Source organism: Rhinoderma darwinii, chromosome 3 (assembly GCF_050947455.1).
Source record: "Rhinoderma darwinii isolate aRhiDar2 chromosome 3, aRhiDar2.hap1, whole genome shotgun sequence".
Taxonomy (NCBI): Eukaryota; Metazoa; Chordata; class Amphibia; order Anura; family Rhinodermatidae; genus Rhinoderma; species Rhinoderma darwinii.
Window position 1 is genome coordinate 38,896,992 of NC_134689.1, and position 288,358 is coordinate 39,185,349.

The window sequence follows — 288,358 nt, forward strand, 5'->3', positions numbered from 1 at the left end:
ACAACTGATCAGCTGGGGTGCCGACAGTCAGACCCCCACTGATCTAAAATTGATGGCCTATTCTAAGGAGACACCATCAATTTTAATAACTGACAACTCTTTTAATATTACTATTTAATATAAAACAAATGAGAAAACACACTTATGTTTAAATTGAAAGAATTGCTCACAAGTCATACTTCGTGGACGCGCAATCGCCGCAGCTCTGGTTAGCTACATAATTTCTCCCTATGCAGACCACAGGTTAATCCTATGCCCTCATCCAACCTGTCTAGCACCCCATGTGGTGTACTTTATCTTCTTTAAAGGTGGCAAACAACTTTCCTATAAGGGCCACCCTCTGCCTCCTAATCTCATCAGCCTGGTGGCACAGCGCATCAATGTCACCATGCTCTACCTCCTCTAAGTACCCAACTCTTCCTCCGCACCTCTCCCTGTCACAGTCTCCCAGAAACCTCTCCATTCTTTCATATCATGACACCACCATGCAAGCAGTGCTGAAGGGCATCGCAGGCTGCCCCCTCCTCCTGGACCTGCAAGATAAAAGTAATGTACATACAACGAAACACTTCATTCCATCATATTAAGTGTCTGAACAGTGTCTAAGCAGCTTTGCAGTACTTCTTAACCCCTTAAGGACATGGCCAATATTCGTTTTGTGATTTTCGGTTTTCCTTTCCTGCCTTCCAAAAACCATAACTTTTTCATTTTTTGTCGAAATAGCCGTATGAGGGCTTGTTTTTTATTTTTGCGGCACAAGTTGTAGTTTCTCATGGCACCATTTATTGTACTGCATAATGTACTGGCAAACTGAAAAAATAATTTTTTGGGGGTGAAATGAGCAAAAGACACACGTAGAGTGCTGGGCCTGTTACATCATATAGAACGGTCACATACCCCTTCTGTTATGTTAACTCTGGATGCGGAAAAAGTGTTCAACCATATTCTTTAGGCTTATTCTTTCTCCACTCTTGAAAAAATGGGTTTTCAGGGGGTGATACTTATGGCTATTAAGGCTTTATATTCACATCCTTCTGCTAAGGTTTGCACTAATGGTGTGTTATCAGATAGCTTTCAAATAACTAATGGTACCAGGCAGGGATGCCCACTATCCCCATTGGTATTTATCCTATCTATAGAACCACTTGCACAACTTTTAAGAACACACCCTAATATACAGGGGATACAAATAGGACAGAGTACATACCGTGTCTCTATATGCGGACGACATTATACTCTCGTTATCATCACCAGCAGATTCCTTGAAATCTGCTCTGGAATGTATTCAAATATACGGACGGATTTCTTCATACAAACTCAATAGTCGAAAGTCCGAGATATTACCGCTGAACCTCCCTCCACTGACATCTCACCTGCTTAAGAATAAATACCTCTTTGACTGGCAGGAAAGAGGTATTCAATACCTGGTTATCACATTGACACTATTACATAAATCTTTATACCGTGCTAACTATGAACCCCTCTTAACAATAATTCAACTAGAGACCACCAGACTACATAAAATGGAAGTATCATGGGTAGGTAGAGTTGCTACTTTTAAAATGATGTTACTGCCAAAACATATACATATACATATATATATATATATATATATATATAGAACAGTCCCAATTGGCATTCCAAAGTCTTTCTTTTACCGCCTTCAAAAGATCCTTATGGGATATATATGGTCCTACCATAAACCCAGAGTGGCCTCTTACATCCTGACCAAAGACAAAAGTTTGGGAGGACTAGGAATACCTAAAGTATACGGATATTATGTTGCCACCTTGGTGGCACTTTTTAGCTCGGGCTGGCAGGATAATCTCCTCAAACACTGGGTTCAAATTGAATCCATGTATATCTTCCCTTCTAGTATGAAAGCACTTTTTTTTCTAGAATTTTAGAACGTCCCAATCCCTAGCCAAATCTCCCCATTTACAACAGCCGCTCTAGCCTGCTGGTCTTACTTGCAACAGGAATCAATAGACAAACTTCTTCTCAAATCATACCTTCCTATTGATATACTAGAATTGGCTATCTCTGACCTACACTTAAGAAACTGGAAGACCAGAGGTATAACCACCCTCTCTCACATATATAATCAAGACCGACTTAATTCTTTTGAATATCTTACATCTAATTATTCATTACCAAACAGTGACTTCTATAAATATCTGCAAATCAGACACTTCGCTAGAGACCGGGACAAATTACACCCTGTATGTAAATTTAAAGTTATTTAGACTGCTTGATAAACCCACAAAAAATCTTGGAGGTATTTACAATATTTTAAAAACTAATGCTGAATTCAGCAAAACTCATATTAGGACCTGGGAAAAAAATTTAGGCATGACCTTCGAGAAAGATCAATGGCTAACAGCCTTTAAACTTATCCACTCGACTTTACATTATACAGGGTGGGCCATTTATATGGATACACCTAAATAAAATGGGAATGGTTGGTGATATTAACTTCCTGTTTGTGGCACATTAGTATATGGGAGGGGGGAAACTTTTCAAGCTGGGTGTTGACCATGGTGGCCATTTTGAAGTCGGCCATTTTGTATCCAACTTTAGTTTTTTCAATGGGAAGAGGGTCATGTGACATCAAACTTATCGAGAATTTCACAAGAAAAACAATGGTGTGCTTGGTTTTAACGTTACTTTATTCTTTCATAAGTTATTTACAAGTTTCTGACCACTTATAAAATGTGCAGCAACCGAAACTACTGATACTGGAAGCCTGTGCTAGCATTTCTTCTGCGGTGTTGCTATCAGTGTGTGAAGAGTGGGAGAAGAGGGTTGCATTGACAATCCAACACAATGGGCAACACTTTGAACACATTTTATAAGTGGTCAGAAACTTGTAAATAACTCATGAAAGAATAAAGTAACGTTAAAACCAAGCACACCATTGTTTTTCTTGTGAAATTCTCGATAAGTTTGATGTGTCACATGACCCTCTTCCCATTGAAAAAACTAAAGTTGGATACAAAATGGCCGACTTCAAAATGGCCGCCATGGTCAACACCCAGCTTGAAAAGTTTCCCCCCTCCCATATACTAATGTGCCACAAACAGGAAGTTAATATCACCAACCATTCCCATTATTTAGGTGTATCCATATAAATGGCCCACCCTGTAGTTCACACGTAGAAGCAACAATCAAAACCAATTTACACTGGTATTACACCCCAGATAAACTACATCAGATGTATCCTAATTCCTCAGCAGATTGTTGGAGAGGCTGTGCATACAAGGGTACTTTGTTACATACACTGTGGGACTGTCCTGCTATAAATGCATATTGGAAACACGTGTTTAACTTGTTAGTATCTTTATTTCATCTTAAGATTCCCATTTCTCCTTATTTAGCATTGCTCTTCTTACACATGGAGGTCGTTCCTTCCAGATTCAGACCATTGACATGTAAAATCTTGGCTATGGCCAAATAAGGGTATGTTCACACGAGGGTGTCCGTAACGGCTGAAATTACGGGGATGTTTCAGCCTGAAAACATCCCCGTAATTTCAGCCGTAACGACATGTGCAGGCGCTTGAATGCCGCATCCATTACGGACGTAATTGGCGCTGCTATTCATTGGAGTCAATGAATAACGGCTCCAATTACGGCCAAAGAAGTGACAGGTCACTTCTTTGACGCGAGCGTCTATTTACGCGCCGTCATTTGACAGCGGCGCGTAAATTACGCCTCGTGTGAACAGACAAACGTCTGCCCATTGCTTTCAATGGGCAGATGTTTGTCAGCGCTATTGAGGCGCTATTTTCGGACGTAATTCGGGGCAAAAACGCCCGAATTACGTCCGTAATTAGTGCGTGTGAACATACCCTTAGTCTTGACCAGACATTGGAAACGTACCTGTGCCCCTACATTTCAGGAACTGCTTTCATCAATCAACACTTCTTATGCGTACGAAAAAAATAATAGCATATGGCAACTTTTCCTCTTTTACATTCACTAATATTTGGAGTAATTGGATTCTTAGCCCTTTTTCTCAACCAAGTTTAGTGAACTAGTTGAAATAATGTGAACCGAAACTCAATGCTGGCTTTATGGTTATGATTTGATGATTTCATGATTGTTTATGGTTTTATGATTATCGATTTTCTTCTTCCTCTTCCTCTTTTTCTCCTCTCTCTCTCTTTTTAAAGCTTACATTGGAACGACATATGTGTAATTGTAATTATATGAAAATTAATAAAAAAATGATTGTTCAAAAAAAAAAAAAAAAAAATACAAATTAGATTCATAGTATAAATATACTGCATATTCACTATATCATCTAACTCAAGAATGCAAGGAGGTTACTGCGAAAATGAGTGTCAAACCGAGATATATTTATTGGAGCTATAGAGTCAAAAGTTAGGAACCACCCCAATATCTGAAAGATTTGACATCACTCGTCATTACCATAATCTATTAGACTAACGGGAATACTTATGATGTAGGATTACCCACCCCCCACTTTATTTAAAGTTTATAACTACAATATGAATGAAGTTGAATAGGTTTTAATAAGTATTATTATAAGTATTCATAATTAAGAAGGATAAATGGATTTCTACACACAGATAATTCCATGAATAACTTACATTTAATTGTTTTGACACATCTAATTAACATGGCAGAATAATCAATTGTCAGAAAACCCATTAAAGCCATGGTTTACTATAGAATCCTTGAAGGTTGAAGCACTAGTATAAAAGATTTTATGATTCTCATGCATACAGAGGAGGGTTGACCTGGTGTAAACCCAGATTTACGTACAATTAGTAATAACAGCAATTTCCATATTAGTCTTTTAGTAAGAAACATGAAAAAGTTCTAAACAAATAATGGTACAACCAACTTTATCAAAAAGGTTAGAAAAAATGGTTCATTTCAAGTAAAGTTGTTTCTTAGGGGAGAAAGGCTTTCGCTAAATAAGTGACTTTTGCTAACACGATCAAGTTACGGAGATCAGATGCTCTTTCAAGAAATTTAAGATAATATATAAAACAGCCATCAAATGAACATGAAAAATGTGAAGATCCTTAATCCATATGGCAACACTACCTGTTTTCTTCAACCTGGTCATAGTTACATTTTATGGAACGTTCAAATGAATTTCAGTACGTCCATAGTGATTACAGTGCCCCCTATGACAGAATTAATAAAACTTCTTGATTACCCTTATGACAAGGCTAAACAAGAACCGAGCACAGACAGGAAGAAGTGGTAAATGCCCAGAAGGTCAGCCACTAATAATATAGAAACATAGTAAGCTATTACGTAACTAGTTTTCAGATATTTCATGTACACTAATGGGTCTTTTATGTAACTCTTCTGGTAGTTTGTCTTAAAGTGTAGCTAAACGTTTGAAAAACTTCTGACATGTCATAGTGACATGTCAGAAGTTTGGATTGGTGGGGTCCAAGCACTCAGACCCCCACCAATCGCTAAAACGAAGCAGCTGAAGCGCTTGTGTGAAGGCTCAGCCGCTTAGTGTCTGTTTGTCTTTTTCCGGAAATTAATGTATCGGTGTAAGGACTCAATAGAAAGTCTATGAGCCCGTACTCCGATACATCGGCTTTCCGTAAAAAACCAAACAGACATGAAGCGGCTGAGCGGCTGAGCGGCTAATAGCTCAGACTTTTACGAACACAGCAATACCAATTTTGTTTCCTTTATTCTTTACATTACTTTAGAGAAAAAAAAATGGGAAAAGGTTTTTTTTTAACTTTAAATTTATTTTTTTCACTACTAAAAACTCTATTTCACTTTTTTTTTTACACATCCGATTACAAACTAGCGATTGTAAGATCGCTGGTAAAATACACTGAAATACTGATGTATTGCAGTGTATAGTAATTTTTACAGGCTTCTGTTAAGCCCTGCCACAGGCCCGACTTAACAGAGGCAGAGTGAAGGCAGTCCTGAAGACTTTCATTAGGCCTCCGGGCTGCCATGACAACCATCGGCACCCCTGAGCGCGTTGCGGGGACGACAATGAACTGTCGGAGGGGGCCGTCCCTCTCTTTTCAACGCCTCAGATGCTGCGGTCACGATTGACCACAGCATTTGAGGGGTTAAACAGCCAGATACAGCGCGATCGCTGTTCCTGGCCGTTAGTTCCGGGTGTCAGCTGTGATGTCAGCTGTATGGATTTGGTGTCCCTTTAAAGATTAGTTTGCCTACAAAAGTTCTCTATTAGGGTATGTGCACACGATAGCAGGCATTTACGTGTGAAAATACAGACTGTTTTCAGGAGAAAACAGCTGCCTCGTTTCAGCCGTAAAAGCTCCTCCTCGTATTATGCGAGGCATCTGTGACGCTCGTAAATTTTGAGCTGTGCTTCATTGAGTTCAATGAAGAACGGCTCAAATTAGGTTGCAAAGAAGTGCATAAATGAAGACGCGTAAATGACAGGTCCTCTGCACAGTACGTTGGCAAACCCATTCAAATGAATGGGCAGATGTTTGCCGACGTATTGTAGCCCTATTTTCAGACGTAAAACGAGGCATAATACGCCTCGTTTACGCCTCAAAATAGGTTGTGTGAACCCAACCTGACAAAACCAACAGAACCCACAAGTCTAAGCACTACCACCATTTTTTCGACTTTTCTAAATTTCATCCCCTAGTTTAAGCATGTATCCACTCAACTTAGCCGTAGAGGGGGAGCCATCTTCCAAAACCGCTTCCGGCCTCTTGGAGCCTCCCTGTCTTCTTATTTTAAAGGCCCTTTTATGGGGACACAGGCCCATTGTTAGGTACACAGAAGTATCTAAAAAAGGAGTATGTGAAATATCACATTAGCCACAAATTTCTGCCCCACTTTCTCCAAAACTTGCCACCATTCCACCATAGTCTATAATTAAGCGGCAAAAACAAGCAATGAATTGCAGACAATTTTGCTATAGGGTTTGCGCTAATAGAGATCGTACAAATAGGGGACTTCGTAGCTTTGGCTTCAGGATCAAAAACATTAAATTCTGAACTTTAAATTTGCTCTCTTGAGCAGTTTTGTACAGTTCAAGATTAATCCCGGTCTCTCAAGGAATTGGATGCAAAAAATGTTTTGCTCGTATGCAAACGCTCTAATGAGAACTTCATGTCTGTCTTATATCTTTACCCATACAAACGCATCAATAACTTCTCCTCTGTACACCAATATTACCATATTTTCCTTACTTAATGCATTTAAACCATTAAACTTGAAACTCTGTCTCGAAATTTAAATTCTGGATTTGGGAATACACAGAAAAAATAAAATGTTAATATGTAGAAATATATCATATGCAGAAAGTCTTAGCCCGTCCGGATTTAAAAGCAATTACTGCTCATTTTTAATGGTGGTCCAGAGATTAGTGATTATCATAATATGGAAATGTTTTTCTTCTTCTTTGATGTATTATGTGCTGCTTTATTCTTAGGATATAGTTTTCTAATGATAAAGTACCAAATCTGAACAGCAGGTGGCAGTATAACTCCTTGGAAAAACTCCCGTCTATTAACCTGAATTTACATTTGTCCTATCCAAGCAAATTCAGAAATATTAAACAGAGATGGGGGGGGGGGGGCATATCCATTACCAGGGTAGTCAAGGGCTCAGTGACAGGAAATAACAATGACGAAAGTAAATTAGAAGGTGCAAACATTAAATAGGTGTACTTCGTTAGGACGACGCTACAGAACTATGGGTGATGTTTGGTTGCCTGAACAACATTTTTGTTGCGTATACAGTCGTCGTACAACAGTAACAGCAATTTATCGTGAATGTATAAGTGACGGCAGTTGTAGAAAAGTTTACAGTTTGCATACAACTACTTTGTCCGAAGAACATATTTAACAGGACAAAAGAGTTTGCTAAATACATATTGGGTGGACTATATAATATAGCACAGGTAAAAAGTCTTTGCCCCCTATTATCACATAATTGTCACACTGAATGGCTTCTCAAAGTGTAATATTAGACAACGTTTACCTGTGCAAAAAATAGTAAGTTTTTTTAAATTATCGCTGCATTTATGTAAAGGGAACCTGTCATGTTGAACATGATGTCCTATATACAGGCAGCAGGTTATGGAGCAGGAGGAGCTGAGCAGATCGATATATAGTTTTGCGCCCAAAAATTCAGGATAATGTGTATTTTATTTATGTAAATCACTGCTCACTGTGGGCTTAAGAGTCCAGTGGGCGGTGCTACATAGAGATTAGCAGCCGCTTATGTATGCACACACATACAGGGAAGACTGTGAATCAATGGTTGAGCCCGACCACTGGACTCTTAAGGCCATAGGGAGAAGCTTTTAAACCAATAAATTACAGGTAATTCTGAATCTTTTCCCACAAAAGTATTTATCAATCTTCTCAGCGCCTCCTCCTCTAAACCAGGTTGCCCACATTTCGGAAAGTATGTTCAACATAGCATGTGCCCCTTAAAGATTTAAGATTAGCCTATCTCTGTTCCCTATGTTGCCCAAGACAGCCCATTGTGAACCATAAAAAAGTGCTTCTATTCCTCTGGGTGATGTATGCAAATGAGCACTGAAGAGTCCTGCAATCCAGGAAGTGTCCTGCATTCTGCGCAGAAGCCATGTAGAATGCAGGACACTTTGTGGATTGCAGGACTCTTCAGTGCTCATTTGCATATAATGCTCGGAGTAATAAAAGTACCTTTTTTTGGCTCACGATGAGCTGACTTGGGCACCAAAGATATGTGTGAAAATCTATCATCCTTCCCTATCGGTGGAGTTCACATGGAGCAGATACACTACGTAAAGTTACACTGTGTATCCACCCCGGTGGCCGCAGGGAATTCCAGGCGAAAAAAACCATACCAAACTGTGGTGCAGTTTTTCGCCTGGAATATTCAGCTGTGGAAAACTGCAACATTTAGTTGAACCTTTGCTGATGCCAAAGGTGTATACATTGTCAGCTCAAGATAAATCTTTACAACAAATGTAACATCCATATTTTATCTATAGTGCCATAAGACTGACCTTGGTATTGGGAGTCCAAATAATATCCTCTGGTGGGTCCAAGGAACCCTAATCCAACACTGGCAACTTTCATTGTACACATTGTACATATAAAAAATGTCTAATAGGTTATTCTTAAATGTAGCCATAAGAAATAGACCACAGTGGCAAGTAATTGGCTCCAATGCGAGCTCCAAATGGGGTTCTCTTCTGTTTAACTTTTGGGGCCCATTATTATTTCCGCGCCCGCCGGAGGAAGATAGAAAAAAACAAAAAAAAACTTTTTCCCCCAAACAACGCCACTCATGTTCATAGGCATTGTCTGTAATTGCAACTTTGTTCTATTTAAGTTAATGAGGCTCAGCTGCAGTACCAGACACAGCCCATAGACAAGAGTAGCGCTGTTTGAGGGGAAAAATTATTTTTTTTTCTAATCTCATACAATTCCTTTAAACCACACAGGCCGCCACAGAATCAGCAAAGAAAAGGTGGTGTCACTCTCTTCTCTCCTGTATAGGATGGGTGATGAAGAGCAAGTTCTGAGCCAGGTGGTGGGGAAGGGGAGGGGGACGGGGGTTTACATGGTGTCTCATTCTGAATTTGACTATGCCTGTCTGGATTATGTAATCTATAAAACCATGACACTTAAAACAAAATCTTTAATGTTGTTTTATGTTAAATAAACATTTCACATTTTATAAACAGTGATCACATGTAATGTGGGATTGGTGTCTCCATTAAAAAAGCACCAAAATATTTTCTTTTTACATGTGTTAAATAAAAATACTAATAAATACATACATGAGTACAATAAACAATGCATTTCCCTGAGTTTTCCCACATTGATTGAGAAAAAAAATTTATGCTAAAACTAGATGACGAAGTTGCTATATTGGAGTATGAGCCCCTGATGATGTCATTGTCAGAAAGTGGTTAAATGGAGTGTAGCTACACAAAATATAGCAATATATCTGAAAACCGGAGTAGAGGAAACAGAGGTGTTACTGGCAACCAAAGAGAGGATTTAGAAAATATTTCTTACAGGGATTACAAAAAATCAAATATACAAATCTGCTGCACAACATATTCATTGAAACAATAAGTATAAACAATTGTCATAAGAAAGGATTGTGAAATGTATATTGCGGGTCCACTGCCCGTCAACCAGTGACTCCCAAAATAATTTTCTGTGGTTGGCCTGCAGATCCATCAGCAGAATACGAGCTGTTTTACTGCAGCCTGCCCCCTGCTGAGGAGGTTTGTAGGGCAATAGAAGGAAATATGACGTTCCCAGCAGCCAACCAGCAAATCAGGTTAGGAGTAAGCAGATTGGATGAATCTCACATTGTTTCAAAACGACACTTTTCTTAATTAGAATATTGTAAATTTTTTATAATTTTTTCAAGTGAATACAATTTGTCATGAGAAATGTTTTGATGGGTGTTACATAGCACGTACATAAAGACAGTGATTAAGGTGACTGGACTGTGAGTAATATTATGAGACAGATGCTGAGATGTCGGGCAAAAGGTAAACAGATTTGCAGATCCGCTTTTACAGCATTTAACCTGTCCTGGAACGTTACTCACCGGCTTCAGTGAATGATGCTGGACTTACTCCCCAGCACAAGCCGCTCTGAAAAATAATCTTTTACTTCCTGTAAGTCTTTCAGGACAGTGACTAATAGTGATCTGCGGATCAGAGCTCTTTCACTTTACATAATATGGCGTCTCACTGCGACATGATACATGGAGTATATACATCATTATACACCGTAAATATCATATATGCCACACTGGATACATACACCATTATACATACCATAGGCTGAAACCATACATCACATACATAATACACCGCATACATACACCTCTCTACACATAATATACTGCATACATACACCTCTCTACACATAATACCCTGCATCCATCACCTCTACACATAATACACTGCATACATACGCATAATACACTGCATACATACACATAATACACTGCATCCATACACCTCTACACATAATACACCGCATACATACACCGCTCTACACATAATACACTGCATCCATACACCTCTCTACACATAATACACTGCATACATACGCATAATACACTGCATACATACACATAATACACTGCATCCATACACCTCTACACATAATACACCGCATACATACACCGCTCTACACATAATACACTGCATCCATACACCTCTCTACACATAATACACTGCATACATACGCATAATACACTGCATACATACACATAATACACTGCATCCATACACCTCTACACATAATACACCGCATACATACACCGCTCTACACATAATACACTGCATCCATACACCTCTCTACACATAATACACTGCATACATACGCATAATACACTGCATACATACACATAATACACTGCATCCATACACCTCTACACATAATACACCGCATACATACACTGCTCCACACATAATACACTGCATACATACACCGCTCCACACATAATACACTGCATACATATACCTCTACACATAATACACTGCATCCATACACCTCTACACATAATACACCGCATACATACACCGCTCTACACATAATACACATAATACACATAATACACCGCATACATACACCGCTCTACACATAATACACTGCATACATACACCGCTCCACACATAATACACTGCATCCATACACCTCTACACATAATACACCGCATACATACACCGCTCTACACATAATACACTGCATACATACACCGCTCCACACATAATACACTGCATACATACACCTCTCTATACATAATACACGGCATACATACACCTCTACACATAATACAATGTATATATACACACCTCTCTACACATACTACACTTCATACATACACTTCTACACAATACTTCATACATACACCTATATACATACACCTCTACACATAATACACTGTGTACATACACCTCTACACATAATACACTGCGTACATACACCTATATACACATAATACACTGTGTACATACACCTCTCCACACAATACACTGCATACATACAACTCTCTACGCTTAATATCCTGCATCCATACACCTCTAATCACATAATACACTGTGTGCATGTATCATCACTCTCAAAAAATCCAACAGGTCCGCTTTAAAATCAGAATATATTTTTAGCTCTGCACAAAACTTTCAGTCCAGCGCAAAACCTGAGCAGAACCAAAAGTGTCCTTGCACAGCTGAGTCATATAGGACAGACTGGCTGCTAGGTATATGCTGCCTAACAGGTATGTCCACAGTAACCAGTCTGTGTTTCAGGTTACTCAGACATTGCTTTTCTCTATTGCCATATTAATCAGATTTTTCTAAATTTAGTAAATTAATTGCTATTTTGAAAAGGTGAGAAAAATAATTGATGCAGATGGTTATATATTATTTATTTTTTCTAAGCCAACGGCTTTAACTGTATTTTTATAGGATCATGGATGCCAGTGGAGCCTTGAAAATATACAGCCAGCAATTGTTTTTTTTTACCTGATTTTCAATGGCTAAGGCACTGTTCACACATCCATTAGGGCTTCCATTTTAACTGAGCCATGACGGGTATGACTGATCCATTCTCAATGAATCCCAACGAATCCTGATGAATACCATTGACTTACAATGTGGTCTGCCAGGTTTTTGACAGGAGGAATAGCAGCACTGACTATAATATTCTTGCCATCAAAGACACCATAACCCAGAGGCAATAGAAAAAATGCCATGTAAACAGAACTTAAATCAAAAGTAATACATATACTGTAGTTATTGAGCAATATTATTCATATTTTAATAGCACCAAAAAAGTGCAATACGTACAGTGAGTGAGGATGGAAATCGAATATGTAAGGATTAGCAAAAACATGGCTGCTATCTTCCTGAAACTGAGCCGTACCAATCCATGGGTTGTGCCTGGTATTGCAGTACAGCTCCATTGAAGTGGGTATGGCTGAGCTGCAATACCACACACAACCTGTGGACAGGTGTGGCAGTGTTTTTGAAAGACAGCAGCCATGTTTTTTTTAATTCTTTACAAGCCCTTTAATTAGAAAAAAAAACCCTCTATAAATTAAAAATAAGCATACACAGTCTGTTCTGCAAAATCCTCCATTTATATGACTGATATGGAGACGCAAAGTGCAACTGCAATAAAAATTGTTTCTCATTCATTATTCGAAGTACCTGGGAAAGGACGCAAACCACACACCATTAAAAGCTCAGCCTTCCATACATAAAGCATTACCCGGCTCATACAAGACTGTTTTTCATTACAAGTGGAGATCAATTTTTGAAAACTAAAAAAAATACATTTCACTAATTGTATTTTTTCTTTAAGTGTATTAAATGTGGGATTTCAACTATTGATTTTTATTATGCCACAAAAGCAAAACTAAAAATAAATAAATTAAACAAAGAACTAGATAAATGTCTAATTTTATAAAATGCCATATATTTTACACATGGATTTAGATATTGTGTTCTTGGTTCATGGCAGCTCAAATCAAGAAAATGTCTTAAAATTTCTTTAAAATGTAAATTGGCATTTGTGGCTTGCAGTGAAAGCAACATATTCACTTGGCACAAACATTTGGCATAAAAGTCTAACGTCCAGGATTGTGCATTTTGGACAATCAAACAAAACAAAGCCTGGCTAATGTAAAGGGATTTTTTTTGCCAGGACAGATTCTCTTTATATCAGGGCATCTGTAGGATGTCAAAACTATGGGGTGCAAATGCATCCAATAAATAAATAGTCCTAAAGCGTCAGGAAGGGAGAGTGCCATCACTTACTCTGGGCACATGATTGGCCATTAAAGGAGCCATGATATTTTAATAGGACACGATACACATGGCTGACATAATGTAAAGGGAACATGTCCTGGTGACTTGTTGTTTTATTTCAATAGAAATTGTAGATTCTGGAATTTGACAAATTGTTAAAATAAGTAAAACAAATTAAATCAAGACTCACACATGACTAAGGAAACATGATTCAAGTCAATGGATTTTTCACAATTACTTTGCACAGACTACTAATCCCCGTGTTCATCCACAGCAATCCACTGGCTATGAATGATGGGTCGAGTGGCTCATTGTCAACTGCAGTCTAATCGTAATGCAAAATGACTAATAGGTCATTGGTAGAAAACAATTGTAAACTTGTGATACAGATAGTCGTCCATGTAGAGACAAGGCTCTACATTGTATAGAATGAACAGAAATTTGGTCCGGAAACCGTGTGGTTATAATGTTGTCTGCCAGCAGCTCGACAAGTTGGGGACCAGTATATATCTGTACAGTACGTGCACAGAGGTTCATAGATCTCTATAGTTAATATTCCTTCACGTAAAAAAGTCTGTATTTCACCAGTCACTTAAATGTATACAATTGGTTTCCAGTGTGTAAAACAACTTCACAGTTGAGGACATGGTGGCAATGTTGACCTCTTTTTTTTTCCCAATATGGGTTACGCAGCAGTTGACCAATATGTACTTATACATTGGGAGACAACTTGCAACCTCCCAATAACATCTGTCTCTAAACAGTGACCGTACTAATAGACCTTCGGTGGTTAGTTCTGCTGAAGTCTTCTGAGTTCTCCCTTAAGAGATCTGCAACCCCTTTAGATGGCGCTGTAGGTCTTGGATAATCCATATCCCTGGGAGAATTGTAATTGCTGTCCCCTTGGCTAGGTGTGCACACATTGTGAAGCACTCTCTCTGGAGTTGCAGGTAAACCATTTGTGCAATTAACGCTTGAGTTGCAAAGGTTGGAAGCCATTTCATTCTTGTGCTTGTCCCTCCATTCCTGTATTTTGAACTCCCTTTCTTCTTTACTCAGTTTATCTAGTTTGTGAGCCTCCGTGGTAGGGGCTACGCCACATGTCCCTCTTAGGGCTTTGATAAAATACCTGTTAAGATACAAAAATGTATGATCAGCATATAACTCTTTGACATGAGATTATCCCTCTAAAGCATTAAGTCCCCAATCCCAGAACCTAAAATAAAATATTTTATTTTCAAGTTTAAAAGGATTTTCAGTGAATTTACATTGATGGCCAACCCCGAAACCCACTTGATCATCTGAATGAAGGTGCATCGGCCGTGACTGGAGTCCCTCCACCCTTTACTGCAGTCCCCGACACAGCAACATCCATATGTTGTGTGGCTGTATCTGGTACTGCAGCTCATTCCATTCAAGAGAGACCATTTTTAGTCCTCCAGAGCTGGAGCTGCACTTTGCAGTTGCTCTCCACTCTGGCTAATAGAGGGGGTCACAGCTTGAAATTCGGTGCCTTTACCTCTTCCTACCGCTTTCCTAATATTGTTCTAGTAAGATTTGTTACACATCTCGCATAATCTTCACATACTAGGCAATCACTGGTAACTTTACCACATACAAATAAAGATATAAGGAAATATGCTTACCTTGGCAGTAGGGCCAGAACAGGTGTAAAAATGCAGACCAAATAAAAGGCAGGGTCTGACATTTGCTGTTCCATTATCCAGTATGGGGTTGGCACTTCACAAGAAACACATATGGCACTGTATGCCAATGAAACAACAAAATAGGCAACAACGCTTCCTATCATTGTGATCCAATGTACGATTGTCTGTAATTAAAAACATCAAATGAGGGTTTGTATTCATTAAAACTATATGTGATTAATAATATTAGAGGACAACATTCTTAATCTATTTTTCCAATATTTACCAAAGCAAGATCTATGGTTTCCCTTATATGTAAGCAGTGTTATTTAAAGGGGTTCTCCCACCAGTAAATATCATATTCAGCGTATAGATCATAAAAAGAACACAAGAAATGTGTGCCATTTACATGCTGTTAAAAAATGATCCAGTGTAGTTATGACATTAATTAGCATAGCACAGCGCCACCAGGTGCTCAAAGTGTTCAACAATGTGCACATCCACCTAATGAGCTTAGTGCTGGTGGACACTCATGCTCAGCGAGAGCCAGATCTCTACATAGTGATCCTATGTTCACTGCAGAGCAGCCAGTAGAAATAACTTTTTGTCCTGCTTGTCAGGGAAGGAGCAAAGCCTCTTCAGTAGCATGGCACTATAGCTGAGGAGACAACTGCTTTTTAGCATGTTGGGACTGTAAAGCTCTGCATCCTGACATGCTCACCCAGTCTCTATGGTTTTATTTTATTATATTTTCATTGGTTTCTATGGGAGTGCATACTATGGATGTCACACAGTATATACCTTCACTAATTTGGATTCCATGTTACCTATCTGCAGGGAAAGTAAGAAGGAAATATAATGTCAGTCTTTCTTGTATGTTTTAGCCTGGTATTATAGGTTCACTTTAATTAATAAACTGTGTTAAGAGCCTAAGAAGATGGCACATGGCACAGGGATTCTTTTTTTAGTGCTCTTTGAATCCCTGAGTCATGCAATGCCTCACCCAGGCAAAACACAGTGTATGAGTTTTATCCAAAGTGTTCCATTAACTGTATATTGCTGAGTAAGAAGACTAACTTTGCTAAACACATCATTATTAGATAAGGGTTATGATTCAGATATAGGCCTCATTCATACCACGCGTATGGCTGTACATCTGCATACATTTACCAAAAAAAACAAAAAACGTATGCAGATGACAATGATTTGATATCTTTGGCCCATAAAACCCTATGGGTATGACACGTTTGGATACATTTTTCCTATACTATTTCTATCCTTTTCTAACATAGCCAACAAAAATGTTGTGTAAAAGGGCCTTATTTATTGCACCAGATTCATGTATAGCAATTCAGAGCCTACTGTTTAAAAGAGCATAGTGTGCCATTAAGAAATCTCTACATGGTACTGAAAGATTATTGTATATTATCAGCAGAGCAGTAGGAATCAATGTTGGCATTGATTGAATTAGACTGATCCGGAGCTCGGTGTTTACTTTACCAGTCTGTCTATTATTTCTCAACAAAAATCTTTAAACATGAGACGAACAAGCTACTACTAATTATATATTACACCAAACAGAAATAAAAAAACACTTCCACTGCAAAATTTACCCAATTTTTAATCTCAATGGCGAGATGGAGTACTATAGTAAGAAGGGCGGAAGTGTTCATAGGAGTGCCAAATGAATAAAGATCAATCCCAGATTTATAGTACGTCTAGAAAAGAATAAAAAGAGCAAACATTATCACTGGTTCTTTAAGAAACGTTACCAACAGTTTAGTGTAGGTTTAATTATTAAGGAACAAAAAATCAATGCATGCTTGTACATTAGAGAATTCCTGTAATTTCTAAATACCCTATTACCACATCTGTCTGTCTATCTAGCTACATTATCTATCTATCTATCTATCTATCTATCTATCTATCTATCTATCTATCTATCTATCTATCTATCTATCTATCTATCTAACATAGTCATTGTCCTACTTTTTACTTTTTAATCAGGACCATAGTGCCAGATAGTCTAGCCTCATGCAAAAGTGGCCTCCTATCACCCCCCCCCCCCATGTGTTCTCCTGCCATGCACGTTGCCCTTATTGCAATAAGTACTAAAGGATAAATCAATCAGTGGAATATTTTCCTTAAATTAAACCACAACACTAAAATATCCTAATATTTCTTACTGATTTATGTAGAGTAAAAAGCCAACCACATACCAGTAATATCCACGCATAACTAATATAATTGGAAACACATGAGTATACCTCCAAGGAACACTCATACATAACCATAGCTCTAGGAACATCCATGCATTGCTATACCTCCTTGAGTGTGGGTGTTCCAGGAACCCACATGTAGCTATACCTTCAGGAACACCCACGCCTAGCTATCCCTCCGGGAACACCCTCGCCTAGCTATACCTCAGGGAACACTCTTGCCTAGCTATACCTCCGGGAACACCCACACCTAGCTATACCTTCAGAAACACCCACACCTTGTTATCCCTCTGGGAACACCCACGTCCAGCTATCCCTCCAGGAACACCCTCGCCTAGCTATCCCACCAGGAACACCCTCGCCTAGCTATCCCACCGGGAACACCCACGCCTAGCTATCCCTCCAGGAACACCCATGCCTAGCTATACCTCCAGGAACACCCACGCCTAGCTATACCTCCAGGAACACCCACGCCTAGCTATACCTCCAGGAACACCCACGCCTAGCTATACCTCCAGGAACACCCACGCCTAGCTATACCTCTGGGAACATCCATGTATACAGTAGTTATACCTCCTAAAAACAGCTCTGGGAAAACCCATTCCGGTCAAAACTATAGCTCCTGGAAAAACTATGTATAGCTTAATTTTTGACCACCTGTTTTAAAGATTTTCCACGTATTAACAATTTCCTTTTTATATCCTTCTACTGAGAGCTCATTACTTTTTACTCATTACATTTTTTGTGTTTGCTGTATGTTACAAACAGAGAACATCCTCAATTTTCAGTCATTGATTTGCTTCATTCAATGTTTCAGTCATCTGCAGACATTGACCATGCCATGGACAAAACATTTATTAAATATACCATGATAACCCACATTCAATATATTTAGACAAAATAAAGTACTCACAAGATAAGGAACAAAGAAGAAGACAAGACTTTGATAAAAGGCATCCAGTATGGCTATCCAAAAGGTAGACAACCTGTATGACTAGAATGAGAAACATACGGTCAACATTGCCAAGAAACCTCCACTTCGAGCATGGAGACTAAACAAACCACTTGTACAGTATAATTTTAATATAGAAGTAGTAGGATGATTATATTTACTCTTTTTTGGAATCCACTGAATATAATTTTAAAAAAATTCCCCAAGTCACTCAAGGTCTATATGTTGCTATTTTAGAACTCAGAGGAAAGTATATCATTTATTCAATTAAATATTAACATGGTTGTTCAAATAGAGAACAAAAGCAATTTGGCTCGCTGTGTAAAATTAATATGCTTCTTCATGGATACAATTTGCCTAGAGTAATCAGAGTCAAAGAAAAATATCATCATTTTGACAGCTTTGGATGTGAAATAAAACAAGGCTTATTTGAAGTTGACATAGTATACCTCAGACTGCTGTCCACTTTTGTAAAGCTCCGGCAAACGCATAAGTATTTCTGCTGATACATCCTTATCCATTACTCCAAAAACAAGTGGAGGCACAGAAGTGAAGAAGAGATTGAAGAAGATCATCTGCCAATAGTCAATCATTGTGGTACCTGAGAAGCCACAGAAGAACTGGAACCAGAACAGGAGGTTGACATATGCCTGGCCAGAACAAAAGAACAACATATGAACAATGTTATTCAATAGCCAGAATTGAAGAAATGGGATAAACAATTGTTAGGAGAAAACATGGTCAATGTGAGTAATAACTAATGTCCATGTGAAGCTGAACATCATGGAGGACAAATATTCTTGATACAACACCTGGTATACTAGCAACTATACCTAAGGTATGATCAAGAGATTAAGAAATTGAAAAGACCATGAGCACTGACAGGAATGGGAAAGAATTGGGAAACTTTTTTGATCGCTTTCTCAAACAGAAAATGATATAAGGGACTTATAAGGGAAAAGTCATGTAAAGTGGATTGAAATGTTACTTCTTAGCTGAAGGCTTGTAGGACTGTAGTTATGTGATAGTAAAGGCATGGGGCAGATTGAGATGGTTGAAAGATAATACATTTCATTTGATCTATGTATAGTTTAACATAAGTCTGTCAATTGAAGAGGTTACTGCTTGCCTCAGTGTAAAAAATAAGTTTATTTCTGGCATGTGAGTGTCCGCCATCTATAGCTCCAACCACTCCCCTCCACCATGCAGTTGATTGACGGCTATGCTGGTCTTCATAGTCATACAAGCAGAGCAGTCAATCAACTGTAAAGGGGAGGGGTCGGAGCCCTAGATGATGGATACTTACTGGTTCTACAGTTTTTGGCAGACGGCAGATGTAAGCAGTAACATCTTCAACACGAGTATATTCCCCGATAGCTACCTAGCAGTGTCAGCCATTTGGTAGAGTAATACCTCCTGACAGAATCCCATTAAGATATGTGTAAACAGAAAACAGTCTGCCTGCCCCAAATCCAAATCTCCGGGAATTAGGAAAAACCTAATTTTGAGCATCATAGTAAGTTAAAAAATTTCTGGTGGTCTGTTATTTGATATACATTTGAAGGACGCCTAAAACAGGGTTGACATAGGTGACAAAAAAAATGGTTTCTGATGGCTTTTTTTCTCTAGAATCCACATCGTCAGGTCATTATAGTCCATGGCTGACCACATGGCCTACTGAGAAGGCGGAGCTGACAAGAAATGTAATTTGTTCTTGTGATTGTGGGGGATCACATCAGTTGGACCCCTGCCAATCAGACATTGATAGCATTTCCTCATGTTATGCCATCATTACTGAAACAACCTGAGAACAACTTCTTCTCTGAATGAGGACCTGCTGGCGATCAACTGATCACCATGGGTCTGGCAGCGGAAATCCACAATAATCATCTGTTATAATGAGGGAGGGGTGAGCTGCTGCAGGAGAGGACGGGCTTCTGAATAAATGTTTTAACAACAAACTAAGAAGAATTGATCTCAATTCTGCGGATCCATTATCCCAGTGGAAGAATCACATTCATTTATAAACATGATTAGAGTATTCATAAGTTAATGGGTAAGATACTGGAGCTTTTATATTGGTGGCAAGCGGTTTAAGATTAATGAGTTTGTCTTCTATTGAACAGTAATAATACCGGAAGAAGGAAACTGTTTAAAGATTTTTCTTGGCTTTAAGTCTTTATCCCTCATTAAATATGAAACAAAGAAAGTACGTCTTTATTTTCAGTTGCAGTTCTTTTTTTGTTCTTCTTTTCACTTTGAATGTAAAGATGTAGGAATTCTATCTGTGCACGATTAATTTATTCAAATTAGGTTCATTTTCAGTAATCACATCATTTGCATTATTAAACTTTAAAAAATAAATAAAAAAAGTGCTCAATATGAACTGCGGCAGGAAAAAAAAAATACAGGAATTTGAAAAAAATAATGGTTGCCAGGACAACTAAAAGCGAATATAATTTCATGTTACATCTTCACACATTTTCTTACATTAGCATTGTCTGAAACTGTAACCATCATAAATAATGTGTTGTGTATGCAAATTATTAGCACTCATTTAATTTGATGGATGCCACAATCAATTACTGACAATACATAGATTACTCAGAAACCAACTCTCAAGAAAAACTCGAGACAGCTGCACATCATTGGAGAGGGTTTCATACAGGTGTCTCCCGTACCTGATCCTGGACTATAACATTATATTGATGTCAAAACACAGGTGGAGATTTGTTTCCATGCTAAGCAGACAAAACAAAAGCATTCTTCATTTCTATTGTATGAAAAAATTAAAAAAAAGGAAGGAGTGTTGTCCATAGCAATGAATGTTCCTGCTGTGGAAACAGAGCAGAGGGCCCCTGTGTAAGAATTTGCAAGTATATGGGCCCCTTGGCTTCAATTAGTTTATTATAGATCACTCCTCTTAGGTCTCTAACAATCCACCGGTAGGCCATCAGCATGCAATCCTACAACAGGAATCTGCCGCCCCTTATCTACTTGGCCCCTATGCAGCTTCACAGGTTGCATACATGGTATGTATACCCCTTATCCAGCTGTCCTTTACATGCTCAGGTAAAGCTGGGCTTCATTTTATATACAGAATTATTATTCATGCACTTTCCGGTTTCAGTCATTGTAGTTAGGACATCTACATCATATAAGAAAACATACCACGTTTTTATAGAAGAAGTAGATGACCATTTTTGCCAGTCGAGTGTAGCACCAATGACCGTGGACGAGCAATAGTTTCTTTAAATGCTTGAAGCGAGATATGGCAAAATCACTGGACATTACAGCCTGGAACGAAAATACATATTACTAATCTATGGAGGGAGGATGTCTTCTAAGGAAAAAATAACGAGAAATGTGGACGGAAAGGTTTCCCAGAATTGGAGATATTTAATGATAAGGGTCGCAGGATTAAACACAGGATTTATAGGTTTCACTTAGTTTTATTAAGTTTGGCAAACAAGGTCAATGAGGTATAACAATAAAACATATACATTACAAGCATTGTTGAAGTGTCATTTCAACTCACAAATATGTAATATATGGAATCCAAGCATAACTGAACATTGTCTAAAGGACGCAACATCGTAAATATAGCAAAGCAGAGAAAAAAAATACATAAAATACAGTGTCTCCTTCTTGAAGCAGAATGATATAAACACATGACTTTCAAAGAAGTTTGTGTTGTATGTGTTGTAGGCACGATGGAAAAATGCCCATCTCCCTTTATACTGAATGTCCGAAAGTATACAGACAATTGGTAATATTCCTAATATTCCTGGTGGGGGCGGGGGGGGGGGTTACTAGAGAATATTTAGGGCAGGAAAATGTAATTCTGTGTATTTAAATTAGGTCCACAATTCTTTATAAAGTACAGAACTGTTTTTTTTTTTTATACAAATCCAAATTCCCAGCTCCTGTTTAAAAACATAGAATTAAATGATAAAATTCTGCCTACCTGAACCTGCCACTAGAGGGAGCTCATTGCATACCGATTTATACAGCTCCCATTGAACTCTTTAATAAACTCATATGCAATTAGCTCCCCCTAGAGGCAACAGAAAGAATTGTATAAATTAAATCAGCTTCTCATGAATGGTTCAGAAAAAGTTTTCCATGTACTAAGAAACCTCAAACTTTTTCTTAACTACCTGTCACTAATTATATTGATGATCAATACGGTCATATATGGACAGTTATTACTGGTGCTTCCCAGCGCAGCACGCTACCCTTTAGTGACGGAGCTTCCCTGGGCTGAAATTGCCGTCAGCGACTCCGGCTACTCGGAGGGTGCAATAAAGCCGCTGTGGAGGTAGAGGCTTTTTGGTGTGGATCTTAAAGGATCCCACAGAGTTGACATTGCCCGACAGGGAGGTCAGAGTTGGAGGGCAGGGCGGCCTCTGCTGCATCGGTAAGCTCCAGACTAACTGTCCATCTAAATAAAGTTATGTCACTTCCCAACGTATGCGTTAAACGGAGGCCAGGGACGAACGCCATACATCACCCATAGTCTATGCATTAAGGGGATATAATTATACGGCATGAACAGGGTCAAGAGAGTTTGTGACGTATCCATTAAATAGATATCATTATAGCTTACAGGTAACGGATGCCACTGATAAACTTGGGCTGTGATGAACGCCTAACGTATACGTTTGGCGCTTTTTTGTGACATATACGTTAAACGTAGGCAATTAATGTGCACAGGGCCTTACTTTTAGGCTCAACAGTATGTAATTATCAACTTCTTAATATCTTTATAGGTCTGTTTTTTTACAAAATTCTCTACATAGTAATAAAGTTCAATGAAAAAAATGTGCCTTCCTGCAGGCACCACTAGGGGGGGCTTATGAGCTTGCTGAATACTGTTTATAGATTGAACTCAATAATAAAACAGTGCAGTAAGCTCCCCCCAGTGGTGGCTGCAGGCAGTCAAAAATATATTCTTCATGTCTATGCAAATAATCTGAATCTCTATCATTAAAACAAAGCAGGACGGCTATAAAAATAAATTATTACATTAATCAGCACAGAATTGGGAACCTATTTAGAGTACGAAAGCATACTGAAGTTCAAGGGTCAACATTTTTTTTTAAGTTTCACATTAAGTTTTTAAACAGCAAAAGGGGAGCAGTTCTTCTAACTAACAAGAGTATAAAACAAGCAGAGAATATTTTTTTTGTCCCATTGCATAGTACCATGGTTCTGAATTTAAGGAGGTATGCCTTTGAGGTAACCCTTTAGGAGGGTGAAGGGATAAGGGGCTCTTGAATGTTGGTAATATTATTCTCTGTGGATAAATAAACACAGGCCCAATTTAGCTTGTGATCAAATCACCACGAGGCTGTATATTCTTCTACGATATGTATAAGGTGCATTGTTCCCTTACTTGCTCCCATTAATTACCAGGCAATTAAAGGGCAGAAAGGAACACAGAAGTGGACCAATGGTGTCTAAATAACACGATTCGCATCACCCATGAAATGGATGCAAAATGACATGGGGGAGGGGGAATTTATCGCTATAATCTAGGGGCAATTTTGTGAATTATCATCTTGGAATGTACCTGCATGCCTTCTTGGCCAGAAATCCCAATCCCGATGTCTGCGCACTGAATCATACTGACGTCATTAGCACCGTCACCTAAGAAACATTATGAAAAGTTGCCACGTTAAAAGGTCTCAATATTATATATTTCATATCGTGACATATTGTAGCTATACGATACACAGTGACTGATTACTGTGATAAAAACATATAAAAATACGCATAAACATTAACCTTTTTGATTCTCCACTATACAGGGATTTACCAATATTTTTTGTCTTTAGATAAGAACCATGGTGACAAGCAGAATTAGCATATTTATACGTGAGAACTATTATGAAATTAAATAATGCTATGGCTATCTTTACAGTTAGTGCAGAGTAGAAACTAAATTCTGCTGCTAGCTGAAAACAGCCAGCAAGCAGGCTACATGTTCCGTATTGTCCTTATTAAAATTAGCTGCACAAGCATAGTCACTCTCTTTTAAAGTCAAAGAAAGATATGGAAACAACCAATATGGATGATAAGGATGATCCAGTGAGTAACCTACTTGTTGACAGTTTCCAGGTAGCAACAGGAGGGTTTTTGCTGCTGAAAGTGACATGGACTCCATGTGTTTGGATGTACTGCAGTTATCACATAAATAAAATAAGAACATTGGAGTGTATTTTGTGTGAATAGATGTCAGGAAGTTCTTGCTGTAGGTGATTTCTTACCTATTATGAATACTTATAAATATTTGCAGTTCTTCCTAGAGTTTACATAATAGTTACCTATGGAAAGCGTCATCACGTTTAGCTTGTCGCGCACCAGTTTGACCACCATACTCTTCTGCAGAGGCGTAGCACGACAGCACAAGACAGAACGACAATACTTGGTCAATTCCAAAAATTTGTCCTCCAAGCCCCCTTGAAAGATAATTGTTAAAGTCCTCCCATCAATCACCAGTCCGACCTCAGGGCGAGCCATCGTCGTCTCACAATCTTCTGTCTTTTGCTTTTTAAAGAAACATCTCTTCTTTTTCTCAGGGAAAAACTTTTTGACCTCTTCAAGAGTGCAGTCCAAGATCGACTCACAGGTTTCCTATGACACCAATACATACAATATTAGAAGTTTCATCATAGCTAGAGACACACACGACTCTATAGACTACATTAGAAACTATTTTGTCTGAAGCAACTAGAATTGACCAAGATTTGCAAAAATTACTTTTTTTTGCCTCACAGTGAAAAGTCGGCTGTGGGATGTTACAGCATGGCAATGCCCTTTACTAAGTACAGATGTAGTAGTGCTGAGATTCCTATGCAGTAAATATGAGTTTGTGGTTTTCCCTCTGTTACCCTAGATCAGTGACAAAAGTAAAAGTTCAATGACATTAGCACTGCTACATCCGTACTTGCATTTCCTTAAACAATTGGTCTAAAAAAGCAAGTCTTTAAATATTATTACATCTAAAAAGGTGAGGCACGCCTGAGGCACGCCCGAGTTTGTCAAGCACTTTGTGCGTCTCTTAGTTATCAATTTTATTTAAGCTCTTGGGCGCAATCCCGCCATGTCACCCAGCTGTTTGTAAAAGACACTTTACAAACAGATTTGCGTGCGTCACATATGTGTTTAACAATGTGTAATCTGTTGAGGTTTGGACTGTGTTCCGTCGGGTATTGTACAAGGAAGAGGAAGAATATATATTTTTTTTCTTTAGTCGCCTCAGAGTAACATAACGATTTCTATCTTAAAGGGGTTCTTCACTTTGATCAAGTACATCTGTTAGAGAATTACACTGGTATGGGGTCTAGGAGTTAGAAACCCCCACTAATGCCAAGGTTGGCATCAACAACTAGGGCCCACTGGGTTTGGGGGGCCAATGGTGACCTGAGTAAACATGCTTTATGCTTGTGATGGTAGACAGTAGACCCATTGTTGCTCTGTCGCCCAAGATGCCTTGAGTCGGCCATGTATGATACCCTAAATAAACAGCACCCATCAGAAAATGAGAGATTTGATCACTTTAGTCCTGATCAAACACATTTCCAAAGCTCTGAAAGGCCATGGATAGAATCCTATTGATTTCAATTGTGAGATGTCCATGCATAAATTGAAAGCTATGGCAATACTCTAGCGGCAGGCAGTACTGGTAGTTCCAACCCCCATGCCTCCACCAATGTAATTTTCTGATATGCTAGAAATAATAAAACTGAAAAAAATTTAATTGCTCAGATATTTGTCACGAACAAGAGTATATATCAATGCAAATTCTCAATATAATAAAATGATATTCATTTAGGCCACAGACCGTCAACTGTTGGCTGAATGATTGTTTGGCCCAGAACTATCCCACAATAAACTGTATTCATGTTTGACTAAATGCTGTCTAAATATAGGGGGTATAAGTGGCTTCCGGACCCCTCTGTTACTACTGATCTCTGGGAAAACAATATGATCAAATAGGTAAAAATGTCTTTCTATGGCAGATTCTGGAGCACGGTTGTTACTCTTCCTAGGAAAATGACGGCCTGTTAAGATCACTCCAAGAGCACAACAAGCAATCCTGAAAAAGGTGAGAAAAAAACCCAAGGGTAATGGCAAAACACCTACTGAAGACTGCAAAAATCTCTGTTGCTGTGTCCACTATTTGAAAAAGACGGAACAAAAACTGTATTCATGGAAGGATACCACGAAAGAAGCCGCTATTATCCAAAAAACAACAACATTGCGACCGGTCTTTAGTTTGGGTGTACCACAATGCTTCTGGGGAAATGTTCTCTGGCCGGATGAGACAAAATTGGAACTTTTTAGCATAAATGCGCAAGGCTATGTTTGGAGGAAAAAGGACAGCACACACCAACATCAAATCATCATCCTAACTGGGAAGCATGGTGGTGGGAGCATCATAGTTAGGGGGCTGCTTTGCTTCCTCAGGGTCTAAACGCCTTGCGATCATTGAGGGAACAATTAATTCAAAGATTTATCCAAATATTTTACAGGACAATGTAAGGGCAGCAGTCCTTTACCTCAAGCTGAAAAGACATTTGGTGATACAACAAGACAATGTCCCAAAGCACACGAGTAAATTAACTAGTCAGAGTCCACACCTTAACCCTAGCGAGATGCTGTGGCTTGATCTGAAGAGGACTGTGCACGCAAGGCAGCCCCGAAATATTGATAAACTGAAACACATTTGAGTCCAACATTCCTCCCCATCCTTGTGCAAATCTTATTTGCAGCTACAGGAAACGTTTGGTGGAGGTGATTGCTGCTAAAGGGGGATCTATAGGCTATTAAATAACGTTACGTTTTTTCTCCCTGCACTGTGGACGTTTACTCAATGTGGTAAATAAAAGACAGTACAAATGTTTGTGTTATTAGTTTAGTGAGATTGTGTGTGTCTATAATTGTGACTTTACTAATTAAATGTGTTTTGATTTGTTATCAATCAATGCAGAAATTCAAGTAAATTCAAAGGGTTCACTTATTTTTTCTAGCAATTATATAAAACACATTTATAAGAGCTTTTAATCAATACTTTAAAAATAGGGTCTACAAAAGCTGGGACGATGTCAAAAAATAAGACACGCTCCAGGCCGGATCAAGATTGATGCTGGGCAAAACATGTATGTGGCTATTTCACATTTTTAGGGAGAATTAAAATGATGAGTTGTACAGGTTTAATACTTCCCAAATAATTGTGCCTTCTGCTGCCTTATTAAGCCCCCATTAAGTGCCCAAAAAAATACAATGCCCACATAATATGGCCATATAATGCCTACATAATCGTGCCATACTGTACTCAAATACTAGTGCCTAACTAAAGGGGGTTTTACACTGGACGATTATCGGGAGGACAAGCCTTCATAGAACGCTTGTTGCTGATAATTGCCCTGTGTAAACAGGGCAGCGATCAGCAGATGAACGAAAAAACGCTCGATAATCTGGGGACAAGCGGTCGTTACTCAGATTGCTCGTCCCCATCCATAGCTCCTTGTGACAGGAGCAAGCGAGCAACGATCAACGATGTCTTGTTGATCGGCGCTCGCTGCACCTGCCAAAATAGGCCGGTGTAATAGGGCCTTAACACTATGACTGTCACCTTGGTATCCATGTAAGATGACCTGCCAGGGAGGATGTTTAGAGTACAATGCATAAGGTTGTTATGGACTGGTAGAGACCCCTAAATGGTTGACGTCCTAAGGCATTTGCCCCCTTTTTCACATGCTATAATCCAGCCCTGAATACAATTGTCACCCATGTAACCACAATCCCACACACCTTACTCTCAGTATTGATTGTAAAAACCATGTCACTCTGATCCAGAAGTTGGCAAGAGTAAGCAATATTAATGGCAGTTTCTTGTTTGTCACCAGTCAGCACCCAGATGTTGATACCAGCTTCTCTCAAAGCAGCAATGGTGTCTGGAACGCCCTCCTGAAGACGGTCTTCGATACCTGTTGCACCTTAGTAATGGTCATAAAAAAACTACTTAAATATATATACATACACACACATATACATATATTAATTCATACTCATTTATATACTAAATATTAAATACTAATTTTTTTATAATATTTTATTTGAAATGTCTTGAGAAAATATTGGTATAAGCCAGGCATGGAGTCAGACACACGAATGGCACCAAAGATCAAACACTAAGTGACCACAAAAGAAAAACAAACAATCCTGTAAAGAAGATCATCAAAAGGTGTAACACAATGGCTTCATAGAGTAACTTTGGAAAGGACACAAATAGGTTTCGCTCCAAAATACCCTATTAAGTCATTCCTTCTTCTAGACCATTTACTAATATATATATATATATATATATATATATATATAAAGCTGGAGAGGCATGCCATATATCTAACGTAGATGTCTGTTCCTTACTATACAAGTAGGAGGCATCATGTTTTAAGTCATATCTTAAGTATCTAATTTCAGTGGAGTAGTTTGAAGGTCCCGGATTTATGGGCAAAACCTTTTTCTAGGCCTCCCACCTATAGTTAACACTGAGGTCACTTGACATGTATACAAGCTCTTTGCTCCTTATGGCAACATCATTGTCAGTGTACCAGGATATTAATCTTGCAGTACCTCCATGTTCTAGCTCTATCTGTAAGGACTAGTTTACATAGGGCTGAGGACCAGAGGCTGATATTCAGTAAATGGATTAGTTGATTCAGCCTCGTAGCTGCTAACAGCAGACATGCCTCTGCAGGGAGAGGAACAGTCAACGGGAAATCTAGAAGACCAGATATCTATAGATAGATAAATGTCCCCCAACCAGTTTCCTAATTCCTGTAAATAGCTCCTGGTGATTTATATTAATACTCAGAAAGCGCTTTTACAGTAAAGACTAAAATAAATGTCAGGTATGACTAAGGTTGTTCTTGAATCATATCTCCCACAATGATGAACCATACCATTCCAGAACAAGGTGCACCCATGCTAAAAGCAGCTTTAGATTAAAATGTTTGTCTCTAGGCAAGGTCTTACGCAGAATATTCATAATTACGGTGACTGCTGTTTTGTTTGAGGCATATACAGGAAAAGAAGAAGTAATATGTTGTGTCAGGAGGGTGCTATGCCAGTAATTTTGTATTCTCTGGTACGGGTCTATGGGGTCTTTTCACAAATCTTGGACAAGATATGAAAGTCCCTTTTCTTAGAATCATTTGATATTTGGATGGTCACCTCCAAACTTCCATCCTGAATAGAATTCCATTGTTCTTCACTGTTTGGTGGGAAAGGGAATGGGCAACCATTGTGAGCAGAACTTGTCACTCCTAGTCAATAGCTTGGTAGGACATACAAAGAACCAGCTAAGAAACTGCAGGAATGGTGACCATTAACCTGCATACCTTGTAATGCAGATGTGCGGAATCCAAAAAACACATTGGTTCTTACAGTAAAGTGTGTGTGTGACTTACCAATCAGAGTCAGATTCGTTTCCAGATGTTGAGCAGTTTCCATAAGCAATTCCTCTCGGTTATCAATTGCTGCTTCAGCTTCTTCACGAAAATTTGACCAACGTTCAAAATCTTCTTCACTCAAAACCTAAGACCAGACATAAATTGAAAAAAAGATACATTCACAAAGACCGTTTTAATAACATACCCTACATATTTTAAGCATAAGTAACACATACGAATGTAGCCATCTTTATCTTGATTCTGATATCTTGCTGCAGTGTGATATCACACAACAAAAGGCATTGAAAAGTCATTGAGAAAGTCAAGAAAAAGGATCTTGCAACTGTGTATTTAATGCATTAAAAGTCAAGATAAAGATGACTACATCTGTATACACTACCTAATCTATAGAGGACAATTTTATTATAAATCAGCAAACCAGCCAGATTGCATTTGTAGAAAAGCACAGAACACCCTAAAAAGTTTTACACCCAATAACCTGGTCCTCTAAAAAAAAACATCTTAATCAGGCCATAGACATTAGTGAACAGTCCACTAGTTCGACAGATGACATTGTTCTCCCCAAGAACTTCATTGGTTATTGTAGCTGGTGTAGGACACCCTTCATGAACCAGCTCTCCCCATTTTCAATAATGGTGGTTCATCATTGACCTGCACGCCCAAACACACCAATAAACATAATTGGAATCTAACGTAGCCACTCTTTTTGTTACATGGAAAACTCCGCTCAACCAGTGATCTGTATATATATCCATAGACAATATATCTAGTCTATTGTAAGGAAAGCTGCTGTAACCTTTTTTCCTACTAAATGTAATCTTGTTTAAACATAAACTACCCGAAATACCTTTAATGCCATGTGTCCTTGAACTGCAAACATGGAATGTATTTTTATATCTTGGCTTTACGGCATAGAGGATTTTATTGCTGCCTAAGACGTCAAACAGGGTTATAATAATATTAACAGGTAGGATTTTCCTAAACTCAAAGTTTATTCCAAAGTATTTCCTGGTACTAAATCCTATTGTGTGATAGAAGTCACTAGAACGCAGAATTACAAGTAAAAAAAAACAAGGCCACAATTTACAGGTGAAGCTGAAGATGACAGGCATTTCGTACCTTTTTAGCTATGCACAGGGTTCTCAGACCATCTCTTGCATACCAATCCAGGTGCCTCTGAGTTCTTGAATGGATCTTCCGTAAATTCTTTCCCTCACTTATATTAGCTATAAAAGAATACAACTAAATTTTAGTTCTATTTATGCTTATTAAAGGGATGGTCTGCTTTTAACAATCTCTTTTTGTCCCCTGACGATAAGCTGATCACAGGATGTCATTACTGCAATCAGCTGTAATGGGGAAACCCATCAGCAAGTGTTCAGTTTTGCTGTAGTGCCACCACAGGAGAAATGGAGTATTACACAGTACCTATTAACATCAATGGACATGACAGGTCCTCCAGAGAGTGAGTGTGTGTGAGAGTGCGACACACACTTTGTAGCTGCTATCTAATATGGCTGATAAAGATACTGAACAGGGGACCACCCATCTAATTCAGTAATAGAATATTTGAAAATGTATTTTCTAAACCAGTCAACTTTACTGGAAAAACTATCCTGTACTTAAGTAAAAAAAATCCCTAGATTATAAAAAAAAAAATCAAAAAACATTTGGTAATGTTGAATAAACTCCAGAACAACCTTCTCTATGGAACTACAATACTGTAATCTGACTTTAAGGCTACATTAGTTTCTCAGATATTATTGCTCTTGTACAGATTCTTAAACAGTAATACATGCAGGAGTTTTTAGGGATTTTTTTTCTATGGGAGTCCTAGAGATTTTTATTTTTTGGAATAAAATTGTTTCATGGCTTCAGAGTAAATTAAGTCACTTAGTTAACGGAGACCTGTAACCTCTCCTGACATGTCTATATATAGTATAAAGAACAGTAAAGCAATACTTTTTGGGCGCTTACCTTTGGCTGGGTCATCTAATAAATCCATGATCACAGAATCGGCTCCTTTGGTGTACACAATTATCTCTCTTGTTATTGGGTGACGGACCACCACAGACATTCTTTTTCTGACAGAGTCAAATCCCAAGGTATAGAGAAGATCAAAGGTGAGAAGGGTTCCCTGTGGAAGCCGGATGGTTACCTGGTCGGGGGTGCGGGACATTAGGGTGAAGCTATACGCTCTTGCAGCATGCACAAGTGCAGCTTCATCAGGGCTCTCTGCCTCATATAAGAATTCATCTTCTATATGAAATGTACCAACAGTGGCAAACATTTCATCAATACAGTTGTCTGTGCTGTTCTTGCTTGCTGAAGAATCCTCCCTCCCATTGCTTTGATTTTCTGCTTCACCTGAACTAGAATGCGTAGTGCTATCTGGACTAACTTTGTTTTTCTTTGAACTGGATGGAGTTGCAGGGTGAGAGCTAGGTGGAGTAGAAGTGGTTGACTGGCTGAGCCGCAACATTTTTAGCCTCTGGAACAAATGTTGAAATTTCTCCAAAGATGACGCCGATGGTTTCAGCAATGGAGCCATGGTGACCTTAAAAAAAACGACAAAGAGAAGCAAATTACTAAAATGCAAATAGAAATGTAAGCAATAAGACAAATATGAATGCCGATGTGCAAATGTTTTTGTATTGGTAGCTTCGTTTTTTGGTATATTGGATATTAAAATTGACATGCCCTTAGGTTAAGGTACGCTATTATAGAATGTTGTGGCATCTGCTATATTAAAAACAAATTGAGTACAGTAACATATTTATGTATTGCCTCTGTGTATAAATAAATGGAAATAAAGTGTTAAAAATATATAAATATGAATTATTTTGGCTAATTTTATTTTAAATTCTTTGACTAATTTAAAGGGTAACTCAACGTTCAACAAACTTCTGGCATGTCATAGTGATATCTCAGAAGTTTTGATTGCTGGAAGTCTGAGAACTGAGACTCCAACCGATCGCTAATACGAAGCGGCAGAAGCGCTTGTGTGAGCGCTGAGCCGCTTCGTTTCTGTTCGGCTTTTCTTGGGAAAGCCGATGTAGCGGTGTACGGGCTCATAGACTTTCTATTGAGTCCGCACATTAACTGCTCGGCTTTCCGAGAAAAGCAGAACAGAAAGCAAGCGGCTCAGCGCTCTCCCGAGCACTTCGTTTTAGCAATCGGTGAGGGTGTCCGTGCTCAGAACCCCAGCGATCAAAACTTCTGACGTGTCACTATGACATGTCAGAAGTTTGTTGAACATTTAATTACCCATTAAATGTGGTTTTCAAACATAGTTATATGTATTTTCAGGTGTAGTGATCACCTGTTTTACAGCTTTTTTTTTAACTTAGTAAGCACAATTATTACTTTTTACACAGGCTATGGATATAAACTGATGAGTACTGCATGAATAGAGGATGACGTGCCATCATCTAATTGTCCACAGGGCCTACCCTTTGCCTTGGCTCAGTTGCTGTGGAGACCACTACTGTATTGCAGAAGGCCAAAGCCAGGAAGAAATCAATGTATGGAGAACTTGAAGGCCTAGCGCTGCTTTGTGGCTTAAATGCAGACAGAGTTTCAATTTGGACTGATGCTTCCCTGACCTTCTTTAACAGCATTTGATCTGGCGTTACATCTTTTTCCTGAAATAAAAAAAGAGAACTCTAATTAGTCTTGTATTTTTCACCAAACAGCATTCATGCTTCTGTAAATTCAAACACAAATAAACAGAGAGACCTATTATTTCCCAAAGGCGCTGACAAGATGTCTCAACGTAGAGATAATTTAGCTGCTCAAAACCCAGTGTGTTACAATTAAGTACTGTACGGAAACACACAACACAAACATGCTACCAGAAAATGTGTATTTAGACCTTACAATTCTAAGTGTGCAGCTTCCCTTTATTTTGTTCATTTTTCTCTTCTTGACTATATCCCAATTAGTAGCATTGGTCTTGTAGCTGGCATCTGGCTAGAGTAGATTTCATTATTTGTTCTCTGGAACTTGTCCAGCGTTCCCAGTTTTAGAACAGATGTTATTTTTATATATTTGATAATTAACGGAATGACATGATCTCATCTACTAGTGCAGAATCAAAATTGGGCGCATTAGCCCAAATAAGACCAGTTTACATCATGTAAAGATGTGGGCTTTTGTTTTGATGTGCAGTTTTCCTATTTTTTTTTACATAATATAATAAAATACAGTATAATACAGTGTATATATATATATATATATATATAATTTTTGGACAACAAGACCCATGTTTCATCTCCTCTTAGATAAACTATATATATTACTTGAGAAAATCAGTAATGCAAGTCAATTTCTTGTCTTCAGTTATCTGTTAAAAATTATTCTTGATATGGGCCTCAGGGTACACTATTAAAATTATTCATGTCTTGCCATATTTTACAGGCTGCACCTTCCATTGAACTGAATGGAAGGAGCTGGCATGCCTAAATCCTGTGGAATGCAGGTTGGAGTTCCAGCCATAGTGTAGGCAGGGGCATACATATAGGCAATCCTTAAGGCCCTTTTACACCGGCCAAGACATCGTTGATCGGCGCTCGATTGTCCTGTTACACGGAGCTATGGATGGGGACGAGCAGTCGTTACTCAGATCGCTCGTCCCCATACATTATTATCATGTCAGCAGACAACAATAATCTTTTACTTTTTTTAAAACAATAGGACCAGCAGATCGAGCGTTTGCTCGTTCATCTGATGATCGCTGCCCTTTTTACACAGGGCAATTATCGGCAACAAGCGTTATATGAACTCTCGTCTTCACAAAACCCCCTTTAGTTTACCCTCCTTCTCCGATCCCATGGGGGGAGGGAGAGTGACTTTCACAGCATGCCATACAGGTCCCAAGAAAGAATTACTTTACTGCTATTCTCTCATGCAAATTAATAAAAGAAACATGCTAAGGAAGCACTCTCTCAGGATCTAGGTAACGCGCTGGTGAGAACTATGTTAAACAAGTCTGAAGGTGGCTTATTTCATTATGGGTTGAAATTCACATCACATAATGGATAAGTTTTCTCCAAGGTCCCAAAAATTAAACATTAAGTGGCACCAGAGATACAAATGTTGTTAGTAAAAAGGAAAACTAAACATTGTAAAGCATTGAAGCCTCAAGAATAATCTCTGAGCTGTATTAAAGTGATTTGCATTCAGCAGATGGGAAATGCAGTTACTCAGAACTAATCATAATTTAAAAAACATTTCATCCCCTCGTTCGGTGCTCAAATTTATAAGCTCCCAAGTTGAGTACGTTGAATACTTTCTACCTAAAAACAGATATGCGATAGAGCTATGTGATAGAGATAGATAAATAGACAGAATACGAGACCGATATGAGATGGAAACACAGATATGAGATAGAAAGAAAGTGATGGATAGAAAGATGGATAGAAAGAAAGATGGATAGAAAGAAAGAAAGAGAAAGATGGATAGAAAGAGAAATATGGATAGAAAGAGAAATATGGATAGAAAGAGAAAGATGGATAGATAGAAAGAAAGAGATGGATAGAAATATGGATAGAAAGATGGATAAAAAGAAAGAAAGATAAAAAGAAAGAAAGATGGATAGAAAGAAAGAAAGAAAGATGGATAAAAAGAAAGAAAGATGGATAGAAAGAAAGATGGATAGAAAGAAAGATGGATAGAAAGAAAGATGGATAAAAAGAAAGATGGATAGAAAGATGGATAGAAAGAAAGATGGATAGAAAGAAAGATGGATAAAAAGAAAGAAAGATGGATAAAAAGAAAGAAAGATGGATAAAAAGAAAGAAAGATGGATAAAAAGAAAGAAAGATGGATAAAAAGAAAGAAAGATGGATAAAAAGAAAGAAAGATGGATAGAAAGAAAGAAAGATGGATAGAAAGAAAGAAAGATGGATAGAAAGAAAGATGGATAAAAAGAAAGAAAGATGGATAGAAAGATGGATAGAAAGATGGATAGAAAGATGGATAGAAAGATGGATAGAAAGATGGATAGAAAGATGGATAGAAAGATGGATAGAAAGATGGATAGAAAGATGGATAGAAAGATGGATAGAAAGATGGATAGAAAGATGGATAGAAAGATGGATAGAAAGATGGATAGAAAGATGGATAGAAAGATGGATAGATGGATAGAAAGAAAGATGGATAAAAAGAAAGAAAGCTGGATAAAAAGAAAGCTGGATAAAAAGAAAGGAAGCTGGATAGAAAGAAAGAAAGATGGATAGAAAGAAAGAAAGATGGATAGAAAGATGGATAGAAAGATGGATAGAAAGATGGATAGAAAGATGGATAGAAAGATGGATAGAAAGATGGATAGAAAGATGGATAGAAAGATGGATAGAAAGATGGATAGAAAGATGGATAGATAGAAAGAAAGAAAGATGGATAGAAAAAAAGATGGAAAGAAAGAAAGATGGAAAGAAAGATAAAAGACAGATAGATAAAAAGAAAGATCAATAGAGATAGATAGATAGATCGATAGGAGTGATGTTAAGGTTTCATTTTTTTCACAGCAGCAGCATTCCATTTCGGAGATGCTTGATTTGACATATTTTTCTGTCTTCACTTCCAATTAGAGGTAGTTCCAAGCAGAATCATTATTCATGAAGTTCTCACGCATCACATAAGGCGATTTTTATCATTGCCACATAATATACGCTCAGATGGAAGAACACTTTGCTTAGTAATAATATATATTTAAAAAAAAATAAATAGTAAGCTTGCTTTTTAAGGTTGGATCTATAAACATTAGACTTGACTTAAAATGATTTCTGCATAACACATGAACAATAAGCTGGACTGGCATTAAAGAGCATTTCAGGTCTTTTTTACCTAGTTTAATTCTATTCAGTCATTTCTTATTTATCTGTTTCTGAGAAAGTTGGGTGACCACTAATAAGGCAAAACAGCATTGTTGTGTATTGATAAGGAAGGGACGAGGTATTCAAGAGTGGAACTAGACTTCACGGGGGCCACAGCAGGAGGAGAACTCCTTTTATTTAAAACCCCCTCGTCACCTCTCCTGACATGTCTCTAAGTAAATAATTCTATTTCTCATGAAATAACAATTCTGGAACAACTTTTCCTAGAATTTTACGTTGTGCCGTTTCTCCTAGAAAGGTATGAATAAATTGACAACTGGCTAGGGACACACTCTGACAAGGGGATTGCGAACACCCAGTTGTCAACTTATATATAACATTTCTAGGAGGAACGGCACAACGTATAATTCTAGGAAAAGATGCTCCAGAATTGTTATTTCATGGAGAATACAATTATTTACTAAAATAGACACGTCAGGAGAGGTGACAGGTCCTCTTTAGGAAACTACCAAAGGATGGATAGTGTCAGATCAGATCCTGTGCACAAAGTAGGACCCAAATAAAAGGGCTAGATCGGGGTGAAGATGCCATATGTGCATCCTATCCAGCGTCACGTAGGGGCCTATTACTACATTAGTAGGAAAACACTATAATACTGACTAATAGATTGCACATAAGGGACTGCTCTAATGATTCCCATCTAAGGCTCACAATCACGGGTGGTCTATGCCTAGCATACCACTCCCATCAAATTAATAGTTGTAAAGCAGGGGGCTCATAAATGGGCTAGATAGTAGAAAGCCACCACTTTGCTTTTCCCCACAAAAAGAAAAACATTGCTGCATTGAGAAGGCCACTTCAGCCATTGTGTCCCATAACATCTACGCTATAGTTACAACCATGGATCTATCACAGTATGAAGAGGTACATTGTCATTTAGGAGTCTGGCATAGCAGGGATCTATCCTTTATGGGAGCCCCAATGGCGGCCATATTGGTTGTCACCCAGTTTTCCCACAGATCTTAAAAAGCGAAATACAATTTTAGAACTGGACAACTCAAATATTTATATTTACTGGAGATATATATATTTTTTTTAAACCAAATTTGAATCTGCTTAAATGGACAGGAATTTCTCGGATACCTGTAATGTACAGTATTGTGATCATAGATATAAGTCTTTGATGGCTCCACTGTAATTATTAGTTAAAAGATATTTCATATTTTTAATAATGGAGCTTCATGCAAGATTTTTTTTTAAAATGGAAAATTAGGATTTCCCTAGTGCTTCCATTACATAATCAATGAATCTCGTCCAAAAGCCAGCGGAGATCCATAAAATAACTAACTAACTAGAGCATTTGATCAAAGTGATTTATAAATAGGATCATACCACACTGAGGGTACTCACCACTCATCAAGCTAAAATACTGCAGTCCATCGTATACCACTTAAACACAGCACGATTGACTATGCAACTGTCGGACTCCGGCTTGTTGACTTCAAAATACTTCATTTAGCAACGCATTGTTCAGTCATAGAATGCCTTTTAATTACATATTGCGAGATAAAAGTGATCGTGTGAAGGCAGTCGTGTGCTTATAAACTATACACTCAGACTGTGCCCAGGAAAACGGAGCTTGTATTAATTAAAAAGTGTCATTACTGCATCCATCTCTCATTTTATGAAGTCTTGGCAGAAGTCCTCTGTAGGTAATTACAAACGTAACGAGGACTAAACTGGAGAATGCTTGAGAAGACTGCAAGGTCTCCGATACCATGAGTTCCTTGCAAATTGCTACATAAGACAAGACTGTTCTTTCTAAAAACTTTTCTGTTCTGCTTTAGGCTGGATTCACACATGGGGGGGGGGGATCTCGGGGGATAGTTTTGTGGCTGCGAACTTCACAACTAATGCACAATAAAATGCACTATGGGTTTATGGTACAATTTTGGACAGCTTTTAATTTAAAGAAATAGTTTATTAAAATAATGAATTGATTTGAGGTGTAAAGCTGTCCCATACACATTAGAACAAAGTCAGCCAGTTTTGCAACGTTTTTCAAAGGTCTAATGTGTATGGGAGAATGATATGTTCATGCTCGGTTCCTTCACATAAACTTGAATGTTCCCCCATAAACATGAACTCTTAGACAATCCGAGCTTGCATGTTTATGGTGGAGCCTTGATGTCGTCTATACTGCTGAGATTTGCTTCAGAAAGGGGGCACTGTACTGGTTCTACTTGCGTTACCCACCTTCGGGTTCTTTAAAAAAAAAAAATCTCAAACTTCTGTTGTAAAATAACATATCATATGACTACCATATTGGCTAAACCAGTCTCTGAAGACAGAATTGCTTGCTTGATAGCCTGGTCAGCACTTCCAAGAGCAAGATGGGGAGATCCTTAGTTATGATAAGCACTGTCATAGGATTTAGTAGGGTGATGGCATGTATGAGCATCACCAAGGTGCCCCATCTGTACTCCTGAACAATTTGTGTTGGTGAAAAATAGAATTGGATTCTCACCATGGAACCCAATCATCATCATATCAATCCTATGTATGGCTAGCTTTTGTATTATTTTAGCTGAAGCAGTAACAATATAAATGTTTAGTTATTTAAGCAACGCTGTGCATTAAAATGTTATTAGGGTAGACAAGTTAACATTCACTTACATTAAAATAATCTGAATAGAACATTAATCTATAGACAAGTTCTGGGTCATCTATGTAAGGCAAAATATAAATGTGGCTAGCCATATATTAGTAATTTCAGATAGCAGTTTTCTAAAAGGTTTTCGTTCTGGACAATGATGCCATAAGTTATAAGGTCCAATCAAAAAATGATCTGCCTTGATCTGTGGCCTGGTCTGAGCTTCTAGTAATGGAATGGAATGATTTGTTGTTTGGCATGAACAACTTTCCAGGAATGGCACGCCACAACAACCGAAGAAATTCAACATGGTAGATCGGCTTTTGCAAAAATATAATGATTGTTTGTGTCACAAAAAAAACACACAGTAAGTCAACAGAAAATGGTCTAAATCCTTTTTGGCCGTCCAAAACTTCTAAAATATATTCAAATTATAAAAGACTTACAATAGGACTGCTAAAAGCCACTTGGGAAATGTCAAAACGTCCTTCAGATTTTTTTCTAAAGTGCCCTTGGATATTTGGTCGAGCACTTTGGCACCTCCTCAGAGCCCGGGTGCCTTTATGCCTCACGGTGGAATGGTTTTCCTCAGCTCTGCTATGTCTTGGAAAGTGTCTGAGTTTTGTCAAATCTTCATCATCAGAATCTTCTTCATTGTAAGTTTCCAGACGTTTTGCTGTAAATAAAAAAATTAACATTAATTTCTTAATGAATCCTATGGCAGTAAATGTAAACTTGTCCTATCTGTATGGCTGGGACGTGTAACAAAAAAACCAGAATGAAAACAAAAAAATGAGTTAGAGCCATTATAAAAAAAACACTTAAAACATCTGTTACACTATTTAGATTTTGCATACTTATGTACCAGCGGAAAACGATAACCAAAACAATATGCCTGATGCAAAATCCACTAGATCACTAACGAATGGACAAGATGAACACCGTAGACAATGATACAGTATAAAAATAATGCAACAAAAGAAAAAAAAAAAAGTATTACATATGAAATTGCATTAAAAAACCAAACATTTTCCACTTATCACTCAGTAAAAAAACACACCAAGCCGAAAATCTACAGTAGCCACCTTAATCAGTCAGTTTTAGATCAAAGAAAGAAAAGGTATGATGGACAGATAATGGTGTAAAGTAATTTACAGCTAAGGGTCCTTTAACACCGGTAAACGAGTGCCAATGACGATATATCGCACGTCAATCTGCGCTTGTTTAGCTCCATTTACTTCATCGGGATGTAGGACATCGTTCATCCCCATACAGTTTGCATCATTTCGGCAGCACATTCACTGTTTGCATGGGGAGATGTGCTGCTGACAACAATGGTTTTTACTGCCCCATAAAAGATGCAATCAGACAACAAATTAGCATTTACACCTTTTGTCAACTGATCGCTGGGGCCATTTACAGGGGCTGATAATCTGGAAGGAGTGTTTAGTTCCCCCAATCATCGGCCCATGTAAAAGGGGCTTAAAGAGGCTCTGTCACCAGATTTTGCAGCCCCTATCTGCTATTGCAGCAGATAGGCGCTGCAATGTAGATTACAGTAACGTTTTTATTTTTAAAAAACGAGCATTTTTGGCCAAGTTATGACCATTTTCGTATTTATGCAAATGAGGCTTGCAAAAGTACAACTGGGCGTGTTGAAAAGTAAAAGTCCAACTGGGCGTGTATTATGTGCGTACATCGGGGCGTGTTTACTACTTTTACTAGCTGGGCTTTCTGATGAGAAGTATCATCCACTTCTCTTCAGAACGCCCAGCTTCTGGCAGTGCAGATCTGTGACGTCACTCACAGGTCCTGCATCGTGTCGGCACCAGAGGCTACAGTTGATTCTGCAGCAGCATCAGCATTTGCAGGTAAGTAGCAACATCGACTTACCTGCAAACGCCGATGCTGCTGCAGAATCATCTGTAGCCTCTGGTGTCGATGTGTCCTCGCTCGTCTGACACGATGCAGGACCTGTGAGTGACGACACAGCGTGATCTCTGGAGAACACGGCTGTGTCTGCACTGCCAGAAGCTGGGCGTTGTGAAGAGAAGTGGATGATACTTCTCGTCAGAACGCCCAGCTAGTAAAAGTATTAAAAACGCCCCGATGTACGCACATAATATACGCCCAGTTGTACTTTTACTTTTCAACACGCCCAGTTGTACTTTTGCAAGCCTCATTTGCATAAATACGAAAATGGTCATAACTTGGCCAAAAATGCTCGTTTTTTAAAAATAAAAACGTTACTGTAATCTACATTGCAGCGCCGATCTGCAGCAATAGCAGATAGGGGTTGCAAAATCTGGTGACAGAGCCTCTTTAAATATCCCTATATGTCCTGTATAATCAGTGTAGTAGATTTATAACGGCCAGAAACTTGGTGAATATTTTCTCTCCCCATGCTTGCGGAGTTGATGTTGATAGACTCATCCTCTGTTTCCTTGTTCCTCTCATGTCATGCAGTCTCACAGACACAGAAGAGGGGAGGAGGTACATGCACCTGCAGTTTCTTTATTTATTACATAACTCTAAATGTATTTTTTGAGTGTTTCTGAAGGAGCAGGTTTGGAGACATTCACAGAGAGTCTACAGGAAGGGAAATTGGAACTACAGGCTGCTGGAAAAATATGCTACTTTCCTCGAATAAGATATGTAACAAATTGTCATGTATTCACATAAAAAAATACAATAAACATACTTTAATATTGCAAAAGGAAGGTAAAAAGGGTCTTTTGTTACTTTTCGGTTTAACCTGGCTGGCTATACGAAGTTAGGTGCTGCTGCTATACTACTCTATTATATTAGTAGCAACATGCAGTAGTAATCACCCATATCACTCCTCTCCAATACCACAAGTGAAGAGACACTGGCTCTCTAAGTTCCAGAAGCCCATGTTTTGCCTTGAAGCTACTAGCTTAGCCTTTCTAAATTATGAAAATGCTGACGTCAGACTTAATGAGAGCCAAAGGGCTCCTGCCATATATTGAGTGTTTATTTAGGCCATCAGTATGGGCTCTAGTTCCCAGACTCCTAAAGATGTACTCTTCTGACATGAAACTGAACTGGAGAACCGCTCACGATACCGGTGACCTAACCAAATGCCAGCCTGGAAACATGTACTGTTGGTCTGTTTAGCACGTGGGTGGGGGGGGGGGGATACCTGTGGTCCCTAACCCAGTGGGCGTCCCATGTTTACAACTGCAGAGGCGAATCCGTCAGAGTCAGCCTTACGTAAACAGTGTAGTTTTCTGTGCTACTCGGTTACTGTAAACTTCAACAGAAGTGAATGGGTGTTACGGAAACGGCGTAGCATAGCGAGCTACGTGGTTTACGTAACTTCCATTCACAGTGTAGTGCCTCCCCACACAGTATAATGCCCCTATAATGCCTTCTCACGCAGTATAATAACCCTATAGTGCCTCCACACACACAGTATAATGCACCATATTGCCCCCAACCAGTATAATGCCCCTATAGTGGCCCCCACAATATAATGCCCCCCAGCCAGTATAATGCCCGCATAGCTGCCCCCCACAGCCAGTATAATTCCCCCACAACCAGTATAATGACCCCACACCTGCCCCCATACAATATAATTCACGCATAGCTGCTCCCATGCAATATGATGCCCCCATAGTGACTCTTAAAAAAAAAATATTTACCTAACCCTGTTCCCTCGACGAGTGGAGGAGATCCCTCTGCTCCTCTGGTCTGTGCAGTGTGTGGCTCAGCACAGACAGCCGCGATGATGTCACTGCATCGCATCTGTCTGCACTGAGCCATTTATGGCCAGCGTTACACAGTGAATGCTGAAGCAGGGAGCGGAAGGCTCTATGCTCCAGCATTGGATTCAACTATATCTGCATCCTGAAGACGCAGATACGGTTGAAACCGGAACATGCCACCACTGGGGAGCCGGCCCTGGGCCCCACTACCCCCCTGCTAGCTATAGGTTTATTTTGCATAATAGATATAACTTACCATTTTCCTGATGGGAGAATTCATTCCCTACAATTGTGCATCTGCGGAAGACCATTTTATTTTCTGTCAAAGTACCAGTTTTGTCTGAGAAGATATACTGGATTTGCCCGAGATCCTCAGTAATGTTTAATGCTCGACACTGCATGGATAAGTCAATTTCTTCATCATATAGGTCAATGTCATTATGTATGAAGTAGATTTGGCCGAGTTTCACTAGTTCAATTGATACATATAGAGAAATTGGAATTAAGATCTGCAAGAAAAGATGGTTTATATAGGTTACCTTCAATAAAATGCAACATATTGTGTATGAGAATCGAAAAGAGTGACCAATAAAGGGGTTTAATCCCTTTAAAGTTTACCCTCAAAAAGCAGGTGGGTCATGAAAGAAATAAGCATAGCCTAAAAAGAGCTCAACTGCTTTAGATGTTAAACAAATCTACCTACCTGTAGCAGGATAATCATAGTAAGGAACATATAAAAGCCAGCAAGTGCCGGCACAGTATAACTTCCGTCAGGATTTGGAACATCAAATAAAGGATGTATTTCAAACTTGCTATACCAAAGGCCATGGCCTGAAAAAAACAAACAATCATATATAAGCAAGTTTCCACAAACAGCGTTATGATGATGCATTGTTATGTGGGCTGGGGATAAAATAAATATGTTAAAGGAATGTAATAAAATAGAAAATAGAATTGTTTTTCTTTTTAAGTAGAAGCGCAACTTTTGCTTTTGGGCTGTGTTAGTTATTGCAGCTCATCCCCATATACAGCAAGTAAGTGTATGACATTCAATACCAGACAAATCTATGGACAAGAGTAGCACTGTTTATAGGAAAAAGACCAGACTCTATTTTTTTATTTAAACTTTAAACCTCATACAGGTAGACCTCAGTAGAGTCTCTTTAACTCATACATCAAAGACTTGTAAGATACTTCTCGATTAAAAATCTAATCTAATAGACTGAGTTTAACGTGAAGCTAAATCTTTACAGCCAATTTAATAATCATCTCAGTAGTTGAATAAGTAATCGCATTATTAAAAAATCACTTATTTTACAAGGGTGAGTGATCTTATACAAACTCTGAAGGGCTAGGATGATGGATTTCAAATTTGAAGCCAGTCCTCTGCCGTGTCAGCAGAATATAGACATCTATTATAGCATGCCTAAGGACCCTTGCACACGATAATCCGCAATTATGCACCCATTCACTTCTATTGTCCATGGACACCTTCCCATTTATTTACGGGAAAGTGTACAGGCCGTAGAAGTGTGCCGCAAAAGTTAGGACATGTCCTATCTCTTGGGTTTTACGGGCCGTGCTCCCATAATTTGTATGGGAGCACGGGCCGAGAATGCGGGCGGTTGTCCACAGCCGTTGGCAGCCGGTCGTGCCCGCAATTGCGGCCCGTGATTACGGGCACGGTCATGAGCATGGGGCCTAAGACTTGCCATTATGACATTCCACAAACCAATTGTACTGTACAGCAATTACAACACATGACTGACAGTAGGTGTCCGGGTGAAAATAAGGGAAATATGAAGAAGACTTAACCTAGAGAGATCAGAAATGTTTTCTTTAACTTTATAAATCTCAAAAACCTCAATATTTCTAGACGCAGTTGAGGCGCTAAAAAAATATAATGTAATTGTATCATGGGTGTACAAGTGGATGAGAAGAACATTGTTTGAGAAGAATATCTACATGTTGTACTTCCTACAATTTCTAACTATTAAAGAAGAATGGCTGAGGTATCCAATACTGTAAGTGGAATTCATATGGTGCCCAAAACCAACTTTTTATATATATTCTGCCTGCAAGGAAACCTTCTAACTGAATACTTTTAGACAGCCACACATATTAAATAATTGTTGGCAAAAGTTGCAGTTTTTCAAAAATTATCTAACCAGCGGTCCCATCCCTCTTGCAAACCAAGGTCAGTCAGATTGGATTTTGACCCATCAGATCCTATTTTTTTCCCCGGGAGTCAGATAGCCCCAGAGGTCACTGGATACTATCTCACTCTCCCTTATTGAAACAATATACGCGGTGGATGAAGCTGAATGGGTATGTTTATTGGGAACATAGCTGTCTGATGAACGAACATTTGGCCAGCAGCAATATATATCTAGAAACTTTAGTAGAAACTGGTGACTGGAACATGCCCCTTTACGTTACATAAGTGCCACCCAAAGTTCCATCTGGGGCTAGAAGATAATTCTCCATACACGATCCTGCCCTCTTCAGCAGAGCCAAGAGCCATCACATTGGACACACGGCGACCGGTTTGTAAGGAAGCTTATTTTATCTTTCCCGGAGACTGGAATTTGAAGGTGTATAGCAGTGCGATTTTATTTAATAGTTCCTCTTTGTTAAGACCTTGTACGGACGCCATAATCAGCCCAAGGGTTGATTTCTTTTTTTTAAATCAAGGAATTTCTAAAGAATCCTTCAAAAATAATTAGAAGGTGAATAGGTAATCTCAAATACAGCGTAAATATAAATCAAAATAAAAATATTAACCTATAGCTCCAATGAGGCACATGACGACGAGGATGCCAACACAGAAGAACACATTTATATTCATTCGTCTTTCCAGTTTGCTGCGCTTGTATCGTGGACCACTATTGTTCAGCATTGCCTTGGTTTCATGCCCTTGGGGGGGAAAAGATACATAAATAAATATCTTTATATATGAATGCATTTTACACAGCTGTCTCAGCATGAAGCCGCCTGCTGTTTCTTAGCAATCAAGACAAATCAAGTGTTTTAATTAACCATTTTGACCCAATAGAGCAACTTTTATGGCAAAATTTGCATGTCATCCTGAAAGCCCAGTTTTTTTATATTGAAGAAAGATACTTTTCTTTTTTTCAAGTGACTACAATCTAGATTACAGACCTAATTATAACATAACCGTCATGGACATAAGACTGATGAAAATTATGTTTTAACTGATTGTACATTCAATTCATATTTCAGAATTAAAAAAAATATATGTTCTATAAGAATCATCTGAAAAACATCTCTCTGCGGTTTACTTAATCTGAACAAAAATAGCCAATCTGTGCTATAAGGGTGGATGCACATATTCCATTATAAAGCAGTTTTTGATGCAGTTTTTTTTTAAGCAGGAAGCCAGAAGTGGATACAAAGTAAAAGAAAATTATAATTTTTTTCCTTATACTTATCTTTTTGTATCCACTCGTGACTGCATCTAAAAACTGCACCAAAACAGCATGTGTGAATCTAGCCTAAATATCTAGACTGTGGAAAAGTTTGATAGCAAATCCTTTATTGCATACTATGGGTACTGCTAGTCGCCTATTATTTTTTGCAAATACAGGCAAAAACTGTCACAGAAATGGTTGTAGAGGCTCCTAGTGATTAAAGAAGTTGTATAAGTTTGGAAAACAATGATCTGTTTGTTTGTTTTTTAAATAGCAGATAACCCACTTGCACATGGGTTGTGTTTGGTATTGCAGCTCACCTGCAGTTCAGCCCCATTCAACGGAATGAAACTCAACTGCATTAGCAGTCACAGCCCATGGACAATAGTGGTGCTGTTTCTCAAAAAAGGCAGGTCAAATTTGATGTTGAGTAGATACAGTTAAAACCTTAAAAAAAAAAAAACTATTAACCCCTTAACGGCCGCCGTATAGCCTTTTTACGGCAGGCATTTGGGGTAGTTCTTCTGAAGCGCCACCTTTTCCCGCATCAAGGTGTCAATGGTTTCTATGGCATCCGGGGCCTAACAAAGCCCCCCAGGTTTGCCTCTAGTGATTGCATGTTAAGCCATGCCAGAGGCATGGCCTAACAGATGCCTGTCAGTTTTGCACTGACAGGCAATAATACAATGCAATACAGGAGTATTGCAGTGTATTATAAAAGCAATCAAAAGATCGCACAGTAAAGTAAAGTCCCCTAGTAGGATTAAACAAAAAAAAACAAAAAAGTTAAAAAGGTTTAATAAAGTTTTAAATAAATAAATGAAAAGTCCCAAATAAAAAAAATAAAATTAAAAACCCACTTTTTTCCAATTACAAAATACTTCATTATGGAAAAATTACACATATTTGTTATCACTGTGTCCATAACGACCCCAACTATAAAACACTTACATTATTTAACCTGCAAGTTGAACGCCGTAAAAAAATTAAAACAAAAAACAATGCCAGAATTGCTATTTTATGTTCATCCCGCCTTCGAAAAGATTTGATAAAAAGCAATCAAAAAGCCGCATGTACTCCAAAATGGTACCAATAAAAACAACAAGTCGTCAGGCAAAAAAAACAGCCCTCATACAGCTGCATCGGCAGAAAAATAAGTTATGGCTCCTCAAATATGGAGACACAAAAACAAATAATTTTGAAAAAAATTAGTTTTGACTGTGTAAAAGTAGTTAAACATAAAAAAAAACCTATATAAATGTGGTATAACCGCAATCGTAATGACCCGCTAAATAAATTTATTATCTTATTTATACCACACGGTAAACTGCGTAAATTTAAGATGCAAAAAAGAATGGTCAAATGTCAGTTTTTCGGTTGACAGCTATGTCGACGGAAAAATTAAAAAGTTATAGCTCAATGAACGATGCAAAAACTTACAAAATTGCTCGGTCCTTAAGGTTTAAAATAACTTCGGTATTAAGGGGTTAAGGTAGATACTTCTAAACAATTAATAGTTGCCAGTTAGAGTAAAGATAACACATGTGACAAGCTGGAAGCACAACATTCATTAGTCTGATTTGTCCCCGTGATTAAAACCTTGCGCATCTAAAACTTTGTATACAGAATTATGACTCATGACATTAATAAAAATATCAATTTGACCTCACTTGTCATCATGATAGATGTTCAAATCAATCACCAAACACAATGCTAGATGATCGCTGTCTCATACAGTCTTGAAATTGAACCGGTCACCAGAATGGAGTCCATTAAAAAAGGACAACTCACAAATTCTCTAACAACACTAGAACGCACCTACTAAGTACCGACTAGCAAGCTGGGAAATAAGTAGCCACATATATGCCACCCTTCAGTTAGCCCCTTAGCAATTCATCAAAGACAAGTCACATTACATACCTCCTTGTAGCCGGTCTCTGTAGAAATAGGCAAGAGTAATGTGAGGTAGGGGGACACTTCTCAAAGGGGTTGACACACAAAACACATGTATCCCCTATCCACAGGATAGGGGATACATGTGCGATCGCTGGGGATCCGACTGCTGGGACCCACTACGGTAAGGAGAACAGGGAACCAAAAGTCTAATTTCTATGAAGCTAGTGGACACACAAGCCGGACACAAGCCCCGGAACTCCCAAGCTTCTGATGGAGCACTACGGGGGACTTTCATTTCCCCATTCTCCTTATCGCTGGGGGTCCCAGCGGTCGGACCCCCAGCGATCACACATATACATGTGTTTTGTGGGACAACCCCTTTAAGGCCCCCTGCCTGGCACTTCAGGAATGGGGAAGAAACCCAGTGACTAAATAGAATGAGTAGTATGACTATTTGAGCAGGCCTGGGACAAGTAGCAGGCAGGAGAGACAGGCAATTTGGTTGTAACGGTCTCCCCTGCCTCGGGTGACTCTTCACAATGCTTCTCCAGTGTTCAAACAGTACTTCTTCATTCTATATGAGCAGCTTTAAGAAAATTGCTTGCACGCCTCTCGTACATGTACAATCATCATTAGTTTATTAAATAAGAAAAGCTTGAGACAAAATTACATTTTTGAAACGCAGATAAAAATTTAATTTTAAAAAAGGTAACTTTTTTATACTTATAATTGGTTTTTGCATTAATAGGTTATTAGTAAGCGAGCTAGAAAAATATGTGACCTCCAGAGTCTTAAGTGTTGAAGCAAGCAGCTGGACTTTGCTGCAGTGCTTTATCAGGTGACTAAATGTGATCATTACTGCATATGCGCTGCCCTCTGCTTGATCTCAGCAAGGCATAGCCAGTTTAATTTATCTAACTCTAATTTCAGTCATGAACCATTTTCACTTGGCACTAGAAATACATTTAGCTGCTTGCCTACAGCAGGAATAAGTACTATGGACACTGATGGGGGGTATCATGAACTAATGATTTCAGCCACTGAGTAGACCTGAATTCAAGAGAACAAAATAAAACACCCATTAGAAAATGAACGTGTGTTGAAAATGGGAATGTGGCTTGTAAGGAAAAGACTGAATTTATTGCACTTATCTGTTCATATCACATCTCAAGACACTGTGGTGCCGTAATAAAAGCCAAAGCTAAATTTAACCTGCAAAAAGAAATTGGGACTTTTGAGTCTACATCTTGGATGTCTGTGCTAAAATAATAAAGATGGTCTACCTGAACTGGAAAACGAAACAAGAAAAACAAAGTAATATGTTAAATGGCCAAAGAGTCATTGAGGGGAGGCGTAATTAAATGCATTTAAAAAAAACAAAAAAAAAACATTGTTCTGCCTTTACATTTTTACCAGGCAGTGTCTCCCTATATAAATAAGAACACCGGAATTGGTGAGGAAGGGTGCTACAATGAAATTAATGATCGTCCATCCGACAACTATCATGCTGAAATTCAAGAACCGGGAGGGGGGGGGGGGCGAATTAAGAAACCACAGTCTAGGGGACCAAAACAGCTTGTCTCACTCATGTGTTAAAGGGGGCCTGTCACCTCTCCCGACTTGTCTATTTTGGTAAGTACTTATATTTCCCATCAAATAACAATTCTGGAACATATTTGCGTAGAACTCAGTATTGTGCCGTCGTTCTGTTGTAACTCCTTAAAGTTTATAAATAAAATTAACAACTGTGTTACCGTTCCCCTGGTCAAAAGCGTGTGAAGGGGTGTGTCTCTGCACAGTCTCACTCTGTCAGCATGGATTGGACAGTGTCTGTCTTTGTAGGAACACACCACCTACTGGTAACACCCAATGGTCAATTTATTTATACATTTTTTGGAGGAATAACAGAGGAACGGCACAATTTAGTGTTCTAAGAAAAATATGCTTCAGGATTGTCATTTCATGGGGAATACAATTATTTGCTAAAACAGACATTTTAGGAGAGGTGACAGCAGGTCCTCTTTAAAGTATAGTCTGTTCTGGTGAACTTTTTGATACTCTTGAAGGAAACTTTGCTTGCCAAGCTGGATTACAGTATTTTACAGATGCCCTAATAAAGGTTAACTAAAGGATACTGACTAAACTATGCCCCAAAGTGCTCTGGAGGGGGCTGGATTTTTTTTTTGTTGCTATATATGCCCCTCCCAGGGATCAAACATAACACACTTTCCAGCAACCTTGATGCCTAAGAAACAGAGAGTGATAGAATGGCATTTGGTGGCAGGACTCAACTTTGACCTTCCTATTAGGACCGCAGGTGGGTGTTTAGTGGATGTCACCCCAGATTCAGCCCTGGCATTGTACAAATTCATAAAATTAACCTGTCCTGTCTGATACTCAAAAGTAGTATTAAGATTCAATAAGTTAAACATAAGCACAGATCCCATACACTTTTTTGTACACAAATTACGGCAAATGTTCTAATTACAAATGGAAGGAAAGACGTCTAGATATTATACAGATAAACTGTGACTTTGTCTTCTAGAAAGCAAGTTATCAGACGCACCTATCCACAGGTACAAGCACATATCAACAGAGCATATATAAAATTAGTCTTGGATGGAGAAGCCTTTAATAAATCCAATGTGCAACCAATGAGTTACATTTATAATGGGCAGTACATGCCGAATTCTAATATGTCTGTCTGGCACAACAATGTAATAAAAATAAATGTAAAAAAAAAAGGACATGAGGAAGTGTTTGCCTACAAGAAGGGTGGGAAATGCTAAATGTTAGTCAATTACTTGCTTCACCCTTAATTTCACAATAGTAGATAAATGTATTTGCAAGGTCAAGGTGCAGGAAATGTAATAAAAGTGCATTCTTTCTTTTGCAGATTTTTTTTTTTTGCCATCCTAGTGGAAGAATTCATTATGTTAATAACATTTTTTGCAAACTTTGTAGCCTAATGTGCTAATAAGATTTTTGTGGCAACCTAAAATTAAATATTAACAACAAATGACTAAAAAATACTGATAACGTTTAATCACCTGCATAGACCACAACACCAATGGCTTCCTCTGTGTTTCGGACTGTACATCCTCGTAGAAGTAGACTTTCTGTGCCAAATCCGGTGCGTTGCCCGTTATTCAGATCCCTGCAAATAAAAAGACATAAGTAACATACAGTTAGGTCCAGAATTATTTGGACAGTGACACAAGTTAAAGTGCAGACTCTCAGTTTTAATTTGAGGGTATTCACATCGTAATTTGTGGAAGGGTTTAGGAATTACAGCTCTTTAATATGTAGCGACCTCTTTTTCAAGGGACCAAAGGTAATTGGACAATTATCTCAAAAGCTATTTAATGGGCTGCATGGTCTATTCCCCCATTAATCTATCATCAATTAAGCAGGTAAAAGGTCTGGAGTTGATTCCAGGTGTAGCATTCGCAATTGGAAGCTGTTGCTGTGAACCAAAAACATGAGATCAAAGAAGCTCTCAATGCAAGTGAAACAGACCATCGCAAGGCTGAAAAAAAATGAAGACATCCATCAGAGAGATAGCACAAATGTTAGGGGTGGCCAAATCAACTTTTTGGTACATCCTTGAAAGAAAAGAGCGCACTGGTGATCTCGTGAACTCCAAAAAGCCTGGACGTCCACGGAAGACAACAGTGGCTTTCCATGGTGAAGAACAATCTCCTGGAAGTAGGTGGATCAGTATCTAAGTCTACCATGAAGAGAAGACTTCATGAGAGCAAATACAGAGGGTTCACCACAAGGTGCAAACCATTAAAATCAGCCTTAAAAATAGAAAGGCCAGATTAGATTTTTGACAAACAACATGTAAAGAAGCCGCCCAGTTCTGGAACAGCATGAAACGAAGATCAACCTGTACCAGAATGATGGGAGGAAGAAAGTATGGAGAAGGCTTGGAACGGCTCATGATCCAAAGCCACCACATCCTCTGTATAACATGGTGGAGGCAGTGTGATGGCATGGGCATGCATGGCTGCCAAAGGCACTGGGTCACTGGTGTTTATTGATGATGTGACTGAAGACAGAAGCCGGATGAATTCTGAATAGTTCAGGGATATACTTTCTGCTCAGATTCAACCAAATGCGGCAAGGTTGATTGGATGTCGCTTCACAGTACAGATGGACAATGACACAAAACATACTGCGAAAGCAACCCAGGAGTTTTTTTTTTTTAAGGCAAAGTGGTGGAATATTCTGCAATGGCAACCACCAGATCTCAACCCGATCGAGCTGCATTTCACTTGCTTAAGACAAAACTTATAAGGTAGAAAGACCCACAAACAAGCAACAACTGAAGACAGATACAGTAAAGGCCTGGCAAAGCATCACAAAGGTGTTTGGCGATGTCCATGTGTTCCAGACTTCAGGCAGTCATTGCTTGCAAAGGATTCTCAACAAAGTATTAAAAAAATACATTTTATTTATGGTAATGTTAATTTCTCCAATTACTTTTGAGCCCCGGAAATGAGGCGGCTGTGTAGAAAAATGGTTGCAATTCCTAAACGTTTCACAAGATATTTTTTGTTCAACTCCTTGAATTAAACCTGAAAGTCTCCACTTCAATTGCATCTCAGTTGTTTCATTTCAAATCCAATGTGGTGGCATTCAGAGCCCAAATCATGAAGATTGTGTCACTTTCCAAATACTTCTGCACCTAACTATCAAACAATAATAACATATCTCTAAAGAGGCACATTTTAGTAGTGTGAACAAACTAGAAATGCCTGGTTTTGGAATATTAGTAGAGATACACAATGTATTTTGATCATCTCGACCAACATTGCTCCCACCAAATGTAATTAATATGATAAAATAAGATACCACCAAGCAATCCACAATCTAAGGCATTGACCCAGTTGTCATTTTCCCATTCCAGCGCAGTCAAGGCCACAAGTGCTGGTGTAGCATACCAGTACATACATATCACCAGACCTACTGCTACTTGATGAATGATACCCTAAAAGTGTGAATATCTGGCACGGTCACCTGGCAAAATATTTGGGGTCAGTGCTTAGAAAACAGATACATTATACTATATTTTTAGATCGTGAGAATGGGTTTCCATTTTGTTGTAGTCTACAGTGGGCACCATACACTGTGTGATAACAAACTAGCACTATTCCGAAACAGAGCCCAAATGCAAGACTGGCAAAGGAAAGTGCTCCTTGAAATGGTCTCCTTCCTTTAGGCTCTGCATTCCTATCACAATGATCTGAGAGAGTGTATGGCCGTATATGTTTGCAGACTGCCTGTCTGTTTTATGGTCTGTATATACATAGTTTGTGTGTATGTTTTTATCTACGTATGTACTTTTGAGTCATTACTGAGGGGGGAACACTGTTACAAATTTTTGCTATAGATCCATGCGACTGTTAAGTCTCTGTCACTAGCCTAATGGCTTTGATTGTTTTTTTGTTGTGTTTTGCTTTTAAAGCAGACTGATAGATTAAGCATTATTGTAATATTTTATTGCTCTCATTGAGTGTAGCACTAGTGAAAAAGCAAATCAACAATCACTACCTGGAACAGTATTGAAAAAGAATAAAGAAAATACAGTCTTCTAGATAAGGAACATGAGCATCAATACACGTGTACAATTAATGATGCAACATAAAAACAAATAATCTTAGAGCTTGGAACAATGAGAAATGTATTGCAGATTCTTAATTTGCCTATTTTATTGCTAAGTGTAAAAAAAAGGAAAAAAAAAACATCATAGATTGAAGCTTTGCATTTTGCAGATTGTTAGATTTCAGACACTTGAATTTGAAGGAAACGGAGTTACATACATAGATATATAGTTAGTACGGTTAAAAAAAAACACATACAGATGTAGCAGTCTTTAGCTTGACTTTTTACGCATTAAATACGCAGTGACAAGATCCTTTAACTTGACTTTTTCAATTACTTTTGTTGTGTGATATCACGCTGCAATAAATGATCAGAGTCAAGATAAAGACGGCTACATCCATGTTGATTAAGTTCAATCAAGGGATGGGAGAAAGGGAATGGATGTGGGTAAACTAAAGAACTTTGTTTTACCCTATCGATCCAGAGGAAGGCATGAACCAATCTGCCCTAAATAGGAACCCCCCCCCCCTGATTCCAAATGGCAATCTGACTTGATCAACATTCAAACAAGAATTCTATACATTGACGTAGGCACGAATATTTTTTTTTAGAAACTATCTAACTTTTTTTTTAACCCATCTACTGTTCTTGCTGTGACCATCTCCTGCGGTCGGCTATTCCACAGATTCACAGTTCTCACGGTAAAAAGACTTGTCGTCTCTGTAGATTGAAAGTTTTTTTCTCCAGACAGAGGGAGTACCCCCTTATTTTTTTAGGGTGTTTTGCATGGGACAGGTTTTCACTATATTTCTTGTATGGGCCATTAAAATCATGTCCGCCCTTAGTTGTCTCTTTTCAAGACTAAAAATATGTAATTATTTTAATCTTTCCTCATAACTAAGATTCTCCATGAACAATAGAAATGAATACTTGCTTAACATTTAAACAAAGATATATCACTTCAAATACTCACATATAACCTTTAAATTTGCTGAGATTGTTATTTGGCTTCTCACATACAATGGTATATTTAAAGGACTCAGGATCAAATGGAGATTCCTAGAAAATACAAAATATTCAAATCATTTTATTTTTTCAAAATAGTTTTTATTGTTTTTTTCCAATACAAATAAATGAGAAAATTTAAAAAATAGTAGTGGCATTATATTTTGTATACATAAGTTATCAGTATCATAGTACAAAGTAGATACATTTCTCTTAGGAGTAGTGGTTAAAGAGTCTCTGTCACCACATTATAAGTGCCCTATCTCCTATATAAGGAGATGGGCGCTGGTAATGTAGGTGACAGTAATGCTTTTTATTTAGAAAAACTATCTATTTTAAACCACTTTATGAGAGATTTCTAGCTTTATGTTAATGAGTTTCTTAATGCCCAAGTGGGCGTTGTACAGAGGAGTGTATGACGCTGACCAATCAGTGACCAATCAGCGCCATGCACTTCTCCCCATTCATTTACACTGCACTAGCGATATAGTTATATCGCTATGTGCAGCCACATACACAAGCACTAACATTACTGCAGTGTCCTGATAATGAATATACATCACTACCAGCCAGGACGTGATGTGTATTCAGAATCCTGACACTTCTGAATCTTTTCTGTGAGATTCCAGCAAGGCAAGCGTAATCTCGTTTGAAATGACAGGTTACATCGTAATCTCGCGAGATTACGTTTGCCTTGCTGTAAATGTCACAAAGACACTATAGACGTGTCAGGATTCTGAATAAACATCTTGTCCAGGCTGGTAATGATGTATATTCATTATCAGGACACTGCAGTAATGTTAGAGTTTGTGTATGTAGCTGCACATAACGATATAACTATATCGCTAGTGCAGTGTAAATGAATGGAGAGAAGTGCATGACGCTGATTGGTCAGCGTCATACACTCCTCTGTACAACGCCCACTTGGTCTAAAGTAAAAACACGCCCACTTGGGCATTAAGAAACTCATTAGCATAAATCTAAAATCGCTCATAAAGTGGTTTAAAATAGATAGTTTTTCTAAATAAAAAGCATTACTGTCACCTACATTACAGCGCCCATCTCCTTATGTAGGAGATAGGGCACTTATAATGTGGTGACAGAGTCTCTAAGGATTTAAAACCAACTTGGAGAAGCATCAGGAGGCAAAAGTTAAAGTTTGGTCATCGTCAGCGGGCATCTCCATTTTTAGAGTTCTCTCTTGAAGGTATTAGATTAATTATAGTGAAATATCACAGATAAATGTTTAAGTGGATTGGTGTTCTGGTAAATTTATGTAGGATGTTGTGAGAGGTGTATGTGGCCGCTGAGCACATAATAGAAAACAAAAAAACAATAAGAAGAAATAACAATGGGGACGTGAGGAGGGAAGGGGGCTCGGGATGGTAGTTCTATATAAGTAATTGAAAGTTCTGTATTTTTGTAACAGAGTTAATCAAACTATGTTTTTTGAAGAAGAGGAAGTAGGCCATAAATTTAACTTTGGTATTAGCTCAGGCTTCCAGGGAGCCCAATTGTCTCTATTCAAATCATTAGAAAAAAGTTTATCATTCATAAGCAAAATAGTCATCTTAACATAAATATAATATTATTAATAATAATAATAATAAACAACAACTATTGGAAGGGTTAGGCCCTATTCACACAGCAGTAAAAACAATAGACCCCCAAATGGGGATATTCACACAGCCGATTTTTTGACGGCCCGGTACCTCAAAAAGTTCTTACGGCCGCAGTCTATGGGGCTTTTTAAAACACGGTCGTCACTCGGATGTGATCTGTTTTCTGCCGCTCCCTCTTTTCTCCTACGCACAGCACGAAGTGAACGAGGAGATTTTTTGGTTGCGTTTTTTTGCAGTGGAATAGCTGAATTTCCACAGCAAAAATCACAACTAGACTATACTCACCTCCCCGATGCTTCTAGAGAGACACATTCCTGCTCCCGGGAAGGTCTGTGTTTAAACGGCCTCTTGGGATGACGTTTTGTCCCTTGTGACTGCTGTAGCGTCACATGGGATGAGACATTATCTAATGCAGCAGAGTGATCAGCCGGGGGAATCAGGGACGCGGTAAAGAGAACAGTCAATATTTTATGTACTCCCTCTGCTCTCCGCAGCGTCAAATATGCATAGTCGCTTACGCTATTGATTCCGTCAAAACGACGGAACCCTTGCACAACGGAAACAAACGTAAACCATTGGCACCGGATAATTGATCCTCTCAAAACAATGGAACCCTTGCACAACGGAGACAAACGGAAACCATTGGCACCGGATCCGAAACCACGGAAGTCAATGGTGATGGAAACGGAAACCTATGGTTTCCATTTGTGTCCGTCAGGGCTCCCTTCCGACGGAAAGTCAGAACGGAGCCCTAGCGCAGATGTGAACGAAGGCTTAAAGGGGTCTTCCCAACTTTGACGTTCATGGCATATCCACAAGATAAGCCATAAATGCCTGATAGATGCAGGTCCCAGCAATATGAATAGCACCTTTAAATCGAGAAAGTGGTTCACTCAACCCCTTCTTCGCCTGATGCGGCGGCCATTGGCAGCAGATTCCAGGCGGGTTCTAGTAAAGAGAGGGCCGCCATTCTGATCAGTGGAAGTTACGGAAACAGCCAAGCAGGCGCTGCCCAACTGTTCCCTTAATTCCAACAGAATGGTGAGACCTGGAACTAGTGGAGAGAGCCTCTCCACACTAGTCCCTGCCTGGAATCTGCCACTGCACCATGCTGCTTGGGGGGGGGGGGGGGGGAAATCGGGTGACACCAGTTTTCGATATAAGCATTTTTCACACATTTATGACATTCTGTGACTATCAAGAAACTAGAAAACATAAAGAACACGGCGTTCTATAGTGAAATAGTGTGTGCAAAGGACTGGAGTACAGAGGCGATCCACTTAGTATGCTCTCACCTGGGGTGATTGTGCCAGCCGGGCACATTACCCTGAAGAGTAGGTAAGTATAAGTGAAACTCTGCTGTTTCTAAACCTAGTACAGATCAGTAAGTCGGTGAAAAGTATAATAATAAAATATTTAAAAAATATATTTAAAAAAAACATTGACATCACTGGGAGGCAGAGAAAGCGTATTTCACGGCGTTTTATGCCCGCGGCGCTCAATGGCCGCGGACGAAAAACGGCACAAAAATCGTCGTGCAGGCAGAGGAAAATCTGCCTCAAACTTCCAAACTGAATTTTGAGGCAGATTTTTTGCCTGCAAAAAACTCAGTGTGAACCCAGCCTTAACATACATAAAGACATTGTTTTTTGCTAGAAAAAAACTGCAGTGTACTGGAATACGTAATGGAAAGTCACATTTCATATATTCCAACATTTCACACTGAATGTATGAACATTATGTAATGAATTATTGTTATTAGGGTTCTTAGTGGGCTGCATTTTATCACCATACAGGGCTTCAATCAGTTTCATTAAAACGCATTAACCCAAATTAAGTTGTACTAGTAAGGTAGCAATAAAGAGTACAGAGGTTGCACTACATTGCCTTTGCCAGAGAGCCCTCTAGACACATAAGAGAAGAGTTGATCTAAGAGAAAGGTGTAATGATATATTAAACTAAGTGCTTAACATTATAAAACAAACCCACTGTATATATAAATCACATGTTACACATGGTGGCAGGTAAAGTCATCTGAGATTAGGTAATGAGTCCAAGTTTAGCACCAGGGCCCACCAGCTTTAAAAGGGTTGTACAGGATTAGAAAAACATGGTTGCCTTCTTTCAGAAAAAGCACCACACCTGTCTATGGGTTGTATCTGGTATTGCAGCTCAGCTCCATTGTGAATGGACAACCCATTTAAAGGTGTAGTGAGAGTATCCCATTACATTTGACAGCATTCATGTAGTATTTATGTTGCTTGAAAAAGTCACTTGTAAATGACTTGTCTATTAAATGTAGTAATCATCACTGGCATCAGTGGCGTAGCTATAGGGGTCACAGTGGTCGCACTTGCGACTGGGCCCCTAAGCCTGGGGGCCCACAGGGCTCCCATTACCACATAGCGCACTGGTGCTAATTCTTTATGTGCCGTGATGCCGGCACTTCCTGGTTACGGGCAGGGCTCCTTTAAACGTCACGGTCATATGGTACACTGTGACCGTGACGTCACGTGATGGACATTCCAGCCACTGTGGAAGAGCCAGTGTAGAAGAGCATGGAGGACTCCAAGTGAGCTGCAGAGGGGGCCCGTAATGTATGTGTGTTGTATTGTACTGTCTGTGTTTGCGGTGGAGAGAGGAGAGGGGGGGGGGGCTTTAAATTACAGGCCTCTCTCCACCGCAAGCACAAACTGCATTATACAATACATTACAAACTATGAGTTGCGACCCCCTGACTCACCGAGGTCCCGGTTCCAACAGTATTTGTGTCCAGCTAAGGGGGGCATTATACTGTGTGGGGCTGCTATGGGGGCATTAGACAGTATGGGGCATTTACAGGTGCATTATACTGTATGGGGCAGCTATGGGGGGCATTATACTGTATGGGGCAGCTATGGGGGGCATTATACTGTGTGGGGCCATTATACTGTGTGGGTAAGCTATGGGAGCATTATACAGTATGAGGGCAGCTACGGGGAGCATTATACTGTATTGATGGCAGCAACTGGGAGCATTATATTGTATTGGTGGCAGCTACGGGGAGCATTATACGGTGGGGGGCATTATACTGGGTGGGCATCCATGGAGGCAATTGGGCAAGATGGCTGGGCATAGGCGTGGGCAGGGTTCTTGTGGTGTTGGGGAGGGCCTAAGCTGAATTCTTGTACCAGGGCCCATGAGCTTTTAGCTATGCCCCTGACTGGCATCGTTAGGCCTAGGTGCCAATAGGGAAAAATATTACAACTATATTGCAAAGTGCCGCAAAGAGGAGGGGGTTAGCGGCAGGAATGTGAAGGCGGTCAATTGAAGCCTTCTTGTGTAGGTATTAAGAGGCCCTGTTAAAGGCTCTTTTTATAGGGTAAGGCAGTGGGACAGATTTTATAATTGGGGCAACATGGTGGGCACTGTTATGGGGACATAGTGGCAGGCATGGTTATTAGGACACTTTGGATAGCACCATTATTGGGCAGTTCAGTAGGCTTTATTATGGGCAAAATATATATGTCCAACAATGACTGCATTGGAGGGTACAGTTTTTTTTTTTTTTAACGTAAGAAAATATGCCTACAGCTATGCCTATTCCATGCTACATCTGTATTGTGCCATGTATTGGTCTCAGTCCTGCCTATATCGCATGCCGGAGGGAAGGTCTGGAGCACATCTATCGTACATCAGTAAGACAGCTCCAGAAATTATTTTCCTAATATTAATCTATTTCTCCATAGCACACAGACGGCTCATATCATTTCCTTGCATAATATAATTTCAAATTTCCAAGACAGGAACAATTTTACAGCCTGTACCTGATTTTTTTTTCTTCTAAAAGAATTACTACACCATGGGAGTGCGAGGAAGGTTAAATGTAGCATACTAATGGAATACGAAGCACCTAATTAGCTGTATCTGAATGTTATACTCACAACTAAAATAATTTACAAAGCATCAAAAGAAAAGACATGTCCTTATTGGCACAGACAGAACAGGCAAACAACGAAGAGATCTAGCACGTAATTCACAAGTGAGAAATCTTATCCATATAAAACTAATTAAGGCGCACATAAAATGCTGAGAATTTCTCAGAAATAGAAAGTGCGCCTTATAATCCGGTGCGCCTTATATATGAACCCGACAGTAAAGAGAGGGGTTCATACAGGATCCTTTACCTCTATCGTGGGCGGCAGGGGTCGGCGGCGGCATACTACAGCACACACCATGCTCCTCCCCCCCGTGCGCCTAGGAATGAACTGAAAAAGTACGGTAAGGGTATGTGCACACACACTAATTACGTCCGTAATTGACGGACGTATTTCGGCCGCAAGTCCCGGACCGAACAGTGCAAGGAGCCGGGCTCCTAGCATCATACTTATGTACGATGCTAGAAGTCCCTGCCTCGCTGCAGGACAACTGTCCCGTACTGTAAACATGATTATACTACGGGACAGTTGTCCTGCAGCAAGGCAGGGACTCCTAGCGTCGTACATAAGTATGATGCTAGGAGCCCGGCTCCTTGCACTGTGTTCGGTCCGGGACTTGCGGCCGAAATACGTCCGTCAATTACGGACGTAATTAGTGTGTGTGCACATACCCTAAACGTTTTGATTTGCAATTACAGCTGAACCAGTTGCAAGTTATTGTTAAAAAGTGTAATAAATTTTGACTTGCAGTCTGAGCAATGGTTTATTTAACGGTAATGTGCTGCGCCTTATAATCCAGTGCGCCTTATATATGAAACATGATTGCTTATAAGGCGCTCATAGAAAGTGCGCCTTATAATCCGGTGCGCCTTATAGTCCGGAAAATACGGTAGATTTTCTTCTCATGATGTCCTCCATAATGACAGCATGTGAAGCATGAAAACACAAGATGACAAATGCACAATGCAGCACCAGCACCATCACCTTGTTACAGACATGTCAGCTTAGTAAAATCCAGATATTAGGGAGGATGAAAAGTGACTTTTGAAAGACGAAATAAGAAGTGAAAAAAAGCCTAAAGCCATATTTTATCTTCTAATATTTGCAAAATTCTATTCCAACCCTACTGTATTGAAGACTGATAATAACCAGTCAAGATACCACAATACAGATTATTCTGTTACTACAGAAAAGCCTATATCGGTCTTCTACACCTAGGTTATTAATGAGGGGGATTTTATAGCCTGATAATGCTATGAAAATTCAGGAATGTTGAATGTGAAGAATTTCCCCCCAAAACTATGAAAGATTTTGGGAACATACAGTAGTCTAGGCATAACCATGTTTTCTATTTGCTGACAAACTTCCATCCCTGAATATTATTCTGGTTTTTTAACGCTCAAAAGGAACTTATATTTAGTGAACATTTAAATGATGGATGTTGGTCATTAATGGGGTGCAATAAAATTTCAAAGGATGTTTGGTGCTTTGTTGTTTTTTTCTAAGGCCTCACGCACACGTCCGTATTACGTCTTTGTTTCGTATGGAGCCATAGGGTTGACATAGAGGTGCATAAAGACTCTACTTTGCCTCCATATGCCTCCAAGTTTATACAGAGGCATACAGATATTTTTCAAATTAAAATAGTGGTATGCTCCATTAGACTTCCAATGCTTCTAGGGTAGAATATCTTCATATAAAGGATCGGATGGAACATCAGTGAACATAGACTGTGCGGTGGACTTTGTGCGCTGCTGTGCAGGATCTGCCGTGTGCTCGAGCCCTGATGCAAGAATGTTCCGGAAATTCCCTTTCTAGGATAAACTACCTTGCAATGAGTAATCTGGTCTGACTGCCTATATCTCCTCAGTGTTCCAGCACTGCTCTTTACTCCTCCTATAAGCAGCCACTTATAAACGGTGTCCATAACTCCCATAGTAGTGAATGGCAGTTACGGAAGCAGCGTAGCATGCGAACGACGCTGTTTCCGTAACTACCATTCAGTTCTATGGGACTTACGGAAACAGCGTAGCTCAGTGAGATCCGCTGTTTTGGTAACTACCGACCATGTAACCTTTTTCATGGTCGGAATTCAGCCGCAACACTGCGGCAGAACGGGGTATAGTGGGCCCCCCATTATGGAGATAGGTGCGGGTCCCAGAGTTGTAAACAGTTGGTAGCTGGTGGTAACAAACAACCTATCTAGAAATACACTGCACGGTCAGATTTTGTATGCTTTTTAAATTTCAAAAGTGGTCCAAAACATATCCTATTTTGGGGGCAGAGGCCTGTCAGAGCTTTTATATATATATATATATATATATATATATATATATATATATATATAAATATATATATATATTCCACCACTTCCACTGGAGGATGTGCCAGTGACCGTGTGCCCGATTATCCTTGAAAGTGAAAAAGCAATGGTGTTTTTCTTTCGCCAGACTACCTTCTTCCCATAGTGCATCCTGGTGCCACCTCTTCCCCCATGCAAGCGACACACTCTCGCACGGCTGTCCACATGTCGATAAAGAAAACGTGATTCATCAGACCAGGCTACTTTCTTCCACTTCTCCATGGTCCAGTTGTAATGCTCACACGTCCATTATAGGTGTTTTCAGCGGGGGACAGGGGTCCGCATGGGAACTCTGCAGCTATGCAGTGCCAAGACGAAGCAAGCTGCATTAACTTTTTTTAGCCATTTGAACTACAGTAGCTCTTCGGTGCGATCGGACCCTCAGTCCCCACTTCCGTGGGCTAGCACTCACTCCACATAAACATCAGCGAGCATTGGATGCCAATGACCCCGTCACTGATTCACCATTTGTCCTTCTTTCACCACTTTTTGTAGGCACTACATACCATACCTCACCTGCCATTTTGGAAATGCTCTGACCCAGTCATCTTGCCATCACAATTTGGCCATTGTCAAGGTTGGACAGATCCTCACGCTTGCCCATTTTTCCTACTTCCAACATCAAGAACGAACTGTTCACTTTCAGTCTAAAATATTAGACTCCGTGCCAATGTTATCAATTTCACCCGCCAATGGTTTTAATGTTATGGCTGATCATTTTATATACTTACATCTAAATAAACTAATATTAAATACGTGAGGCTCTCTTTTTAAACTGCAAAAATTCAACAGTATGTCAGCTAATGACATATTGGGGGAACTGTTTGTATGCAAATGCCTAACATGTAAAACCATAGGTACACTACATAAAAAATTAAACATTTCACACTGCATAGCAACCAGTGTCAGTGGAGGACAAATATACACACACACACACACACACACATATATATATATATATATATATATATATATATATATATATATATATACACACACACACACACACACACACACATATATATATATATACATATACACACACACATATATATATATCAATCTGATTGAGGAGCACTACTGCTACCCCTGTCTTGTGTCATATCGATTGAAAGGTTTTTCAATATTACCTGTTTCCTGAAATTTATCAGGGACCGTGGATCTGTGTGCCTACGCCTACACTCAGTACTTTTGGCATTTAGTGCCCTATTTTTAATACTATACGAATAAAACTACTCAACGTTTTTCTAGGCAGGACTATACATTTATTAATTAACGTTTACTATTTACACAGATTTTTTGGAATTGTATATAGCCTTTAAACTGTAACTAAACTTTTATCATGTCATAGTGAGATGTCAGAAGTGTTCATCAGTGGGGGACCGAGCACTGAGACCCCCACCGATTGCTAAAACGAGCAGCAGAAGTGCTCGGGTGAGAGCTGTGCCTCTTAATTTATGATCGACTTTCAGCCGAGTAAGCGGTGTACGGACTCATAGACTTTCTATTGAGCCCGTACACTGCTCCAAAGAAAGCCAAACAGAATTGAAGCGGCACACCACTCACCCGAGCACTTCTGCTGCTTCGTTTTAGCGATTAGTGGGGGGTCTTCGTGTTCGGACCCCACTGATCAAAACTTCTGACATGTCAAACGTTTTTTAAAAAGTTGATACACTTTAAAGAGAACCTTTCACCTGCCCATAGATGTGGATTTGAGTACAGCATGTAATGGTCAGGGCTGCACAAACTCTGGGGCACTTTAAAAAAAAAATCCTTATTTAGATATCGGTGCCGTAATATTTGGCGCCGGATATTTAAATAACCCCATGAACTGTCAATGGGGTGATAATTGGCAAGGGGGCGTGTAACATCACTGTGACATTGTCCAATCCGCTACGGACAATGTCAACAGCAAGAGCTGGAGAGAGTAGAGCATGTGCGCGTGCACGCTCTCGCACTTCAGCTCTCAGCAGGCAAGTACAAGACTGTGTGATCAGTCTTGTCGTCCTTGTCTGCCGAGAGCTAAAGAGTGAGAGAGTGCATGCGCACACAGCTCCGATGCCATGAAACAGAAGAATTCACACTCTTCTTCTCCTCTTCTGTTCCGTAGTGGTGGCGGAGCTGCGCGCTCACGCACACACACTCTCCTCTCTCCAGCTCTTGCTGTGACGCGGTCCATAGCTGATTGGAGAGTGTCACCGCGATGTTACACGCCCCCTTGCCAATTACCTCCCCATTGACAGTTCAGGGGGTTATTTAAATATTGGGCACCAAATATTACGGCCCCGATATCTAAATAAAGAAGGAGGATAGGAAAAAAAATTGAAGTGCCCCAGAGTTTGTGCAGCTCTGCCCATTATATTCTGCACACGTATGGGCAGGAGAAAAGTTTTCTTTAAGGCCCCATGCACATGACCGTATTTTTTCCCTCCCGTAAGTACTGGCGTAAATACGGGTCCTTTGTCACCCGTATTTACGGACACGTGCCTGTAAATACGGGTCCGTTGTCACCCTTATTCCACGGACCCGTTTTCTTTGTAATATTGCACTGAACTAATCGGCAGCCCCTTCTCTCTATCCAGCTCTGATCAGCAGCCTCTTCTCTCTATCAGTGCTGTATAGAGAGAAGGGGCAGCCCTTTTGGGAAGAGTTTCCACAGCAGAACGCAGCGATAGAAAGAAAAAGAAGTTCATACGTACCCCGGCTGTTGTCTTCGTGATGCGTCCCTCTTTTGACATCCAGTCCGACCTCTCTGGATGATGCGGCAGTCCATGTGACCACTGCAGCCTGTGATTGGCTGCAGCGGTCACATGGGATGAAACGTTATCCCAGGAGGCCGGACTGGAGAAAGAAGCAGGGAGTTCTGGGTAAGTATGAACTTTTTTTGCTGCAGGTTTTTACTCACTGTCCAGCGGTAGTCATTGTCCAGACTGCTGAAAGAGTTACTGCCGATTAGGGCAGCCCATTCTCTCTATCCTGCATTGATTGTTTAACTCTTTCAGCACCCTAGACAGTGACTATCCCCTGACGTCGCCTAGCAATGCTCCCGTAATTACAGGTACACACACGTAGCCACCCATAATTACGGGAGCCCCATAGACTTCTATGGGCCGGCCCGTGCTGTAATTACGGCCTGAAATAGGACATGATCTATATTTTTCAACGGCCCGGGCACCTTCCCGTAAGCAAACGGGAAGGTACCCGTGTCCAATAGAAGTCTATGGGCCCGTAATTACGGGCGTTTTTACTGTCATGTGCATGGGGTCTAAAGAAAAGGTGTTAAAAAATTGTAATTTTTTTAATTTTATAGGTTTTACTTTATGGGCCTATTTTTTCTAATTATTTTAATATGTTCCCTAATGTAACTATTTATTCATATGTTTGTACTTCTGTGGGGGCAGCCTTCTTTATTTTTATTTTTCATACTGCTAATTTTTGTTTTGCAGGTTTCGCTGGACCATTTGGACTACGTCGTAGATCCGTTGGACTACTTCGCTGATTTAAGTTTTTTTTCTTTTTTTTATTAATAAAATGGTTAAAGTGGAATGTGTGGAAGAGTTATTTCAATAAAATACATTTTTTACCTCTCTGTTTTTAAATACTTCATTACTGCCTTAGTAATGGAAGCGGTCTGATTTGAGAGCGTCCATTACTATGAAGGGGCTTAGTGTTAGCCAGTACAAAGGCTGCAACTAACCCCTTTTATTACCCCGGTACCCACCGCCACCAGGAGTACCGGGAAGAGCCGGGTACGATCCAGTATCCGACCATCTGAAGTGAAGGGTACTGGCGTGGCCGCAGGCTGGTACGATCAGGCTAGGAAGGGCCAAAAACCGTGGCCCTTCCCACCCTGGTAATGATAGGCTGCTGCTGCTTTATTGTATCTGGCTGGTTATGAAAAAAGGAGGGGATCTCACGTAATGTTTTTTCAATTTATTTTTAAAAAAAGGATGTGGGGTTCCCCCTATTTTTCATAACTAGCCAGATACAATAAAGCAGCTGCAGCCTAGCATTACCAGGGTGGGAAGGGCCATGGTTTTTGGTCCTTCCCAGCCTGATAATACCAGCCTGCGGTTGCCCCGCTGCCTAACCGTCGTTTCAGATGGTCAGGTACTGGTCGTACTCGCCTCTTCCCGGTATCCCTGGTGGTAGTGGGAACCGGGGCAATAATAGCGGTTAGAGATAGCCTTGTTACTGGCTAATGTTAAGCCCCAGCCTTAGTAATTAAACGTGGTCAATCAGACATCAGCCCTAAGTCCATAATAAAGCATTAAAAAAAACAGACATAAGAAAAAAAAATTATGAGAACAAAACTCCCCCATGCAACCCTCTTTCACCATTTTATTTATTTTTTAAAAAAAAGTTGATCGGAGTAGTCCAATGAATCTACGACATAGTCCAAACGGTCCAGCGGAACCTACCAAAAAAAAGTTAGCCCTATAAAAATTTAAAAAACTTAAATTTGCTACAATAGAACTAGAGGTCAAGGAAAAATAATTCCCCTTCATGTAACTCTGCTACCTATCAACTGAAAAGTCATCCACCAGAGTGAAAAATGTTTCCCCATGGCGGAGTACAAGAAAGTCTAATTCCCAGGTGAGGCTTTCTTGTACTCCGCCATCAAGAAACGTTTTTCCTCCTGCCAGATGATTTTTCCGTTGGCAGGTAGCAGAGTTCTTCCGTAGCGGTGTTAAGGGGCAAACTCGCCAATTGCCCAGTGCCCCCAGAATGGGCCGCTACTCTTGGGCCAGGGCTGTGTGATTGCCCCCCAGACTGAAATTTGCCAGCCATCCCCTGGCCGTTGGCTCCCTGCTCCGCCGTTTGCTCTTATAGGCCACAGCCTGGTTAAGGCCTGAGGTCTACACGAGATCGGGAGCATGCTGATGACGTCAACTGCCCGGCACAATGACGTCACTGCATCATGCCGTCCACGCCGGGCCACTGAACTCCGTTAAAAATCATAAGTCAATTAGGTAATAAAACGGGGGCATAGAAGTGTTATACCATTTTCAGTGTTAATGCTGCATTGCTGATCTATGATACTAAAGTAATACAGTAAGTAGAATTCTTTAAATCTTTTCTATACATTAAACAGCACTTTAACAAATAAACAACAAATGTTTTCCTATTTAAAAAAACTTATATATTGCGTTTTTGATGTGTAAAGCTGGTAACGCCAAAAACTCGGATAGATTTGGGGGGTGTCTTTTTATAGTTCACCACCTCAGGCAGCGGAGGGGCTAAGTTCACCCCTGTATATATATATGATCTACATGGGCTGTCAGCAGTTTAGCATATGCAAAATAAAACAAAAGAATGAATGTGTGAGCGGTTGAGAAAACAGTAAATTGGTTCAACACTTCACATCTTTGCCAAATTAAGTCTTAGACACCATAAGTGCAAATTAATTCACTTGCATGCGTTAATGAATCACGCCACTGGTAAAAATAAATAAATCACGTGCGGCTGAGACACGGATTACTTCTGTAAGCATAATTAATGTGATTGATGTTTTTCCATTTGGTCCACTCGGTCATTCTTAGACGTCTACAGCTATATTTATTTTGTATACTTTATTTCTGCAACATATTTACAGTTGTACTATTTTTATATGGAAAAAGTTGAATTTCCTGCATCAATAAGGGGTTATCCAATGATTTCCTGAACATATGATGTTCATAGGATTTTATTCGATTCTCCCTTTAGCATCTCTATACTATGTTACACTCTATGGGAGAGACATTAATACTGGCGAATGGAGTACCAGTATCTCTTCCCCCAGCAGCAGGCACCAGATTCATCAATCATTGCAGTAAATGTCACGCTTATTAGGACTTCGAAACCACACTGTCTTTTTCTGTACATTCTCATGTGTCAGAAAAATTGGTGCAGGGGCTCGATAAATATGATCTTGGCTTGAATTCTGTATATTTCAATGTGTTTATGCCAGATAAGTGATGTAAATACATTGATAAATATACCCCTTGTTCTTTGGTATCCTCTCTACATACACCAGGGGCGTTGCTATACTCTGAAAACAGCTAGGGGGTACTGGGTGCCATAAAGGCTGCAACGTCAGTTTCTTTAAAAGGGACATAAAAAGGAAATATATTTGAAGTGGCTTTGGATGGGACACTTGGGGCACTGGGCAGAAGACCCTGTTGCCCAGGCAAAATAATGACATTGCTATACACACACATCACTAGTAGAGTTGTTAAATCGTTTTATTCAGTGGGGCAGATTTAGGATATCGCTACACTTGGTCACATCTTACTGCTTTGGGCTTCAGACTTATTTATTAAGAGGTGCATGCCTATAAATTAAATTTGTTGAATCTCACAATGTCCGTTCAGCCAAAAAAAAAAAGATAATGTCAGGTACAAAACTGGAGTAGATCTCCTCTATAATTTATGCTAATTTATGGCATTACTTATAGTAAATTTGTCGGGCCTCGCCCCTCCTGTTTTTTTTTTGTTTTTTTTTAAGTTGCATGAGCAGCACAGATGAGGAAAAAGCCACACATTTTTGTGCCAAATGCAGATTTTTTTGGGGAATGCAACATTTTAGGCAGAAAACTAGCGTAGATCGTTTGTTAAATTCTCCCTATTGTGTTCTAACTAGGAAAAAAACAAAACATTAGTACAAAAAACAATACTAATGTATTGAACACATAATACGATTTTGAGCTGCAGTTCAATGCCTTGTCCCCTGAACTTAGAGTAGCTCTCTAGTGTTGAAAACTCATTCTCAAAAACCCAGGGAATTCTGAGTTATCAGAGGGAACGTCTCTCATTCAGGACATCCATCAGTTAGCCATGGCAGAGAACAGCTAGAAAGAGCATCTGTCGCTTGAGGACCCAGCACAACCATGCATTAAACAAAGAGCCTATTAATTTTAAGTGCTATCATGTAATACTTTATTCCCCATTAGGTGGCACTGCAGGGAAATTAAACACTTGCTGCTGGGTTCCCCCACAGATGACATATGATCTCAGGGAGATTCCAGCAGCAGGACACCCGGTGATCATCTTATTTTTATGAGACCCTTCTAACAAAATGGGATTGTCAAAGCCCCTTTAATGTTAAAATATCACAGACATTTGGGACATATACAATTATAAAATATATATATGTAAGTCTACTGAAACAAGTATGCTCCTTATTAATATAACATGTACTATTAGTATACTTAAAGCTATAAATTAAGAATCCTCCATTGTGAAAATGCAGTAAAATACTAACATCTGTTTCACGCATGTTATACCATCAATAGTGCTAGGACATTGATTATTTTCTGTTGTCGGGGAGGAGTGTTACTTTAGTCTGGGTGGTTTTACAATTACGTTCGTGACTTCCATTCTGAAGTGTAATTATGGGACAATGGCAATGACGGCGGTTTTTGAACGCAAAAGATCAACGCCTACGAAGTCTTCTTTTCTTTCTCTCTGCCTCTCACAAGTGACATTTGTCTGTAAGATGTTGAAGGTGGCATTTATCTGTCAAATAACAGAACTCCTCCAAAGTTAAACAGTATTGAAAGTGTAGATTCAATTAGAGCTTATTTTAAATTCACAGCTCAGGAGAAAATTTCCAAAATGTCAGAAGAAAAGTTAATCTCGAGGTCACCTCAAAGATATTCTTATAGCAAGAGGAGAAGTTACCTTCAAACTCTTTTAACCTTCTATATCGAAAGACACAAAAGGCTTATCTTATTAAAGCATTAAACTTCTATGGAAGAGGCACAGGCGTACATTAAAAGAATATAGTTGCATGAGGCAGGGATTAAAGGGACATTACGACAGGCAAAAACTAATTTTCAAGCATTTGCGGGTCCAATTTCAATTTTCATTAGACCAATTTAATGAAATTGTTTTTACACTTCAAGTGTATTATTATTCTACACAAGGGAATTACAAGGACAGGTTATTATGATCTGGTAGAAATGCACTGGGAACACACGTTAAAATTAATCTCATGTGACAATTTATGCAAACTCGGTTGACCTATTACGGAATAGTCATTTTTGGGAATTAACACGGCAGCAGATTCACTGTTCTTTGTTGTATATTGCCTTATCCAATGTAGAATATATTTTATATACTAAATATGCAATATGTAAAATAGCCAGGGGCATAGCTAGGGGGGGGGGGCAGGCGGGGCATGTGCCCCGGGCGCAGTTCAGGGGGGGCGCCAGCGCCACCTCCTCCTGCACTATAATTGTACGTGTGTCGCAAGGACACAGGTACAATTAGAAGCAATGAATGACCGGGCACGTTCCGTGCCCGGCCATTCAGCGCCTTTCCACGAATGAAGCAACTGGTACCTTTTGTACCAGTGAAGCTTCCGTCGATGAAAGGCGCTGACTGACTGACAGGGAAAGTCATCCTGCCCAGCCAATCAGCGCCTTTCATAGATGCTGTGTTCAACCCCCTGGAGACCTGCGCAGAAGAGAGCAGGTCTCCATGGCTGCCGGACGGCGTGGGAGCCGGAATAAGGTGAGTTTGAATCGTTTTTGTTTTTTTAAAATTGTAATAGAAGTGTGTGGCTGTATCTGCGGGGGGGGGGGGGACGGGGACGGACGACTTTATCTACAAGGGGGACTTTATCTACGGGGGGGGGGGCGTCTATCTACAGGGGGACTATATACTGGAGTGGGCTGTCTATAGAGCACCATATACAGGGGTGGGCTATAGCTACAGGGGGGGGGGCTATATAGTATATAGCCCCCTGTAGATATAGCCCACCCTTGTATATGGTGCTCCATAGATAGCTCACCCCAGTATATAGCCCCCCTGTAGATATAGTCGCCCTGTATATAGCCCAGCCCTGTAGATATAGCCCAGCCCTGTGGATATAGCCCCCCTGTAGATATAGCCCCCCTGTAGATATAGCCCACCCCTGTGTATAGCCCACCCCTGTATATAGCCCACCCCTGTATATAGCCCACCCCTGTATATAGCCCCCCTCTGTAGATATATTGCCCACCCCTGTAGATATAGCCCCCCTGTGTATAGCCCACCCCTGTAGATATAGCCGCCCTGTGTATAGCCCAGCCCTGTGTATAGCCCAGCCCTGTAGATATGGTCCCCCTGTAGATATGGTCCCCCTGTAGATATGGTCCCCCTGTAGATATGGTCCCCCTGTAGATATGGTCCCCCTGTAGATATGGTCCCCTGTAGATATGGTCCCCTGTAGATATGGTCCCCTGTAGATATAGCCCACCCCTGTATATAGTATCCCACAAATAGCTCCCCCTATAGTGCTCCACAGATAGCCCACCCTTGTATATAGTATATACAGGGGTGGGCTATCTGTGGAGCACTATATACAGGGGTGGACTATCTAGTGGAGCACTATATACAGGGGTGGACTATATGTACAAGGGGGGGCTATATACAGGGGTGGGCTATCTGTGAAACACTATATACAGGGGTGGACTAGATGTGGAGCACTATATACAGGGGTGGGCTATATCTACAGGGGGGCTACATACATGGTTGGGCTATCTGTAGAGCTCTATATACAGGGGTGGGCTATATCTACAGGGGGCTATATACAGGGGTGGGCTATCTGTAGAGCACTATATACAGGGGTGGGCTATATCTACAGGGGGCTATATACAGGGGTGGGCTATCTGTAGAGCACTATAGGGGGAGTTATTTGTGGGACACTATATACAGGGGTGGTCTATATGGGGGCACTATCTACAGGGGCTCTATGGCAGGTACTATCTACAGGGGGCTCTATGGCAGGCACTATCTACAGGGGGCACAGTGTGTGTGTGTGGGACATGGTGTATGGTGCTATTATAATTAGAGGTGCAGTGTATGGCGCTATTATATTTAGGGGCATTGTGTGTGGTATAATGATAACTTTATATTTATTTATAGGTGCAGAAATGTTGGTAAAGTGAGAAGCTGAAGACATCTGAGCGGCAAACTGCAGAAATGGTCTGTGACCAGGAGAAGTCATCATAGAGGTCTGGACCGGATGGAGAGAAAGAACTAGAATCTGAGACGTCACCGGTGAGTCACTTAATGTAAATGTTCACTCTGCCTCTAATCAGTAATGTAGTCACTGTATGATCTGCAGCGAGATGATGGGTGGTGTGATTATGATAGGATTTATTTTTTGTGAAACGGCATCTCCCAGCATATCCTTACCATTGTTCGGGCCATGCTGGGAGCTGTAGTTTTATGCCGTACACACCAATACGGCAGGGGTTGCACTAAATTGAGCTGTATTTATGCTGGTGTTGTATATATGTAGTGAGCTTGCTTCTGGGGCTGTATATATGTACTGAGCTTGGTTCTGGTGTTGTGTATAGAACTATATTGCTTGTGAAATGTACAAATATTTTTATGCTCGCGTTACATAAAAAGAAATGACACGTCGATTGGTAGAGAAAACAAACACGGCGAGGGGGAAGGAGATGTCGGGAAAGAGGTTGGGGGGGGCGCCAAACTGAATCTTTGCCCCGGGTGCTGGAGAACCTAGCTACGCCTCTGATTAGCTAATTTAGACATTGATATGTGGCACTCCCTATGAGCAAATTTCAGAATAAAAAATGTCCTACAATATGTGGGTGGAGCTGGAATGGTCATTCACGGACATATTTTGATATAAAATACTCCATCTGATCAGAAGCGAGATTAGGGTGAATGTCACCCTGTTCAGTATTTTATTTTGGCCCACCTCAAATTATCATTAAAAAACAAAAACAAAGGCTTTCTTCATCAATCAAATTGAAATACTATTAGATGCTAGAATGGAGTCCGAGAGAGATCTCTGTCAGTCCCATAGACAGCAAATAGAGCGTTAGTGCGCACGCATGAGCACAGCTCCAATCAAGCTGGGGACATATGACCCTCGTTTTCATGATCAGTTGGGGTCCCAGCGATCATATATTTATCACCCATCTTGAAAATCAGACACTAGAGCAGACCCCATCATTTCCTTATTGCTCCTTGCTGGTTCTTCTCCACCTCTAGATCCTGCCTAGCATCAGGACCTTGTGTTCGGCACTGGGCGTGTAAGGACCTATTGCGGTGGCGCTCAGGGGGTGAAGAGGATTGAAGAGGAGCAAATCAGATAGCATTGCGGCCAGTGCCAGTCACTTTTGGGTAATGATACCACTATAGTTGCTATAGCGGTAGTGAGCAGGCATAATTGTCTCAGCAGCAAAATTACAGCCCACTGAGCACTGGCTCATCTGGCATTTGCTAGTACTGACACACAGTCAGTGGCGTAACTACCGCCGTAGCAGCCGTAGCGACTGCTACGGGGTCCGCGGCATGAGGGGGTCCGTGTCGCCCGCCGGCACGGGCCCCCACCATGGCCGCAGGCTCCGCTAGCAGCCGCTATGGCTGCTATAGCGGGACGCCACTGAGCAGGGAGGTATCTCCCCGCTCTGCCATTAAACAAAAGACATGTATCCCCTATCCACAGGATAGGGGATACATGTGTGATCGCTGGCAGCGATAGGGAGAACGGGGGACTGAAAGTCCCCTGAAGTTCTCCATCACAAACCTCGGACTTCCAGGGTCTGTGTCGGCAGCTCCGTCGAAATGAATGGAGCGCCGGTCGCGCTTGTGCGCATGCGTGACCAGCGCTCCTTTCATTTTTATTGTACTGCCGACACAGATGCCGGAAGTCAGAGGTTAGTCATGGAGAACTTGGGGGACTTTCAGTCCCCCGTTCTCCCTATCAATGCCAGCGATCACACATGTATCCCTTATCCTGTGGATAGGGGATGCATGTTATTTGTAGGACACACTATAGGTCACATTTTTTTGGGGGGGAGGGGCGCTGTATGGCGTTCCCTGCAGGGAGGGGCACTGTATGGCGTTCCCTGCAGGGGGGCGCTGTATGGGGTTCCCTGCAGGGGGGGGCTGTATGGCGTTCCCTGCAGGGGGGGCGCTGTATGGCGTTCCCTGCAGGGGGGGCGCTGTATGGCGTTCCCTGCAGGGGGGGCACTGTATGGCGTTCCCTGCAGGGGGGCACTGTATGGCGTTCCCTGCAGGGGGGGCACTGTATGGCGTTCCCTGCAGGGGGGGGCACTGTATGGCGTTCCCTGCAGGGGGGGCACTGTATGGCGTTCCTTGCAGGGGGGGGCGCTGTATGGCGTTCTCTACAGGGGGGCTGTATGGCCTTCTCTACAGTGGGGGCTGTATGGCGTTAGCGCCATACAGCCCCCTCTGTAGATAACGCCATACAGTCCCCCCTGTAGATAACGCCATACAGTCTACAGGGGAGGCTGTATGGCGTTATCTACAGCGGGGGCTGTATGGCGTTATCTACAGGGGGGGCGCAGTATGGCGTTATCTACAGGGGGGGGCGCTGTATGGCGTTATCTACAGGGGGGCGCTGTATGGCGTTATCTACAGGGGGCGCTGTATGGCGTTATCTACAGGGGGGCTGTATGGCATTATCTACATGGGGGACTGTAAAAAAGGCACTCTCTACAAGGGGGGGGGGGTTGTGTGACACCCAGGGGAGGGGGGGCCCCAGTCAAAAGTTTGCTATGGGGCCCAGTCTTTCCTAGTTACGCCCCTGCACACAGTATACACTGACAACATACACAAGCACACTATACACTGTATATATATATACACACACACACACACACACACACACACACACATACACTATGCACACACAACACAGTCTTACTAGTTTAGGCCTCTTCTGAGGTCTGAGTAGATTTACGACACTTCCGGAGTAAATTATAGTAAATTTTGTTTTTCACTTGTTGCCCGCCCCTTCTGCTAAGATCCGCTCACTTTTTAAAAAGTGCCATGAGCTGCGTAAATGCCTCAAAAGTTGCAATTTTTGTGCAAATTAGGACTATGCTAGAAAACTTGGGCACAATGTTTAATAAATTCCCCCATAGTGTTTTTCATCCATGCTGCATTAGAAGTCATAGATCGGCTAGCGATTTTTGATGCGGACTTCATTGAACTGATCATAATCAAGGCGGTTAAGACATAGATCAATATGAGATTAACTCACGACATGCACTGCAGGTGCTTTGCAAGCAGTGAGGGTGCATGGTAGGCAGTACAGTGGTTGGCCCTGCTGAAGTTCAGCGCCGGCATCATCTAAGCTGGCCAACTACAAAAATATACGGATAGGTCTAATGCAGTACTATGAAATTGGTTAATTGGTTGTGGAATGTGCGTGTTTGTATGGGGAAATAAATTGTCCTACTGGGAATAGGGATTGTTAATTTCAAGAATACCGAACTATGGCTCAGCCTGTAAATGCAGTTGCAAGAGAAATATTGAGCATACTTACTTGATTTGTAAAACCTTTGACCACCCGTCTTTGCTTTAAATTTGTTTCTCCATCCAAATTAGCAGTCTCTATGTGGCATATCCCATTTTGGTCAGATGAGTAGAGTAGTAGTATGTCTGCTGGAATGATCTCATTACTGAACAGCTTAACAAAGTCTCCAACACGGACGTCCTTCCAGCACTTGTCAACAAAGCTCTTCTCATTCCTTGAACAGAACAAATAGAATAGAAGTTATTTCCAGATCATTATACACTAAGTACATATAACAGTAGTCTCAGCACTCGCTGAAGTAACATCGTCTTTGACAGTTTGGCTACATAAAGAAATATTGCTTTGTAGCGAAATATAAAGTAGCAGGAAACTTCCTGAAAAAAAAACACAAAAAACTTACAGACTTAAATAAATCATTGCATCTACTGTACAGTAACCTTCCTGTCATAGTTCAATTATAACCAAAATATTTAATTTTCGTGTAATAATTGAAGCTTACAAAAATTACAAAAATCAATTATTCTAAACTTTAGGAAATTCAACTTTCTCCTGACTTAAAAAGATCCAGGTTTGGGTTGTGATCATTCTATGCAGGTTGAGAGACGTCTTGAATCAATTACCAAAACCGCCATAATGTTTATTTTTGCGTGGCTTCATGGGGCTGTACACACTTGTATGGTTTTCATCTCTTTTTTCAAGAAAAACTGGGCTTTTCGACCGACTAGACATCAGAAGCAGTGAGAGAACTGAAATAATAACTTGTTCTAAGCACTTTGTTTTTAACAAGTCTACATGGTAGGGAAATGCTCTGCACTCGAGCATTTCTGCTGGTTATAAAAGGTGGAATACGCGATTTGCACACAGCGAGCGCTACCTGTCAGTTGGCATATCAGCTGCAGCCACTAGGTTTTTTCTCGAAGGGTTCACAATGCATTCGGAAACTCTTCAGACCCTGGAAAAGCAGAAAGCAGCACCACTACCTCAATCTCGCTTTAGTTGCTTTCTATCTTAAAGAGGCTCTGTCACCACATTATAAGTGCCCTATCTCCTACATAAGGAGATCGGCGCTATAATGTAGGTGACAGTAATGCTTTTTATTTTAAAAAACGATCTGTTTTCACCACTTTATTAGCGATTTTAGATTTATGCTAATGAGTTGCTTAAAGCCCAAGTGGGCGTGTTTTAACTTTAGACCAAGTGGGCGTTGTAAAGAGGAGTGTATGACGCTGACCAATCAGCGTCATGCACTCCTCTCCATTCATTTAGGCAGCGCATAGGGATCCTGCTAGATCCTTATGTGCTGTCTTATACTAACACATTAACAATACTGAAGTGTTTAGACTGTGAATAGACATTCCACGGGATGTCTATTCACAATCTCTGCACTTCGTTACTGTTTCTATGGTAGCTACAGCAGAGGAAGCGTAATCTTGTTGTAACCTGTCATCTACAGCGTAATCTCGCGAGATCACGCTTTCTCTGCTGTAAGTACCACAGAAACAGTAACGAAGTGCAGAGATTGTGAATAGACATCCCGTGGAATGTCTATTCACTGTCTAAACACTTCAGTATTGTTAATGTGTTAGTATAAAACAGCACATAGTGATCTAAAAGGATCCCTATGCGCTGTGTAAATGAATGGAGAAGAGTGCATGACGCTGATTGGTCAGCGTCATACACTCCTCTGTACAACGCCCACTTGGTCTAAAGTAAAAACACGCCCACTTGGGCATTAAGCAAGTCATTAGCATAAATCTAAAATCGCTAATAAAGTGGTGAAAACAGATAGTTTTTTTTAAATAAAAAGCATTATTGTCCCCTACATTGTAGCGCTGATCTCCTTATGTAGGAGATAGGGCACTTATAATGTGGTGACAGAGCCTCTTTAACAGGTTCCCGACCGCTGGCCGTATTTATACGGCCAGCGGTCAGGGTCTCTGAAGTCCGCCGTATAGACTACTTACGGCGGCACTTCAGAGACTGTGCACGCGCGATCGCGTGCACACAGCTCTGTGCCCTGGCTGTTGCTAACAGCCATGGGCACTGGGCAGAATGTCAGGGGTCAATCTTTTGGCCCCTGAACATGTGATCGCTGTGACAACCAATCACAGCGATCACATGCATTTCTGCATAGAAAACAGTGTGCACGCGATCGCGTGCACACAGCCCTGTGCCCACGCTGTTACCAACAGCTCTGGGCACTGGGCAGAGTATCAGGGACCAATCTGATGGTCCCTGAACATGTGGTCGCTGTGAAAACCTATCACAGCGACCACATTTGTTTTATTTTGACTTTTCTGGCAGTAAATCTCCTGCCTCTTTTCTTCTCCTCAAACATTGTTTCAGTTTGAGGAGAAGAGGAGACTCGGGAGAATTGCTGCCAGAAGATTACAGTTACAGTTACACAAAAAATACAGTTACACTCTAAAACATTCTCTGTATAGATAGATTTCTATCTATCTATACAATCTATCTATCCATCTATCTTTTTTTCTATATATCTACCTTTCTATCTTTTATTCTATTAGAATAGGCAGGTAGGGAGTATATAATTATATATATATCCACATATATATAATATATATAGCAATAGCGGTTTATTTTTTGTTAGCGGTAGTGTAGATATATATAGCAGTTAGGCCTCATGCACACGACCGTATTTTTTCCCACCCGTAAATACTGGCGTAAATACGGGTCCGGTGTCACACGTATTCCACCCGTTTTGCACCAGTATTTACGAACCCGTGCTCGTAAATATGGGTCCGGTGTCACACGTATTCCACCCGTATTTACGAGCACGTTTTTGGCAGCAAAATAGCACTGCACTAATCGGCAGCCCCTTCTCTCTATCAGTGCAGGATAGAGAGAAGGGACAGCCTTTTCTGTAATAAAAGTTAAAGAAATTCATACTTACCCGGCCGTTGTCTTGGTGACGCGTCCCTCTCTTCACATCCAGCCCGACATCCCTGGATGACGCGGCAGTCCATGTGACCGCTGCAGCCTGTGATTGACCTGTGATTGGCTGCAGCGGTCACATGGCCTGAAACGTCATCCAGGACGTCGGCCCGGATGTCGAGAGGGACGCGTCACCAAGGCAACGGGCGGGAGACCGGACTGGAGGAAGCAGGAAGTTGTCGGTAAGTATGAACGTCTTTTATTTTTATTTTTTACAGGATAGGGGATACATGTCTTGTTTATGGCAGAGCGGGGAGATACCTCCCCGCTCTGCCATAGTTTTCATTGTAGTCCCGGCGGTAGTTACGCCACTGGGCTGTGGCCTGCAGACCGGGTAGTTCCCTGACCTCGCCTCACCTCGCAACGCTCCCGTAATCACGGGTGAACACACGCAGCCACCCATGATTACGGGAGCCCCATAGACTTCTATGGGATGCCCGTGCCGTTATTACGGCATGAAATAGGGCATGTTCTATCTTTTTTAACGGCACGGGTACCTTCCCGTGAGCAAACGGGAAGGTACCCGTGGCTAACAGAAGCCTATGAGCCCGTTATTGCGGGTCGTAATAACGACCCGCAATAACGGGTGTTTTTACGGTCGTGTGCATGAGGCCTTAGTTTGTGTGTTTTATATTAAAAAAAACCAAAAAAAAAACCAATTTGTTTAGTTAGTGTTAGTTACGTTATGGCGAGGAAGTTGTTTAGCGCCGAGGAGGCATACGCCATGCTGTGGTCTGAGTCGGAGACCGCATCAGAGATGGCGTCCGAGATGGAACCTGTTTTAGGTAGTGACGATGACAGCGTCACTTCAGGTTCATCTTCAGGGGACGTTGTCCCTGATGCAGTTGAAACTGCAGAACTTGAAAGCGCAGGGCCAAGTAGCGCTGTAGCACGGGACAGCCTGGTCCCTTCAGTCCAGGCTCTTGTATGGGCACCTGCCCCATCTTTTGGGCCTAGAATCCACGGATTTACTGCCACTCCTGGCATAACCGTGGACAATACAAATTTTGTCCAAATGGATTACTTCCATTTATTTATAACGGACGACATCCTAAATCAGATTGTCCACGAAACAAATTTATATGCCACTCAATATATAAGGCAGAAACCTTCATCCACCCATGCCAGAGATTGGACGCCCACCAATTTGCTGGAATTAAAAATTTGGGGCTCACCCTAAATATGGGTATTGTCAAAAAGCCCTCCATTAGGTCTTACTGGTCAACAAGACCCGCCCAAGCCACCCCAGTATATTCTGCAGTAATGCCCAGGTCTCGTTATGAGACAATAATGAGGTTCCTCCACTTCAATGACAACGCACAGGCCCCCCCAAGTACCGATGCAAACCGGGATCGGTTGTTCAAAATAAGACCGCTAATAAATTCCCTGAATAATTTATTTCTGCAACTCTACACCCCTGAGCAGAATGTAAGTGTGGACGAATCCCTCCTCAACTTTCATGGCAGACTTAGCTTTCGCCAATATCTACCTTCAAAAAGGGCAAGATATGGCGTTAAGCTCTACAAATTGTGTGAAAGCGGGTCAGGATATACCACCGCCTTCAGGATTTATGAAGGGCGGGACCGCACAATAAATGTTCCTGGATGCCCCCCTGATCTTTCCACCAGCAGTAAGATCGTGTGGGAGATAATGCAGCCTCTGCTTCACAAGGGGTACCACCTGTACTGTGATAATTTTTATTCGAGTGTGCCCCTGTTTAGGCATTTGCATGCTGCAAGGACTGGGGCATGTGGTACCATGCGCAAAAACAGAATTGGTTTTCCACAGCAATTAGTGGGGAAGCGCATGGTAAAGGGGGACTCCTGTGCTTATGCATCTGAAGAATTGCTGGCGGTCAAGTTCAGGGATCGCAAAGATGTGTATGTGCTAAGCACGATTCATACCGCAGGAACAGTGGCAGTGAGGGAAAGGGGGGCAACATCGGACAAGCACAAACCAGTGAGCGTGTCCGAATATAACAAGTACATGGGGGGGGGGGGTGGATTTAAGCGACCAGGTTTTACAGCCCTATTTAGTAAAACGCAAAACTAAAACCTGGTACAAAAAAGTGGCCATTTATTTGTTACAGGTGGCAATCCACAATTCATTTGTGCTCTACAAAAAAAACAGAGGCAGAGACACATACCTGGATTTCCAGGAAAAAATTATTGAAGGCCTCATTTTTGATGTTCAGGACACCCGAGAATGCCCCCAGTCTGAGGATGTCACGCGACTGACTGAAAGACACTTCATCAGTCGGATTCCCCCAACACCAACCAGAAGCAACCCCCAGAAAAAGTGCCGCGTCTGCAGAAAAGACGGGCACCGCAAAGATTCCCGATATTTCTGTCCCTCATGTCCCTCACAACCAGGCCTGTGCATTGAGCCATGTTTTAAGAAATACCACACTGTTCTGAATTATTAGATTTTAGTTAATTCGTTGAAAATATATTTGCCCTACATTACTTTTTTATTTTTCCCCTGATTTTACTCCAAGGGTGAGGGAGGGAATGGGTGGGGGGTGGATGTCATGTTTGCATATTCTCTAAAGTTCATCTGCTGGAGAGCTCCATTTGCATAAACCTGCAATTTCTTATTTTAGAAAACCCCAAAAAATAAATTCCCATTATACCCCTAGATGAATATTTTGGGATTTCTGCTTCAAGAGCAGATATTTTGGAAGTGTTATAGAAACTCTGTTGAGTTTTGTAAAACCAGCTTTGAAAAAAAGCGATTTGTGAAATAAGATTCTTCTATCGTCCGCCCTCCTACATCTCTATGTGATACATAAGACACACATATTTGGTATCCCCATGCTCAGGAGAAGTGGAAGAATGTGAAAGGAGATGAATTTTGTCCGTGGCCTATGCCGTGTGTGAAAAATGCTGGTATAAACTGACGCATTTGCTAAAAAATTGCTAATTTTATTTTGATCCATCTTATTCAAGAAACTTTCAGAAGAAAACTGGACTGTCTAAAAATATGATAAACCCCTTGAAGAAAACCTTGTGGGGTTTACTTGCGTGAATGAAGTAATTTATGGGGTGATTCTAATCTTTCAGCAGCATTAGGCCCCCCAGAAAACAGTATGCGGCTATAAAATCAAGTGCAGAATTCCTGGACCGAAAAGGCCAAAAAGCCTCCTTTTATGCCAAGCCCTGGCACATGCCCGTGAATAAAGCACACATATTTGGTATCCCCATGCACAGGAGAAGTGGAAGAATGTGAAAGGAGATTAATTTTGTCCGTGGTCCATTTTGTGTGTGAAAAAGCTAGCATAAACTGACGCATTTGTTAAAAAAAAAGGTAATTTTATTTTGTTCCATCTTATTCAAAGAAACTTTCAGAAGAAAACTGGACTGTCTAAAAATATGATAAACCCCTTGAAGGAAACCTTGTGGGGTCTACTTGTGTGAATGAAGTCATTTATGGGGTGATTCTAATGTTTCAGCAGCATTAGGCCCCCCAGAAAACAGTATGCGGCTATAAAATCAAATGCAAAATTCCTGGACCGAAAAGCCTCCTTTTATGCCAAGCCCTGGCACATGCCCGCACAGTGAATAAGGCACACATATTTGGTATCCCCATGCACGGGAGAAGTGGAAGAATGTGAAAGGAGATGAATTTTGTCTGTGGTCTATACCGTGTGTGAAAAATACTAGCCTAAACTGACGCATTTGCTAAAAAATAGCGGATTTTTATTTGTTCCATCTTATTCAAGAAACTTTCAGAAGAAAACTGGACTTGCTAAAAATATGATAAACCCCTTGAAAAAACTGGCGCAATTGCTAAATTCTTGCATTTTTTTCCAATTTTGCCCACTTTAGAGAAAAAAATAAAAATGATATATACTGACAAATGCCACTAAAACAAAGCCCTATCTGTCCTTTAAAAAGAGTGTAAAATTCAAAGATGAACTTTATTCACCTGCTGAGTTATAGTCATCTAAAGAAGCGCATAGCAAAATTGTGAAATTTGCTCTGGTCATTTAGCTGTAAAACAGCCTAGTCCTTAACCGGTTAAAGAAGCAATGCTAGGAAAATGTCCACAAAACTGTTTCTATGGAACTTGACTTCTGCATTACTTGTACAGTAAAATCCACGACCATAATTCTGTATGATTTTTATGGCATGCTGTGGAAAATACCAAATATTGTTCTGCAATTACTCTCTACCTGATGTCACAATTGTTGTGGTTCAGTATGGGATGTAGACTACATGTCCCAGATTGGCCTATACTGTTCAATATAGTCAGCTGGGCAGCACATGGAGGACCTACATTTAATAAATTTGCAAATATTTCTAAAATTCTGTTTTCACTTTGTTATTATGGGGTATTAAGTGGAGAATGATGGGAAAAAAGTTTTTATTTTTATTTTAGCACAAGGCCTCAACATAACAAAAAGTGAAAGGATCTGAAAACTTACACTGTATATAGATGCTATGAGTTATATGGATCTGCTAGTGCTAGTGACAGATTCCGTCAATGAAAAACTCCTCCAAAAATTACCAAGAAGTGTCCTGCACTTCTTTTGACGAGCCGTCATTTTACGCGCCGTATTTTGACAGCGACGCGTAAAATAAAAGCTTGTGGGAACAGAACATCGTAATTCCCATTGAAAGCAATGGGCAGATGTTTGTAGGCGTATTAGGGGCATTTTTTCAGGCGTAATTCGAGGCGTAAAACGCCCGAATCACATCTGAAAACACTGCGTGTGAACATACCCTCAACCGCATATAACATAAAAGAAAACAATCTACTCCGAATTAGATACTTATTAAATAATCATTTTTAAGTAAAAGGAAAGCTATAATCTAATTGGTCGCTATAGAAAACTCCAGAGTATAAAACTCCATGTATAATTTATTTTCTACATATATTAAACATAATCTCAATTTAAAAAAAAGATGATTTTGATTTTAAATACATTCATACAGGAGAAAATATTAAATGTAGGTCCTCCATGTGCTGCCCAGCTGACTATATTGACCAGTCTAGGCCATTCTGGGACATGTACTCCATGTACTGAACTACAACAATTGTGACATCAAGTAGAGAGTAAGTGCAGAACAATGTTTGGTATTTTCCACAGCATGCCATAAAAATCATACAGAATTATGGTCGTGGGTTTTACTGTACAAAAAGTCAATTTCCATAGAAACAGTCCTAGTGACGTTTTCCTAGCACTGTGGCTTTAAGATAAAAAGCAACTGAAGAGTGAGGTCCTGGTGCTGCTTTCTGCTTTTCCATTACCAGCGCTTGTAAACCTACCCTAAAAGAATATTTGCCGTTTTCTTGTACACAGATTATAAGAACTATGTACAATGAAATTATTGTTTTGATACAATTTGAATATTCCCATTCTTAATTCTATATATTGTGTTTCATGTATTTATTTGGGAATCACATGCAAGAAAAAAAACAAAAAACTTTTAATATTATGTTATTACTTTTATTACACCTGCTGGGAAAATCCCATGGATATTACTTCCTGCATGTTTTAATTTTCTAAAAAGAAAATACTGTTTGGTACCGTGTTCGCTAAATTAAAAAAGTTTTATTGCTCTCAAAAAAAGAGCAATAAAACAGTTTTAATACAAAAAGGAAAAAAAGAAATATAAAAGCATAGAGTGATAGGAAATATAATTAAATCTAAGAGAGTATTCTAAGAAACAATAAAGAAGCTATATGAAGATTGTAGCTAATACACTTTATTCATCATATACACAGAGTCTGAGACGCCATCTACAGTCTCGTTCGTTACCCTATAAACTGTATGATCTCGTCACATTACAAGCCCTGCGTACGTACCAAAACCAGGTAAACTGGTATTTCAAGTTTTCCGGCTCCAGCGTACAATTCTACATCTCCTTTAAACTCACCATCACTATAAGAAGACCTGTACAAAGCACTGGTTTCTTTATGATACAACAGTGGGATAGTTTAACATAAGTAAGTACTCCCATACATATGATAAATGTAATTATTTACACACTAAAAAAGCAGCTGAGCGACTGCAAAAGAGTGGTTTGAGTGGACAATGGCTACAAAGAACGTCTCTACCTCTAAAGGACATGGCACATACATGCATTACAAAGACAGTCCATTGAATTAAATGAGAACTGTAATACTTAATTTCTCCAGCAATGGCGCTGCAGGAATCCAGAGCACTTTCTGCTGGGTTCTTCCACAGTTTACAGTTAATATCGGAGGGTCCCAACAGTTGCATAAACCTCGTGAGCAACTTTTTACTGATGGAACCTTCTAACAAAAAGGGGTGGTCAAAAGTGGACAACCCCTTTAAAAGTGCTAACTTCCTATTGTCACTTTTGAAAGACTGGCTGCAATAAAATAAACCAACAATATATCTGTGTGAATTTACTAATATATAGCCAATGTTAAAAATGGGTAGAGAAATAGAATATTAAATAGCATATCCCATCACCATGCATATCTGCATGAGTCTTGACCACTAAATAGCCGTGTATTATAGAAGATGCGCAACTTGAAGCTCCTGGGCCCCAATGCAAATCTGTAAAAGAGCCCACCATGTGCCATTTTATAATACTAGTGTCTTATGTCACACCAGGGCTTGGATGTGACTACTACCTCTGCATCCCCTATAGCTACACACCTGTATCATTGAAAAATTAGAACTGCTGTATCTACATATAGACAGTATTTGGTTTTAAAGGACTCAATCAGGATAAATTAGAAATTACTCGTGTTATGCCAACAGGATAAATCACAACTAAGAGAATTGGCGTACAAGTTGTAATACTTTTCTGCACAGTTTCTTGGGTCAGGACAACTTAACCATCTTCGAGGAGAAGAAAAGAACAATAATAGATCAAGTTCTCAGAATTTCAAGTGTCTCCATTCTGGATTCTACAATTGTTAACACTGGAGTGTCTATGAACATTATACATTGCTCCCGTCTGCATAGACAGTGGATCGTGGATTCTACATTAAATTTTCATCATTTCGTGAAGCAGCTTCATTAGGCTGGAATTTTGTGTTCAGAAATGTTCATTTATGCAGACTAATAATTTGATTGTAACCGGGAATCGGTTAATGGATTTATATGAAGCATCTGTTAGAGAATAATGAAGCGCAGCATAGATACGCTCAATGCAAATGAGATATTTAAGGAAAATGGTTATGGAATACCATCATAGAATATTGTTTGAAGCCTAATATTGTATGAAATATATTGTACATTTGTGGCTGGCAAAGATATTGTCTCTCCTAGTGGCTGACCATGATATTACTGTACACCACTGATCCATGTGACCATATCTGTGCATTATAGCGTAGCGCGGTTTCTATGACCGTTTATCACAGAATATCAACTAAATTTACAGCAAGATAAATATATGACTTATAATGGTCAAATAGTTCCTTTAAAAAGTTTCAGCTGAAAATTGAGGTGGCGGACAACTGAATTTTTCTTCTATAGCGTTACGATCAACATTGCATGAAAAAAAAAAAAGAGAAATCTTTTATTTTTTTCCTTACTTATTTTCTGTGCTTATCAAGATGACATTCAGCAGTGTGTCAGAAAGAAATAAGACACAATATAGCTATTATCCTGAAGTAATGCATGACACAAAGGAGAAGAGACAGCCTTGTCCAAACGCTCATACCCAGCAGCTGAAGCGGACGCGTTTCTAATGTCACTCTTATAGAGTACAGTGGGAGTGAAGGAAAAGTAGATATAGATACTAGGATAGACCTCCATTGTGAGTTAGTGGAAAAAAACACGAGACTAAGAACATATGGTATCGGAGGAAGGAAATAAGACAAAGAAGAGAAAGTGCACTGCCACTTTAATGACTTTGCTTGCCTATAAGGAAGTGGTGGCTATTCATAAAAGTATATCAGTCCTATATTGTATGTAATTGCTGCACTGCTATAATAAAGTGCAATTATCTGACTGCGTAAAAGGCAAATTACAACTGATCTCCTTTCTTATGGCTTCGTTCTCCAAATGAAAAAAAGGTGAAAAGTTAAACTGTAGTAGTGTAAGCAAATAATAATTAATATAAGAATGGCTTAGGAGGAGGAAACCTGAGTTGGGTAACTATTTACACTGAAATGATAATATCTCTTCCGGAGCCTTAATACAGGTTATAAATGGCCATAACTGACAATGGGGCGAGTAACGGAGATCATATGGACAAGATAATGAGTTGTTGTGAAGGTCAGAGTTTTTTCTAAGTTCTCCATGCAAGGAATACAATCGTCATTTTTTGTAAAAAAAAAAAAAAAAAAAGACCTGCCAGCATAACCTACGAGAGCGGGTCCGAAGATGGGCAGATGTCCCACATCTTGGCATGTTGGCATATTTGAATCCCAAATCGTGAGACATTTGTAAAGCCCTATCCCTGCTCCATTCGAGAACCCCACAACTACCAGAAATATCCCTTTTTAAGCAAATTTGCATAATCCCAGACCCATTTGTGGTCCAGTTTGCATTATAGTCCCACAGAATTAAAGGACAGGCATGTGTTGCTAACATGAGATATCTGACCAACTATTTTGGAAAGTTTAGGCAGAAAATAAACAAGGTGTATGTAAGATGTTTGCATTAGTTCTTTCATTACATATTGTCAGTGGTGTAAATGTGTATATCTCGTAGTCCAGCCATACAACAGAGCTATCAATCTGTCATTACAACAAGCCCAGACATGGTAATTGAAGGGCGAGAAATACATAGTACAGAACATAATGTATGTCAATGGTCAGTCATACCCATGTATAAAAACACAAGCAACTGTAGACATTGCTTAATTGTTTAGAACATAGAAATATCATTCATGAGATACGCAGCGGTAAGGCATTTTGCCCACAGCAAGACCTCATGGAATGACGTGATAATGTGAATTACGACGTCATCAATGTCACCTCTTTAACATTCCGATGACTTATTGGCTCTGAAGTGCTCACGTGAACTGCTTGAGGAATACTGCCCTAAGTGTTACAAGAGCTGTCAAGAACTCCTATGTTACACATACATAAAAGTCCACACCTAAGAAGTTAGCCTTCACCTAAGTTCATAATTATGTCTGACAAGTATTCAGGTATATAAATGATAGCACATGGCTCACAATGATAACTAACTCCTTGAAGAACTATTCTTATTCACATAATTACACGCATACTCATTGAGATAGATCACATTGTATGTATTTTACCTGCGTGTATTTAAGAAGGTGGTGGGGGAGGGGTTAAAATTGATTATATCTTTGGGCGCTAATTTGAGGACAATGGGCACAGTGTTTTTTTGTTTTTATTACTTTTAGTGCTGTATTTATACATGGATGATTATTATATTCAAATAGACTGTGGGCTGAAATGCTGGTCAAAGTCCCTGTCCCGGTTTATGAAGTTCAAAAGACCATTGAGTGAAGGGAAAAGATACAGCCAATTAGACTGTTAGGAAAGTCAAAGCAGTAAAGGACCCAGCTTAGTCACATGGTCGTTGGCTTCAGGATGTCTGTGGGGGAGCGCTTAGAACAGAATGGGGAGACAGGATGGTGGCAAAATTGCCAAATTTGTTTGTCTAGTGGTAGGGGTTGAAGGGATAGAAGAGGGCCAGTGGCAACCAGGTGAGCCAGATCAACTGTGAAACTGGAACGGATCCCACTCGAGAAGCATGTTGTTAAATTACTTCAAGATGCAGATTGACACTTCACTCTCTTGAAAAGATACCCCATATGGGCCACGGCAGGTGGACCATGGGCTGATACAGAAGGGCCACAAATCTATGGGGACATAGGTTGGTGCAGCAGGTTCTCAATCGTCCTATTGTGGAGGGAGGCAGGGAAGCCTAAATAAACAATTGTGCCCTGGGAGGCAAGTGTGCTCCCAGCGAGTGATATGGTGCCATTGTGCGAGGATCATTGTGTGTTATGGGTTTAAGTGGTTAATAAAAAATTTGCTCCCACCACACTTTGTATCAATTTCAGGCAAATTCTTGACAGAGAAAATACAATTCCCTAATGCACCCGTGGAAGCAGAACTTTTATATTGGGTACATCAAAGAAAAGAAAAAAAACAGGAAATACGTTACTAACGTTACGTTAAGGAAATTTACTGCCTCCAGAACTTCAAGACTTTTGCATTAAAATTCCGATATGACTTTCTTTTGTAATAATAAAAAGGAACTATTTTTGCCATCTGCAGTATAAAACTTTTTAAATGATTCATCTATTCAGCTTAAATTCTGTGCAAAAAGGTAAGATTCTCTTATTTGATACATGTCACAGCAATTCGTTCTGAAAAGGTCAAACCATTTTTCTATTACTCTAATAAGACACTAATTACAGAGGTTTGTAAGTTACAATCATGTACTTATATTCCACTAATACGAGGCCATGATCACAGATGTTAACAGGCTAAGATTTTAGATCAGAACGTTTTATGCTAGAATTCTAAAATATGTTATTCCCTTAGTGAGTGCCCTCGTATATATAAAAAAACAAAAACAAAAAAAAACACATGGGAACAAACTGGGCTATACGGGTCGAATAGCTGGGACTGAACACAAGAACAAGTGCGAATAGGTGGAGCATACACGACCACCTCTCTGGGACTGGGACCTGTTAAATTGCAGGAATAGTGAGGGTCCCAGATGCCCATCAACAGGGGTGTGACTATAGTAGGTGCAGAGGTAATAGTTGCACCTAGGCCCTGGTGCCTGAGGGGGTTCCAAAGACCCCTCTGCCACATAAGACACCTGTACTATTAAAAGCACATGCTAGGGATCAGATCTACAGATCTTACATTGGGTCAAGGAGCCAAGGCTTCAATTGATCGCCATCTGCTTATTACGACTGACGAGATGGGTCTTTTCTGGGACAACCCCTTTAAATTCATTTTAATTCTAATAATCTAGTTAAATCTGTATGGATTATGGTGTGAAAGTGCAGGACAATGCCATAGCGCTTTATAGTTACTAAAATAAAAAGGAAGCATTATTTTTACATCATATGCTGGGAGTGATAACACAAGAGAGGGTAGAGCACAAAAATAAACATTAATTCGACATTTAAAAGAGTTTTCCCATAATAAATATTACCGATACACAGGATAGGTAATAAATATCTGATTTGTGGTGGTCCAGCCGCAGGTACCCCCACCGATCACGAGAACGGGCTTAACTTGCCATTCCTGGAAGCCCCATAGGAATGGAGCAGTAGTACCCACGCTTGGTCACCGCTCCATTAATTTCTATAGGGCTGCTGAAGATAGCGCTCAGAAGCACCATAGAAATGAATGGAGGAGTGGTAAATAATGATTATGGGAAAATCCCTTTAAAAGGTTGTCTGTTTTAGAAAAAACCCTATTAGGAAATACCGAGCAACTATTAAGGAGCCTCATCTATTAGCCAGAGCCTCTGTCACTCTGGAAGACCTGGCACATCTGTGCATTACACAGATAGCCTATTGGTTTCAGCAGGAACAGTGTAATTCTTTATTTCTCCTGCGGTGGTGCTGCAGATGTAACAGCAGAATGCTGGGGGTCCCAGCAGTGGGACACCCTGCGATTAGTTTATCACCAGGGCACCCTTCTAATAGAAAAAAAATTGTCCAAAGCAGACAACCGCTTTTACCTTAGTGAAACTTAGACAGGGACGTATCAATTACAGTTAAATTTGCCCATTTACTTTTTTCCTCAACAAAGACAACCCAGTATAATTTTTTCTAATTTGGATCAGATTTGGTTTTACATAAACAAGATTATTTGTAATAACTAATTGAATGGTTTGATTTATATCGGACACTATATAAAAAATCCACAACCAGTACATTCAACGTGCCATGTAGTAAATCTGCATAAATAAAATCGCCAAATACATGTCCCAATGAGATGGTTACAATTAACATTTTCTAAATGACTAATATATTTTACCAACAGTTAAACGTTATGGTGATCTTATTCTAAACCTTTGGTACCATACACGCAACAATTATCATTATAATGACTTATTAGTTCACAGGATTATGGAAAGCTTTATAAAGGGTTGCCTTGCGATGTCATCCCCATTTTATATGTTAGCTGGACCAGAAATTAGATCATCGCTGCAGTACTGGCGATCAGCTACTATCATAGGAGGCTGTGCCTGTCCATACAATAAAAGAACTTCCATGTAATGAATGGACAAGCCAGAGAGGGCAATCTAAGACATGTCTTAATATAGCATATGGACAAGGGTGGTTGTTGTTAGACAATTTAAAAGTTGCGTTATTTTTTTTTTCGGAGACTCTGTCTTTTTGCTTAATTCTACTGAAAACTATAAACTATTCGTGCTTATTCTGAAGCAAAATGCATTATCTGTACAAATGGTAGTTGGGGGTTAATAATTTATAAAAAGTCATGGGTGGGTAATGGTAAGATAAGGGCAACAATGCATAGCCCTCATAATATTAGGCTACTTTACATATTTTTTCGTTAACATATAAGCACATTTCATTGGTTACCATGGATAACATAGCGCCTTATAGCAATACAGTTATAAGATAGATCAGCATTTTCCTCGTAGAACATGACAAATCCAGTGTGCACGGCGCATATTTACAGCGTACAAACAGAAACATGTAGTTATTATCTTTTTAATACAGCATTTTATATTTGATTTTGCATATTATGTGAACATTAGTAATCTAATAATCTAATCCCATAGCATATAATGTAAATACCAAATTAAGACCTATTACAATGTTGAACAAGGATGGCAAGGGGCAAGCCGAACACTAATTATATCACATTTATAGACATTCTATTCTATTATCCTGCACTAAAACCCACTATTCACATATTGGCATTTATTAGCACGAAATTGAGCATCCATATTGCTCAGGCAACTGAAAATATTATCTAGTCGTGTCACCCTGGGGCCACTCATCTTGTGCAATGCTATACTGCCTGGCAGAATCATCAAACAGTAATAATAACAAAGGATTTTCTATGGCGTTTGCTTAAATTTAATTTGAACAGTATTTGTGGTTTCCACAATACGTAATTATTCAAAGAAAATTATTATTCACGTTAAAGGAGTTGTCCACTATAGAACAACTGATGACCTATCCACGGGATAGGTCATCAGTATATGATCGGTGCGGGTCCGACACCCGGACCCCGCACCGATCAGCTGCTCTGGCTGCCTGCAGTCACCGGATGTTATGGCGCATTATGCGATGTACAGAGCCGGAAAGCAGTTGCCTCCGTACATTGCATAGCGACCGTGCTGCAGAACTATTCACTTGAGTAGGAGCAAAGCTGCGGTACTGCAGCTCGGCCGCTATTCCGTGACCAGAGCCATCTGCTTCCGGCATGGACGTCCGGTACCCAGAAGCAGCCGCAGCAGCTGATCGGTGCGGGGTCTGGGTGTCGTATATACTAATGACCTATCTGTAGTGGAGAACCCATTTAAGCAGAAAGTAAGGTGTACCACATAATTCTCTATCATGGTGACATTACCCACCCAACACATTACACACAAACAAAGAATAATAATATAAATACTATGAGTTGTAGTTTTTAATGACACCATTTAATGTACCATAAAATGTACTACAACACCCAAAAAATTTTTTTCATCTGGGGTGGAGTGGAAAAAAAACTGTGATTACTCCATTGTTTTTTGGGTTTCGCTTTTTACGGTGTTCACCATTTTTTTTCTGCGGGTCAATATGATTATGGAGATACCAAATGTCAATTTTTTTCATTATATACTGTTTTTACAAAGATAAAAAACTATTTGTAAAAAAAAAATATATGCTTTGTGTCGCCATATTCTGAGATCCGTCACTTCTGATCGCCATGAATCCCGCTTCTCTAACCCCCCCCAGTGATCAGCTGCTATCTCTAGGGGAAGCGGTGACTATAGGCATACATTTCAGATGGACGGCTGTCCATGTGATGCATGGATGTGCAGTCTGTGAGAGCATTCTGGAACACAGACCCCCACAAACAGCAGACCCCTCTATGAAATCCATATGCGTTAATAATAGTTGTCGAGATGAGACAATCCTTTTAAGAATCAAAGCAAAAATAACAAAATACATAAAATAAAATTGACCAATGAATCTATTACCTTCATTATGATCAATATAACAAATCAGATATAATGGTTTAATAAAAACTCATGTTAAATTTTTTTAGCATTACCATAAATTACCGGAGAGAAGTGATGGTTCGTGTATTTTTTCTTACCAGAACATTAATCTACATCACACTATTTTTGATCACATATATGTCTCATTTCCCTTCCACTGAGATTTCACGGTCCTGTTATTTTCGCACAGGCAAATATCTTCATTTAATTAAGTCTATGGAGATTCGTTGCGAGTGTTTAAACTTTGCCTCCGTTCACAATGCACCCCATGTAAACATTATCTTTTCTACCGTCATTTTTCTTTGATTTCACGCATTTTTAATTATCTTGGGTGTTATACACAGTCTTAAACACATTTATATTTAATAAAATACCAGTATAAAGAGTACTGGGGGATTAAGCTATTCCATGATTATTATTATACATGAAATTATTTAAAGAGGTATTCGGGTATGTTCACACGAGGTTATTACGTCCGTAATTGACGGACGTATTTCGGCCGCAAGTCCCGGACCGAACACACTGCAGGGAGCCGGGCTCCTAGCATCATAGTTATGTACGACGCTAGGAGTCCCTGCCTCGCTGCGGGACAACTGTCCCGTGCTGAAAACATGATTACAGTACGGGACAGTTGTCCGGCAGCGAGGCAGGGACTCCTAGCGTCGTACATAACTATGATGCTAGGAGCCCGGCTCCATGCACTGTGTTCGGTCCAGGACTTGCGGCCGAAATACGTCCGTCAATTACGGACGTAAAGACAGTGTGTGAACATACCCTTACAGTTTCAGAAAATCAAGATCACTGTTTGCATAATTAAAAGTTGTTCCATTTTCCAATATAATTCCTGCATCAATTCCTCATGAATTTCAAGATCTCTGCTTGCTTTTATTTAATGGAAACCGTTGTTATTTAATTCCAGTGGATAACATTCTGTCCTGGTCATGTGACTTTACAGATGCACGGTCTGTTACATCGTTTTTATAACATCTCTATTGTAATAAGCTATGCATCTGTGTGATGATTACGAGGACGGATTTTTAAACCATTGAAATAAATAATGCGCGTTTCTGTTGCATGACAGCAAGCAAAGATATTGAAAAATCATGAGGAATTATTCCAACACAGTATTTTGGAAAATTGCATAACTTTTCATTATACAAAGTATAATCATTTATTTATGTTTTTGCTGAAACTATAGCACAGATTTTTTGTACTGCATTTCAAAACACATGTAAAATTACGTGTTTTTATTTAGGCCTCATGCACACGAGCGTAGATTTCATCCGTAATTACGGACCCGTTAATTTCTATGGCCGACAGACACCTTGGCCATATGGTGAACGGGCTGTAGAAAGCTTCCGTAAAAAATAGGAGATGTCCTATTTTTTTATTTTTCGGACCGTGCTCCCATACTTTATAATGGGAGCACGGCCCGCAAATGCGGACAACTGTCTGCGGCCATCGGCAGCCATGGACCGGGATTACGGCTATGGCCGTGTGCCTTAGTGTCATTTTGTACAAGCTTTATAAAAATTCCATATCTAGAGCTTACTGCATTTTGATAAAATCGCCACTGATCCTACAAACCAAAATGTGCTGTGTATACAGAATTTTCATATTTCCCTATAGACGATAAAGTTACGTCTGGCCGCTGTGTATTTGGGCAAAAAAAATAAAACCTAGTTAAACAAAAACGCTAATGAAAATGTTTTTAAAATGCGGTGTGTGAAAATCGGTCTAAAGGGGTTTGTGCTTTATTAGTTATAGGGGTTATCCGGGTTATTAAAATTGATGGCCTATCATTAGGATAGGCCAACAATAGTAGATTGGTGGGGGTCCGACTGATGGCACCAACAGTCAGACTCCCACGGATCTACTATTGATAGCATATCCTAAGGAGGCCATCAATTTTTCATAACCCCTTTAATGTAACTATGAGCCTATAGAGAAGGACTGATAATCTGTTGGCTATATTGCTATACAGTGCAATGTCAGAATCTTTCACATAAATAAAATTACAGGGTGTGATCTTACAATTACAAATGAGCCATATTAATTAGAATGATCCTATATAATTAGGTCACATGCACCATGGTGTGACTGACTACGGCTACAAGTTCAAAATGTGGGGAAAAAACCCCATCTAAAAACAAAAAGAAAATTCTGCTTCACCTCTTATTTTTTATTAAGTTGTCAATCCGATGTGTTATATACACCAAGGATTGGCACACAGCTTGTAGATCTGCAAGGATTTTCAGATGTGATTTATATCCTGTGTTTAGCAAAGCGACCATGATAGTTTTGATGCATTGCTGGGTGCCTGTGAGGAGACAAGTTCTCCCCAGTTAATAGGGCACTCTATATTTTTGTAAGATAAAGAATGTAGTTCATATTAACCCATCACTGTACTTTACCTCAGTAAGTAAAAAAATAAATAATGCACATATATATATATATATATATATATATATACACACACACACACACACACACGTATATATATACACACACACATACATACATACACACACACACACACATACATACACACATACATATTAATAAACATGATATGAATATACTAATATTCACACTCATCTATTCAGATTACTTCAACTCACACATGTAGCGTAAAATGTTTTTGTAGATAAATAACCACAATTAAATCTCTAATAGTAACAGTAGTATAATATATCTAAATGCTAAAATGACTGTGTCAGTGGCCTCTTAAACATTAATCTTGATAAGAAGATATATATTCACTATAAGCTTCTCATGAAGGGTGCTATTTAAAGAGGCTCTGTCACCAGATTGTGCAACCCCTATCTGCTATTGCAGCAGATAGGCGCTGCAATGTAGATTACAGTAACGTTTTTATTTTTAAAAAACAAGCATTTTTGGCCAAGTTATGCCCATTTTTGTATTTATGCAAATGAGGCTTGCAAAAGTACAACTGGGCGTGTTGAAAAGTAAAAGTACAACTGGGCGTGTATTATGTGCGTACATCGGGGCGTTTTTACTACTTTTACTAGCTGGGCGTTCTGATGAGAAGTATCATCCACTTCTCTTCAGAACGCCCAGCTTCTGGCAGTGCAGATCTGTGACGTCACTCACAGGTCCTGCATCGTGTCGGCCACATCGGCACCAGAGGCTTCAGTTGATTCTGCAGCAGCATCAGCGTTTGCAGGTAAGTAGCTACATCGATTTACCTGCAAACGCCGATGCTGCTGCAGAATCATCTGTAGCCTCTGGTGCCGATGTGTCCTCGCTCGTCTGACACGATGCAGGACCTGTGAGTGACGTCACAGCGTGATCTCTCGAGAACACGGCTGTGTCTGCGCTGCCAGAAGCTGGGGGCGTTCTGAAGAGAAGTGGATGATACTTCTCGTCAGAAAGCCCAGCTAGTAAAAGTAGTAAACACTCCCCGATGTACGCACATAATACACGCCCAGTTGTACTTTTACTTTTCAACACGCCCAGTTGTACTTTTGCAAGCCTCATTTGCATAAATACAAAAATGGTCATAACTTGGCCAAAAATGCTCGTTTTTAAAAATAAAAACGCTACTGTAATCTACATTGCAGCGCCTATCTGCTGCAATAGCAGATAGGGGTTGCAAAATCTGGTGACAGAGCCTCTTTAAGCCAGTTCAGCATTATTATATGTTCTACTATGCCATATCTGTAAATTACAGGCACAGAGACGAAAAACTATGTATACAAACTAACTGGTACTATATAGGAAATGTCACTATAAATCATTAAATGATATGAATAAAATACAAATCAATTCGCAATATCTACTGATATGTAAAGGGATTGTTTGAGAATCCAAAAAGATCCGTTTTTTTAGGGATTGTGCCACTCTTGTAAACGAGTCGTGTCTGGTATTTATGTTCAGTCAAATTAAAAAAAGAAGACCCTGTTTTCAAATCTCATACAAAGTCTATAAAGTAGTGCTCTGCCTTGGCTAATCCCTATTTTTAGGAGGGTCCCCTAACAATAAATCGATCACACAGTCCCCCTGCTGGGAGATCCCCAGGGATCAGCTGTAATCGGTGAGAAAACCTAGCAGTAAAAGTGTTTTCCTGCAGCAGCACCACCACTGGTGAAATGAAGTATTATAGTACCCAATCAAATTAGTGGGTTGTCTGTGTAATGCAGGGCAGGACCTCCAGAGCGAGAGATGCTCTTTTAAACTGTGCTCTACCGTAGCGAAGAGATGAGGATCCTGAACAGGGGACCCTAATTTATGAACTCAGAATTCCCCAAAAATATATATGGAAATTAGTTTTATGAAGGAAACCCCTTAGTTCTACATTTACGCAATTGATAACTTTATCATTCTTGTAATCTGATGTCAGAACATGGTGAGTATATACTGCTGCCTGACCGGAGACGTGTACCCTAGACGAATTACAAGATCCTTGAGGGATATCTGCGCTCCTCCTCAGCTTTCTCCCTCCCTCTTCCTATAGGATCAGCTCTCAGGTTTCCCAACTGCCTCTCCTACCCATTCCCTTTATTGTCCTGAGCATTCACTAACCTGGGTAAATGTAGGGATTCTCTGTTGCTCCTCTGTGTGAAATTCCCTCTTCCCCTAAGTCCTTTGGGATATATTGACCCCTTCACTAACCTAAACCATGATGACTGATACAAAGAACCCCTTCACTATTTAAGGCCTCATGCATACGACCGTAGCCATGTGCACGATCCGTGATTACAGTATGGACAGGCCGCGGAATGTTGTCAACACTTGCGGACCGCGCTCATAGTAATAAGTACAGGAGAACAGTCCGTAAATGCGGAAAAATAGGACATGTCCTATTTTTTGCGGGTAATTTCTACGGCCCGGACACACACCTGTAAATATATGGGGTGGTGTCCGTGGCCAATAGAAATTAATGTGTCAGTATTCTATCCGTAATTGCGGATAAAAACGATGGTTGTGTGCATGAGGCTTTGGGTTATGTTCCCACAGTAATAAATTGACGCTGAAAAATCAGTGTCTAAATTTTAGACTCTGGTTTCAAAATGCATGCTGTTTTTTGAGCTTTTCAGTGTACAGTGCTACAGAGCACTGAAAGCATTCAGAGGGGAATAAAGGTTCGTGAAAAATAATCAATTAACTAGTTACAAATGAAATAAATTGTTAGGCCAATTAGCATTCGTCGTTTCTTTTTCAGCCTCTCATTGATTTCAATGGAACATTTCAGGTAGGTTCTGCCCCTAGATAGGGTTTTCCAGCGCCGCTGATTTTGATTCAAGCACTTAGTTGAATATGCAAAAAATAATTTATTCAGATAAGGCAATATATAGAGATAACTAAAGTTTCGGCCACAATCCGGCCTGTGTCGAACTTTATTGCCGCTGGTCAATAGAAAAAAGGTCCTGCGGGAAATAGCGCCGTAGTATAGGGTAGCTAGTACCATGGGTATGCATATTTACCTAAGGCCTCATGCCCACTTCAGTTTTTTTCGGCAGGGTGCTATCCGTTTTTTTAACGGATAGCACCCTGACATTCATTTCAATGGTGCCATGCACACTTCCGTTGTTTTAACGGAACCGTCCGGCTGTTCCGTCAATAGTAGTGGAGGTCCAACTCCTGCCCGTTTTTGACGGAACAGTCTCGGCCTTTGCATTGATTTGGTCCATGAAACAACGAGCTGGACACGAAAGCCATCCGTGTGCGGTCCGTGATTCACTGAACCATCATTAGCAGCCGTTCAATGGCCAACGGAAGAGTGCTTAAGGCCTTAGGAGTGCTTGAGTTTATCTTCTAAATATTGAGGGGGAGGGAACCTTTCCAATAGCACCCAGACAACCTGCAGAGTGCCACAGATTTGATCTTCGCTGATTTTGATTCAGCACACTGAAAATTAAGGACTGTATGAACTATGGGAGGAAAATTAGAGGCACTTTCCACACGGATACCAATACTGAAAAAGCGTCAGAATCAGCCGCAAAAAAAAGCCATGTGAATATACCCTAACACCACCACGGCCGTTTTTGTTAACCCTTTTAGCACGCTTGACCATTAGGAACATCCCAATATATCCATTCTATACCCTAGCCTAGACCATCAGTCATATTACCATTACCCATTCACCATTTTAGACATCCTAGTCCACCAAAAAAATGGAAATTAATTCCTAAACTACTCAAGAACACAATTTTTCCCCCCAATACCACTAGGTACAAAGTTATCAACTCACTCCTTTGTCTAGACATAAGTGACAACTATTTATTTAATACTTGCTATTCTTACAGTGCCAACTTGTTTCACAGCTCTAGTTATGACGGTAAAGCATTGAATACATTATTTTGTGCACATGTGTACTTGTAATATTTAGGTACTTTACAGTGGGAACTGTACCCACTCATATTTAGGCATGAGGCACCCAAATTAAGCCACACCAAATGTTTGCTCAGTAGGTCATGTGGCAAACTGATGCAATCCCCCTAAAACCAACCTCAGCTTGACACCTTTGGGACCCAACTGCTGCAGAAACTTAGTTTCATGGACTAAATAAGAGCATGTACACATACTGTGAATTCTTGGCGACCTGTAATATTTTTAAAATATTTTCTAGGGGGATCTTATATAATATTGTGCTTTTATTTTAAATAATACATCAAATATTGCTCCAATTGCGTTTTGCATTACCCTTTCTTTTTTTGTAATACTCAACCCATATAAGAGATACGGTTTGCTCCTATAGGACATAATGACATTTTAAGAGTCTTTAACACGATTTGTCACATGCACTTTTCATTAGTTCCTATGGAAATTTTTGAATAAACCAGAAAAAAAAATAAGCAAAAAAAAAAAAAACAGGTACTGTGAAAACGAAAAAGTTTTATAAAGTCACAACATGTGATTTTGACTATGGCAACAAAACTGCAAGCAATACAAAATGTCATATACTTGATCTCATATATGGATTGAGCTTTAGGATTGATACAATATGGTAAAATTCCGCAATTACAGATGTGTACATACAATACAATTGCTGTTATCACAGGTTCTCTATATATAATATTGCTACAATAAACTAATAAAACAATTAGTAAGAAATAAATCAACATGCACAAATCAATTCCAGCTACTAAAAAAGTCACTGAAAACCTAGAGAAGCGTTGTCCATATGCTTGACCTGTGCTCATCCATATCACGTTTGTATTATGAAGGCCGGACTGGCACACTAAGAGGATCCTGCGATGGGCCCAGGCTCTGATACAATAATAGGCCCCAATAGGCCCAACAAAGACAATACCTTTTGGAGATAACTTTTCCACCAATCACTTTCCACTAGGGTATATTTATTATGGGATGATTCACAAACACCCTATTAGACCTTATTAATGTACACATGTTCCAAATAGATGGAGAGTTGCCATGAGAATAATTTCCTCTGGTGGGCCCAAGATTCCCCAGTCTAACACAGGCTCGGGAGCAGCAAAATGTAAAAAATATTTCTAACAATAATATCATCATGAATATTTACAAACATTTGTGGCTTAAAAACTCATTTTTAGGGCAGACATTTCCTGAGTTGGACTACAGAAATATTTTAAGTGCTGTCTCTTCCCTGTCTGGGATACAAAACAAATTGTTGGCCTACACGTTACCTAGAATACATTAAGAAATGTGTAGGCCTGCACTTTCCCTAGTTTGTACACCAAAATATTTATAAGTAGTTTGTATATAATATATTTATAGGGTTGCTTTTTTCACCATAGGGCTACGAAAATTCAAGAGCACCTTTTTGGCTCATTTGATGTACTGTAGCACAGGAAAGTTAAAAAATAAATAAATATATATATATATATATATATATATATATATATATATATATATATACACACACACACACACACACATACATATATATATATATATACTATACACAAAAACCAAAACATTTTTGAAACATTATTTTGATGCAACTATGGTAAGGAAAACTGCTGGAGCAAAAAATTCAAACAAGAATCCCTCAGAGTGTTTTCTGTAAACCATATGTAGTGCTTGTGTAAATCAGCTCCCTCAGGGAAACTATTGATTTGTAAATACTTTTTGTTGAAGGACGACTAACCCTAACTTTTTTGTTTTTTTTCTCTCTTGTGCTGATGGTTTCAGAACTTGGAGGGTGGATGTCTTTAAGAAAGCCTTTGTAGGCTAATCCTGGCTTTTTATTAAAAGCATTTAGCATGGATATTCATGTCATCATATAGGAGGATTATCAACAGGGAGATGAATGAGCAGCTCTCGCCTTGAAATGCTATGTATTTAACGGTTGATGCATTCTCTACATTCCACACCTATACAACTGTTTTGTTTGTTTCTTTTAGAAGTTTATCATTTTTCATACAAAATTTGTTACTGAATATAGAAAAATTGTGTGCAAAATATTTAATTACTTGATTTAAATACATAAAATACCCGAAGCCATTTTTTAAAGACACGTTAAAATTTTTATTAAAACCCTCCAAAAAATAGGACAATTTTTTTTTTTTTTTACATGTATGGCCACTTTAATTTAGAACTTGTGCTAATAACAGGGTAATTTATCGGTATTTATAAACTTCAAACGGTTCTTTTCATTTTCTCTTGAAAGACAAAAACAAAGGATCTCTTGTCGTTCTTGGACAAACCCTTTAGTCCAGGCTCCGCTGCTACAGAAAACGATGTATCATCATTTAAACCTTCCTGGCTGTGCCTAAGATAGGGAAGGTTCACCTTCAACTTTGGGTTCTCTACTGTGGACAATCCCTACTTATTAGGAGGGCCCCTTGACAATAAGCTGATCCTAAAATGTCCCCCAGCTGGGACCTCCAGCAATCAGGTGTTATAAGTGGAGTATCCAGACAGTAAAGGCCCTTTTACATTATCGGCCGGTGCAGCGAGCGCCGATCAACGAGACATCGTTGACCAGCACTCATTTGCTCCTGTCACACGGAGCTATGGATGGGGACGAGAGGTAATTACTCCGATCGCTTGTCCCCATTCATTATTATCAGGTCGGCAGCGCGACTCCCTGTTTATACAGGGCAGATGTGCTGCCGACAACAATAACATTTTACTTTTTAAAATTATACGACCAGCAGATGATCGAGAGTTTTGCTCGTTCATCTGCTGATCGTTCCCGTTTACACAGGACAATTATCGGCAACGAACGTTATATTAACGCTTGTCTGCCCGATAATTGTCCAGTGTAAAACCTCCTTTAGTGCTCAATTTCCCTGCAGCAGCACCCCCAATGGGCTATCTGAGTAATGCAGGACAAAACATCCAGAGCAAGAGATGCTCTTTGTAACTGCTCTCCATGGAGTATCCTGAACAACCGATCCCCCTTCTATTAACTCAAAATGGCCTTTTGGGGTATATGAAAATGGGTTTTCTACACTGACCAGCCCCTTTGAGCTGGCCATATAAATAAGATGAAAGTTGTCAGAAATAGCCAGTTTCAACCATTTCTGCCAATCATCGTTTTAAAATTTTATGGCTGCCAACTAAACGATGTCACGTTGGATTTTTTCAGTTGATCATCGGCTGAGATTGTGTGTGTACAGCATGATCGGGCAATTAAGGCCGAACGCTCGCCACTTTTCAAACGAGAATTCTGGGTTTCTTTTCAACATTTTTTTTAAACTGATCTGCCGATTCAGTCTGGCATGCTGATGGTTGGATTGCGTTTGTACAAACAATTAGACATATGATGGATAGGCCCGTTGTGGCAGATCCGAATCTTACTATAATTGTATGGCCAGCATTAATTGCCAAAAAAAAGTTGAGTAACTCTGAAAATACTTTAAAGTACGTATGTTATATGGAGTCTGTATTATAACATATTTCTTCAAGACCGTTTGTTTCAGGAACATGCAGAAAATATGACAGTGTGGACAAGTTAATCTACGGTCTACGTTTAGCATTCTTTCTGGGTTCAGTGTGCTTTTAAATTTGATTTTCAGCCATTTTTTTTTTTAGCAACTCGCGTTTTTCATGGCCGTTTTTGGAGCTGTTTTTTTTTCTATAGAGAATGAAAAACGGCTCAAAAACGGCTCAAGAAGTGACATGTACTTCTTTTTCGTGGATGTTTTTTTAACGTGGCTGCGTAAAAAAACGTACCGTTGGAACAGAACGATGTATTTCCCATTGAAATCAATGGGTAGATGTTTGGAGGCGTTCTGCTTCCGATTTTTCGGCCCGAAAATAAGCCATGTGAACATACCCTAACAGCTGGACCCGCTGTCACTGAAGCCATCCTTCCCACTGACCTGACCGATTCTGTTTTTTGCGCAAGATACAGCTTATATGTATCCACAATACATAGAAGCTGTATCTCAAAGAAAAAACTTTAAGCATATCCCTTAATGTACAGTAACTATAACAAACTTTAGAAATTTAGCTCCTCAATATGAATAGAATATAGAAATAAAATAAGTATCTCTGTGCTATTTTGAGTGGAAAACATTATGCAAATTATGCAGCCAATTTGTGAATATCTAGACTGAATTGCTATACAAAACATGTGACATATATATATATATATATATATATATATATATATAAAGGCACGCTACAGATGCCAAATACACAAGCTTTCCCTGTACACTACAGTTAGAGGTAAATTTTGACAGTATATGATGTATAAAGATCGGTCTTAACACATAGACTGCTTGGGAAAGCACAAATCACCCCTAATTTTATATACCAGGAAAAGCAGTAGTACTAGTAGTAATTCCCACTAGTTCTGTTGTACAGCGTAGTATAAGCTGTGGGGGGAGAATGTTAAATGGTGGGTTCTCTGTGGAGTATAAGAATACCGAGGTTACTCGAAGAAACACAAACACTTTGCAGCTTGAGACGTGGGAAAGTAGAAATGTTACTTACAGTTCTTATCAAATTTCCTATTTATTTTTCCTGAACATTTTCTCAGTAAACGACCTCTTTCAGGTATTTATCAGTGTAGTATATATTTAAGTGCAGCTGGTGGAAACTAATGATTTTATTTTAGGATTCTGTGCAAAGACCCTGAGGGTTTATATTTATAATTATGTCATAATGAAGCTGTAAATCAACACTGATAAACATTAGTTAACAACATTTTAATGATTTATATGTAGTTATACTTTTAATTATGATTAAAGGGGTTGTCCGGGTTAATGAATATAGCTAATTCATTTCAGAACAGAGGAGGCATAAACAGCAATGTGCTCTATATTAATATATTATTGGATCTTGAAGACCAAACTACATGGACTTACAATGATTCTATGAATGCTCGGTGTACATAGATGTCCATGTATATTGCCCCATTCATAGAATCCAAGACGGACTGAGAGTGATCTGGTCCCCCAGATATCAAAAGTAACAACTACTATTAGCCATGACCCACTTCATTTGTGTTTGTAATATGATTCTAAGAGGACCAAGCGGCTGTGGGCTCACCTCTTTCCATGGGTTTTTAGGCATTGCCCTAAAGTTCAGTCCAACCTTGCATAGCACCACTGTTCAAACACCCACCCATATAGAGTGGTCTTCAAGATCTCAGCTCCTGGACTGCCTTGTAATGGAGAACACACAGTTTTTGTATTCACCTTATGGAATCACTAACTAAAAAGCTTGATCAAACAATTATGGGAAATAATATAGACAGAAGCTGGTAACTATTAGCGTATATGTTGACTACAGGATAAAAGGACACCATTTTAATTCACTTTGCAGACACAGTAGACGGTTACATGTGAAAACCCTATTTAGGTGTCCTGAACACTTTAAAGAGGCTCTGTCACCAGTTTATAAATGCCCTATCTCCTACATAATCTGATCGGCGCTGTAATGTAGATAATCTTCTCTTCACAACGCCCAGTTGGTAAAAAGTAAAAACATGCCCAGTTGTCTATTAAGAAACTAATTAGAATAAATCTAAAATTGGTCATAACTTGATCGTTTTTCAAAATAAAAACCACTGTTATCTACATTACAGCGCCGATCAGATTATGTAGGAGATAGGGCACTTATAATCTGGTGACAGAGCCTCTTTAAAGGGAAGGTGTCACGAAAAATATTTGCCAGAGATGGAATACGGCACATACATCCCCATAGAGAATGCGAACGGGAGCCGTTCCATTCACTATAATGTACGCCGTCTGTGTGGGAACGGCGCATGTGATTCACAGAAAAGGTTCAAACATACACTGCATTGCCGATACTGCTGAAGTCTTTGGACTGGCAGATATCTCACTGATCGTAGTGTCACCTTCAGGTCCCATGTACATTAAGGTACTTTTACATACTTTTACATAGCCTGAAGTGGGCCGTGTAAATGAGCGCCCATCAACGAGACAGCTCGTTAATCGACACTCATTTGCTTCTTTCACAAGGAGCTAGTAGCACTTGTTACTCTGATCGCTCATTCTCACACATTACTATCAGATCGGCAGATGTGCTCCGACAAACGATAATAGTTTCGGCTCCATACACTCTCCAAGTTTTACAGAGCTGTACTACAATGTGTATAGACTTCTATGGGACACTACTGTACTGTACCTTTGTATGCCCATTATTATTTCTCTACAGATGCCAGAAAACACAGAAATTTGTACCGTCCACCGCAGAGTTCCCGCCTTACAAAAAAATAAAAACATTTTGAGAAAGTCACAGAAATCTCAATGTATCGATCTAAATGACAGAGAAATCAAGTGGTAAATGTGTAGATCCCCAAGTGGCACTGCAGTCATTCAGACATTCATTTATACGACATGCTCACTCAAGGATGAAGCAACCAGTATGACAATATTCCAAATCTACAGGGAAGCAAATGAATGAGCAATTCTAAACAATTAAAATAGATGATTATTTTCCTGGGTCATTTCCTACTCCACTTACAAAACATATATATTAATAGTAAGCTCTCGGTGTAATTGCAGAGAGTGTCGGTAAGGATAATGTTGTTCAAGATGATTATTATATTTGCAGATCATTCCTCGCATAATGTCAGGTGAGCCAAGAGTCACCATATGTCGTGGAATTGTAACTCTTAGCATGCTCTGCCAGTCTGTATCCATGATGTGTACACTCATTGTACAATTATTTGATGCATTCAACAGATTTTATACTCACAAGAACCTTGTGTCAGGGGAGATGCCTGACCATATAATGTCTAAAGAATAAACAAAATATAAACTTCAAAAAGAACAGTCTAAAAAGCTCCCGTGATCCTCAGCAAACCAGTTGCCTAGTCAGCACTGGAATATTTCAACCACAGGTTTATAAAAAGAAACATATTCTAAGTCTAATCTTGAATATGTGTCACTTATTTAATAATAATACTTCAATCCGCTGTGTAAACACCTACTTTATTATATTAAAGGGTAACTAAACATTCGACAAACTTCTGAAATGTCTGAAGTTTTGAATGGCGGGGGTCCAAGCACGGATTCCCCCACCATTCGCTAAAACGAAGCAGCAGATGCGCTTGTGTGAGCGCTCAGCCGCTTGGTTTCTGTTCGGCTTTTTCCGGAGAGCCGATGTAGCGGAGTACAGGCTTATAGACTTTCTATTGGGCCTGTGCTCCGATACAGACGTGAAGCAGCCGAGTGCTCACACGAGCGCTTCTGCCGCTTCGTTTTAGCGATTGGTGGAGGTCTCAGTGCTCGGACCCCCACCAATCAAAACTTCTGACATGTCACCATGACATGTCAGAAGTTTGTCAAACGTTTAGTTACCCTTTAAGTATGTTGCTATGTACACCTTTGAAATATATATATTTTTTTTAATAAAAATGTGTCAGTGTGATTTGTTCAACTTTCTAAATACTTTATTAAAAATTATTTTTAGTTTTTCAGATACAGCTACTTTGTATTCTGTATACAGAGCAGCTGATCGTGCGCCAAGACCTGAATCAGGAAGGTCAGCGGGACTGACGGGTTCAGTGTCAGTGGGTCCTGCGTGTTGATCCACTTGTTATCGATCACATCTAAGTTATGAACTTAGATGTGACCAGTAACCACTCGATCCTGAGTGTCAGAGACACACAGGACCCACTGTCACTGAACCATTCAGTGCTGCTGATCTGACGGATACAGGTTTCAGCGCTAGATACAGCTGCTCTGTACACCGTATACAAAGCAGCTGTATCTCAAAAAGTAATAATATTTTTTTTTAAAGTATTTTCAAAATGGTTGCACTCAACACTAACAGACATTTTCATTAAAAAAAAAATATTTCAAAAGGTTTACATAGCCTTTAACGGTCATATGAAAATCTTTACTAGACGTGTATGTGGGATAATGTTTCAGAGAATAGAAGCATAGATACTGCAGCTTGGCAGAGAAACAACATACCAGCAGAAGTCCCCCATAGGTACAGATAAGAGGCATTGTGACCGACAATTGCTTTTTTTAGGATAAGCTTTATAATGTTTTTATATATATTGTTGAACGTTTATATAAATATTCAATAGCAGAGAGGCAGCCACATGTCACCATTTACTGAATGTGATTTGGGGCTTTAACAGAAACAGATACTCATGGCCAAATATGTATTTAAATAAGTGATCGCGTACACTATTAGAGATGTCAGAAAATAATATATATAGGGGTTCAGGAGCTGGGACCACCACCGAGACTCAAACAAATGTGTCCTGTCACTTGGTAAATGTCTTGACTGTATTCAGGGTGGTGTTATGTTTGGCCATCCCCTGCTACGGAAATGATCACGTTAGATACCAGCACATTTGAAAGGTTTTGGCCATTTGACACGTGCCATGCAAAGTATGGCCAGTTTCATACGGCATTAAAACAGCTGTATTTTATGGTCTGTACTATAGATGCAAGACCTAGACACTCCTGTGGTTCTACTGAAAGCTTAAATGGTCATACTGTAGGTTTCTACGTTGGTCTGTTTGGATCAGTAGAGCGGTCGGAGTCAAGGTGTTGCGGCCATAACACCAATATTAAAATTAGGCTTTTTTTCTGCCATTTGAGATCAGCCTATGGGTGGGATCCGCTTTAGAACTGCAGAGTGTATGATTTTTTTTGTTTGTTATAATAAACATAATTGTAGGAACCCCTTTAACTAACCATCCAGTCAGGGACTGTATTCAACCTATTCCTGTGCATTATTGTATCACACTTTCATGTTTGTGTTTACCTGAAATACTTGAAATATATCTGCTAATAGTTTATGATTAATTGTAAAACAAACCAGACCGTGCAGTTACTGGACAAACTACTATGACTCGGTCAGGTTAAGCTGTTTGTGTTATTTGTCATTTAGCAACAACTTGTCCGCACAGGAACTAAAGCCCTCATTCAATACGGCTACTGTAGGTATAGATTATATATATTTATTTTCATTCTACTCCATCACGTATCAGTGATATTAACATTAAAGGGAAGGTTATACAGGACCTCCTTTTTCCAATTAATCTAAAATCATGGCTTTAACCCATAATAGAACAGGTCTTAGAAAATACTAGACTTGGGTAATTATTGTTTATTGGAAAAGAACCACATGTAGGGCCCACAGGGACCAATGAGCACACCAGCTAGAAAATGTATTTGATTTGATGTAACATAGTTTACCCTATAAATCAGTAATAACAGTCCAATTATTTTTCCATCAATGTTATTTTATGGTACAATTGGACTTGAGGATAACAGAATTCCAAAAGGCGTACATACCAAAGAGGCAGCCCATGTGCCTGCTAGGTTGGAGAGAGACAGACAGAGAGACCATTGCAGATCGGGGCACCAGGACCTCTTGTCCCAGGTGGTTAGGAGTGTAGAAGTGTCAAGCAGCATCCAAAAGAGGAATGATTTCTATCTTAGTCATTAGGGATCCCTCTAATAACGTTTTGGATTTATTTACATTGGTACGGTCAAACTGCAGCAAAAAAATGTGATTTGACGTGTGACTGAATCCTAATAGGACATCTTCTACATTCAAGAACACAAACCCATTCAAACAATGCCACACTTTGTTTGAAAGAAACAAACAAAAATAATATATTAAAAATTCCAACAGCCATATTGAAATATCAGTCATGTCCAAATATCTAAAAGGAAATAAACTCATAGTGTTGTTCAGATTTACCTGTAGTACACCACGCATGGCATGTTATTAATCTCCTTGTCTGACTTGTATCTTCTGAAGTCCTCCCAAACGTCCTTAATTGCGGTGATAGCCAGAATAATACAAATTGGAATAATGGCTATAGCAGGTTGAAAGGCGTTGACCACTGGTACAAAATTAAGTGCCGCTAACATTACAAAGTACATATTTGCAAAGCGATGGAACTGTTCAAAAAGGTTCTTGGGAATGAAGGAAAGGAATGTATATTTCGTGGTCTTAATTGTATTGGTCTGGTAAACACTGTTGGGATTCTCCTTCCATTTTGAACCTTCAAAGAGCAGATTGGACTTGATGACCCGTTTGATATCATCGTTTTTCCGTCTCCCCCTTATAACTCTTTCCCAGATCTCGGCAGTAATCGAAGCCATTGTTCTACATGTAGAAGTGATCTTGGGATGAAAAAGGAAACTTTACTCAATGTCTTCCTAGACTGGGACAGCAAGCAGATTCCTGGCTCATCATACTGATGCTGTAATTGATAATCCTGGTTTCCTTGGTTTAATCCTAATAAGAAATCTACAGCAAAATTCTAAAACGCCTGAGTAGCTCCTTCATGTGCGGTGAACTCCAGCAGACTATTTCCTTTTACTTCTATTAAAGTACACCTGTTGATTACAGACGTCAGTCCGGCTACTTGTGTCACACTATAAACCAGTTATTCCTAGGGCAGGACAGCTACCTCTGGGTCCTACAGCCAGTTTACTTTAATCACAGTGATAAACTGCTCACCTGACTGGTATGCTAAGAAGCAGTCACAGCTCACTTGCATGTAAAACAATGGAATGGCAGCGCGCCATGTGCCTGCATACAAGGAGCACAATACGGAAGTCTGTGCAATATGTAACCAAGGATTTTATATTAATAGAAAGTGAGATTCCCGGAAACACCAAAGTGCGGAACAGAGTTTTATTACATGTAATATATACATGCAAAACACACACACACACATTATATATATATATATATATATATATATATATATAAACACACACACACACACACACACACACACGCACAAACACAACTCCAATAATTCAGAAAGCCTGAAATTCTGGACCAGGAGACTTGGTAGAGATAAAAGACCCTTTAATACTGACCAATGATCGAGGGAATGGAGCGCTTGTACCCAATCATCAGCCCGTGTAAAAGGGCCTAGCGATCATCCGACAAACGAGCAAACGCTTGTTGGGCGGCTGATCACATCTTTCATGTGGTTATAAAAATCATCATGGTCGGCAGCACATCTCCCCATGTAAACTGAGGATATGCTACCGACAATGATGCAAACTGTACGGAGATGAACAATCCCAATTGTCTCCGTACAGTAAAATGTTTGCTATATGGAGCTATACGAGCGCATACTGTGACTGCGCGCTGAATGCCGTCAGTGTAAAAGTATCATAAGTATCAAGTTCCTCTACCTAATAAAAATGATCGCAGCATACTTTGTGTTAATATTTTGCATTGGGCCTTTCTCCTAAAGAATCTCACTGACTATTATTTACAAGTTTTATATACATTTCCATATTCAATGATCCACATCTAATAATCCAGCACATACACATATATTTTTTAAATATGTTTCTTTTATCAATACCACCAAGAAGTAACTTTAATACAGCAGCTAGAAATGAGCAGTATTTTTATTTTACATAAATAAAAAAAAGTTATTTATACTACCTAGACCAGGGGCACACAATTTTTTTTGGGTCTGAGGGTCACATTGTCAGATTGTACTGCTCCAAAGGGCAATGATGCCACTAAAAGGAGCATTCGTATCGGAGATACATCGACAGTATATACCAATGGTTTTTAGGTGACATAGATTACCTGCATATGATATGTTAATGAGCAACAAGAAAGATATGGTGAGCTTCAACATTGGTAAATGGGATAAAGCATCATGGGAAGTTTCCTTCTCCCTCTACATGTCCACTCCCCATTGGTAATTTTGTATCTATGGTAAGCGCAAACATGTCTGAAGGGTTTAAACATCCTCATATTCCCGTGGATTTACATGAGGACATTGTTAATGGACATCGTTACTTTGTTACAATTGAGAATCTTAATAGATAAGTATTTCGATGCTCTTAATCTCGTCGTACTTTATGTTGTGCACACATTTTGCTTAATGCTAATAATCTCGTCGTACTTGGTGTTGTGCACACATTTTGCTTATCACATGTGCAAAGTTTTTTTTCTTAAGCAAGTGGGTTAAACGATCAGGATCACAGTTGGGGTATTCCCATGATAAGTCTACATATTGTATGCACAAGTAATGACGTGTGCAGGTCAGACAGAAAAAGGCTCTACTGCGGACATATTTTCTGTGATTTATTCTATAGACGCCATAGATACAGCATTATTTACTGATGACAATCAGATGTTGCATTTTAAAACATGTTGTCTACTCACCATTTGAAAAATATGTTTAAATCTGTCCACAATTCTTTTTTCACTACCTGGATGGGAACTTTACATCTGTGCATCATTGTTTAATGGATAAAACGCTAAAACCACAATGGACGCTGACACAAATGCGTAGTTAAAGACACGAATCAACAGAGGATGTAATGCTGTATAATAATGCAAATTGATGGTGTCTGCAGTAAACAGGATGACAAACCCTCTTCCTGTGTAGCAGGGCTAAAAACTATAAGTCTTTGTTTGTACTGGGTTTAACATCATATGTACGTGATACCATGGATGTTTTGAAACAAATTGAAGGTATCACTTTGGAACGCAGTACTTTTCTGGCTAGCCTGGATGTAGAGGCATTGTATTCCTCCATTCCACACAAACTTGGCTGTGAAGCGGTAAAGTACTTCTTGAGATCTAGAGGTACTCAATTTGTGGCTCATAACCAGCTAGTTCTGCAGTTATTACATTTTGTGCTGGAGAAAAATGTATTTATCTTTGAAGACAGGATTTTTCACCAGCAATGTGGTACTGCAATGGGAAGTCCAACTGCTCCCACCTATGCAAATTTATTTCTTGGCTGGTGGGAGGAGACAATTGTTTTTGGGGAGAGTTTTTCCAAGTGGACTTCGTCAATAGGGATCTGGATCAGATATATTGATGACGTGCTGCTGTTCTGTAATTCAACAGTGGAAGAATTCAATAGTTTTGTGGCTGCCCTTAACCAGAATGATCTAGGGCTAAGGTTCACATGTGAAATCAACAATCAGGAACTGACTTTCTTAGACCTTAAAATTATAAAAACATCAGAGGGTACAATCCGTACTCAAGTACATCGTAAGGAAACAGCAACCAATAGTTTCCTGCAATGGAACAGTTGTCATCCTTATCCCCTTAAACGCGGTATTCCCAAGGGTCAGTTCATGAGAGTACGCCGGAATTGCAGCTCCATGGACGACTTCGAGAGACAGGCAAAGGAACTTACAACCAGATTGAAGGATAGAGGTTTCCCTAAGGGAGTAATCAGAAAGGCCTATGTGGGAGCGAGAGATGCGGACAGGCAGAGTCTTCTTGTTCCTAGACAATGAAGGGAAGAGAGCGTTACGAGACTTATAGGCACTTATGATTCTAAACAATGTGAAATTATGCAGATCCTGAAGAGATATTGGCGTATTCTTAGTACTGATGCAGATTTGATAGATCAGATTACGCAATGGCCTTCAGTCACATTCCGGAGAGGGAAAAACATCAGGGACAGAGTTATGCATAGTTGTTTTGACCCCATTGCACCTAAAGGAACATGGCTGGACAGACAAATACCAGGCACACACAGATGTGGCAGGTGCAAGGCTTGTGATTTTATTCAAAAAGGTGACAAGTTTAGGAGTGTCGTTACGCAATTGGAATATGACATTCGTGATTTTGGCAATTGTAAAACAGCAGGGGTGGTATATCTGATAACATGTCCATGTCCACTGAATTATGTGGGAAAAACGGTGCGGCAGTTTCGGCGCCGGATCAGAGAACATGTTGGCGATATTGCGAATTCTAGAGATACTCCTATATCCAAACATGTACACGCTACACATCAGGGTCGTGCAGAATGTCTTAAATTTCAAGCAATTGAACTCATTAGGCCTCCCAAACGGGGAGGTGACTGGGATAACCTCATACTACGAAAGGAAGCCCAGTGGATCTATAGATTGGCGTGCACACAACCAGGGGGTTTAAATGAGCAGACAAATTATGCATGTTTTATTTGAACATTCATTTAAACATGCATTTCCATGGCCAGTTTTCCCTTCAGGATAGCAAGAGACCCACATGGTCGTCATGCCAGGTGGTCTCTTAATTATCAATGATCATCATTTGGGCAGTCTGGCTATGGTTCCTTATTCAGTAGGTGTTCCAATGACACCTTGTAGTGGGGTAGACATTCATTTATCTACACAATATGTATTATCAGTGTAGTTGTTTTATCAATGGCAGTCCAGCTGCGGGTTTTGAGCTGATCCGCAACACTTACCCAAACTCTTAAATATCGATATACTCCTTCTTTGCAGTGGTGAGTTCCCGGCAGCATGGGCGACTCGATTGTGGCCTCTACTGCACCTGCGCGTTCGGCTTTTGATGCGGTCGATGTTGGTTCCTGGCTGTCAGCTGATGGCCGGGAGGCACATGGACAGGTGTCACGAATTCGATTGGTGAGTGTGTTTGGCTGTTTCGATTGGCAGTGCCGAGGACAGGGGGAGGAGTCAGATGCTTTAAATAACTCAGAGTCCCAGAATGAAGCATGCCGCTGACATCTATGCGAGCATGCTTCCGTGGAGTACAGCAGAATACCTGCTGCTGAACTAAATATCGCTGGCATCCCTGGCCAGAGTGACCAAGCTACAGACCCCTGATGATGAGTATTGAAACGCATTGGGTCGGTTGTGAATAGGATTTTTTTAGCATTGGGAACACTAGCATTGTTTGTATACCTCAACACTAGGAGCTTCCGGTGCGGTTATCACGGACTCTAGTGTGAATTAGGGTCAAGACTATTGTTATGCCCATTTTTCAAATGCTGATTCCGTATTGATATTCTTGTTGAACACTGAGCTATAGTAGGTTCACAATTGAATTAGAACTCAGTGTTTATTATTTAATACGTTTTTATACACACGGTGGGGCTTTTTCACAGTGGTGATTGTACCCCTGTTTTTAGAGAGTTATAAATAAATGTTATATTTTACTCATATCACACCAGTGAATCCTTTAAAATTGTTATGTTGTGGGAGCACAATTGAATGTATCTTTGAAATACAGTGAATTCAAGTCTTTCAGCACAGCATCTTCCCCCTCTTTTACATGTTGCTCTCAAACAAGACAAAGTCTTGAGAGGTCTATCTATCCAGAGCCGGGGTAGGCAACTTTTTTTGTATGGTGTGCCGATAAAAAAAGAAAAAACATTTATGAAGTACTCCGTGTGCCATGCAAACATGAAAGACAAACGGTTACCACATATGACAAACAAATTAATCCGTCAATTAAAATCACTTTTCATTGTGACCCTTGTCCCTGACTTTCTTTGCAATGATGATACATCTGTTATGCATGCAAGGCTACTGAACACCAGCTGGGGGGAGGGTGCACATAGGGGACACTGCAGCTACTGAACACAAGCTAGGGGAACCTGCACATAGGGGAGACTGCGGCTACTGAACACAAGCTAGGGCGAACTGCACACAGGAGAGACTGCGCCTACTGAACACCAGCTAGGGGAAACTGCACACAGTAGAGACTGCGGCTACTGAACACCAGCTAGAGGAAACTTCATACAGGAGAGACTGCGGCTACTGAACACCAGCTAGGGGAAACTACACACAGTAGAGACTGCGCCTACTGAACACCAGCTAGGGCGAACTGCACACAGGAGAGACTGCAGCTACTGAACACCAGCTATGGGAAACTGCACACAGGAGTGATTTTGGCTACTGAACACCAGCTGGGGGGGGGGGTACACACAGGGGAGACCGAGGCTAATGAACACAAGCTTTGGTATGCAGAACAAATGAGAGGGTGACTACTGAACACCAGATTTGGGGGTTGCACATAGAAGCACTTTTTATTTTACAGAGCGTTTACTGAACTCCGTCTTTGCGGCGCTGATCACAAGGAGAGAGCAGCGTTGATCACCAGGAGAGAGCAGCGCTTTCATTTGGCGACGCTGAACACCAGGAGAGAGAGCAGTGCTGCATTGTGTGCTTGTCAAGTGATGAGCAATAACAAACACAATGAAGCGCTGCTCTCTCTTGTGGTGATCAGCACGGCTAAGCACACAATGGTGCTGGAAACCGGGAGAGGAAAGCATGCCAGCAAATCATGCCTCACATGCCGGCTGTGGCACCAGTGCCGCAGGTTGCAGACCCCTGATCTAGAGGTTACATAGTTATATAATGGGTGATTTTAATCAGTTCAATGCTGGATCCTACCATCCCCAGGTATATATGTAGGCTTAGTCCCAGTTCTGGGTGTATGTGCAGCGTAGGTTCCCACCTTACAGAGGTCGCCTTGTCGTGGCAGGTGGGCTAACACTTTTTGATCAAAATGTGCACTAAGAACCTCCCTATTTGTAAGTAGATTTAGCTTTAGTGCATATTTATTTATATTTAGTGGTTTAGGTGGCATTAGTGTCGCAGGGTGCTGTCACCATTCTATGTTTGCTGTATATCTGCAGTCATGGGTGTTCTTGCACCTGCATACATTTTGTATCATTTAGTTGGAATGTGCTGTTCAACTTTTTGTTGTGTTTATGTGATCCATATATGTGGGGTTAGTGACTGCCTCCACTTGTTGTTCTTGCACTCCTCCCATTCTGCCCTGGGTGATTTTAATCAGTTCAATGCTGGATCCTACCATCCCCAGGTATATATGTAGGCTTAGTCCCAGTTCTGGGTGTATGTGCAGCGTAGGTTCCCACCTTACAGAGGTCGCCTTGTCGTGGCAGGTGGGCTAACACTTTTTGATCAAAATGTGCACTAAGAACCTCCCTATTTGTAAGTAGATTTAGCTTTAGTGCATATTTATTTATATTTAGTGGTTTAGGTGGCATTAGTGTCGCAGGGTGCTGTCACCATTCTATGTTTGCTGTATATCTGCAGTCATGGGTGTTCTTGCACCTGCATACATTTTGTATCATTTAGTTGGAATGTGCTGTTCAACTTTTTGTTGTGTTTATGTGATCCATATATGTGGGGTTAGTGACTGCCTCCACTTGTTGTTCTTGCACTCCTCCCATTCTGCCCTGGGTGATTTTAATCAGTTCAATGCTGGATCCTACCATCCCCAGGTATATATGTAGGCTTAGTCCCAGTTCTGGGTGTATGTGCAGCGTAGGTTCCCACCTTACAGAGGTCGCCTTGTCGTGGCAGGTGGGCTAACACTTTTTGATCAAAATGTGCACTAAGAACCTCCCTATTTGTAAGTAGATTTAGCTTTAGTGCATATTTATTTATATTTAGTGGTTTAGGTGGCATTAGTGTCGCAGGGTGCTGTCACCATTCTATGTTTGCTATATATATATATATATATATATATATAAAAATAAAAATATAAAAACAGCAGCTGCATGGTGAAATAATTAAAAGACCATACTTGCCTGTTAAATTACCCACCAATCTGGATCCTGCTATACAATATCTTTTATTTGTCATTTAAAAGTATAGCTGCTGTAAATTACTTCTCGGTGATATTAACAAAAGAAATATACCTAAACAAGTAACTATATACATCAAAAATAACTATAAACATCATACAACTATATACATCAAGTTTTTCCCCATCATTCTGCACTTAATACCCCATAATGACAAAGTGATAACAGAATATTCGTAATCTTTGCTAATTTATTGAAAAGGAAAAACTCAAATATTGCATTGACATAAGTAGTCAGACCCTTTACTCAGTACTAAGATGAAGTCCCTTTGGCAGTGATAACAGCCCCCAGTCTTTTTGGGTATGATGCCACAAGGTTTTCACACCTGGATTTGGGGATTTTCTGCCATTCATCTCTGCAGATCCACTCAAGCTCTGTCAGGTTGGATGGGGACCTTTGGTGGACAGCCATTTTCAGGTCTCTCCAGAGATGTTCGATTGGGTTCAAGTCAGGACTCTGGCTGGGACACAAGGACATTCACAGAGTTGTCCCTAAGCCACTCCTGTGTTGTCTTGGCTGTGTGCTTAGGGTGATTGTCTTGTTGGAAGGTGAACCTTAAGGCCAGTCTGAGGTCCAGAGCAGTCTGGATCAGGTTTTCATTAAGAATATCTCTGTACTTTGCTCCATTCATCTTTCCCTCAACCCTGACCAGTCTCCCTGTCCTCGCCGCTGATGAACACCCCCACAGCATGATGCTGCCACCACAATGCTTCACTGTAGGGATGGTATTGGGCAGGTGATGAGCAGTGCCATGGTTTCCTCCAGACATGATGCTTAGAACTGAGGCCAACAAGTTCAATCTTGGTTTCATCAGACCACAGAATCTTGTTTCAAAACATTGATAAGACTGAAGCGGTCTGCCTGAATAATAATCAGATTACTCAGAACTTCAGGTTAAGGCAGAAGTGCCACTTAGCTGTATGCAGTGACGACACAAGGAGGATTGGAAGGACTTAACCTTTGCTATTGTCTATTTCTTGCTGCCAAAATAAACATTTAAAAAAAATTATTTTTTATAGGTGGAGGACCTCTCTAAAGTTAAGTTCCTGCTTGGAGCCACTTTGAAGAGCTGAAAAAAAAAAATAATAATGCGTATGTGTGGTTTCCATGTGTCATCCATTTTTCTTGATAGTTTCTCTCCTCTGCAAGAACTTCGTGTTTCACTTTTTTCCCCGCACTTCTTTAACAGCTGATCCGCAAAAAAACACAGAACACGGATGTCGACTATGTGCGGTAGTTTTTATTTTTATTTTTTTTATAACGCATTTATTGACTTAAAGAGGCTCTGTCACCAGTTTATAATCAGCGTCATACACTTCTCTTCATTCCAGCTAGGAGGCAATGTCTTTTCATTCTCCCGACACTCTGGTAAAGTTATTGTGGGTGTATGTGACAGCACAGAGTGATCCGGTGAGATCACGCTGTGCTGTGAGTACAGCTGGACATGAATGCAGAGAAGTGTATGACGCTGATTGGTCGGCGTCATACACTTCTCTTTAGAACGCCCAGTTGGTCAAAAGTAAAAAAATGCCAAGTTGGGCATTTAGAACAAAATTAGCATAAAACCAAAAAATCATCATAACAAAATAAAAGTTTAAAAAAACAAAAAGAAAAACTTATCTGCATTACAGCGCCTTTCAGATTAGGTAGGAGATAGGGCAGTTATAAACTGGTGACAGAGCCTCTTTAATTGGCGAGTCTGGGCTGCAAAAATGGATCACAATAGGGCATGCTGTGAGTTTCTCGCAACGGACACACGGTCCGTTGGAAAAACAGATTTGTGAATAGCCCCATTAACTTTTATGGATCATTGTACTGTTCGTTGTTAAAACGGACAGCACACGGACAAGAAATACGATCCTGTGAATAGGGCCTAAGTAGCAGAGCTTGTCTGTTTCGAACAACACCCTTTTTGTTAAAAGGGGCCTTTGACAATAAGATGACCACAGCATCAGCGTAACTTTCAGAGTATCTGCTATGGGGCCCAACAAATAATGGGGCCTATCTCCACAAAATGGTAAGGAAGGGGTGCGTGGAAGATTGAATGGTTTCCAATTCTGTTTTACTATGGAGCCCCATGATTACTCATGTTGTGTACATTAGACCGCTTCTGCTGCATTACTTTTTTCACTTTCCCTGTACTGTGATATCATGTAAGCATTATAACTGCATGTGACATCATATGTTTTTTTTTTACAGTGCTATGATGCCGCAGTGGACATAGTCACCATTTTTGTGTGCATTATTCCTCTGCTATGATTACATGGTGGGCATTATACCGGTACCGCATTTTACTTGCACTGTGACATTACTTTCTGAATTGCTCTGTACTGTGACATCACGGTTAGTAAAACTCCTGTCCTCTAACTTCACGGAGTAGATTATTCCTGTGATGTGACATCACAGTGAGCTTTATCCCAGTTTGGTGACATACCGTGTGCATTGTCCATATACTATGACAGAACTATTATCCCACTATTGTTACATCATTGTGTATAGAGATGAGCGAACTTATGAAAAGTTCGGTTCGGCTAGTTAGCCGAATTTCACGAAAAAGTTCGATTCGGACCGAACTAGTTCTGACTGAACCTGTAATTTCCGTGCGCCGAACATGGTACTGTCCAGGGTGCTGAAAGAGTTAATGGGCTGCACTAAACTCTTTCAGCAACCTTGACAGTACCAAGCTCGGCGCACGGAAAATACAATTTTAATGTAATTTAAAAAAAAAAAATACGTTCATACTTCCATTCCTCCTGTCCGGCCTCCAGCAATGACGTTTCATCCATGTCGCCGCTCGCTGCAGCCAATCACAGGCTGCAGTGGCGGTCACGCACGTGACGTGACCGCCTCTGCAGCCAATCACAGGCTGCCGCGGCCTCTGCAGCCAATCACAGGCTGCCGCGGCCTCTGCAGCCAATCACAGGCTGCCGCGGCCTCTGCAGCCAATCACACGCTCCTCTCCTGAAATATTCTGTGCTGCTGTGAACTCTGTTCTTACCATTACATAGCTCTCAGTCTGTTACCTCTCCTCCACTCCTGTCATCAATAACACCTTCACATGATTGGCAAGTCACCACCCCGCACAAGATCCGCACGCTCATCTCCTGAAATACTCTGTGCTGCTGTGAACTCTGCTCTTACCATTACGTGGTGACTTGCCAATCATCTGAAGGTGTTACTGAGGACAGGAGTGGAGGAGAGGTAACAGACTGAGAGCTACGTAATGGTAAGAGCAGAGTTCACAGCAGCACAGAGTATTTCAGGAGAGGAGCGTGCAGATTCTGTGCTGCTGTGAACTCTGCTCGTACCATTACGTAGCTCTCAGTCTGTTACCTCTCCTCCACTCCTGTCCTCAATAACACCTTCACATGATTGGCAAGTCACCACCCCGCACAAGATCCGCACGCTCATCTCCTGAAATACTCTGTGCTGCCTTAAACTCTGTGGACAGGTCAGGATCCTGTTTCTTTTAAATGCTGCTGGGGAACCCGCTTGATCCACTATATAAGGCTGTGCCTCCATCCTCTTCTGCCCCAGTCACTTATTCCCAAGCACTGTAGCAGAGCCTTATATAGTGGATCAAGCGGGTTCCCCAGCAGCATTTAAAAGAAACAGGATCCTGACCTGTCCACAGAGTTTAAGGCAGCACAGAGTATTTCAGGAGATGAGCACGGCCGGGCACGGCCGGCCACGGGCAGCCGGTCGTTTTTCTGAGCCGTGCTCCCATTATAAAGTATAGGAGCACGGCCCGTAAAATAAAAAAATAGAACATGTTCTATCTTTTTAACGGCACGGGCACCTTCCCGTGAGAAAACGGGAAGGTACCCGTGGCTAACAGAATTCTATGGGCCCGCTATTTCGGGTTGTAATGACGGGTGGCTACATGTGTGCACCCGTCATTACGGCAGCGTTGCTAGGCGATGTCAGTAAATAGTCACTGTCCAGGGTGCTGAAAGAGTTAACTGATCGGCAGTAACTGTTTCAGCACCCTGGACAGTGAATTCCGATCAGAATATAGAGTAACCTGTAAAAAAAAAAAAAAAAAAAGAAAAAAAAGAAAAAAAGACGTTCATACTTACCGAGAACTTTCTGCTTCCTCCAGTTCGGTCTCCTGGCCGTTGCCTTGGTGACGCGTCCCTCTCGACATCCGGCCCGACATTCCTGGATGACGTTACAGCCCATGTGACCGCTGCAGCCAATCACAGGCCAATCACAGGCTGCAGCAAATCACAGGCTGCAGCTGCCTCTGCAGCCAATCACAGGAAAGAAGGTCGGACTGGAGGAAGAAGAGGGACTCGTCACCAAGACAACGACCGGGTACGTATGAAATGCTTTTTATTTTATTTTTAATCAGCAGCCTCTTTTCTCTATCAGTGATTGATAGAGACAAGTGGCTGCTGATTTGTATAATATTTTTGACCGGGTTCGGTCAAAACGTGTTCAGCCGAACCCGGTGAAGTTCGGATTCGCTGCGAACCGAACTTTCCCGATGTTCGGACCGAAACCGGGTTCTGTTGTCCCGGTTCGCTCATCTCTAATTGTGTACATATGTTTGCATTCTCTCTCCAGTGACGAAGCATATTATTGCACTACTGTGACATCACTGAGTGTGTTATCACTGAAATGTGACCTCACTGTGCATTATCCCGGTGCATTAGGAAGACCAAAATAATCCTAAAAGTCTCATGGTCAGTTCACACGTTGCGTAAATACTGCGGTTTTTCCACCTTGGAATTTGCTGTGGAAAATCCGCAGCAAATACAATAGCAGCAAAGTGGAGGAGATGAAACAAATGTCATCCACACGCTGCATAAATACTGCGAGTAAAAAAATGCTCAAAAATTGACCTGTGGTGCGGAATTTCATTCCACAACATGTCAATTGCATTTGCGTAAACGCTGCTTATTTATTGTGGGATTTCCCCATTAAATTCAATGGGGAGGTAAATCCTGCAACAAACAGCAGTTATACTCATACTTACCCAGGAGTCTGTGTACCTTCGTCCAGCACGGCCTCCTGGGAAGACGTTTCATCCCATGTGACCACTACAGCCAATCACAGGCTGTAGCGCCGGTCACATGGGATGAAACATCATCCCAGGAGTGCGGTCTGGATGACATCAAAGGGCCGGCTTCCTGGGAGGACGCTTCATCCCATGTGACTGCCGCTGCAGCCAATCACAGGCAGTACACAGTTTGGTGCACTTTTTCACCCGGAAATCCCTGTGGCAGACAGGGCGAATACGCTGCATGCTTTTACGGAGCGTACCCACCCTATGTGAACCCGGCCTTATGTTCTGAACTTGCTGCTAATAGTGGTCATGGTGAAGTGGCCCTATTCAAAGTTTTGCTAGAGGGCCCTGTGGTTACTGGTCATGCTCCCGGATCACAGAATTTCCCATTACTAGGACCCCTGCTAATCTGCTGTAATGTGTGTGGGAACCCAGCAACAAGTGTTCAATTTCCCTGCAGTTTGACTCATTGAAATTAATGAGCTGCACATGTAATGTCAGGTCCTTCAGATCGACAGATGTTCTATGTAGCTAATAGAGGAGAGTCTGCAACGGGGGCCCCAAAGATCTATTTACACCCTTAAAGTGTACTTGAGAATCGGTCCTTTAATCCAGATAATCCCTTTAGTCATAGCTAAAACACAAAGGACTACCAACTTCACACAGCATCTTCTGTCTATCTACAATAATCAATACGATTTCCAACCTCATAGCAACCAGAACGTGCAGTGCACAAATAAACCGTGACCACTAATTCCTGGTATTTTAGTTAAAGAGGCTCTGTCACCAGATTTTGCAACCCCTATCTGCTATTGCAGCAGATCGGCGCTGCAATGTAGATTACAGTAACGTTTTTATTTTTAAAAAACGAGCATTTTTGGCCAAGTTATGACCATTTTTGTAGTTATGCAAATGAGGCTTGCAAAAGTCCAAGTGGGCGTGTATTATGTGCGTACATCGGGGCGTTTTTAATACTTTTACTAGCTGGGCGTTCTGATGAGAAGTATCATCCACTTCTCTTCAGAACGCCCAGCTTCTGGCAGTGCAGATCTGTGACGTCACTCACAGGTCCTGCATCGTGTCGGCCACATCGGCACCAGAGGCTATCTGCTGCAATAGCAAATAGGGGTTGCAAAATCTGGTGACAGAGCCTCTTTAATCAACGACTCTGTGCAACAGCTTGATCTTTAAAGAGGCTCTGTCACCACATTATAAGTGCCCTATCTCCTACATAAGGAGATCAGCGCTATAATGTAAATGACAGCAGTGCTTTTATTTTAAAAAAACGATCTATTTTCACCATGTTATTAGCGATTTTAGCTTTATGCTAATGAGTTTCTCAATGGACAACTGGGCGTGTTTTACTATTGACCAAGTGGGCGTGTTTTACTTTAGACCAAGTGGGTGTTGCACAGAGGAGTGTATGACACTGGCCAATCAGCGTCATGCACTCCTCTCCATTCTTTTACTCAGCACATAGGGATCCTGTTAGTATAAGACAGCACATAAGGATCGAACACATTAACGATACTGAAGTGTTTAGACAGTGAATAGACATTCCACGGAATGTCTATTCACAATCTCTGCACTTCGTTACTGTTTCTATGGTAGTTACAGCAGAGGAAGCGTAATCTCGTTGTAACCTATCATTTACAGCGTAATCTCGCGGGAGTAACTACTACAGAAACCTTAACGAAGTGCAGAGATTGTGAATAGACATCCCGTGGAATGTCTATTCACTGTCTAAACACTTCAGTATTGTTAATGTGTTAGTATAAGGCTTTATTCAGACGAATGGGAAAAACGTCCGTGCAACGGACCTATATTAGTCTATGGGACCGTGCAGACATGTCCGTGATTTTTACTCAGCGTGAGTCCGCTGAAAAAAAGTCACGACATGTCCGTTCTTTGGGCTTTTTGCGCGAATCACGCACCCATTGAAGTCAATGGGTGCGTGAAAACCACGCATGTCGCACGGAAGCACTTCCGTGCGAACAGTGTGATTCGCGCAACAGCTGTCAAAAGGATGAATGAAAACAGAAAAGCACCACGTGCTTTTCTGTTTACAAACATCCAAATGGAGTGTCATAATGATGGCGGCTGCGCCAAAAGCACGCAGCCACGCATCATATGCTGCTGCCCCACGCAGCTGTTAAGTGGCTTTTGCGCACGCAAATCCGCCACGCTCGTGTGAATGAGGCCTAAGGCAGCACATACTGATCTAAAAGGATCCCTATGCGCTGACTAAATGAATGGAGAGAAGTGCATGACGCTGATTGGTCACTGATTGGTCAGCGTCATACACTCCTCTGTACAACGCCCACTTGGTCAATAGTAAAAAACGCCCAATTGTCCATTGAGAAACTCATTAGCATAAAGCTAAAATTGCTAAGAACGTGGTGAAAATAGATAGTATTTTTTTAATAAAAAGCACTGCTGTCTCCTACATTATTGTGCCAATCTCCTTATGTAGGAGATAGGGCACTTATAATGTGGTGACAGAGCCTCTTTAAATTCATGAGCAACAGAAAATGGAGTTCCAATCAGATAAAGGAGAAACAGAGACGCGACATAGGTGGTGATGATGATCACATAGAAAAGTAGTTACACAACTGGTCACTATTGTCATGTAAATAAATGTGGAACCTGTCCTGCTATCTTGCCATATTGTGAGTACAAAGGTTGAAAGGATTACTATTTGTTAGGATTATGACTACACCTCGCCAAAGCTTTTATATCTGCTACATGTTGTAACTATTTATAGTATAACCTTTTTAATAAAAATAATTTTGAAACTTGCACTTAAAAACCATATATAAGTTTACTTGCGTTTTTCCTTCTTTTAGTATAGTAGTGTGCCAGCTAGATGCCACATAACGAACACCACTTATGCATTGAACTTCTAACTTGTGGGCACCTGGAGATTAGAAAACAGAAAACTGTGGTCTTTCTACTGATTTAAAGTTAGTCACAAAAGTGAGAGGAGTAGGTTTAATATATGTGACGGGTAACAAAGTCAAATAGGAGGATACACCGCGTTACTGGAAGGAATAGGATCCCCACAAGCGTGTTGCGGTTTATAGAATTAATGTGGATCTTATCAAATCCCTTAAAGGAGCAGTTCTACCCTATACATAGATATTCCTATAGCACTTATGTATAAAATGGGCACTAGGCAGGGCCAGAACAAGGTGTAGTCTAAGTAGGTAGTCACCTAGGGAGCCATTGAAAAGGGGGCTCAATTTACCATATATATATATATATATTTTTTTTTTTAAAGTACAAAAACAGAAAAACAGCACTTCTTTGTACAGGCAATCAAATGCTGCATCCGAGTGGATGGTAATGCTGTATGTATGGGAAGCACACGTTTTCTGTGTGAGGGTATGTGCACACACACTAATTACGTCCGTAATTGACGGACGTATTTCGGCCGCAAGTACCGGACCGAACACAGTGCAGAGAGCCGGGCTCCTAGCATCATACTTATGTACGATGCTAGGAGTCCCTGCCTCGCTGCAAGACAACTGTCCCGTACTGAAAACATGATTACAGTACGGGACAGTTGTCCGGCAGTGAGGCAGGGACTCCTAGCATCGTACATAACTATGATGCTAGGAGCCCGGCTCCCTGCACTGTGTTCGGTCCAGGACTTGCGGCTGAAATACGTCCGTCAATTACAGACGTAATTAGTGTGTGTGCAAATACCCTAACAGGCACCCACTAAACAAGAAGCTCAGAGTTACCAGCCCCAATTTACCAAATAAGATTAACGTTCGGCTCTTCTGAGCACGCATGTTATGTTTGTGCATGTAACATTCGTATATGTATGTATGTATGGCTGCGTCCAAATGGCTTTAGACAGAAAGATAAAGGCATTTATTCCCCTCCACCTATTGGCACACTAGGTGGCTGCCTATTCCGCCTACACCTTGTACAAGCCCTGATGATTACATTGTGTACAGTGCTGTGTAGGCACCATTCTACTTCCCTTATGGGAAGGTAAACAACAACAGCTCTGAGCAGCCCTATATGACACTCAAACATTTTTGCCACTTTTTTAGTCCATTGTCTGGGAAGACCAGTGCTGCAGATAGTGAGCTGCCACTACGGTTCCCACCGCAGCCATTTTTCAGATATTTACTTTTTCCTCTCCACCTTCCAAAAGTCAAACTTTATTTTTTTTCCCGTCTAAATAGCCATATCAGGGCTTGTTTTTTGTTACGAGTTGTAGATTTTTAGGACACCATTCATTGTACGATATGATCTACTGGAAAACCTTTGTTTGTGCTGTTGAATGGGAAAAATAAAATAGCTTTTGTTTTCACAATGTTTATTGTGCGGTAAAAACTAACTTCATTCTGCGGGTCAATACGACTACGGCGATACCAAATTTATATATATTTTTTTAATTTGACTACTATTACAAGAAAAAACACAAATTCTTAAAACTAAAAAAAAATGTGTGTCACCATATTCTAAGAGCCATAACATTTTTACTTTTCCGTTGATTGAGCGGTATAAGGGCTAACTGTAGTTTATATTGGTACTATTTTGGGGTACATGAGACTTTTTGATCACTTTTTATTTTATTTTTTTTGTGGGAAATTAAGTGACAAAAAAACAGATTCTGGCGTTTAATGTTTTTTTTTTTAAGGTTCACCTTGCAAGTTAAATAATGCGGCGATACCAGTTATGTTAATTAAAAAAAAAATGTACATTGCTTTTGGGGGAAAAGGGCGGTTTTTGGAATTAAGAATTTTTTATATATTTTAAAGCCAGCGAGCTCGCTCCATACTCTCTCCCCCCCCCCCCCCCCACACAACCTCCGCCGTATACATATATATATGGCAGATGTAGGGAAGGGGTTAACCCTCTGTATAATCCGTGCCAACCAGTTGGGCAGTTTTACTCTTTAGAGATCCTGTCATACTGATGCAGAGGATTGCAATATAAGACTCCGCTTTATTTAAAAGGAGTTTATACATTTGTCTTGGTGGGGTATAGCTTCGATAATAAATGTAAATAAATGACTCGTTGCCATAAACTACTGCGTCATTATAATAAGATTATGTTTAGGGCATGCCTTGTAACAACTGGATCCTTATTAAGAATCAGTCTTGAAGGCCATCAGCTAGGTATTACAAGGTCACACTATCTAATGATATTCTAATCTAGTCCACGCAGCCAGCATACAGAATATGTGACAAGATAACCTCCCTGAAAGTCCTACATACTATTTCACTTCAAAGCAAGCTAAAACGTTTATTGAAGAAAAGGATTTCAACATATAGTTTGTGGAGTATATTTCTGAAAGAGCATGGCACTTGGAGATGGGGCGGGGGAGGCACAATGTAAAAGGTTGGGGTGCAGATCATTCAATCACTGGCGTAGCTATAGGAGTCGCAGCAGTCGCAATTGCGACCGGGCCCCGAAGCCAGGGGGCCCACAGCCCCCCGCACCACATCAATAAAAAGTTACTATAGTAACTCGGGCCGCGGGCCCCTGTTACTATAGTAACAGACTTTACTTACCTTCCTGGTTCCGGATCGCAGGGGAGGTCCTGACGTCAAGCGCTGTGCGCAGCGCATGACGTCACAGCGCTATGCGCCGCGCACAGCATCGAGACGACAGAACTACCGCCGCGGCTGAAGAGGAAGGTAAGATTAGCCCTGACTGGCGGGGTCCGACTCCCGGGACCCGCCAATCAGCTGTTTTGAAGGGGCCGCAGCACTCGTACGAGAGCTGCTCCACTTCATTCCGGTCAAACTGTGAATCGGTGTCGGCGATTCACAGTGTGAGCGAGTATTGAAATGAAGGGGAAGCAGCTCTCGTACAAACAGCTGATCTGCGGGTCCCGGGAGACACATCAGCTATGGATGGCCTATCCTGTGGATAGGCCATCAATGTTTAGGGACTGCACAACCCCTAAGCCTACGATGTAGCAGGCTTAGGGCGCCCATGAGACAGGATCACAGATTGTGTGATCCTGTCTGCTGGGCCCTGTATCTAAGCCAATCACATGGTAGGCTTAGATACATGGCCCATGTGTGATCCTGTCTGATGGGCCCTGTATATAAGTCTAGCACACTGTAGGTTTAGATACAGGGCCCCAGCACACAATAATCTTATACTGTATAAGATTACTGTCTGCTGGACCCTGTATCTAAGCCTACGTTGTGGTAGGCTTAGATATAGGGTCCCACAAACAGTAACACACATGGGCCCTGTATCTAAGCCTAACACATGTGTTACTAATAGTTTTTCTTGTGTGTTTTCTTACAGGTTCGGTTGTTGGACTACGGCGGATTCCTGGACTACTTCGATGACGGCTTTTTTTTTTTATTATCAATAAAATGGTTAATGAGGGATGTGTGTTTTTTTTTTATTTCAATAAAATATTTTTTCTATGTCTTTGTGGTTTTTTTTTAAACTATATTACTACCGCCTTAGTAATGGCCGCCGGCTGATTGACAGTATCCATTGCTAAGGCGGGGCTTAGTGTTAGCCGGTGCAGAGGCGAACACTAACCTCCTTTATTACCCCGATACCCACCGCTACCAGGGGTGCTGGGAAGAGCCGGGTACGATCCAGTACCTGACCATCTGTAGTGATGGTCGGCCACTGGGGTGGCCGCAGGCTGGTATTATCAGGAGGGGAAAGGCCAGATACAGTGGCCCTTCCCACCCTGGTAATGTTAGGCTGCTGCTGCTTTATTATAGCTGGCTGGTTATGAAAAATGGGGGGACCCCACGTCATTTAATAAAAAATTATTGGAAAGAACGATGTCGGGTCCCCCCCAATTTTCATAACCAGCCAGATACAACACAGCAGCAGCAGGCAGCATTACCAGGGTGGGAAGGGCCACTGTTTTAGGCCTTCCCCAGCCTAATACTACCAGCCTGCGCCTGCCCCGGTGCCTGACAGTCACTACAGATGGACGGGTACGGGTTCGTACCCGGCTCTTCCCAGCACCCCTGGTGGCGGTGGGTACCGGGGTAATAATAGTGTTGGCCTTTGCACCGGCTAACATTAAGCTTCGCCTTAGTAATGGAGGTTGTCAATCAGCCAGCGGCCATTACTAAGGCGGTGATAATAAAGTTTAAAAAGATACAAGCACATAGAAAAAATATTTTATTGAAATAAAAAAACACAACCCTCATTAACCATTTTATTGAGAATAAAAAAAACGCCATCATTGAAGTCCTCGAATCCGAAGTCCAACAACCGAACCTGTAAAAAAACACAAACACACAAAAATAATCAGTAACACATAAAGAAGCAGAATTATTATTCTTACCTTTCCTGGGTCCAGCGCTGGAGCCGCAATGTCAGCGAGCTGAGCCCTGTATCTAATCCAATCATGTGTGATACTGTGTGCTGAGCCCTGTATCTAATCCGATCATGTGTGATACGGTCTGCTGAGCCACTGTATCTAATCCTATCATGTGTGATACTGTCTGCTGAGCCACTGTATCTAATCCAATCATGTATGATACTGTGTGCTGAGCCCTGTATCTAATCCAATCATGTGTGATACTGTCTGCTGAGCCATTGTATCTAATCCTATCATGTGTGATACTGTCTGCTGAGCCACTGTATCTAATCCTATCATGTGTGATGCGGTCTGCTCAGCCACTGTATCTAATCCTATCATGTGTGATACTGTCTGCTGAGCCACTGTATCTAATCCTATCATGTGTGATACTGTCTGCTGAGCCACTGTATCTAATCCTATCATGTGTGATACTGTCTGCAGGGCCCTATATTTAATCCAATCCCGTGTGATACGGTCTGCTGGGCCCCATCTCTAATCCTATCATGTGTGATACGGTCTGCTGAGCCGCTGTATCTAATCCTATCATGTGTGATACTGCCTTCCGAGCCACTGTATCTAATCCGATCATGTGTGATGCGGTCTGCTCAGCCACTGTATCTAATCCTATCATGTGTGATACGGTCTGCTGGGCCACTGCATCTAATCCTATCATGTGTGATACTGTCTGAGGAGCCACTGTATCTAATCCTATCCATAGTTGATAGGGTCGTAGTGCTATAGATATGCTGTCTCCTCTACACACATTTTTTTTTGGGCGGACACATATGTATTGGGGCTATTTCCCCTGACATTTTAAGCCCTGAGGGTATGTTCACACGCCAGCGTCTGTTACGGCTGAAATTACGGTGCTGTTTTCAGGAGAAAACAGCTCCGGAATTTCAGACGTAATGGCATGTGCAGGCGTCTTTCGCATTACGGACGTAATTGGAGCTGTTTTTCCATGGAGGCAATGGAAAACGGCTCAATTTACGTCTGAAGAAGTGACAGGCACTTCTTTGACGCGGGCGTCTTTTTTACCGTCGGCACAGAACATCGTAAGACCCATTCTAATGAATGGGCAGATGTTTGCCAACGCTTTTGAGCCGCATTTTCGGACGTAATTCAATGCTAAAACGCCCGAATTACGTCCGTAAATAGGGTGTGTGAACCCAGCCTTAGTGGCTCCCCGGCTGCTAGTGCTGCATTGTTGGGTCACTTAGGAGACCCAGCGATGCAGCTGAAAGCTGCGGACCGTCTGCCATGAGGAGTTTGCGGGGGGGGGGGCCCAATAAGAACTTTTGCATCGGGGCCCATGAGCCTTTAGCTACGCCCCTGCATTCAATTAACATTGTTGTTCTATTTCTTTGAATAGTACAAGGTCTATAAGTTTCAAGAAAAGGTTTAGCGTCTTGTTATTATATGGTTGCATGGTAATTAAATGCCTTTTACACACAAGGGTACCCCTTGAGGGGTGTCTCCCTAATTAGACAAATAGGATCTATAATGAATGGGTTTTTTACAGTATCCTTGGATAAATCCATTGCCTTGTACGAAGGGCTGGGTGTGCCAAGGTTTCTGACCTTTGCTAAATGGGTGGTTTTGAAGTTGAGACCGTCAGCAAAATTGGGCACATTGTTTAGAGTTATAGGGGAATATTTTAAAAGAGAATACCTCCGTAATGCAGAATGCGACAGAACATGCCACAATCTTAAATACATGAGAAAAAAATAATATATGAAATCTGAGGCATTTCAGAGGTACAGTACTGGCTGACAGATTTCTATGGTTACCATATATACATATATGTTCATGAGCCCAAATGCATAGGGATAATGCACACCTCATAGATCATGCACACAATGATGTCACACATAGTAATGTCACAGTAAAGGGTTAATTAACTTAATGAAAATTCAGCACAGGAATTATGCGCACAGCAATGTCACAAAAGTGAAAAAAATGTTCGCAGTGATGTCACACACTGTAATGTCACAGCGCAAAGGTAATCTACTCTGAAGTTACAGAAGAGAAATTATACAAACCGTGAAGTCACAATGCAGGTATAATGCACTGTTACAAAACAAGATTGTACACAGTGATGTCACAGCATAGGGATAATGTACATTATGATACACTATATGGACAAAAGTTTTGGGACTCCTGCACATTACACCTACAGGAGCTTATAGGACATCCCATTTTAAATCCATAGGCATTAATATGGAGTTGGTCCCCCCTTTCAGATAAAACAGTTTCCACTCTTCTGGGAAGGCTTTCTGTAAGACATTGGAGTGTCTGTGAGAATTTATGAAATTTTTTGCCCATTCATCTAGAAGAGCATTTGTGAGGTCTGACACTGATGTTGGACGAGAGGGCCTGGCTCGCAATCTCTGTTCTTGTTCATCCCATAGGTGTTCGATGAGTTTGAGGTCAGAGATCTGTACAGGCCAGTCAAGTTCTTCCAGACCAAACTCACCGACAATGTCTTTATGGACCTTGTTTTGTGCACTGGGCACAGTCATGCAGGAACAGAAATGGCCTTCCCCAAACTGTTCTCACAAAGAAAAACATTGCGCCTCATCATTCCGCGACCCCGCTGTGTAACTTTACGTGGTCTGCTACTTCATGGTTGAGATGCTGTGGTTCCTAAATGTTTCCAGTTTGCAATAATACTACTCCCAGTTGATCGTGGAATATCAGGAGGGAAGTAATTTCATAAACTGACTTGTTACACCAATGGCATCCTATTACAGTACCACAATCAAATTCAGTGAGCTCTTTAGAATGACCCATTCTTTCATAAATGTTTGTAAAGGCGACTGCATGGCTAGGTGCTGGATTTTATACAACTGCGGCAATGGGTCTGAATGAAATACATGAATTCAATGATTAAGAGGTATGTCCCAAAACTTTTGTCCATATAGGGTATCATAGAGGAAAAATGCACACAAAAAAGTCTACATGAATATAAAACATATAATGTCACCATGCAGATATAATGCACACAATGATGTCACAATACAAAGATAATGCAAAATGCAATGCCACACAAAAGGGACAATGCGAACAGTAGGGGTGCAACAAATCACCATCAGCCTCCATAGTAAAACATGGAATGGGGCCCCATTTTTTTCTTTCTACGCTACTCCTTCCATCATTCATAGTCACTGCTAACTGCACATTACCTCTAAATGAAGTTGGACCCATTAATTTTTTTGCCCCATAGTAGCGGCTATGCCGGCTACACTGATAAGTACATCCATGGTAATGACTATAGCCGATCCGACTCCTGTACTTAAAAACCTAATGCCATTAAAAACTGCAGTTAATCTTAATATGCCGCTTTCACAGTTGTGTGATGACCCTGGAGCTGGGTTAACAACTTTTTGTCATAGTGCACAAAGAAACAAAAGATTTTGGTCTTTAACACCAAAATTAGCTTTTTTTGTTTGGACAAATTCTTTATTTTCATTCTGTTTACAGAACCAGTAAATAGGATCAGGGCAGGACGTACAGAAAGGAAGGAAAGGGGTAAGGGAAGTTACATGAGTCACGTGGAAAAAAATTCTAGTCAAAAATCTAAGACTAAATTGGATAAGTCCATGATATAAAGGATCTTAGTACATTTATAAAGTACAATAACACTGGATTTAGTAAATCCTTACCAATTGAAGAATCACGTGTAAGAGTGTGATTGTGTTTAAGGCGGGAATGATTTAGTGTGTGGGTATTCGATAAGGTTCTGGTTTTTTTTAGCTAGTTATTACAAAATTTGTCAAATTTCTGTCCATGTTCACTTTGTTTTTTTTCCATATGATTGAATAAAATTGATTTATTTCAATCATTCTGGTATTGTGGGTGGTTCTGTTTCTGTGCCATTTCCAATGCTTCCAATACTTTTTTTTTAAAAGTGGGCAGAGCTTAGTGAAAGGGGCGGGGCCACCCACAGCTTTACACAGAAACTGGCGCAAATTATGGCGGAAGTAGATTTCACTCTGTGGCGCTAGAACAGCCGAAGTGAAGACAATTATTAAGCTGCATGTACCCCTTAATAAACTTGTTGCATCTTACTACTGCGGGCTTTCAGCTCAGACTGGCGTATGAAAAGCCAGTCTTAGTAAATGTGTCGCAATATGAGAAGGAAATTTATAAACTACTTGTTGGACCGCCAGCAAGAAGTCAATTGTTTTCGGTAGAGTTTCAGGTGTTTTGTACCATCTTGCTCCCTTGTAAAGGAGTTCCTCTATCCTTGCAGAAATTTTAAAATGATGGGTTCCTTAAAATCAAAATTAGTCCTGTTATACTGGTTACCCATTTTATGATGAAGGCAAGAGTTTAATTTTCACAGATTAGAAGTTTGTATAGTTTTTAAAACCTTAGGGGGTGTTTTTTCAGCGCAAAATACAGAAACCACGTTATATGTTTGACAATCTGGAAGATGTAATTTGATAGAATCAGTGATAATTACATATTCTTGATAACTGTGACTAATGTTTTTAAGGATCAGTTCACACGTTGCGTAAATACTACAAATTCCGTTATCGAAAATGTGCAGCATAATACAGTAGCAGCATAGTAGATGAGGCAAAACAAATCTCATCCACACGCTGCGTAAATAATAAGCGTAAAAAACACTCAGAAATTGACCTGCGGTGCAGAGTTTATTCCGCAGCATGTCAATTGTATTTGCGTAAACTCTGCCTATTTGTTGCAGGCTTTTCCCATTGAATTGAATGGGGAGGTAAAACCTGCAACAAACAGCAGTTGTAGCGATTCCGCCTCAAAAACCGCAAAGCTGCAGAAATTAATAAAATGATCTTATACTTACCCAGGGAGTCTGTGTTTCTTCCTCCATGACGGCCTCCTTGGATGACATTTAATCCCATGTGACCGCTGCAGCCAATCACATGCTGTAACGACGGTCACAATATTGGTAACTAGTGCTTCCTCCAAGTCACAGGTAGGCAAAAGGATAGCTAAAGCAGCTCTGCATGTTGGGGACCTGGACCCCATCAAATAACTTCCCATTTTTCAGCCTCCTCGACCTTTCAGTGTGACATGGGAACTGTTGGATTGGACCATTTAACTGTAATCCAACCAGAATATTCAGATTTTGAGTGCTTAGGTTTTAAGTTAATATAAAAGGTGAAAAGTCTAAATCAATGGAGAACATTTATCAAGTCTATTGTAAGTACAGACTGTTTTTATGTGCTGCTTGATATATTTGTTGACATTTTTTAAAATGACAGAACATAATATGTTCTTTGACAAATACGTATTTGGGTCAGGTCATGGATGGTGTTTGACTATACCAGTATGTCCTTTTACAATCGTAGTGAGACAGCCTCATGTAAAGCTCACATGGGTTACCAAGAAAATGGCATAATTTTGACAATATTGTGCGTTCTTTCTCCAAAGTACACAAATACGGTGCACTTAAATGTAATGTCGTGTAACTTAAAGAAGAAAAATCACACGGCACTCACCATTTTCCAATTGATCTTGGTGCTTTAATTCATTAATTTAAGGCAGAAAAGACACGGGAGACACAGGTAAGACAGCTGGCCTGCAGCCGTTTCACGTCCTCCAGACGCTTTCTTTCTTTTATACGGTTATGCTATTCTGAACATTTAAAAAGCAATGGAAAAAATGGGAAAGAACTGACGCAGGTGTGCACGGAGCCTTAGTATGGTAGCATTGGTAAAGTCTTACAGACAGTGATGCTGTGTAGTCGCATATGTTTAGGTTTCACGACATTCAGGCAAATTCGGCAGTTGACAAGAACAGGTGGGCACTCCGATGTACAGTGACACATCTGGTGCTTATTTGGATATATAAGTTTCTCGAGCTTAGTAATGGTTGCTAAGTGATATCACAGAACTAATGGGTTGGTAGTAGCTTGGTGTATTGGAACTTGAATTGAATGGTTGAAAATGAGCATGACGAAGCCTATTCCTACCTCATAACGGCTTACAATAAATATACAGTTTAGCGAACGGTTAACCAGATTACATCTTAACTGTTCAGTATGGTTTAATATGAAGACTGGCATCAATATTACTATTGTAATGAAGCAACATTAAAGAAAAATCCAGATACCTCTGAAATAGGAGCTAGATGCCCAGAATAACAGTACATTAAACTACTACAAAATACAACATTGAGTCAATATATAGGTAAGGAACTTTATAATGCTCTCAAATCTGTTGAAGACCACACTTTTCCTACTCTAAGGCCTTATTCACACGAACGTGTTAAACGTCTGTGACACGGCTGTTGAAACAATGGGCGTCACACGGACCTATATAATTCAATGTGACCGTTCACACCATTGTTTCACGCTTTCCTCCATAGACTCTAGTCTATGCGGGACGCGTGATATCGCGTCCTGCAGTGCAGAGCACGGATGCACCTCGGACGTGAAAAACGAGATGCGCAACGCCAGTCTGAATCTAGCCTTAGTTTCACAGATCTTCACACCACTACTCGATGCTGTTGGGTGAATGTCTACATACTCTATCATGATAATGCCCCGATTACATATAGCCTTGTAGTAAAATTCATATCCCAACATGTGTACATGCCACTGTCTTCAATATTAAAGGAACCACAGAAGGCATTGGGAATTAATAACTGCTGGTATCTTCATTGATCTTGAAAATGAGGGTGCCAAGTTCTTGGTGGAGAAGGGCTGTGTGTGACAGCCACTCTATATTATTTATCTTTTATTGACTAAAAAAGTGTTACCACCCCTAACATTTATGATATACGAATAGGAAATGCCATTAATTTATGATCGATGTTGGTCAATGTTGGTCCTCTACCAATATTCTGTAGCGTCATACCAACCTTCTGGTCGCATTGTCTAAGATCAGTTTGTGGCCGGGAATGGAGATGGGCAACCCCGTTCTCGGGATCAGTGGGGGTGTAAGATGTCAGACCGTCATTGCTCACACTTTTATGGCATATCAAGGGGATACTCTTTAAACGTGAACATAATAGTTTCCAAAGTCAGGAATACATTGCTCAAACCTGAGTTTGGTGTTTAGTGATTTTAGTGACTACCAGCTAATTCCCCGTCACATTACTAGGACTGGGCTGCCACTGAGACAGCCTGAAACGCATGACATTAGTGTGATCTACTACTGATCCTGTGGAGATCTATTATTCTCACCTTGAGTAGAGAAGGGGTTACATGGTTAGCTGCATGCTAAATAAATTCTGCTTCATTTGTTGAACTGGATAGGAAAATCAATGCATGAACAGAAAACTCTGATCATTGCTTAACAACTTGTGCGGTTCTTTTCATTGTCAGCCAGATCCCCAGTCATTTGTTTCTAGCACACAAAAACATTTGGCGCGCATTACTACTACAGATGCACAAAACAACTAGTACATTATTGATATGACAGCCATATGGAAAAGGCTTGAGAAAAACACATGGAGAAAGCTTGAGAAACAGACACTTCCAACTTCTAGGGAACGCTCACTTTACTGAATTTTAAATAGTAATTGTTATTTATCAAATATCACATTTCCTGCATCGGTTAATGAGTCTCAGGAGATTTAATGATATTTCATACATATTCCTATTTGTACAATACATCATGTAAAGAGCAAATGACTTCTATTATTGCCACAAACCAATACTACAAGGCCCTGTTCACGCAGAGTTTTGTTTACCCAATTTTTGCCGCGGAAACTACGGAAAAAACTGCCGAAATCGCCTCCCACTATTTTCAATAGGAGGTGGAGCCGGTTTTTTCCAGCAGGCAGCAAAAAAAACTAGTGGGCAAAAGAAGTGGCATGCTCTATATTAAAGGCGTATTCCGCCTTAAAAGCCCATTGAAATCAATGGGAGACAGAAAAAACGCTGCGAACTACCGACACGTTTAACGCGTTTTATGTCAAGAAACGTTTACAGATTTTTCCTTTGCCTGTTGAAGAAATCGGTAAAGAGCACTCAGACAGGCTAGATTGAGTAGTTTTAAGGCCCAGTGGCAATTGTGGACAGAGATGTTCCTGTGTTAAGAAGAGGGGAGTCCATCTCCTTGTCGGGTTATTATTATGGATATTGTTATTTTCTTTTGCCTGTGTAACATGCTATTGGATGTACAGATACTTTGATACTTTCTTGGTGTCTACCCTCGTTTCCCTTCCTTCCCTCCCTTGGCCTTCCTTACCCCCCCCCCCCCAATTGTTCTTATTTGAATACCTTCATTGTCCTTGATTGTACTGTTTTGTACTTTTAGAAGTGTACAAATTAGTATTTTGTAACTTGCTGGACTTTTGTTGTATAATAAAAAATTAATGATTAAAAAAAAAAAAAAAATAAAAAAAAAAAAAAATCGGTAAAGAGACGCCTAAAAACGCGTAAAAAATAACTGCAAAAACCAGCCTGTGGTGCAAGAGCACTAAAAAAAAACGGAGCAGATTTTTCCAGGCAGAATTTTTTATGAGAACATACCCCAACAAGATACGACAACACTAAATGTAGAAAATACATAAAAATTCAAAAGAAATCCCAACAGTAACTTCCTTGACCCCTTAGTGACCGGCCTATTTTAGGCCTTTTTATCAAAGCAATTTTTTTCCTGTTTTCCATCGCCGCATTCACTTTTTTATTATTATTTATATTTTTCAGTCAACATAGCTGTATGAGGACTTGTTTTTTTGCGGGATGAGTTTTATTTTTCAATGGTAAGATTTAGGGGTACATATACATTTTTGATTAACTTTTATGAATTTTGTTGGTGCAATGAAAAAAAAAAACAGCATTCCCGCCATTGTTCTATGCATTTTAAATTTACGCCGTTCATCATCTGGTGTAAATAACATGTTACCTTTATTCTATGGGTCGGTGCAATTATAGCGATACCACATATATAGATTTTTTTAATGTTTTACAACATTTGCACAATAAAAACACTTTTGAAGTAAAATGTTTTTTTTTTTTGCATTGTCGGATTCCAAGAGCCATAACGATTATATTATTCGTCGATGTCGCCATCGTTGTCATTTTCATTGGTACCGTTTTGCGGTACATGGGACTTATTGATGAGCTTTTACTATTATTTTTTGGGGAAAAATGGCAAAAATTTGCCTTTTTTTTTTTTTTTTTAAGGCGCACACCTTGCTATTCCAATAACATATTAAGTTTATTGTTGGTTACATTATAATCACGGCTATACTTTACCATATATGTGTATGTTTTTTTTTTTTTTTACTGTTCACTTTAAGTCATTTTTATTTCACAAAAATGCATTCTTTTTTCAGTCTCATGGACAAGAGTGGTGCAGTTTCTTCAAAAAGCCCCTTTTTTTTTTTAAATTTTTTTAATTTTCAGAAACCTTTTTAAGGTGAGCTCAAATGGTGGTCCAGTGGCATTTCTTGCACATGAACGTTAATTTTTAACTTTTGTTCTAATACATACTTGGGACTAGTGATGCCACCAAGTACACATTGGTGTTTTTATGACTTGAAACCTTTTTTTCCCTCAACAGCTGCATGCCTTCTTTATGGCTTTTGTCATGGTTGTTCCATTTGCAGAGAAAATGTATTGTACTTCACCCAACAGTGTTCTGTAGTGCCTATCGACAGAGTCATTCTGTGTTCTGTGTGGAGTCTTTGTGCTTACAGAAAGTCAAATAGTGCTACCATAGTTCAAGTGCTACCATAGTTCAAAACCGTGCCCAGAGAGTGCATACTTTGCCAAGGAAAACCGTACATCCGGTGCCTACAGACATAGAGGTTTTCCCACCAAAGACATTTATGACATATACACAGGAGTGCAGTGTTATTTGTAGCCTGTCCAGGCTTAACTCCAAATCACGTCCATTCCACAATTATGTGCAGTATCAGAGTTGCCAACACCGTTTTTTCTGCGAGGCACAAGCGGAAAAGAACAAATATGAAGCACCGGGCGCCAGGGTTGTTTTTGATTAGTGCAGAATAAAGCTGGTCCTTACTTTGCCTGAGTACACGGTCAGGGCCTAGGCCAAAGAGAAAGGGGAGTCTACTGTTGTACAGGTATAATGTTAGGCTAAGATTTTTCATACAAGCAGAGTTTAAATTTGATCCCGTTTAGTAACCGTGGCGTTTGTGATGTCTAGCGACTGTTTATAATAAAATAACTGATATTGTGATTGCAATTAATCTGCTATAGTAACCTTAGGGTCACACCTTATCATTGCATGTGTTGCTTTTTAAACAGTGTTGTTTTTTTTAAATGTTTTCATGTCCCCCCACATCTCATTACAAGTAAACGAAAACAGGAATCATATGTACAGTGGTGTACATAGAACAAAAAGAGGACCGCATAGAGGTCAGAATGGACCTATCCATTATGTGCTGGATTTTTCCAACCAGAAAGTTTTTCTTCCCCTTCACACACTTTCCCTGACCCTTAGGCCCATTCCCTATGCAATTGCTTGCCAACAATGAAGTTCCACTGGGAGACTCGACCAGGTTTTGGATACCCAGAGGCAAAGGGGATGGGACCAACCAGAGTCCCCTCTCTCCTAGGGCCCAACATCATCTACCTCTATAATAAATACACATTTGCATATGTATTACGGTAAAGCAAATTAACGTTCATGTGCATAATAACTTGTAAACATCTTACTTGTTATATACATATGTTCCCCTCAAATTGATCTTCCTATCATTTATGTATCTTTCATAATCTTCCACACCATCTTTGATCGAAATAACAAGCATCACTATGACAAGCGGCACCATAGTGATCTCCTTATGAAACACTTCAACTTGAGGCATCCAGTTCAAGATAGCAAGGAAAAGAAAGTAGGTGTTTGCAGACCTGCGCGGGACAAAGGTGAAAACGTAGATGGAGCTATTTTTACACATGTAGATAAGATTATAGGAGACACGCAACAAAATGAATACAACATATAGTATAAAAATTTAATCTGCTCAGAATTACTAATTGAATAGATCATTCTTTCACTACGGTCATTGAATTGTAGGTTCACTTTTGATGATGTTGAATCCAATAATTATCACTATAAGGAGTTCTATATACAACTGTTTCTTAAAGGGTTATTTTTTTTTTCTTTATAAGGCTGCTTACTCATAAACAAAGAAAAGTAACGGTCTATAAACCGGTTTCTATTTTGCATAATTTTCCAGTTCTCTGAATTTGTGGATGTTTTAATTTGATTGTCATGATTTGCCCCCTGTGTCACCCACTTTTCCTCCATTTTAGAGATAAAAACAAGTCCCTATTTAAAAAGTCTGACAGATAACATGTGATTCCAGATTTAAGTTTAAATGACTTCCTGGGATCAGCCAAGAAAAGCTGTATTCAGTATAATTCCAGATAATCTGGATCTATACTGATAAAACTAAGGAGTTACAGTGGAGGAATTTGGGGCTATTTCAAGTAAAGGACCTTCAGGCCATGAAACCAATTTAGAAAGACTGATTTTAATTAAACTATTTCCCATAAAAAAACAATAATTTTTTAATCAAGTCATAAAAATGGATTTGTACGATAAAGACTAATTTGATTCTTTTCTGCTCTTTAAAATGAAAGCCTATATAACCTTCTAAAATCTGGAGACCTCGGTAAAAGTAAATCCATCAGTTGTCTAATGAAAATTCGGTTTAACGGTTTCTTTGCTAGCTTTTTGTTTGAGTGTTTTGGTAGTCATCGAATTTGTCTGCCATTTTAACCTTGACAGGATTTGTCCCCTAACTTTACTGGTATCCTGAAAGGCAAACTTACTAGCTATGTGATGAATTATTTTACAGAAGGGGAATGTATAATGTATTTTATTTTCATGACTTTTTTTAAAAGCTGTAGCTTTCGTTTAATTTTTAAAAACTTTCAATAGGGCTGCCATATAGGAGACATACACTTTCATAAACATACAGCGTAGCAGAGTGTGCGCTTTATATCAGAAATGTACATAAACAGTCATTGTCATTGGACTAATAAAGTATCAAAGGATAGATGAGGTATTGCCCCCAGAAGCCTGTCTGTATAATGTTGCTATCCTGTCTCATCTAGGTCTCCAACAGTACAATCGAGTTGTCATCAGTCACTAAATTCCCCACCCTATGACAATGGGATAGCTCTGCTGGGCTACATCAGTCTACACAGCAAAGCTGACAAGTGAGCTGCAGAAATCTTGAAGGTATGAGCCTATTTTAACGGCTCTAGTGGCCAGTGTGAGTATTGGAATATTTCAAGCATTTTTTTAAAATATTTTTTTACATGAAAAATGTTGAAGTCTTGTCTGTAGGTCAGCAATGCTTTCTTTAAAGTGACTCTTACCTGTAAAACTGTTCAAATAGATTCTTTGGAAGAAATGTTAAAAACGTATATTTGGTAGTATGAATTTTGTTTCCCACATAAAAATTGGAAACTCTCTTGCAGTCGCCTTCCCATTTCTTGTTATTTGCAAACACTACTCGTTGCTTGTTCAAGTTGTAAGTTGGACCTTTTTTCTTGGGTGGAAGGAGAGGAGTTCTTTCTGAAGGACACGCGGAGGACTCTTTTTGTAAAACGCGCTTCCAACGGTAAAAACTTGAATCCATGGATAAAATGCTATATTGGAAAATAAAAAGTGACACCGTTAATAGTTATACAGTAAATGTGATATGTTTACTGTCATTCAAGTCCCTATTATGGAATATATATTTTGCATTATTGCATGTACTATCCCATCATGATACATTGTTTATATACGATGAACATTAGGCTTTATTCACACAAACGTATTTCTCGTATGCGTGCTGTTTTAACAATGGACAGCACACAGACCTATACAAGTCAATGGGACTATTCACACATCCATTTTTTTTCAACGGAGTACGTGACAGTTACAAAAATCTCACAACATGCCCTATTCTGCTAAGTTCTTGCAGACCATACTCGACCAATGAAGTGTATATATATATATATATATATATATATACACACACATACACACATACATACAAACACATATATATATACATATATATACATACACACATTTATATATGTATACATACATACATACATACATACATACATATACTTCATTGGTCGAGTATGGTCTGCAAGAACTTACCAGAATAGGGCATGTTATGAGATCTGTCAATTTTGTCCCAACCGACTGAAAACACCCACAGGAAGGTCACATGATTGCTCAGACAGCATTTTTTTTTTATTGCTTTTACTGCTAAAAGCTTTTTTTCTGCATCGCTCAGCAACAGATATGTAAAACACTATCAGCACATATGTATATATACACACGACATCCATGTGCTGATAGTTTTTTACGTATCTGTTGCTGAACGATGCAGAAAAAAATTTCTTAGGAGTAAAAGCAATAAAAAATGCTGTCTGCGCAATCATGTGACCTCCCTGTGGGTGTTTTCAGTGGGTTGGGACCTTTTCAGAGGATGAGAAAAACAGATGACATACAGATGTTTAACCCCTTAGTGACCAGCCCATTTTAGGCCTTAACCCCTTAAGGACGCAGCCTAGTTTGGGCCTTAAGGCTCAGAGCCCATTTTTCAAATCTGACATATTTCACTTTATGTGGTAATAACGTCGGAATGCTTAAACCTACCCAAGCGATTCTGAGATTGTTTTCTCGTGACACATTGGGCTTCATGTTCGTGGTAAAATTTGGTCGATATATTCAGTGTTTATTGGTGAAAAATTGCAAAATGTAGAGAAAATTTAGAAAAAATAGCATTTTTCAGAATTGAAATGCATCTGCTTGTAAAACAGACGGTTATACCACCCACAATAGTTACTAGTTCACATTTCCCATATGTCTACTTTAGATTGGCATCGTTTTTTGAACATTATTTTATTTTTCTTGGACGTTACAAGGCTTAGAACATGAACAGCAATTTCTCATATTTTTAAGAAAATTTCAAAAGCCTTTTTTTTAAGGTACCTCTTGAGTTCTGAAGTGGCTTTGTGGGGCCTATGTATTAGAAACCCTGATAAAACACCCCATTTTAAAAACTAGACCCCTCAAAGTATTCAAAACAGCAATTATAAAGTTTTTTAACCCTTCAGGCATTTCACAAGAATTAAAGCAAAGTGGAGGTGAAATTTGCAAATTTCATTTTTCTTGCTGAATTTCAATTTTATTCATTTTTTTTTCTGTAACACAGAAGGTTTTACCAGAGAGACACTACTAAATATGTATTGTCCAGATTGTGCAGTTTTTAGAAATGTCCCACATGTGGCCCTACTGCGCTCATGGACTAAAACACAAGCCCTAGAAGCAAAGAAGCACCTAGTGCATTTTGAGTCCTCTTTTTTATTAGAATATATTTTAGGCAGCATGCCAGGTTTGAAGAGGTGTTGAGGTGTCAAAACAGTAGGAATCCCCCAATAGTGACCCCATTTTGGAAACTACACCCCTCAAGGAATTCATTTAGGGTTGTTGTTACCATTTTGACCGCACAGTTTTTTCACAGCACGTATTTGAATTGGGCTCTGAAATGAAAAAAATGTCATTTTTTCCAATAAAATGTCATTTGTGATCAAAATTTCTTATTTTCACAGGGAACAAAATACCCCATTTTGTTGCCCAATTTGTCCTTAGTGTGGCAATACCCCATTTGTGGTGATAAACTGCCGTTTGGACCCATGGGAGGGCTCAGAAGGAAAGGAGCGCTATATGTTTGTTGGAGTCCAGATTTTGCTGGATTGGTTTTCGGGTGCCATGTCGCATTTGCAGAGCCTCAGAGGTATCAAAGCAATGGAAACCCACCAAAAGTGACCCCATTTTGGAAACTACACCCCTCAAGGAATTCATTTATGGTTGTTGTTAGCATTTTGACCACACTGTTTTTTCACAGCACCTATTTCAATTGGGCTGTGACATTAAAAAAATGAAATTTTTTCCAATAAGATGTAATTTTTTACCAAAATTTCTTATTTTCACAGGGAACAAAATACTCAATTTTGTTGCCCAATTTCTCCTGAGTGCATCAATACCCCATTTGTGGCAATAAACTGCCGTTTGGGCCCATGGGAGGCCTCAGAAGGGAAGGAGCGCTGTGTGTTCTTTGGAGTGCAGATTTTGCTGGTTTGGTTTTCGGGTGCCATGTCGCATTTGCAGAGCCCCAGAGGTATCAAAGCAATGGAAACCCACCAGAAGTGACCCCATTTTGGAAACTACACCCCTCAAGGAATTCATTTATGGGTAATGTGACCATTTAGACTCCATAGTTTTTTCACAGAACTTATTTCAATTGGGCTGGGAATGAAAACAAAATTATTTTTTTCAAATAATATGTAGTTTTGGCTGAAAATTTCTTATTTTCACAAGAAACAAAATACCCCATTCTGTTGCGCAATTTGTTCTGAGTGCCGCAATACCCCATTTGTTGTGATAAACTGCCGTTTGGGCCCATGGGAGGGCTCAGAAGGAAAGGACCACCATTTGGCCTACTGGGGATTTTCTAGTGCGAAGTCATGTATGCAGAAGCCCCTGAGGTACCAGTACAGTTGAAACCCGCAAGAAGTGACCCCGTTTTAAAAACTACACCCTTAAGGCATTCATCTAGAGGTGTAGTGAGCATTTTGAACGGAGACATACAACCCATAAACTGTAATGTGGGTTCTCCCGGGTATGGCAATACCCTACATGTGGCTGTTATCAGCTGCCTGGACACACAGCAGGGACCAGAGGGGAAAGACGAGGGGGGATAAACTGTGTGGAGTGCATCAGGGTAAGTAAAATTGGGGTAAATTATAAACCAAGGGATGTATGATAAATTTTAAAACACTTTCATACAGAGCTCTGGTTATTCGGGACACGTGTCACATTGATATATTGTGTCATCCATTATCGCCCTCTTATAGCAGACTTTGCACCTCTTTTGACTTTTTCCCTTCTTGCCAGTTTGGGGAACTTCTCCTGGAAAGTGTTGCCGCCCTGGTACGATGCGTGTGGGCTCGCTTCCAGAAGTACTGGGTGCCCCCCCTTCTTGGTCCCTAAAGATTAGGTTCTTGATAATCACCTCTTGAAATTCCAGGAAAGTTCCCGTCTGGCCTGCACATCGACGTAGCACGTACGCATTGTACAATGCCATCTGTATGATGTGCCCGGCTAGCTTCTTATACCACACTGCATGGCGCTGTAGGGCTTCAGGGCTTGATCTTACAAGTCCATCCCTCCCATGTACCTATTGTAGTCCAGGATGCAGTCTGCTTTGGGGGTGGCCTTTCCTTCATATATCCTAAACCTGTAGGTATACCCTGATACACTCTCGCACAGCTTATACATCTTCACGCCATACCTTGCCCTCTTACCCGGCAGGTACTCGCGGAATTGAACCCTCCCTTTAAAATGTACCAGGGACTCATCAATAGAAATACACGTCTCGGGGGTGAATGCTTGGGAAAACCGGGCACTGGAACGGTCTAATAGGGGTCTCCGTTTATCCAAACGGTCAAAACTGGGGTCATCTCGGGGTGGGCACGGCTCATTATCAGTATAATGTAAGAAATGAAGTATTGCCTCATTTATTTATTTTTTTAGGTTCCAGTTCAGGTCTGAAGTTGCTTTGAGGGGCCCATATATTAGAAACCCCTATCAAATACCCCATTTTAGAAACTAGACCCCTCAAAGTATTCACAACAGCATTTAGAAAGTTTATGAACCCTTTAGGTGTTTCACAAAAATTTAGTAGAGGTGAAATTTACATTTTTTTTTTGTCAGAAAATCCTCTTTATACCATTTTTTTTATAACACAAAAGGATGTATCAGAGAAACGCAACTCAATACTTATTGCCCAGATTCTGCAATTTTGAGAAATATCCCACATGTGGCCCTCGTGCGGTAATGGACTGAAGCACCGGCCTCCGAAGCAAAGGAGCACCTAGCGGATTTTGAAGCCTCTTTTTTATTAGGCACCATGTCCGGTTTGAAGAGGTCTTGTGGTGCCAAAACATTGGGAACCCCCCAAAAGTGACCCCAATTTGGAAACTAGACCCCTTGAGGAATCCATTGTAGTTTTCTTGGGGTGCATGCGGCTTTTTGATCAGTTTTTATTCTATTTTTAGGTGGCGTGGTGACTAAAAAACAGCAATTGTACGATTGTTTTTTTTTCTTTTTTTTTTTACAGCGTTCATCGTGCGCTATAAATGGCATATTCACTTTATTCTGCGGGGCGATACGATTACGGCGATACCAAATGTTTATAGTTTTTTTTTATGTCTTATGGCGTTTGCACAATAAAATAAGTTTTGTAAACAATCACTCACTTTTTGTGTTACCTTATTCTAAGCGCCAGAACGTTTTTATTTTTCCATCAATAAAGCCGTGCGTGGACTTATTTTTTGCGTAACGAACTGTAGTTTCGATCAGGACCATTTTTAGGTACATGCGACTTTTTGATCTCTTTTTATTCCATTTTTTGGGAGGTGAAGTGACCAAAGAATTGTGATTGTGGTTCGGTTTATTATTATTTTATTTTACGGCGTTCACCGTGCGGTATAAATAACGGAATAATTTTGTAGTTCAGGCCGTTACGGACGCGGCGATACCAATTATGTATAGTTTATTTGTTTGTTTATATATTTTTATTAATAATAAAGGACTGATAAGGGAAAAAGGGGGATTTTTACTTTTATTACTTTTAAATCTTTTATTTTCTTATTTTTACACATCTTTTTTTAACTTTTTTTTACTTTATTACTTTGTCCCACTAGGGGACTTGAGGGCAGGAGGCTCTGATCGCTATTCTAATACACTGCACTACATGCGTAGTGCAGTGTATTAGAACTGTCAGCTACTCACTGACAGCAAGCATAGTGGGTCCTGACGTTGTCAGGACCCACTAGGCTTCCGTCTATGGCATAGCCGGACGCCATTGTTTGGTGTCCGGTTGCCATAGTCACCATCGCCGGCCGCTGTCGCGTAGCAGGCCGGCGATGGCAGCTTAACCCCTAAAAAGCCGCGATCTCTATAGAACGCGGCTTTTAAGGGGTTAATCAGCGGGGACACAGCGATCGGTCCCCGCTGTAGGAGCTGTGACAGCTGCTGAACAAGACAGCAGCGTCACAGCTCCTGTATGTGTCGGGAGGACGGCCGAAACGGCCGTTACTCCCGTGACGTACTATTACGGCATGGAGCGCGAACGATACAGCTGCCATGACGTAATAGTACGTCAAGGAGCGGGAAGGGGTTAATGACCAAGCTATTTTATTCGTTTTTCTATAGTCGCATTCAAAGAGCTATAACGTTTTTATTTTTTCGTCTACATAGCTGTATGAGGACTTGTTTTTTGCGGGATTAGTTGTGCTTTTTAATAGCACCATCTTTGGGTACATATAATTTTTATATTAACTTTTATTAACCTTTTTGGGGGGGGATTATAAAAAAAAACTGAAATTCCGCCATTGTTCTATGCGTTTTTAAATTGACGCCGTTCACTATGCGACGTAAATAACATGTTACCTTTATTCTATGGGTCGGTACGATTACGGCGATACCACATATGTGGAGGTTTTTTTATGTTTTACGACTTTTGCACAATAAAAACACTTTTGAACTAAAATTATTTGTTTTTTGCATCGTCGCTTTCCAAGAGCCGTAATTTTTTTATTTTTCCATCAATGTAGTGATTTTTTGGGCTTGTTTTCTGCGGGACGAGACGTAGTTTTGATTGGTACTGTTTTGGGATGCATGGCACTTATTGATTCATTTTTATTATGACTTTTTTGGGGGGCAATGGAAAAAAATTGCAATTTCGCCATAGTTTTTTGCGTTTTTTTCTTACGGTGTTCACTTTGTGGTTTAAATTACATATTAACTTTATTAATGGAGTCATTACGGTCGCGGCGATACCACATATGTGTACTTTTTTTTTTTTTTACATTTTTACTAAATAAAACCACTTTTTATGGAAAAAAATGGATTTATTTTTTTACTGTACTTTTTATTAATAATCTTTATTTCACTTTGATGACTGATTTTATTAGTCCCACTAGGGGACTTTACTGTGCGATGTTCCGATCGCTGCTATAATGCTCTGGTATACTTCGTATACCAGAGCATTATTGCCTGTCAGTGTAAATCTGACAGGCAATCTGTTAGGACGTGCCTCCGGCGCGTCCTAACAGGCATATGTCCAGGGCAGACCTGGGGGCTTTTATCAGTCCCCCGGCTGCCATGACACCCCATCGGAGACCCGCGATTGCATTCGCGGGCCGCCGATGGGTGACAGAGGGAGCGCACTCCCTCTGTAAACAAAGTTAAATGCCGCGGTCACTATTGAAGGCAGACAGCAGACAGCAGAGCCCCGGCTCCTGCCTGCACGGGAGACCCGTGCAGGACTTAGACTAGGCTGACGTGAAAAGGCGTCAGCCTAGCCTAAGGCCCATTAGTGAATCACGTAAAAAGGCGTATTAGTGGTCACTAAGGGGTTAAAATGGACACACAGAACACACACACACACGGATGAACAATGGCCAATTTTTTTCAGATGCCAATCAAACACACTCGTGTGAATAAGGCCTTAGTATGGAAGTAGCATGGTGTGGCAGAATAGAATTGTAAATATCCCAAATTGTGCCTGACCTTCTAGACAAAATGACCTGTCAATTATCATGACAGACCTATAGAACATGTAACATTTCTCTATTAACTGCTCTCTACCTGAATGAAGGATGAGTTTTTTTTAGACTAAATCTATACACAGAGAATAGGTCACTACTTGGTTCTCAGAAACAGGTCTAAAATAATGAGTAGGGCCCAGATCTAGTTACATCTTCAACCCATGTCTAAACCCTCAACAACAACATATGTAGTCATATTATATAATTTCACATATATGTGAACCATTGGCTAAGCAACATTCATAGGTAAAAATCAAGTATTAATCGTGCATGTAATAACAGTGTAGTGTTTGTTGTAACATACAGCGAACACCCGCTTTGTATGGAGCGGGCTCAGTCCATGAGCCTGCTCCATACTCCCCTACCTGGCTATGATGAGACTATATGTCATACGCCGGGAAGGGGTTAAATTCCACTAACTTAACTGCACTAGCAATTAGGGACGCACGATTTGCATCCCCAAACGGTTCGATACAGTCAGTTCATGTGTTTCGATACTTCGCTGCACAGCTCAGTATTGTAACACATGAGTGTATGAGAGCGGGGCTGCGGCTGTGTAATACAGTCATTGTCGCGCTCCTGAGTCCTGATAACAAGTGCGCGGGGTCAGGATGACGCGATGTGGCCGGCGCTGCACTAATGAGCAGCGGCACTGGAGACAGAACATGGCGTGCGCACTGCAAAACACCCCCGTGTTCTGTCCTCAATGCCTGCGCCGCAGCTCATTAGTGCAGCGCCGGCCGCATCTCCTCATGCTGACCGTGCGCACATCTCTTGTCAGGAGCGGGGCAGTGGCTGTATTACACAGCCGCAGCCCCACTCTATAACCGCGGAGATCAGAGAAACCTCTGATCTCCGCCGCTATTCCCATGAATGCTGCAATCACAGCGGACTGCAGCATTCAAGGGGAAAATGAGAAGGGTGGATGCCCCTTGGATCGCGTCACAGGGAATTCCTGTGACGCTATTGAGGGTCATACCATATATGGGCAGACAGCCCAGGGTCCATTGAAGGACCCCAGGGCTGTCTGACCATATTTCCTGTTGTTAGGGCATACTTAGATATGTCCTAACAACTGCCTGTGTACTATCCGTACACAGGCTAATATACTATAATATAGATATATGCCAGTACATTAAAGTTTAAAAAATAAAGTAAAAACAAAGTAATGTTAAATAAATAAAAAATACACATACGCCTTTTTTACAATAAACATTAAAATAAGGCTCAATACATAAAATATACATATTCAGTATTGGCGCGGCCGTAATAACCTGCACAACAATTTTTTTGCGTCATTTATGATGTGTACGATGTAAAAAAATAAAGTAAAATCTGCTTTCTATCACTTATCAATGTAAGGCACAAGGTGTGATTAATTTAACCTCCATGTGCCTCACATTAATAGTAATTAACCCCATCATGTACCTCACACATTAACCCATTATGACCGAGACACATGTTGGGGTTAATTACTATTAATGTGAGGCACATGGAGGTTAAATTCATCATCACACCTCGCGCCGCACATCAGAAAATGGAAGAACTTTTTTTTATTATTACGGTTGGCAAAGTATCGAATTGGTATCGAAATTGCAATACTAAACGAAGTATCGGTATCGAAGTCCAAATTCTGGTATCGTGACATCCCTACTAGCAATGCGATAACTTACATGGACTGTAGAAACTAGATAATCCTTATCGCAGCTGGAACCAGACTGGAACTCAGCACATTAGGCCAATCAGACTATTAGGGTGCCCATACATGCAGCGGCTTTGCTGTGGTAGTGTGCCACGCGGCTGAGAATGGTTTCAATGTGCTTCATCCATGCAAGGCCTGCAGCCAAAACACGCAATGGAAAACTGCAGCAGTTTCCACGTGTCCGGGCCCTTAACTCTGGAAGTTCCCCAACAAGACCAGAGAGACGTTCTCCTCTACATCAGCGATTAACCCTTTATTTTTTTATTTTTTTATAAAGTAACAAACATGTGAATATAAGTCCTTAAAGATGTCCGCTTTTACTGTATGGTTTCATATTCCATCCAGCCACTTTTTGATATACACTACCGTTCAAAAGTTTAGGGTCACTTAGAAATTTCCTTATTTTTGAAAGAAAAGCAGAGTTTTTTTCAATGAAGATAACATTAAATTAATCAGAAATACACTCTATACATTGTTAATGTGCTAAATGACTATTCTAGCTGCAAACGTCTGGTTTTTAATGCCCTTCAGAGGACAGCACACACAGGCTCTAACCAGAGTAGAAAGAGAAGTGAGAGACCCCGCTGCACAACTGAGCAACAAGACAAGTACATTAGAGTCTCTAGTTTGAGAAATAGACGCCTCACAGGTCCTCAACTGGCAGCTTCATTAAATAGAACCCGCAAAATGCCAGTGTCAACGTCTACAGTGAAGAGGCGACTCCAGGATGCTGACCTTCAGGGCAGAGTGGCAAAGAAAAAGCCATATCTGAAACTGGCTAATAAAAGGAAAAGATTAATATGGGCAAAAGCACACAGACATTAGACAGAGGAAGATTGGAAAAAAGTGTTATGGACAGACGAATCGAAGTTTGAGGTGTTTGGATCACACAGAAGAACATTTGTGAGACGCAGAACAACTGAAAAGATGCTGGAAAAGTGCCTGACACCATCTGTCAAGCATGGTGGAGGAAATGTGATGGTCTGGGGTTGCTTTGGTGCTGGTAAAGTGGGAGATTTGTACAAGGTAAAAGGGATTTTGAATAAAGAAGGCTATCACTCCATTTTGCAACGCCATGCCATACCCTGTGGACAGCGCTTGATTGGAGCCAATTTCATCCTACAACAAGACAATGACCCAAAGCACACCTCCAAATTATGCAAGAACTATTTAGGGAAGAAGCAGGCAGCTGGTATTTTATCTGTAATGGAGTGGCCAGCCAGATCTCAACCCCATAGAGCTGTTGTGGGAGCAGCTTGACCGTATGTTACGCAAGAAGTGCCCATCAAGCCAATCCAACTTGTGGGAGGGGCTTCTGGAAGCATGGGGTGAAATTTCTCCCGATTACCTCAGCAAATTAACAGCTAGAATGCCAAAGGTCTGCAATGCTGTAATTTCTGCAAATGGAGCATTCTCTGACGAAAGCAAAGTTTGAAGGAGAAAATTATTATTTCAAATAAAAATCATTATTTCTAACCTTGTCAATGTCTTGATTATATTTTCTAGTCATTTTGCAACTCATTTGATAAATATAAGTGTGAGTTTTCATGGAACACACAAAGTTGTCTGGGTGACCCCAAAGTTTTGAACGGTAGTGTACGCGTTCATGGCAAAGTAGAGCGATAACCGATATGGCTGCCTTTACGTCTTTTCTTAAATAATAAATCTGTCTAGACATGTAGGGACATTTATTTTGCCCTTGGTTCACTGCATAGCTCTTGGAATGCTTCTCTAGGAGCTGTTGGAATGGCTTCAATTTCCGGGAGGATAATTTTGTAAGCGTTTTTATTATTTGAGGCGTAAATGCTTCATAAACACGTTAACATTTTGTACCATTTTGTAATATGGAATACAACTTTTAATTTTAGATAGACATGAGTTAATATCCTCTCTTCATTTGTGACATTTCCTGAGCTTGTAAATCATTGTGTGTCATTTTTAGACTAATAATAGCTTTCCATAGTCTTACTGCATGGTCTTCTGCTGTTCTGGGATTTATTGTTCAGTGAATGCACCTGATGTCGCAATGGATTTAATATAAACATCAGAGTATATTCGGCTCCTCTTGCAAATTTTCCCATTACGTACAATTTAAGAAATAATTAAGGGTTCAACGACCTATGCAAATTAATTAAGAACTTTACTATAGAAAAGCGAGCAGATGAATACGGTATTTATAATTAGACTTCAGCTGGCTATTACAGAACAAAACACATTTCTGAAATATTATTCCTCTAATTATAAATGTAACTTCGGCTCTGTTCATATTAACGTTAAAATGATGTACAGTGTTTAAAATAGATACAAATAAAGCTTAATTGTTGTTTAATGCAAAATTATGCAACTTCGGCCCCATTCACATCATGTTTTTTGGCCTATATTGAACGTATACGCCGGGAAAAGTATCCGTCACCCATAGGCTATAATGGTATCGGTTTAATAGATACATCATGAAAAGGAGTCATGAGAGTTCAAGACATAGCCATTAAATGGATACCTGTAATGTCAGGATAGGGAGACAGACAGGTGAGCCCTAATCTACCCGCCACTCAGTCCCTGCCTACTTGCACAGCCCGTCCTAGGTGACGGCGTACAACTGGGCGACGGTCCCTACGCTCAATATGTGCATGACAGACAAACAAGACAAGGGAACACAAAAGCAAAGGAATGTGGGGCAGTTGCCCACGGCAACACCGTGATCAACAGAGTAGTGGACGAGCCGAGTGAAACCAGGAGTGCACGAGGTAACAAATGCAGAGCAGGAGAATAGTCAGTCAAGCCAGGGTCAATGTGAAGCAGAGGTCAATGGTAACAGGAGGAACAGAAGAGCCAGGAAACAGGAGAATCACAGGCAAAGGACAAGCAGCAAATTAAGGTATAAGTGGACCAAGGGCGAGAGCTAGAACCGTCTGGCCAGGCTGCGATAGGTTCTCACACTCCTCAGCCTACCAGCCTGAGTGGTAGCAGATTGAGTCACTCTAGCAGACCTAGGAACAGATGCAGGCGGATTAACCACGGGCGTCGACACAGAAGCAGTCACGCAAATCCTTCACAGTGCCCCCACTATTATGAGGGGCCACTGGACCCTTCCTAGGTGGACCTGGCTTGTTGGGGAACCGAAGATGGAACTTCCTGAGCAATAACCCAGCGTGAACATCCCGGGCGGGTACCCAAGTCCTCTCCTCAGGCCCGTATCCTCTCTAATGGACCAGGTACTGGAGGGAGCCTTGGACCATCCTGCTGTCCACAATCTTGGCCACCTCGAATTCTACCCCTTTAGGGGTAAGAACAGGGACCGGAGGTTTCCTCGAGGTAGCCAAGGAAGGGGAGGAGCGTTTCAGGAGGGAGGCATGGAACACGTTGTGTATTTGAAAAGACGAGCCGGAAGGAGACAGGGGTAATGACCTCAATGACCTTGTACGGCCCTTTATACCGGGGAGCAAATTTTTTGGATGGAACTTTAAGGCGTAAATTTTTTGAAGACAGCCACACCCGATCCCCGACCACAAACAATGGGTTAGCAGAACGTCTTATCTGCCTGAGTCTTTTGTATTCTCTGGGATGCCTCAAGGTTCTTCTGAACCTGGGCCCAGACTGCGCACAGTTCCTGATGAACGACATCTACCTCGGGATTGTTGGAACCACCAGGTGAAACGGAGGAGAACCGTGGATTAAATCCAAAATTACAGAAAAAGGGGGAGACCCCTGACGAGTTACTGACCCGGTTATTGAGGGAAAATTCGGCAAGGGGAATGAAGGAGACCCAATCATCTTGGCAGTCAGAGATAAAACACCCTAAATATTGTTCTAGAGACTGATTAGTCCTCTCGGTTTGGCCATTAGTTTCAGGATGGAAGGCCGAGGAGAAGGACAAATCAATCACCAACTTCTTACAGAAAGCCCTCCAAAACAATGAAACAAACTGTAACCCTGTCAGAAACAATATTGACAAGAACCCCATGGCAGGATGTGTTTGACAAACAAGGTAGCTAACGTTTTGGCATTGGGTAGTTTCTTGAGGGGCACAAAGTGGCACATCTTACTGAAGCGGTCTACTACAACCCACACCACCGTCTTGCCTTGGGATGGAGGCAGATCGGTGATAAAATCCATGGAGATATGGGTCCAAGGTCTCTGGGGAATGGGCAAAGAACATAGTAAGCCCGCTGGTTGGGACCTGGGAGTCTTGGACCTAGCAAAAATTTCACAAGCGGCGACGTAGGCCCTAACGTCTTTAAGCAACCCAGGCCACCAATAGGTTCTAGAAATGAGGTGCTTGGTACCCAGTATGCCTGGATGGCCAGATAGTGCAGAGTCATGATTCTCCGAGTACCCTTAGCCGGAATTGCAGGGGAACAAACAGCTTGTTCTCAGGAAGGTTCTCGGGAGCTGAACCTTGATCAGCCACAATTTCAGAGACTAAGTCAGAATCAATAGGGTGGGTGTAGCACTATCTGCAGGGGTGTGTGTGTAGCACTATCTGCAGGGGTGTGTGTGTGTAGCACTATCTGCAGGGGTGTGTGTGTGTAGCACTATCTGCAGGGGTGTGTGTGTGTAGCACTATCTGCAGGGGTGTGTGTGTGTAGCACTATCTGCAGGGGTGTGTGTGTAGCACTATCTGCAGGGGTGTGTGTGTAGCACTATCTGCAGGGGTGTGTGTGTAGCACTATCTGCAGGGGTGTGTGTGTAGCACTATCTGCAGGGGTGTGTGTGTAGCACTATCTGCAGAGGTGTGTGTGTGTAGCACTATCTGCAGAGGTGTGTGTGTGTAGCACTATCTGCAGAGGTGTGTGTGTGTGTGTGTGTGTAGCACTATCTGCAGAGGTGTGTGTGTAGCACTATCTGCAGAGGTGTGTGTGTAGCACTATCTGCAGAGGTGTGTGTGTAGCACTATCTGCAGAGGTGTGTGTGTAGCACTATCTGCAGAGGTGTGTGTGTAGCACTATCTGCAGAGGTGTGTGTGTAGCACTATCTGCAGAGGTGTGTGTGTAGCACTATCTGCAGAGGTGTGTGTGTAGCACTATCTGCAGAGGTGTGTGTGTAGCACTATCTGCAGAGGTGTGTGTGTAGCACTATCTGCAGAGGTGTGTGTGTAGCACTATCTGCAGAGGTGTGTGTGTAGCACTATCTGCAGAGGTGTGTGTGTAGCACTATCTGCAGAGGTGTGTGTGTAGCACTATCTGCAGAGGTGTGTGTGTAGCACTATCTGCAGAGGTGTGTGTGTAGCACTATCTGCAGAGGTGTGTGTGTAGCACTATCTGCAGAGGTGTGTGTAGCACTATCTGCAGAGGTGTGTGTAGCACTATCTGCAGAGGTGTGTGTAGCACTATCTGCAGAGGTGTGTGTGTAGCACTATCTGCAGAGGTGTGTGTGTAGCACTATCTGCAGAGGTGTGTGTAGCACTATCTGCAGAGGTGTGTGTAGCACTATCTGCAGAGGTGTGTGTAGCACTATCTGCAGAGGTGTGTGTAGCACTATCTGCAGAGGTGTGTGTAGCACTACCTGCAGAGGTGTGTGTAGCACTATCTGCAGGGGCGTGTGTGAAGCACTATCTACAGGGGCGTGTGTGAAGCACTATCTACAGGGGCGTGTGTGTGTGTGTGTGTGTAGCACTATCTACAGGGGTGTGTGTGTATGTGTGTGTGTAGCACTATCTACAGGGGGGTGTGTGTAGCACTATCTACAGGGGGGTGTGTGAAGCACTATCTACAGGGGTGTGTGTGTGTATGTATATGTGTGTGTGTGTGTGTGTGTGTGTGTGTGTGTGAGAGAAGAACTATCTACAGGTGGGTAGCTATAGGGACCGTAGTCTTATAGATATGCTGTCTCAAATATATATCTTTTTTATTTTTTTGAGGGGGGGCATCTGTCTTTGGGTTTGTGCCCCTGATCTTTTAAGACCCTAATAAGACCCCTGCTAAGAAAAAAAAGTTTGCATTTTGTGGCCTTTCCAACATATTATAACATTTCTTTGATCAGGAATGGAATCCTGTAAATTTCAATATACCGTGCAATAGGGATTACCAAGCACAGTCTGTTCAAACACAAAGTTATATTAAATTCGGAAGGGGGCTTATTTTCTTATTAACATAACAGTATTTTGAGATCTATAGGGGAGCCTCAGGTGACAGCCATACTATTATTTTTCTTCTGCTTTCATTATTTACATGTATTGGATATAGGAATAGTTTAGCCTGCAGAGATGCAGTTAATATGATCAAACAAGAAAAAACCCACAAAACAGGTATAAAATAGGTACCATGCCAGAAAGGGGGGGGGGGGGGGAATAATCAATATAATTGATTTCTTATTTTTATTACAATGAGAGGCAGGGTGGTCATTATGAGCTATGAGGTTATGCTACTTCTGACAATACTAGATTGCACAAAAGCGCTTGACATAGCAAATCACTATGTAAAATATTTAGCATAACAGATTTTTAGATACAGTAATCCAAAAAGGTGAAGTTAGGGGGTGCTGGTGAAGCATGTGCCCTGAGAACTAGGTACCAGTGAGGCACCAATCAGCCTTGGTTAGGGTATTTATATAAAGGCCTAGGGCAGCAAACTGAATCTTTGTTCAAAGATAAAAAAAAAAGCCTAGATTGTTTCAGCACTAATCACATATCACCGATGCAGACAAGTGAAGGTATTTTTTAAGAGCATTTAATATAAACTCTAAAAACTATGACACAAAAATGTCCAATATGAAATAAATTTTGGAACATTCACTAACACGTGTATTGTAAGTTAAGATAAATAAATGGGTTATGTCAAATAATTTATTTTGTTTAGAAAAATGTGGTCCCCTAGCTGAGATTTGGGGACTGTCACATTATAAGCAGCATGAGTTTTGCTTTACCCATGCAAGCCCAAATAGCTGCTTCTATATATGAGAAAACTACATACAGATCATCCAAAGAGGTTTAGTTGCAATAAAAAGTAAGTGAACCTTTTGGAACTACTTGGATTTCTGCATGGATCATTAATAAAATTTGGTCTGATTGTTATTTAAGTCACAATTAACCCCTTCCCGCAATTGGGCGTGACTGTACGTCCGGAATCAAAGTGATTTCCCGCAATATGGCGTACAGTTAAGCCTAAGCTTTAAATTGTCACCATGTCAACAGACACGGTGACAGCATCCTGATCGCAACGGTCAGGCAGTTTCCAAGCAGGACTCGTGGTACAGGACCAATCAGAGTGGTCCCATGCCGGCATGAGCGGTGATTGGCCAGTCAGTACCGACAGCGCAGGAGACTTGTTTTGCCGGCATCTCCGGCTCTGAAAAGCTCATTTCTGTCAGAGAGCTGGTCAGAGTCATAAGCCAGTGAGAGGACAGTGAGAGGACAGTGAGAGGACAGTGAAAGATTGTTAAAAAAAACCCGCAAAAAAACAGCGATCTGCCCCTGTTGTGCCCACTGACCAGTGATCACCCCCTTTCGTGCCCACTGGTTATAAAATATATCATTATATAATTATATAATTTCACCCACAGTGTCCTTCTGCCATGTGATCTGTGCCCAGCTATCACCTGTTGCAGTACCTGGTCGCCATCACCCTGCTGTGTCGCTAGATTGCCCACTACACGAGTTCCCTGTTAGGCAGCAATGCCACGTCTCATTTAGTTTTCCCCCTGATAGGTAGGGTACGCTTACTCTTTGAATACAGCAGGGTCGCTGGTCTGTTCTCATTCCGCAGTTGAGAGTAACGCGGTTTATTTTTTGTGGAAATGTAAAAATAAAAAAATACAATTTACATTTTTTTGTTAGTGAGTTAGTAGCTGAACTAAATTATGGCCAAAAGAGTCTTCACAGCCGAGGAAGCATATGAAATGCTGTGTTCCGATACAGACAGTGCAAGTGAAGGTGAAGCACAGTTCGTGCTTTCATCTTCATCTTTATCCAGTGACCGAGTCTGCACCCCCCCCCCCCCGTTCGCGCAGAAGAGCCGTAGGTCCTGCTCTGCCTGAGCGGACATGGGAAGCTAGCTGCGGACAATTATACCCCCCAGGTGCCTGAATTTAAAGCCCCCTCAGGCATTCAAATTGACACTACGGATTTCAGCCCCATTAATTATTTAAAAGTTTTTTTTTCAGACACCCTTTTAGTTTTAATGGTCCAGCAGACCAACATGTATGCGGAACAATTTATCTCCCAGAACCCGAACTCTTTTTTTGGGAGAGGCCATAATTGGACCCCCACAAACGCAGTGGAATTACGGAAGTTTTGGGGCCTATTTTTACGTTTTGGTCTCCGAGAAAAGACCTGTATTAGAGACTATTGGTGCCCTGATATTTTATATAATACCCCCCTTTACCACACAGTAATGACAAGGATGCGATTCGAAGCCATCGTAAAGTTCCTGCATTACAATTACAATAGTCACTGCCCATCCCCACAGGACCCAAATTTTGACAGGCTGTATAAAATAAGACCATTGATTGCCCACTACTCCCAAAATTTTTCCCAAGTTTATACCCCCAACAACATATTTCGGTGGATGAGTCATTGGTAAGCTTCAAGGGTAGACTGCACTTCAGGCAGTATCTACCCAATAAAAGAGCCCGGTACGGCATAAAACTGTACAAACTCTGTGAAAGTACCACTGGTTACACCTACTCTTTTAGGGTTTATGAGGGGAAAGACTCCCATACACATCCCCCAGAATGCCCCCCTTCCTAGAAATTAGTGGAAAGATCGTATGGCATCTTATCCATCCTTTACTTGGCAAAGGATATCATCTTTATCTAGACAACTTTTATAGAAGTGTCCTATTGCTAAAAGTTCTGTCATCCAGATCCACATTGGCATGCGGAACGTTCCACAAAAATCAGAAGGGCCTCCCCAAAACTTTGCTGGGTCAGATCCTAAAATTGGGAGAGAGCAGAGCGAACGATCTGCTGCTCCTGAAGTATTTTAAGGCTTATTTGGACGTCCTTATTCTGACCAGCATTCACGACAGCAGAGGCAGCCTTGTCCCTATACGCAGATCCACCACCCAAGTTCCCAAATCATTTTGTGTACAGGAGTACAACAAATATATGGGTGGCATTGACCTGTCTGACCAGGTCTTAAAACCATACAGCGCCATGCGCAAGACCAAGGTATGGTATAAAAAGCTGTCTGTGCATCTTACACAGATGACTTTATACAACGCCTTTGTCCTCTGCAGATATGCCGGCAGTGGAGATACGTTCCTGCAATTTCAGGAAAAGGTCATCAAGTCCTTGATATTTGATGACCAGGTAGGAGAGGGCAGTTCATCTGGTTCTTCCTTCAGCAGCATAATACCCGGCCAGCATTTCCCCACAGAAATCCCCCCCACTGAAAAAAAAACAGAAGCCCCAAAAAAAATTCTGTGTATGCGCCAAGCGAGGCATTCGTAAGGACACCACATACCAATGTGAGATGTGTCCCACAAATCCCGGCCTGTGCATGAAACAATGTTTCAAAATATACCATACCTCCTTGGATTTTTAATTTATTCTTCATTCCCCTTTTCTGTCTGCCATATTGGCCATGACCAATTATTAATTTGTTTTACTTTCCAGCCCCATTTAAAATTTGATCATTTAAAATTTGTAAAAAAAAACACCTAAAATCAAACTAAAAATTCTCACTATACCAAGAACCTGAGGGAGTGTCTCTCACCTAGGTTGCAAATCTAGGTGAGAGGAATAAATCCAGATTAGATTGGTTGTCGCAGCAAATCTTTTTTTGCTGAGGCCTTTGATTTATCTTTTGGGCTGGATTTTATGGAATGGTGGGTAGGTTGGTAGTGGGACCTGCCATTTCCTCTCTCTCCATTGCGGGTTTTCCAGGTTGTTCTCCTTATTTACTAAGATTAAAGTATTTCTTATTAAACCCCTAGATGAATACCTAGAGGGTTGTCACTTCACAATTTAAAAATTCTCACTATACCCCTAGATGAATACCTTGAAAGGTGTTACATTACAATCTAAATCTTCTCACTATACTGCTAGATGAATTCCTTGAGGGGTTTAGTTTCCTAAATGGGGTCACTTTCTTGGGTTTCTAATGTTTTGATACCCCAGAGACTCGGTTTTCATGACACAGGGCAGTAAATGCCATCGTAGTAGGCCTCAGATGTTGCATGGTGCACTTTACCTTCTGAGCCCTGCCATGTGCTCAAACAGAAGTTTATCTCCACAAATGGGGTATTGCCGTATGCAGGAGAAATTGCGTAACAAATTGTGGGTGCTTTTTCTCCTTTAATCCCTTGTGAAAATGATGAAATTGGAGGCTAAAGCAACATTTTCTTTCAAAAAAAAAATCTAAATTTTTTTTCTCTGCCCAGTGTATGAAACACCTGTGGGGTCAAAATGCTCACTATACCACTTGAAAAATTCCTTGAGGGGTGTAGTTTCCCAAATGGAGTCACTTTTGGGGGGGGGGGGGTTTCCACTGCACTGGTACCTTTGCACCATGTCGCATTTGTAGGGAAATCAATCCAGCACTACAAAAGCTAAATGGCGTGCCTTCCTTTCAGAGTCCTGCTGCTTGCCCAAACAGCAGTTTATGACCACATGTTTGGTATTTCCATACTCTGGAGAAGTTGCTTTACAAATGTTGGGGTGCTTTTCCTCATTTATTTGTTGAAAAAATTAAAAATATCGAGGTAAAGCTACATCTTATTGGAAAATACATATGTAATAATGTCATTTTTCATTTTCACTTCCCAATTCTAATGAAATCTATGAAACACCTGTGGGGTCAAAATGCTCACTACACCCCTAGATGAATTCCTCAAGGTGTGTAGTTTCCAAAATGGGGTATTTTTTGGGGTGTTTCCTTTGTTTTGGCACCACAAGACCTCTTCTAACCTGACATGGTACCTGAAATATAATCTAAGAAAAAGAAGGCCCTAAAATCCACTAGGTGCTCCTTTGTTTCTGGGGCCTTTGTTTCAGTCCATTAGCACACTAGGGCCACATGCGGGATATTTATAAAAAGTGCAGAATCAGGGCAATAAATATTCAGTTGTGTTTCTCTGGTAAAACCTTCAGTATTACAGGTAAAATTTATTAAAATTGAATTTCTGCAAAAAACAAATGAAATTTGCAAATTTTCCTTCCGCTTTAATTCCTATGAAATGCCTAAAGGGTTAAAAAACTTTCTGAATGCTTTTTTGAATACTTTGAGGGGTGCAGTTTTTAAAGTGGGTTGATTTGTGGGGGTTTCGAATATATAAGGCCCTCAAAGCCAATTCACAACTGAACTGTTCCCTAAAAAAAATGGGCTTTTGAAATTTTCTTGAAAATGTGAGAAATTGCTGCTAAACTTGTAAGCCTTGTAACGTCCTAGAAAAATAAAAGGATGTTCAAAAAACTATGCCAATCTAAAGTAGACATATGGGAAATGTTAGCTAGTAACTATTTTGTGTGGTATAACTATCTGTCTTACAAGCAGATACATTTGAATTTAGAAAATGCTAATTTTTTGCACATTTTCTCTAAATTTTGGTGTTTTCACACAAAAATATTGAATATATCAACCAAATTTTTTCACTTACATAAAGTACAATATGTCACGAGAAAATCTCAGAATTCTTTGGATAGGTAAAAGCATTCCCAAGTTATTATCACATATAGTAACACACGTCAGATTTAAAAAATGAGGCTCTGTCATTTGGTCCAAAAGTAGCTGCGTCCTTAACCCCTTAGTGACCAGCCCATTTTAGGCCCTAATGACCAAGCTATTTTATTGGTTTTTCTATAGTCGCATTCAAAGAGCTATAACGTTTTTATTTTTTCGTCTACATAGCTGTATGAGGACTTGTTTTTTGCGGGATTAGTTGAGCTTTTTAATAGCACCATTTTTGGGTACATATAATTTTTATATTAACTTTTATTAACCCTTTTGGGGGGGGGATTATAAAAAAAACCTGAAATTCCGCCATTGTTCTATGCGTTTTTAAATTGGCGCCGTTCACTATGCGACGTAAATAACATGTTACCTTTATTCTATGGGTCGGTACGATTACGGCGATACCACATATGTAGAGGTTTTTTTATGTTTTACGACTTTTGCACAATAAAAACACTTTTGAACTAAAATTATTTGTTTTTGCGTCGTCGCTTTCCAAGAGCCGTAATTGTTTTTATTTTTCCATCAATGTAGTGATTTTTTGGGCTTGTTTTCTGCGGGACAAGACGTAGTTTTGAATGGTACTGTTTTGGGGTGCATGGGACTTATTGATTCATTTTTATTATGACTTTGTGGGGCAATGGAAAAAAAATTGCAATTTCGCCATGGTTTTTTGCGTTTTTTTTTTTACGGTGTTCACTTTGCGGTTTAAATTACATATTAACTTTATTAATGGAGTCATTACGGTCGCGGCGATACCACATATGTGTACTTTATTTTTTTTTTACACTTTTACTAAATAAAACCACTTTTTATGGAAAAAAATGGATTTATTTTTTTACTGTACTTTTTATTAATCATCTTTATTTCACTTTGATTACTTCTTTCATTAGTCCCACTAGGGGACTTTACTGTGCGATATTCCGATCGCTGCTATAATGCTCTGGTATACTTCGTATACCAGAGCATTATTGCCTGTCAGTGTAAATCTGACAGGCAATCTGTTAGGACGTGCCTCCGGCGCGTCCTAACAGGAATATGTCCAGGGCAGACCTGGGGGCTTTTATCAAGCCCCCGGCTGCCATGACACCCCATCGGAGACCCGCAATTTCATTCGCGGGCCGCCGATGGGTGACAGAGGGAGCGCACTCCCTCTGTAAACAAAGTTAAATGCCGCGGTCGCTATTGACGGCGGCATTTAACGGGTTAAACGGCCGCGATCGAAGTAAACTTCGATCGCGGGCGTTGGAGCAGGAGCTCAGCTGTCATCAGACAGCAGAGCCCCGGCTCCAGCCTGCACGGGAGACCCGTGCAGGACTTAGACTAGGCTGACGTGAAAAGACGTCAGCCTAGCCTAAAGCCCATTAGTGACCGACGTAAAAAGGCGTATTAGTGGTCACTAAGGGGTTAAGGGTTTGAAGGACAAACAAAAAAACTAAACAAACACACAAACTGTTGTACTGTTCATGCCTTTTATTGAGAACATTGGAGTGAACATCCACAGCGCACAGAGAAAAAGTAACTTCTCCGAGAGCAAATTGGCAAAAGGGGTTTCAATTAAGGAGATAACATGGAAGTGTGAGCTTCACAGGTGATTTGCCCAATAAATAAAGGCACATAAAGCGTAGTTACTAACAAATCTGTCCTTCTCAAGACAGATTGGTAAGTGTGAACCATGCCTTAAGACAAACAACTTTTAGAAGACGTCAGAAGAGGTGTTCTAGAGTCGCATAAAGCTGGGAAAGGCTAGAAAAGCATTGCTAAAGTGTATATCAATCCACGGTTAGACAAAATGGGTACGAATGTAGTGTTGGTAGTCTCCCTAAGAGAGGGGATCTTGCTGAGATCCATCCAAGAACACAATGGACAATCCTGAAATAGGTAAAAAAAAAAACAAGAGTAACAGCAAAAGACTCTACAAAAATCTGTTCATGTGTTCACTTTTAGAAAACACTGAATTAGAATGATGCTCATGGAAGGGCACCACAAAAGTAGTCACTGTTGTCCAAAAAAACATTGCGACCCATCGAAAGTTTCCCCAGAGACCACCTGGATGTTACGCAATGCTTCTGGAAAAATATTCTATGATAAATTAGACAAAAGTGGAACTTTTTAGCACAAAAACGCACAATGCTATGTTTGGAGGAAAAAGAACACTGCACACCAAGACCAAATCCTTATCCCAACTGTGAAGCATGGTGGATGGAGAATCATGTTTTGGTGCTGCTTTTCAAGGTCTGGAGGCCTTGCGATCACTGAGGGAACAATAAATTTAAAAGTATCCAAACATTTTACAGGAAAATGTAAAGGCAGCAGTCCATGATCTCAAGCTGAAGAGATGTTGGGTGATGCAACAAGACAACGACCCAAAGCACACAAGTAAATCAAGTATGGAACGGTGGAAAAAAGAGATTTGTGTTTTGGAATGTCCAAGTCAGACCTTAACCTTGTAGAGAAGCTGTGGCATGAACTTAATAGGACTGTGCAGGGAGGAATGGTCCAAAATTCCTCCTCAGTATTGTGCAAATCTTATTTGCATCTACAGGAAACGTTTGGTGGAGGGGATTGCTGCTAAATGGGGATCTACAAGTTATTAAATACATTGATTCACTTACTTTCTCTCCCTGCACTGTGGATGTTTATTCAATGTTCTCAATAAAAGACATTAACAGTACAACGGTTTGTGTGTTAGTTTGGTTACATTGGATTTGTCTATAATTGTGACTTTGATAACAAATCAGATCATTTTATTAGCAATTAATGCAGAAATCCAGGTAATTCCAAAGGGTTCACTTACTTTTTGTTGTAACTATAGCTTGTCCATAGAGGTAGCTGTATGGGTGAACCAATGTATTGCAAAATATATGCTGCCAATAGAGATTTTTGTAAATAAAGTAAAATGTAATTATTTTACAGTTGGAGCGGTTGTCCAGGATTTAAATAAAGAGTAGGCTTTGTGCGGTGTCTGGTATTGCAGCTCAACCCATTCACTTGCATAGGAGTGAGCTGCAATACCAGACACAGCCATGGACAAGAGTGGCACTGTTTCAGTATTAGAGCAGACCCTTTTTCTCATCCTGGGCAAACCTTTAGGGTTAATTTCTATGAGCACTAAATGCTCAAACCACAGGACCCCTATAAGCATCTGAAGGGACCTGCGGCACTTAGCTGAGGTAACCCCGTCTGCACAGGCATAGAGGATAAAGCGGTGCAACAATACAATACGAGAAGATTGGATTAGGATTGTACAGCATGCTTTTCTGTGGGAAGGGAGAAAGGTTGTTGTATAACCATACATCATCTACAGTGAAGTGGCAAGGAGGATCTCAGTGACAACAGTAGACCATATAGAATGACAAACATTTTCCATCGTCAGCCAATGCATGCACTGATACCCAGGCACATTCCTTCATATGTCTTCTTCTGCCAGAACCCAGGAGAACCACACTGGCTACCAACATCTTTATTTTAGGGAAGTTTCCTTTAAGGTGATACAGTACCATTGTTTATGACTTCTATTCACATTTTAGAGCAGAGTAATAAACATCACTGAATGAATGGGCGATTGTTAATGATTGGTCAATATAAGTGAGGATGAACAATAAGTTAATTGTTTATCATTGATAATTTAGTTAATTTTCAAATTTCTGCTATGGACACCATTAATCATTAAGATCTGAATTGTAATCGCTTTGTCTAAATTGACTTTTAGTCAGTACTTCCAAAAAATCGGTCACTATCAACAGATTAAAGGCTATGAACAGTGTGTTTTGTGCAACTTTCTAAATACTTTTATTAAAAATTATTTGTACTTTTTGAGATACACCTGCTTTGTATCCTGTGTACAACAGCAGCTGTATCGTGCACAGAAACCTGTATCCGTCAGGCCAGCGGCATCTGTCTCTAACATGCAGGGTCGAGTGGTTACTGATCACATCTAAGTTCAATATTTAGATGTGATCGATAACAGGTGGATCCTGCGTGTTAGAGACACGCAGGACCCGCTGTCACTGAACCCATCAGTGCCGCTGACCTGACTGATTTAGGTTTCAGCACTAGATACAGCTGCTCTGTATACAGGATACAAAGCAGCAGTATCTCAAAAATTAAAAATACATTCTAATAAAAAGTATTTAGAAAAGTTGTACAAAAACACATAGATAAACATTTTTACTATTACGTTTTTTTTTTTAAAAAACACGATTTAAAAAACGTACATACTTCGACTTTAAAGCCTAATTCCACTTGCCAAACCACTTTTTCATGATCGAATAATAACTTTTACCCTGCTGTGGTAAGTTTACCCTTCACATTCCCCTTCTGCATGTTCTGATGCCTTGTCCCGAGCGGTTAGTAACTTTCTTTATCAACGACAACACAGTCTATACAAGTTATATGCACAAAAAAAGAAATGTGGTCACCAGTAGTCCTCATTCGAGTATTATGTACTATGCAAACTTATTGTGTGATGCAGTTGACACTTGTATTTCTTATGCTGCCATAATTTATTGTCATGGTCAGCTAAGGGAGCCCAATGCCACTCAAAAAGCAGCTAGCAGCTTCCTACGGTCTATTAGATTGCATGTAAGTGGTTGAGCTAATGACTTTCAAGGCTCACAATTACTGTTGAATTGATAGAAAGACATAAGGGTTCTTTATGGAAAGCAAGGAGCCCCAACACCGGAGCCATCTGCGGTCTATGACCGCCGCTCCTGGGACACATATACCAATGAAAACTTAGCAATTTGAGTTTCTTATCTCTTAATCATTATAGTGGACTAATAATTCTAAAAAAAAAAACAAACAGAAAAGGCGTCCAGATTTACTGGTTAATCATGTAAAGAAAGCTCAGGCGTATAATGGAAAACAACTGTAGATCATGAGTCTTTTTCCATTTTTCACCAAAAATAATTCCTTGACGTTACTATTCATCAAAGCAGCTAAGAAATCATAAAGAATAAAGAACTGGATAGCACATTCAACATTTTGCTGGCTAACGTAAATCTGGGTAGAAGAAAGCAGTAAGTAAATAAATCCTGCTTATCTTTGATACGGCCTGTAACTCCCAGAGAGGATATTATCTTTGCAATGCAGAAACTAAATCAGAAAAGCAGAAGGTACTATTTATATGCATGATCCCCTAAAACGGCTAATTTATATTTTCCTTAAAAACAAGAGAAATATGTGTGTGACAGGGTACTTGAAAGCAGTCTAGACATACTAATAAATTATATCTATAAATGGCAACGTTTTTCATTCTAAGTAGGAAAAATAGTTTACCCGAGCGGCCTGCCGATGCCTCGTATTATTGTGTTCTGTGATGGGGATTTTTTTTTATTTTAATTTTTTTACTTCATATATGTTGTAGCACCTGTGGTCATCAGTAAATTAAATACCTTTCGGATAAGTCCACATGGACTGGATTTGGTGCAGATTTTGGAGCGGATTTGCTGCTGCAGATTTTTCTGCAACCTTCCTAAGAAGCAAAAAATAAATAAATTTTCATTTGCAGATTTCGCTGCCGGTACAGATTTGTTAAATCTCATCCACTTGCCTTCTACTGTAATTTGCTGCATATTTTACTTGCACAAATCCACAGGTGAAATCTGCTACAGAAAAACAACACACGTGATTCCTTTATTTATGCAAATCAGTGTCAGTCCGAGATCGCAGATTTTTTTTTACCAATCTGATCTTCTCATATGTATCTATTAGTGTATGTATATGAAAGTGTTGGTACTTTAATTATAGCATGTAAACTTTGTTCTGAAAGACAACTTCCTAAGGCCAAGATCACACACGCAGTTTTCATGCAGTTTTTTTTGCTTAGTTTTTTTTTAGCCAAACAAAGGAGTGGACACAAAAGAAAGGAGATGTATCAATCTTTTCTTTATATCTTTCATTCCCTTCGGTTCCACTTCGCTCTTTGACTTGAATGATGGAGCCAAAAACTCCACCAAAAACAGGATCAAAACGGTGTGTGTGATCCTGGCCTTATGGAGAATGGAATGGTTTTATTTTGCCAAGATAAGAAGATATGGGAACCAACTTTTTCTATTGGTCTTAAATCTGTGTGTGTAAACCAAGCCCATGACAGGCGGCCATTTAGACTGGATTTCTACATTAAAGCTTAAGGGTTCTCAGATGGTCTCTATTTGCCAAAGCGTTAGAAAAGTATATCTATCCTACAGGGGTATTATGGGGTCATAGATTGTTAGTGGTCTGTCCGCATCCTCTACTTACACTTCCCTGCCCATTGTGACATCGGTTATTGGGATATAACTGCAGTGATACCTGAATTTTTGGTTTTAAATGATAGGCATTAAATGTAATTACCATATACTAAAGTTCTTATAGTCCATTGTACAACCCACATTCCCATTTCTGGTATATAACAGTCCTCTACTTCTAAAGTACAGTGTGAATAAATGTAACATATATAACACTGCACATAACATAGGATAAATACATAGTCAAATAGTGTAGCCCCAAATTAAAGCTCAAAATTTCACGTAATTAAGATCTGCAATTATATTTGGCCATAATAGGGTGCTTGCCGCCAACCAATTCAATTGGATTAGTATATATTTATATACAACAACCTATACACTGTTCTCTGTAAAAATACAGTACAAAATCACCTAACAGGAAAACACACAATCTTTATTAGTTATCAATACATGATTAAAAAGTACCATTCATTAAAATGTTGCACACACATTACCCAAGATATATGGATCCCACACTGGCTGACCCTTAAACCCGATAAACAGCCCAATAGTTTATCAGTGCATGTAGTGTAAGGTCATCTTTATTATGGTACCCAGCACTGTCGTGACTGTGCCTCCGGTCCACCCCTCCCTCTACATTATTGGGGGGATGGGTGCAAATTGCGATATTTGCTGCAAATTTGCAATTTTTCCGCAGCTAAAATTGCAAGATTCGCTATTTGTTGCGGAATTTAACTTTCACATTGAACTCAATGTGGTAATTTTAACCAGTGCAGCTATTCCGCAGCATAAATTAACATGCTGCGGTTGAAAAAGTCTGCACGGGGGGGAGGGCATGGCCTGCAAAGGAGCTGTACGGCTGCAATTGATGTCCGCTCCAACTCCTCTACACCTATCCGGATCCATCCTGCTCTCTACACTGCTCCCTGGGAGGATTGGGGACCATTTTCGACATTTACACCGTTAGCCGAACATTTTAATATAAGAATTGGCCCCCTCTGCCAAATTTTTTAATTGCGACCTATGGGCCAACACAAAGCCGCTCTATGCTCCCGGGAGTCCTGAGACTGTGACCCAATCAGCTTCGGCCCCGGCCGGCCTCAACAGTTATCCCAGCTGCTCGCTATCCCACAGGCGGCTCCTCAGCAAACGGAGCACCATCGCAGACGGCCGCCATCTTCAGATACCGACCTGCGGCTCCTTCTACCAGCCATCATTACCCTCCTGGAATCAGGTACGCAGTGGGAACAATTTGGGACTTTTTATGCATGAGGCTGGAGAAATTAATCAGTGGGGCCTAGTGACAGTGCTGGATACCCGGCCTCAATTTTGACAAGGCCACTCTGGCAATTGTTCCCCCTACCCCTCTCCTACAAGGGAATGTTTTGACTTGTTGGGACTCTAGCTCACCAAAAGTTGCTTAAAGTGGCATTTCAGAGGGCATCTGGGGACGGTACCTAACAAAGCGGCCGCATTTTACCTTGGCTCGGGTCCCAGCTCCTCAGAGAATGAGCTCTGCACCTCGCAAGACCGGGATTTCAACCCCACACACCGTGGTAGTGTTGGCGTGTGAGCTAGGCTCGACGATAGCCCCATATTCCCCGGGGTCCGAGAGCTACATCGCCCTCACCGCCTTAGTGGCATCAACCGCCGGCCATTTTACCTGCCCCCACCCGACGCCCCGGCTTCCCACCGAACTACTTTCCCACTTCAGTGGAACCTCCAGTGTGCGTCTGACAGACCGGATATACTTGCCGGGCAATACGAGCACCACGACGCCTAGAGACCTTTACCAACGGCCGCAATTACCTCAGGGCGCGGCCCACACGTTTACTTTGTGTCCAGGCCTATACGCCTCACTAACCGCACCACTGGCAAATCACGGTCCACTGGACCACGTTTTCAACTTTTGCCTGTTTAAAGGGGGCCTGCCTATCTTCTTTGTGTAAACAGGACATTTCATATATTGACAGGACCCTTTCCTGCTGAATAAATACCACTGTTCTTACACATCGTAACAAGACCACAATTATCTATTGACTCTGTCTGCCACCTGGGGAACCGGAGATTCCATCCTCATCAACTGGGGCTTCCTTGCTTGACCTTTTCCCTGATTAAAGGTTAATCTACTGTGTTGCGACTGGAACACCTTGATGTCTTATTCTAAGCTATCTTACCTCCTCATCGATACTAAGGGTTCACACTATCCCACATAGTCCTTTTCGCTGTCATCCATTTGAAATTCTGTACGCCATGTTACTATAAGATGTAGACACACGGGTGGTCTGAAGGTGCTCCCTATCTGCATTATATATTCACTGCCTTCTGAATATGGACAAATACTTCCACCCATCAACTAGTGTTTTGCACAAACTGAACACTAGATCTTCTATTACTCCGTGTCCTCTCCACCCAAACCAAAAACCAGGCAAACTAAAATTGCATAAAGGCATTACCGCGGACATGAAAACACCTTCACTGACAGTGGAACCTCAACCACTCCCCGCCACCTCACGCCCAGACGCTTGAGCTTCATACTCTCCCCCGCCCAGCGGAGAAGTTACTCTCTGAACATATCCAGGTGGCTGCAGTGGCATAAGAAGTCTTTCGACTGCTAGTCCCGATGTTTGGCAAGCGCTTGGAAGCACTGCATACACCCATCAATAATGCATGGTCTCAGATTACGAATGAGTACATGTGAGGATGCCATCCACACTCTACAACAATCCTCCACCGAACAGGACTCACAGGTGCAGCTCCTGCTTTACCGACTGGAAGACCTTCAAAACAGAAACAGAAGAAGCAACCTACGCTTCATTGGTATCCCCGAGTCCGTCAAAGGGGATGACCCATTCTCATTTCTGTCACAAGAGCTCATGCAAGCCCTTAGCATACCCACCGATCACCCAATGCCACCCATTGAACGTGTACACCACCTCGGCAGAGAACCGTAGAGCCATAGAAACAACGCTCGCCCCACAATAGCCAAATTCTTCCACTTTCTCACCAAGGAGCAAATTTTTCAGAACTACAAAAAACGTAGAACTTTGGAAGTAAGGGGTCACAGAATTCAGATTTTTCAGGATTTCTCTGCCTATGTGGCTCTTAAGCTGAAGGCCTTAAACAAAGTCTGCAAACATCTGGTAGAGAAAAACATCAGATTCCAACTGCAATATCCCGCCAAGTTGTGGGTGACCGTGGAAGGCCGCACATTCCTATTTGATGATCCCTCACGGGCTAAGAGTCACTTTCCCCTAGAAGGCTGATTTTCCTGTACAAGGAGCGCTCTCTGGACTACCCATGCGCTTGGATGTCTACTATACCGCTGGACAACATAATGTCCACTGAGCTACAACATGTTGCTAATACTGTTCTAATGTGTTAATGTTTTCTTATTCCGCCCCTGACTTTTTCATTAGGTTCATGCGTGAGTCACCTTTCTTTCCTTTGCAACCGGAGGACTTGGCTGACTGGGACAGACATCTCAGGTCATACACATTTATTGATCTTTTACTCTTCCCTCATTCTGGTATAGGTTAATGGCTCTTCACCATACACAAACACACAACCATGACACATATAAATCTTAAATTATTGTCCTGGAATGTTGTTGGGGTGAATACCCCGATCAAACGAAAGAGTTATCTCGTGCATACATAAATTTAAAACCCCATATTGTCTTTCTACAAGAGACACATTAGAGACAAGGAGATCAATGCACCCTTAAAGCCCAGTGGATAGGGAAATTCCTGTTGGCTGCTTTTCACTCCAAGACTAGAGGGGTAGCCGAGCTAATTAACAAAAACAGATGATGTTATACATGACACATACTGTGGATCTCACAATCCACTCCCAGAGATACTCCCTCCTTAATATCTATGCCCCAAACTCGCCCAATGCTGACTTCTTCTCCCACATACACAATTTTCTACTAACTAAACAGCCGTCTACGATAATATGGGGAGGGGATTATAATGCAACGATGGATGCCTCTCTGGACCGCTCAACTAACTCCACACACTGCCACGACTGCTAGGATTTTGGCAATTATGCTAACTAGCCTGCAACTTTGACCCCTGTAGACTTGATAATCCTACTGCCCAGGCCTATACATTTTATTCCACAGTTCACGACTCCCACTCTAAGATAGATAATTTCCTTGTATCCACTTCACTATTCCCTGACATTATAAACACGGCCATACATAATAATCTCGGACCATGCGCCCATCTCATTGACCGTCAACTTCAGGTCTACGCAAACCACTAGCAGGAACTGGCGCTTCCCTGCATATCTGATGGACTCGGATGATTTTAAAAACTGTTTCTGAACCACGAGTGGGCGATTCATGCAGATGACAACTTACAACATGTAGATGACACTAGTCTCTTCTGGAGGACCTCTAAAGCGGTCATGCGATGACGTATTATGGCCTACGTCTCTCATAAGAGATGCTCACAGACTGCTTGGTATACCTCATTGTATGACATTTTAACGGATGCTCCTGCCCAACATATCACTAACCCTACTCCGGAAACAAAAACAACATTATGTCGATTACTTGACACCTTCATACTAGGGCAAGCCCAATGGGCTAATGACCGTCAAAAACAAATATTTTAGATGGGGAAATAAAGTGGGAGATCTGCTCTCCAATCTTACTAAAACCCCCAAATCCAACTATAGAATTAAAAAACAGAAAACTAATGATATGACTCCCCCCTACTACTATACAACAGACATTCTTAGAACATAATCGGACCAGTGGCGTAACTACCGCGGTAGCAGCCGTAGTGGCTGCTACGGGGCCCGTGGCTTGAGGGGGCCCGTGCCGCTAGCCGACACGCCCCCCATATGCCTGGTGGCGCCGCTAGCAGCCGTTATGGCTGCTACTGCTGTAGCGACGCTACTACGGGGCCCGCACCGCCGAGCCTCTAACATTTATGAGATACTATAATGGAAGAATGATCAACTTAGGCACACCACAATGTAGAAATGTGAAAATATATAAATTTTATTACATAAAAACATGAACAAATTTAAAAGATGGATAAAAAGATGAGTCACGCAATGATATAGGCGTCAGCCTGTGCTAGACCAAGAATAAATAATTATGAGCAGATTACAGACACAATGTACAAAAAAATCTCTAGTAGGAAAAGTCAAACAGGGTATCAGACAGTGTTAGTGACTCCTAAGTATGAGATGGCAAAAAGTAAATGTAATGAGGATAAAATCCAATAGTTTATGCCAAATATGTCACCGTAAAAACATTGAAAATAAAGTGCTGCAAACAGGCTCAGTAGAGTCAGAAATACCAGAATAAGGTTACTGACCGGTGAAAGATAGGTTACACACCAATGGACATGGTTGCACACAGAGGAGACGTCCGCATCCGACGCGCGTTTCGGCAAATGCCTTCATCTGGGGGTGGCTGCTCCGGGTCCCGTGGCTTGAGGGGGCCCGTGCCGCTAGCCGATACGCCCCCCATATGCCCGGTGGCACCGCTAGCAGCTGTTATGGCTGCTACTGCTGTAGCGACGCTGCTACGGGGCCCGCACCTCCGAGCACCTAACATTTATGGGCCAGGCGACATGGGCCCTCTCATGACCGGGGGCGTCGCTAGCACCGGAGGGGGCCCCGGTGCTAGCGACAACCACCCCGTCTTGCAGTAATTGTACTTGCGTCTATAGCACGCAGGTACAAATACATGCATTAGTGCTGAATGGTTGTTCCATGCCCGACCATTCAACACCTTACAATGAAGCTGATTGGCGGGGCAAAATGACTTGCCCCGCCAATCAGCGCCTTTCAACAATGCTAGCGTCGCGATGACGTCATCGCGCCGCTTCCGTGCTTGAAAGGCTCTGATTGACGGGGCAAGTCATTCTACACCGCCAATCAGCGCCTTTGAACGACGTGTCGTTCAGCTCCAGCAGACCTGCTCAGAAGAGAGCAGGTCTGCATTGCCACCAGATGGGATCATGTAAAGTTTTATTTTTTTTCCTATACTAAAACTGTGAGTGGCATTATCTACAGTGGGAGCTATATCTACAGGGGGGTCGTCTATATGTGGGGATGTGGGCCACTGTATACGGGGGGGGGGTCGGGTCTATATGTGGGCTACTATATATAGGGGGGTCTATATGGGGATCTGGGCCACTTTATACAGGGGGGTCTATATGGGAATGTGGTGCACTATGCACAGGGGGGTATGTGTGGATGTGGGCCACTATATACAGGTGGGTCTATATGTGGGGATGTGGGGCACTATATACAGGGAGAGCTATATATGTGAGGTACTATCTACAGACACAGTGTATGGTACTATTATAATCAGGGACACAGTGTATGGCGCTATTATATTTAGAGGTTTTGAGAATTTTAACTTTGTTTATAGGTGCAGAAATGTTTTAAAAGTGAGAAGCTGAATCCATCTGAGCAGAAAACTGCAGAAATGGGTCATGGCCGGGAGAAGTCATCATAGAGGTCTGGACCGGAGGGAGAAGTAATTAACTAGAATCTGAGACGTCACCGGTGAGTCACTTAATGTAAATGTTTATTCCGCCTCTAATCAGTAATGTAGCCACTGTATGATCTGGTGCTGCATATATGTACTGAGCTTTGTTCTGGTACTGTATATATGTATGAGCTTGGTTCTAGTGCTGCATTTATGTTCTGAGGTTTGTTCTGGTGCTTTATATATGTACTGAGCTTGGTTCTGGTGTTTTATACATGTACTGAGCTTTGTTCTGGTGCTGTATATATATGTACTGAGCTTGGTTCTGGTGTTGTATTTATGTATGAACTTGGTTCTGGTGCTGTATATATGTCAGAGCTTGGTTCTAGTACTGTATTTATGCACTGAGCTTGGTTGTGGTACTGTATATATGTCAGAGATTGGTTCTGGAGCTGTAATTATATAGGATATATCTATAATAACAAAATTGCAGGGCAGATGGAATTGTACTCAATTCATTGTATATTTCATGGGAACCTGTCTGGTAGTTTTAACCCCTTGAGCCGCCACCATGCGGTAATACATGATCTGACAATATTCCCCTGTATGTTTTTTCTCAGATGCAGCAAAATCTTTAAAATCCACTTTCAAAACGGCGCACACTATATGCTAATTACTCATTAAAGGGTCATGGGTCGGTGCCGCTATCCTGACGAGTCACATAGTCCTGCCTCCAAACCAAACTATCCATGTTTGATTGACATCCCCTGGCTGATACAACTTTGTCGGATGCGCCATTGCCTTGTGGCACTATATAAAAGGGGGGCTGCGTGGCACTATATAAAAGGGGAGCTGTGTGCCACTGTACACACGGGGGAGCTGTGTGGCACTATATACAAGGGGCCGTGTGGCACTACTAAGGGGGGACTGTGTGGCACTATTTACAAGGTGGAGGGCTGTGGCTCTATCTACAGGGGGCTGTGGGTGGCGCAAACTACAGGGGTCTGTGTGTGGCACTAAGGGGGGCTGTGCAGCACTATATACAAGGGAGGGGGGCTGTGTGGCACTATATACAGTGGGAGCTGTATATCGCTATATACCAGGGGGGCTTTATGGCGATATCTACAGGGGGGCTGTATGGCACTATCTACAAGGGGGAGGTGGGGGTCGCTATCTACAAGTGGGGTGTGACACTGTTTATAGGCGGGGCTGTATAGCACTGCCTACAGGGGGGCTGTATGGCACATTCTACAGGGGGCACTATCTATAAGGGGGGCTGTTTGTGGCACCTGGGGGGGGCTCCAGTCAAGAGTTTTGTCTGCCTGCTATGAGGCCCAGTCTTTCCTAGATACGCCCCTGAATCGAACCCTGTACTCACCTTCAGTACCGGACCCTAGCTAACCCGAAACCTACTAAATGTCACATCGCTTCCTAAATTGACCTCGAACCAACAAACCTTACTCTCCCAGCCAATCACTGGGGAGGAGGTTGAATCGACAATCTCTTATCTCTCGAACAACAAATCCTCTGGTCCTGATGGATTATCGAGTGAATACTATAAAATTCTCAAATCACACATAGTGCCTACACTCGTGTCCTTATTTAATTTAACTAAACACCACTCAAATGCCTAGTTGACTCCCGGACCATCCTGATACCTAAACCGGCCAAAGACCCTTCGTTAATGCAATCCTATAGACCTATTTTCCTCCTTAATCAGGATTATAAACTACTCATGAAAATCCTAGCAAACAGATTGCAACAAATACTCCCTTCCGTTCTCACATCTTCTCAATTCGGCTTCTTGCAAAACAGTCATTCCTCTAAAGGCATTAGACTAGCAAAAGCAACCACCATAGCCCCTCAATCTAGATTGGCTCCCCAATCAATGCTTCTCAGCTTAGATGCAGAGAAAGCTTTCGATAAAGTCTCTTGGACGTTCTTGAACTCATCCCTACACTGTAGGAATTTTGGGCCTATTTTTTCTAATTTTGTGCAACTAATGTAAACTGATGCATACACATCCTTCAATATAAATTGACTAAATACAGATCCTCTGAAACTTCAAAGAGGAACTCGTCAGGGATGCCCGCTTTCCTCCCTCCTTTTCAACATATCACTAGACCCCCCATTACGCCTGATACAGTCTGAAGCAGATGTCCAGGGAATTAAAATCAATTCCCAGGAGATAAGCGTCTCTGCATTTGAAGACAATGTATTATTGTTCCTTTCCAACCAAAGACATTTGTTCCTCTGTCCTTTCACTTATTGAGACATATAGACCACAATCAGGCTTTACTATCAATTTACAAAAATTAGAAGCATTACTTCTTAAGGGCCCATCTCCACCTTCCTGGGCTGCGGGATACCCACTCAACTGGTCAAGAACCCACATCACCTATCTGGGGACAACCCTCATGAAAACCCCATAAAATAAATATACGGCAATAACATAAATGCATATATATAGCACAACAAAAAAAACATATCACACGTCTGGCAATCTTCCACCCTCTCCTTCTCAGGCAGAGACAACTTGATAAAATCAGTGGCCTTCCCTAAACTTCTCTACCCACTACAATCCCTCCCCATATATTTAAAGGCCAAAGACGAAAAGATAATTATGACCCTTTAAAGAAAATGTATCTGGAATGCTGGTTGACTGCGGATAGCTAAATGAAATTTCATGGAGGCATTAACTTTCCGAATATTCGAGATTACAACTTGGTGGCTAATTTGAGGATAATGGCGGATTGGGCACAGAACACATCACAATACTCCGAACCTATTGTGGAGGTGCAATTTACCAAACCCCAGTCCTTACTCTACATCCTACATGCCCACAATGACAGCCTGTTGGACGAGGTGCGCCTCAACCCTCTTCTATCCATAGCAATTAAGACATGGCAAGTTGTGTGCAGAAGAGCCGACTTAATTTCCTATGCCTTATTATGACTATCACTTCTGGGTAATCCTGACATTCAACGCGGACACCTGACTGGAATAATTTACCCACTTGGGGGGGGTGGTTGGTGCGAGTTGTGAGGCAAGATACTCTACTGAAATATTTACCCATGGGGGGGGGGTTTGCGAGGTGTGAGAAGCATCTCCGATCTGATGCTGACAGATTCCACCCGACCACTAAACTTCAGAGAATTTCAGGACAAATTTAGTCTCTTCTCTTAAAGGGAATGTGTTGCCAGCAAAACATGTCTTATTTTTTTTAGTTAAACAATTAGTGTGTAGGTGATTAAACATTGTTCTAATTTTTTTTATTTTTTTCAGGAGTCAGGAAATATTATAAATTGGATTCAATTTATAATATTTCCCAGCGCTGGTCACTAGATGGAGCAATTCCCAAAATTGCAGCATTGCATGTGTTAAAGCAACCACATTGCTTTATGCTGCAAAATTGGGAAAAAATCCCTCGCTCTAGTGAGCTCTCAGAATCCCCCCTCCTTTATCCTGGCTAGTGCCGGGAGAAACGAGGGGTTTGAACGGTCTAACCTCCTACACTGTGTGTCGCCATTTTTTGAGCTAACACACAGTGTAGAAGTTTTACATACACTAGTAAAACACTGAAACACGAACATACATAGAAATCCCTTACCTGCTCCAGTCGCCGCCGCTCCCTCCGGTCCGTCCGCTCCGTCTGCTGCCGCTGCTCCATGTGCACAAGTCCGGAAGCCGCGACCGGAAGTAGTAATCTTACTGCCCGGCCGCGACTTCCGGTCCACAGGAAAATGGCGCCGGACGGCGCGCATTTCAAATCGGACTGTGTGGGAGTGGCGCATGCGCCGTTCCCACACACACGGCGTACACCATAGTGGATGGAACGGGCCCCGTTCGCAGTCCCTATGGGACTGGAGCTGCCGTATTCCATGTCTGTATGTGTCGTTAATCGACACATACAGAAATGGAAAATAAAATGGCAGCCCCCATAGGGAAGAAAAAGTGTAAAAATAGAAAAAAGTAACACACAAACACACAAATAAATATAAACTTTTTAATAAAACCCTAACATAAAACTGATCTAAAAAAAAAAATGTTGGTGACACTGTTCCTTTAAGCATTATTTCCATTCCTACAGGCATCTAGTTAATAAAGTAAGAAAGATCACTCACCTGCTGTCCCCAGTTCTGAACGAACACCTAGTGGTCAACTTAATCCTCAAATCTAAAAATGCAAAAAAAATTATAATCGCTGTATTATAATCTCCTATTGACTACACTACCCCTCCGACAGGTGCAAACTCTTGGTTAAAACACTTCCCGACATTATCCATTAAAGATATTATGGACAGTCTATATACTGCATCAAGATATCTTCCATCAGCATCCTACTGGGATATGGCACTGAAAATTGTCCAAAGGGCCTATATATCTCCAATGAGAAATTTCCTGATCTGCAGCCTGCCCAAAATGTTCGGACTTAAACGCTGATCTCTACCATTGTTTCCTGCATTGCCCCGTTATCCACCAATTCTAGAAGGGAGTGGAAACATTTGCACTACGACATTTAGTTAACCTTGTACCACTCTCACCCGCTTGGACAATCTTTGGTATTTTGGACTCAGACGCTCCTCCGTGCGCTTCTAACGTGAAAATATTACTTTTTATAATTTCTAGTAAAGCCAGTAGTACCATCCTGAAAGAATGGCTTTCACCCCAGGCCCCCACCCATAAAATTATTTTTGGAAAAACGTATTTTCAGAATGGATTGGGTGGAGGCTGCGCTGCATAAAGAAGCAAAAGATGAATTTTTTTTTTCATTATGGGAATCATTTATTGACACACTCCCGCCTAGAATAAAACAGAGACTTAACACATGCTTTCAATATACCACATGGTTTCTTGAGCTGTCAGTTGCTTGCGCTCCACCAATCACCTTATGATGAATGGTTGTGTCATTACCTAACCTTTCCTACGAAGATGAATGAGCTTTTTCGATCGTATAAAAGTGACTTGCACATTTTCCTTGATATGCTGAACCTTCTTTCCCTTCCTCCCTCATGGTTGATATCCATCTTGATGATACAAAGAACTCCTCTCTATACGGTTTATATTACGAGCAAAACACCTATGATTTTGATTCACCATTGTACCACTCGTGTTTAGACTTATCTGTTCTGATGCACTTACGGTTTGAAATATTTGATTACATACCAGTTGTGTGACTGCTCAACATCATTGCTGATTTGTATCTTCCACCCCTTTCTGTTCCCCTTCCCACACATAAAAACACTTTTTAAAAAAAAAAAAAAAAAAGTCTGCACCGCCGGTAAATTTTTGCACAGAAATTTTTAGTAGCGTGTGGATGAGATTTTTAAAACCTCATCCACTTTGCTGCTACTGTAATATACTGCGTATTTTCAGTCCGCAAATTCGGACGGAAAATCGGCAGCAATTACGCTACATATGCAGGGGGCCTTATTTTATGTAAATAGACAAAAACATGACTGTATTCTTGAAATTTTAGACAGCTTAAATCTATACCAGGCAGGCAGAAAATTGTGCCATATTTATCACAGTGGTGCATGCTGTATGATAAATTTGGAGATTTTGCTAGACATAATAGACCCTTCTCTTGATTGGCTTACTTTAGACCAAGATTTTGTGCAGAATGTGGTGCAAAAAGTGTCTATAGCACATAATAAATCTAGTACAAGGCATATATGCCAGTTTTTTGGGGAGCAAACAGGGCAAGCTGTTCGATATTAAAGGCAACTTATAGAACACCTGGCCTGCCAGAATAAAAAAAAAAAAAGTTACTAAAAAGTGAAAAGGAAATGACAGGGTTAAAAGAACTAACAAAGATAACTCTTTTGAAGCAGGTCCAGTGATCAGCTGATCATCGCATATCCGGCTTGAGTAACTCCCAGCGATCAGCTATTATTGCCAGGGGAAGCTGTAACCAGGCATTCATTCCTCCTGCAGAGGTGACTGCAGGGGAAATGTAGTATTACATGCATAATCAAAATGAATGGTCGACCATGTAATACAAGGATGAGCTGTTTGTACCAGAGAGAGATCCGCTCTTTGTGAGTGAAGGATCCCCTCTAGGATGTCCATACTCCCTAATAGAGAATATGGACAGGGAGTTGTAGGAGATAGAAAAAAAAAAGTTATTTTAATCTAGAAACACGCCATTCTTGTCCATGGGCTATATCACTCTTGGTATTGCAGATCAGTCTCATTCAAAGGTTTCCAGAAAAAAAGGATACATGCAAGTTAAAGAGGCTCTGTCACCACATTATAAGTGCCCTATCTCTTACATAATGTGATTGGCGCTGTAATGTAGATTACAGCAGTGTTTTTTATTTAGAAAAACAATCATTTTTGACGGAGTTATGACCTATATTAGCTTTATGCTAATTACTTTCTTAATGGACAACTGGGCGTGTTTTACTTTTTGACCAAGTGGAGGTTGTGGAGAGAAGTGTATGATGTTAACCAATCAGCGTCATACACTTCCCCATTCATTTACGCAGCACATAGTGATCTTGCTAGATCACTATGTGCAGCCACATACACACACTAACATTACTGAAGTGTCCTGACAGTGACTAGAGATCACTTCCAGCCAGGACGTGATGTCCATTCAGAATCCTGACACTTCGGTAACGTTTGTGTGGGATTACAGCACAGCAAGCGTAATCTCGCGAGATTACGCTGTGAACTGTCATTTGAAACGAGATTACGCTTGCTGTGCTGTAATCTCACACAAATGTTACCGAAGTGTCAAGATTCTGAATAGACATCCCATCCTGGCTGGAAGTGATCTCTATTTACTGTCAGGACACTGCAGTAACGTTAATATGTAAGTAAGTGACTGCACATAGTGATCTAGCTAGAACACTATGTGCTGTGTAAATGAATGGAGAGAAGTGTATGACGCTGATTGGTCACTGATTGGTCAGCGTCATACACTTCTCTCCACAATGCCCACTTGGTCAAAAAGTAAAACACGCCCAGTTGTCCATTGAGAAACTCATTAGCATAAATCTAATATAGGTCATAACATAATAAAAAACACCGCTGTAATCTACATTACAGCGCCGATCACATTATGTAAGAGATAGGGCACTTATAATGTGGTGACAGAGCCTCTTTAAACTTATACAACCCTTTTAAAAAGAATAAAAAAATATTACATTTTGTTTTGTAACATTTAGGGTATGTGCACACGTAGTGACCAAAAACGTCTGAAAATCCAGAGCTGTTTTCAAGGGAAAACAGACCCTGCTTTTCAGACGTTTTTTGACCAACTCGCATTTTTCGCGCCGTTTTCGCTGCGTTTTTTACGTCCGTTTTTGGAGCTGTTTTCATTGGAGTCTATGAGAAAACAGCTCCAAAAACGTCCAAAGAAGTGTCCTGCACTTCTTTTGACGAGGCTGTATTTTTACGCGTCGTCGTTTGACAGCTGTCAAACGACGACGCGTAAATAACAGGTCGCCTGCACAGTACGTCGGCAAACCCATTCAAATGAATGGGCAGATGTTTGCCGACGTATTGGAGCCGTATTTTCAGGCGTAAATCGAAGCGTAATATGCCTCGTTTACGTCTGAAAATAGGTCGTGTGAACCCAGCCTAACTGTCCCAAAACAGTACCAATCAAAACTGCGTCTCGTCCCGCAAAAAACAAGCCCAAAACATTTTTATTTATTTTTTTGCCTACAAACTGCACAGCCAAATAAATATTCACTGGAGACCTACATTTTCCACTTTAATGATTGGGTGAGGTAGGTGAAAGCTAAAGAGCAAAAGGTTTTATTGCCAACTGTGTTTGTGACTAAAGATAATATTGAGCATTACGTATAAGCTGTGATAGTATCACTAGTATCGGTTTTCAGTGTTTGCTAATGGTATGAAGAGAGTCATTTGCACTAGTCACTTTATAATTATAAACTGGGAAAATATACAATCAACATTACAATTATTTAGTGACAGCCTATAATCTGGATTAAATGCATGTGTATTTAGTATCTAACTAATTTAAACACACTGGAAAAGTGTAAAATCCAAGTTATGATACAAGTCTACATTAGTATTGCATATATTAGATATTACAAGCCAATTGAAACCATTCCTATGTACTATGCCATGGGTCATGCATCTCCATTTTCTCTGCTTTATCATCATACATGGGTTCCAGACACATTTATTTCCGCTATCTGTAGCATTTTCTGCTGCAAGTCCTACAAACCATTAGATCCTTGGTGTTGCAAGCAAAACAGGATATTTCTTATTGTTCTCATCTCTATTCTGCGTTGAGCATGTAGCGAATATTCATTTTTGCCTTGAGTACTGGGCAATACCACAACCCAATTAGACTACCTTCCATGAACTCCCCAATAAGGGAAACCTGCACTTTGAACAGGTAGGATCATAATACACAATGTTCTGTGCCAAAACTATGCTCTCTGTATAATTAAATGTTTTTCTAAGAGAAACATTTTCTCATACAGGCTATTGAGGAGGAAAATGGGACAAAGGAATAAAACGAATACCAGAAAAACTTAAACCCCTGGTCGTCAACTGATAAGCCAGGGCCACGCTGAATCCTCCCAAGTGGGAATTGTTCTTTATATTAGCTCTCTACTTTGGGTAATAGAGTGGTTCCTCTGCTCAGGACCATCTTCTATTACGTCCATAATACAGGGCATAAAGACAAAAGTTTAAGACTGGATTTACACGGGACTAAGCAAGCTACAGTAACTCACATAAGAATGCGATACAGAGCTTACTGCCCCATTCACAGCGTCCAGGAGAGGCCAGAAAGTATATTTAATGAACAGACGTGCCTAGAATAAGCAGCTTTAACTAACTAGAACCTAGAGAGGATTTGTTCAGTAATAAAATCTTACAAATGTAATTTTAAGTCTTTTTCTGCCAAATGAGAAATAGACTCATAAAATAGTCAAGCTCCCTATACACAAATGTAACTTTTCAAATGTAGGTTTACTTTTTGTGACCCTCTGAAGCTATATTTAGGAATTGCATACACCACAATGTAGAACTTTTGTTTTTTTCTTTAATTTGAATAATTTCCTTCAGCAGTGGGAACGTTCCGCACACACAGTACTGAAGGGAAAAGTCAATTCCCTGCCTCTACCCTGTCAATCTCTTAGTTTATTGCAGCATGGAAACTCCTCTGGGTCCTGCATGAGGACTGAATGCTTCTGCTTCTAAGGGCTCTTTGAGCTGAGCGTATTCCGCATCCGTGTGCTGACCATTGAAATAACTGGGTCTGTTGGCAGCACACGGACCCATGCATTTCAATGGGGCTATTCAGACATACATGAGTTTTAATGCAGCGAGTGTCCGTTGCGATAAACTCACTGCATGTCCTATATTGGTGCCCTTTTTCGGACGTTGTCGCCGGTTGAAAATCTTTTTGATGCATAACATCCGTGTGCTGTCCTTGTTTCACGCATCAGTTGGTAAAGAAATGCAGAGAATAAAAAAATTTAAAAAAAAGTGCTTGCATGGTAAAAGCTACCCATCTTCACAGCGTCGTTTCCGATTAGGTTTTTTTCTATTGACCAGCGGCAATAGAGTTTGATAAAGGCCGGATTGTGGCTGAAACGTTACACCTTTTCTCTTATATTGCCTTATTTAAAATAAACCTATTTTGCAAGGAGTGCTTGAGTTTTTCATTGCAAGACATCCGTGTGCTGCCTTTGTTACACGCATCAGTTGGTAAAGAAATGCAGAGAATAAAAAAATAAGTGCTTGCCGAGGGTAACCACGGATGTAAAAAACGAATGCCACATGCAAAGCACACTGAGGCCATACGCAAGACACACTGATGGCACACGGCCATGAAATGCAGGAAATACGGTCCGTTTTTGCGCACGGAAATTGGACACGCTTGTGTTAATTTAGCCTAAAGAGAGTGATGTAGTAATAGTGTATTAGAGAATCGCTATCTAAGCTATTTCCTTATCTAAAACACTTCTCTAAAGACAGCTGAGCCACCTGGGAAAGTTACAACTGTTGCGGGGGTCATGTAGTATTAATAAACTGGCCATCCAAATGAATGGCCTATGTAATACATGGACAGGCAGGGCCCACCAGAATGGGAGCCACTCTTACTTTCCGGCTCCTCACTTTGACTCATACACATTATGAGGTCCATAACTCTAATATCGACAACCTATACGCGAGAAAAACACAAGAGAACACAACCCAAAACAATTAAATATATTTCAAATATAGAAAATCTTAGATAGGAGTCAAATACAATACATAATACCAAACAAGGGAATGTTAAAAAGAACCACCCGACACAGAGTGAAAAACAAATGGTAAATACTTGGTGGACTACAGAACAACCGACCGTTGGTTGCCAATTAACACTAAATATCCCCACAGATGTCCTATATGCAGAAAGGAAATAACCTAACCAAAGTGTAAAATACATCGCATATAGGTTCATGACAGAAAAACAAGGCATTGTGAATAGATGGACTGAGAGTACACTATAACCTGCAATCACCTACACAAGTCAATTGTGAGTGGACATGCAGGAAATGCTCACTATCACATGATAACAATGTGAAAAGATAAAAACATACCCTGAGACATGGTGAGGAAGGAAAAACGGCAGCATCCGGTTTTGGCAAAGAAACGCCTCGACGCACGTTTCGCCCTGAAGACTGGCTTTGTTAGGAGACTAACTAAATATAAGAACCTATGGGTTATGTAGAAGTGTTTTAGGTGCATAATGGATCTCATCTACAGTAAACATGCAATTCGACACTCGATCCACATGTTGGATGCCGCCACATCCCCGGAAGCGCCGTGTCCCGGTGTGGTGACGTCACAGCTCAATTTGATGGCATCTGACGTGTCACCCTGGATACACCAACACAAATTGGCACTCCAGGGTGCGGCGCTCCATACATCTGTGCGTGGGCCACTGATGAGACGGCACCTGGTGGAACTAATGAAATGGCTATGGAAGACAGTCATGCATCTGTGCCTGGACTGCGAACAAGACGCCACCTACTGTAGATAGATAGAATATCGATGAGAAAAAAGAAAATATGTTCAAGGCTACGAGCAGTACATAATATATAAAGAGAGCCATGCCATACATCAACTTGATTTTATATCAATTGGAATAAACCATAATATATGCACAATGGTATTGACTCGTAAAAATTAATTAATAATGGACTTCCTAATATACAATCTGTAAAAAATGTATAAAAATAGTCAAATATAATCATATCGTACGATGAATATATGTAACCAACGATGATAATGCTCAATGTCTACAATGTACACTGTACCCTATACTCAATTTCCCTATGCTGGATGCATACACTAAAACATATACACAGCCGGGGTTAATTGAAATAAAAACCAACTTACTAGAATTTTCTTGGCATCCAATAGAAAACCCGACGTGATCAGTAGAACAGGAACCTATAACTCCATTATTGTAAATCTGCAGTGCCAACTACTCTTCCGCCTTGATGATGCATGCTTCCTGCAAAAGCGATAAAAAGCGTTAAAATTATTCCATTTGGGAATTGGTACAAAGCAAATATCCCACTTTTTTTTAATATAAGTTTTGTCAGACTAATTAGGTCATTGGATGTTCTTTAAATTAAGTCATTAAGTCAAGATCTTTGATGGAGTATTAATTTCTAGATCGAACGTAGGAATCATCCATAAAATATTATATTCAAGACAATAAAAGACAAATAGAATAAATAATGTTGCAATTTTCAGCAATTTCAGTTTTGATAAAGTAAAGGTTTATGTACGGAGCACCTGCAGAACTCCCTGTGGGATACGGTTATAATATTTTACCTTTAGTCTACCGGTTGGTACATTTACAGCGATACCAAATATTTGTACAATTTTTTTTATTTGATTACTTATAAAAAAAAAAAACAACTGTCTGTGGGTCTTTCTTAGGCGGACACATTTAAACTTCGGTAGACAACTGGATCTGGATGCCTTCTACATTCTTCTAGCACCGTAAATGTACGACGTGTGACATTATGGGGAATTAAAAAAACATCTACATTTTCAACATCAACAAGTAGAGGACCCTGCGTATAATCTCAAGCACATGAGGGAATAGTTGCAGTAGGCACAACTCTCATATCCCATTTCAAGATAGAGCAGAATGAGCATCTTGAAAACCAAAATATACTGGATTTCAATGGGAAATTTTCCATTGCAATTAGTTATTTGTTAATGTAAAAAATTACTTTTGCCAAAAGAAAACAAAACAGAACTGGAATTCATGGGCACTGTGAGCTGCTCACTTAGTCTTGTGAAAAGGAAGTGAGGGCGGGGCTTCTAGAGGCTAGCCCTTTAAGTCAATGGCTCAGTACCACTGATCGGAGGAGAGGACTGAGCTCTGCGTCCACTATTCAAACTTCCTGTAGGTAGAGGAGTAACTTGAAGTTCCAGAGACCGAATGCAAAGTCTATAAAAAGGGCCCCCACCTATCCTGAGCCATTTATATTCCTGGTGTCTTCTTATGCGACAGTGGGGCCTTTGGGCCCCCTCAGGCACAAGGGCCCAGGTCTGACTGCTACCTCTGCATCCCCTATAGCTATGCCCCTGCCCATAGGCATCTCATAGATTCCTGTATCTAATGTGCCACTGTCATGTGACTCCTATAGAGATCTAAATAAGTAAATCAATTAAATCATTTTGCTGTGTAGCTCCTCAATAGTTTTGTGCCATTTCATCATTTTACAGAAACAGATGGAACAGGAACTGAGTGACAATTCCAGATTTCCTAGACTTAGCTGAACAATGTTGATGTCCCAAGAAGAATTTCAGCATTTAACTATTTTTTTTTAACAGCATTTCACACAAAGGTCTAGGAGCCCGTTGTAAAACAGACCCTGACCACGTTATTGCCCCTCCTGTCCCTTTTTTGTTCTTGAATCTAAAATATCTTCTCAATCTACTTAAAGTGATAGTACGGTTTTTATGTTATTAATAAAATAGGAAACCATACAATTTTATAATATACATGCATTTAAACATCTTAACATGCCTTTCTTATACCAGTGCAGTTTACCCATGCTTCTGCACAGTAGAATGGTATAACTTCCGGATTAGTTATATGTAACGCATCCATGGCTAACTGAATAGGATTAAACATGGTGTCAGTCATGTTACCAACCCCAAATGTGACCCCTAACCTTCAGTTAGCAACAAGGTTACATTACATGCATGTGCAGGGTCAATACAACTGACATCCATGGGTTAACTGAATAGTATGAATAGTGGAATAATGATTATTATGGTTATTCCAACAACTATTTCACTGTGTGTGTGTATTCGGACTTAACTATTTCTCTGTGTTTATATTTACTGGTATAACATGGCTGCCTGCCTCTAGGCTATGTATAACATGGCTGCCTGCCTCTAGGCTATGTATAACATGGCTGCCTGCCTCTAGGCTATGTATAACATGGCTGCCTGCCTCTAGGCTATGTATAACATGGCTGCCTGCCTCTAGGCTATGTATAACATGGCTGCCTGCCTCTAGGCTATGTATAACATGGCTGCCTGCCTCTAGGCTATGTATAACATGGCTGCCTGCCTCTAGGCTATGTATAACATGGCTGCCTGCCTCTAGGCTATGTATAACATGGCTGCCTGCCTCTAGGCTATGTATAACATGGCTGCCTGCCTCTAGGCTATGTATAACATGGCTGCCTGCCTCTAGGCTATGTATAACATGGCTGCCTGCCTCTAGGCTATGTATAACATGGCTGCCTGCCTCTAGGCTATGTATAACATGGCTGCCTGCCTCTAGGCTATGTATAACATGGCTGCCTGCCTCTAGGTTATGTATAACATGGCTGCCTGCCTCTAGGCTATGTATAACATGGCTGCCTGCCTCTAGGCTATGTATAACATGGCTGCCTGCCTCTAGGCTATGTATAACATGGCTGCCTGCCTCTAGGCTATGTTGTCATGTTAAAGGCAGCCATTTGTTGGGGGCACTGAACCACCAGCATGTAGTTATACTGTTGGGAAATATTATCACACACATGCCCCTCTAAAAACTATCCGTTTTAGCATTTTTTTCCAAAAAGTAGTAAGTCGAGTTTCGCCGGATGGCTTTTTCTGTGACATGTCAAACATGACATGTCCCGGAAGAAGCCATCTGTTAAAACTCAAGTCGGGCCATGTGTTTGAAATTGCCGTGTATTCTGCTATTTTATCTATATTCCTTACTTCTCTGTTTGTGAGGATAAAAAAAAAAATCTCTGATTTTATGACTGATGAGCCCTGTCGTTATTACACTATTGGATGCTGTGTCCCTATTTTTCCCTCAAGTGATTGTGAAGGTCACAGAATTACAGCAAAACACATCTTCATATTTGAGAGGACCATCTTTAGGACGCTACTTCCCAGCAGTCTAACGATATGCTAGTGATTAAATTCCCTAAAATCTAGCGACAGGTTCCCTTTAATAAAAATAACTTAAAAAAACGAAACAACACACAATGAGGAGATAGGGATGAAAATTAAGGAGATACTCCTGCACAAACACAGAGAAATGTTGAGATGTTGCTCTAGGTTGAAATACTTTATAATTTCTGCTCCTCAATAAACTATTATTCAGCTGATATATACATGTACAGTACCAGAATACCAGGGTATAATATTTTATAGCTCCCTCAGAACCCTTAAAAGGGGTTGTTTGTTTTTTATTTATTCTTTTGTTTGTCTATAGAATACTAACGCATACAGTTTCCTAATAAACATGTATTAGAAATGGTATAGCCCTCAGATCAGTCCTGTGTAATGCATCCATGAGCTAACTGAATAAGACTAAACAAGGCATCAATCATTTGACCCCCCCCCCTCCCACACATCGTGTGACCCCTAGCATTCAGTTAGGCCCAATTCACACCACCGTATTGTTCATTCGTAATTACAGACCCATTAATTTCTATTGGCTACAGACACCTTTCAGTATTTTTACTGATGGGTGTCCGTTCTGAAAGAATTACAGAACCTACCCTATTCTTGTCCATAATTATGGCAAGAACTCTCCCATAGAAGGCTATGGGAGCTGCCGTAAATACGGATGAAATACTTAAGACTGCGGGTCCGTATTTACAGACAGTTTTTCGGGATAGATGAAAACACGGTCATGTACACAGGGCCTAAGAAACAGCGTTACCTGACATACATGTGTTGCAGCACATCCATGAACTAAGTGAATAGGACTAATGGTGGAATGGACAACTAATTCACCATGCGTGGGTTTACTTGTGTGGGTGTAGATGTGTGAGTGGTGGGTCACATGACTTACGCCATGATTTGTGCATTCAGTTATCCTATGGCTGCATGACAATGGGCTCATATTTAGGCTATGCCATTTAAAAAAAAAATAATTTAGACAGGTTATCAGACTGATACTATTTTTGTAATACTTTTTTCCTTTTGACAAAAACATTTGTTCTCATGCAGTTTTTATGGATAACATTGAACAATATTAATTTTGTGACTATCACACAGTCAGTTTTATAGTTCTTGCATCTGCTCTTCTATCGTATGAAAGATTTGTGAGTTATAAGGCGCAATAATGAGCTTAATATAGGCTTTATAAAACTTGGAACTCACATAAAAATACTTCACAAAATTTTGCTGAGGTATAAATTCCTAGACCAAGTTATTTCTTATGTTTATGGAGACCATGAACAGTGAAGAACTACAGGCAAGGATTGAATGAGTGTTGTCTTTTGCCAAGATCTGTCTCTTCAGAAGAGAACTATCACCTTGCCATTCTAAGTGCACTTTCAAATATACCTGTTGACAAATTGATGCGGAGCCAGAATACAGTTTCATTGTATATAGTGGCTTCCTATAAAGACTGATATAAATTACAGTTTATTAGGTACTTCAGCATTTTTAGTGTAACTATTTATTCCATAATAACACAACATCATATTCTTATCTTCCCTGGAGGTGGAGCGTAGTCACCCATATGCCTTCAGGATGCCTTTCACTCACCTTTCAGTCCCATCAGACTCATTCCCTGTGGAGAGTTGGTTCAATGTACTCACTTGGCTGTTTCTGTATATCCCATGGATAGTGCACACAGACAAATTTCTACCCAGCTCTGGGGACCAGGCACCCTCATTTTTGGGACTGCTTAAGTTCCCAGAGATTAGCTCCCTCACGAATCAGACATCTATAGACTACTAAATCAATATCCCATTATGATTATTTATGGGCATACCCCTTTAATGAGTAAAGCTGGACACACAGTATAATATATTCTAATTCGACAAGCAGTATGCCATTTTACAGTAAGCTGGCCGTTTACTGGACATACAATTTTCTCAGTTTAAATGCTACAACTATATGATTTATGCAGTAATGACAAAGAAATGTTCCTTTAGGTCTCATTTAGTCAGCCGGGTTCGGTCCGTGATATACTGATGGTATATAGGCAGTATTTCCCAGACCGAACACAGTTCAGGGAGGTGGGCTCCTAGTATCATAGTGATCTAGGATGCTAGGAGTCCCTGCCTCCCCGCGGGAACACTGTCCCGTACAGAAACATGATTAAAGTAGGGGACAGTATTCCCATGCGGAGGCAGGGACTCCGAACATCATGGATAACTATGGTGCTAGAAGCCCGGCTCCCTGAACTGTGTTCGGTCTGGGAAATGCTGCCTACATACCATCAGTAAATCACGTATACAATACGGCCTTCTGAATGAGGCCTAAGTCTCTTATGACAAATTTCCAGTAATTGGAATTTATTTTTTAGCAAAATGCCTGTAAAGTTCATCATTAGTGTTTTATCGGCTTTGGACAATCCCTATTTGCTAGGAGGGTCCCCTGAATAAAACTTGAGACCTCAGTGATCAGCTGTAATCTGTAGCGGAACTCCACAACAAGGGTTTCTCCTGCAACACCACCGCAGGGGAAATGAGGCATTACACAGTTCCCATTAAAATGGATAGGCTGGTTATGTATCGCACAGCCACGGCAAGTCCTCCAGCGTGAGCAGTGGCGTAACTACCGCCGTAGCAGCAGTAGCGGCTGCTACGGGGCCCGTGGCATGAGGGGGCCCGTGTCGCCCACCGGCACGGGCCCCCACCATGGCCGGAGGCTCCGCTAGCAGCCGCTATGGCTGCTACAGCGGGACGCCACTGAACACTACGGCAGAGCAGGGAGGTATCTCCCCGCTCTGCCATTAAACAAAAGACATGTATCCCCTATCCACAGGACAGGGGATACATGTGTGATCGCTGGCCCCCTCTGTAGATAACGCCATACAGACCCCCCTGTAGATAGCGCCATACAGGCCCCCCTGTAGATAACGCCATACAGCCCCCTCTGTAGATAACACCATACAGACCCCCCCTGTAGATAACGCCATACAGTCCCCCCTGTAGATAACGCCATGTCCTTTGGCCCAGTCTGAGCTCCACAGCATCTGGATCAAGTTTTCATTAATAATATCTTCGGTTATGGTTGAAGGAAAGATGAATGGAGCAAAGTACAGTCTCCCTGTCAGAATTGCTGAAAAACATCCCCACAGCATGATGCTGCCACCACAATGCTTCACTGTAGGGATGGTATTGCGCAGGTGATGAGCAGTGCCTGGTTTCCTCCAGACATGATGCTTAAAATTGTGGCCAAAAACTTCAATCTTGGTTTCATCAGACCACAGAATCTTGTTGGTCAGAGTCAGTGCCGTGGCTATAGGGGTTGCAGCGGTCGCAACTGTGACCGGGCCCCGAAGCTAGGGGGGCCCGTGGTCCCCCGCACCACATCAATAAAAAGTTACTATAGTAACTCGGGCCACGGGCCCGTTACTATAGTAACTGACAGTATTTATCTTCCTGGTTCCGGAGCGCAGCAGAGGTCCTGACGTCACAACGCTGTGCGCAGCGCATGACATCACAACGATATGCGCAGCGCACAACATCGTGATCCCGGATAGTCTCATGACATCTGCTGCGGCTGAAGAGGAGGGTAAGATTAATATCCCAGTCTTCTGAAGCGGATTGGCCGGGTCCGACTCCCAGGAGCCAGCCAATCAGCTGTTTTCAAGGGGCCGCAGCACTCGTACGAGAGCTGCTTCCTCTTCATTCCGGTCACTTGCTCACACTGCGAATCGGTGTCGGCGATTCACAGTGTGAGTGAGTAAGTGAAATGAAGGGGAAGCTGCCCCTTCAAAACAGCTGACTGGCGTGCTCCCGGGAGACGGACCCCGACACATCAGCCATTGATGGCCTATCCTGAGGATAAGACATCAATGTTTAGGGACTGGACAACCCCTTTAAGCCTACGATGTAGCAGGCTTAGAGGGCCCATGAGACAGGATCACAGATTGTGTGATGCTGTCTGCTGGGCCCTGTATCTAAGCCAATCACATGGTAGGCTTAGATACATGGCCCATGTGTGATCCTGTCTGATAGGCCCTGTATATAAGCCTACCACACGGGAGGTTTAGATGCAGGGCCCCAGCACACAGTAATCTTATACTGTAGAAGATTACAGTCTGCTGGACCTTGTATCTAAGCCTACCTTGTGGTAGGCTTCGATACAGGGTCCCACAGACAGGCTTAGATACAGGGTCCATGTGTGATACTAACACGTGTTACTAATCGTTTTTTTGTGTGTTTTCTTACAGGTTCCGTCGTTGGACTACGTCAGATTCCAGGACTACTTCGATGACAGCTTTTTTTATTATCAATAAAAATGGATAACGAGGGTTGTGTGTTTTTTTTTTTATTTCAATAAAATATTTTTTCTATGTCTTTGTGTTTTTTTTTAAAACTATATTACTACCGCCTTAGTAATGGCCACCGGCGGATTGACAGTGTCCATTGCTAAGGCGGGGCTTAGTGTTGGGGGTTAGTGTTAGCCTCTGCACCGGCCATTATTACCCCGGTACCCACCGCCACCAGGGTTGCTGGTCCAGTACTTGACCATCTGTAGTGATGGTCGGGCAATGGGGCGGCCGCAGGCTGGTAGTATTAGGCTGGGAAAGGCCAGAAACAGTGGCCCTTCCCATCCTGGTAATGCTGCCTGCTACTGCTTTATTGTATCTGTCTGGTTATGAAAAATGGGGGGGACCCTGAAAGCTGCAGGCCATGAGAAGTTTGCAGGGGGGGCCCAATAAGAACTTTTGCATCAGGGCCCATGAGCCTTTAGCTACGCCCCTGGTCAGAGTCCTTTAGGTGCTTTTTTGCAAACTCCAGGTGAGCTTTCATGTGTCTTTTACGGAGAAGAGGATTCTTTCTGGCCACTCTACCATAAAGCCCAAATTGGTGAAGTGTTGCAGTGATGGTTGACCTTCTGGAAGTTTCTCCCATCTGCACAAAGGATCTTTGGAAATCAGCCAGAGTGACCATTGGGTTCTTGGTCACCTCTCTTACCAAGGCCCTTCTCCCCTAATTACTTAGTTTGATTGGACGCCCAGATCTAGGAAGAGTCCTGGTTGTTCCAAACTTCTTCCATTTGAGAATTATGGAGGCTATTGTGCTCTTGGGAACTATCAGTGCAGCAGAAATTTTTTTGTACTCTTCTCCAGATCTGCGCCTCCACACAAACCTGTCTGAGCTCTACAGGCAGTTCTTTCTTCCTCACGGCTTGGTTTTTGCTCTGATATGCATGGTCAGCTGTGAGACCTTAAATAGACGAGGGGGTGTCTTCCAAATCACGTCCAATCAAATAAAATTTACCACAGGTGGACTCCAATCAAGGTGTAGAAACATTTCAAAGTTGATTGAATACAAACTGTATAATTGATGCATTTTGATATAAGAGCATTTTATAGGTATTCTTTACATGAAAAAATGCCACTAATGTTATTATCCTTTTTACAATGATATCTATATGTAGATTTTTTTTATAAAGCTAAAACATTATAAAATTGACATTGTGTAGTTTACTCTATCAGTGGCAAAAAAAGAAATAAAAAAGAAAAAGTTCAATTGTATGTAGCTGCAGCAGATTATTGCAATGTCATAATGATAAGTCAGGAGGTGCTTGGAAAATTTCCCAGAGGTGATCATTTTTAATCTATCCCACATCGATCACTCTCCAGCACAGATAACATTTGGTCCATTTCACAATGTAAAATGTAATCAGACTGAGAAGCTCATACTATTTGGTAGTATACAGATATTAGACCGAGCTCACTTGCTTTGATTTTAGGATTTAAAAGGAGAATTGCAGAAAGAACAAAGGAATAAAATACTTGTTCCTCAAAAGGATTCTTCTAAATCACAAAATATAAACCAGAGAGACTGAGCAGGTTAAATAAATAGGTGGCAACAGGCATCCAGAGCATACAAATGAGACACAACTAGTGAATCCAAAAAGGTTAGAATTTCCTATTACTTCCTTCCGAAAAAAATATGTAATGAATGCAGTTCAAAAATAACATTACATAGAAATTGAGGTAAAAAGAAAAGTACTGGAGGACACGGTCATATAGGATACGTCATATCGCAGAGAAAATGTAAATAGTTATAGGTCTTTTATTTATAATAATATTCATACTTTAATATATAAAAAAATGCACGTAAATAAACACTGGTGCTTGGATTTTCCTTTTCTGTCTGTTTCATAAGCCAGGTCCCATTTGAGTGTCCGCAAAGCACAGACCACCCTCCCACACTTCGATCACCATAGAATTTTATAGGGATCTAAAGTTGTTTGAGCAGAACCATGTGTTCAGGAACCAGGTGCTCTCACTGTAATGTGGACCCTAAAACGCAGCAATTTAATCAGCCTTCTTTTTCTATGAAATTTAGAGGACCACCAATATGTCCCCTATTACAGCTACCTTAAGGGATGGGCTTACTTGAAGTCTTGAATAATAAGTCTGCCTAGTCACCACGTGACATCTCCTGCCAGTGTATTGATGTTTATCTATGCCAGAAGTCAGCAACCTGCGGGACTCCAGTTGTTGTGAAACTATAAATCCATGCATGCCCTGACAGCCTTTGGCTGGAACAATAAAGGCCAGTCAGTGCATGCTGGGAGTTGCAGCTCCACAACAGCTGGAATGCTGAAGGTTGCTGACCCCTGATCTAGACCGATCCTTCATCCAGCTTTCCCAGAAACACCTATAACCATAATTGTAACTTGAAGCTCCTGGGCAGTGGTGAAACTTCTGCTGTAGCAGCCATAGTGGCTGCACACCCCCCCCCCCCCCCATAGGCGGAGGCTCTGCCAGCAGCCGCTATGGCTGCTACAGAGCGACGCCACTGAACACTACGGCAGAGCAGGGAGGTATCTCCCCGCTCTGCCATTAAAGGGGTTGTTCCTACAAAACACATGTATCCCCTATCCACAGGATAGGGGATACATGTGTGACAGGGTTGCCATCTGTAAATTTACGGACAACCCACAAAAATAGGTGTTTTTTTCTGTTGTCCGTAGGACCCGTTAGAAAAAAAAGCACCGTCCGGGATTTTTCTGCAGTCTCCCGGGACTTTGCAAGGAATAGTAGGCTGCGGTTGGGCATATTTTCAGATTCAGCGGAATCTGAACGTATGCAGGCCAGCCGCTGCCAAGTAAGGTCGGTGCCGGGAGTGGACCATCTCCTTATCACTCGGCATCCCAGCGATCATACATGTATCCCCTATCCTGAGGATAGGTGATACATATCTTTTGTGGGACAAACCATAGGCTACAGGCCATTTTTTTGGGGGGGGGCGGTTGGGGCTGTATGGCGCTATCTAGAGGGGGGCTGTATGGCGCTATCTACAGAGGGGCTGTATGGCGCTATCTACAGGGGGGCTGTATGGCGCTATCTACAGGGGGGCTGTATGGTGCTATCTACAGGGAGGGGGCTGTATGGCTCTATATACAGGGGGATGTGTATAGCGCCATCTACAGGGGGCTGTATGGTGCCATCTACAGGGGGGCTGTATGGCGCCATCTAAAGGGGGGCTGTATGGTGCCATCTACAGGGGGATCTACAGGGGGGCTGTATGGTGCCATCTACAGGGGGGCTGTATGGTGCCATCTACAGGGGGGGCTGTATGGTGCCATCTACAGGGGGGGCTGTATGGTGCCATCTACAGGGGGGCTGTATGGTGCCATCTACAGGGGGGCTGTATGGTGCCATCTACAGGGGGGCTGTATGGTGCTATATACAGAGGGGCTGTATGGCGCTATATACAGGGAGGGGGCTGTATGGCGCTATATACAGGGAGGGGGCTGTATGGCGCTATATACAGGGAGGGGGCTGTATGGCGCTATATACAGGGAGGGGGCTGTATGGCGCTATATACAGGGAGGGGGCTGTATGGCGCTATATACAGGGAGATGGCTGTATGGTGCTAAATACAGAGGGGATGTATGGCGCTATCTACAGGGGGCTGTATGGCGCTATATACAGGGAGGGGGCTGTATGGCGCTATATACAGGGAGGGGGCTGTATGGCGCTATATACAGGGAGGGGGCTGTATGGCGCTATATACAGGGAGGGGGCTGTATGGCGCTATATACAGGGAGGGGGCTGTATGGCGCTATATACAGGGAGGGGGCTGTATGGCGCTATATACAGGGAGGGGGCTGTATGGCGCTATATACAGAGAGGGGGCTGTATGGTGCTATATACAGGGAGGGGGCTGTATGGTGCTATATACAGGGAGGGGGCTGTATGGCGCTATATATATAGGGAGGGGCAGTATTGTGCTATATACAGGGAGGGGGCTGTATGGCGCTATATACAGGGAGAGGGCTGTATGGCGCTAAATACAGAGGGGATGTATGGCGCTATCTACAGGGGGCTGTACGTTGCCTTATACAGGGAGGGGGCTGTATGGTGCTATATACAGGGAGGGGGCTGTACGTTGCTATATACAGGGAGGGGGCTGTACGGTGCTATATACAGGGAGGGGGCTGTATGGCGCTATATATATAGGGAGGGGCAGTATGGTGCTATATATATAGGGAGGGGGCTGTATGGTGCTATATATAGGGAGAGGGCTGTATGGTGCTACATATAGGGAGGGGGCTGTATGGTGCTTTATTCAGGGGGGGGGGGCTATATGGTGCTATATACAGGGGGATGTGTATGACGCTATATACAGGGGGGCTGTATGGTGCTATCTACAGGGGGCACGGTGTTGCGAAATCTACAGGGAGGCACAATCTACAAGGCACCCAGGGGAGGGGGGAGCCCAGTCAAAAGTTTGCGGTGTGTTCCAGTCTTTTCTAGTTACGCCCCTGCTCCTGGGCTCCAATGTACAATCCGTACAATTTACTATTTATAATACTGTTGCAGAGCAGCCTTTGGGCCCCTTCGGTACCAGGGCCGGGTAAGATGGCTACCTCTTCACCACATATAGCTACAGCCCCTGCCTGTAATGAACTAAGAAAGATGAAAAGAGTTTCTAAAAAAAAAACAACTGACATACAAGGATGACCTAAGGACTAAAGCAGATTCAGATTTTTTGCAGAAACACTCATCAAAATAGTGTAGGGTAACCTTTATTTTTGAGAGATTAAAGTGACTTCTCCGGTTACTTTCTGTAAAGAGTATTTTCAGGTACAAGCGATGTCATTAATGTATGAATACATGGGAGAATTGATGAAAATAAGCCATTAGATGATCTCTACTGCCTTCTCCCGGGATTGATTGTATTTGTTTTATAATATAAAGTGCATTGTACACTGCATAGAGAGAACAAAAAAAAAAAAAAAACACATGAAGCAATTTCTCTCTATCATTTTTCTCCGGCTATCTCCATCAGTCCCATAGACATTTAATGAAGCGGCACCTCACATGCTTGATATGCAGTAAGGCGGAACGCCGGGGGGCTCAGGACCCCTGTTCTAGTGATGGATGGGGGTAGCAGCGGTGGGACCCCCAGCCATGAGCCATTTATTCTGTGAATAGGTGATGAACAACCGTTGTACGAGAACCCTATAAATGATCACTGTATTTATTATAACCACTGTGTTATCACTATGTTGGGATATTATTGTGTGCGTTATCCAGGTTCTATGATATAACTGTTGGAATGACTCCTGTGTCAGGACATCACTGCGTGCATTTTACCAGGTGTACTTAGCTGGTGCCTGAGGTGGCCGAGTGGTTCTTTTGCCTCATAAAAATTCACCAGTATTATAAATTGCATTTAAAGTCCGTGCCGCTTTACAGATTATGCACCCGGGCCTTGGAACTGCATGTAACACCTCTGCTTATGATACTGCATATGCAAAGCACTTTGTTAAACTATATAAGAATCATACAATGCATAGAAATAAAGAATAGGTTTTCCAGATACAATATAGTCAGGGTATTGATAAAAGCTCCACTATACATGCTACTTCTACGGTAGTCCTCTAGCTTGTCTCTAGTTCGGGAGGAAATAGGAACAACAATCCCAATAGGCCATCAATACAGGTTATGACTTTATATGATCACCTGACAATATATAGTATATGTATTCATTTTTAGGATGCAAATTCTCTGGTGTATGATTGTATAGTCTGGAAGAGAACATCTTTAACATAACCAAGTGCACTATTAATCTGCTGAGCCACATTGATAAAGTAAAGCCTATAGCAGTGTATGGATAATCACGTCAGGGGATTAGACAGAGAAACTGTGTGACAGATGTCGGTTAAGTATAGCTATGTAAAGCTCCAGACATTCTTAAGATTTTACATTGAAATTGCATACTTCAATAAATAATAAGCATTTCCACACTTCGGATTTTAATTGCACGGTTTCCATTTTATAATCTGGCACTCTTGGCACCAGATTGATGCTAGATTATTAGATTTTAACTCCCTGGGATTCTCACATGTCCTCCAGGACACAAACCATAAAAATTGGCAATTTTGAGACATTTCCTATTTCAGAGCTCTATTTGCCCTATTTCAGAAAAAGGAGTCCATAGCCTCCAAAGATTTTAATGCTGAAAAGAAGAGAAATTTATTGAGGTGAATCACCAAACCCACCAACACTTCTTCTCTACTCTTTATACAATGATGTAAAGATCTGTACACCGGAATCATTTTTTAAATTGGCACAAAAGGCCCATATCGGTGGAGGGCTCTGCGGAAAAAATCAGCTGCTCCTCAGTCAGTCCTACAATACTTCAGTCAATATTCTCAGTGCTCAACTTTTATCCAGGTGATGTAGCTCTGATAGAAGAATACTCCGTAGTACTGCACTCAGCAAATTTGTGTAAAATCATGCAGGTATTTACTTTTTTTTAAAAATACAAATAATTTTGGACGTACTTTATGGGGAATAAGGAAGGTATTTTGCGTCCACACACTCCTAAAATGTAAATTCAGTTCTGGCTGTACCACATACTTAGATTTTGGTCTAACCACTGTGATTATTAGCTCTGGTCCAGGGACAAAAATATTGGATATTTTAGCACTGGGTATGTACATGAATGGCTTTTTATGCTAGTTCTGTAAGATTGCATTTTATTGGCCTCATGTACACGACCGTGCTTTTTGCAGACACAATTTATCTGCATTTTGACGGATCAATTGCGGACCCATTCTCCTCTAGGGCCGCATGCACACGACCATGATTTGCATGGATCGGTGCAGTAGCGCTATTTCGGACCGCAAAAACGTAGGAAAATTAATTTTACGGTACGGATTTGCGGATTCCCCGGATGACACACATGCACAAGAAGGATTTTTTTGCGGTCCGATGGATCTGTGGTTTTGCGGACCGCAAAACCAATACGGTCGTGTGCATGAGACCTTATACTGTATTGTAGTGTATTCACATGTGAACAACTTTGTGGCGTTTTTTTTTTAAAAGCAATTATCCTAAAAACGATGCAGTTTCAAAAACCATGGCAAAAACAGTCCGGATTTAAAAGTCGCCGCTTATTTTTGCTCTTTATCCACCAGCACTTAATAAAAAATAAAAAAAAAGTCAAAAAGGAGCCCTGTTTCATTACCTGCAGACTCTTCATTCTAGCAATTGGTGGGTGTCTCAACCCATGGTATACCACCAATGCCATGTCTGATAGTAAATACAGGTGTACAAACAGTATCAAAAGTTTTTTTTTTTTAAATGTGCAAAATTTTATTTTGGAGTTTTAGGAAACACTCAAGGGAAAGGTATACATGGTGTGGTGCCTCATAGGGTGGTGCTTGAGACAGGGATTTAAAGAAAACCAAAGAGAGAATCCAGGTGTCAAGCACTACGCAGAACACGGTGTATCAGTTTTGCACATAGTGTTCCTTTAAGCAACAGCTTGAAAATATCAAAAAAGTCACATCTTACTGAAGTGCAGCTCACGTTAAAAGAGATCCCATTTTCTTCCACTGACGTTAGAATGAAACCTTCTGTGACACAGATCAATATGTTATTCGAGTGAATAAAAATCCAAATGAACTTTATCACAGACAATTACACCTTTGGCCACAATTCACTTTGTAGCAAAGTGTTTGAAGGTCAAAGTCTGCATCATCTTCATGTTACTAAAGTTATTTAAAAAAAAAAACTAACAGTGTTTTGCTGTATATCCTCCAAGCTTTTTGAAGCCACAACTTAACAAAAATAAATAATCTGTAAGCGTAAATGCCATAGTACAGAAACGAATGAGGTGAATACAGAAAATGGTGGAGCGGAACAACATAGGGTGTCTGACACATTACAGGTCTCTTTATATAAATATGGCAGTGATAAGATTAACACAAGGCTAAAGTTCCCACTTATCGGATGTGGTGTACCACAAAGACGTATCACTACTGTGCCACGGAAACTTAATGGTGATACATATGAGGTCACAAAACTCTCTTGAATATTCTTAATAAAGTATGCCAGGGGTATAGGAGGTATATGATTCCTTATAATACACACTTTAGCTGCCTCAGAACCTCTTTTAGAAGACAAAGCATTAGTGTTTGTCAATCACTCTTACATCAACTTAGGTGTGCATTACAGTATCCGCTACTGTGATCTCCAAAAGTGGCAGAAACAATGCCCCTAAACAGTCAATGATCCCAACACTGCCAGCCATAGAGGTCTATCCCTATATAGTGCCATCCACAAATTGTCCCATGAAGTGCCAGCCAAAACAGATCCCATATAGTGGTCAGTCAGCGCTCTTAAACAATTGGGCAGATTTACGAAGTTTCTTAAATTCAGACAGCTTAGTATTAGGGTATGTTCACACGAGGGTGTCCGTTACGGCTGAAATTACAGGGATGTTTCAGCCTGAAAACATCCCCGTAATTTCAGCCGTAACGGCATGTGCAGGCGCTTGAACGTCGCGTCCATTACGGCCGTAATTAGCGCTGCTATTCATTGTAGTCAATGAATAACGGCTCCAATTACGGCCAAAGTAGTGACAGGTCACTTCTTTGACGCGGGCGTCTATTTACGCGCCGTCATTTGACAGCGGCGCGTAAATATACGCCCCGTGTGAACAGACAAACGTCTGCCCATTGCTTTCAATGGGCAGATGTTTGTCAGCGCTATTGAGGCGCTATTTTCAGACGTAATTCGGGGCAAAAACGCCCGAATTACGTCCGTAAATAGGCCGTGTGAACATACCCTTAGTCTAGATGTGCCAAATTTATCACTGTGGCTCATGCTGGATGATGAAATCAGCGAATCTTTAGACACTTCAGTTTAACTGTACACCACCTCTTTGTTTACTTTAGTCTACATTTTTTGCGCCAAAGTTTTGGCGCATCCTAAGACACACCCATTTTCGCTAAGGCATGCCCATTGTTCGGCGAGTTGCAAAGATCTGTTTTCTTTGGTGCATTTCGTTTATAAAATAATTTGCGCCAAAACGAAGGTGAAACTTAGGCCAAAATTCTGGCGCAGCACAAATCGTAAATCTGCCCAGTCATTAATACTCCCTCATCTCTGTCATCTTCTCCTTTACATGCAAGTGGCCAGTCAAACAAAACTTCTTCTTTCTGGGCCAAAGGTTGGCACGGCAAGAGGAACTTCTAGAATAAGTGATTTGTAACAGAATGTGCCAATTATAGAAAGATCTATTCATGAATTGTTGATATAATAGGGCCACACTTAGCGCCCACTTCCTCATTCATCAATAGGTCTTTATTTCTGGAACTAATGGAATAAGGACCTGCGTGATCGTAAACTGTACAGCAGCTGCGAGTTATGCGCAAACATTAAATCTGAAGAGGGGGAAAGATATTTCCTGACATGTTCCACTGGATTCTGAGTCACTACCATTTCACTCACTACAATCACACAAACTGATGCTACGGTGGCTGCATTCCGATTTCCTCTGAACGCAAATGATATGGATTAACCATCTTTATTCTTAAATCCTTTCCATGCTGCAGAGGGATGGGGACAGATGTCAGAGTCATTGTATTTACACAGACAAACAAGTATTATATTAGAATTGTAGTAGAGTGTACTGAAGACCACGTTCAGACACTGCAGATTTTAAAATCTGCATCTAACACATTTTGTTGCAAATCCATAGTGGAAGAATTCCGCCACATCTGAACATAAAAAAACTGAACAGGCCTTACTTACTCCCAAGGGCAGGCGGTCTGCCCAGCACTGTCTAAGGCTGGGTTCACACGACCTATTTTCAGACGTAAACGAGGCGTATTATGCCTCATTTTACGTCTGAAAATACGGCTCCAATACGTCGGCAAACATCTGCCCATTCATTTGAATGGGTTTGCCGACGACCTGTCATTTACGCGTCGTCGTTTGACAGCTGTCAAACGACGACGCATAAAATGACTGCCTCGTCAAAGAAGTGCAGGACACTTCTTTGAAACTGAATTTGAGCCGTTCTTCAATGAACAGCTTAAATGATCGGCCGTCAAAGACGCCTCGCAAAATGCGAGGAGGAGCTTTTACGTCTGAAACGACGCAGCTGTTTTCTCCTGAAAACAGTGTATTTTCAGACGTAAAAGCCAGTTCTCGTGTGCACATACCCTAAGTGTACCACACAAAGTAGTGACACACTAATCTTCCCTAGCATTACAAGGCCTGACTGCATCCTGAAAAAATATCCACGATTAACGATAAATATCCATAACAAACATGAGGTATTAGTTGATATTTTGGCCAAAGTACGCATGCTCGCAACCCGCGTCAATGGTTCCCATCGTATTGCGAGTCCCTGCATTCCTATTACAAACAAATCACAGAAAAAGAACTACCATATTTTTCGGACTATAAGACGCAGTTTTTAGCAAGATCAAATCTTGCTAAAAACCCTGTGTCTGAGGGTATGTTCACACGTACTAATTACGGACGTAATTCCGGCGTTTTTGCCCCGAATTACATCCGAAAATAGCGCCTCAATAGCGTTGACAAACATCTGCCCATTGAAAGCAATGGGCAGACGTTTGTCTGTTCACACGAGGCGTATATTTACGCGCCGCTGTCAAATGACGGCGCGTAGACAGACGCCCGCGTCAAAGAAGTGACCTGTCACTTCTTTGGCCGTAATTGGAGCCGTTATTCATTGACTCGTGTGAACAGACAAACGTGTGTTTCAATGGGCAGATGTTTGTCAACGCTATTGAGGCGCTATTTTCGGACGTAATTCGGGGCAAAAACGCCCGAATTACGTCCGTAATTAGTGCATGTGAACATACCCTTACGGCTGAAATTACGGGGATGTTTTCAGGCGGAAACATCGCTGTAATTTCAGCCGTTATGGACGCTGTCGTGTGAACATACCCTTATAGTCGGCAGTCAAAGGACCCGGCTGCATGCACTGCAGGTGTCAGCTGTGTTTTACATCGGACACGATGCTCTAATGGCCAGGAACAGCATTAACACTGTTCCTGGCCGTTTAACTGGTTAAATGCCGTGGTCGATAGCGACCGTGGCATTTATAGGGGTTTTCCCATGTGAAACATTTATGACATATCCACAGGATATGTCATAAATGTTAGATAGAGGCGGGTCCCACCTCTGGGACCCGCATCTATCTCTAGAACGGAGCCCCCTAAACCCGTTCTATCTTACCCAGCTCCGCTATCTCCTGGCCACTTAGTGGTTAGGTGGTCGGGAGTTACGGAAACAGCTCAGTGCTTGCTGAGCTATGCTGTTTGCGTAACGCCCATAGAACTGAATAGTTACGGAAACAGCGTAGCACACTACGCTGCTTATGTAACTACCATTCACTACTACCGTGTTTCCCCGATAGTAAGACACCCCCGATTGTAAGACGTATCGGGGGTTTCAGGGGGGTCGGCTAATATAAGCCGTACCCCGAAAGTAAGACATATGTCTTACTTTCGGGGAAACACGGGGGTATTGCCGCCTCCTGCCCACTTCCGCGCCGCCTCTGCATACGTCACCGCGCCGTCCCCTGCACTTGTCAATGCCGCCTCCTGATTCCGGCAGTTTAACCCATTAAATGCCGCTGTCAATAGTGACAGCGGCATTTAATGTGTTTGACAGAGGGGGGAGCTCCCTCTGTCACCCGATCGGCGCCCCCGCAAACAAATCGCGGGTCGCCGTCGGGTTTCCATGACAGCCGGGGGTCTAACAAAGACCCCCAGGTCTGCCTTCAGCATCTGCCTGTTAGGCGATGCCGGAGGCATGACCTAATAGGTTGCCTGTCAGTTTTACACTGACAGGCAATAATGCTTCGGTATACTAAGTATACCAAAGCATTATATATGCGATCGGCACATCGCATAGTGAAGTCCCCTGGTGGGACTAAAAAAAAAAATGTAAAACAGTTAAATAAAGTTTGTGAAAAAAAAATAAATAATAATTCGACAATTTTTTTCCAATATAAGACATACCCCGAAAGTAAGACATAGTGGGGCTTTTGGGGATAAAAAGAAAGTAAGACACTGTCTTACTTTCGGGGAAACACGGTATGAGAGTTACAGAAACAGCGTAGCTCAGCGAATTAGGCTGTTTCCGTAACTCATCTATGTATTGCAGTGTATTGTACCATAGTTCTAACGCTCGCTGGTTCAAGTACCCTAGGGGAACTAATAAGATGTATTAAAAAAAGTTACATACATTTTCAAGAGTGTAAAAAAATATTAAAACGTAAAAAAAACAAAACCTTTTTCCCCACGCATAACTTGGTATCGCTGCGTCTGTAAAAGTCTGATCTATTACGATATAGCATTATTTGACTCGCACAGTAAACTGCATAAAAAAATTAATGTAAAGCCCCAGAATCGTTGTATTTGGTAAAAATTGCACTAAAAAATTTAATAAAATGTGATAAAAAAAAAATCGGATGTACCAATAAATAAAAACGACAGCTCATCCCGCAAAAAATAAGCACTCACATTTTTAACAAATCGTTTTTTCTTTGTAGAAGTAGTAAAATATGTCATTTTTTTACTATTTTCTGTTGCCTAAAACCTGGGTGCGTCTTATAGTCAGGTGTGTCTTATAGTCCGAAAAATACGGCATATTAATTTAAAATCATTTAACAGGCCATACTTACTCATAAGGGCAGGTACACACACCAATTTCCAGCAGGATGCAGACAAACCACAATGCTACAGATATAGCCGTCTTTACCCTGACTTTCATAGTTGCTATAGCTAGATTTCTTATCTTGACTTTTTCAATGGCTTTTGTTGTGTGATATCACGCTGCAGCAAGTTATCAGAATCAAGATAAAAGATGGCTACATCTGTACATAGAGGGAGATTGCACAGGTGCAATATACTAATGAACAGACACACTCCTATTCATGAGGCGGGTGGCTGCTTAGTATTATCATTGCACACAGATATAGCTTTTAGAAGTGTGACAGTCACACTGTTACATGTAGTGCACCTTGCTGGCATTCAGCCTATTTGTTACGCACATACTATTAGATCAGGTGGTCTGCCCAGCACCTTGTAAGTGTACCACACAATATACTGACTTCCCCAGAACTACAGGGACTGTCTGCATCCTGAAAAGATATCCATGATAAATATCCATGATAAACACGAGGTTTATCACAACCCGCGTCACAGGTCCCCGTTGTATTGCATCCTGCTGGCAATTGGTGTGTGTACCTGCCCTTGTGAGTAAGTATGGCTTGTTCAGTAATTTTACAACAATATACCGTATTTTTTGGACTATAAGACTCAGTTTTTCTCTTCGAATCTGAGCTGTAATCTCCTGCCTCTTATCTTCTGAAGGCAAACAGCTGTCCGTGTATGAAGAAGCGGAGCTCCGAGGTTCAAAGGTCCTTGCAGTGCACTATAATGGAAGCAGCGCTGTGCGCTGTGTAAAAAATCTCTGTGTTATCTGCTAATTAACAGTCACATATTACACACAGAATTGTCAAATCTGACTGTTCAGTGAGCAAATAACGCAGACATTAGTACACACAGCGCAGTCAATCTGTGCAGGTCCTGATCTTCAAGGACCTTCTAGCCAAGCCCCTTCCTATGTACAGAGCAAGAGCAGATTCAACACCATTAACCCCTGCCTCTCCACATCTCTGATGTCTGGTGAGTTCAGGGTAGGGGGAGAGCAGTATAGCTGCCAAGATCTTGTATTTCTGTGTCTGACATTGTATTGGGCACTGTGGCTGGCATTGTATTGGGGCACTGTGGTACCCTATTGTCTCAATATTACAAAGGATATGTACAGTTAAAGACAAAACCTTTTTCTCCTATTTTAAAGTACAATTTAAATATTCAACATCAAAGTCAGTCTGCATTCTGCAACATAAGTATTAGGGTATGTTCATACGCAAAGGTAAAATACGTCTGAAATCACTGAGCTGTTTTCAGGCGAAAACAGCTCCTGAATTTCAGATGTTTTTGCAAGTGCACGAGTTTTTCACGGCGTCAATTACGGACGTAATTGGAGCTGTTTTTCAATGGAGTCAATGAAAAACGGCTCCAATTACATCTCAAGAAGTGACATGCACTTCTTTGAGGCGGCCGTCTTTTTACGTCTTAAAATGCCCGTCTGCACAGAACACCGTAAGACCTATTGAATTCAATGGGCAGATGTTTGCTGACGGTTTGGAGCAGTTTTTTTGTGTGTAATTCCAGGCAAAAAACGCCTGAATTACGTCCGTAAATAGGGCGTATGAACATACCCTAAGGCTTTGTTCACACGGGGCAGATTCTCTGCATAATAGCATGCAGCATATCCGCCCTGTGCGCCGCAGGGAATTACAGGCGAAAAACCGCACCAAACTGTGGTGCAGTTTTTCACCCGGAATGCCAGTCTGGTCTGCTGGGTAGACATTTCATCCCAGGAGAACACTGCAGCCTGTGATTGGCTGCAGTGGCAGTCACATAAGATGAAGAAGAGTCATCCCAGAAGCTCGGCCCTCTGAAGTCATCCAGGCCGGCCTCTTTCATCCCATGTGACCGCCGCTACAGCCTGTGATTGGCTGCAGCAGTCACATGTGATGAAACGTCATCCCAGGAGGCTGGCCTGGACGAAGAAACACAGACCCCTAGGTAAGTATATATATTTTTTCTGAGTTGCGTTTTTTGGCAGAATCGCTGCAAACCCGCCACAAAAAACACCACTGCTATTTGTTGCGGGTTTTACCTCCCATTGAATTCAATGTGGAAAACCCACAACAAATAAGCAGCGAATACGCAAATACAATTGACATGCTGCGGAATAAAATCCTGCACCGCTGGTCAATTTGTGAGAGTTTTCTACGCTCAGTATATACACAGTATGTGGATGAGATTTGTTTTATCACATCCACTTTGCTGCAGCTGCCGCAGACTTTCCATAACAAATTCTGTTGCGGAAACTCCGCAGTATTTACACAACGTGTGAACTAACCTTTATACAATTTCTTCAGGAATCAGTCTAGCCTCGTGATGTTGGGGGATGGGGCATTGGTTTATTACTTGGAAAGTGCTGGGCAGCCCACTGGATATAATAAGTAGAATAGCATGGCCAGCATGGTACACTTCACATAACGGTGTGACTGGCCTTATCTGCATGCAATTATAATATTAAGAGGCTGCCCCCTCCTTAATGGTAGGTGTGCGAGCGGCTGTTCATCAGTATTTTGTGCCTGTGTAACCTCCCTCCAATAGCATTGTGGCGGGTCGTCTGGAGGGTACTGGTATCTGAAGTCTTGTCATGATCATCCCGCCAGGCTGCATCCAGACACCGACTTAAGAGAGAGATGTGCCTGGCTCTCTCCATTCAAGACTATAGGAGTTACAGAAAGAGCAGAGCCTGATGGTGACCTTTAATGGCCATGAGGAGGGAGAAACATTCATAATTTTTTTTTTTTCTAAAATGTCATATCATTTTGGTACAGGTTTGAATACATTTTTAGCCATATACTTGTGCAGCCGTGCTATGGTGGAAATCGTTTTACAAACTATTCTTGGAGCGCCGGAGGTTTGTCTGCTTTTAACCATCTTACAGGTGTTTATCAGCAAGGAAACATTCCCACGCTCCCCAATATTGATTGTATTTTTTATACATTGTACTATGTTCGCAATTCTGGGCTGAATAATATCACTCTATACAGGTACCATAAAGAAAAACTCGTGGTTAAGACGTCCGTTACATGCCTGCGTAAAAGACGCACACTACAGGCCGCACATACAGCACGTTCCTTTCCCAATCTGCATTTTGTTCCTGTAAAATGCGCAGTATGACTGAAGAACAAGCAGCATTTTCACATCTGCATAAGTAAATCCCGGTATATGAAATGTAGCAAGAATTAAACGAATAGTATCAAATCTTCCATGAGAATATTGCTCTGCTGATAGTGCGGCCACGTCGCTGTCCTGCAGGCAGTGCTGAAATGAATAATTCAAATGCTGCAGGTTGTTGTTTGTCAGCTCCCTCCCAGCCTGCGTTCTCCCAACAGTATTGGGGAAATCCTATCTACAGATTATCTACCACAAAGCAATATTTCTCGGCTCACGCTTTTCTAATTTCAAATGCATTGTATTCGAAAAGCACAACTTAGAAATAAGGAGAAAGCCTTGTTTGAAGTTCTATAGGTTAGGGGGCGCACAGAACTTAGACCGTGCACTTGGGATTTGTGCTGCAGGATTTACGCAGCTCGGCAGAACAGATAGGGTTGGTCGGAGAGAGCGGCGTTTCCTTGACTTTGTTTCAATACGTACAAAACATCAGCGTCGGCTTTTATCATTGGTGAGCGGTAGTATAGATACGAGGAATTGTTATACTGTCTGCAATGACATCACACAGCATGTATTATATACTTCTAAAGAGAAAAAGTGCAGGGGTAGGAAGCAGTTACTTGCATGCACGGGGGAAAAAGAAGAGATTCATTTATCTAGTATTTTAAATACCTTCCTGCCACAGAGTTATAATGTTTAGAACACAAATAATGTTTCAATAATTCGCCAATTGGTGAAATTAAATGGTTAACACTCTTGGTCATCTCCCAGCAAGTTCTGCAGCCCTGTTGGCTAGGCAGTAATACTACATGCAGCAGTGTAAATCCTTAAAAAAAAGGAGGTCCCTCTCCCTAGTGATAGTTTGGCACCCAAACCATCTTGCTGGGCACCATACGCTATCTTTATGGCAGATATTCAATTGGTCACCCTAAAATGTAAAGACAATAGGGTGTTGTTCACATCACCTGTATGTTTCTTGATCTGGACTCCTTCTTAATCTCTCCTGTTCGAGTTTCCCATGGCTGCCACAGCTCATGGTAATAATGCTGAACATCTTGCACATCAAAGTGAAGCTTAACCTTTCTAATCGCTTTAGTATGAAAAAAAAAAAATATTCATAATATTTATCCAGTACCTGAATTGCATCCTTTATAAGAAAAAGGGCAAATCTACCAGTATAGTTTCTGGCGTAAATTATAGTAAATGTGTCTGGCTATTCCGCCCCTCACATTAAGCCCAACGCACTTTCTTTAAAAAGTGCAGTAAGCAGTGGAAAATGGTAAAAGTTGCAAATTATTGTGCAAATATGAAAAGCTCCATAAATTTGCCAATTTTTTTTTAGCCAGAAAGCTCGAGCAAATTAATTCTTTAAAGGGGTTTTCCGTGTTAAACATTTGTGAGTCAGTGCTTTTAATCTGGAACTGTGCTTACATTTGTAGTGTACTTACAGTTTCAAAATTGGCCCAGTTTTCTAATGCTGCCGTGGGGCACGTGACTGGTGATGTCACTCTCTTTGCCAGCTGTATTTATCAGCCGTATACCTGTTACGTGGTCAAACTGTTCAAAGTTTTTTGCTGGTATACGACACATAACTAGTGACGTGCCGTGTATAGGCTGTTCTGTTATACAGCCATTAAAGCGCATGCGCGGTCCCTGCTGTTCTCTTGTTTGACAAGCGGACTAACAAGAGAAGAGCAGGGACCGTCCTGCAAACGCTCATTCATCGGCTAATTGGATCATTTTAAATCCAGAAACTATTATCATTGTCTGAAGCTCATCTTCCTGTGTAAACAGGAAGAGGTGCTGCCGAAACGATAGAAATGTATGGGAACGAGCGATCGGAGTAATGAGCTCCTCGTCCCCATACTAGCTCCTTGTGAAAGGAACAAACGAGCACTGATCAACGAGCTGTCTCCTTGATCTGTGATCGTTTACACGGCCCACGTCTGACCTTTTGGGCTTCATTCACATCTGCGTTGTGGCATTCGTTTTAGCAGATCCGTTGAAATGTAAAAAAAACCTGACAGACTGACTGATGCCAGACTGAATGCAACGGAAGGTAAAACATCTTTCTTTAATTTTTAGTATGCAGAAAAAAAAAAAACGGATTCGACAAACATAATGCACTGATAAAAACTGATGGCATATGAGTTTGCACCTGTCATCCATTGACTTCAATGTTAAAAGAAAAAAAAAAAGGAAAGCGCCTGTCGGGTTTCCTTCATTTTGGACAGAAACAATAGCGCAGCAGACTACAGTATTTCTTCTGTCAGCCTAAGGCTGCGTTCACATCCGCGACGTTCCGTCTGAGCTTTACAAAAGGTTTCCGTTTCCATTACCATTGATTTCAATGGTGACGGATCCGGTGCAAATTGTTTCCGTTTGTCTCCATTGTGCAAGGGTTCCGTCAATTTTGACGGAATCAATAGTGTAGTTGACTACAGTATTCATTCAATCAAAATGACAGAACCCCTGCACAACGGAGACAAACCATTTTCACCAGATCCGTCACCACTGAAATCAATGGTGATGGAAACCTCTGGTTTTTGTTTGTGTCAGTCAGGGCTCCGTTCCGACTGAAAATTTGGACGGAATGTCGAAACGGAGCCCTGACGCAGATGTGAATGCAGCCTAACTGATGCAAAAATAAAACCCATTGAAATCAATGCGTTTTTTGATGGAAACATTAACTTCCGTTCTTGTGGTCCTTTGACAGATACGCTAGACCGGAAGCCAAAATGTAGATGTGAACACAGCCTTTGGGCTGATTCACACAAACGCTGCGCATCTGACATGAAAAACTGCTTTTTTTTCACGTCCGAGGTGCATCCGTGCCCAGCGCTGAGGGATGCGATGTCACGCATCCCCCATAGTTGAGAGTCTATGGAGGGATGCGTGATGCGCGAAAAGAACAGACATGTCCTATATTCGCATGGACCCTTCACACGGTCCATTGAAACAACGGCTGTGTGAATTACATAGATCCGTGTGACGGCCGCTGTTTCAACGGCCGTCCCACGGACGTTTAACACGCTCGTGTAGATAAGCCCTTAGTGTGCTACAATGCTTGCTAAATGCATCTGTGTCCTCACAGAATAAGGTTTACAGCTGTGAACGTTTCTCAGCTGTTAGCAAGAACAGGTCTGTTTGGGTATTCAGCCTCCGGATGTTAGAATGATCTCATTCACTAACAGCAAATAAAGATCTTGAAGTTAGTGAGGAATTATAACACAAAATTATATTAGAAATTTGGATACAATACTTGATAAATATGAAGCTAACTGCCATCGTTGCTGTACCAATTCATTTAAAAGAGATCCTTGGATTATCACTTTACATACAGTGTCAGAGCTGAACAGCTATGTTCAGTTTTCCATCTCGAAGATCATGCTAGTGGCTAAAGCCACCAAAGTGACAGCATTGGCAGTCATGGTGACATAAGATTCCCCTCAGGGGCAATATGGAGTCTGAAGTCTCTTTCTTTGTCTGCGCTGGTGCCTAATCTCAATAGCCCCAGTACCCCTGAGGACGCTACTTGTGTAGCGAAACATGTTGGGGGGGGGGCCCTGAATTACTTTTAAAACAACGTGCTTTTCTGCTGGTTCTTATAATAATAATAAATAATAATAATGTTGATCAGGCTTGGCGTCCTGCAGCCGCCGGCCATCTTTAGTACTGTGTACCGCATACTATATAGGCAATATCAGACGGTACTAATCCTCCAGCAGCATGCATGTTGAATTTTTAAATATACATGCGGTTCGTTTGTTTGCTTCAATAGCATAATAAAGTTGATATTTATTATTTTGGGATAGTTGGGAAATGGGGCTCTTTGCCGGTTGGCAATTTGTATATATAATCTCAGCTATCAGCAGTCATTTCTATGGATCAAGTAGGCAGAGACTGAGGACATCACTCGGGGTCTGCATGCTCTCTCCATTCTTCAGTGAAAGTTAGGAAAAGTAGCCACGAAACACAGGAACTAGATAAGTTTTCTTTTTTATTTTAAAACATTTTGCGGTGGTATTAATTATTAATATAGGGAGACGTCGGGGAACTGAACAGTCCTTTCAATATAGCACTTAATACAGTACACTGCATAAATGAGTACACTCCCTCGGAAGCCTAAATCATTTAGCAAATTCGCTTTACATAAAATAGGAACTCGAAATAGGTCTTAATTGTAATGTTCTAGCAAATCTCATATCACCCAACCTGCAGCACCTTAAATTACACCCCAAAAAATAAATACATAACCCATTGAATAACTTTCATACTTAAAGGGAACCGATCACCAGCATTTCACCTATTAAACCAGCAATACCTGGTGGAAGTGGGTGAATAATAATTTTCGTGTAGCCTATAATTATCTTCTAAATAGTCTCTGTAGCTTTAGTATTCATTTATTTAGTGTTCCTGCGCTGTATACTAATGAGCATAAGAGAGTCATATCTTCATTCCTCAAGCATTTCCGAGTTAACCTCGCCTCATTTTTGATTGACAGCTCCTCGCCTCCCCCCAGCACACACGATGTTCAGTGCTTGAGAATCGATGTCCTGTTCCGGTGCGTGCGCACAATAGGACACCATAGCGGCGCATGCACAGTAACTAGATGTGAGGCCCGAACCAAGCAGGGAAAGGTGTTGGACCATAAATGATGGGAAAATGTGCGCTATCTCAGACTAGATTTCGGGATTCAGATTGGTCCAGTTTTCAGCGGTGGGTGGGCATAAGAAGAGGAACAAATGAGGCTGACTAATTACCACCATAAAAAACGTTTGTAGACCATTATTTATGGTCAGAGGAGGAGTTTAGGTGAGGGGATAACGGTGATTAACTTCTGACAGCAGTGGCCAGCGAGCTTTTGAGTAGAGTTCAATAGGTGAAATGCTGGTGGCAGGTTGCCTTTAATGTTGACAACAATGGCACCACATTGTCTGGAGATTTGAGAAAATTCATTGCACAAAAGAGGACAAGGATTAACGAAGATTAGCAAATTATTGGTATTAAAAGGGGTTTTCCGAAATCTACATTTTTTTTATCTTGCCCAGAAATAAACCCCCCTGAATACCTTTTATTCTTTTTTCAGTCTGGCCAATCCCAGCATGCACCGCTTGCCATGTGCAGTGAGGAGGGACTGTCAAACACCCCTATTACACCCATAAGTACATGCTCCCTCCTCCCAGTCGCCATTTTACTGCTCTCAGTACATCACTAATGGAAGGGCTGCGCAGGTGCAATGGATTATCATTGGACAGCGCATGCGTAGTTCAAAGAGATTATTTGAACCGTGCATGCGCGAGCTTGATGCCTCATCGACTGGAACAACCCCCTGAACGGAGGTCACTGATGACGTACCGTTCCGGGAGCAGGCCGGAAGAGGAGTTCGTCCAGAATTTCAGAATAAATATGAATGGTCGGGATGTCATCGAATGTCCTGAATTCTGATGGGGGCGGCATCACGTGATACTACTTGCGATTAGAAGAAATCAAGATCTATCAAAAAGTATATTAGAGAATGTTGTTTAATAGCTATGTAGAATGTGTTAGAAAATAGCTTTTTTTTTTTTTAAAGTGGAAAACCCCTTTAAGTCAGAACACAGTAGCAAAAGTAATACAGAAGTTAAAGAAAGGTGGTCTTATGGCAAGCTCCCTGAAAAGTTCAAGCCATCTCCTCAAGCTTTCAGCTAGTGATGAGCGAGTTTTACTGAGAAATTTACAGGAGAAACGGCAAGCAATTGCCTCCGTGCTGAAAATAGCTGTGACAAGCCAAACTGAAGGGATTGATTTATTGCACACAGTAAGGCCTCATGCACACTTCAGTTTTTTCCTTCAGGGCGCTATCCGTTTTTGTCACTGAGAGCACCCTGAACCCATTAATTTCAATGGGGCCATGCACACTTCAGTTTTTTTGACAGTCCGTTGCTCCGTTCCGATCCAAAGTAGAGCATGTCCTACTTTGGTCCGAGAATCCGTGACCGTGAGGCCCATGCAAGTCAATGGGGCCGTCAAAAAAACTGAAGACACACGGAAGGCATCCATGTGCCATCCGTGTGCCGTCCGTGTGTGATGGAGCCGTTGCCTAGCAACCGCCAGGCGGGCAGAAAAACATGACAAAAATATTACACTAATCGGCAACCACTTGTCTCTATCAATCACTGATAGAGAGAAGAGGCTGCTGATTAAAAATAAAATAAAAAGCATTTCATGCGTACCCGGTCGTTGTCTTGGTGACGAGTCACTATTCTTCCTCTAGTCCGACCTTCTTTTCTGACGCGGCAGCCTGTGATTGGCTGTGATTTTTTTTTTCTTCATTAGATTAAAATTGTATTTCCCGCGCGCCGAGCATGGTACTGTCCAGGGTGCAGAAAGAGTTACCTCCGATCAGTGCAGCCCATTAACTCTTTCAGCACCCTGGACAGTACCATGCTCGGCGTACGGAAACAGAAACACGGAGTGCACACGGGAGTGCACAAAAAACGGTAACACGGATCCGTCACAAACGGCCGTGAAAACTGTGGCGGAAGTGTGCATTAGGCCTAAGGCACATCCTGCATAGAAGTGGAATGAATGGTTATCATGCAGGAAGCCACTACTAAAGCCAAAGCACAAGAAAGTAATTTAGCATTTGCCAAGACTCATTGCTAAAGGTCAAGACTTTTGGGAAGCCATAGTCTGGTAAAACCAAAGAATGATTTGATGGCATCCTAAAAGTATGGTGCCGAGAGGGGGGTAGTGTGAGAATTGCATGGCACCGCCGTGAAGTATGACGATGGTAAAGTTCTTATATAAATATGCATGAGTGCTAATGGAGTGGAGAATTGTACGTCATCGATGGCATCATGAATTATTGCAAAATATTGAAAGAGAAGATGCTATCCACTTTAGGCGATATTCACACGACAGTGAAAAAAAAGGGCCATTAAAAACTGATCAACGGTCTGTTTTTTATGGCCATTTTGCATCAGTGAGTCTCCAAATTTTCATTAATTTCACGTCCGGCTATCTGTTTTTAATGGGCGTTAAAAAAAAATGGATGGAATGAATTTGTCAGGGTTTTTTTTTGTCCCAAGTCCCTGTATACCACAATGCCCCTGTAGACAGTGCTTCTATGCCCTGTAGATAGTGCCCACATAGTGCCAGTGCCCATTATATAAATTGCCATAGTGCCAAAATAAAAAGTTCCAGTGCGGACATAGTGCCAGTGCCCACATAGTGACACAGTGCCCAAATAGATAGCACCAGCGTCCCCTGTGGATAGTGCCCATGTAGAGACAGTTCCACACCCCCTTGAAGATAGTGCCACACACCCCCTGTAGACTGCACCACACACCCCCCCCCCCATGTAGATAGCGCCACACACCCCCCCATGTAGACAGCGCCACACACACCCCCCCCCATGTAGACAGCGCCACACACACACCCCCATGTAGACAGCGCCACACACACACCCCCATGTAGACAGCGCCACACACACACCCCCATGTTGACAGCGCCACACACCCCACCCTGTAGATAGTGCCATTGAGTCCCCACCCAGAGCGTTGCCGCTTCTGGACATCTATATATGGACAGTGCCGTCAGGGGCTCCCTATAGAAGCAGAATCCCTGGCCAGAGCGTCGAGGCAATTGCAATTTTTTTTTTTTTTTTAAAGATCTTCTCGTAGAAATACATCTGAATGACGATACTCTGACAACTCAGCAGGGCATATATACAGTTCAATATATATATTTTCTCCACCTAATAACAATGAGTACCAATAAAACTATTTAGTTGCATGTGACAGATTTCTTACACATGAATTCCATCACAGTTAATAATCGCAGTTAATAGATCCATTCAGGACTAGAAACTATTTCCAACCAGTCCTCCCATTTATTAATCAGCCATGACTCATCACATTGGCAAGTTGAATGTTTTGTTGTGATATCATGCACTGTATATTTCAATATCTTAGGAGCCGAATATGCAAATTACATTTTTATTGTCAACCCACATAAGATCAGTATGTCATTTCACTAGTCCTTTGTGTGCCGACAATTAGCAGCCCGAATAAATAAACAAATGTACATGGCATGCATCAGGATGAGATTCACAGCTTGCACTGCATGCTCAGACTTGTGAGCCCGATGAAATGACTATTGGAGAAAAATCTAGGTATTAACTCTATAATTAACAGCCAATTTAATCTACAGTCAAATGTCAGTCTGTTCTATTGTTTCCTTATATTTGTGTCTATTTTATAAACGTAAATTTGATATGATATTCCTTAGACGTCCAATTACAGATGTCAGATTTAAAAATCACTGTTCCATCCACTGAGCTACCATGTCTTAGAACTGTGTTTTTTCAGCCTTCAAGAGTAGACCATCACATTTGTATTGCCAGCGATATTTGGGCACAAAGTACCAGTAGTTGTTCTGAACTGTTTGTACGGACTGTGGATTGGGTCTAATTCGGAAATACATGGAATTTTATCTGTGAATTTAGGGCAGCAAAGCCTCTTAAGATGGCAACAGACACCCCATAATTGTCAGCCAACTGGTCTTGGGCCCCAGTTCCTTCCATATTGCTGGCTGTTAAACTTCAGCAGCTATCAAGGGAGATAGATAGATAGATAGATAGATAGATAGATAGATAGATAGATAGATAGATAGATAGATAGATAGATAGATAGATAGATAGATAGATAGATAGATAGATAGATAGATAATTATATAAAGAGGATAGACCGATAAATGAGAAATAGATGATAAGCAAATGATAGATCGATTTGCATGCATAATAGTATTATATAAGTACTCTCACATGGTTAGACATGCATGTTCTCGGCGTGAAATACTCTTCCATACACTTCTAAAATGATAAGTACCCCATTGTTTTACTGTCTAATATGAGAAATAATGATTTCTTAGTCCACACATTGACACCAAGAACTTGAGATTCTGCCAGGCAAGTCATATGTGTTGGGCGAGTTAATAGGCCAGAGATAATGAGAAATGCCTATGGGTAAGTCTTAGTCCCTTGATCACAACTTCCAAGGCCCTACAGCTACACGAGACAAGCTGCTGTCAGAACAAGTCAGTTTCGCTACCCTCATCTCCCAGAACTTATTAGTTGTTACTGAACATGTTTGTACCAACATTGTTCATTATATAAATTCTGTACGGGGAGACACTATATGGAGGTTTAATAATATACTTCACTGTTTTTGGAGGGCTAGAGGGTAAACAATAGGCAGAGTCAGAAAACACACACTTTATTCACTGTTTTGTCTTAGAAAAGAAAAAAGAAAAAAACAGAAAAGCCAAAATTGTGCAGAATTTGTCCGGTTATTAAGTCATAACTACTAGAACATCCCTTATTTTTAGAAAAAATATATAAATATCTTTGTGCAGAATGAAGATGATATTTAATTATTTCAATTATTATAATTCACAATAAAGTGACAGGATATCAAAAATATATTAGGCAATAAAAATTTTCATTGACTTCATATTAAACGGACCTGCTTACTGGAAGGGTTGTAATAATCTTACGGTGGTTCTGTCATGTTGATAGTTGTTGCCAATAATTACCCTTCTCCTTCTTGCGGTTTAGCAAAATTCCTTAAAGTGGTCATGTGGGGACCAAAAATGGTTAGCAGTGTACTCACTACAGTATGTGAGTACACTCGCTAATATACATTCCGGTCCCCCAGTCGCACGGATTGCGAGATTTTTATACCGCTGCCGGGAAGTCTAGTTGAACAGCCTTCCCTGATGACGATCGGACTCTTCGTCACATGACCGACCCTAAGGAACTCTACGTAATTGATGTACTATTGCTACTGCTTGTAAATAGAGTACAGTGGAGCCTGTCACATGACTCGTATCATCATCATCATCAAATGAGACTGTGCAACTAGACTTCCAGTCCCCCGGTAGCGCTATAAAAATCTATGAAAATCTCATAATCAGCGCGACGGAGGACCGGAATGTATATTATCAAGTGTACTCACATACTGCAGTGAGTACACTGCTAATATTTTTGGTCCCCACATCGCCCCTTTAAAGGGAACCTGTCACTAGCATTTCACCTATTGAACTCTACTCACCCCTCACTGGCCGCTGCTGTCAAAAGTTCATTACCGTTATCCCCTCTCCTAAACTCCTCCTCCTACCATAAATAACGGTCTGAAAATATTTTGCACCTTTTATGGTAATAATCCAGCAGTCTCGTTCGATCCTCTTTTTATGGCTGCCCACCACCAAAAACTGGCCCGCCCTGAATGCCAAAATCTTATCTGAGATAGAGCGCATGCGCCGTCACGTATGTTAAAGCACCCACCCCGGCTTCAACCGTGCCTCAAATCTAGTTCCTGCAAATTCGCCGCTATGGTGCCCCATTGTGTGCACGCACAGAACAGGACATTGATGCGCAAACATGGGATTTCGTGTGTGCTGGAGGGAAGCAAGGAGCAGTCAAAAGTAAGGAGGCGTGGTTCACTCAGAATTCTTGAGGAATGAAGATATGACTCTTTTTGAACGAAGATTGGAATCTTTTATGCTCATTAGCATACAACACGGGAAAACTAAAAAACGGAATACCAAAAAGGTACAGGGCCTATAATTATACGTTACATAAAAAGGATTTTTCACTCACCTCCACCAGGTATTGCTGGTTTAATAGGTGATGCTGGTGACCGGTTCCCTTTAAGTGACATCAGGATTGGAGTACCGGTTACATTTAAATAAGTCAGGGTATCACGAAGTACGTTCCAAATGTTTTTCTAGGGCTCCTAGGTTTTCAAAGATGCAGTTAAACACTTATTATTCTTATTCAGATCGTTATAAGTGGGAAGTGTTCGTTTTTCTAACTATCTAATACCATCGGCGCTTAGTACTGCAATGGCAGGGCAGATGGGAAGCTTTTAATACCTCGAGCTTCCCCGTGGCATCTCTCTATGGCGTCTGGTACAACATGGCTAGGTTCTTGCATAGGGCTGCCCTTTCAGGGAATCAACACATAAGCACGGTAAGATTGTTACACTCCCTCCAGTAAGAAGCTACTTTTATATGAGTGCCCAAAACTGTACACATTATTTTATATTTTATTTATTAGAAACCATGTGAAATAAAATAACCCTATATTTGGTGTCCTTATAACCATAAACAAAATAATCATATGTGATTTCTCTTTATACTACTCCCTGATCTATTAATGTAGGTCCTTCAATTGCCACACAGCCTGATGAGTAGTCATGAAGTGGACATGGTCATCAGATGTGAGAATTTTCACCAATACCCTCTCAGGTAAGTATTTGTTCTTTAACCTGTTCGCGCACCACGACGTTCTATTGCGTCGTGGTGCTGGGGCTGATGTTTGGAGCGGGTTCACCCACTGAGTCCACTCCGTACGCAGCGGGTGTCAGCTGTGTTTTACAACTGACACTTGGGACTAACGGCCAGGAACAGCGATCGTGCTGTTCCTGACCGTTTCAAACTTTAGATGCTGCTATCAAGCACTTCATACACACAAAAAACGAAATAAAGGGATCAAAAAGTCTCATGTAGCCCAAAAATTATACCGAAACTAAAGCTCGCCGTGCAAAAAATAAGCCCTAATACCGCTCAATCGACAGAAAAATAAAAAAGTTATGGCTCTCAGAATGTGGAGACAAAACTGTAAGGCTGGGTTCACACAGTTTTTTGCAGGAGGAAAATCTGCCTCAAAATGCCATTTGGAATTTTGAGGCAGATTTTGCTCTGCCTGCACGCCGATTGTCGCTGCGTTTTTGGCCTGCGGCCATTGAGCGCCACGGGCAAAAAACATTGCGAAATACGCTTTCTCTGCCTCCCATTGATGTCAATGGGAGGTCAGAGGCGTAAACGCCCGAACATAAGACATGTTCCTTCTTTTTCCCGCGAGACGGCTTTTCCGCTCGCGGGAAAAAACGCCTCCACCTCCCATTGAAATGGGTGAAATGGGAGACATTTTCGGACCACTTTTGGCGCGTTTTCCCGACGCGGGTTCCGCGTAAAAAAAACTCTGTGTGAACTCCCCCTAAAAGCAGTTAAACCTAAAACAAACTATATAAATTTGGTATCGCTGTAATTGTATTGACCATTTCCCGTATGGTGGAAGCCGTAAAAGTGAAACCCCTCAAAATAATGAGGCATTGCTGTTTTTTTCCTATTCCACCCCACAATAAATGGTGCTGTGAAAAACTACAACTTGTCCCGCAAAAAAAACGAGACCTCCTATGGCCATATCGATGGAAAGATAAAAAAAAAAAGTTATGGCTTTTGGAAGGTCGGGAGGAAAAAATGAAAATCCCAAAAAATTGTGCCGTCCTGAAAGGGTTAATGCACTATTTCCTACTAGAGCGTTTGTTTTTCCTAGTACTAGACATTTTCCTGCATTACTATACAGATTTATTGATATTCCCTATTAGTAATATTTCAGAATCACAAGGCTCAGATGTTCGAAAAAGCCATAAAAGCAACAAATATATTTCATTCCATTAAAGGCTTTTGCAGCTTGAAATAAATTCCTTTTTTTTTTTTTTTTTTTTAGAAGACACTGATCCTAAAAATCAGAGCTGCTTTCATGTTGTTAGTCATGAGGTTGTTAGCGAGGAGGAATCTTCCCGGTCAGTAAACAGCTAAAAGCCTGTGACACCATAAATTAACTTCTGCTACGTGCGCACTTGCCGGAACAGTGTATTCATATTAATATGTTAAATTACGCACCGACGGCACAGTGGGAGTCAGTGCAGGACACCCAGACAGTAGGAAGGTTGAAAGAGGTGCAAGATGTGATAAATAGCCCACATTGTCCTGCTTTAGGCCTGGGCTACATGGAGACTTTTTGTAGTGCAGTTGACTGATTTTAAACTAATCAAACTACAGCTGCAGTCCAAAGAAATAAATTGTATTACATGCAATCTTGTGGACTGCAGCAGTCACCTGATCAGGTGTGGTACAAAAAGTCTCCCTGTGTCCAGGCCTTATGTTGTAATGTTCCCTGACACCAAGATTAAAATGGGAGTAGAAAAGGCAAAAGGTCCGAGTTGTAACTAGGTCTTTCTTCACTCAGGTCAAATATTCAGTTCGCTGCAATGTTGTGCTTTATTTTGTAATTGCAAAAAAGAAAATAATTTCATGACTTTAGGTGTGGCCTACTCGATGTGTGGAGTCTAAGGCCTCATGCACACGACCATAGCCATGTGCACGGCCGTGATTTTAGGGTCGGCAGGCAGCGGAGTAACACCCGCAAGCCGTGCGAGGTTCGCGGGCCGTGCACATGGTCGTGCCCATTATTTCCTATGAGCCTGGAACGCAGAACACGGCCGTAATAAGACGTGCCCGTTCTTTCAGCGGTTCGGGCTCCTGGGCCATGCACAGACCGTGGAAACCATGGTAGTGTGCATGGCCCCATAGGAATGAATGGGGTCGCAATTCTCCCGTGGGGGAGTTTCGGGGGAATTGCGGCCGCAAAAGCATGTTCGTGTGCATGGGCCCTAAGGCTGGGTTCCCATGTAGCGTAAAGCTGCAGGATTTCCGCAACGGAATTCTGTGCGGAATCGCAACATTTACAGTAGCAGCAAAGTGAATGAGATTTAGAAAATCTCATGCCCACGCTGTGGAAAAACTACGCATAAAAGTCGTGCAGAGAGTGTTCTGCGGTGCGTTTTTCAATTCATGTCAATTTATGCTGCATGTTCTGTGCGGAGATGCTGCGTGTTTTGCCCATAGACTTCAATGGGGAGCAGAAATTCCGCAACAGATTTAGGTTGTTGGGGTTTTTACAGCGTTTACGCAGCGTGAACTCAGTAAAAACCGCTGGAAATCCGCAGGTGCACATGTACTTTGCTATAACCAATGTGTAACACCAAATACGCAGGTAATACTGCTGCGGAAAGAACACCGCGTTTCTGCAATACGAGCAGACAAAAACGCACTTGGTGTGGATTTCTGTCACAGATTTATCAGTGTTCTTCTAGAGATGCTGCTGCAGAAAATCTGCAGCGTATCCTGTGTGTGGGAACATAGCCTAAAGGTACTTAATTGGCCGGTGCAACGAGCACCGATCAACGAGACAGCTCGTTGATCGGTACTTATTTGCTTCTTTCACAAGGAGCCAGTATGGGGACGAGCGATCGTTACTCGTTATCCCCATACGATTCTCCCTGTTTATACAGGCAGATGTGGTGCTGACAACGATAATATTTTGAGCATTTAAAACAATACGATCAGCTGATTAACGAGCGTTTGCTTGTTCATCTGCTGATCGGTGCCCTGTTTACACAGGCCAATGATTGGGAACGAGCGTGATTGGGAACGCTCCTTTGCCCGATAATTTACCTGTGTAAAAGGGCCTTAGGGATCCAGACAATCTGTGGCTACAGGCTTCTCACGTACACCTGGTATGGACGTGTCAAAAATCTGCTCTCCTGAGAGGTTAATGGTCTACTTGAGAACAACATTCCCTGACCTCAAGTTTAGGGCCTGTTTAGATGAGCGTTCACGTCTGTGTGATGTCCTAAATGTAGAACGGACAGCACACTGACTGAATAGTGACATATGAACGTCAATTTCAAAAGAAAGCATATAGTACCGCCAAAGCAGCATCAGTTTTTCACGTACGTGAAAAATGGATGATCATGGATGCTACATGGATGCTACATGGACAGGAAAAAAAACAGACTCACGGAACACACTCTGACACAATCCTGATTGAACTCAAATGTATAGTTGTCAGTTTTTTTCCTGATGAAACACGGACAGTTCTACATCTTTGTCTGAATAAGGCCTTAGGTTGGAACAGAAGAGGCAAAAGTTCAGTTGCAACTAGATTGTCCTTCACCAGGAGAAAAAGATTCAACTTGCTACCTTAAACATGTATTCTAAATACACTTGCCAAAGCAGAGTGGCTTTCTTATACACCCTGGCACTCACTACCTGGGTCACAGGCAATGCCAGTGACATCTAATTACGGCATTTCCACAACTTCTGCACTTATACACAGGGCAATAATGTTTGATTTGGTTCCACCAGATACACTGTGCTCCTTCTTGAGTTCCCATACATTCTGATAGTTTACCTAAACTTGCATGAGATTAGTCTTGCAATATAGATTTACCAGACTGTGACTGAGGATAATCTGGATTCGCACAAGCTTTTTGCTTTAGCTTTTTCCATTGGCATTTTGTCAAAAAGATATGAGCATGATCTGCTGATGGATCTCCTTTCTACGAGATTGAAAGCCAATGCCAAAACATTCATTCCATTTTAAACCATCTTCCCAATGACTTCACACAGGGAGTTTCGTGTAGAGGTTTTGTTTGCAGTATAAGTTTGATATTTAGGATTAACAAATCTGCACTTTATGCTTCTACAAATAATGGAGGACTTGGTCAGGTATTATCGGCTACCTTAGTTAATTGAAATTAAGGAATGGTGGTCACCTTCCAACCCTCAAAAATGGATGCAGTTCGAGCAGACATTCAAAGACCCTTCCCCTAAAACATTCTTATCTGGCCAATCCCTCAAAAAAAACTTAGTTACGAGTTGCCAGTCTACTATGTAAGCAGCCAGTCTTATTTGGACAAAATGTTATAATTCTACAAAAGCATTTCTCCCCTTATCTGTCTGCTATCCCATTACTTGCGCTTAATCATCATATCCTTCATTTACGCCTCAACACTCTTGGGCAACTTTATGATCATACCACCCGATTGAGACTTTCCATAGGAGTATTTTCTCTTCCTAACTCCATGTTTTATCAACTCCTTCAAATACGACACTTTCTTTCAACCATATCATTACCACAGCAAATTTTCAACCCACCTTTGATAACTAAGTTTTTCTCTGGCCAGTGGTAGTCTATTAGAGGTTTAACTTTGGCACATATATCTCATTGTGTCCAGACCTCTCCTAGAAAATCAGGATTTATGGTTAAATGGGAACAAGAATTTGATTCCTCGTTCGCTCTACAAGAATGAAAGATGCCTTATACTAGTCAGTCAAATGCTCCCACTGAATAAATCATGCAGAACAAAATAGAAAGATTTAATTTTAAGCCGACTCCTGCAAGACTAACGCGTATTATTCCGAATTGTTGGAGAAACGGTTTGGTAGTCCTGTCTTTATACTGATCCACTGTAAAATACAGTTTTCAACCTAATCTTACAAATTACAGGCCTGTTGGGACTAGGACTGACAGATATCTCAGAATAGGTGATTACTACAAATTGGAAACGGTCCCTCACTATCCAAATTTCGTTGGTGATGGCTTTAGTAAACCAACATATGCAACATGAGTTAATTTATGCATGTTACTTGCTCACCAGGACAAAACTAAAATGACCAATGGCAGTCATGGCTAGAGAGCTCACTCGCCTCTCCTTTACCCAGTTAACTCCTTCATTAGAAGTATACACGTACTGCTATGTATGTTGCTATGATACCGTTTTTTCACATAGATAATGTAACAGGACTTGTTGCTAATCCGGCTTTACCCTTTCTGTGATTTTGTTCTATTCTCTTTCTTTCTGATTATACTATATGTTCAAAACTGAACCTGTGTTTGCTAGTGCTGCTCATATTGCAGTCTGTACAATGTATGTATGAATACAGTGTTGCCCAATGTATACTGCAATGTACAACTTGACTGCTATTAAGGCCTCATGCCCACTTCAATTTTTTTCCTTCAGGGAGCAACCTGACACATTCATTTCAATGGGGCCATGCACACTTCCGTTGTTTTAATGGAACCGTGCGGCCGTTCCATCAAAAATAGGGCAGGTCCTACTCCTGCCCGTTTCTGACCGAACAGTCTCGGCCTTTGCATTTATTTGGTCCATGAAACAACGAGCTGGACACGAAAGCCATCTGTGTGCGGTCCGCGATTCACGAACCCGTCATTAGCGGCCGTTCAACGGCCGATGGAACTGTACATGAGGCCTTACTGCAGGATGTTTTGTTATTAGTTTAAAGAAAACGTAATAAAAACCTATAGTTTTTCGTTTGATATTTAGGCGATTTTAGAGCATGTTGGGATTAATAAATGAATCATAAAATTCTTTAGGTAGAGTGTTGTGTGTCTTAAAGGGTAGCCAAACGTTAAAACAAACAAATGACATGTCATAGTGACATGTCAGAATTTTTGATTGGTGGGGGTCTGAGCACTGAGACCCCCACCAATCACTAAAATGAAGCAGCAGAAGCGCTCGTGTGAGCACTGTGCCACTTAGTTTCTCTTTGGCTTTTTCCGGAAAGCCGATGCAGGGATGTACCGGCTCAGACTTTCTATTGAGCCCATACACCGGCTACATTGATTTCTGGAAAAAAAACGAACAGAAACAAAGCGATTAAGCGCTCACAAGAGCGCTTCTGCCTCTTTGTTCTAGCGATTAGTGGGGGTCTCCGTTCTAGCAATTAGTGGGGGGTCTCCGTGCTCTGACACCCACCAATCAAAACTTCTGACATGTCACTATGACATGTCATTTGTTTGACGTTTGGTTACCCTTTAAGCCACAAAACACTCTACCTAAAGAACTTTAGGATTCAATTATTAATCCCAACATGTTACCCTTTAAAAAGTATCACCCCCCCAAAAAAAAAAGCCCCAATAGTTTCAAATATAAAAATAGCAAACCCTGTATTAATGCATAAAAAAAAAAAAAAAAAAAGGACACAGACATTGCATTTTGTGCTCCGGTTATACATTCTGTTCTCCATACAGGGCAAAGTTAAAAATCTGGAATGCGTTCGGATCTGTTCACACTACTTTCATGGCTTCAGTTCTTAACAGAGCCATGACAGCCACAGTATGACAGATCTGTCCTGATGTCTGCCATTAAGCTATAGCGGGGTCAGTCAGGCTTACGGGTTGTTTTTTATGGCAGGAACACCTCTACAGACTTTTCAATTATTGACATCAAAAACACTGAATACCCAACGGAACAGAACCCAGTGCCAGTGTGAGCCTAATGTAGGAAAAGAAAGTTGTTGAAAATATTATGTACATATATATTCTGGCATTTAGTGGGTGACAACCAAATCATATCCACAGAAGAACGGAGGGGAATGCAGTGGTAATGTCCATGCATTCACTGAATGAAGATGAATTGAAGACAATCGGTATTACAGAAATGGCCAAGCAAGCTTGAACTTGCAAGACCACCTCTCAATTCAGTGTCATGGATTCTGTTATCTTGGTGTAGAAAATGGTGGTAGTGATCCCTTTTCAAACGATAGGTGGATTACCCAAAACTAAAACCCTCCACCTACTAGACATGTGTGGCTTGGCATATCCTAGGGCATATGCTATAAATGCTGAGGATTGGGAAACCCATATAGACATCGTCATTTGAATACTAAGTGGCAAATCTGTCCGGTCATGCAGCGATATGGGAAGGAAGGTTATAAAGTGAAGGAAATAAGTATTTGATCCCTTGCTGATTTTGTAAGTTTGCCCACTGTCAAAGACATGAACAGTCTAGAATTTTTAGGCTAGGTTAATTTTACCAGTGAGAGATAGATTATATAAAAAAATAAAAATAAAATAAAATCGCATAGTCAAAATTATATATATTTATTTGCATTGTGCACAGAGAAATAAGTATTTGATCCCCTACCAACCATTAAGAGTTCAGCCTCCTCCAGACCAGTTACCCGCTCCAAATCAACTTGGTGCCTGCATTAAAGACAGCTGTCTTAAATGGTCACCTCTATAAAAGACTCCTGTCCACAGACTCAATTAATCAGTCTGACTCTAACCTCTACAACATGGGCAAGACCAAAGAGCTTTCTAAGGATGTCAGGGACAAGATCATAGACCTGCACAAGGCTGGAATGGGCTACAAAACCATGAGTAAGACGATGGGTGAGAAGGAGACAACTGTTGGTGCAATAGTAAGAAAATGGAAGACATACAAAATGACTGTCAATCGACATCGATCTGGGTCTCCATGCAAAATCTCACCTCGTCGGGTATCCTTGATCCTAAAGAAGGTGAGAGCTCAGCCGAAAACTACACGGGGGTACTTGTTAATGATCTCAAGGCAGCTGGGACCATAGTCACCAAGAAAACCATTAGTAACACATTACGCCGTAATGGATTAAAATCCTGCAGTGCCCGCAAGGTCCACCTGCTCAAGAAGGCACATGTACAGGCCCGTCTGAAGTTTGCAAATGAACATCTGGATGATTCTGAGAGTGATTGAGAGAAGGTGCTGTGGTCAGATGAAACTAAAATTGAGCTCTTTGGCATTAACTCAACTGGCCATGTTTGGAGGAAGAGAAATACTGCCTTTGACAAAAAGAACACCGTCCCCACTGTCAAGCATGGAGGTGGAAACATTATGTTTTGGGGGTGTTTCTCTGCTAAGGGCACAGGACAACTTCACCGCATCAATGGGAGAATGGATGGAGCCATGTACCGTCAAATGCTGAGTGACAACCTCCTTCCCTCCACCAGGACATTAAAAATGGCTTGTGGCTGGGTCTTCCAGCACGACAATGGCCCGAAACATACAGCCAAGGCAACAAAGGAGTGGCTCAAAAAGAAGCACATTAAGGTCATGGAGTGGCCTAGCCAGTCTGCAGACCTTAATCCCATCGAAAACTTATGGAGGGAGCTGAAGATCCGAGTTGCCAAGCGACAGCCTCGAAATCTTAATGATTTACAGATGATCTGCAAGGAGGAGTGGGCCAAAATTCCATCTAACATGTGTGCAAACCTCATCATCAACTACAAAAAACATCTGACTGCTGTGCTTGCCAACAAGGGTTTTGCCACCAAGTATTAAGTCTTGTTTGCCAAAGGGATCAAATACTTATTTCTCTGTGCACAATGCAAATAAATATATAGAAATTTTGACAATGTGATTTTCTTTTATTTTTTTATATATATATATATATATACATAATCTATCTCTCACTGGTAAAATTAACCTAGCCTAAAAATTCTAGACTGTTCATGACTGACAGTGGGCAAACTTACAAAATCAGCAAGGGATCGAATACTTATTTCCTCCACTGTATATATTTTCATTTTTCTTATTGTATGTTAGGGACAGCGCTCTTTAATGGAAAACCTCTGTACAAGGTTGGTGGTCATTTCCTTAGGTGGCCTTACATGTTCGAAAATACAGCCCTGAGCCATGCAACGTTTTAGACCCTTTCCAGCGCATCTTTAAATAAAGACAACTATTTTCCACTAATCTTATTAATGCCACGCTACCATTTATGAACGATATCTTCATTCTGTAACTAACATGCATTAATTTTCTAATTATAAGACACTTTTAGACACACTGTGACAAATCACCTATATAAAGCGATTTTTATTAAAGAACAGATTTGATAACTTGACTTAGGAAATCATTTTACTGCCAGAAAGATTGTTTTTCTTTTTTCTGAAAGCAATTGACTTCCTTGTTTAATTAAATTATAATTGATCCCAAGCTTTGCTCCCCTTAAACTAGGAGTTTAATAGATGTTGTAGACTGCAGGAGTTGGTTTACCAACAGATAATTGCAAAAAGACATCCAGGCCCTCAGGTACTAATTATCTTACAATAAACCACGTCAAGCAGAGTCTTAATATCAAACAGCCAAGTGCGGCAAAGCAGGTGAACGCAGACCAAGGTTGCACTCATTTATCATGAGCAAATTAGGCTATAAAACTTGATATTGGCTGCAAGTCTGGTAATAGGAGAATAAGTTTTTCGGGTACAAAATATCCTAATTTTGACATTGCTAAAGCTCCTTACTTTAATATATCAATACAGTGCAGTGGAAATCGTACAGTATGCCTATGATATTTGTTAACAATGAAATATTGAAATTCAGAGGAAGGAATGACTTCATAAGTAGGAGTGCTTTTTAAATATTTATTAAGAAATCAGAAAAGACGTAGGCTTGGGCTACATGTAGGCAAGAGTGGACTGACCGCTTGGACAGGGAAAAGGGACCATGGCTAGAGAGGCCATACCCCTCAGTGTCTCACCTTAGAGCACAAGATATGCTATATATGTCGGATAGGTCCCACCTCTAGGAACCCAACTTTTTGGATAATGAAGGTCCCTCATTGTTGTCCTACAAAGTGAGGCATTCGGTGGTGGCCCCATCAAGGTGGAGACTACATAGAGAAGTAGCCATGCATTTGCAATTCTCTCCATCTATGGTTGCCCTGTCTTGCAGAATGTGGGTGAGGGGCCCCTTGTTATCCCAGGTGTGGATATTTCATAAATGTCTAAAAGCGTGAAGACCCTTAAAAGTTTAGATGTCGTAAGAAAAGAAAAGACATGCTTCTAAAACGTGTTAACCCAGATCAAATGAATGTGTGCTAAGAGGCCCATGAATTGTTGTCCCAAGGCCCAGACTACTTAGCACTTTTAGCGGACTACATAAGAGGAATTTAAAGTATTCAATCTGAGGAAGGCATGGGAGGGCGGAAACATCAGGTTTATAATTTCAATAGATTCTATTATACACACTTCATTTGTCTGAATTTGTTAAATTCGATTTATTATACTTTACTGCCATGCACAGAACAAAAGGTTTTCAAGCAAATCAGCTCGGTGATGTGTGTTGCGGACCGATTATATTAATAGCTGTAAGGCACTAACTGCAGCTATGGTGTGATTTAACCAAATTAGACTCCTGGCACATAACATTTGCCATTCCCTTCTATTGAGCGGAGACTCAAAAAGGAAAAGTTAAGACAAACCTTTCAGGGCCTGTTCACATCACCGTTGGCTTTCCGTTCTGGGGTTCCGTCAGAGGCTTCCGTCGGGTGAACCCTGCACCGGAAAGTGAAACTGAAACCACAGCTTCCGTTTTAGTAATCATTTATATCAATGGTGACGGAAACATTGCTAATGGTTTCCGTTCGTCACCATTCCGGCAGGTTTCCGGTTTTCCGACTGAATCAATAGCAGAGTCGACTACGCTATTGATTCCGTTAGAAAACCAGAAACCTGCCGGAATGGTGATGAACGGAAACCATTAGCGATGTTTCCATCACCATTTATATCAATGGTGACTGAAACGGAAGCGGTGGTTTCACTTTCACTATCCGTTGCGGGGTTCACCCAACGGAAACCCGGAACGGAAAGTGAACGGTGATGTGAACAGGCCCTTAGTCTGCGCATGTACACAAAAAAACACGGATTCATTAAACGTAATGCATAAACTGATACAAACGGATTGCATATCAGTTTGTATCAATCATCTATTGACTTCAATGTTAAAAAAAAAAACAAACGTCAGGTTTCCGTCATTTTGGACGAAAACAATAGCGTAGCAGACTACGGTATTTCTTTTGGAAAAAAAAAAACTGGAAACCTGACGGAACGGAGCCTAACTGAGCACAACTGATGCTAATAGAAGTTAATATTTAAAGTCCATTTATTTGGAAGCCTGTAGATGTCACTGTAGCATTTCTAGTCCAGGAAAGAGTTTAGAAATTAGAAAAACTTAGCATACATGTTAATAAAAAGCACACTTAAAGAGACTCTGTCACCACATTATAAGTGCCCTATCTCCTACATAAGGAGATCAGCGCTTTAATGTAGGTGACAGCAGTGCTTTTTATTTAAAAAAAAAACGATCTATTTTCACCACTTTATTAATGATTTTAGCTTTATGCTAATGAGTTTTTCAATGGACAACTGGGCATGTTTTACTATTGACCAAGTGGGCGTTGTACAGAGGAGTGTATGACGCTGACCAATCAGCGTCATACACTTCTCTCCATTCTTTTAATCAGCGCATAGGAATCCTTATAGATCACTATGTGCTGTCTTATACTAACACATTAACGATACTCGCGAGAGTACAGAGCAAGCGTAATCTCGCGAGATCACGGTGTAAATGACAGGTTACAGCGAGATTACACTTGCTCTGCTGTAACTACCACAGAAACATTAACGAAGTGTCGGGATTGTGAATAGACATCCCGTGGAATGTCTATTCACTGTCTAAACACTTCAGTATTGTTAATGTGTTAGTATAAGACAGCACATAGTGATCTAAAAGGATCCCTATGTGCTTTATTAAATGAATGGAGAGAAGTTTATGACGCTGATTGGTCAGCGTCATACACTCCTCTGTACAACACCCACTTGGTCAATAGTAAAACACGCTCAGTTGTCCATTGAAAAACTAATTTGCATAAAGCTAAAATCGCTAATAAAGTGGTGAAAATAGATATATATTTTTTAAAATAAAAAGCACTGCTGTCACCTACATTACAGCACCCATCTCCTTATGTAGGAGATAGGGCACTTATGAATGTGGTGACAGAGCCTCTTTAAGAATGTTCCAACACATTGCCATGTAAGCAGGGCCGCCATCAGGAATTTCAGGGCCCCCTACAGCTACATTTTCTGGGCCCCCCTACCGTGGCACCGCCTGTTAACGGTACTCCGTCCAGTACTATATCATGGTACCCAGGGCCGCCATCAGGGGGGGTATTATGGGTACTGATGTGAGAGGCCCGGCCAAACCTAATTGAAAGGGGGGCCCGGCAAACTGCCGCGACTTGCCTTTGGTAGAAAAAAAACAGGCCCCTGCAATGGGGCCCGTTTTTTTCACCAAAAGAATGTCATGAGCTGCGGGCCCCCCTTTCAATTAGGTTTGGCCGGGCCTCTCACATCAGTACCCCTAATACCCCCCTGATGGCGGCCCTGGGTAGCATGGGGGCCGTCAAACACCGCCGCCAGTGCGACCGATCACGCGCACCCGCAAACTCCCGCGCATGCGCACCGGCGACCGCCTGGAACCGCGCACCGAATTTTGAGGCAGATTTTGACCTGCCCACACTATCTTGCCGCGTTTTTTGCCTGCGGCGATTGAGGACAGCAGACAGAAAACGCAGCGAAAAATGCATTTTCTGTCTCCCATTGATTTCGATGGGAGGTCAGAGGCAGAACCGCGGCAAGAAAGGACGTGCTGCTTTTTCTTTTTTCCGCGACTGGCTCCCATTGATTTCAGATTAAATCAATGGGAGGCGGTTTTGGAAGTTTTTTGGTGCTGATTCTGACGCAGTGTCCGAGTCAATATCAAGGCCCAAAAACTCTGAACTGGGCCTTATTGTTAGGGCTTATTCAGACGAACGTGTAATACGTCCGTGAAACGTGTGTGATTTTCACGCGCCTTGCACGGACCTATGTTACTCTATGGTGCCGTGCAGACTGTCAGTGATTTTCACGCAGCGCGAGTCCGCTGCGTAAAACTCACGACATGTCCGATATTTGTGCATTGTTCGCGCATCACGCACCCATTGAAGTCAATGGGTGCGTGAAAATCACGCCCAGCGCTTCCGCAGCCGTATAAACTATGAATGAAAACAGAAAAGCACCACGTGCTACAAACATACAAACAGAGTGTCATAATGATGGCGGCTGCGCGAAAATCACGCAACCGCGCATCATACGCTGCTGACACACGGAGCTGTTATGGACCTTTTGCAAGCGCAAAACGCCACGTTTTTGTACGCGCAAAAAGCACACGCTTGTGTAAATCCGGCCTTAGGGTAGGAACACACTAGGCATGAACACTGCGGATTTTATGCAACACATTTTATTGTGTAAAATCCGCAGCGTATCACAGTCGCAGCAGAGTGGGTGAGATTTGAACAAATCTCATCCACACGCTGCAAAAATAATGGACCTGCAGTGTGACTGCAGTCGCATGTCAATGTATTCTGTGGAATCGCCGCTCCTCTGTTGCAGAAATGCTGCGGTTCTGCCGCAAAAATCACAAATGAGAAAAAAAAAAAAAGGGCACTTTTTTAAATTTATAAAAAAGTTTAGACATACCCCGGCCGTAGTCCTGGTGACGCGATCTTCTATTCTTAGCGTAGCCCCGCCTCCTGTCATGACGTTTCATCCCATGTGACTGCTGCAGCGGTCACATGGTCTACAGCGTCATCCCAGGAGGCGGGGCTACGTTCAGAAGAGAGAGATGCGTCACCTAAACTACGGCCGGGGTAAGTCTAAACTTTTTTTTCCCTGCAGGATTCCCGCAGCGGACATGCCTCACGAAACCTGCGCCACTATTTGGTGCGGTTTTGCTGGAGGAATTCCCTGCGGCTCCCGGGATAAGCGGTGGAGTTTTACTCCGCATATCCGCCTAGTGTGTCCCTTATGATGTCGCTCCTGGAGCTGCTGCCGCTCTCTAAATAGGCAGTTGGTCCAGTAGAATTTGAAATTATTTTTTTTTGTGAACCAGCTTAAAAAAATACAAAACTTTTGTGTTAGGGCCTGTTCACATCACTGTTCGCTTCCGCTCCGGGGTTCCTTCTGAGGTTTCTGTCGGGTGAACCCCGCAATGGAAAGTGAAAGTGATAGCACAGCTTCCGTTTCCATCACCATTAGCGCAGTCGACTGCGCTATTAATTCCGACCGAAAACCAGCCGGAATGGTGACGAACGGAAACCATTAGCGATGTTTCCGTCACCATTGAGATCAATGGTGACTGAAACGGAAGCTGTGCTGTCACTTTCACTTTCCGTTGCGGGGTTCACCCGACAGAAACCTCAGACGGAACCCCGGAGCGGTGGTTCGTCACCATTCCGGCTGGTTTTCGGACGGAATTAATAGCGCAGTCGACTGCGCTAATGGTGATGGAAACGGAAGCTGTGCTGTCACTTTCACTTTCCGTTGCGGGGTTCACCCGACAGAAACCTCAGACGGAACCCCGGAGCGGAAGCGAACGGTGATGTGAACAGGCCCTAACACAAAAGTTTTGTATTTTTTTAAGCTGGTTCACAAAAAAAAATAATTCCAAATTCTACTGGACCAACTGCCTATTTAGAGAGCGGCAGCAGCTCCAGGAGCGACATCATAAGGGACACACTAGGTGGATATGCTGAGTAAAACTCCACAGCTTATCCCGGGAGCTGCAGGGAATTCTGCCAGCAAAACCGCACCAAATAGCGGCGCAGGTTTCGTGAGGCGTGTCCGCTGCGGGAATCCTGCAGGGAAAAAAAAGTTTAGACTTGCCCCGGCCGTAGTTTAGGTGACACGTCTCTCTCTTCTGAACGTAGCCCCGCCTCCTGGGATGACGCTGTAGACCATGTGACCGCTGCAGCAGTCACATGGGATGAAACGTCATGATAGGAGGCCGGGCTGCGCTAAGAATAGAGGATCGCGTCACCAGGACTACGGCCGGGGCAAGTCTAAACTTTATCAATTTAAAAAAATACCTTTTTTTTCTTCTCTTGTGTGATTTTTGCGGCAGAACCGCAGCATTTCCGCAACAGAGGAGCGGCGATTCCACAGAATAAATTGACACGCTGCGGCTTAAAAAGCCAAAAAGCCACACGGCAGGTCCATTTTTTTTGCAGCGTGTGGATGAGATTTGTTAAAATCTCATCCACTCGGCTGCGACTGTGATACGCTGCGGATTTTCCACAATAAAATGTGTTGCATAAAATCCGCAGCGTTCATGCCTAGTGTGTTCCTACCCTAAGGCCGGATTTACACAAGCGTGTGCTTTTTGCACGCGCAAAAAACGTGGCGTTTTGCGCATGCAAAAGTTCCATAACAGCTCCGTGTGTCAGCAGCGTATGATGCGTGGCTGCGTGATTTTCGCGCAGCCGCCATCATTATGACACTCTGTTTGTATGTTTGTAGCACGTGGTGCTTTTCTGTTTTCATTCATAGTTTATACGGCTGCGGAAGTGCTGGGCGTGATTTTCACGCACCCATTGACTTCAATGGGTGCGTGATGCGCGAACAATGCACCAATATAGGACATGTCGTGAGTTTTACGCAGCGGACACACGGACACACGCTGCGTGAAAATCACTGACAGTCTGCACGGCCCCATAGAGTAACATAGGTCCGTGCGAGGCGCGTGAAAATCACGCGCGTTGCACGGACGTATTACACGTTCGTCTGAATAAGCCCTAACAATAAGGCCCAGTTCGCAGAGTTTTTGGGCCTTGATATTGACTCGGACACTGCGTCAGAATCAGCACCAAACAACTTCCAAAACCGCCTCCCATTGATTTAATCTGAAATCAATGGGAGCCAGTCGCGGAAAAAAGAAAAAGCAGCACATCCTTTCTTGCCGCGGTTCCGCCTCTGACCTGCCATCGAAATCAATGGGAGGCAGAAAATGCATTTTTCGCTGCGTTTTTTGTCTGCTGTCCTCAATCGCCGCGAGCAAAAAACGCAGCAAAAAAACGCGGCAAGATAGTGTGGGCAGGGCAAAATCTGCCTCAAAATTCTTTAAGGAATTTTGAGGCAGATTTTTTTTTGCCTGCAAAATACTGTGTGAACAGGGCCATACATAAACTTTGAGATAATTTACTCACTGTCAGAAGAGCTGCTCCCACTCCAGTCCTCTTCCGGCGATGTCTTCCAGGGGAGGTCTTCGGTCCAGACGTCCAGTCCTTCACCTCCAGCCAGGCTCCAGGTAAGTTTTGTCCATGTGGGTCCGCGGCTGCGCGCGCTTCGTTCGCGGGTGCGCGGGCGGCCGGTCGCGGGTTCGCGCGCGGTCGATCGCGGGTGCGCGCGCGCGCGGGCGGTCTCCAGTGCGGGCGTTCGTGGATGCGCGCTCGCGAGTGCGCACACGCGGGAGTTTCATTGTGCGCGCGATCGGGTGCGCGCGCGCGGGCGGACGGTTTGACGGCCCCCCATGACGAGGGGAGGGGAGGGGGCCCGCAGCAGCAGCAGCAGCAGCAGCTCACGACATTCTTTTGGTGAAAAAAACGGGCCCCATTGCAGGGGCCCGTTTTTTCCTACCAAAAGAATGTCGAGGCAGTTGCCGGGCCCCCCTTTCAATTAGGTTTGGCCGGGCCCCTCACACCACTACCCCTAATACCCCCCTGATGGCGGCCCTGCATGTAAGCACAAAAGTCGAGTGAATTGCTTCACTGATATGTACCTCCTATCGACCAAATTAACTATGCATTTATGGGCAGCCTTAAGGGTTTATAAGAACAAATACGTTTATGAGGACTTCCTGTCCGAAGATTTCCATTTGTCAATAAGATGGAGTTCCCACTATCCTCTTCCAATAAAGAGTTTGCCGCGATTATAAATAAATAGCAATTATGGAAGCCCACTTATAAGACCCATAATTTTAGGTCTTTAGTGCACTCTATTACAACCTTGGACCTCATGCACACACCTGTACTTGGAATTTGTGTGCAATTTGCTTTTTTTTTTGTACTATAGAGCCCAATGGGGAAGTTCTAACAGCCAAATTTCCATGCAGTCTATAATTCAATATGCTGTAGCCATCAGATGCCATATGATGGCTGCAATCTCCCCATTACAGGGATTCGTAACATGAATGCTTGATTTTTATGTTGGTATGACATTTGTTTTACCAATTATTATGTCCATCTCCAATGGGAGAAGATACAGGGGAAAAATAGACATGAAAACACAAATTAGAGTCACAAAGCTCAAAAATACCATGTGAATACCATATTTCATGTCCTATTTAGAGCCATATTTTAGTCTGTACCTCACATCGGTCATGTTCATGAGGTCTGAGAAGTTTGTGACTAAAGCCATCATTAGTTGCATTGACATTTAAGGACGCCATCGCCGCCTGTAGAGTGGACATGCAATACATTTCCTATACTTAAAAAAATAAAAAATAAATAAAAAAAGAGATAGAGTGATGTACAACTCCAAAGAGACTCTTGTGAAAATCAGTTTGCATATTAGGCCGGGGCTCCATAAAGATTTAATGCATGGTAATTATTGCACGTTGCACCAGTTTTCAGCTCCACACCGCTCACCTGAAGTTACTTACGGCCATACTCGTCTGGACTTTTTCTTTCCATGGCTCTCCATGCATTACCCCTTTTGCATGAACAAATATCTTCTTTAGGTTACTTTTGTTGGGACTCCTTGTGTGTACATGTATTTGGTCTAGTGACATCACCGTATCTTTCATTTATTGTATCAACTGCCTTTTTCTTATTATATAAATTAATTCATTTTGTATGGATCGCTATAATTTTTTTTGTCACTATTTTGTATTTATTATTTATATAGGACTACTTGTTTTTTTTTCTCTAGCATTTTACCTCATTGTGGGTCAGTTTTTATCGGCCGACACTCGGACCCTGTCGTGTGAGCAGATTTTGCATTAAGGATTAGAAACTTCAAGTAATATCTCTGGATTGGACAAATTAGCAGTGCAGCATGAGAACTCCGACGGTCATTGGATTTTCTCCAATCAACATTGGTACATGCTCTGGTTCAGGGGCGCTGGTGTGCTCAAAGTCTGCTGGTTTACCTCTTTAAAGGCATCATTTAGATGCCCCCATTTCAAATGCACCTCTCGTGATAGGAACACATTTAAGAGGTTTTCTGGAAATTTAGAAATCAAGTTTGTTTAGTTGACCTTAGCACATAGCTACCGGTGCTTCATAGACAAAGAAGCCATATGTAGAACCCTACAGTATAGATTGCTCCTCCATGGACATTTTCCATATTTATGCACTTATGAAGCTGCAGTCCTCATATGAATGTGTACTTAATTTTGTTTCTAAAGACATGAAGAGGCATCACTCAGGGACCAAGGCTGTATTACAACGTTAGATTATTTCATTTCTGCTATTCGATTCAGTCAAAGTAGTCCTCCAAGTTTTTATAAGTGAACAGAGTAAAATGCGCACAAGATTCAAAAATAGTTTTTATTTGACTACTGTATATTTTTTTGCTCTCAGAGGCGTAGCTAAAGGCTCATGGGCCCTAATGCAAAAGTCCTTCCTTGGCCCCCTAACTTCTCTTCATGGCCGACAGCCCGCAGCTTACAGCTGCATCGATAGGTCTCCTAAGTGACCCATCAATGCAGCACTAGCAGCCAGGGGTGTTGCGAAGGTCTTTAGACATCAGGGGCAATAGCTCCAATACATATGCTTTGCCCCCTCCCCCCAAAGTTAGAGTGTGAAAAATATATATATACACCTTGTGGTAACCTTACATACAGAGCCCAGCAGACTGTACCACACATGGGCCCTGTATCTAAGCCTACCGTGTGGTAGGTTTAGATACAGAGTCTGGCAGACAGTACCACACCATACACAGTGTATCAATTCCTTACGGTATTCAAGATCTCGGTTTGCGATTAGCTAGGAGCCTTTACTGTTTACTTCCAAGGGCTGCTAATAAAATCTGTCCTGGCCATATGAAAAATTACATGAGTACATGGCTTATTACAAGACAGAGCTCTGATAACTGCACTGGGGATTTATGAAATCGTAATACCCCTTTAAAATCAAAGCTATTGAATCCATTTAATAAACCACAGGATAGTACAGCATACAAATATATCAGCTGGATCCCACCCTTTAGGTGTCAGTAAGGACAATACACATTGGGGGAGTTTACATAGAAGAATGTGCTAGAATTCCATCACAAATTGCAAAAAAAGTTAAACATAAGATACTGTGCTGGTGGACCCCAAATATATTATTATTTTTTAGACACCTACCATGACAGTTTTGAAAAGTGTTTAAAATAAGCGGCGTGGTAAAGAGGAGTTTTCACATGTGAAAAAGATAAGCAACATTTTTGGGTGCAAAATATTCGTATGCCAGTCATGAGGTAATATACAGAAGAGAAAACGGCCTTACAGGCCTACCAAGTAATGTTAAATTTCCAACTTTTTTGCCGTCTGTTAAAATTATGCTTTATTTTCACATGAACCCACATTAATTCATTTAATAAGAAACGTCAGTAGCTACTATCAGCAAAATAACTCCTATATCGTTCACAGTATCCTACTGATCTAACTACTAGCCACATTACAAAACCTGTAACTCACAGCAATGGGCTCAGAAACCAAGATCACGCGAAGCATCAAAATATCATATGGTACATCAACATTTCTCTTAATTAACTGTTACTCAAGTATTTGACAAAAGCAATTAAATGCACCATTAACGAAGCTATAGTCTAAAGTTCTCAATACATTAAACTGAGTCATTATTTTCACTGCAGTTAAATGTCAGCTTAAACATTTTGCATAGTAAAGCCTCGGGCATTAATTACTTTGGTTCTATGGCAAAAAATAAGCAGCTTCACCATTTCCGAACGCCTGCCAGATCATACCTCCCCTTAATAATTAGTTATTCAAATGATTTAGTATATAATAGAGTAGGAATTGCTTTTCACAAAACTCATTAACATTCCAGACCTTGAAGCCTTGTCTAATAAAGAATATTTCATGTTCACAAGCATCTGAAGTTCTATTCACTCACTGTTATCATGTTCAGTCTGTTTGTCAACAGAATGGCCTACAATATTTTTGAGACAGACATACAGAACTGTCAGCATAGAAGAGGCGCTGACAGGTTGCAGCTTGTAGCAAAATTGGGTGTGGCCAAATAAAAGTGGGCGTGGTTTAATAGAAGTTGGCGAAGATGGACAGTTTTGGTTAAAGTGAACATAACCAACCTCACATATCTGGAGATTATATATATATATATATTTCAGCCATCGATTAGAGCAAAACAATAATCATCCAATTTATCATGCCACAACTTTAGAACCAGACTTCTCCACCTGGAATATGGACACATGCACCCGACCCCATATTGCTAAAAAATGTTATTATAAAAATTGATCAAAAATATCGTATGTACCAAAAAATGGTGCCAATAAAAACTACAACTCGTCCCGCAAAAAATAAGCCCTCACACCACTCAATCAACGAAAAAAATATATATAAAAAAAAAAAAAGTTATGGCTCTTAGAACGTGGTGAAATAGAGCACATTTTTTCTTTGTTAAAGTATTAAAGTAGTCAGAAAAATATGGTACGTAAGGGCTATAGCTACACAGGAGCATAATTTTTTTTCTATTATTCCAGTTGAAAACTTTTTACTTCTTGGAGACTACAAATCTGTGACATCTGTCAATTGACTCCTATTCATTTCGCTCTAAGTGAAATTTTTAAAAATGATTATATTTTATAAAATAAACACATTTCTCTTCTACAGACTACAGGAGGCCTTCTTTCAAAAAGTGGTTCGACAATATATTTTGTGTCAAATGTATCGCTTGAGAAATTGTAAAAGTAATGAATAAGTTTACAGAATAACTGCACTTTCTGCAAACTTTTCAGATGTCACAGATACATATCACAAGTTTAGATCGGTGGAGGTCTGGGTTCTGAGACCCCCAACATCGCTGAAACTAATGTGCAGAAGCACTCATAGAACATGTGATCCGTCTTCAGCCTCAAAGGTAGTGCAGATCACAGCCGAAAGTGCAGGGCACTCAGATGAGCACTTCTGCACCTTTGTTTCAGCAACTGTGGGCGATGTTGGGGGTCCCAGTACTCTGAGCCCCACAGATACTAACACCATAACACATCAAAAGTCTGCAGAAAGTGCAATTACTAAGCTCAGCCATTGCGTTTTGATATCTAGAAAGGTGTGTGGCTAGTCGAATTTTAGAACACCAAGAACAAAGGCATGATTTTTAAAGGTGCTCATGGCTCCAACTGTAATGACAGGGATAGGGAAACAGACAAGTGAGCCCTAATCTACCCGCCACTCAGTCCCTGCCTACTTGCAACGACCCGCCCTAGGCGACGGGGTACAACTGGGCGACGGTCCCTACACTCAGTAAGTGCACGACAGACAACCAGACAAGGAAACACAGAACAAAGGGAAACGGGGCAGTTGCCCACGGCAACACTGTGAGCAACAAGAGTGGTGAACGGGCCGAATCAAACCAGGAGTGTACGAGGTACCAAACGCAGAGCAGGAGCGTAATCAGTAAAGCCAGGGTCAAACCAGGAGTGTACGAGGTACCAAACGCAGGGCAGTCAGTAAGCCAGGGTCATATGACGCAGGGTCAAATAGTACAGAAGCTGCAGCAGGGCCAGGAAACCAGCAGAGAAGAGTCACAAGCAAAGGAGGAACAGGAAAGGCAGGTATAAATAGACAGAGGGTGGGAGCTAGCTCCGTCTGGCCAGGCTGTGATAGGATCTCCCACTCCTAAGCCTGCCATCCTGAGTGGTGGAAGATGGAGTCAGTCTCACAGACATAGAAGCAGGTGCAGACTGATTACCTATGGGCGTGGATACAGAAGCTGTGCCTGGCAGATCCTTAACACCAACATTGTAAATTTTAAACGTTTCCACATATGGTGGGTTAGGGATAATATCCCAGGTAATTTCCCTAATGATCTAAAGTGGTTTAAGGGTTAATACTAAATTTCTCAGGCGGTCTAGGGTGGTGAAAGGGTTAACATTAATATCCATTGTGCCTATGGGTTATTAACCCAATATCCCTGGAGAAGTAGTTAATGGTATTATCTGGTGGTCTAGGGCAAGGAAAAGGGCTAAAGTGTACAAATTATTTAATTTTATTTCATCTGAATAGGTTTGCCGATTTATTTCCTTATATATATTTACAATGTTTGGGGATCTGCTTTTCTCTTACATGACTCCGAATCCACTGCTTCCCTTCACAAAGCCACAAAATGAAATCGTAAAATTCTGGATGCCTTCAGTCTTCACTAGGGGGAGCTCACGGTATACAAATTTATAGAGCTTCCATTGAACTCAATACTATCATGTCAATACCTGACAAAAGACCCAGCACGGGCCCAAAACACATTGTGTTTTAAATAATCTTTTAATAAATCAAGAGCTTATAGTTTACTTTTGCTGCTTACATCAGTTCTTGTCCACCGTAGGCATCAGCAATGCGTCAATGCTTGTCCTGTTGTACTTGAACAGGTCCTCAGTTATGGCTCATGCACACAATAGTTTTCTGCAGTGTCTGATCAGTTTTCTTTTGCGGACAGTATACTGAACCATAGACACATCTGTTTTTTTCTGGCGGATCGGTGTGTCCAATACACAAAACTATGGAACATGCCCTATTCTTGTCCGTTTTTGCCACAAGGATCCATGTTTTGCGGTCCAAACGATGAAAACGGTTGTGTGCATGATGCCTTACTCAAAAGGAACAACAAGATGCACGAATAATCTTCACAACTGCCAGATATCAGGCGCTACCACCACATTCTCCTCAGCTATAATGTTTAGATTGTTCATAGTTTATAAATGTACATTAGTAAGAACAACTTTATGTATCACAAAAAAAAATAGTTTACGTTCGGTACATAGAAAGATAATTATGGTATATTTAATAGTTACGTCATTACTTTGGGGCCATGTTTTAGAGGAATTCTTTTTTAGTAGACAGAGGGGGAGTACAGAGCTTTTGATCGTATTGTTAATGATGAGATTGATGTTGCCAGCTGCAGCAGTAGGCATCGAGTGAGGGAACAGAATGGGATATTTTGCTCTGGGCTTTTTCCAAATTCAAATTGCAATTGCAGGCAACTAGGGGAATGTTTAATATCTGTTTTAAAAATCATTCCTTTCAAGTAATTTAAAATTGTCAGGTTAGAAAAAGTTTGCTGGGATTGAGAAAAAGCAAAAAAAGACATCAATGGGAGGCAGAGAAAGTTTATTTTGCAGCGTTTTTGATAGTTACGATCAATGGGCGCGAGCGAAAAACGCAGCAGAAAATGCTGCAAACGGCGTGCAGGCAGATCAAAATCTGCCTCAAAATTCCAAACGGAATTTTGAGGCAGAATTTTCTGCCTGCAAAAAAGCTCTGTGTTAACATACCCTTAGGAAAGTTTTTTTTGTGTTTTAAGTTATGGGCTTATTTTTTCTAACTATTTTAATATGTTCCCTAATGTAACTGTATTTATTCATATATTTGTACTAATAAAGATGGGGCAGCCATCTTTAATAGCATCTGCGTATGTGTTTCTGCATGACACATACACAGGTGCTATATGGCGCACCCAGGGCATAGGAAAGTAGGGTTGGGAGCCAACCTCATCTCCTGGTGGAGCCATTTTAACTTTGAACTGTGCATGCTCTGTGGCATGTACGCTTCACAGGGACCCACAGCGACCCTCGCTTCCAGGGGGAAGACGGGCACCATTTTATCTAAGAGCGACAGCCACTGCAGTCATCGCAGGAGTTGTCTGTCACTTGAAATGAATTGCCAGGCCCTGCCTGCTGTGAATGCAGGACCGCCCGTCAATTTATTTGAATTGCCGCCTCCTCCTGCCCCACACCCTTACCTATCACTTCAATGTGACTGCTAGTAACGCCAGTCACATAGCTAATACAGGGACTCTGTCACTTTGGGAGTCCATGCATTAGCATTTTCTGGTGCACAGGACCTCCCAGATGCGTCAGAATTATTAATAACGATTAATGTTTCTGCCGGATCTCTAGGTCCCGGGTGCCACAATAGACACTACAGTTCATTGACCTATGGTTTCTATTGCAGCGCAGGGGAGAAGAAAGACAGAAGACTGCAGTAGGTGAGTAGAAGTATTATTATTTTTCATACTGGTTGTTTTGTTTTGCAGGTTCCGCTGGACCAATTGGACAACATCGTAGATACGTTGGATTACTTCGATGATCTACATTTTTAAAAAAAAATAAAATGGTCAGAGGGTTATGTGAGGGAGTCTTTATTTCAATTAAAAAAATAGTATGTCTTTTTTTTTATACTTTATTACCGTCTTCGTAATAGCCGCAGTCTGACAGCATAAACCAATGGACCGTTTGGACTACGCCGTAGATTTATTTGACTACTTTGACTACTTTGATGATCTATGTTTTTTTTATTTATTTTTTAAAATAAAATGGTGAAAGCGGGTTGTGTGAGGGAGTTTTTATTTCAATTAAAAAATGTTTCTTATGTCTATGTGTTTTTAATACATTATTACCGCCAGTATAATGGCCCCTATCTGATTGACAACATCCATTACTAAGGCTGGAGCTTACTGTTAACCAGTAAAAAGGCTAGCACCAACCTCTCATTATTACCCCAGTACCCACCGCTATAAGGGGTACCAGGAAGAGCGGGTACGATCCAGGACCCAACCATCTGAAGGGATGACGGTGCCCGGCCGTCGCTTCATATGTTCAGGTATTGGATCGTATCCGCCTCTTCCCGGTACCCCTGGCGGCGTTGGGTACTGGGGTAATAATGGGAGGTTGGTGCTAGCATTTTTACTGGTTAACAGTAAGCTCCAGCCTTAGTAATGGATGTTGTCAATCAGATAGGGGCCATTATACTGGCGGTAATAATGTATTAAAAACACATAGACATAAGAAACATTTTTTAATTGAAATAAAAACTCCCTCACACAACCCGCTTTCACCATTTTATTTTAAAAAATAAAAAAAACATAGATCATCAAAGTAGTCAAATAAATCTACGGCGTAGTCCAAACGGTCCATTGGAACCAATTGGGAAAAAAAAAAAAAAAAGATGAAAAATAAAAAAAAATATACACTTTCCTTCTCCCCTGCAACGCACTAGAATCTAGAGGTAAAACAAAAAAATAATTCCCCTTCATGTAACTCTGCTACCTGTCAACTGAAAAGTCTTTCGCCAGAGGGAAAAATGTTTCCACCTGGCGGAGTACCAGTTCCCAGGTGAAGCTTTCTATAGTGGTGGTGTTAGTGAGGGCAAATTGAGCAATTGCACAATGCCCCCAAAATGGACCGCTACTCTTGGGAAAGTGCTGTGTGCTTGCCTCCAGGCTAAAATTTTCCAGCCAGCCCTGGGCCGTTGGCTCCCTGCTCCACCGTTTAGGCCTGTGGTCTACAACAGTCCAAGAGCCCTCTATTGACGTCAGCGGCCTAGAGCGATTACGTCACTGCATCATGCCATCCGCGCTGGGCCACTGAACTCAAAAGAAAGTCAGAACGTCCGGCTGGGGTTACTTGGATAGATTTGCGGGGGGGGGGGGGTGCACCTTTCTATAGTTCGCCTCAGGCAGCAAAGGGGCTAGGTTCACCCCTGCACCTAGGAGAAGAGAAGAATCCTCCTCTCCGATCTCTCTGTAGCTGACCCTCAAAAGGAGCATAAAGGACATTATACAGCATCTTTCTCCAAAACAGGGGGTCACCAGAGCCCCGTCCCGCCTTGAGAAGCGGCTGCAACATCCAATTAGAGAATCAATGAAGAGACGGCTGCACATGTTTGAGGCGCTTTCCATTGATTCTTATAAAAGAGTTATAGAAACAGCCAAACAAGCAAGGACATCTGTGGTCACCTCTACTCACCTCACTAGGCGGGATAGGTGTCAGGTGATCAGCTCTGGAGATCGGTGCGGGTCCAGAGCTGCATTTTTTAGAAATTTATGCCATATCCCCTGAATTTGTCATAAATGTTTTAGTTGGAATATTTCTTTGATCTGGCATTTGTGCAAAAATTGTGATAGTCTTGCTCGTGTTTCAGATTTGCCAGTCAATGCATGATGGGAACTGTAGTTTTACAAGAACCGGAGAGCCACAGGTTGGGGAACACTGGGCTATAAAAATAGACGACAAGTCTGTTCAACTCTGGTTACAAGTTTGTTAATTTTTAACAGTTATTTATGAAATTATATTTAATAGACAGACAACTGGGCACTGTGTAATACTTAATTTCTCCTGCTGTGGAGCTGTAGAGTATTAAACACTAAGACTGGTTTCTTGCACAGCGATTGTCTAATGTGGACAGACCATTAAAAATCAAGCAGGCAGCCATGCAATCTCCCTAGGCAAACATTGCTAGTAGTATGGGTCATAATGAAGGGCTCAGTGATTTTAAATAGGACACTATTTTAGGTTGCCACCTTGCAACAAGTCAATTTGTGAAACCCTGGTCGAAGGGTTGTATTGTATTTCCATTTGTATTGTCAAAGTAACATCTAAGCCACGAAGGGGTAGACCAGGCAAACCCTGAGTGGGAGAATGCCATGTCCTGAAGAATGTGTCGCGTATAAATGACCTATCCTTTGTTGCATTACTGACTGCAAAAGTTCCAAACTGCCTCTGGAGGCGACATCAGCACAAGAACTGTGTGTCAAGGGCTTCATGAAATGGGTTTCTAAGGTCTAGCAGATGCACACAATCCTAAGATTACCATGACAATGCCAAGCATTGGCTAGGAGTGGTGGAAAGCATGTCACCACTGAACTCTGGAGCAGTGGAAACGTGTTTCCTGGAGGGATAAATCCCATTTCACTATTTGGAAGTCTGCATTCTAGTAGGTAGTGTTATCCTGGCATTCACCAACACAGATTTGTACATCAAAGTGCTTATTGTACAATTTGGTAGAGGAGGGATAATGGTCTGTAATTGTTTTTCAGGATTTGGGCTAGGCCCCTTATTTCCAGTAAAGAGTATTGGTAATGCTACAGTATACGAAGACATTTTGGACAATTGTATGCTTCCATCATTGTGGGAACAGTTTGGGGAAGGCCTTTCCTGCACCAGCATAAAAATGCCCCTGTGCACAAGACGAGGGTCATAAAAACATGATGTGAGGAGTTTGGTGTGGAGGAACTCGAGGGGCTGCACAGAGCCCTGACCCCTATGCAAGCTCAGTACATATATACAGCACCAGAACCAACCTCAGTACATAAATACAGCACTACAACCAAGCTCAGTACATATATACAGCACCTGAACCAAACTCATTACATATATACACAGCACCAAAACCAATCTCATACGTATATACAGCACCAGAACCAAGCGCAGTACTTACATACAGCATCAGAACCAAGATCAGTACATATATACAACACCAGAACAAATACAGCTCAATTTAATATAGGTTTGTACGGCGTAAAACTACAGCTCCCAGCATGGCCCGAACAATGGTAAGGATATGCTGGGAGAGGCTGTTTCACAAAAAATATAAAAATATCAATCATCTCGCTGCAGATCACATAGTGACTACAATACTGATTAGAGGCAGAATAAACATTTACATTAAGTGACTCACCGGTGACGTCTCAGATTCGAGTTCTTTTCTTCTCCCTCCGGTCCAGACCTCTATGATGGATTTCTACCGGCCGTGACCCATTTCTGCAGTTTTCCGATCAGATGTCTTCAGCTTCTCACTTTTAAAACATTATTGCACCTATAAAACAAAGTTAAAATTCTCAACACCTCTAAATATAATAAAGCACCATACACTGTGTCCCTGATTATAATAGTACCATACACTGTCAGACACACACTGTGCCCCCTGTAGACAGTGCCCCCATAGCCCCCTGTAGATGGTGACCCCCATAGAGCCTCTGTAGATAGTGCCCACATATGGACTCCAGAGCTGCAAGGCAATAGTGCTAATCACTGAGCCACCATGCTGCCCTACATATAGCTTCCCTATAGATAGTGCTCCAGGTATAGCCCACCTCTGTAGATAGTGTCTCACATATAGCTCCCCCTGTATATAGTGTCCCACATATAGCCCAGCCCTATAGAAAGTATCCTAAAAAAATATCTCCCCTATAGATCATGCTCTACATATAGCCCACCCCTGTTTAGTGTCTCACATACAGTGGAGGAAATAAGTATTTGATCCCTTGCTGATTTTGGAAGTTTGCCCACTGTCCAAGTCATGAACAGTCTAGAATTTTTAGGCTAGGTTAATTTTACCAGTGAGAGATAGATTATATATAAAGAAAAAAAAAGAAAATCACATTGTCAAAATGATATATATTTATTTGCATTGTGCACAGAGAAATAAGTATTTGATCCCCTACCAACCATTAAGAGTTCAGCCTCCTCCAGACCAGTTACACGCTCCAAATCAACTTGGTGCCTGCATTATAAGACAGCTGTCTTACATGGTCACCCGTATAAAAGACTCCTGTCCACAGACTCAATGAATCAGTCTGACTCTAACCTCTACAACGTGGGCAAGACCACAGAGCTTTCTAAGGATGTCAGGGACAAGATCATAGACCTGCACAAGGCTGGAATGGGCTACAAAACCATAAGTAAGACGCTGGGTGAGAAGGAGACAACTGTTGATGCAATAGTAAGAAAATGGAAGACATAAAAAATGACTGTCAATCGACATCGATCTGGGGCTCCATGCAAAATCTCATCTCGTGGGGTATCCTTGATCCTGAGGAAGGCGAGAGCTCAGCGGAAAACTACACGGGGGGAACTTGTTAATGATCTCAATGCAGCTGGGACCGCAGTCACCAAGAAAACCATTGGTAACACATTACGCCGTAATGGATTAAAATCCTGCAGTGCCCGCAAGGTCTCCCTGCTCAAGAAGGCACATGTACAGGCCCGTCTGAAGTTTGCAAATGAACATCTGGATGATTCTGAGAGTGTTTCTCTGCTAAGGGCACAGGACTACTTCACCGCATCAATGGGAGAATGTATGGAGCCATGTACCGTCAAATCCTGAGTGACAACCTCCTTCCCTCCACCAGGACATTAAAAATGGCTTGTGGCTGGGTCTTCCAGCACGACAATGACCCGAAACATACAGCCAAGGCAACAAAGGAGTGGCTCAAAAAGAAGCACATTAAGGTCATGGAGTGGCCTAGCCAGTCCCCAGACCTTAATCCCATCGAAAACGTATGGAGGGAGCTGAAGATCCGAGTTGCCAAGCGACAACCTCGAAATCTTAATGATTTACAGATGATCTGCAAAGAGGAGTGGGCCAAAATTCCATCTAACATGTGTGCAAACCTCATCATCAACTACAAAAAATGTCTGACTGCTGTGCGTGCCAACAAGGGTTTTGCCACCAAGTATTAAGTCTTGTTTGCCAAAGGGATCAAATACTTATTTCTCTGTGCACAATGCAAATAAATATATAGAATTTTGACAATGTTATTTTTTTTATTATAATCTATCTCTCACTGGTAAAATTAACCTAGCCTAAAAATTCTAGACTGTTCATGACTTGGACAGTGGGCAAACTTCCAAAATCAGCAAGGGATCAAATACTTATTTCCTCCACTGTATAGTGCCCCACATATAGACCCCCCTGTAGATAGTTCCCCACATATAGAACCCCCCTGTAGATAGTGGCCCACATATAGAGCCCACTGTATATAGTGGCCCATATATAGAGTCCCCTGTATTTAGTGGCCCACATATAGAGCCCCCTGTAGACTGTGCCCCACATACAGACCTCCCCTGTAGCTAGTGCCCCACATACAGACCCCCCCTGTATATATTGGCCCACATAAAGATGCCCCCCCCTGTAGATAGACACCCCCACTATAGATAATGGCACTCACATTTTTATGAGAAAAAAAAATATCTAAAACTTGACATAATCACACGATCCCGTTTCCACGCTGTTCACTGGCGATGCAGACATGCTCTTTTCTGAGCGGGTCTGCTGGAGCTGAACGAGCGTCGTCCAATGCCGCTGATTGGCGGGGCAGAATGACTTTCCCCGTCAATCAGCACCTTCCAAGCATGGAAGCGGCGCGATGATGTCATTGCGCCGCTAGCCAATCAGTGTCATTGTAAGGCACTGGATGGTCGGGTACGGAACATGCCCGGCCATTCAGTGCTAATGCATGTATTTGGCTGCCGCTAGCACCGGGGCCCCCTCCGGTGCTAGCGACACCTACAGGCATGAGAGGGCCTGTGTCGCCCAGCCCATACTTGGAGGCTCGGCGGCGCGGGCCCCATAGTATCGGCGCTGCTAGCGGCGCCACCGGGCATATGGGGGGGGCGTGTCGGCTGGCGGCACGGGCCCCGTAGCGGCCGCTACAGCTGCTACCGCGGTAGTTACGCCACTGGGTGTGATGGGCAGGTGTCCACATAATGTTGGCCTTCGTGTAAGGCAAGCATAAAGGCAGTTTAATCAAGATGCTAGGGGATAATACTTATTTTCTACCGGGGAAACTACTTGGAGACAACATTTTCTGTAGCCAGAAAACTCAACATATAAAAGTAATCAAAAGGAGAAAGAAACTGAAATGAATGATGATAAACAAGCAACAATGCATAAAATAGACTGATTCTCTGCCGTGTTAAGGTCAGAGATGTCCCAAGGGAGAAAGATGTAATTTAAAGTTTCAAAATGTCAACAGCGGCACAGCAATCTGTACAACCCAACACAGGATTCTGTTTTTAGAAAATTGAACTACATGGTGTGGGTTACTTTATTTAAACTCCTTGAGATGCCGCACTTGCTGTTGTTGATATATCTGTGAATTGAGCCACTACATCTTGCTTGCTATAGCACAGATTGCAGACAAGTCTGCTGTAAAACAAACCGTATAAAGCATTAGGAGCAAGTGAAATTTAAAGGGAACAAGTGAAAAAAAAAATGTCACTGTATAATCATTTTAAGAAACATGCAATAATCCAGCAGCTCTGATAACTTGGCACTGAACTGCAATATAAATGTTGAATTTCCCTTGACCATTAGATGAATTATAAGAGTTATAGTAGAAGACTGTATTTTTATTTTGGGTTTCCTTCCTGATGACTTTAACCAGTGTTGGACAGGACATACCAGATTAAATGATTCTAAGGGTCCACACTCGATTTATGTAGATCAGAATCCTTACTGTTATCATGACATATGCAGGACACATCAATGTCAGTCAGTTTTATAGATTATTTATGACCCATAAGAAATAGACCCTAAAAGTTAAGTAGTTGGCTCTAAAGTTAGTTCCAAATGGGGATGCCATTTTCACGACCTACGGTACTCACAGACGGGTCCTACGATACTTAAGTGAGCTGGTTCAACTTTGTTCTATACCTTAGTAAGCGAGTTTTATACATTTTTTCCTTGAATTTATGAATATCCAGTATATTTGATAACCAGGCAATTATCGGTACTATTGATGTTCACTTAAAAAGTTTTTACTTTATTAGGGAATGGTCTACACAAGCTCGAGTAGCTACCGAATAAGCACGCTTAACACATTTGATTTGCTTTGTGACCTAGGGCTTTCGGCCCTCCAATTGGGAAATCAGGGAGCAATTTAGTGGTTGCAGATGCAAAAATTAGATGAGTTTGTTTTATTTTTTCAAATCACCTAGTCCTGCATTTGCCCAATTTTAATTTCCCCTTTACAATGGCTAGACACTGGCTCCTATCCTTGCTTTCAATTTCATATTATGCACCGCTACAGGAAGCCCTTGACAGCTGGAGAGAAGGAGGCATCAGAAAACATAGATGGGAAGATTTCAGTGGAGAGTTCACAGATGCACGTTGAAAGGTATTTTATAATAATTTATATCAGAAATAAAAAATTATAAAAAAAAAGCTAATAATTATATAAACTAAACATTGATGAATAACTTCTTACCAGCCTTATCCAGGAGGGCAGAGTGTGTAGAACGGAGTGTGTTCAAGTCTCATGTACATAGAGACAAAGCGTGAATTTATTGCAACAGAAGTCACAAGTTGCTTCTTCCTTATTTTCACGATTCATAGTGGTGACAAAATAATTGCATTGTCATTACTTATCATAATCTTGTCACATGGCACATATGGGTAGATTTACTAGGAAATGGATGTTATGTACCAGAATGTTAATTAACTCATAACTTCGACTTAACGGTTAATTAAAAATCTAAGTTTTGGGAGTCCGTACATTAAAATTGTTCTTAAGAAAACAGCTCCTGTCCATATGCGCTACTAAGACATATGGAACACCTAGAGGTGCATACCCAGATTCTGCCACCCCTGTTAATTAGCGAGAGTGCAGAACCCACCCTGGAGGACTCTGCCTAGCCATGTATTACACAGTCTCCCATTCATTTGAATGGACGCCATGTATTGCCATAATATATGGTCCGCCGCAAATCATTTACACCATACTTAGTGATTATGGAGAAGCTGTACTGTACTCAGAATTGGGGTAAAAGTGTCAGGGAAAGAGGTTTTCATTGTAATCTCTGGTTTTAAACATCATTAAGCAAATGATTATTAAAACTTTTGAAGTCAAAGTACATAAAAAGGTTCAAAACTGAACCCTGCGATGTTTGCGTAGGTATGGTCCCCTGAAAGCAGTTGGACATCTTTAGAATAATCATCGTAGCCCCCTATGAATACTAAATCTGTTAAAATAGTTTGTCCAATTTTCCTGCTGCTAAGTTAACAAGTAGGACAGAATATCAATAATGTGATTTTAGCCCCTTAAGGACACGGCCAATTTGAGTTTTTTAATTTTTGTTTTTTCCTCCCCGCCTTCCAAAAGCCATTACTTTTTGATTTCTTTGTCGACATAGCCATATGAGGGCTTGTGTTTTGTGAGTAGTTGTAGTTTTTCATGGCACCATTTATTGTACCTCTCTTTTGAAGCCATGCCAGAGGCAGACCTGTGGGGCTTAGTTAGGCCCCCAGGCTGCCATGACAACCATTTTCACTGGCCGATCGCGTCACAGGGGGGCGTGATGATGTGTTTAAGGGGACGTCCCGATTCTAACAATTTAAATGCCGCGGTCGCGATTGACCGCGGCATTTAAGGTGTTAAACGGGAGTAATCAAAGTGATCTTTGATTCCGTCCGTTGCAGCGAGGTGTCGGCTGTATAATACAGCCGTCTCCCGCTGAGTATGGGGCGAGAAAGCGAAGCCCGTTCCATACTTCCCCCTTAAAGGCCATCACGTACTAGTATGTGACATGTCATACAAATATATTCTGGTGGACTCACTATTATTCCATGTGAGACATTTAGAAAATGTGAGCACGTGAGAGAAAACAGCCGAATTTGTTGTAGAAAAAAAGAAATGGGGAGGAATCCTCCAGCTCATCTGACACGAAAATTAGTGTCGCTGATAGCGCCCGGATCCTCGTGTCGGCACACGATGTAGATAACAGGGTAACAGAGAGAGGTTGGGTCCAGCGCTTTGAATAGAAGTAAAATGGAAGCTGTTTCCAAGTTTAATGGTCTTAGTTAAAAAGGTCCAATGGTGTGGAGTCCTGGTGTGCAGAAATGGGGGAATGTAGATCCTTAGAGCCTACGTGTTTCGGACGACTCTGGCGTCCTTAGACTTGGCTGTAGTGTAATTTGAATTTTGCGCGCTGACATATTTATACTGGATCCGGTGAGACAGCTGAGTACTAATTGCGTTCCAGGACTTGGACAGTCGCCTGGAACGCAAACCGGAAGTGTAGTGGTATTCTTAAGATGAAATCACTAACTTCTATATCAGGTAAGTATTAATCAGGTGGGAGGTGAGTCCCGCGCATCGTTTTGTTTGTAGTATTGTATTTTAAAGATTGGGACATTTAGTGATAGTTGAGACGTGTTATATGAATCGATTCTTGTGATCATGTCCGGTTAACCATTGTGTTTGCGTTCCAGGCCTCGCTTTCGCCTTAGACGCACGCTAGAAAATGAAAAGATCAAGGTCCGATGCGTCCTGTTCCAAGAGTATGTAACTTGGATTTTGTGGTTTATGGTAAGTTTATGAAAATCATTCTATACATTGCCCTGTAGATTTAAGATAAATATACAGTAATTATTTAGAATGTAAAACTGTTAGAACTTTATAGCTAGTCGTCACCGGAGAAAATATAAAAGTCAGTTTTCGATAGTGTCATGTATATCTAAATATTCGGCTACACTAACATGGATTGTAAAGTCAGGGGTGGGGAACGTGCAAGAAAAGAGAAGGGGAAAAATAGAAAGGCTAAATATTTAGTAGTGTAGGATGATGTGCATGTCAAATAGCAAATGTTATGCATGCACAAGATTAGGATGATTAAAAATAATAGCTTGGAGAGGCTATGTTGTGCGACACCATGTTGTATGTTGCACTTTTAGACACTTAGGAGTATTCTTAGTGTATAAAAGGGGGTAATGGGTGACATTGCATGACTGTTGGATTAGTATTGGAACATCAGTTCCTTTCTCAGATTGAGGCCGTCTGGGGATCTTGTTTTTAACCTATAGATCCAGTAAGCCTCCCTTAGATGAGTTTTATGTTTTAGGTCCCCTCCTCTTTTGGCGGGATGAATTTTTTCTATGGCATAGCAACGTAGGGTTTGGGTTGTCCTATTATGGTGGTATATGAAATGTTTCGACGCATTCGAAGTATTGAGGATGTTCGGATTTCTCACATAGCTGAGATGCTCTAGAATTCTGATTTTTAATGTTAGGGATCTGCCGGGTACTTCATCTAGGTATACTCCTGGGTCCACACCTGAGGCCAGACCTGTTCGACTGACACCATCTCCCACCAACCAAGGTGGCAGGCTCAGGAGTGGGAGAGCCTATCGCGGCCTGGTCTGTCGGAGTTAGCTCCGCCCCCTGTCCTTTATTACCTGCCCTGTTCTCTCCCTCAGTGCTTGTAATTCTTTTGGATTCCTGGCCCCACTGCTGCTTGCTCCAGCCTGCTTCTGCCGTGCTTCTGCCTTGCTGCAGTTCTGCTTGACCTGCTTTGCTTTGCCCCTGGCTTGCTTCTGTCTCCGTGCCCGCTCGGGTGTACTCACTTCGTCCTGGTCCTGACTGTTCGTTCGCCGCTCCGTTTCCTCGTGGCGTTCCGTGGCTACTGCCCCTTCCCTTGCGTGTTCCCTGTTTGTTTTCCTGTGCACTTAGACAGCGTAGGGACCGCCGCCCAGTTGTACCTCGTCGCCTAGGGCGGGTCGTTGCAAGTAGGCAGGGACAGGGCGGTGGGTAGATTAGGTCTCACTTTCCCTTCACCTCCTTCCTGCCATTACATAATTACAAGCCCTTACCTAGTCTACCATTTCTCCTACGCTGACGCTATCATGGACCCCCTTGAGACCCTGACCCAGCAGATGCAGGGCCTCTCCCTACAGGTCCAGGCCCTGGCCCAAAGGGTCAATCAGGGTGACGCTGCTTTAGTAGTACCCCTCACCTCACCTCTAGAACCCGACCTCAAGTTACCTGACCGGTTTTCAGGGGACCGTAAGACGTTTCTCTCCTTCCGGGAGAGTTGCAGACTGTATTTCCGCCTAAAGCCCCACTCCTCAGGTTCCGAGAACCAGCGGGTGGGTATCATCATATCCCGACTCCAGGAAGGGCCCCAAGAGTGGGCCATCTCCTTGGCTCCTGAACTTTCCTCTGTTGATCGTTTTTTCTCTGCCCTCGGACTCATTTACGACGAGACTGACAGGACTGCTTTAGCCGAGAGTCAGCTGGTGACCTTACGTCAGGGTAGGAGACCGGTTGAGGAATACTGTTCTGATTTTAGGAAGTGGTGCGTAGCTTCTCAGTGGAACGATCCGGCCCTAAGGTGCCAGTTTAGGTTAGGATTATCTGACGCCCTGAAGGATCTGCTGGTTAGCTACCCCTCGTCTGACTCCCTTGACCAGGTTATGGCCCTAGCAGTACGACTTGACTGACGTCTCAGGGAACGTCAGCTAGAACGCTTCAGTGTGCTCCCCTCTGACTTTTCTGCGATCCCCCCCGAGGTCCCGTCTCCTCGCCCCCCCACGGAGGACTCGGAGGTACCTATGCAACTCGGGGCCTCCATGTCCCCTCGACAACGTAGGGAGTTTCGCAGAATGAATGGTCTCTGCTTCTACTGTGGGGACGACAAGCATCTACTGAACACCTGTCCCAGGCGCAAGAATAAGAAGCCGGAAAACTTCCGCGCCTAAGTGATCATCGGGGAGGTCACTTGGGCGCACAGGTATTTCCCGTTAATGTGAAACGCAATAAAATTTTGCTTCCCTTTCAGGTCTCGTTTGCTGGCCGGTCTGCCACGGGCAGTGCTTTCGTGGATTCTGGCTCATCTGCTAATATCATGTCTGTGGAATTTGCTATGTCTCTAAAGATGCCTTGTATTGATTTACCTTATCCTATCCCTGTAGTAGGAATCGACTCAACTCCCCTTGCTAATGGTTATTTTACTCAGCATACTCCTGTTTTTGAACTCCTGGTTGGCTCCATGCATTTGGAGCAGTGCTCTCTACTGGTGATGCAGGGATTATCGTCTGATCTGGTTTTAGGCCTTCCCTGGTTGCAGTTGCATAATCCCACGTTTGATTGGAATACTGGGGATCTCACCAAATGGGGTAATGAATGTCTTATGTCATGTCTTTCTGTTAACTCTATTTCTCCCCGGGAGGAGGTAAACACGCTTCCTGAGTTTGTTCAGGACTTCGCCGATGTGTTTTCTAAGGAGGCCTCCGAGGTGTTGCCCCCCCATAGAGACTACGATTGCGCTATCGATTTGGTGCCTGGTGCCAAGCTTCCTAAGGGTAGGATATTTAATCTTTCATGTCCTGAACGTGAAGCTATGAGGGTGTATATCCAAGAATGCCTGGCCAAGGGTTTCATTCGCCCCTCGACTTCTCCTGTAGGTGCTGGCTTCTTCTTCGTGGGGAAGAAGGATGGTGGTCTTAGGCCGTGCATTGATTATCGTAACCTGAATAAGGTCACCGTAAGGAACCAGTACCCACTTCCTTTGATTCCGGATCTTTTTAATCAGGTTGAGGGAGCCCAATGGTTTTCTAAGTTCGATCTACGGGGGGCATATAACCTTATCCGCATCAAAGAGGGGGATGAGTGGAAAACTGCGTTCAACACACCCGAGGGTCATTTCGAATACCTGGTCATGCCCTTTGGATTGTGTAATGCCCCTGCTGTCTTCCAGAATTTTATTAATGAAATCCTGAGAGAGTACCTGGGTAATTTTCTTGTTGTGTACCTTGATGACATACTGGTGTTTTCCAAGGACTGGTCCTCCCACGTGGAGCATGTCAGGAAGGTGCTCCAGGTCCTTCGGGAGAATAATCTGTTTGCTAAGACTGAAAAATGTGTCTTTGGGGTACAGGAGATACCATTTTTAGGGCAAATCCTCACTCCTCATGAATTCCGCATGGACCCTGCCAAGGTTCAAGCTGTGGCGGAATGGGTCCAACCTGCCTCCCTTAAGGCGTTACAGTGTTTTTTAGGGTTCGCCAACTATTACAGGAGATTTATTGCCAACTTCTCGGTCGTCGCTAAGCCTCTTACGGACCTTACCCGCAAGGGTGCTGATGTCCTCCATTGGCCCCCTGAGGCCGTCCAGGCCTTGGAGACTCTCAAGAAGTGCTTTATCTCGGCCCCCGTGCTGATTCAGCCCAACCAAGAGGAGCCATTTATTGTGGAGGTTGACGCTTCCGAGGTGGGAGTGGGGGCCGTCTTGTCCCAGGGTACCAGCTCCCTCACCCATCTCCGCCCCTGTGCTTACTTCTCTAGGAAGTTTTCGCCCACGGAGAGTAACTATGATATTGGCAACCGCGAACTTCTAGCCATTAAATGGGCTTTTGAGGAGTGGCGGCACTTCCTGGAGGGGGCCAGACACCAGGTAACGGTCCTTACGGATCACAAGAATCTGGTTTTCCTAGAATCGGCCCGGAGGCTTAATCCTAGACAAGCTCGGTGGGCACTATTCTTTACCAGATTTAATTTCTTGGTTACCTATAGGGCTGGGTCCAAGAATATTAAGGCTGATGCTCTGTCACGTAGTTTCATGGCCAATCCTCCTTCCGAGAAGGATCCTGCTTGTATTTTACCCCCTGGTATAATAGTCTCTGCCACGGATTCTGATTTAGCTTCTGATATCGCGGCTGATCAGGGTGCAGCTCCCGGGAACGTCCCTGGGGACAAACTGTTTGTTCCCCTGCAATACCGGCTGAGGGTACTCAGGGAAAACCATGACTCCGCTCTATCTGGTCATCCTGGCATCTTGGGCACCAAACACCTCATTACCAGAAACTATTGGTGGCCTGGGTTGCCTAAAGATGTTAGGGCTTACGTCGCCGCTTGTGAGGTTTGCGCTAGGTCCAAAACCCCTAGGTCCCGACCTGCGGGCCTACTACGTTCCTTGCCCATTCCCCTGAGACCTTGGACCCATATCTCCATGGATTTTATCACCGATTTGCCTCCATCTCAGGGCAAGTCGGTGGTGTGGGTGGTAGTCGACCGCTTCAGCAAGATGTGCCACTTTGTGCCCCTTAAGAAGCTACCTAACGCCAAGACGTTAGCTTCTTTGTTTGTGAAACACATCCTGCGTCTCCATGGGGCCCCAGTCAATATCGTTTCTGACAGAGGGGTACAATTTGTTTCCTTATTTTGGAGAGCTTTTTGTAAAAAGTTGGAGATTGATCTGTCCTTCTCCTCCGCCTTCCATCCCGAAACTAATGGCCAAACGGAAAGGACTAACCAATCCCTGGAACAATATTTAAGGTGTTTCATCTCGGACTGTCAATTCGATTGGGTCTCATTCCTTCCCCTTGCTGAATTTTCCCTGAATAACCGGGTCAGTAACTCGTCAGGGGTCTCCCCGTTTTTCTGTAATTTTGGGTTTAACCCAAGGTTCTCCTCCGTCTCCCCTGGTTGTTCCAATAATCCTGAGGTAGAGGAGGTTCATCGGGAACTGTGCACTGTCTGGGCCCAGGTTCAGAAGAACCTAGAGGCGTCCCAGAGCGCACAAAAGATTCAGGCGGATAGTAGACGTTCTGCTAACCCCCGGTTTGTCGTCGGGGATTTGGTCTGGTTGTCGTCCAGGAACTTGCGCCTTAAGGTCCCGTCCAGGAAGTTTGCTCCCCGATTTATTGGACCTTATAAGATCATTGAAGTCCTCAACCCTGTATCCTTCCGTCTGGAGCTCCCCCCATCCTTTCGCATACATGACGTCTTCCATGCCTCCCTCCTTAAACGCTGCTCCCCGTCCTGGTCCCCCTCGAGGATACCTCCTGTTCCCGTTCTCACCCCTGAGGGGGTGGAATTCGAGGTGGCCAAGATTATGGACAGTAGGATGGTTTAGGGCTCCCTCCAGTACCTGGTCCATTGGAGAGGATACGGGCCGGAGGAGAGGACTTGGGTACCTGCCCGTGATGTTCACGCTGGGGTATTGATCAGGAGGTTCCACCTTCTCTTCCCCACTAAACCGGGTCCCCTTAGTAAGGGTCCGGTGGCCCCTCATAAAAGGGGGAGTACTGTTAGGGATCTGCCAGGTACTTCATCTAGGTATACTCCTGGGATTAATCAATCCACACCTGAGGCCAGACCTGTTCGACTGACACCATCTCCCACCAACCAGGGTGGCAGGCTCAGGAGTGGGAGAGCCTATCGCGGCCTGGTCTGTCGGAGTTAGCTCCGCCCCCTGTCCTTTATTACCTGCCCTGTTCTCTCCCTCAGTGCTTGTAATTCTTTTGGATTCCTGGCCCCACTGCTGCTTGCTCCAGCCTGCTTCTGCCGTGCTTCTGCCTTGCTGCAGTTCTGCTTGACCTGCTTTGCTTTGCCCCTGGCTTGCTTCTGTCTCCGTGCCCGCTCGGGTGTACTCACTTCGTCCTGGTCCTGACTGTTCGTTCGCCGCTCCGTTTCCTCGTGGCGTTCCGTGGCTACTGCCCCTTCCCTTGCGTGTTCCCTGTTTGTTTTCCTGTGCACTTAGACAGCGTAGGGACCGCCGCCCAGTTGTACCTCGTCGCCTAGGGCGGGTCGTTGCAAGTAGGCAGGGACAGGGCGGTGGGTAGATTAGGGCTCACTTTCCCTTCACCTCCTTCCTGCCATTACATTTAATTTCCGATTTGTGCAGCCGACATATTTCAGATGGCATTCTGTACACTCAATTATGTAAATAACGGATTCAGTATTGCAGTTGATGTAATTTTGGATGGTAAATGTGTCTGATTGTGTAGAATTGCTGAACATTTTAGTGGGGTAGGCATAGGAGCAAACCTTGCAAGGGTGTTGGCCACACTTGTAGAAACCCTTGGTTTCTAACCATGTTGTTTTTGTTTTTTCGTTTGATGTGAAGGACGGGGAGAGAAGACTGCCCAGGGAGGGTGCCTTTCTGGCCACTATTCTGCATCCTCCTGCCAAGATGGATCGCAGGCTGTCGTCCTCCATGAGAATAGGTAAGTATTTGTTAACTAAATTTTTAATTTGTGTGAATTGATTGCTCTGTTGGAGGATCAATGTGGGCTGGTTGCCAGCAGATTGCTTGGTTTTGTAGTTGTTAGTATTTTCATTTTGATAATCGAGTAACTGTGTTCTAGATTTTTTGGTCATGATGTCGCTTGCTCTGTTGAGCGACCATTGTGGATAGCCTCTTGTTGTGAGTCTTGTTTTAATTTGTTCTTGTTCTATTTCAAACTACAGTTCCGTTTTGGTATGGCCTTAATTGTTTGTTTTGAATGATTGCTTTTAGCGTGAAGTATGCTATTAGAGGATGTGGGTTTACGATGTGTTTGGGTTGATATGATTTGACCTTCTTTACCGTTTAATTCCAAATCCAAAAAATACAATATTGGTTGTATCATAATTGTAAGTGAACTTGAGGTTACATTGGCTGTGGTTAAGGGCTTCTACAAAGTTGGGGATGATGTTAATGTCCCCTTTCCAGATAAGTAAAATATCATCAATATACCTTCCGTACCATTCTATGCAATTGCCATACAGGTTGTCACTGGAAAAAATATGGGACTGTTCCCACCATGACATTACTAAATTCGCTATTGATGGGGAGAATTTTGCTCCCATGGAGACACCCTTAAGTTGAAGATAATATTTTCCATCAAATTGAAAGTAGTTGTTTGTCATCAAGAACATAAGTACTTCTAGAATATATGTTTGGAAATTTTTGTCATAGGTGCTGTTAGTAGACAAGTGATATTCTAGGGCAGCGTAGGCTATTTGAAGGGGAATTGATGTATACAACGAGACCACGTCGCATGTCAGCCATGTGTAATTCTTTTTCCAACGTTTGTTACGTAACGAATTCAGGACGTTTTTTGTATCACTTAAAAAGCCAGGTGTTTTTTGTGCTAGTGGTTGCAATAGTGTGTCGAGCCATTCAGACAATCTTTCCAATATTGACCCAATACCTGAGACAATAGGTCTCATCGGTGGAGGATTAATTTGTTTGTGTGTTTTTGGAAGCGCATGGATGATGGGAGTAATTGGTTGTTCAAGGAAAATAAAGTCCAACTGTTTCTGGTTGATAAAGCCTCCCTGTAGGCCATCCTTAAGAAGCCTTTTCATCAGAATTTTTATGTTCTCCACAGGATTCTTGTCCAGTTTCTTGTATGTTGTCTCATCTGATAGCATCTCCATGATGGATTGCTTGTAGTCGTGTTTGTTCATCACTGTGACACTCCCTCCTTTATCTGACATCTTTATGGTTAACTCTTTGTTGTCCTGCAGTGATTGGACTGCTTTTTTAAGGCGGGTCGGCATGTTTGATTTTAGATGTTGGAATTTGAGACTATCTGCAAGATTTTGTAATTCTTTCTCGATCACAGTTTGGAACTGGTCCATTGAATCTGTTCGTGAGCTGATGGGATAGAACTTAGGATTGGACGTCACAAAGTTGGTGGCTGTCATTACTGTTTGATCGGGATTTTCAGTACGTAGGTGGTCCAAACATACTATAGTTGTAAGTTCCTGGAAAGAAAAGTTGGGCTGGACTTGGTGTTTGTCCAGGTGTGGTCCTTCATTGGTTCTGGTTGTAATAGAAGAAGGTGTCGCTGTAGTGGTGTCCTCAATAGTTGTTCCTGGTGTGAGGAAATGTTTGACAGTCAAATTGCGAATGAATTTGTTTATATCTAATAATGTATTGAACAAGTTGAAGTTATTTTTGGGGGCAAAGTTGAGGCCCAATGACAAAACTTCATTTTGTTCTGTGGTTAATGAAGTAGAAGATAAGTTAGTGACATTCGATTCTAGTAATGCTGGAATTTTCGGGTGTGGAGGCGGCGATTTTGATCTTGATTTGGTCGACTTGTGCTTCCTACCGCCCCTCCTTCCTCGTTTTTTGACTGATAAGTTGTGTTTTCTTGTCTGTGACTGAAATGGGAACGTGTTCTCATGCTTTCTTCTTCTGATAGACCTTCAGCTGAGTCTGGTTCAGTCGAGCTGAAGCTTACTCTATTTGGTAGATCTCTGTATTGTTTATATTGGTAATTTCGTTTTTTTAGAATGGGTCTGGGTCTGGTATAATTTCTCTCTCTTTTATTCCAGTTGTATACTTCATTGTATGCGTAATCCCTGGTGTCTCGCTGAAACTTACTTTTTTTTGTTTCTGCTATAGAATGGTCCAGTTTGTCAATGGCAGATGACGTACGGGTATAGAATGATTTTCATAAACTTACCATAAACCACAAAATCCAAGTTACATACTCTTGGAACAGGACGCATCGGACCTTGATCTTTTCATTTTCTAGCGTGCGTCTAAGGCGAAAGCGAGGCCTGGAACGCAAACACAATGGTTAACCGGACATGATCACAAGAATCGATTCATATAACACGTCTCAACTATCACTAAATGTCCCAATCTTTAAAATACAATACTACAAACAAAACGATGCGCGGGACTCCCCTCCCACCTGATTAATACTTACCTGATATAGAAGTTAGTGATTTCATCTTAAGAATACCACTACACTTCCGGTTTGCGTTCCAGGCGACTGTCCAAGTCCTGGAACGCAATTAGTACTCAGCTGTCTCACCGGATCCAGTATAAATATGTCAGTGCGTAAAATTCAAATTACACTACAGCCAAGTCTAAGGACGCCAGAGTCGTCCGAAACGCGTAGGCTCTAAGGATCTACATTCCCCCATTTCTGCACACCAGGACTCCACACCATTGGACCTTTTTAACTAAGACCATTAAACTTGGAAACAGCTTCCATTTTACTTCTATTCAACCTCCCTCTGTTACCATGTGACATGTCGTTAAGGACCCGATGCTTTCCCCTGTCTGCCTTATAGTTTAAAGGGGTTATGTGGGGAGCGAAAAATATTAGTAGTGTACTCACTGCAGTATGGGAGTACACTACTAATATACATTCCGGTCCAGTCACACAATCTAGTTGCAGTGTCTTCCTTTATGACGACACGACTCTTCGTCATCTGACCGGCCCCTCCATACTCTATGTACAAGAGCAGGACCTGAAGCGAGCAGGATTTAGCAAATGATACAGCTGTGTATTTCAAAAAGCAATATGTATATATGTGTAGAGACTACAGAGCAGCTGTATCTCGAAAAGTTAAATTTTTAAATAAAACTATTTATAAAGTCGCACCGATCCCACGGCCTGATTTTTATTATTATAATTTTTTTAAATGCCATTCAAAAGGTTTACATAGCCTTTAATCAGCACGGAATGTTTCATCTAAAAAGGACAATGACAAAATATGGACAGTACTTTAAAAGTGTTATTCTTTCCTACTCATCTCAATTATTTTTAAAAGAGTGGAGAAAATTTGATCATCTTCACCCTTTACCCCAGTGCCTGAAAAAGTTTTTGGAAACACAAATAAAAGCTAAAAATTTAAATTGTCCTTCCTATTCCAAGTATATCCTTTTAACCGGAGACAAGGACAAAATAAACTATATTAAAAAAAAACAACTATACTCAACATATGCATGGTCACGTAATTATAGCCTTATTATAGCCCTATTTAAACGTGTCATCTTGTCTCTTCATGACAGCGATTAGTTTATAGTGCGGAGATTCCCAAAGGAAATGCAGCCGGCTACATATGTGCTTTGAACTTTTACTTTCAGTGTCAGCAATGATTTTCAGGACATTTGTACTTTCTCTGCATACAGAATGTCTCGAACGTTACATTTAAATCAGATATTAGAACATTTCAGTGCAATCCGATTTATATTGCTCATAATGTAGGACTATAATCTGATCTAGTCTGTACATCTGAGATCTCCAAAGTAATAACAAATACATTTTTGAATTGTTCTCCTCTGCACAGGGACCACTAGCAGAAAAATAAATAACATAAATAAAACGCAGTATCATGGTTCTCACTGTTCTCTGGGTAATCAATTTTTAGACAAAAAATCAGCATGAAAATTAAAAAATGTAATTTCTAATTTCATATTTAGATTTATCTAATTTCATATGACAGTTGTATCCACCACCACTCAGGATAGAGTTTTCAGATACTACAATTTAACATGAAGTATAATAAAAAAAAATGAGGGCACTTGCACACGAGGCAGTAAAAGTGGGGTAGAAAGCCGAGCCACTGTCAAAACACAAAAAAAGTGTCATTAATGGCATGTAAAAACATGCACTTTATGCTGCAATGGCTGTTTTATAAAGAAACAATTGTAGAAACCTATTTAGAATATTCCATTCACTGCAGTGTAACTACTAGCCACTCCGATAATTTACCACAGAGGCAAAAATGCAGAATTGCAGTCAAATGTGCATTTAACCTTAAAGAGAACCGGTCACCTAACATCTGCAGCTGACATCTCAGATTGTCGGCGCCTCACAGATACTGGCGCTTCTTCTAGCCCCCACCGTTCCGGAGATATCGGTGTCGTTAGTTTTGGCACCCAATATGCAAATGAGGCCTTTGACTGTTAAGTGGGCGCTTAACACTGCTCACTTGCCAAGGCGGAGTAAACATTGCAACTCTGATGCCACCCAATCACAGTGGACAGCGTCAGAGCGGCTCAATAAATGCGGCTCAATAAAGGTTTTAATTCACTGACAAATGCAGAGATCATGAAAGTGGTGATAACTTGAAACGCAAAAAAGGGAGAAATTTATTATTAAAACTGGCGTTTCATATGCCAGTTTTAATCTAAAGTGTCCTTGCTTCAGAAAGTAAAATCTAGATTTGCTCTGTAGTTTGTGGTGTAATATAGTAAATTTGTGTGGCCGTGGGTGGCCTTGCCCCTTCCGCTCAGCCCCTCTCACTTTTGTTAAAGGCCGTGAGCTGCGTAAATGGCGCAAGAGTCACAATTTTTGGGGCATTTGCAACTTTTCTACGTAGAACGTTTGATAAAATCCCCCCAACGTATCTCAAAAAGTTTCGAAACTTTTCATAATACAGGGATTAAACTTTATTTACAGAATATCAGAAATCCCTTTAACCCATTCGTGACCGCCAATACGCCTTTTCACGGCGGTCACTAACGGGCTTTATTCTGATGCATATTCCTTTTTACGGCACTGCATCAGGATAAAGTAAACAGAGCAGGGAGTCGTCAAATCTCCCTGCTCTCAGCTGCCAGAGGTAGCTGAGGGCTGGGGGCGTCCCTGCTCTGCCATGTGAGATCGATATTAGTATCGATCTCACCCGTTTAACCCCTCAGATGCGGTGCACAATAGTGAGAACCGCATCTGAGTGGTTTTGGAGAGAGGGAGGGAGCTCCCTCTCATCCCACCGACACCCGGCGATAAGATCGCCGAGTGTCTGTGTCTCCGATGGCAGCCGGGGGCCTAACAAAGGCCCCCAGGTCTGCCTGGAGCGAATGCCTGCTAGATCATGCCGGAGGCATGACCTAGCAGATGCCTGTCCGTTTTAAACGGACAGGCAGTAATACACTGCAATACAAAAGTATTGCAGTGTATTATAATAGCGATCGGAAAATCGCATATTAAAGTCCCCTAGTGGGACTAGTAAAAAAGTACAAAAAAAGTTTAATAAAGTTAATTTAAAAAAAAATGTGAAAAAAAAATGAAAAACCCACCTTTTCCCCTTACAAAATGCTTTACTATTAAGACACCAAAATAAAGTAAAAAAAGTTACACATATTTGGTATCGCCGCGTCCGTGACGACCCCGACTATAAATCTTTTACATTATTTAACCCGCACGGAGAACGCCGTACAAAAATTTTATAAAAAACCATGGAAAAATTGCTGTTTTCTGTGAATCCTGACTTTAAATAAAATGTTATAAAAAGTGATCAAAAAGTCGCATCTACTCCAAAATGATATCAATAAAAACTACAAGTCTTCCCGCAAAGAAAAAGCCCTCATACAACTGCATCGGCGAAAAAATAAAAACGTTACGGCTCTTCAAATATGGAGACACAAAAACAAATAATTTTGAAAAAAAAGCGTTTTTACTGTGTAAAAGTAGTAAAACACACAAAAACTATACAAATTTGATATCGTTGCAATCGTAACAACCCGCTGAATAAAGTTGTTATTTATATCACACGGTAAATGGCATAGATTTAAGACGCAAAAAAAGAGTGGCGAAATTTCAGGTTTTTTTCTATTCCCCCCCCAAAAAAAAAGTTAATAAAAGTTCATCAATAAATAATATGTCCCCCAAAATGGTGCTATTAAAAAATACAACTTGTCCCACAAAAACAAGACCTTATACAGCTATGTCGACACAAAAATAAAAAGGTTATAGCTCTTGGAATGCGACGATGGAAAAACTTAAAAAATGGCTTGGTCATTAAGGTTTAAAATAGGCTGGTCATTAAGGTGTTAAACTTCACAGACTACTTGTGAGTGCAATGTGTTAGCATACAATCTTTTTATACATTCTCACATCCATTTCATTCTAAGGTAACAGCCATCAAAACGGCTTGCAGTACATTCATTTAGATAGCACAGTCTTGCCGCAGTCATACAAGTTCCCGCACCCTCAATGGTTCAGGTCACGGAATAATCTAATTTTTCTCTTCTCTCCTTTTTTAAATGCTGTGTTTTTCTTTCAATGCAAGAAGTTTGACATAAAAGGTGTAAAGTCAGTCACCATGGGAACCAAATCCATTTATGAAAAGAAAATGATGTGACCAGGTTGTTTGTAGTTCATGTTTGCAGTGCCAATGTGTCATACCTTTCCTGACAGGACCTCCTCTAGAGACCCGCCTGACGCTCACTTTCTCTACCGCTTATTGTACTTTGGCTTCACACACGCACTTTGTTACAGCACTTGCTGCATAATGCAAATGATAAAATGTCAATCTTAAAGGGAGCATTCGAATTGACAAAGGACAGATCGGTATCATGATAAAAGAAATACACACCATGTACAGAAAATAACTTTTTTGTATGCAAACATGGACTTGTGAAAAGGTCACATATACCCTGGCAAATAATGGAAATTCATAAAAACGTAAAATTCTTCAAACAATAAATGCTGCTGGTTTTAAGCCCTCAGACCCAATGCACACGACCGTAGAATTTGTCCGTAATTGCAGACCGTAATAGCGGTCCGCCATTACGGACCCGCTCATGTCCTATCTTGCTTTTTACGGATCGTGCTCCCATATTTTGTATGGGAGCAGGGAGCGAAAATGCAGGTGGCTGTGCCCGTAATCACGGACCGTGATTACGAGCATGGCTGTGTGCATGAGGCCTTAAAGGGAACCTGTCACCAGCATTTTAGCTATAAAGCCAGCAATACCTGGTGAAAGTGGGTGAAAAATCATTGTCATCTAAGCTATAAATATGTTCTAAGTAAGCTCTGTAGCTTTAGTATTCCGTTTTTCAGTGGTCCCACACCGTATGCAAATGAGCAGAAAAGAGTCAAATCTTCATCTGAAAAGAGTCAGATTTTCATTCCTCCAGCATCTCAGAGTGGACTCTAACTCCTTCTTTTTGATTGACAGCTCCTTAGCCAGTCAGGGCCTGACAGGTGGTGGCAGTGGGCGTGGTTAAGAAGCTGCATCCCAGAGGGAAAAATAATTACTAAAAAAGGCGGGAAGAGTTTAAACGATGATATTTACAGACAGAGGAGGACTTCAGGAAAGAAGAGAACAGGAACGAACTCTGGACAGCTGCGGCCATTGAGGCGTCAGGCGAGTTTAACAGGTAAGATGTTGATGACAGGATCCCTTTAAAGCGTACCTAACTTTTCAGAATAAGCTTTTATATATTTGTACATGAGGAATAACACGATTTCTGGCCATAATATGCCTCTTATTTTGCTTCTTTTTTTTTTTTTTTAAGCGGTTTTCCCCTCGCTCTCTAATACTCAATTCTCTCTGAGCTAGTGGGCGGAATTCAGCACTGGAGTGACCAATAACACTTACCAGGAAGCTGCAGGATGTCTGTGTCTTTCTCACTCTGCTTCAGCTCACCCCTCTTTTCTCCATAGACTTGTTGGGCAGCGTGTCTGTCTCTTTCTTGCCCGCCTCCTGCTCCCCCATGCCCTCTCCATAGACTTGTATAGGCAGGCAATGAAAAGACACCCCCCCCCCAACTTCTGAAGCATGTCGCTTACTGGGGATAAATTTTGCTGGACATCAAGTAAATTACAAAGTTGATCTACATTAGGTATACTAGGAGATTAGCATAAGTTGTTTGAAAATTTAGTGTTCAATTAAGGATTGGGCCAATTTTGGCCTTGAAGATTTTTCTTCTTTGCATCCCGGCATCCATAAAAAAAATTATTTTTTTATTCGGCATAGCTGTATGTGGCTTTGTTTTTTGCAGGATGAGTTTTACTTTATGTAGGTGCCATTTTTTGGTACATACACCTCAGCATTAAATTTATATAAATTTTTATTTTAGCAAAAATGCAGTTTTGAAAAACAACCGCGTAAAAAAATGGCCCCGAAAAATTGCAAAACAGATTTTTCATCTATGGGACACAGATACAATTACATGTAGAAGTGCTGAATGGTGGTGCACGTTCAGTGCCCTTCCATCCAGTGTATTTATATACTGAGCTTGGTTCTGGTGCTGTATTTGTGTACAGAGCTTTGTTCTGGTGCTGTATTTATGTACTGAGCTTTGTTCTGGTGCTGTATTTATGTACTGAGCTTTATTCTGGTGCTGTATTTACATGCGGAGCTTTGTTCTGGTGCTGTATTTACGTACTGAGCTTTGTTCTGGTACTGTATTTACGTACTGAGCTTTGTTCTGGTGCTTGTATTTATGTACGGAACTTGGTTAAGGTGCTGTATTTATGTAGAGAGCTTGGTTCTAGTATTGTAAATATGTACTAAGCTTGATTCTGTTGTGGTATTTATGTACCGAGCTTTGTTCTGGTACTGTATATATGTATGAGCTTGGTTCTGGAGCAGTTATTATATAGAATATATTTATAACAAAATTGCAGAGCAGATTATTTTTTTTTCAATTCCTTTTATATTTAATGGGAACCTGCCTGGTGGTTTTAACCCCTTGAATCACCACCATGTGGTAATATATAATATACTCATTAAAGGTTCATGGGGAGGTGCCGCTATCCTGTAGTCACATAGTCCTGTCTCCAAACCCACCTTTCCATACTTGATTGACATCCCCCTGGATGTTATACATCACTACCAGTCTCCTCCAAATTTCCCAGATGCGCCATTGCCTTGTACTACTTGGGCACATACTGTAACGGTGCATCCGCAAGAATTAGAGGAGGCTGCTAGTGATGTAGAACAGACAGGGGAAGGTCTTTCAAGATCTGGGGCTTACCATTTCGATTTTCAGCGCAGGCAGCAGAAAAGCTAGAATCGCCCCTGATAAGGTTTACACAGTATTATTTGTGTTATCCTCTTAATAATTGCTTTTTAAAGATTTTGTTATCTATGAATACAAATTAATAAAGGCTCTGACCATTCACCTTCCAATAAAAATGCTGTTGCTTGTATTTATTATAATTAAGTGGATGGTTTAGGCAGTCACTGATTTGCTCTAGGGTCGTTGCAAGGTCCGTGGTCGCTGACCACGAACTCCTCCCATCCTGTCGACGCCCTTCTCTCCAGAGATGTCTGCACACGCGGCTGTTCTGTTCCACAACCACTCGCGAGCTCAGTCCAGTCTTAACCCCTTCCTGACATCCGCCGTATATATACGGCGCTGTCGGGAGGTGCTTCCCGCAAAGCGCCGTATAGGTACTGCGCAACGGGAAACGGTCATCAGTGCTAATTGCACCGTGACAAAGTAAAGATGGCTGCTGTCCCTGACAGCAGGCCATCTCTACTACTCGCCCAGGGTGCCGTTTCGGCCCCCCCGCATCGGCGATCGCTGCTATTGGTCTGTCAATTCTGAACGGCCAATAGCAGGGATTTTTGTTAAAACTGCGCCCTGGAGTCAGTCTAAGACAACACCCATCGCCACCAACGTCACCTAGGGAGGTGGCAGTGATGCCACCTCTAGGAGCGCTCTGATTGGTCGGTCATTACAGACCGACCAATCAGAGCACTGGCGAGTGTTGTGAACATTGATACCGCTCTGCACGCCGCCATTCCAGTTGGAGGCAGCATGCAGAGTGGTTGAGAGATTGTCTGCTGCGGCTTTGCTGGGATTTGTAGTTCGTCCTGCACTACTGTGTAAAAAAGTAAGAGGCCTTTTGCTACCTCTGTCTGATCACCAGTCTTTTTTTTTTTTTTGTGATCAGACAGATTTTTTTGTCCCTTTCCCTGTCTTTGGGCCTGTCCTCGTCCTTGGGCCTGTCCTTGTCCCTGTCCCACCACACCCCCTCCCTGTCCCACCACACACCCTCCCTGTCCGAGTCCTGTGCCCACTGAGCGCTGATCAGTGACCACCATCACTAATCAGCATCTGTGCTCAATTTTTGGCGCAGGATTTTTTTTTTAATTTGCACCATCTCCCTGTGTGCGGCCTGTGGCCACGAAGTGCTGGTTAGTGACCGCCATCACTGATCAGCATCCGTGTTTTTTTTTTTCCCCGCAGGTTCTTTCTTTGTGCCTTTTTTCACCCACACCAATTACCTGTGTGTGTCCTGCGACCGCTGAGTGCTGATCAGTGACCGCCATCACTGATCGGCATTTGTGCTCAACTTTTGGTCCAGGAATTTTTCATTTTTTCCAATTATAAATTTGCACCATCTACCAGTGTGTACCCTGCGGCCAGACTGCTGATTAGTTATCAGCATCTGTGGTAATCTGTTGACGCAGGTGGTTTTAGGTTTTTTTCACCCGCACCTTTCCATAGTGTGCGTCCTGCGCTGCGTGCTGATCAGTGACGCACATCACTGATCATATTTTCTGGTGCAGGTTTTTTTATTTTTAATACAATATAAAATTTAAAATATAATAGTAGTTAGGTATAGCTAGTAGGTAGGGAGTTAGGGTAGCATACGCCAGCGTTAGAAACGTTCATTTAGTTTTAGATCTAGATAGATATATCTAGCAACTTTTTTCTGCAGTTTTAGTAGAAATTTACCGTAGTTCAGTTAGACTACAGGTTTTTTTTTTAGTAATAGATAGCATCAGTTACGGACAGACGTTCAGTTGTTTTTTTCTAACTGACGATCGTACAGTAAATTCTATTCTTTTTTTCCTTTTCTTCTCTTCTCTTCTTTCTTCTCTTCTAATTTCTGTTCACTATACACGTGTAAAAAAAACACTACACATACACACCCCCCTGTGTAAAAATAAAAGTTGATTACACGTGTAAAAACACCACACAACCCCCTGTAATAAATCAAAATGTCTCAATCGTCCAGAAGGATGTATTCAGTCGAGGAGGCATACGCCATCATTGCCTCTGACACTGAGTCGGCCAGCGAGGGAGAGGAGGAATAAGCCCCACTCATTTTAGTTTCCTCCTCTTCCTCCTCCAGTGATGAGGAACCCCCCCAAAGGCGATCCAGGAGAGCAGCTGACGCAACCCCAATAATTAATCCCATGTGGACTCCACTGCCTGAAAATTATGAGCCTCAAATTCCTGATTTTATAGGCAGCTCAGGAATTCAGTTTGAGACTGAAGGCCTCACAGAAATGGACTTTTTCAAGGTCTTTTTCTCTGAGGAGTTTGTTAATTTAATGGTGGCCCAGACGAATCTGTACGCCCAACAATTTTTAACCCAAAACCCCACTTCATCATTTGTTAGGTGGACCCCAGTAGATGCAGCGGAGATGATGACATTTTGGGGCCTTGTGCTGCATATGGGACTAGTGAGGAAGCCAGAGGTTAGGCAATACTGGAGTGCAGATATTTTGTTCAACACCCCAATTTACCGCATGGCCATGACCCGGACTCGCTTTGAAGCGATTTTAAAATTCTTGCATTATAATGATAATGCACAGTGCCCGCCCCAGGACGACCCCACATTTGACGGTCTATTTAAAATCAGGCCACTCATTGATGATTTCTGAACCAAATTTTCACAAGTGTACACCCCCGATAAATATATTTCCATAGACTAGTCCCTTATTCATTTTAATGGGGAGGCTTAAATTCTGCCAATACCTGCCCAATAAGAGGGCAAGGTATGGAATTAAATTGTGCAACTTAGTCTCCACTGTAGTATTATTATTTTTCGTGCAATGCCCAGTGCTTCAGTTGTTAGTTTCCTTCACTAAATCATTGCTTTTCATGTGCGATGGCCATCTTCGCTACATTCTTGCACTGTGGCTTGGTTGCTTATGTGCTTCCCCGATCGCCCTGTCATTCACATGGCGTTTGTTTTCATTTTTGCTATCGGCATTGTATGCTCGGCCGCCTGTAGCTCCCCCCTGTTACCATAGATGCTCTTTGCATCTGTTCCATTGGCTGCGTGGTTACTAGGGAGCCGACCTGTGGGTGGGCGTCGCTGGTCGACGTCTCACTCTCCCATTGGATCGGCACTTTGCTACGCAATGCCTGGGAGGTGGGGCCAGGGCTTTAAAGCTTCCTTCTTTCCCCGGCGCGCGCTAGACCGACATCAGTGTCTTGTATGCGCCGTTATACTATTTGAACAGCTGAATATCAGCTGACCGGCATCTCGTGAACAAATACGAGTAATATCAGGCAATTCATACCCCTGAGGACGCTCCCCTAATGTGGTGCAGAAACGCGTAGGGAAGTGTGCCTGTAATCTGTGGCAATCAGATCTTACCAATATTTGCCAGCACATCTCAAGAGGTGTTGAAAATTACATCAGACTTGTCAGGCACTGTGTAATCAGTGCATGTTGATTGTCTACTTCACATTCCTCTTACTGTGCACTCTTGATCTGGCTGCCAACGCCTGTATTTGGATCTTTTGGCACTCTGTGCCCTACTACATTTTAATTAATTATCATTAACCCCTTAAGGACGCAGCCTAGTTTGGGCCTTAAGGCTCAGAGCCCATTTTTCAAATCTGACATATTTCACTTTATGTGGTAATAACGTCGGAATGCTTAAACCTATCCAAGCGATTCTGAGATTGTTTTCTCGTGACACTTTGGGCTTCATGTTCGTGGTAAAATTTGGTCGATATATTCAGTCTTTATTTGTGAAAAATTGCAAAATTTAGAGAAAATTTACAAAAAATAGCATTTTTCAGAATTTAAATGCATCTGCTTGAAAAACAGACGGTTATACCACCCAAAATAGTTACTAGTTCACATTTCCCATATGTCTACTTTTCATTGGCATCGTTTTTTGAACATTCTTTTATTTTTCTTGGACGTTACAAGGTTTAGAACATAAACAGCAATTTCTCATATTCTTAAGAAAATTTCAAAAGCCTTTTTTTGAAGGTGCCAGTTCAGTTCTGAAGTGGATTTGAGGGGACTATGTGTTAGAAACCCCCATAAAACACCCCATTTTAAAAACTAGACCCCTCAAAGTATTCAAAACAGCATATAGAAAGTTTTTTAACCCTTCAGGCATTTCACAGGAATTAAAGCAAAGTGGAAATTAAATTTGCAAATTTCATTTTTTCTGCTGAATTTCAATTTTATTCAATTTTTTTTTAGTAACAGAGAAGGTTTTACCAGAGAAACACTACTAAATATGTATTGTCCAGATTCTGCAGTTTTTAGAAATGTCCCACATGTGGCCCTACTGCGCTCGTGGACTAAAACACAAGCCCTAGAAGCAAAGAAGCACCTAGTGCATTTTGAGGCCTCTTTTTTATTAGAATATATTTTAGGCAGCATGCCAGGTTTGAAGAGGCGTTGAGGTATCAAAACAATGGAAACCCACCAGAAGTGACCCCATTTTGGAAATTACACCCCTCAAGGAATTCATTTATGGTTTTTGTTATCATTTTGACCGCACAGTTTTTTCACAGCACCTATTTGAATTGGGCTGTGAAATGAAAAAAATGATATTTTTTCCAATAAAATGTCATTTTTGATCAAATTTTCTTATTTTCACAGGGAACAACATACCCCATTTTGTTGCCCAATTTGTCCTTAGTGCGGCAATACCCCATTTGTGGTGATAAACTGCCGTTTGGGCCCATGGGAGGGCTCAGAAGGAAAGGAGCGCTATGTGTTTGTTGGAGTCCAGATTTTGCTGGATTGGTTTTCGGGTGCCATGTCGCATTTGCAGAGCCCCAGAGGTATCAAAGCAATGGAAACCCACCAGAAGTGACCCCATTTTGGAAACTACACCCCTCAAGGAATTCATTTATGGTTTTTGTTATCATTTTGACCGCACAGTTTTTTCACAGCACCTATTTGAATTGGGCTGTGAAATGAAAAAAATGATATTTTTTCCAATAAGATGTCATTTTTGATCAAAATTTCTTATTTTCACAAGGAACAACATACCCCATTTTGTTGCCCAATTTGTCCTTAGTGCGGCAATACCCCATTTGTGGTGATAAACTGCCCTTTGGGGATAGGGGGGGGGTTCAGAAGGAAAGGACCACCATTTGGCCTACTGGAGCTTTTCTGGTGCTAAGTCATGTGTGCAGAAGCCCCTGAGGTACCAGTACAGTTGAAACCCCCGAGAAGTGACCCCATTTTAAAAACTACACCCCTTAAGACATTCATCTAGAGGTGTAGTGAGCATTTTGACCCCACAGGTACTGTGTAAAAGATAATGCGCAGCAGATGGTGCAGTGTGAGATTTGCAATTTTATATATGTATATGCCATTTCAGTGTCCAATATAGTGTGCCCAGCATGCGCCACCGGAGATATACACCCCTTAAATTGTAATGTGGGTTCTCCTGGGTACGACAATACCCTACATGTGGCTGTTATCAGCTGCCTGGGCATACGGCAGGGCTCAGAAGGGAAAGATGAGGGGGGTAAGCTGTGCGGAGTGCATCAGGGTAAATTGAAAATCAAGGGATGTATGATACATTTTAAAACAATCTTTTATACAGAGCCCTGGTTTTTCGGGACACGTGTCACATTGGTATATTGTGTTCTTCCTTATCCCCCTCTTATAGCAGACTCTGCACCTCTTTTGACTCTTTCCCTTTCCACCGGTTTGGGGACCTTCTCCTGGAAAGTGTTGCCCTGGTACGATGCGCCCCCCCTTCCTGGTCCCTAAAGATTAGATCTTGAAATTCCAGGAAAGTTCCCCTCTGGCCTGCACATCGACGTAGCACATACGCATTGTACAATGCCATCTGTATGATGTGCCCGGCCAGCTTCTTATACCTCACCGCATGGCGCTGTAGGGCTTCAGGACTTGATTTGACAAGTCCATCCCTCCCATGTACCTATTGTAGTCCAGGATGCAGTCTGGTTTGGGGGTGGCCTTTCCTTCATATATCCTAAATCTGTAGGTATACCCTGATGCACTCTCGCAGCTTATACATCTTCACGCCATACCTTGCCCTCTTACCTGGCAGGTACTGGCGGAATTGAACCCGCCCTTTAAAATGTACCAGGGACTCATCAATAGAAAAACACTTCTCGGGGGTGTATGCTTGGGAAAACCGGGCACTGGAACGGTCTAATAGGGGTCTCCGTTTATACAAACGGTCAAAACTGGGGTCATCTCGGAGTGGGCACGGCTCATTATCAGTATAATGTAAGAAGCGAAGTATTGCCTCATTTATTTATTTTTTTAGGTTCCAGTTCATTTCTGAAGTTGCTTTGAGGGGCCCATATATTAGAAACCCCTATCAAACACCCCATTTTAGAAACTAGACCCCTCAAAGTATTCACAACAGCATTTAGAAAGTTTATGAACCCTTTAGGTGTTTCACAGAAATTTAGAGCAAAGTAGAGGTGACATTTACTCTTTTTATACCATTTTTTTTATAACACAAAAGGATTTATCAGAGAAACGCAACTCAATACTTATTGCCCAGATTCTGCAGTTTAGAGAAATATCCCACATGTGGCCCTCGGGCGGTAATGGACTGAAGCACCGGCCTCCGAAGCAAAGGAGCACCTAGCGGATTTTGAGCCCTCTTTTTTATTAGGCACCATGTCCGGTTTGAAGAGGTCTTGTGGTGCCAAAACATTGGAAACCCCCCAAAAGTGACCCCAATTTGGAAACTAGACCCCTTGAGGAATCCATTGTAGTTTTCATGGGGTGCATGCGGCTTTTTGATCAGTTTTTATTCCATTTTTAGGTGGCGTGGTGACTAATAAACAGCAATTCTACTATTGTTTTTGTATACTTTTTTTTTTACAGCGTTCACCGTGCGCTATAAATGATATATTAACTTTATTCTGCGGGGCGATACGATCACGGTGATACCAGATGTTTATAGTTTTTTTTTATGTCTTATGGCGTTTACACAATAAAATACGTTTTGTAAACAATCATTCACTTTTTGTGTTACCTTATTCTAAGAGCCAGAACGTTTTTATTTTTCAATCAATAAAGCCGTGCGAGGACTTATTTTTTGCGTAACGAACTGTAGTTTCCATCAGTACCATTTTTAGGTACATGCGACTTTTTGATCTCTTTTTATTCCATTTTTTGGGAGGTGAAGTGACCAAACAATTGTGATTGTGGTACGGTTTATTAATATTTTTTTTTACGGCGTTCACCGTGCGGGATAAATAACAAAATAATTTTGTAGTTCAGGCCGTTACGGACGCGGCGATACCAATTATGTATAGTTTATTTGTTTGTTTATATATTTTTATTAATAATAAAGGCCTGATAAGGGAAAAAGTGGGACTTTTACTTTTATTACTTTTAAAACTTTTATTTTCTTATTTTTACACATCTTTTTTTAACTTTTTTTTTACTTTATTACTTTGTCCCACTAGGGGACATGAGGGCAGGAGGCTCTGATCGCTATTCTAATACACTGCACTACACTAGAACTGTCAGCTACTCTGCCGGCGATGGCAGCTTAACCCCTAAAAAGCCGCGATCTCTATAGAACGCGGCTTTTAAGGGGTTAATCAGCGGGGACACAGCGATCGGTCCCCGCTGTAGGAGCTGTGACAGCTGCTGAACAAGACAGCAGCGTCACAGCTCCTGTATGTGTCGGGAGGACGGCCGAAACGGCCGTTACTCCCGAGACGTACTATTACGGCATGGAGCGCGAACGATACAGCTGCCATGACGTAATAGTACGTCAAGGAGCGGGAAGGGGTTAAAGAATCATTTTAAACGTTTATACAGGTAGAACAAGTGTATTCAATAAATTTAAACGTATACCTATATATCACTGATTTTGGATCAATTTTGACTTTACCTATCGAAGGGGGATGGCAGGCTTTCTCACAACCGATATTAACATGGAAAGATGGATATGTGATGCCAGGGAGGTTTTTTCGGAGAGTGAGCTTCTACCACAGTCGCATAATTTGAGCATCAATAGTGCATTTAAACATCTCACTAAATCCTACAAGGATCACATTAGATCATGGTGGGAGGTCCAGACCATTGAGACCTATCTCAAGAATAATATTGTACCAAGAGGGCTGAGAATTTCTCTTACTCCGGCAGCTAGGCTGCGGTCAGCTGAGTTGCTCAAGAGATGGGAGAAAGAGTCGATTGACTCATCTCTCAGATTCATGGGGATTCTTCTTGAAGAGGAGAAAAATTTGCTTTTACGTAGTTCCAAAGAGCTTAGGGATGGAATTGAGTCGGTTCAGAAGTTTTCCGGTAGTGCAGAATATGAAAGAAAAGAAACAACTCTGCAGCAAGCTGTTGAAAAATTCACTGCACATATCAAGGAACGTAAGCACTTTCAATACGTTCGTGACACGACCGACTTCAAGGAAGGTAGAATTTTTGAATTTGGTTCTAAACAGATGGGACACCAGGAGATTGATACTGAGTTATCCTCCTCTGAGCCAGATGTATCGGATACAGACATGCAGAGGTATCCTTTAAGAACTACTCGTACTAATAGGGCTCAGGGGAAAGTGTCTGCACGTTCCACACAAAGAGGGAGAACGAGAGGGAGAGCACCTACCAGGGATGGTTTTTTATGCAAGAGCCACCCCATTCTCGATTATCTACACAGGGACCCCAAGGACATGTAACCTTGGGTATTCCCTGTCATGATGATGAAATGCAGATCGTCAATCTGTCTGGAAGGATTATGTCCCATTCTGAGACCGCGGTACTCAAGAGGGGTCTATCCTTTATTCCAACCAATAGATTTGATCTTTTCTCCTGGGTCAAGGATCTCAATTTATTCATCAGGAAACTGAAATGGAAGAAATTTTTCTGTACACATGACAGGAGACAGTGTGCTGAACTTGGTATTCAGGAAGAGGATCTTGCCAATGTTAGGGTATTGCAGGAGTTATTTGATGAGGGTCAGCGAGGTGTGGGTGAGGGCCCCTTCACCGATTTGAGGGCTCCCTCAACCACTAATCCCCCAATCAATGATAATACTCTGCTGGATGTCTTCCTTACGGTCGTGACTAACCAGCTTCAGAAATTGGAGGTAGATAGATACTTGCATTATAATCTGTCCCGGGAGGAAATAATGGCACTCAAGGCACTTGAAAATGACAATGACATTATTATCAAACCCTCAGACAAGGGGGGCAATGTCGTTGTAATGGACCGTGCACAATATGTAACCATGTGTACTAATATTCTGAAGGATAGAATGTGCTACCAGATTATGGCTGACAATCCCACAATGAGATATTTGGCTGAGCTCAAGGTGATCCTGGGGGAAGCTAAGTATTTGAAGATCATTGATGCACGGGAATTTGCATTCATTGTGGGCAAATGTCCACAGGTAGCTACCTTCTATAGCCTCCCTAAGATCCACAAGGGTCTTAGCCCACTCAAGGGAAGACCTATTGTTTCTGGGATAGATAGTGTAACACAGAATGCGAGTATCTATGTGGACAGGATTCTGAGGCCTTTTGTTACAGCGCTTCCGTCATACGTACGTGACACCATGGAGGTACTCAGGAAGCTTGAAGGGATTAAGGTTGAATCCGATGTCCTTTTGGCGAGCCTGGATGTTGAGGCCCTCTACAGCTCCATTCCCCATTCCTTGGGATGTGGGGCTGTTGAGTATTTTCTCAATGAGAGAGGGGCTCAATTCAGCGTACACAACCAATTTGTACTCAGCCTATTACGCTTCGTATTGGAGCATAACTTTTTTGTCTTTGAGCACAGGTTCTTTCACCAGCTAAGAGGAGTGGCTATGGGTAGCCCTTGTGCTCCCACCTATGCCAATCTCTATCTGGGCTGGTGGGAGAGAGAGTTTGTATTCTGTGATAAGATGGAGAAGTACATCCCGTCCATTTTATTATGGCTAAGATTCATTGACGATATCTTCATACTCTGGTCTGGCACAACAGCAGAGTTTGGCGATTTCGTCTCAATCTTGAACGTCAATGACCTGGGTCTTTATTTTACCTCTGAAATCAGGGATAAACAGATTACATTTCTTGATATTCAAATAGACAAGACCGACCAGGGTCACATTCAGACACAAATGTACAGGAAGAGTACGGCCACTAATAGCCTTCTTAGATGGGATAGCTGTCATCCCACACCCTTAAAAATGGGTATACCAAAGGGTCAGTACATTCGAGCTAGACGCAACTGCACTACCTTGGCAGATTTTAAAATGTCGGCCAATAACCTGAGGAGGAGATTTGAACACAAAGGATACCCTAGTGGTGTTTTGAAATCGGCTTACCAACATGCCATTACAGCGGATAGGGAGTCTCTGTTAAATCCAAAGACACCCACACAGGAGGACAATGTCATGAGGATAATAGGCACCTATGATGCTGCACACTGGGAGGTTAGACAAATACTTACCTCCTACTGGGATATCCTTAAAGCTGACCCCGATGTGGGTCGTTTGGTGGGGGACCGACCTCAGATCACCTTTCGAAGAGGCTGCAACTTGAAGGATCGACTGGTGCATAGCCACTTGGATGCAACTGGTGCCAAGACTTGGCTCCCTACCAACGTTAATGGCTCGTACCAATGTGGGAGGTGTAAAGCCTGTTCCTCTGTGCTGAAAAGTAAAATCTTTAAGAGCACTGTTACAGGAGCGGTTTTTCATAATAGGTCTTTCATCAATTGCCTCACAAAGGGGGTAGTGTACCTCATCACTTGCCATTGTGGAATGCAGTACGTTGGTAAAACCAAAAGGGAGTTTAGACGGCGAATCCGAGACCACATGTGCGATATTAAGAATTATACTGATACCTCTGTATCTAGGCATGTGTGGGACCATCATCTGGGAGATCCTTCCGTCATTAAATTCCAAGGGATTGAATCCATCAAGCCACCTATTAGGGGAGGAGATTGGGACAAACGTATTCTACAAAAGGAGGCCCAGTGGATTTTTAGGATGCAAACCATCAAACCACTGGGCCTTAATGACTCTATCTCATATCTTCCTTTCTTATAAGTAGTTCAGTTGCTTCTAGTCCGTTTGTCTCGCTCCTTCTACTCCTGATAATCATTGACATTTAGTCATTTATTTCAACTACTCCTGTCAATTACTGACACTTAGTCTCCACTGTAGTATTATTATTTTTCGTGCATTGCCCAGTGCTTCAGTTGTTAGTTTCCTTCACTAAATCATTGCTTTTCATGTGCGATGGCCATCTTCGCTACATTCTTGCACTGTGGCTTGGTTGCTTATGTGCTTCCCCGATCGCCCTGTCATTCACATGGCGTTTGTTTTCATTTTTGCTATCGGCATTGTATGCTCGGCCGCCTGTAGCTCCCCCCTGTTACCATAGATGCTCTTTGCATCTGTTCCATTGGCTGCGTGGTTACTAGGGAGCCGACCTGTGGGTGGGCGTCGCTGGTCGACGTCTCACTCTCCCATTGGATCGGCACTTTGCTACGCAATGCCTGGGAGGTGGGGCCAGGGCTTTAAAGCTTCCTTCTTTCCCCGGCGCGCGCTAGACCGACATCAGTGTCTTGTATGCGCCGTTATACTATTTGAACAGCTGAATATCAGCTGACCGGCATCTCGTGAACAAATACGAGTAATATCAGGCAATTCATACCCCTGAGGACGCTCCCCTAATGTGGTGCAGAAACGCGTAGGGAAGTGTGCCTGTAATCTGTGGCAATCAGATCTTACCAATATTTGCCAGCACATCTCAAGAGGTGTTGAAAATTACATCAGACTTGTCAGGCACTGTGTAATCAGTGCATGTTGATTGTCTACTTCACATTCCTCTTACTGTGCACTCTTGATCTGGCTGCCAACGCCTGTATTTGGATCTTTTGGCACTCTGTGCCCTACTACATTTTAATTAATTATCATTAAAGAATCATTTTAAACGTTTATACAGGTAGAACAAGTGTATTCAATAAATTTAAACGTATACCTATATATCACTGATTTTGGATCAATAATGATAATGCACAGTGCCCGCCCCAGGACGACCCCACATTTGACGGTCTATTTAAAATCAGGCCACTCATTGATGATTTCTGAACCAAATTTTCACAAGTGTACACCCCCGATAAATATATTTCCATAGACTAGTCCCTTATTCATTTTAATGGGGAGGCTTAAATTCTGCCAATACCTGCCCAATAAGAGGGCAAGGTATGGAATTAAATTGTGCAAACTGTGTGAGAGTACATCTGGGTATACACACAGGTTTAGGGTTTACGAAGGGAAGGACTCTATTATTGAACCCCCAGAATGCCCCCCCCCCCCCGTCCTGGGAGTTAGTGGGAAAATAGTGTGGGATTTAATACACCCATTGCTGGACAAGGGTTATCACCTTTACGTTGATAACTTCTATACCAGCATCCCACTATTTAAGTGCCTTTCTGCCAGAAGTACTGTAGCATGCGGTACTGTGCGCAAAAATCAGAGAGGCCTCCCTAAAACACTGCTTAGCCAAAGCCTCAGAAGGGGTGAGAGCAGGGAACTATGCAGCGAGAACATGCTGTTCGTCAAATCTAAGGACAAGAGGGATGTCCTTATATTGACCACAATTTATGGCAGCGGCAGCACCCCTGTCCCTGAACAAGGTACCACCACAGTGACCCAGAAGCCAAATTGCATCCTGGGCTACAATAAGTACATGGGCAGGGTTGATCTCCCTGATCAAGTACTGAAGCCTTATAGTGCCCTACAGAAAACAAAGACATGGTACAAAAAGCTGGCCTTGCACATTATACAGATGGCATTGTATAATGCTTACGTACTATCCCGATGTGCAGGCCGGACCGGGACATTCCTTAACTTTCAAGAGGTGGTGATCAAGGCACTTCTATTTTGGAACCAGGCAGGGGCGGGCACAAGCACATCTGCTGGTAACGATACTCCACGTATTATACCAGGGCAACATTTCCCCAATGAAGTGCCCCAAATTGCAAAGAAGGGAAGGACACAAAAAAGGTGCAGAGTGTGCTCCAAAAGGGGAATAAGAAAAGTCACTATTTACCACTGTGAAACCTGCCCCGAAAAACCAGGCCTGTGTATCAAGGATTGCTTCAAAGAGTACCATACATCCATAAATGAGTAATTTCATGCTTCATTAACCCCTTTATTATGCCAAAAGCAACATTGCGTCCACACACATATCCAGCTAAATCCTAGTTCCAAAAGTCAAATGGCGCTTCTGAGCCCTGTCGTGTGTCCACACAGCGGTTTATGACCACATGTGGGATACTGTTTTACTCGGGAGAAATTGCTTTACAAATGTTGTGGAGCTTTTTCTCCTTTAGTCCTCGTGGAAATGAGACAAAAAATTAGCTAAACCTACATTTTCTTTGAGAAAATGTAGATTTTCATGTTCAATGCCTACTTCCAATTGGTTCCGCAAAAAACCTGTGGGGTCAAAATGCTCACTATACCCCTAGATAATTTGCCCAAGGGGTGTAGTTTCCAAAATGGGGTCATTTGTGGGGGGTTTCCACTGTTTTGGCCCCTCAGGGGCTTTGCAAATGCGACATGGCCTCTGCAAACTATTCCTGCTAAATTTGAGCTCCAAAAGCCAAATGGCGCAATTTCCCTTCTAACCCATGCCATGTGTCCAAACAGTCATTTATTACCACATGTGGGGTATTGTTTTACTCAGGAGAAATTGCTTTACAAATGTTGTGGAGCTTTTTCTTCTTTAGTCCTCGTGGAAATGAGACAAAAAATAAGCTAAACCTACATTTTCTTTGAAAAAAAAAATGTTGATTTTCATGTTCACTGCCTACTTCAAATTGTTTCTGCAAAAAACCTGTGGGGTCAAAATGCTCACGATATCCCTAGATAATTTCCTCAAGGGGGTGTCGTTTCCAAAATAGTGGCACTTGTGGGGGTTTCCACTGTTTTGGCAGCGCAAGAGCCCTGCAAACTTGACATGGTGCCTAAAATATTTTCTAATAAAAAGGAGGCCCCAAAATCCACTAGGTGCTCCTTTACTTCTGAGGCCTGTGCTTCAGTCCATAAGCACACCAGGGCCACATGTGGGATATTTCCTAAATCTAACAAATATCGAGTTGCGTTTCTCCCTAAGCGGGAAGGGGTTAAGGAGCCAGAGCGCACACATGTGGGAGATTAATCGGATTGCTTCCAGACCACACTGCATTATAATTAGGGCTCTGCCCCTCCCTGCATTGCCTGAGCTTTGTTGTCGTTCCCCTAGTCTGTCTTTGCAAATGGTCTCCTAAGTGTTTTCCAGTTCCCAGTCTTTCCCGTTCCTGCCACCTGTAACCTGTATCCCGTGCTATCCTGGTCCAAGTGCCGTATTGAGTTGGAGTCGTGCTGTGCGGAGTACCACGCCTGTCCTGCTACACCACGCCTGGTGCCTGCCTGCTGCTTGTCCCAGCCAAGCCGGTCTTGCTACTGTCTGAGCTACCACAGGTACACCTATACGAACTATAGCCTGTGACCGGTGTCCTGTTGGCCAGCTGCCATACCGTTAAGGCAGTATGGCCCAATGGGTCCACGTACCGAACGTGACAGTCGTCATGCAGCTTTATTTATATTCCTGTTGCCAACATGAAAGGGCTGTTCCCCTGGACAGAATTAACACCATGTACCTAATGTGTCACTCCTGCAAATCCATTTAGATTGTAAACTCTTATGCGCAAGGACGCTCTCCTCTGTTATATTGTTTGTTAATTTGTTTTCATTACTTGCCATTTAACTTTTTTGTTAAAATGGTAAAGCATTGGGAAATATGTAAACGCTATATAAATGAAGATTATTATGACACTGTAAACACAATGTAACTACAAAAAAAACTCCTGTCTGAAATATACTAAAAACTATTTCCCAAGGCTCCCTTGATCTTACTTCAATATTGTAATTACACTAATGAGAGTAAGGCCCTGTTCACTCTGAGTATTTTGCAGGCAAAAAAAAGCTGCCTAAAAATTCCTTCAAGAATTGTGAGGCAGATTTTGACCTGCTTGCGTTTTTTTCGACCGTGGCCTTCACTGTGTTTTTCGACCGTGGCCATTGAGGAATGCTGGCAAAAAAAATAAAAAATACTGCGAAAAAACGCCCTGCCCCCCATTGACTTCCGTGGCGAGAAAGGACATGCTGCTTTTCTTTCCAGTGACCGGCTAAAAGCCACCTGGGAAATTAAAAACATCTTCGCCTCCCATGGAATTCAATGGGAGTCTACTTTGGCAGTTTTTTTAAACTGATTCCGAAGCGGTTTCCGCATCAAAATCACTGCCAAAAAACGGTGTGAACGGACCCTAAATGTGCTGATCTGGGGACCCTTACTGAATCGAGCTCCAAGCTATTCTCCCAAAAAATTCTCATTGTTAGCAGAAGGCGCTACTTTTCAACACACCTTTTTCTTCCAATTACATTTACTAGCCAAAATCATATCCAGGTTGTCAAGGAAAGCATTAAAATGCAGGGTGTATTTGACTGCAATGCAGCATTTTACAGAACAGGATAAAGTAAGATCTTACCATTCATTAACCACTCTATTCCAATATAACAATATAGCTGCTGCGCCCTCAGGCGACATTTATTTAAACAGGATTTTGAATACATTATTCTTTTTTTGTGGATGCAAGGTTAACAACCATATTATGAATTGTTACAATGAAAACTTATTGAAAGACAAATTTTGTGGCCAATTTGCCGTTGTTTTGCCTGTAGATTATGAAGATATATAAAGAATACAGTTATAATATAGAGTTACAACCGTCTCCAGCTAGGAAAATAATGGCGTAATTATATTTTTTATGATAATAATCTTTACTTTGCAAATATTTTTTGGTACAGACGCAACATTAATGACCTGATTGTTCAGGGTTCCGATGTGGCGTCCTTGCTGAACTTTGTCCGTTACGTAAATAAAAATTATGTCAACTGAAGTCTAACTTAAAAAGAAAAATCACTTCAATTTTTGGATTTATCTTTGGTTGGTGATGGAAATATATCCAAAATTCATACTAGTTTAAATTGGAAGTCAGTTTTTTTTTTAGTCACATTCTAAACATACTACACAATATACCTTTGGGAAAATGTATTAAAGCCAGAAGATCTAGTTCTACTGAAGCACAATATGTACAAGAATGCAATTTCACGTAATTTATCATATGCAGGATGTACGACATGGAAGTTGCAAAAAACAGTAACTGAAAATATTGTCGCTATTACAAACTCAAAGGAGAAAAATGTGCCAGGGACAGCATGATATTCTCGAACAGGACATGAAGGGAAACTGGATAGTTACAGAGTATATGCAATAACAAAAGCAAAAAAAAAAACAGGGGGAAGAGTCATATGAATCCCTGACGACCATCCTGTACTGCCTAACACTGGCTGCCCTGTGTTTGTGAGGCATGGATGACATGTGGATATTTTTTTCTTTCTTTGTTCTTAGGAAAATATTGTACCCAATTTTATGTTTCTCACTAGGCAAACTGTAGGACTTTAAAGGGAGCCTGCTGACAGTGCTATAAAAGAGGACAGGGGGTGGGGGTAGAAATGTATTCTAGTTTAGACAACCCCTTTAAAGCGACATTCCCATCTTCATAATCATATCTCACATGAGTAAACCTAAAATTAGCAACTTCACCACATACCTTGAATTTTCAAATCTTTACAATCCTCCTGTGACATCCTCTTTGTATTTCGCCCGTTGCCTAGGGTTGCGACCACCGCTGCAGTTCTTCAGCAGTGACCACGCTTACGCACTGCTTCCCTTTCCGCTACTGTAAAAGATGGCCTGGATGTCAGGAGCGTTCCTGCCAGCGAATGCGCGGTGGCTCCCGGCCCGGCCAACTCTCTCCAGCTGTAATCAGATCAGTGGACAGCTTCAGGGCTACTGGGCATGCCGGGAGCCACAACATATGCACAGGCAGGCGCGCTCCTGAGATCCAGGCCATCCTCTGCAGTATAAGGGGAAAATTGTGCACAAGCACAGCAGAGTTCAAGGGGGAGGGGGATTAAAATGGTAGACAACGAGCGAGATAAAAGAGTGTAGGGGCAAACAAAGATTGTGAGGACGAGGTAGGATAGTCTCAACCACGCTTACCATGCCTGGTTGAGATGAGGGGTCAACAAGCTTTACTCCTTTGACTGTTCATGCTATAGTGTATCTAGTAGCTGTCACGGCGTGGGGTGTGGACCCACTGGGCCGTACCGCGTAGCGGGGTAGCAGCTGGCCAACTAGGTACAAAACAAGGTCTATAGTCTAGAACGGGTACCTGAGGCAATGTAGACAGTAGCGGAGACACAACTTGACTTTCACTGTAGATGGCTCAGTAGATGCAGTGGAAGACACGACTTAACTCTCACTGTAGATACGATAGCACGGGATACAGGGTACAGGCAGCAGGAACGGGTAACACTGAGAACTGGAAAACACTGGGAGACCATTTGCAAGACAAACTAGGTATACAACACTGCTCAGGCAAGGATCAAGTGGGCAGAGCCCTTTTTATAGTCCAGCAGCCATTTGGGCTAATTATTAAGTAATAATATCTGGACGCATACTGGCCCTTTAAGGGCACGTTCGTCCTGCGGGAAACAGTCCGAGAACCCGGAAATGAGTGCCGGCGTCTCCCTGGAGGAAGATGTCGCCGAGCACACAGATCCATGGCCGGGACCGTCAGAGGAAAAGTCTGAA

The 288,358-nt window shown here is 41.5% G+C and overlaps 1 protein-coding gene across 1 annotated transcript; it reads right to left on the bottom strand.

Moving 5' to 3' along the window:
- Positions 1 to 13,492: 13,492 nt before the first annotated feature.
- Positions 13,493 to 142,164, bottom strand: ATP10B (ATPase phospholipid transporting 10B (putative)). Its single transcript, XM_075859938.1, has 22 exons — positions 141,898 to 142,164; positions 140,224 to 140,418; positions 76,445 to 76,649; positions 55,216 to 55,301; positions 51,683 to 51,789; positions 46,090 to 46,221; positions 44,009 to 44,136; positions 43,562 to 43,814; positions 40,024 to 40,253; positions 33,541 to 33,732; positions 32,066 to 32,645; positions 31,208 to 31,314; positions 30,086 to 30,212; positions 28,428 to 28,612; positions 24,935 to 25,244; positions 24,181 to 24,257; positions 21,777 to 21,902; positions 19,055 to 19,255; positions 18,567 to 18,647; positions 17,048 to 17,152; positions 15,435 to 15,619; positions 13,493 to 14,917 (listed from the first exon to the last, which is right to left on the bottom strand). The coding sequence occupies exons 1-22, from the start codon at positions 142,158 to 142,160 to the stop codon at positions 14,545 to 14,547; spliced, it is 4,248 nt and encodes a 1,415-aa protein (XP_075716053.1). The 5' UTR covers positions 142,161 to 142,164; the 3' UTR covers positions 13,493 to 14,544.
- Positions 142,165 to 288,358: the final 146,194 nt, after the last annotated feature.

Excerpts from the sequence above, each read along its gene's own strand:
- ATP10B (XM_075859938.1), bottom strand. The coding sequence starts at position 142,160 with ATGGATTCAAGTTTTTACCGTTGGAAGCGCGTTTTACAAAAAGAGTCC. Across the intron at positions 140,419-141,897 it reads CTATTTGAACAGTTTTACAG|GTCTGCAAACACCTACTTTC; the intron begins GTAAGAGTCACT and ends TGTCCCGCGCAG. Across the intron at positions 51,790-55,215 it reads AGCAAATTTAAAGGTTATAT|GGATCTGAATAACGGGCAAC; the intron begins GTGAGTATTTGA and ends TTTTATTTGCAG.